Source organism: Lepus europaeus, chromosome 7, assembly GCF_033115175.1.
Source record: "Lepus europaeus isolate LE1 chromosome 7, mLepTim1.pri, whole genome shotgun sequence".
NCBI classification, from domain to species: Eukaryota; Metazoa; Chordata; class Mammalia; order Lagomorpha; family Leporidae; genus Lepus; species Lepus europaeus.
Window position 1 is genome coordinate 56,206,309 of NC_084833.1, and position 217,762 is coordinate 56,424,070.

Sequence of the window (217,762 nt, forward strand, 5' to 3'; positions counted from 1 at the left end):
ATTTAAATGTTTAATGATAGTGATATTTAAATAGTTAAAAGTGTTACATATACTTTTTAAAAACTTTTTATATTGTTGTGAATAGAATCATTTTCTCAATTTTATATTCAGATTATTGTACTGCATACCAATAAAGACTTTTGCTTATGGGCATATCATATGACCTTGCAGAATTAATTTACTAGTTCTAGTAGTTTTTTATAGATTCTTTTGGATATTCTACACATAGGAGTGGGTTTTCTATGAATAAGGCCATTTTCCTTTCCAATGAAGATTTCTTTTTTCTCGTTTAATTTCATTGGCTAGAACTTCCAGTACAATGTTGAAGTGGCAAGGAAGAACAACCTTGTCTTTTTTTTTTTTTAACAGGCAGAGTGGACAGTGAGAGAGAGAGACAGAGAGAAAGGTCTTCCTTTTCCATTGGTTCACCCTCCATATGGCCACCGCAGCCGGCGCGCTGAAGCTGGCGCACCATGCGCTGATCCAAAGCCAGGAGCCAGGTGCTTCTCCTTGTCTCCCATGTGGGTGCAGGGCCCAAGAACTTGGGCCATCCTCCACTGCACTCCTGGGCCACAGCAGAGAGCTGGACTGGAAGAGGGGCAACTGAGACAGAATCCGGCACCCTGACCAGGACTGCAACCCGGTGTGCCAGCGCCACAGGCGGAGGTTTAGCCTATTGAGCCGCAGCACCGGCCAACAACCTTGTCTTAATCGTAAATTTAGAGGGAAAGCATTCAGCTTTTTGCCATAAAGTATGAGGTTAGGGTTGTTTTTTTTTTTTTTTTTTTTGACAGAGTTATAGACAGTGAGAGAGAGAGATAGAGAAAGGTCTTCCTTCCGTTGGTTCACCCCCCAAATGGCCACTATGGCTGGCACTGCGCCGATCTGAAGCCTGGAGCCAGGTGCCTCCTCCTGGTCTTCTGTGCGGGTGCAGGGGCCCAAGGTCCTGGGCCATCCTCCACTGCCCTCCTGGGCCACAGCAGAGAGCTGGACTGGAAGAGGAGCAACTGGAACTAGAACCCGGAACCCATATGTTATGCCAGCACCACAGGTGAAGGATTAACCAAGTGAGCCACGGCCCTGGCCCCAGATGTTAGGTTTTTTGTAGATGCTCTGTATTAGGTTGAAGAAGTTTACTTCTAATCCTAGTTTGTTAAAAGATTTTATTATGAATCATTGTTGGATTTTGTCACATGCTATTTGTCCATCTATTGATATGATCATGTGTTTTATCTTTTATTCTATTAATATATTACATAAATTGATTTTTAAATGTTAAATTTTTGAATTTTGAGCCAGTCTTTCATTCCTGGGATAAATCCCACAACATGGTTATATAATCATTTTTATATGTAGCTAGATTTGACATATATATTTAGTTTTCTATGTACTTGAGAGGCAGGCAGAGAGAGGGAAATTTTCCACTGGTTCATTCCCCTAATGCCCATGATGGCCAAGGCCAGGCTAGGGCTGAAACCAGGAGCAAGGATCATAATCTGGATTTTCCAGGCGAATGACAGGAACCAGTTACTTAAACCATTACCACCAAGGTCTGCATTGGTGAGAAGCTGGAATCAAGAACTAGAGTCAAGAACTGAACCCAGGCACTCTGATATAGAACACAGGCATTTTTTTTTTTGAAAATTTATGTATTTATTTACTTAAAAGGCAGAGTGACAGAGAGGAGAGATGGCTACAACTGCCTGGTCTGGGCCAGGCCAAAGCCAGAAGCCAGGAATTCCATCCTGACCTCCTACAATAAATGTCAGGGACTCAAGTACTTGGAATATCTTCCACTGTCTTTCAAGGTGTATTAGCATAAACAGGATTGGAAGTGGAGTAGCCAGGACTCAATCTGGTACTCAGGATGTTACCATCCCAAGTGGTAGCTTAACCCTCTGCCAAAATTTAGGGTCCATAACACAGGCATCTTAACTACTAGGCTAAATGCTTGCTATGGTTTGTTAACATTTTATTGAGGATTTTTGGTGTATATTGAGGAATATGGATTTCTAGTTTCATGGTCTTTGCCTATTTTGCTGTCAGGATGATATTGGCCTCCTAGAATGATTTAGGAAATATTCTGTTTTCTGGAAGAGTTTGTGTAACATTGTTATTGTTATTAAATGTCTGAAGTCATCTGAGCCTGGGCTATTCTTTATGTGAATATTTTAAATTCTGAAGTCCTCTTTACATGTTTGAGGTCTAAACATATTTTCTATTCCTTCTTGACTCACTTTTAATACTTTGGGTCTAAGAACTTGCCATTTCATTTAAGTTGTCTAATTTGTTGACAACTTTTGTTTGGTCACCATGTTTTTGTATCCTTTTCATTACTTTAAGGTCTGGTTGTGATAATCCTAGTATTTCTTTTTGTATTTGTCAGTGTAATTAAAGTTTTATCAATCTTTGAAATCTTTTAAAAGAACCAACTTTTGGTTTAATGGATTTTTGTCTATTTCTCTACCTTTAATTTTGTTGATTTCCACCTAAGGATCATATCCCCTTCCTCTTGTTTGCTTTTCTTTTTTCTAGTTTCTTTCTTTTTTTTTTTAATATTTATTTTATTTATTTGAAAGGCAGAGTTACAGAGAGAGGTAGAGCCAGAGAGAGAAAGACAGGTTTTCCATCTGCTAGTTCACTCCCCAGATAACTGCAACAGCCAGAGCTGAGCTGATCCAAAGCCAGGAGCCAGCAGCTTCTTCTGGGTCTTCCACATGGGTGCAGGGGCCCAAGGACTTGGATCATCTTTCACTGCTGCTTTTCTAGGTGATTAGCAGGGAGCTGGATCAGAAGTGGAGCAGCTGGGACTCGAACCAGTGCCCATAAAGGGATGCTGGTGCTGCAGGCCATCGCTTTAATCCACTGCACCACAGTGCTGGCCCCTTGTGATAGATTTTTCCCACCTATAGCCTAATGTAAGTGTTCTGAGCATGTTTAAAGTAGGCAAGGCTCAGTATGATGTTCTGTAGTATATTAACTCATTTTCCATTGCTGTAACAAAATAATGGAGACTGAGTAATCTGTAAAGAACAGAGGTTAATTAGCTCATAGTTCTGGAAGTCCATGAGCATGGTACCACCTCCTGCTAGGCTCTGGTGAGAGCCTCATTGCAGATGGCATCACAGTGGCAGGAAAGCATGTGAAAGAAATCACATGGCAGGACAGGAAGCCAGACATATTCAGGGATTGGTTTTTTTCTTTTCTTTTTTAAGATTTTATTTATTTATTTGAGAGGTAGAGTTACAGACAGTGAGAGGGAGAGACAGAGAGAAAGGTATTCCAACTGTTGGTTCACTCCCCAAATGGCCGCAACAGCCGTAGCTGCACTGATCTGAAGCCAGGAGTCAGGTTCCTCTTCCTGGTCTCCCACGCAGGTGCAGGGGCCCCAAGACCCGGGTCATCTTCTACTGCTTTCCCAGACCATAGCAGAGAGCTGGATTGGAAGAGGGGCAGCTGGGACTAGAACCAGTGTCAACATGGGATGCCGGTGCCGCAGGCAGAGGATTAACCTACCTACGGCACCACGGTGCCAGCCCCGCCTTTTTCTTTTAAAACAACTTGCCCTCTGAGAACCAATGAACTCTGCAGGACCAGTAGAGTCCTTTTCAAAGGTGATACCTCTCATGACCTAATTCCTTTCCACTAGACCTAACTTTCTGAAAGTTACACCACCTTTTACTACAGCCACATTAGGGAAAAATAAAACCCAAGCCTCCAACATATGAAGCCCTTGGAGACAAACCATATCCAAACCCTAGCAGACTGGCTAGGTGTATTAAGCACATTTTCAGCTTCTGATGTTTTCAATTTATAATGGATTTATTTAGACATAGCCTCATTGTAGATTGAGGCACATCTGGTATACTCCCCTCTCATAGCTATTTGAGTTACTCTGACACAGTTTGATGTTTTTGTTCTCATTCAGTTTAAAACATATTCAAATTTCCTTTGTGATTTATTCTGTGACCCATTGGCTATTTAGATTGTGTTGTTAAATTTATACATACTTGTGGGCTCCCCAAATTTTCTGTGGTGATTTCTAATTTAATTCAATTCTGTTGTGAGTGGTGAACATACTTTGTATGATTTCAGTTCTTTTAAATCAATGAGGTTTGTTTTATAGCCTATTTTGGAGATGTACTATATTAGAAAAAATGTTTATTGTGCTCGTGTTGGGTGCGCCTAAAAGAGGTCATTGTGATCTTATAGAGGTCAAGTTGGGTCACAGTGTTGTTCAAGCCTTTTCTACATTTGTTTATTTTCTGTTTGCTCTATCAGTTATTGAGCGTGAGGTATTGAAGTCAACTACTATTTCTGAATTGTCTATTTCTTGCTTCAATTCTGTTGTTTTGTGTATTTTGAGGCTCTATTGTTATGGTCATACACACATACAATTTCTGTATCTTTCAGGTTAACGACCTTTTTATCATAATGATATGTCCAACCTTGTCTCTAGTGATGTATCTTGTCTTCAAGTCTATTTTGTTTGATATTATTATAGTCACTCCAGCAATTTGTTTAGGTTTTTTTTTTTGGTAAGAGGGAGAGGCTTAAAACAAAAATAATAAATGTATTTTACAGTTCTGGAGGTCAGATGTCAGAGATGGATTTCACTGGGCCAAAGTCAAAGTGTTTGTAGGTTGTGTTTTTTACTCCAGCAGTCTTATGATTGGAATTTTTTTTAATTTTTTAAAATTTTTTTGACAGGCAGAGTGGATAGTGAGAGAGAGAGACAAAGAGAAAGGTCTTCCTTTGCCGTTGGTTCACCCTCCAATGGCTGCTGCGGCCGGCGCATCATGCTGATCCGAAGCCAGGAGCTTCTCTTGGTCTCCCATGCGGGTGCAGGGCCCAAGGACTTGGGCCATCCTCCACTGCCTTCCCGGGCCATAGCAGAGAGCTGGCCTGGAAGAGGGGCAACCGGGATAGAATCTGGCGCCCCAACCGGCACTAGAACCCGGTGTGCCGGCGCCGCAAGGCGGACGGTTAGCCTGTTAAGCCACGGCACTGGCCATGATTGGAATTTACATAGTATATCTCTAACCTTTTATTTTGAATATATTTATATCTTTTACCCTCAGTTGTGTTTCCATTAACATACAGGTGGATCTTGTTCCTAATCCAGTCTGAAAGTCTCTGTCTGTGGAATGGAGTGTTGAAAAGATCAAAATTAACATGTAACATAATTACTGATATTTTGGATTTACATTTGCCCTTTGTTTATTTCTGATACACCTTGACATCTTTCTTTTGTGTTAAATAAATGAACATTTTCTTTCTTCTTTTTATTTATTTATTTATTTTTGACAGGCAGAGTGAGAGAGAGAGACAGAGAGAAAGGTCTTCCTTTTTCCGTTGGTTCACCCACCAACGGCCGCTCTGGCGGCGCGCTGCGGCCAGCGCACCATGCTGACCTGAAGCCAGGAGCCAGGTGCTTCTCCTGGTCTCCCATGCGGATGCAGGGCCCAAGCACTTGGGCCATCCTCCACTGCCTTCCCGGGCCACAGCAGAGAGCTGGACTAGAAGAGGAGCAACCAGGACAGAGTCCGGCGCCCCAAGTGGGACTAGAACCCAGGGTGCTGGCGCCGCAGGCGGAGGATTAACCTAGTGAGCCACGGCGCTGGCCAATAAATGAACATTTTCTAGTTTATATCTTAATTATACTGTTGATTTTTTTATTTGTGTTTTTTGAGATTAGTGGTTGCCATAGAGATTATAACATGTATCTTAATTTATTACAGTCTACTTTGGATTGATACAAACATACAAACACAGAATATAACTCCATATCGTCCCTCTGCCTTGTACTATTAAATTTATGTATCTAATACCTAACAATATGGCATTATAATTATTGCTATATTCACACCGATGGCTTTTAAAGAATAGAAAAAGTGAGGAAAATATTTATAGGATCTTTTATATTAACCCACATATTTACTATTTGTAATGTAGTACCTTTTTCCTATGGAATTTAGTTACTATCTGAAATCACTTTCTATCAACTGAACCAGCTTCCTTTAATATTTTTTTAAGGTAGCCCTGCTAACAAGTTCTTTGTTTTTGTTTTTTGGGAATATATTTATTTGACTTTCATATTTAAATGATATTTTTGCTTTATAGAATTTTTGGCCAGCAAATTTTTCTTTTTTTCAAAGATTTATTTATTTACTTGAAAGGCAGAATGAGAAGGAGAAACAGAAAGAGAGCAAGATAACTTCCAGCTGCTGAAAAAAGATATCTTTGGCTGGCACCGCAGCTCAATAGGCTAATCCTCCGCCCGCGGCGCTGGCACACCGGGTTCTAGTCCCGGTCGGGGCACCGGATTCTGTCCCAGTTGCCCCTCTTCCAGGCCAGCTCTCTGCTGTGGCCCAGGAGTGCAGTGGAGGATGGCCCAAGTGCTTGGGCCCTGCACCCGCATGGGAGACCAGGAGAAGCACTTGGCTCCTGGCTTCGGATCAGCGTGGTACCCCGGCTGCAGCGGCCATTGGAGGGTGAACCAATGGCAAAGGAAGACCTTTCTCTCTGTCTCTCTGTCTCTCACTGTCCACTCTGCCTGTCAAAAAATAAAAAAATAAAATAAAATAAGAAAGATATCTTCACTACCACCCCATCCCCTCAAATAGCAATAGCCAGGGCTGGTCTAGGACAAAGCCAGGAGCCCAGAATTCCATCTGGATCTACCACATGGGGTCTCAGGTGTCCAAGTACTCAGGCCATCATCCACTGCTTTCCTAGACACTTTAGCAGGGAACCAGATTGGAAGCAGAGCAGCAAAGACTCCAACTGGCGCTCCAAGACTGGCTTGCTGGTGTGGCAGGCAGCAGCTTAACCTGCTGTGCCACATGCTGGCAGATTTTTTTCTTTCAGTACTTTGAGTATTATATCCCTGTTTTCTAGTCTCCATTGTTTCTAATGAAAAGTTATTTGTTAATGTGATTGTAGTTTCTTTGCAAATGATGATCCATTTTTCTCTGTTGCTTAAAAGATTGTCTGTGTTTGGCTTTCAACAGTCTCACTATGGAATGTCTGCATGTGGATCTCTTTGTGCTTACTGTGTTTGGAGTTCATTGAGCCTCTTAGATGTGTAATTTTTTCACTCAACTTTGGAAAGTTTTCAGACATTTTTTTCCTTCAAACTTTTTTCTGCCTCTTCTCTTTCTAGGACTGCTCTGAAACATATGTTAGTATGCTTGATTGCATCCCACATGTCTCTGAGATTTGTTCATTTTTCTTCATTAGTTCCCTTTTTCTTTTCTTCAAGTTGGATATATCTTTCGATCTATACTCTAGTTTATTGATTCTTTTTCTGCAATTTCAAATCTGCTGTTGCACTCCCATAGTGATTTTTTTTTCACCTCAGTAGTTGTATTTTTCAACTCTGGAATTCCTATTTGTTTTATTTTACGATGTCTACCTTTTTATTGATAGTCTGTATTGTCATACTTTAATTTTTTAAACTTGATTTTCTTTGTTCTCTGAACTACCTTGAATTCTTTTTCTGCTAAGTTTCACATTTCTGCTCCCTCAGAGTTAGTTTCTATTAACTGCATCCTTTTCTACATATAAACTCTACTTTCCTATTTATATATAAGTCTGATAACTTTTTTACTGAAAACTGAACATTTTAGATCAGGGGCCAACAAAGTTTTTTTACAAAGATTTATTAGCCGGTGCCATGGCTCAATAGGCTAATCCTCCGCCTAGTGGCGCCAGCACACCGGGTTCTAGTCCCGGTTGGGGCGCCGGATTCTGTCCCGGTTGCCCCTCTTCCAGTCCAGCTCTCTGCTATGGCCCAGGAGTGCAGTGGAGGATGGCCCAAGTCCCTGGGCCCTGCACCCACATGGGAGACCAGGAGAAGTACCTGGCTCTTAGCTTTGGATCAGCGCAGTACACCAGCCGCAGCGCGCCAGCTGTGGTGGCTATTGGAGGGTGAACCAACGGCAAAAGGAAGACCTTTCTCTCTGTCCACTCTGCCTGTCAAAAAAAAAAAAAAAAAAAGATTTATTTATGGGGCTGGCGCTGTGGCGCAGCAGGTTAATGCCCTGGCCTGAAGCGCCAGCATCTCATATGGGTGCCGGGTCTAGTCCCGACTGCTCCATTTCCTATCCAGCACTCTGCTATGGCCTGGGAAAGCAGTAGAAGATGGCCCAAGTCCTTGGGTCCTTGCACCCACATGGGAGACCAGGAAGAAGCTCCTGGCTCCTGGCTTCAGATTGGCACAGCACTGGCCGTTGTGGCCAATTAGGGAGTGAACCATCGGATGGAAGAGCTCTCTCTCTCTCTCTGCTTCTCCTCTCTCTGTGTAAATAAATCTTCTTTTAAAGAGATTTATTTATTTATTTGAAAGGTAAAGTGACATAAAGAGAGAAAAAAGGGAGAAGGTAGGGAGGTTGGGTGAGAGAGAGATTTTCTATCTGTTGGTTCACTCCCCAAATGTGCACAACAGCCAGAACTGGGCTAGGCCAAGGCCAAAAGCCCAGAACTCCATCCTAGTCTCCCACATATGTGGAGGGGCCCATATACTTAGGCCATCATGCACTGCCTTCCCAGGTACATTAGTAGAAAACTAGATTGGAAGCAAAGTAGCTGGGATTTTAACAAGCATTCTGATGTGGGATGTGGCATCCCAAATGGTAGTTTAACCTGCTATGCTACAAAACCCAATCCTCCAGCAGATTTTTTTGCCTATAGCAGACCAGATAGTAAGTGTTTTAAGCTTTGTAAGCAATGTGGTCTCTATTGCAACTGCTTTAACTCTGTTCTGTAATGTAAAAGTAGCCATAGGCAATATATAAATGAATGAGCAAAGATCTTTTCCCATAAAACTTTATTTTAAAAATAGGCAGTGATCTATAATTAAGTCAAAGGCTATATTTTGCTTATCTCTGTTTCAGGTAATATTTTATAGCAACTTTGGATTTCGATCTCTACCACTCTGAGGTGTTTGTTGCCACTCCTGTTGTTTGTTGGGGCTGTACTTTGAATGTGGTTTTCCTCCTAAATACTTGCAGGAATTTAAATCCCAAAGTCATAAGCCAATGGCACTAAGAAGGTGGAAATTGAATCTAATTACAGAGTTTAGGAGATGAGATCTCACGGGAGGTCCTTACGTCAGTGTACCCTTGGAAGGAAGTTCCCCTGGAATGCCCAGCCTCTCTCTCTGCATCATCACGCACCATGTGATCCTTCTGCTGCATGTGTTCTACCATCCAGTGCCCTCACAGAGGCCAGCCTAATGGAGCCACCTGATCCTGAGCTTCAACCTCTGAAATTATGGGCTAAAAACACCTTTTTTCTTTGTGAGATTACTTGCCTCAGGTATTTCACTGCAGTAATGAAAAACTGACTAATGTACTTGGTTTATTTGTTTAGTGACTTGCCTGAACTAATTCTGTAGAGTCTGTCTCCTCTGTAGTATATGCCTCAGTTTAATTTTTTTTTAAGATTTATTTTATGTATTTGAAAGAGTTACAGAGAGAGGTAGAAACAGAGGAAGAGGTCTGCCATCCACTGGTTCACTCCCCAGATGGCTGCAATGGCCAGAGCTGTGCCGATCCGAAGCCAGGAGCCAGGAGCTTCTTCCTGGTCTCCTGTGTGGGTGCAGGGGCCCAAGGACTTGGGCCATCTTCTACTGCTTTCCCAGGCCACAGAAGAGAGCTGGATCGGAAGAGGAGCAGCCAGGACTAGAACCGGTGCCCATATGGGATGTTGGTGCTTCAGGCTAGGGCTTTAACCCGTTACGCCGCAGCACTGGCCCCTAATTTTTTCCTTTTAATTCTTTTTTTTTTTTTAATTTTTTTTTTTTTTAATTTTTGACAGGCAGAGTGGACAGTGAGAGAGAGACAGAGAGAAAGGTCTTCCTTTTTGCCGTTGGTTCACCCTCCAGTGGCCACCGCGGTAGCGCGCTGCGGCTGGCGCAACGCGCTGATCCGAAGCCAGGAGCCAGGTGCTTCTCCTGGTCTCCCATGGGGTGCAGGGCCCAAGGACTTGGGCCATCCTCCACTGCACTCCCTGGCCACAGCAGAGAGCTGTCCTGGAAGAGGGGCAACTGGGACAGGATCGGTGCCCCGACCGGGACTAGAACCCAGTGTGCCGGCGCCGCAAGGCAGATGATTAGCCTAGTGAGCCGCGGCGCCGGCCTCCTTTTAATTCTTATTTTTATATTTTAAGCCTGGTTTCCCAGGGGTTGTCTCTTGGTTAGCATAGTTTAGCCATCAACCAATGGTTGGGAAGAGATAGTACTTAAAAAAAGAGATAATACTTAAAAGCCTAGTAAGGCTTCTACTCTTTGCCGAGTGATCTTTGTTGTGGTTTGTAGAACACATTTAAAGTTCAGTCGAGTCTGCCTCCACTTTTATTTACTGTATATGCAAGTCTTCATGTTCAGCCAGTGACATCTGTGGCCCACTCTGGTGTCTCCTGCGCATGTGCATAACCTTGCCTATGTGCATAGTCTTCCAGACCACCAAGGATGTAACATCCACTGTGGCAGTCCCATTCCTTAGACCTCCCTGTTAAATTTCTGGCCAGCCTGTTTTATGTCCTAACCAGACTGCAGTGTCAAGCAGCTGTGACGCTGAGTTTCTCTGTTTATTTACCAGCAAGATCGCTTGTTTTTGACAATGTCCTAGGCACCAAATCACATCATCTCCCACTGGTTTTAGGGCTGCTCATTTACATAGCTTGCTGTGTCCTAGTAGAACTACCTACCATGTGGGAGCTGGGGGTAGGGGTTGGGAACAACCTCAAATGCCATATTTTTACTTTGCTTCCAAGGTTCAGTAGTATTTTTTAAATATTTATTTATTTATTTTGAAAGATAGAAGACAGAGAGAGAGGGAGACTCTGAGCAAGGGAAAGATTGTCCATTCATTAGTTCTCTCTCCAGATTCTGCAAAACTGGGCCTAGGCTAGGCTAAAGCTGGAACTGGGCCCATCAGCAAGAAGCTGGACTAGAAGTATTGAGTAGCTGAGACTGGGACCAGCACTCCAATACAGAATGCAGGTCTCCCAAGCAGTGGCTTAACTCTCTCTGCCGTAACACCCACCTTGTACTATTTTTCTTTTTAATACTTTTCAGTTTGTTTTGTGGCTCTGGTTAGTTTCTCACATCTTGAAATGGTTGTTTTGACAGTTTTGTACAGTTTTATTGGGGCTGTCAGATGATTTGCCAATCTCCTTACTCTGCAATTGTGGAAATGTCCCTTATGTACAGTTTTAATGTCCTAGAAATGATAATATGGGTTGGCATTGTGGTGCTATGGGCTAAGCTGCTGCCTGTGATTCTGGCATCCCGTACTGGAGTGCTGGTTTGAGTTCCAGTTGCTCAGCTCCCTACTAATATGCCTGGGAAGACAGTGGAAGATGGCCCAAATGCTTGGGTCCCTGCCAGCCACATGGGAAGCTAGGATGTAATTCTTGGCTTCTGGCTTTGGCCTGACCCTTCCCTGGCTATTGTGGCTATTTGGAGAGTGAACCAGCTGATGGAAGATCTCTCTTTATCTCTCTCATGCTTTGCCTTTCACACACATAAATAAATATACAAATAAACCTTTAAATGTCAATATTTCCCAACAGATCCTGTATTTTACAAAGTTAATGTATTGATCCTCCCATTCTCTTCATATTTTAAATTCCCCAACATTTTTATTTTAACATAACTTTTGACTCACTTAAGGTTTATTTTTTTGGCTAAAAGTGATAAGTTTCAGTCAGTGTATTTATGTTCAGTGGTCATTCATTAAGCCTCTGCTTTGTGTTGATATTGGAATGTATTTCTTTCTTTTTTTTTTTGACAGGCAGAGTGGATAGTGAGAGAGAGAGACAGGGAGAAAGGTCTTCCTTTTGCTGTTGGTTCACCCTCCAATGGCCGCCACGGCTGGCGCGCTGCAGCTGGCGCACCACGCTGATCCGGCAGGAGCCAGGTGCTTCTCCTGGTCTCCCATGGGGTGCAGGGCCCAAACACTTGGGCCATCCTCCACTGCACTCCTGGGCCACAGCAGAGAGCTGGCCTGGAAGAGGGGCAACCGGAACAGAATCCAGCGCCCAGACCGGGACTAGAACCTGGTGTGCCGGTGCCACTGGTGGAGGATTAGCCTATTGAGCCACGGCGCCAGCCTATTTCTTTTCTTTTTTTTTTTTTTAGTTTATTATTTGAAAGGCAGAGTTATAAAGAAAGAAGGAGAGACACATACACAAAGATCTTCTATCTACTGGTTCACTCCCCAAATGGCTGCAATGGGGGCTAAGCCACATCAAAACCAGGAACCTGGAAATCTGTCTAAGTCTCCCATGTGGGTAGCAGGTGCCCAAGCACTTGGGCCATCTTCCACTGCTTTCCCAGGTGCATTAGCAGGGTGCTGGATCAGAAGTGGATCGGCCAGGACTAGAACCTGTGCCCTTTTGGGATGCCACTGTCCTGAAGGTGGCAGCTTAACCTGTTGTGTCACAATGCTAGCCCTTTGTTCTACTCCAGGAAGATCTAACAGGTAGAATGGGAAGTCAGATCTCTAGGTAAGATTAGTTTTATTCAAGTTCTGGGAAAACTTGTATCTTCTAGTCCATACTAAATTTACTTAGTTATAATTATAGGTGTTCCCCATTTTAGACATGTATGTGTAGGGTGATTATATTATTTAGAATATACTGTTTACGTTCAAGTATCTGCATCATTCAGTGTGTGACTCTATTTTTCAGTCACATACCACATTTTCCTCATGTTTTATTGCAGTAAAATACACATAAAATATGCAGTCCTAACCATTTATAAGTGTGCACTTCAGTGGTATTCAATGTGTTCATAATGTGCAACCATCACTGCCATCCAAATAATTTTCATCTTGTAAAAACTCTATATATCTTTTAAGCAAGAACTCTCATTCTTTCCAACCCCCAGCCCCTGGCAACAACTATTTTACCTTCCGTTTCTATGATGTTGACTACCCTAGGAACTCATATAAGTGAAATAATATAAAATTTGTCCTTTTGTGACTGTCTTATTTCACTGAGCAGGTCTTAAAGTTTCATTTGTAGCATACTGAAGAATGTCTTTCTTCAAAAATTTTTAAAATTTACTTATTTGAAGGGCAGAAAAATAGACAGACAGAAAGAGATATCCCATCTGCTAGTTCCCTCTCTAGAGGCCTCCAACACCTGGGGCCTGGCCAGGCCAAAGCCAGAACCAAATTCCTGATCCAATTTCCTTCTTCTTCTTCTTCTTCTTCTTTTTTTTTTTTTTTTTTTTTTTTTTTTGACAGGCAGAGTTAGGCAGTGAGAGAGAGACAGAGAGAAAGGTCTTCCTTTTCCCTTGGTTCACCCCCCAAGTGGCCACTACGGCCAGCACACAGCACCAATCTGAAGCCAGGAGCCAGGTGCTTCCTCCTGGTCTCCCATGCGGGTGCAGGGACCCAAGCACTTGGGCCATCCTCCACTGCCTTCCTCGGCCACAGCAGAGAGCTGGCCTGGAAGAGGAGCAACCGGGACAGAATCCGGCACTCCAACTGGGACTAGAACCCGGAGTGCCGGCACCGCAGGTGGAGGATTAGCCTAGTAAGCTACGGCACCTGCTCAATTCCTTCTTTTTTAAGGCTTGGTTATAGCTACACTACATTTTACTTATCCATTTATAAGTCAGTGGACATCTGGTTTATCTACATTTTAGCTGTTGTGAATAATGTTGCTATGAATATGGGTGTATACCTATCTATTTGAGTCTTTTCAATTATTTTGGGTATATACTCAGAATTGCTGGACCATATGGTAATTCTATTTTTAACTTTTCTGTTTTCCACAGTGGCTATAACACTTTACTTTCCCACAAAGAATATACAAGGGTTCCAGTTTTACTACATTGTCGCCAACACTTGTTACTTTCTGCTTTCTTAAAAAAATATTTAATAGCAGCCATCCTGATAGATGTGAAATATACTAGAAAATGTTTTAGACTAGTTGATTCTACACCTAGTTCTCTAACTTAATCTTTGACTACAATCAAATCATTTAACTTGTATAAGCATTAATCCTAGTGCTAATAAAATGAGATGTTAGAAAAAATTAGGATAATAGGTATAAAATATTTTTAAAAATTCATGATTGTATGGAGGCTGGCATTGATGGAGGGGTGAAGTGAGGTTGTCATCCATGTTGGAGCACCTATTCAAGTTCCATCTGCTTTGCTTCTGATCTGGCTTCAGATGCCTGGGAGTCAGCAGATGGTGGCTCAAGCACTTGGGTTCCTGCCACCCACATGGGAGACCTTGATGGAGTTCCTGGCTCCTGGTTGCAGCCTGGCCCAGCCCTGGCTGCTGTGGCCATTTGGTGAATGAACCAGTAGATGCAAGAGCTCTCTCTATTTCTCTCTCTTTCCTTTTTTCTCTGTAGCTCTGCCTTTCAGATACATACATAAATAAATATTTTAAAAATTCATTATTATGTAAGTACGAGAAAGTATTGTCCTTCTATAATGGTAAAGTATTAAGAGCTGCTGCTGAATGAACATTTTCAAAGCATAAAGCTTCACCAAAATGATGAAAATTAATGGAGTGATACAACTTAATATACCACATTAAATTTCAACTATCATGTATTGAACTTCTTGATCCATGCCTATTGAGCAGTGAGGTTCATGTGTGTTAGAAGTGAAGAATAGGGGCCGGCGCTGTGGCGCAGTGGGTTAACGCCCTGGCCTGAAGCGCCAGCATCCGTATGGGTGCCGGTCCTAGTCCCGGCTGCTCCACTTCCCATCCAGCTCTCTGCTATGGCCTGGGAAAGCAGTAGAAGACAGCCAAAGTCCTTGGGCCCCTGCACCCACGTGGGAGACCTGGAAGAGGCTCCTGGCTCCTGGCTTCAGATCAGCACAGCTCCGGCTGTTGCGGCCAAATTGGGGAGATGGAAGATCTCTCTCTCTCTCTCTCTGCCTCTCCTCTCTGTGTAACTCTGACTTTCAAATAAAATAAAATAAAGTTTTAAGAAAAAAAAAGTGAAGAACAGACCATTTGCCATAGATCCTACAGGTACCTTACCATTTAAAAATTGCCAATGCCCTTTTCTGCTTATTGTGTTTATGATGCTAAACTCAGTACATTTATTTTAGAAGAAGCCAAAAAGAATGTTTTTCCAAGAAAAGATGATAGTCTGTTTATCTAGGTCCTCTAAAGGCATTTCCTGCCAGGCAGTTGACATGTAGCCTTGGCCCAGTTTCAGGAAACTATTTGCTTCTGTTTACCCTTTCCAGTTACAGCATCTCCTAGGAATTGAGAAGAGGGATCTCCTTTAACTTTCTTAAACTTTAGAAGCATACTTTATGTAAGACTTTGGGCTTGCTCTTTATACCAGGGCAGTGAAAATGCTCGTGTCTTTCAATTGAAAGGAAAATGCATCTGTTTTAGTAATTTGCTAGTAGAAAAGTCAGTGCCTTGAAGTGAGTTAACCCAGTAAAATGTGCTCATTCCTTTCCCAAAAGATTGTTCAGATAAGACTCCCAGAAAACTCAATGCAATTTTATATGAGTGTATAAAACTGTTGATTATGGAACAGCTGTCTATGTTTCCCAAATCCTTCTTCACCCTGAGAAAGAACCTCCTGATGAGTTTCTTCAGAAGAGTATGTTCTACTTAATTCATTTGCAATGTTTTTATTTTTATAGAACATTTTAGAAATAGTTTGTGAAGTGGCATAGATACTGCATTTGAATAATAACTTACTCAAAAAATGTTATTCCTTTTATGGAGCCCACTTCTATTGCTTTTTTAAAAAAATATTTATCTATTTATTTTGAAAGAGTTACACACAGAGAGAGGGAGAGGGAGGGAGGGAGGGAGTGAGAGAGAGAGAGAGATCTTCTATCCACTAGTTCACTCCCCAAAGCTGCGCAGATCTGAAGCCAGGAGCCAGGAGCTTCTTCTGGGCCTCCCAAATGGATGCAGGGGCCCAAGGACTTGGGCTATCTTCTACTGCTTTCCCAGGCCATAGCAGAGAGCTGGATGGGAAGTGGAGCAGGTGGGACTTGAACCAGCGCCCATATGGTGGTGGCCTTACCTGCTACACCACAGCACCAGCCCTGCTTCTATTGCTTTTAAAATATTCACTATACAGTTATGAGTACAGCATATATAATAACTATTATAATGCATGTTGTTTTGATTAAGTTTAACTATATTTTTGAAAGAACATGGTGGGAAACATTTTAATTTAAAGATGGGAAACTTGAGATACAGAATGATAATAACATGATGCATATACCAGAGTTAGCTGTGAGTAAATCTATATCCTGTCTGCATTGAATTGTCAAATAAACTAATTATTTAATTCCTTTGTCCTTCCAGTATGAACTAAAAAATATTCCATAATTCTTGCCCATACTAGAACTATAAGTAGCAGAAGGTGGGGAAGCAGGTCCGGCATCTGAGATGGGACTGAAATAAATGACATGGAACAAGTAGCAAGATAATAAATTTAGTTTGCAGTCAGGCCTACTGGAGTCAGGTAAGTGTTTCAGATCAGGAGCATATCCATGACTCAACATCAGAACAAGGCTATCCATCAGAGCCAAATGACCTCTGAATGGCAAGGATCAGAGCAAGCAACAGGACTGAGACAAAGTCGGGAATGTTGTCACAAGTATCAGTGAGTTGGCGCTCAGTAACAAATGGCAGATGGTGAGCAATGAGCAAATGTCCAGGATTTGAAGTCAAATTTAAGTTCTGCCTTTCGAATCTGGCCCTTGAGGCTCTGGACATCAGACTCTTCTCACTTCTCACCTCTCTCTCCTATCTTCATAAGGTTTCAGACTTAGTTGAAAGACATGATCCTGACTTGCACTTCTTATTCTGAAAGCTTATATGCTCATATGAACAGCTCCCTACTTTAAGGGAATCAGAAGTCAACATAGTTTGCTGAGTGAAGTCTAAAGAGTTCAGTTTCAGATGCTAGGTTGCAAGGGCAAAACCTTCAGCAAACCTAGAATCATGCCTGGTATGACACACAGAGAGGTTCACCTTGGTCTTGTGAATTGGTGACTTTGGTCCGTTCTTTGACTTATCTCTATCTTGAAACCATGTTAATTCTCAGATTGTGTGGCCCTGCAACCATCTGATCTTTGAGTGACTACCTTAACCCAAACTTGTGAATCTATCCTACCTTAATTTTTGGACTTCCAGCTATATGTTCTAGAGAAAATAAAGAATAGAAAACCCAGAGAGTCAGGATGAAACAGGCAGATTGAGATAATTCTTTCTGTTGATCAGTAAACCAGTATTGGTATCCTCATAGAGACTGAGCTCATCCGTATCTTCACCAGATTGCCTGTCGGGGAGAAAGTCCTTAGGAAATGATGGTTCAGTATTGAATGAATGAGAATATGAATGATAAAAGAAACGAATGGGAGAAATGAGGGAGCAAATCCTGGCATAGGCACAAAGCCTGAATGTAGCTCTCAGATGTAAGATAGAACTGTGTGGAGATACAGGAATATCCTGGAAGTTAATTAAGGTACAAGAAAGACTCGTGGCCCACGTCAGAATGCCTGGGTTTGATACTTGGCTCTGACTCCTTACTCCAGCTTCTTACTAATGTAGACCCTTGGAAGTAGCAATGATGATACAAACAACTGAGTTCCTGCCACCCACATGGGTGACCTGGATTGAGTTCCCAGCCCTGGCTCAGCCCAACCTTCACTGTTGCTGACATTTAGAGAGTGAACCAGCAGATGGGATTCCTATTCCTCTCCCCTCTCTTCCTCTCCATCTTCCATCTCCCCCTCTCCCTTTCTCCCTCTCCCTTTTCCCTCGTCCCTCTCTACTCTTCCCCTCTCCCTCTCCCTCTCAAATTAAAAAATAGCTTAAATAAGATGCAAAGAATTTATTGACCCGACCGAGGCTATAGAGCCGTTCAGGACAGCACTAAAATAAACTGGGTATCTTCATTCCTAAATTTATGCTGTGCACACTAGATGAATGGTTTTTAAAGATTCAAAACAATGCCTAAGTCAGCCAAAAAGTATTTTTATATAAAGTTTGAGTAGGTGAAATTTTGAAGGTGATGGAATCTAATTGATAACTTCCTTACTCCTTAACCTGCAGATAATCTCCCTTTGGAAAGTACTCATTATAAGAGTGATTAGGCAGAGGAAAAAAAAAAAAAACCAGTGAAGAAAATGTGGTATAAAATTGTGTTCTTTGTTCAGCAAGTTAAAACAAGCTGGTCTGTAAGCAATTATTATCTTCATCAAAATTCCTAGCTCTAATGTTTTGGCTTCATTGGCTCAGCACGTATGCCTTCTCAAACAATTGGATGGATTTAAAACACTTAGAGATGTTTGTTGCTTATATCTTAACATAGCATCAGTTCAACAGGAAAAAGGAAAAAAAAAATGTAAGATTTGGCATTGGGGCTTAGTTTGGGAAAGAAAATCAAACCCAAACTAAAGTAAACAAAAAGCCCACAACAGCACCTAATCCCTGCATAGGAATGAACATTCTTTATTTAACCTTACTAATGCCCTTAGTAGCAGTGTTCTAGTTAAGGTTCAGGAGAGTCCCTCATTTCCTTACTCTTTAATCATGTAACATTTCTGGAAAAAATTATCAGAAGGTTGGCATGCTTGTGGGTTACTGATGACTAACATTTTTACATGGGTGATACATTCTAACAAGATCTCTTTTAGCTTTTCTTGTTTTACCAGTGTACTTCAGACAGTTTGTGGGAAAATAGAATTGAAAGATAAGTGTATTTTGGTACAAGAATTTTTTAAATCCATTTTTTATAATATGTTTTTTTTCATAATATTTTTGAAGATCCCTAGGTTATCCCAGACAACAAAATATATTGTGTAATCTTTTTTTCCCCATTTGATTTGAAGAAGAGAGAGAGAGAGAGCGAGCGAAAGTAAGTTCCTTCCTGCTAGTTCACATACTAGTTGCCTCCTATGGCCAGGGCTGGGTCTTGGACCAAACCAGCAGCTGAGTTGACAATCCAGGCCTCCCATGAGGGTGGCAGGAACCCAACTGCTTGAGCCATCACTGCTGCCTCCCAGGATCTACATTAGCAGGAATTTGGAGTCCAGAGCTGGAGCCAGGAATTGATGTACCCTGATGTGGCATGTAGTCATCTTAACCACTAAGTAGATGATTTAAAATGGAATTGGAGTCCTGGCTATTCTGCTTCCAGTCCAGTTTCCTTCTGATGTGCCTGGGAAGGCAGCAGAAGATGATCCAAGTTCTTGGGTCCTGCCACTTATGTGGGAACCCAAGTTAGAGTTCCTTGTTCCTGTTGGTGCCATTTGGGGAGTGAGCCAGCAGATAGGAAATCTCTCTCTCTCTCTCTCTCTGTCTCCCACACACACACACACACACACACACACACACATTCTCTCTCTCTTTTTCTCTCAGTGTGTGTATATTGCTCTGTCAAATAAAATAATAAATCTTTAAAAAATAAAGTTGAATTAGTTTTTCAAATTCTGAATTTACATATATTTAAGTGACTATGAAGAATGTATCTTTGGATAAGGTTAGGAAAGTTTGATTAAGAAATAAACTTTTAGGCCAGCGCCACGGCTCACTAGGCTAATCCTCCGCCTTGCGGCACCGGCACACCGGGTTCTAGTCCCGGTGGGGGCACCGATCCTGTCCCGGTTGCCCCTCTTCCAGGCCAGCTCTCTGCTGTGGCCAGGGAGTGCAGTAGAGGATGGCCCAAGTGCTTGGGCCCTGCACCCCATGGGAGACCAGGAGAAGCACCTGGCTCCTGGCTTCGGATCAGCGCGGTGCGCCGGCCACAGCGCGCCAGCCGCGGCGGCCATTGGAGGGTGAACCAACGGCAAAAGGAAGACCTTTCTCTCTGTCTCTCTCTCACTGTCCACTCTGCCTGTCAAAAATAAATAAATAAATAAACTTTTACACCTGGCTCCTGGCTTCAGATCAGCACGGTGAGCCATCACAGCGCACTGGCCACAGCGGCCATTGAGGGGTGAACCAACAGAAAAAGGAAGACCTTTCTCTCTGTCTCTCTCTCTCACTGTCCACTCTGCCGTAAAAAAAAAAAAAAGAAAGAAAGAAAGAAAGAAAGAGAAAGAAGCTTTTAGCGGCAAGCCTTTTGCACAGAGGTTAAAATGCACTTAGGATGCCTGCATCGCATATTGGACTACCTAGATTCAAATCCTACCTTTGCTTCCAATCCAACTTCCTGTTAATGTGCATCTTGGGAGGCATCAAGTGATGGCTGAAGTACTTGGGTCCTTGCCATATACATGCAAGATTCAGATTGAATTCTAGCCTCCTGGCTTCAGCCTGGCTCAACCCTGGCTATTAAGGCTATCTATCTGGGGAGTAAATCAGCAGATGAGAGATTTCTGTCTGTCTGTCTGGCTCTGTTTCTCTGCCTTCAAATCAATACAATTAATAAATAAGGGGTCAGTGTTGTGGCTTAGCAGGTTAAGCTCTCGCTTGCAATGCCAGCATCCCATATGGATGCTGATTTATGTCCTGGCTGCTCCACTTCCAAACTGGATCCTTGCTAACATACTTGGGAAAGCAGCAAATGACGGCCTCCGTACTTGTGCCCCTACCATCCATGTAGGAGACCTGGATGGAGTAATAGGCTCCTGGCTTCAGCCTGGCACAGCCTCAGCTGTTGTGGCCATTTGGGAAGTGAACCAGTGAATGGAAGATTTCTCTCTGTTTTCCCCTTTCTCTCTGTAATGCTGTCTTTTAAAAAAAATAAATATATCTTAAAAGGTAATAAGTAAGGACCAGCTAGAGTCTCAGGTGCTCCACTTCCAGTCCAGCTCTCTGCTAATGCATCTGGGAAAGCAGCAGAAGATAGCCCAAGCCTTTGGGCCCCTGCATCTACGTGGGAGACCCAGAAGTTCCTGGCTGCTGGCTTCAGTGAGGCCCAGCCCTGGCAGTTGCCGTTATTTGGAGAGTAAGCCAGCGCATGCAAGATTTCTCTCTGTGTCTCTCCCTCCTCCTTTCTGTAATTCTGCCTTTAAAATAAATAAAAGAAGTCTTCAAAAATTAATAAGTAGGCCGGTGCCACGGCTCAATAGGCTAATCCTCCTCCTGCGGCGCCGGCACACTGGGTTCTAGTTGCAGTCGGGGCGCCGGATTCTGTCCCAGTTGCCCCTCTTCCAGTCCAGCTCTCTGCTGTGGCCCGGGAGTGCAGTGAAGGATGGCCCAAATGCTTGGGCCCTGCACCCCATGGGAGACCAGGATAAGCACCTGGCTCCTGCCTTAGGATCAGCGTGGTGCGCCAGCCACAGTGGGCTGGCGGCAGCGGCCATTGGAGGGTGAACCAACAGCAAAAGGAAGACCTTTCTCCCTGTCTCTCTCTCTCACTGTCCATTCTGCCTGTCAAAAAAAATTAATAAGTAAAATTTTTTTAATTATCTGTTTTAAAAAATATTTTTTATTTATTTGAAAGGCAGAGTTACAGATAGAGGAGGAGAGAGGGACAGAGAGAGAGAGAGAGCAAAAGAGAGAGAGAGAATTTTTCATCCACTGGTTCACTACCCAAATGACTTCAATGGCTGAGGCTGGGCCAGGCCAAAGTCAGGAGCCAGGAACTTCTTCAGGGTGTCTCACAAGGGTGTAAGGGCCCAAGCACTTGGACCATCTTCCCCTGGTTTCCCAGGCTCATTAGCAGAGAGCTGGGCTGGAAGCAGAACAGCCAGGTCTCAAATTGGCACCCATATGGGTTGCAGGTGTTGAAGGTGGAAGCTTAACCTGCCATACCACCATTCTGGCAGGTTAAAAGATAAAATTATCTTTTAAGATTATGAATAACAATAGGTGTGTTTTGAAACTTTGGTAATTTTTTAATGGATTAGGTTTCTGGTTACATTCTATGTTTAATGGTTATATTGTCAAATGTTTGTAATGTATGTTCATTTGAAATCACTGCAATTCAACAGCTGTTTATTGAATAACAGCTGTCTGCTAGATGTTGAAGATGGAGCTCGTACTGATAGATGAATAGCTCATAACTTCAAGAGGTTCACAGTCTAGCCGAGTAAACAGATTGGTTCATGGTGAACAACATCTGTGAACAAGTGTTACGGGCTATGAACTCTGCTGTGGAGTAGGAAGAAGTCAGAGAAGGTTCTGCTGAAGAGGTAACATTTGAGTTGAGCCTGTCGAAGGTGTTAATTTTAGTGATATTTTCCGGGAATGAAAAAATTGTTAATGAGATTGGAACGTGGAATGTCTGAAGTTAGTAATGAGCTATAAAGTTTGAAGAATCTTTGGGATATCCAGGAACAAATATGTACCAGGCAGTTGGAAGATCATGTGTGGAAGTTAGAGAAGTTGAAGCTAAATATAATAATTTGATAATATTAGAATACTTAGTCAAAGCTTTATAAGATGACTAGGGAGAGGCCATAAGTTGAAAATATCCGAGAAGGAAATCTTCCACTTAAATGTGCATGCAGAAGAGGACGTAGTAATAAAAGGGTCTGGAAAAGAGTGCTGACAAAGATAGGAGGAGTTGATGGTGGTATCAGGAGCATAGAGAAGGTCAGGGAAGAAGCTCAAGAACAAGAGAAACCCAAAAGAGCATTTGAAAAGTAAAAATGTAATAGCTGATACAAAAAAAAAATTGATAGAAGAATTGGAAGGAAAAGTGTACAAAATTTTCTGTAAAATATAGCAACAACAAGAAGAAACAAATGAGGTGGACAATTAGGGGATCAATCAATGAAGTGAAACATGATAGCAGTTCTGGAATGTGAAGTTAAGGAAAATGAAATCATCAAAGAAATAATACAGGAATATGTATTGGAAATAAAAGACATGAGCCTCCAGATTAAAAGGAGCCTACCAAATGCTTTTGAACTGTATTTGTAAAACACCCACCCAAGGCACTTCACTATGAAATTTCAGAGACAGCCTACAAGCTTCCAAAGATAAGATAATAAGTATATTCCCTAGGTGAAATCTTAGATTAGTATTATGGGTATATGACCAGTGGAGCAATATTTCAGTGATTCTTTACCCAGCTAAACTACCAATCAAGTGAAAGAATATTTTAAATCCTTTTCATCCTTGTAGAACATCAGAAATTTCCCTCTATGCACCCTTTCTTAGAAGACCACAGGAGGAGGTGCTTACACAAATGGCAGGGCAGAATAAGAAAGAGGAAACTGGAGATCCAGTAAGGTAGAGGTTATTCTTCCAATGAAGAGGCATGCTTCTGAGATAGGAGGTGAATGGTGCAGAGATGCATTTTGACCTAGTAGTTGAAAGTTGAGAGAATTTACACCTCTGTTTTCTCAGTGGTGAATGCAGGGCTGCTTACTATAGTTAGAAGCTTTGAGAATAGACAGACTTGGGGAACAAGAAAAGGATCTCATAACTTGGAATAAAACTACTGGACAGTTTGGTATTGGGAGGTTTATAATGAAGCCAGTTGGTTCCTTTGTACCTTGCAGTAGGGTTTTGGAAACAATGAAGGAAGCTTTTTCCATCAGTCACTTCAGTGCTGTTTGTGAGATCACTTTCTCTTGAGATGTTCTGAAGATATAAGTCTATAACACAAACAGAATTATTGTATGCAAAGGATTTATTTCTTCACAGTACTGGAATCTGTATGCCAGAAATCTGAGGTGCTTAGCAATTACATGCTTGTATATGAAGTCATATTTGGTGTTAACCCTTCAAAGCCCTTCTCCTTTTCCCTAGATTCAAGTGATAGCTTCCAATGCATCTGTAACCTAGGCTTTTTGAGCCCTTTAATGTCTTGGCTCTTCAAGTCTTGATAAGTTGAAATTTGACTCATGAATATCTAGGAGGAAGAAGCTAGGGCAGAATGAAATGCCAATTATCCTAAAAGAAAAGGAAAGAGGAAATTAGATGTAAACACTTGGCTTTCCAGTAGACAAGTTGGCTCTGTCCTCTATCTCTGGCATGTCAGCCATGTTTCCCAGCCTAACAGAAATGCCAAGATAGGCTACCATTTAGCAATAGTATAGATGATACAAACTGCCACCCCATGTTATGGCTGTTTAAGTTTTCAAAGTCATAACTATAGCTATATAAATGACAATGTTAGTACCCTTTTGTAGCTTATATTTCAACAGAAACTCCCTAAGCATTTATCATTCCACTGAAGGGAGAATGTTTGAATCCACTAAGCATGTGAATTTGGTTACCTCTGAACTCAGCTTGTCCTTTCAGTTACTTGTGCATAAGCCCCACCTCTCGAGCTGCTGACTCAGGATATCTGAAGATATCCTGGCCCAGAGCATTGCATCTTGAAGAATTCCTTGGGTAACTTTTTTCCCCAGAGGGTATTTTCTTCTTTATAGAATGTGTAATATGTAAGAATTGGAAGATGACTACCATTCTCCATGGGGGATTTTTATGTACACCAAAGGTTGAAGTCACCTTGTTTTCAATTTACTATGTATGTTGTATCCAGAGTTATTGTACTCAAATGTATATCGTGTCACTCCTTTCAAAAATGTTATCTCTGCACCTCCTTCAGAGTACAATTCGAATTCCTTAATATGGCATTTATGGCCTTCCTAGACCTGAATCTGTGTCTGTCAGGGAAAACTGAGCGTGTGCTGCAATAACAACCTCTAAAATTTCAGTGGCTTGAGTCAATGAGAGTATAATTCTTTCTCAAACAACACATCCAGCATGGATCAATAGGAAAGCCTTAGTATATTTACGGACCTGCTCTGCTCTAATGTCACATGTGCTTTGGATTCATGTGTCAGAGCAGAGAGGCATCGATCTCTCTCACCTGTTCGTAAGTGCTCGGTCCTGGAAATGATATGTGTCACTCCTGCTTACAGTCTGTTGTAAAACAGGGCAGAAGAGTCACACGGCCCTGCCTAACTGGAGGATTACTGGAATATATAAACTTCTGTGGACTGGGAAGGATGTCAGTGAGCTCCAGCAGTGTCTACCACAGACTATAATCTACCTTTTAGTTTTTATTTTATTTTTAAAATTTATTTATTTGAAAGAGTTACAGAAAGAGAGGGAGAGAGGGAGAGATCTTCCATCCACTGGATCCCTCCCCAGATGGCTGCAACAGCTAGGAGCTTCAGCCAGGTCTTCCACGTGGGTGGTAGGGGCCCAAGCACTTGGACCACCTTCCATGGCTTTTCCCAGGTCATTAGCAGGGAGCTGAATCCAAAGTGGAGCAACTGGTGGCACCCATATGGGATGCTGGTGTCGCAGGCAGTGGTTTTACCCACTATGCCACAATGGCAGCTCCTATCTTTTTTTTTTGTTGTTGTTGTTAATTGAGGTCGAATCCACAAAACATAAAAATTAACCTTTTATAGTATACCATTCAGTGGCATTAATTACATTCACAATATTGTGCAGCCATCAGTTTCAAAACAATTTCATCTTCCTCAAAGGAGGTCCTATAATCATTAATCTGTTACTTCCCATTTCTCTCTCCCTGCAGCACCTGACAATCACTTACCTGATTTCTGTCTATGTATTTACCTATTCCGCATAGTTTATATAAGTAGAACCATATAGTATGTGGCTTTTATGTTTTGTTTCTTTTACTTAGAATGGTTTCAAGGTTCATCCACATTGTTACAGTACATTATTCCTTGTATAGCTTAATAATACTCTCTTTTATGGATATACCACATTTTATTTGTCCATTCATCCACTGATGGACACTTAGGTTATTTCTACCTTTTGGCTATTGTATATAATGTTGTTAGAATGCTTAGGTACAAGTATTTGTTTAAACACCTGTTTTCAGTTCTTCTGAATTTATACTTAGGAGTGGAATTTCTGGGTAGTTTGATAATTCTGTTAATTTTTTCTTTAAAAGAAAACTATTTATTTATTTATTTTAAAAGCAGAGTTACAGAGAGGAGAGAGAGAGAGAGAGACAGACAGACAGACAAATCTTTCATCCTCTGCTTCCATCCCCCAATGGCTGCAATGGCCAGGGCTGTGCCAGGCCAAAGCTGGGAGCTTCATCTGAGTATCTCATGTGGGCCATGTTTCTTGGCCATCTACTTGGGCTATCTTCCACTGCTTTCCCAGGCCATAAGCAGGAAGCTGGACTCAAAGTGGAACAGCTATGACTCAAACCAGTATACATATGGGGTGCCAATGCCACCCAATCCACTGTTCTCAATGCCGGCCCTACTCTACCTTTTAATGTGTTACTTTAGTCAGTGGTTGGGAGACCTTTTTATGCCATTTAGATATTGATAATGTTATTCAAGGTCCATCCAAAATTAACAACTTAAAAACAGCCTACTGTAGATGTATTGAATTATGAATCCCTCTTGCAGTTGCCTTCGCAGGGCTAGACCGAATGATTTCACAGCCTTCTATGGCCCATGGACTAGACGTTCTCCACCCCTACTAGTCAAATGTGGGCTGGTCACTGTTCTTGGAGCTAGTTTCTCACTTTCACAGCCTAGGCAATTCTTCTGGTTTTGAACTATCTGCCTTTCTTTTCTGTTACTGAAATAAAAATTCTATCACTTATGGTTCAGTTTCAACCCTCTTTCCTTCAATTCTAGTAAAAAATCCCCACTACTTCTGCAAATTCCTATATTTCCTCCTCTTTATCTCTTTTATGCTATTTATTTTAGTCTAACAATATGGTTGTTTATATATGTCTTCCTCATTAGATTTTAAATTTTCTTATAGAATTTATTTCTCTTTTATTATCCATGGCATTGAAAACAAATTTTTTGTGGGTTTGTTTAGAGTTGTTTAATAAATGCTTATTGAATAAGTAAACAAGTGAGTGACTAGCTATAGGTATAATAATCAGTTCTTGGGCTATGTGTTTTGAAGTCTTTTAATTTTTGATCAGTAATAGGGAGAGTGGAAAGAAGATACTATATTCTATGGCCGGCGCTGCAGCTCACTTGGCTAATCCTCCGCCTACGGCGCCAGCACCCTGGGTTCTAGTCCCCATCGGGGCACCGGATTCTGTCCCGGTTGCTCCTCTTCCAGTCCAGCTCTCTGCTGTGGCCCAGGAGTGCAGTGGAGGATGGTCCAAGTGCTTGGGCCCTGCACCCACATGGGAGACCAGTAGAAGCACCTGGCTCCTGGCGTCGGATCGGCGCAGCTTGCCAGCCGCAACACACCAGTCATAGTGGCCATTGGAGGGTGAACCAATGGAAAAAGGAAGACCTTTCTCTCTGTCTCTCTCTCTCTCACTGTCTAACTCTGCCTGTCAAAAAAAAAAAAGTTACTATATTCTCAAAATTCTGATTTCAGGGATGCTTGTTTGGCAAAATTCAATGAAGCCAGTGATAGTGTTAATAATAATCATTTTTTTATCTGAAGACATTTGATTCAACCAGGAACTGATATCATTGGTACAAAAATTGATAACTAGTGTTTCAAATCAGTACCATTTCAAAGTTATTTCTCTCAATAAGAATTCGTCATCAAGCTCCTGTATGAAGAAGAAAGGTTATCCAGCAGAATAGATGAGTGAGGAGATGGTCCAGGTTCTGACCCTGTCATTGTCTCCTGCCCATCTAAAAGGTACCTGGCATCTCAATGCACTTGTCCCAGCTTCAGCCTGCCTTGCATTATCAATCAAGCTGCCCTAATACTTTGTTTAAATTAATGATAACAATAGCCTGGTATTTAGAATTAACCCCCAAATAATATTAGAACAAAACCAAATACATGATCCTATGTCTTACTGAAACTTTTTGTAAACTGATTATAGAAAGCAAACTTTAATTTCATGTGTTATATCTCTTGTGCACTTTGGAAAAGGGAAGTGAATTGCAGTGAATGATATCCAAACAAGGAAATTTTCTATAATAAAAAAGAAACAAATAAGTTCAGTTATCCCTTAAATTGGGGTAGGGAATCTTGTTTCCGCAAAGGCCATTTGGATATTTCTAACATCATTTGTAGGCTATACAAAATTGTCAACTAAAAGTTAGCCTTCTATCGATTTAATGAATTTTGAGTCCTACCTGCAGTTGCCTTGGTAGGGTCAGCCCAAATGGTTTTGTGGGTCTTACACAGGCTGTGGGCTGGATGTTCCCCACTTCTGCCTTAAATATTTTTACAAACTAATGGTTTACTTTTTAATATTTTTCTTAAGAAGCAGGGTGGAGGGGTGTTCAGGATGAGGAGGTGGTTTGGGACAGACCAACAGAGCCATCATCCACTGGCTCCCTTCCCAAATGCCAGCAATGACTAGAACTGGTCTTGACCAAAGGTGGCAGCCAAGAACTCAATCCATGGCTCCCATGGTAGTGATAAAATACAATTGCCTGAGCTATGCCACTGCCTTCCAGAGTCTGCATTAGCAGGAAACTGGAATTCGGAGTTGGAGCTGGGAATTGAACTCATTTAATTCAATATAGGATGCAGAGCGTCTTAGCCAGCCTCTTAGGCAGTTAGCCAAATGTCTGCCCCATAACTTATCTTTAATTTTATATTAAAATCTGAATAATAACAATTAATATTTTGATAACTACTGAAATCCAAAAGAGATTTAGTAGCTTAATGTATATTAAGATTAATGTATATCTTTTTTTTTTTTTAATTTTTGACAGGCAGAGTGGACAGTGAGAGAGAGAGACAGAGAGAAAGGTCTTCCTTTTGCCGTTGGTTCACCCTCCAATGGCCGCTGCGGTAGGCGCGCTGCGGCCGGCGCACCACGCTGATCCGAAGCCAGGAGCCAGGTGCTTCTCCTGGTCTCCCATGGGGTGCAGGGCTGAAGCACTTGGGCCATCCTCCACTGCACTCCCGGGCCACAGCAGAGAGCTGGCCTGGAAGAGGGGCAACCGGGACAGGATCGGTGCCCCGACCGGGACTAGAACCCGGTGTGCCGGCGCCGCAAGGCGGAGGATTAGCCTAGTGAGCCGCGGCGCCGGCCAATGTATATCTTAAAGTATATGGTTCTTCTGTTAAGATCTTTAATAATATTCCTATAGCTTATGTTAATTGTATTAATGCTAATATCAGTACTGTTAGTTTTTTCCCTTCAGGTATGTGCACATACATATAAAATCTTTCCTTTATCCCAACAGAAATATTCAGGTTGTGAGAGAAAAATGTCTGCTGTCTTTTTATATATACATATGACAGAAATTTCCTACAGATTTTCATTGTCGGTCTACAAAGTAACAGAAAGAACCATTCGTTGGAGGGATTGTTAGAGACAGAAATAAAAATCAGGAAGTTATTTGCAAACAGATGTGATGTTTTATAACCACATCTGTGTGTTAACCCACACTGCTTGCTGAAGCTCTTTTGTGTCTGGAATTGTACATGGTGATACAAATAAGCAAACTGCAGTTTGCAATTCTGCTAATTTTACCAATGGACTGGGGCAGAGTGTTAGCCATTAGCCTTGCTTTAGAATGAGATTCTTAACTTTTTAAAAAGCATGACCCTCTTTAAGACTCTTTTATTTTATTTTTTAAAAAAGATTTATTTAGGCTGGCGCCGTGGCTCAATAGGCTAATCCTCCGCCTGCAGCACCGGCACCCCAGGTTCTAGTCCCGGTCAGGGCACCGGATTCTGTCTCGGTTGCTCCTCTTCCAGTCCAACTCTCTGCTGTGGCCCAGGAAGGCAGTGGAGGATGGCCCAAGTGCTTGGGCCCTGCACCCACGTGGGAGACCAGGATAAGCACCTGGCTCCTGGCTTCGGATCAGCGCGGTGCGCCGGCCGCAGCGCAGCAGCCACAGCAGCCACAGCAGCCATTGGGGGTGGGTAAACCAACGGAAAAGGAAAACCTTTCTCTCTGTCTCTCTCTCTCTCACTGTCTAACTCTGCCTGTAAAAAAAATAAATAATTAAAAAAGGGATTTATTTATTTATTTGAAAGGCAAAGTTACAGAGAAGCAGAGACAGAGAGAGAAAGTGGTCTTCTGACCGCTGGTTCACTTCCCAGATTGCTGCAATGGCTGGAGCTGTGCCGATTCGAAGCCAGAAGCCCCCTGCTCGTGTGTGCAGGTGCTCAAGGACTTAGGCCATCTTCTACTGCTTCCCATAGCAGAGAGCTGGATCAGAAGTGGAGCAGCCAGGACTCAAACCAGTGTCCATATGAGATTCCGGTGCCACAGGCAGAGGCTTAGCTTACTACACCACAGCACCAGTCCCGGAGACTCTTAAAAGCTATGGATCTCTCCTCCCCCAAAGGTAGTCTACACACCTCATTAATGTTCCATTCCCATTGAACATCTTTGGAAGAATAGATAAAAAACTGCAGTGTTGTGGTGTAGCGGGTTAAGTTGCTACCTGAAATGCTGGCACCTCATATGGTGCTTGTTCAAGTCTGGCTGCTCCACTTCCCATCCAATTTTCTGCTAATGTGCCTGGGAAAAGCAGTGGAAAATGGCCCAAATGTTTGGGCCCCTGCCATCCACATGAGAGACCCAGAAGAAGCTCATGGCTTATGCCTGGCCCAGCCTGGCTATTGCAGCCACCTGGGGAATGAACCAGTGGATGGAAGATTTTCTCTCTGTCTCTCTGCCTCCTCCCCACCCCTCCCTCTACTCTCTGTGTAACTCTGAGTTTAAAAAAATAAATAAATATTTTTTAAAAAGAAAGAAAATAAACTGCAGGGGCCAGCGCTGTGGCATAGCGGGTAAAGCTGCCACCTACAGTACTGGCATCCCATATGGATGCTGGTTCAAGTCCTGGCTGCTCTACTTCCGATCCAGCTCTCTGTTATGGCCTGGGAAAGCAGTAGAAGTTGGCCCAAGTCTTTGGGCCCCTGCAACCATGTGGGAGACCCAGAAGAATCTCCTGGCTCCTGGCTTTGGATTGGCATAGTTGCAGCCTATTGGAGAGTGAACCAGAGAATGGAAGACCTCTCTCTCTCTTTCTCTGCCTCTCCTTCTCTCTGTGTAACTTTGACTTTCAAATAAATAAATCTTTAAAAAAAAAAAAAAAAGCAACAATGATTGCTTAAAAGAAGGGAACTGGAGAACAAGAGTGAGAGGAAAGACTAATTTTCCCGGGGCCGGTGCTGTGGCGCAGTGGATTAACGCCCTGGCCTGAAGTGGCGACATCCAATATGGGCGCTGGTTTGAGTCCCGGCTGCTCCTCTTCTGATCCAGCTCTCTGCTATGGCCTGGGAAAGCAGTGGAAGATGGCCCAAGTCCTTGGGCCCCTATATCCCCATGGGAGACCCAGAAGGATCTCCTGGCTCCTGGCTTCGGATTGGTGCAGCTCCGGTTTCTCTCATGAGGTACAGGGGCCCAAGCACTTGGATTATCTTTTACTGCCTTCACAGGCCATAAGCAGAAAGCTGGATCAGAAGAGGAGCATCTAGGACATGAACCTGCACCTATATGAAATGCAGGCGCCCCAGGTGGAGGACTAGCCTACTGTGCCACAGCCCAGGCCAGAATAATAGTTTTTTTAAAATTCTCAGTTGAATTTTTTTCTCTTAAGAAGTAGATTGTAAAAGGTAGTTGTATCCTAGTAAGTTACTTATTGTGAGAAAACTGCATTATATTTCAATTCATATAATATGTTGCTTGATTCCTTTTGGGACACCTATGTGATTATGTAGTGATGGTTGGGGCTTTCCTCTAAGAGAAAATTGCCCTATATAGAACTGACAAAGTAAAGTTCTTGGAATTAATTTAGTCCAGTATTTTTTGATATGGGAGATTCTCATTCAATAGGTCTGTCACTGGAGCCCAAGAATCTGTCTACTAAAACTTCTTAGAAGATTCTGAAGGGCTGTCATCTTTAGGAAACAATGACCTGTATGTCATGGGATTCAAACTTTTATCTTAGTTGCATCTGTGTGACTGTGAAGGCCTTATTTGCTTTTCAATTGACTTGGAAAAGAAAATACACAAGCCAAAGGGATGATAAGGCCATCCTTTGTGCTTCTGATGATATTTCTGAGGTACACTGGGTTCTGGATGTTAGGTACCCAAATTAGCCTGAAGCCATAAAGCCTACAGGTGTCTTAAAGCCCACGAAATATGGAGTGCTATAGAAGTGATATTTGATTCAAATCCAGGGAGAATGGAAAGCTGGATGGGATAAAACGGTACTTGTTGAGACTGCAAACTAGTGATTTTTTTGTTAACATTTTGTTTATTTATTTGAAAAGCAGACTGACAAAGAGAAAGAGAAAACTTCTATCCACTGGTTCACTTCCCAAATGCCCAAAGCAGTTGAGACTGGGCCAGGAAGAAGCCAGAAGCCAGAAATCTCATCTAGCTCTCTGACATGCGTGGCAGGAACTCAAGTACTTGGGCCATTACCTCTTGCCTCCCAGGAGCATTAGCAGGAAACTGAATCAGAAGCAGACTCAATTCCAGGCACTTTGATATGGAGTACAGATGTCCCAAGCAGCAGCTTAACCTTCTGTGTTATAATACCTGCCCCTGGACTAGTGATTAATAATAATTTTTTTAATTTTCAAAATTTATTTCTATTTACTTGGAAAGAAAAAGAGAGAATAGCAAAGGAGAGGAGAGGATAGGGGAGGAAAGGAGAGGAGAGGGGAGGAGAGGAGAGGAGAGGGGAGGGGAGGGGAGGGGAGGAGAGGAGCAGAGCTACTACCTGCTACTTCTTGTGTATGCATTATTAGTTGGAAGCTGGAATTAGGAGCAGAGCCAGGTCTTAAACTCAAGCACTCTGATAAAGGATACAAGCATCCCTGGTGGCATCTCAGTTTAGGCTTTGCCAAATATTCTCTTCCTCCCAAAACATACTACTATTATTTTTTTTTTAAAGAATAGTATTTGTGGAAAAGTATGGCCTAGAAAAGGTCATCCAGGCCAATGATCTTCCCAGTTGCTTTCCTTAGTGGAATTGGTTGTTTGGATCACGAGGCATAAATAAGCCCCCACTGCCTCTTTAGTGACTACATACGGTTTTACAGGCAGAATGCCTAAGCAAATGTAATCGTTTCATGGCTACTACTAGATCTGCAAACTTGAAAGTCTCCTAGAAAATCTTAATCCCTCTGTCCCTCAAAGAAAAACACATAACATGCCAAAGCAAAATCCATGAACCAGAAAACCCAAACAATTCACCATGTTTAAGTGCAGGATTTAAAATAGCAAAAGGAAATAAAACCCATTTCTGTGATGTTGAGTTCCATTTTGGTATATAACAGAATAGTTGAATTGAAAGTCCCTCACAGTTAAAATGTTAAACAGACCCTTAGCTATAAGATATGTTGCCAGGCAGCTGTATGGAATATAACCATGAATTCAGGGTGTATTGTACTTCTCCACACAAAGCTACTACTTGTAAAGATTAGGAAACTTTCATTAGACTGACAGAAGACAGTACAGAGGAAATGGCTTGGGGGTGGAGGAGACGTAGGAGAGAGGATGAAAGGAACAGTATTCATGCTATCCAAATTAGAGTCAGGATGTTTATGCTCAAGTCTTGTCTTGGCTCTGTGTTGAAAGTACTGGATAACGGGGACATGGGAAAGTGAATCTCTGGTCCTTAATTTTAGGCACTGAATATACCACATTCTTCCTACCAGTGTTTTGTATTCTCAGCAGGCTTCATGTATTTCCCTCTCTAGCTCTAGCTCTAGCTCTATCCCTATCTATATCCATATCTATATCTGTATCTACATATACATCTATATATAGATATATCTATAGATATAAATCTATATCTATATCTAGACATAGATATAGATATAAAGACCAAAGCTGGGAGCCGGCGCTGTGGTGCAGCAGGTTAAAGCATATCTTGCAGTGCCAGCATCTCATATGGGCACCGGTTTGAGTCCCAGCTGCTCCTCTTCTGATCCAGCTCTCTGCTGTGACCTGGGAAAGCAGTGGAAGGTGGCTCAACTCCTTGGGCCCCTGCATCTGTGTGGGAGACCTGGAAAATCTTCTGGCTCCTGGATTTAGATCAGTTCAGCTCTGGCCATTGCGGTCATTTGAGGAGTGAACCAGCGGAATGGAAGACCTATCTCTCTCTCTCTCTCTCTCTCTCTCTCTCTGTCTCTGTCTCTACTTCTCTCTGTAACTCTGTCTCTCAAATAAATATTTAAAAAAAAAAAAAAAAAAGAAGACTGGGGCCGGCGCTGTGGCACAGAGGGTTAAAGCCCTGGCCTGAAGCTCAGGCATCCCATATGGGCGCCAGTTTGAATCCCAGCTGCTCCTCTTCCAATGCAGCTCTCTGCTATGGCCTGGGAAAGCAGTAGAAGATGGCCCAAGTCCTTGGGCCCCCGCACCCATGTGGGAGACCCGGAGGAGGCTCCCAGCTCCTGGCTTTGGATCAGCACAGCTCTGGCCATTGCGGCTGTCTGGGGAGTGAACCAGCAGATGGAAGACCTCTCTCTGTATCTACCTCTCTATGTAATTCTGACTTTCAAATAAATAAAACCTTTTTTTTTTTTTTAAAAAGACCAAAGCTGGCTAATTATGTTTTCCTCTTTCTTGTTGCTTGTATCTTCCCTATATATAACTATTATTTCATTCTATTGTTTACAAGTCACATGCCTCTATGAGAGTGTTTTTATTTATCTTTCATTTATAGACAACAGGCATTTATGGTGCACCTACTTCATGCTGGGGACTGTACCAGTCACTTAGCATGTAATCATTAGCAAGGCAGACCTGGTTCCTCTCCTCAAAGAGTTTACCATTTCCCTTAGCATCTTATACATAGCTTTGTTTGCCAAATAACATGAACATTAGATTAATGCAAATTAATAAATTAGCACCATTTTATTTTTTTAAAAGATTTATTTATTATTTGCAAGTTAGAGTTATACAGAGAGAGGAGAGGCAGAGAGAAAGAGGTTTTTGATCCTCTGGTTCACTCCCCAATTGGCTGCAACATCCGGAGCTGTGCCAATCCGAAGTCAGGAACCAGGAACTTCCTCCCGGTCTCCCACATGGGTGCAGGAGTCCAAGAGCTTGGGCCATCTTCTACTGCTTTCCCAGGCCATAGCAGAGAGCTGGATCAGAAGTGGAGCAGCCAGCCCATATGGGATGCCAGCACTGCAGGCAGCAGCTTAACCTGCTATGCCACAGCGCCGACCCCTAGCACCATTTTAAATATCATTAGGTGCAGGTATTGGGTGTAGCAGGTAAGATGATGCTTGGGACCTGCACATGCCATATCAGAGAACCTGGGATTGAGTCCTGGTTTGAGGCCGGGCCCTGCTCATGATTCCAGTTTCCTACTAATGTGCACCTTGGCATACAGCAGAGTGATGACTCAAGTGCTTGGGTTCTGCCACCCATGTGAGAGACCCAGATCATATTCTGGGCTCCTGGCTTCGGCCTGGGCTAGCCCTGACTGTTGTAGGCATTTGGGGAGTACATCCCTGGATGGATGATCTCTGCTTTCAAATAAATAAAAATAAATTTAAAATAAATAGAAATTTAAAAGGTAGTATCAAAAACATTTCAGATGTCAGTGCCACTAATAGTATTTGGTCAGTATTAACATCTACTAATATATAACTGGAGGTTAGACTTGACGATATTTAGAAAACTTAAGGAATGTTAATTTTTTTGGAGAGAGCAGATCTAATGAAGGTTTTTCTTAGGAATTAGAAAGTTCCATTCATAATTTACAATGGAATCAACAAAAAGTTTTTGTATATGATTACTACCCTCTTCCATTGCTTCAGCACACATCAGAAGCAGCAAGCGGAGCTGCCAGAGGTGAAAATGATTACTGTCCTGGGTCTGAATAGAGGAAAATCTTGATGCCTTTTTTGGCGTGGTTTTCTTTACAGATGTCGCTCACCAGAAAGGCAGGACTTTAACAGAAGTCCTAATAACTTTGGAAGTGGGAAACTTAAGAATTTCCTTAGAGAGTTGTGGGAGCTGCAGGTAGAATTTGCCTGGAATACTGTTAAAGCATATGGCTTGCTTTCACATGCATGAAGTCTCTGAAGAGTCGGTGTTGGGGACAGAACTACTGTATTATGAGAGTGGAGATAGGAAGGGTCTAAGTCCATCAGATCATGGCTCAGTTTTCATGCAGGGCTCAAGTACCTGCGTGAACTAGAGTAGCAGCTCACTGCTGCATTGAGTTGGAGTCAAACTTGTCCCGATGTGCTTAGTGTTCCAGTGTGCCTCAACTGCAGCTGAAATGTTGGGTTTTCCTAATGGAGAACACATTCAGCTCATTAGAAATTGACTTATTTTTCACACACAGACAGCTGTCCAACTGCATATCGAGGCCTTCTGTTAGAAAGGCCCAGCACATCATGTGGCATCAGAAGCAGGGAGACCAAGTCAACACTAGTCATTCATTTCTCATATCTTTTTTTTGGCAAAGGTACAGTGGACTTTATCAGTTTGGTTGTTGCTACTATTTGAGTTTGATCATGAACAAATTAAATGGTTTCCAGGATGAATCTTAAACTCATTATTTTTGATGCATGTTCTGCAGCTGAGTAAATAACTTCTTTAGGATATGTGACAATCGAATTGGCTTGGGTTTTTGAAACAGGCCTTGGCTTTAGAGCCTGCTTACGTTCATTCATATGAATTCGTCCCTTTGAAATGTATCTAATCAATGTAAAATTGTAAATTTGAAATTATAAACTTCAAAAGTCAATTTCCATGACTGCCTTGACTGATTGAGGCATTTCAGTATCAAAGTCTATTTATAATGATTTATGGGAGGAGACTCTGGGTTACATGGCTTCCTAGAATCCCACCAAGTATATATGGGGTTTGGATTGTAAGCGATTTACATTATTCTTTTCCAAATGTGAATTGACATCCTGGGCTAGCAGTTTCCTTCAGAATTCCACCAATAAATCATAGAATCTCACAGCCAGTATTCCATTGCTTTATTATTAAATGACACCCTTTTCTAGCTTTTGGTTTTGCAAGCTAGTGGAATATTGCAAACAAATTCTCAGACTGCTCATGGGACTTTCGGTTCCGACCAGGTGCCTTGGAACCCTAGCGCTTTCTGAGTTGGGCCGCATTACCAAATGTAGCGTCTTCTAATGTCCTTGGGGTTATGCAGGGCTCCCCCAGGCCAAGAGCCAGGAGAACCCGGAGAGCGGCTGCTCCTCGGTTTGTTTGAAGGCGGGCGGGCTGCCCCGGCGGCTTTTCCCAGACTCTCCCAGCTCCGGCTTTTCATGCATACCAGCAGAGCCGCTTTTTTCCTCCGTGATTGAAACCATCTGGACTGCAAGGGGGTCACGTGTGTATGAGAAAATGACATAAACTTTCAGGCCCCCTTGTGCTTCGCTCCAGACCCAGACAGTTCTTGGTCGGACGGTGCCGAGGTGAGGGCCGACCAGTGCGCGGGCCAACTACCCATCCTCGCCTCCCCCGCCCTCGTGCCTTCTTCCCGGTCCACCCCCTCCCGCGCGCTCCCGGGCGGCTTCCTAGCTCCCCCGGCGCCTCCGTGCTCTCTCTCCGCCGGGCTCCAGCAGCCCACCCTCCGTCCTGGGTGGAGGCACACATCCTCCACGCCCCCCTCCTGCTCCCTCCCTGCAGCCCGGCCGCAGCCCCGGGGCGCGGATGCCTGCCCGCCCGCCCTCTCTGCGGGAACGGCTCCTCCTCCGGGCTGTGCAGCGCCCCGTGGGCTCCTGTCTGTGGGAGCGCCCCGCCAGGCTGGGGTGCGCATAGGTGAGTGCCCCCCGCCCCCCCGTATTCGGGAGGTCGGCTGCTTGCCCTGGGGTCCTCGCTCGCGCAGAGGCTCCACCGCGCCCTGCCCCGCCCCTGCACTCCTAGCCCTTTTCCCGCTATTCCGACTCCATGCCCCAGACGGAGTTCCTGCTCTGTGAGTATCTGCGTGGGGGCTGCCGAGGGCACAGAACAGCCAGCGGCTGGCAGCTCCTTCGGGCGGGCCGGGACTGTCCTCCCGGGCGATCGGCCGGCGTGTGCTTTCCGGCCCGGCGGGGGCCGCGCGGTGGGGGGTGGGGAACCGCGAGGCCAGGGTCTGGGGCAGGGACTAACTGCACAGAGCGAAGCCCAGAGCGGTCCTGTGCGGCCTGGGGTGGGCGCAGCGAGCTGCTGTGCCTCCTGGACGCCCCCCGGGCTGCTGTGCCGCGGCCGCCGAGCTCACACCTGGAGCTGGAGGAGCTTGTGTGCACGCTCCAGAAGCGGGAGCACATACGCACGCAGGGCACTCAAACAAAGGAAAATTAGCTTTGACTCTTGTCACTTCAACAAGTCAAACTGTGGATGGTTACCTTTCATCTCCTTCCCTTCCTTGCTTTGATGTGCGCTAAGTATTAAAGGTATTGTTTAAAAAGTGACCGCCTGAAGGACCGCAAGTTGGCCGGTGTTTATGCCACCTTGTCCAAGAATTTATAACCGAGTCGATTTCAAGGGACCGAACATTTTCAGATGTTACTAGAGAGGGATTATTGCATTTTCCTGGGACCTTTGTAGGAACATAGTTTATAAATTGAGTGTAAATAAACAATTTTTTCTGCTAAGAGAGAGGATTTGCCTTAATTCTACCCTGGTCCAATCCTTGGTTTTATCCCGGTGCAGGTGTTCTGCTGTTTGGACAGCAAGGTTTTGGGGCTGGTGGAGGGACCCTTATCCCATGGCCAAGATGGTTTTGAGCCACCCCTGCCAGTATGCACACAGTTCAGCTGGCTGGGGCAGCTTAGAGCCTCAAAGTTAAAACCCTAGTGACTACATTGCTGCTTTGTTTGGTTTCCTGAAAGTAATATTTTTCAGGAGGTGAATCCCTTCCTTGATTTTTTTTTTTCTAATGAATGAGGAATAGTTTAGATTCTGGAAAGCTAATCAAAGATAGAGACTGCACTGCTCAGAGTTTGCCTTCAGTGGTAAATTCTGGGCAGACTAAGATTTCACGAAGAGGCTGCTGAATGCCTGGAAAGCAGGCACCCTGGATTCTGCAGGCCTGGCAGAGAGCTCCTAGCTGACTCATAGATTCAATGTTACTTTTTGTATACCTGGTAAATTATACCTTTTTAAAAAAAATACATAAGATTTATTTTATTTATTTGAAAAGCAGTTACAGAGATAGGCAGAGACAGAGACAGAAGTTTTCCATCTGCTGGTTCACTCCCCAGATGGCTGCAACAACCAGGGCTGGGCCAGGCTGAAGCCAGGAGCCAGGAGCTTCATCTGGGTTTCCCACATGAGTGCAGGGGCCATCCTCTGCTGCCTTCTCAGGCGCGTCAGCAGGGAGCTGGATCAGATGTGGAGCAGCTAGGACTCGAACTGGCACTCATGGGATGCCGGTGCCACAGGCCGGAGCTTTAACCCTCTGCACCACAGTGGTGGCCCCAAATTATACCTTTGAAAAAACTCTCCAAGGTATGAGAAAGAGGTGTGTTAAAGGGTATATGGAAAGTGTTACTATTACCCAGTTAGACTGGAAAGGTGCCATTTTTGGTAGACAACTCCAAGGCAACTTTTTATCTTCAAAGTGTTTTTTTGGGGGGCTGGCGCTGTGGCTTGGCGGGTAAAGCCACTGCCTACAGTGCTGGCATCCCATATGGGTGCCAGTTCGAGTCCTGGCTGCTCCACTTCCCAACCAACTCTCTGCTATGGTCTGAGAAAGCAGTGGAAGATGGCTCAAGTCCTTGAGCCCCTGCACCCATGTGGGAGATCTGGAAGAAGCTCCTGGTTCCTGACTTCAGATAGTCACAGCTCTGGCTGTTTCGGCCAATTGGGGAGTGAACCAGTGGATGGAAGACTTTCTCTCTTTCTCTTTCTCTCTCTGCCTCTCCTTCTCTCTCTGTGTAACTCTGACTTAAAAATAAATAAATCTTTTTTTTTAAAAAAGTGCTTTTTTCTTTTATTGGCTACCTAAATTGTGATTGACTTGATAACTAGTAGTACCCTTGCTCTTGAGCATGTGGACTCATTGGGAAAAGAGGAATGACACATAAAGAATAATTTCATATGCATTGACTTAGAATGTGAGATTTACGGAAGCTCAAGAAGAAGATGATTACAAGGCAGAGTGGCTTCACACAGAGGGGCTTCAGTTGAGTTGTGAAGCAAAGGTGTTTCTGAAACTGGTGGAGAGTTGCTGGGGAGATTGTTTATCTATTTAGTTTTAAAGAATTATTTGAAAGACAGAGTTACAGAGAGAAAGAGAGAAATTCCATCCACTGGTTTACCACCCAAAAGACTGTAATGTCTGTGGCTGGGCCAGGCTGAAGTCAGGAGCCAGGAACTCCATCTGGATGTCCCATGTAGCTGCAGGGGCCCAAGTAACTTGAGCCATCCTCTGATGCTTTCCCAGGCACGTTAGCAGCGAGCTGGATTGGAAGTGGAGCAGCTGGGACTTGAGCCAGCTCTCATATGGGATGCCAACATTGCAGGGAATGGCTTAACCTGCTACACCACAACGCAGTGCCTGGGAGAGTTTTCAAGAGAACAGATGGTAGACCATTTGAACAAGAATGAGGAGAAGAGTGATCTGTACTGGGCATCTGCTGTGTGCCACGAACCACTCTCCCTCTGTCACCCAGTGTTCTGGTGTTGGCAAGTAGGCATTGTTTTAAAGGCAGGTGAGTAACTTGCTCCACACGACACAAGCAGTGAGTGGCAGAGCTAGAATTCCCACGCGGGGTTATCTGACTAGGAACTGTGGCTCTGGCAGCTGGCTTCCCTGTGCAGGGAGAACAGTGGGAGGTCTCACTGAAGCAGACTCTGGTCAGCTTCCATTCTGGCTCAAGGGCTGTATCGTTATCCTGTACATGCTGTTTAACTTTTAAAGGTGTTTGAGAAAAGGTGTAAGGGGCAAAGCCGTGTTTTTAGACGTTTAACATGACATCTGTGTTCAGGAATGTGACGTGCTCATTACAAGCCATGTGCGAGTTGTACTTAATTAGTAGGTTAAAAAAGTGAATGTGGCTGGAATATCTGGGTGCTTCAGTTCCTGCCTCATTTACTGTACCCTGGCAGTAAGTGGCCTGGCTCCCCGCGCAAGAACTCGTTGCACTGACCACAGGGATGTGGGGATTAGAAAAGAGCTGAATCTTCCCAGACAAACATTGAAATGGAATGTGTGTGTGGAACAACAGCGTGCTGGCTTGTCCTTTTTGCTCCCCACATGTTTCACAATGCTTCGGTGAAAGGTTGTTTTCTTTAATGACTACCCTGAGAAGGTAGACCAGTGTTGTAATTTGTTTAAGAGCCCTTCCTTGTCCTAAATGTTTTACTTGAGGTAGCCCTTTTCCTCTCTCATTCTCTTCTTTCTTAAAAATGCTAAATTTTAGAACCTGGTGCTGGTAAGGTAAAGCTGTGTTTACCATTCTTAATAATGAGAGCTAATTAGGTAAAAGGTGCATTTACTTTACTTTTTGTTTTAAGATAGCATTTGGAAGCCTTTGGAAGAATTTCTGAGAATTTAGAAGGGGTATGAAAGCCAGGGTTGAGAGATGTGCAGACCTTTTCCTAACCTTCCACATTTCTCACTAGTTAATTGTATTCTTCATGTATACAGACAGGGAGCTTCCAGGATTCCTGAATACTCCAATTTACAGGCAGGCGCTTTGATTCTCTGCAGAAAATGGGCTCAGAAAGGGCAGCAGTGGGTGGAGACATTTGACCAAAATTGTCTGCCATTCTGAATACAATATGGATTTCTTGCTGATCCTTTCTTGAAACCTCTGGGCCTCTTCCTTTGAACTTAGCAGTGCCCTGAAGACTTAGTTCTTCGGCTAAGGAAATAGCAGGTGGCAGGAGGTTACCCAAAAAAGGGAGCTGACAGGCAGAACAGTGAAATTGTTAGAGAAATTTTATTTTAATTAATGTCAGGGGCAAGATTTGTTTGCTTGTTTGTGTAAAATAAAAAATGTAAACTCAACTGTAATCTCGGTTCACCATACCCACTTAGCTTGCCCTGTGGAATGGGGCTGGGATATGTGAGCACCTCTAAATGTGTCAGGACACAGCTCAGTTTGGGTTTTGGGTCTTTGAGAAATGTGACTTCTCTTAGTGTATGGGAGTAGACTTAGTGTACAAGTAAAAGACTCCAGCTTTGCAATTTATTCAGAAGTTTCTGGAATTTGACGTTTGAGGGATGTCTTAATTTTTATAGTTCTTTTAGGCCAGGGTGATTCCTTGGGACTGGATGTTGGAGGCGCTGTCCTCATTTGCCTCTTTGTTCCTTCTCCCATTTTGTGTCTGGTGTCACCTGGAACCCACTTTGTTCTTCAGTGGCCTGGAGCTCTGAGTTGGCAAGGAAGACCATCCAGGACTTTCTACAGAGAACCACAAACCTCCTTACTGGTCATTTGGTGTCTTTTGTGTGGGTTCTTGTAATAAGGCTTTTAGACTTGGTTTTGAGAGCTGGGGATCTGCAAAAGAAGCCTTGGCAGTGCCATTATTTCAATGTCAAAAATGGGGGGATGGTGCTATGCCTTACTATGTAAAGCTGCCCCTTGCAGCACCTGCATTCCATATGGGCACTGGTTCATGTCCTGGCTGCTCCACTGCTATCCAGCTCCCTTTTAATGGCCTGGGAAAAGCAGTGAAGATGGCCCAAGTGCTTGGGCCCCTGCTATCCACATGGGAGACCTCCAAGGAACTCCTGGCTCCTTGCTTTGCTTGGCCCAGCCCCACTGTTGTGGCCATCTGGGGCAAATGGGAAGATCTGTGGCATCTTCCAGCAAATGGAAGATCCCTGTGTGTCTCCCTCTCTCTCTGTAACTCAGATTATTGAATAAATCAATAAATCTTTTTTTAAAATGTCAAAAATGCTTGGTTGCATTTTTGATGCATTTCTTACATTGTTATTCATGTTTTTATATTTGGCAAACATTTGTGGTTTTTATAATTTATTGAAACACTGATTTAGATCTTTCTAAGATAGCTAAAAGCTTAGAAAAATAGGACTGGAATAGCCTTCTGATAGGCAGATGTAATCTCCTAGTATCTGGAACTTTGATTATTTTAACCTACTCCACCTCCAAATATCCATAAATCTTTCTCAAGAGATTTGATGCCACTTATGATATTTTACAACCTCCCTAGGCAGCACTTCCTAAAGTCTCCAGATTGATGATCACAGGTTATCTCCTTGTGGTTACCTAATTTCTTTCCATGTTTCTTACTTTTACTGTTTGCTAACTTTCTTTGATGTTCCCAGAGGAACAGATTGTCTTTCCTGGACCTCAATGGCAGCTACCAATGTATAGATTTTCCCGTCTGTACCCATCCTTCCCTTCTGCTGGCTAAACAAGCTGAGCTTTCTCTGTTATTCTTTATGAGTTTTGCTTTTTTTTTTTTTTTGACAGGCAGAGTGGATAGTGAGAGGGGCAGAGAGAAAGGTCTTCCTTTTTGCCATTGGTTCACCCTCCAATGGCTGCTGCGGCCGGCGCACCGCGCTGATCTGAAGCCAGGAGCCAGGTGCTTCTCCTGGTCTCCCATGCGGGTGCAGGGCCCAAGGACTTGGGCCATCCTCCACTGCACTCCCGGGCCATAGCAGAGAGCTGGCCTGGAAGAGGGGCAACCGGGCTAGAATCCGGCGCCCCAACTGGGATTAGAACCCGGTGTGCTGGCGCCGCAAGGCGAAGGATTAGCCTGTTAAGCCACGGCGCCGGCCTGAGTCTTGCTTTTTAAATGTACGATTATACTTGTTGCTTTGTGTTTTGTTTCGTGCAGGAAGTCGGTATCAGATATGTTGGCAGTTAGAGCTTTTAGAATGGAAGGAGCCTTTTGAAATGTTGTGCATTTTTCAAATCAGCATAAGTGATTGTGGAACATATGTGAACTCTGGAGATGACCTATTAAAAATTATCATCAAAAGAATTTTTCCCAAGTTCTTTAAAAGCTTAAAAGAAATCCAGCCTTTGTAAGATTGCACTAAAAGTAACAGACCAGCCCAATTAAGGCCTTCCTAGAAGAGTGGGACTCATTTGTTTAAACAGGAATTTAGGATCCCCAAGCAAATATGATAGAAATAATCTGCTTAACTCTTTACTAGAAGCATAAGAAACAAACCTTATGGGCTTCTTGTGATAAAGGACCATAGTGATTAGAAAATGCTAGAGATAGACCGGCGCCGCGGCTCACTAGGCTAATCCTCCGCCTTGCGGCACCGGCACACCGGGTTCTAGTCCCGGTCGGGGCACCGATCCTGTCCCGGTTGCCCCTCTTCCAGGCCAGCTCTCTGCTGTTGCCAGGGAAGGCAGTGGAGGATGGCCCAAGTGTTTGGGCCCTGCACCCCATGGGAGACCAGGATAAGCACCTGGCTCCTGCCATCGGATCAGCGCGGTGCGCCGGCCGCGGTGCGCTGGCCGCAGTGCGCCGGCTGCAGCGCGCCTACCGCGGCGGCCATTGGAGGGTGAACCAACGGCAAAGGAAGACCTTTCTCTCTGTCTCTCTCTCACTGTCCACTCTGCCTGTCAAAAAAAAAAAAAAAATGCTAGAGATACATCCCTGTTTGCTAGTGTTCTGGAATTATTTTGAATGGGCAAGGGTCAATTTTGGTGGCTTTTTGTCTGTGATATGAGGTTGGAGTCTTGGATATTAGTTTAGCTAAGGACAAGCTTGAATCCCCGCTCCCCTTCCCTTCTTTCCAATCCTCCTTTTGTGGAAGGTTAAATGATAGAGTGGAAATTGCCTCTAATCAGGGAGTCAGCCTGCGACGTTTGTAAGGCTCTGGTCCCTGGGGAAGCACTCTTCTATTACTGTCATTCAGACACTTCCTTTCTGGATCTGACCTTTACTGCATATCTGCTGTGGAAGAAGCACTGGGCTAGCACTTCTAAGCATCTGTTTATTCTCTTATATTATCTCTCAGGTTTAATATTAGGGATTTAATGAATTACGAAGCAGATGAGGTTAAGAAATTAGATTAGAAGCTGGACATTTGGTGGAGTCGTTAAGATGCCATCTGGGATGGCCACATCCCATATCCAGGTACCTGGGTTCGAGTCCCGTACTTCTGGGTCCAGCTCCCTGCTAGTGTGCACTCTAGGAGGCAGCTGCCACTCACTGGGGAGGCCTGAGTTCAGTCACTGTCTCTTGGCTTTAGCCTGGCTTCACCCTGGATGTTGTGGGCATTTGGAGAGTGAGCCAATAGATGGAAGATCACTTGCTCTTGCCCTCACTCTCTCAAATAAATGACAATAAATAAATAATAAAAAAGAAATTAGATGGGAAATTATACTTCCTGATTCAAATACTTTTGTTGGGAAGTGGCTGTTTATATGTTGGTCTGGCCTCTTGATGCTGAGATGACCCCTGATAAAGCAGCACAACATGTAGGGATCTAGTTCTTAGTGAGGAGGGCCTACTTAGTTACTTTTCCTGTTAGAATGTTAGTTATGTGTGCTATTGCTGGGAACTCCCGTTAGCATCTTCCCCTTTGTTAAAAAGTGTCACTCAAGGCTAGTATGAGGACTGCCTGAGAAGCTCTTTCTGAAAGGCAGGGGTGGATTCCAAGTGTTTAGTCCCAAAAAGCTTCTATACGCTGGGGCCAAGTCCACGGGGAATGGAAGCTCTCTCAAAAAGTGTGTAGTTACTTAGGAGGCAAATCCAAGCTTTTTGCTTCTTAGTGAGCACTTGAATCTGAGCACAGAGATCTAGAGGTGGAGAAGAGCCAAATGGCAATTCAATATTTGGGATTAAAGTTACCATGGAAAAATGGGACTTAAGGTCAAAGTTTTCACTTGGAACACTGATATCCAATTAATCAGAAATACCAGTTGAGAGGGTTCTGTTCTGCTATTTTTTTGCTCATATCTGTGTTTTGGCAGGTCACTGCCTTGACTTAGAGCAGTGTTTGGGACCACAGTGTTTGTACAGAGAGTGCGATGTGAGCCATGGGAGATGGACAGAGGTCACTTTATCTTGTTTCAGATGGACCCTTTGAAAAGTACCATAAGTGCTCAGTGATCAGAATTAGGTATAACTTTACTGAAGGGTATTAGTAAAATAACATGTAGCAACCTTTATCTTTTTCAGTTTTAGATTTGCACTAGTAAGCCAATTTGGGAGCGAGTGTCCTGTGCCCAGCTGTGTCCACATTCAGTTCGCCTACATAGTTCCCACATGTCTGGCGCTTTTGTTGGTTTCTGGAGGACCAGGGGTAGATTTCAGGATATGAGGCTTAGACGGGGTTGAAGCCACATCAAGAGCTGGTGCTGGTGGGTCAGCAATATTTTCTGTTGCTTATCACCAAGCCTGGGGGTGTGGGAGGGTGGGTGGTTGGGTGGGACAGGGAAGAAAAACCAAAGGGTCAGATAGTTTTGTTGAGATTGAGTAAAGAAGTAAAAAAGAGGCTGGCGCCACAGCTCACTTGGCTAATTCTCCGCCTGCGGCGCCGGCACCCTGGGTTCTAGTCCCAGATGGGGCGCCGGATTCTGTCCCGGTTGCTCCTCTTCCAGTCCAGCTCTCTGCTGTGGCCCAGGAAGGCAGTGCAGGATGGCCCAAGTGCTTGGGCCCTGCACCCGCGTGGGAGACCAGGAGGTAGCACCTGGCTCCTGGCTTTGGATTGGCGCAGTGCGCCGGCCCTAACAGCCATTTGGGGGGTAAACCAACGGAAAAGGAAGACCTTTCTCTCTCTCTCTCTCACTGTCTAACTCTGCTTGTCAAAAAAAACCCAAAAGAAGTAAAAAAGAAATCTTTAACTTTTTTTTTTATTATTTTTGAGAGGCAGAGAGAGCGGGAGCACATGCAGGAGTGAGCTAGCTTTCATCCAATGATTCACTCTAAGAATGCTCAGAACCACACCAGAGCCAGGAGCCTGGAATGCAATCCAGGTCTCCCAGAAGAGTGGCAGGGACCTAATTTCTTGAGCTATCACTGCTGCCTCAGAGGGTGTGCCTTGGCAGGAGGCTGGAATCAAGGGCTGGAGCCTGAATATTGAACCCAGGCACTCTGATGTGGGATCTAGGCATCTTAACTACTGTCTTAACTACTAGGATAAATACTCACTCTGAAAACGTTAGAAATCCCACCTGCCCCTCACCCCCAATTCGGCCCTTTGTTTTGTTGGTCATTTTCAGCATTTCAAGTCATTCTATAAACACTCACAGTGAGCCGCTAAAGGTGCTGTGACTCCCTTCTGTCCTCCCTCCTCCCTCCTGGGGGTGGAGGAAGAGAGAGAGAGAGAGAGAGATCTATCTGCTGCTTCACTCCTTAGCTGAAGCTAGGGGCCAGGAACTCCATCTGGGTCTCCCATGTGGGTGCAGGGACCCAGGCACTTGAGCCATCTTCCACTGCTTTCCCTGCATTAGCATGGAGCTGCTTCAGGAGTGGAGCAATGGGAATTTGAACCAGTGTTCATGTGGGATGCCGGCATCGAAGGTGGAGGCTTCACCTGGCTATGCCACAGTGCTGACCTCTGGGTTATGCCCATATTATTTCCCTCTTTTCCTTCTAAGTTTTGATGCTGATTTTTTTGGGTAATATTTTTTACTTTAGTGTTTAGTTTCTTTTAGAACCCTGGGGACTGAATTGGGAGGCAAATATAACGCTACCTAATATGGGAGGTGTTTATCCCTATACAAATCACCAGGAAAGAAGAGACAGAGGCTTCTACATACAGCATGAAGTGGGAAAGTGGCATGGCACATGGTGTGACTGCTTTCACCAGTGTGACCATCTCTGCTGAAATGGGTCTGAAGGTTGAATGTAACTTATGATTCATGTCATTCAATTTTTAAATTTATTTATATGAAAGATAGAGTTAGAGGGAGAGGGAGGGAGGGAGGGAGGGAGATCTTCCATCTGCTGATTCACTCCCCACATTGCTGTAATAGCAGGGGCTGGGCCAGGCTGAAGTTGGAGCTGGAATCCATCCAGGTCTCCCATGTGGGTGACAGGGACCCAAGTATTTGAGCCATCTTCTGCTGCTTTCCCAGGTGCATTAGCAGGGAGCTGGATTGGAAGTGAAGCAGCTAGGACTCGAACTGGCGCTCATATGGGATGCACGCATCACAGGAGTCACCTTAATCTGCTGCTGCACAACACATCATTTCTTGAGGACAGCGTCTCTTGAGGAGGAAGATTATTGTTATTTCTATAAAAGAAAGTGTAGTGCTTTACATTGATTTATGTGGCAGGTGCATGACATAACCCACAAATAAGTATTTGCAAGCAGCCTGAGTATGTGTCTAGTTTACTGTTGCACATACTAGTGGATTTACAAGTATAAGAAAAAAAGAACCTGAACTTAGAAATAGACTTGTCAACAAGAACTATATGAAATATTAAGTTACCAAGCTCTAAATTGTGAATTTCACACAGGGACATTTGGGACCCCAGACAAGGCTTAGGACAGGCAGGCTTCCTGCAAACCTTAGGCCAAATGGAGGACTTTGCCACTCGGTCTTCAGCCCCATTCTCTTCTCTGGCTGCACTTTTCTTGGGTAATCTCATGGCCCTAAAGTATTGTATTCATTGGGGTGTTTACTCTGTGCCAGATTCTCTTCTAAGAGTTCTTACAGACACTAATTTAATCTTCCAGACAAACCTACAATTTAGGTACTATTTTTTTTTGACAGGCAGAGTTAGTGAGAGAGAGAGAGAGAGACAGAGAGACAGGTCTTCCTTTCCATTGGTTCACCCCCCAAATGGCCGCTATGGTCAGTGCGCTACGGCTGGCACTGGCCAGGAGCCAGGTGCTTCCTCCTGGTCTCCCATGTGAGTATAGGGCCCAAGCACTTGGGCCATCCTGCACTGCCTTCCTGGGCCAGAGCAGAGAGCTGGACTGGAAGGGGAGCAACTGAGACAGAATCCGGCACCCCCACCGGGACTGGAATCCGGAGTGCCAGCGCCGCAGGTGGAGGATTAGCCTAGTGAGCCGAGGCTTTGGCCACAATTTAGGTACTATTATTATCCTCACTTAATAGTGTAGAAACTGAGGCACAGAGAGGTGAACTTTGTTGACATTCCCCCAGCTTGTGAGCCAGAGATCCAGGATGTGAACCTAGGCAGTCAGACAGTGTGTGCCAAGCTCTGGCTCTGTATAGCCTTTGAACTGGCACTGGCTCCTCCACTCCTGTTTCTTTACAATCTCTTTTGCACATAGCAGCAAGAATATTATTTAACCTTCACAGAATCCAATTATACTTAGAAATAGAATCCACATTTCCTACCAAATTCTTATGTGAGTTACCCCCGAGCTCTGCACCTGTTCTTCACCTTCCTCCCACCTCTTCTTTTTTTTTTTAAGATTTATTTATTTATTTGAAAGTCAGAGTTACACAGAGAGAGGCAGAGAGAGAGAGAGAGATCTTCCATCCACTGGTTCACTCCCCAATTGCGCCCATCAGAAGCCAGGAACTAGGAGCTTCTTGCTGCTCTCCCACGTGGGTGCAGGGGCCCAAGGACTTGCGCTACCTTCTGCTTTCCCAGGCCATAGCAAAGAGCTGGATTGGAAGTGGAGCAGCCAGGTCTCCAGCCGGCGCCCATATGGGATGCTGGTGCTTCAGGCCAGGGCGTTAACCTGCTGAGCCACAGCGCTGGCCCCTCTCCCACCTCTTCTATCTCTTCAGCTTTGCCCTGCATCTGTGATGCTTTTCTTGAATATTGCTAGTTTGAACCCTCAGTTCATTTTCATGTGGACTCAGATGCATCATTTCATAGAATATTCCTGGAACATTCCATGTAAAATTGCTTTGAGTCACTCTTTAATCCCTGCTTTGTTTTTCTTCCTAAAGTTATATTACATATTTGTGCTTTTCCTATCTGCTTTCTCAAATAAACTTTATGAGGTTAGGTACTAGGTCCCTTTGTTCACTGGTGACTGGTGTCTTTACTTTTTAGAACAGTTTTCTTTAACTGTATATTAAATAAATGAATAAATGGTATTTATTTTTTATCATTTGATGTTTAACAAGACTTCACTTGGATAAAAGTAGGGGGAGAGTTAAGGGTATACAGGTGGTAATAGGTCTGGCTCTTTATTGGCTCTATGTTTATTGCCAAGGCTTTGCCAAAATAGCCAAGAAAATGCTTGGAAAATCTTGGCTGAGTGATAGCACTGTGTGATTTGTTCTGGATTCTAGACGTAGTTCTGAGTGGAGAGGGTAGTATGGGCTGGCATGCTCTCAGAAATTCCTGCAGGACCTGCAGGTATGGATGATGAGATTGGATCTGGTTGAATATGTAGGAATCGCAGGATCAGAGAGAAGGAGGCACAACAGCTAGGGCTGGGCCGGGCCAAAGTCAGGAGCCAGGAACTCCACCTGGGTCAACCGTGAGTGTGGCAGGGACTCTGCTGCCTTCACAGGCACATTAACAGGAAGCTGGAACTGAAGTGGATTAGCCTGACCTGACCTGACCTGGTACTCTGATATGGGATGTGGGTGTGCCAGGTAGCAGGGATACTCACTGCCTCACTACACAATACCTGCTCCATGGAATATTATTTTATTTATTTATTTTTAAAAATATTTATTTATTTGAAATGCAGAGTACCAGAGAGAGGGTGAGAGAGAGATCTTCTACCCATTGGTTCACTCACCAAATGGCTGCAGTAGCTGTGGCTGGGCCAGGTTGAAGCCAAGAGCCCAGAACTTCATCTAGTTCTCCCATGTGAGTGGCAGGGACCCAAATACTTGGACCATTCTCCACTGCCTTCCCAAGCGCATTAGCATGGAGCTGGATCAGAAGCAGAGCAGCTCCAATAAGTGATGCCAGAGTCAGGAGTGGTGGCTTAACCCGCTACACAACGCCAGCCCCAGGATAATATTTTAAAGCTCGAAGGGCTGCTAAGATGACTAAGTTTGAACATTCTGTTTGCGAATGAGGAAGCTGAGTTCATGGAGGCTAAGTACTTGTCCAGAGGCACACAACCAGTTAATGTCGGAGCCACACCTGGAATCCAGGTTTTTTTTTACTCCTTTCTTATTTATTTATTTATTTGACAGGCTTAGACAGAGAGAGAAAGAGAGAAAGGTCTTCCTTTTCCTTTGTTTTATTCCCCAAGTCACTGCTTAGGCCGGCGTACTGTGGCCGGCGCGCTGCACCAATCCAAAGCCAGGAGCCAGGAGCCAGGCGCGTCCTCCTGGTCTCCCAAGTGGGTGCAGGGCCCAAGGACCTGGGCCATCCTCCACTGCCTTCCCAGGCCACAGCAGAGAGCTGGACTGGAAGAGGAGCAACCGGGACAGAATCCGGCGCCCCAACCGGGACTAGAACCTAGGGTGCTGGCGCCGCAGGCGGAGGATTAGCCAAGTGAGCGTGTCTGGGGAGTCAGACATCTGGTGACCCTAGTGTGCTGACATTTTAGGACACAGCAGACCAGTAAAGGGAGACTTGCCCTAGGGGCGCCCAAATGCTTAGGACAGATGGGTTGTGCAAAGGCCTAGGCCCGTTCATGTGGTCCATGTAGGTTTTCAACCAGAGCTGATGAGAACAAATCAACACAGCCTTTGCTAGGCCAGTGGATTGGCACAGGGTATGAGACTTTAAAAGTTTTTTCCATCCTCGTGAATATTTTTCCATCTCTAAGGAAGAACTTTGAAAGTCAGCATGAAAGTGAGAACACAGACCATTAGATAATATCTCACACTGGATCTGAAAGTTTGGGTGGTAGAAAAAACCCTGGAGCATTCAACATTTAACAGATATGCATTGAGTAGTACCTACTAAGCATCAGATATGTCATCAAATGTTATTAACAGAATATTCACATTGGTACTTTGCATTAAGCTCTTTTAGGCTTTGATCCACAAACCCTCAGTTGGTTCAGAGTGTTCACTCACAATTGCATTCACTTGTTGAGTGTTTACTGTGTAACAGGCAGTCCACTGGGTGTTGAGGCCATTTTGCAAATGAATAAGAATAGGTGAGGGCTGTGGACTGGCTTTGAGCTGGTAGATGTGGCAGCATTCCAGTTTGCTGGGATTCCTGGCCAAGAGGAGAGTGTAGTTGGCAGTCATATCCGCCCCCCTTCCCTTTTCTGACTGCAGTGAGCCCTCATTTCTACTCTTCATCTCTAAGTGAAAGAGAAATGACAATTAGCTGCTTTGCATTAAGTTTAGGAAGCTCCATAGGGCAGTACTTCCTTAAAAGTTAGCAACCTTTCCCAGAGAATCTCTGCTGCTTGTGTAATCCCTAGAGGAGAACCTTTACCCTGTGATCTTTCCCCCTCCCTATGACAGTTGCTTTTGCCTTGATTATTTTTCAGGCCCTTCTTCACTTCTACCAGCTTCATTGGCTCCGTTTGAAGGTGCTGGCAGGTGTATGGTGTCTCCTTTTCTTAGAATGAGTGATACAAATAGAGGCAATCATGCTAAAATTTTCCATCATTTGGAAGGTCAACTGCACAGAACAAAAGAGAGAAAAGAAGGTGAATACAGAGGAAGGTTTTTTTTTTTTTTTTTTTTTTTTTTGACAGGCAGAGTGGACAGTGAGAGAGAGACAGAGAGAAAGGTCTTCCTTTGCTGTTGGTTCACCCTCCAATGGCCGCCGCGGTAGGCGAGCTGCAGCCGGCGCACCGCGCTGATCCGATGGCAGGAGCCAGGTGCTTCTCCTGGTCTCCCATGGGGTGCAGGGCCCAAGCACTTGGGCCATCCTCCACTGCCTTCCCTGGCAACAGCAGAGAGCTGGCCTGGAAGAGGGGCAACCGGGACAGGATCGGTGCCCCAACCGGGACTAGAACCCGGTGTGCCAGCGCCGCAAGGCGGAGGATTAGCCTAGTGAGCCGCGGCGCCGGCCGAGGAAGGTGTTTTTATTGAGCCTTTGGATTAGCAACTGGAGAGAGATTGTTACCCTTTCAGTGCTTGGCATCTGGAACCAGCTCCTACACTGTCTGAGGTTTGCTGTTGCTTTCTTTCTTTTTAAAAAATTTTTTTTTTTTTATTTGAGAGACAGAGTCAGGGTTGGAGGGGGAGTGACGTGAGAAAGAGATTTTCCATCCGATGGTTCTCTGCCCCAAATGGCTGCAGCAACTGGAGCTGGGTCAGGCCAAAGCCAGGAACCAGCAGCTTCTTCTGGATTTCCCACATGGGTGCAGAGGCCCAAGCACTTGGGTCATCTTCAGCTGCTTTCCTATGTGTACTAGCAGGGAGCTGGATTGAAAGTGAAGCAGCTGGGACTTGAACCAGCGCCCATTTTGGATGCTGGTGCTGCAGGCCGTGGCTTTAATCCCCTCAACCACAGTGCTGGCCTCTGCTGTTGCTTTCTTTGTCTATGACCTCCTTTTATTGAAAACTACAAAATGGAAAAATTATCTTTAACTTTAAATTGGTTATTCTAAAAATATAATGTGTGCATTTGTAGTACATTCTAAAAAAATTAAAAACTCTACTTTCCCAACATCCAGATTACTGTTGTTAATATCTTAGTGTGTTCCTGTCTAGGTCTTTCTCTAGGCATGCACATGTACACACTTGTATTCTTTCTCTACCAAAGTAAGATCCTACTATACATATTGTTTTTCATTCTATCTTATCTTTCAGTTCTCTTCTCTCTTCAAATTCAGAATTTTTTAAAAAAATTAATTAATTAGGAGAGGCCAGCATTGTAGGGTAGCAAGTTAAGCCAAGCCATCTCCTGTGGTGCTAGTATCCCACATGGGAAATGGTTCCAGACCCTGCTGCTCCATTTCAGATCCAGCTTCCTCTTTTTTTTTTTTTTCCAATAATTATTATTTTATTTATTTGAAAGACAGAGTTACAGAGAGAGGTAGAGCCAGGGAGAGAGAGAGGATTTCCATTCCACTGCTGCACTCCCAAAATGACTGCAAGGGCCAGAGCTGAGCTGATCCAAAGCCAGGAGCCAGGAGCTTCTTCCAGTCTCCCACGTGGATGCAGGGGCCCAAGGACTTGGGCCATCTTCCACTGCTTTCCCAGGTCATAGCAGAGCCAGTTCCCTTTTAATATACCTCTTAATACATCCCCTCTTAATTTGGAATCAAGTTTTTAAAAAAATATTTTTTTGGCTGGTGCTGCGGCTTACTAGGCTAATCCTCTGCCTGCGGTGCCGGCACCGTGGGTTCTAGTCCCGGTTGGGGCGCCAGATTCTGTCCTGGTTGCTGCTCTTCCAGTCCAGCTCTCTGCTGTAGCCTGGGAGTGCAGTGGAGGATGGCCCAAGTGCTTGGGCCCTGCGCCCACATGGGAGACCAGGAGGAAGCACCTGGCTTCGGATCGGCGCAGTGTGCCGGCCGTAGCAGCCATTTGGGGGGTGAGCCAATGGAAGGAAGACCTTTCTCTCTGTCTCTCTCTCTCTCTCTCTCTCTTACTGTCTAATTCTGCCTTTCAAAAAATTATTTTTATTTTTTTACAGAGAGGCTGAGGGGGAGAGAGAGAGAGAGAATCTCCCATCTGCTAGTTCACTCCCCAGATGGCCACAACGGCCAGAGCTGCAGTGATCCAAAGCCAGGAGTCAGGAGCCTCCCCCGGGTCTCCCACATGGGTGCAGGGGCCCAAGGACTTGGGCCATCTTCTACTGCTTTCCCAGGCCATAGCAGAGAGCTGGATTGGAAGTGGAACAGCTGGGACTCGAATTGGCGCCCATATGGGATGCTGGCACCACAGGCAGCAGCTTTACCTGCTATACCACAGTGCTAGCCCCTGGGGTCAGGTTTTAATGTATGGGTTTTTGAGGGACACAGTCATTAAAGCCCTAACACCCCTAGATCTCCAAATGTCCTTATCATTTTTTCCATATTGACATCAAACTTAGAATCAAGTATTATATTTCTTTTAATCTAACCCAGTCATTTTTGAATGATGCTCTCTTGTTAAAGACTTATCCTCAGTTGCTCCTCTCATTAAACGCTGACTCGATGGCCAGTACCGTGCTCAGAGCTTTATAGATGTCATCTAATTTAACCCTTTCTTTTTTTCAATTTTTTTTTTTTTTATTTTTTGACAGGCAGAGTGGACAGTGAGAGAGAGAGACAGAGAGAAAGGTCTTCCTTTTGCCGTTGGTTCACCCTCCAATGGCCGCCGCGGCTGGCGCACCGCGCTGATCCGAAGCCAGGAGCCAGGTGCTTCTCCTGGTCTCCCATGGGGTGCAGGGCCCAAGCACTTGGGCCATCCTCCACTGCACTCCCTGGCCAAAGCAGAGAGCTGGCCTGGAAGAGGGGCAACCGGGACAGGATCGGTGCCCCGACCGGGACTAGAGTCTGGTGTGCTGGCGCCGCAAGGCGGAGGATTAGCCTAGTGAGCCACGGTGCCAGCCTCTAATTTAACCCTTTCAACAACACCATAAAATAGGTGTTATTCCTGATTTTTGTATAATCTCTTCCTGTGAGATCTTGACTGTCTCTGGCCTCAGCTGTTTCCTTTGTGTCCAAGATATATCACCTGTATCTCAATGGTCACCTTTAAGAGTGTGGACTCTTGAGCCAGATGGTCTGGGTTCAGATCCTTTTACCATTAGTTATTATATGTGATCCTGGGCAAATTCTTTAATCCCCCTGCCTCAGTTTCCTGTCTGTAAAATGAGGTGATAATAGTACCTACCTCATAAGGTTCTCTTGAGGTTAAATGAATTAAAGCATGAAAGATGCTTACAGGGCCTTTGCTGGGACGTAGCGGGTGAAGCTGCTGCTTGCAGTGCCGGCATCCCATGTGAGCATAGGTTCGAATCCTGGCTGCTCCGCTTCTGATTCAGCTCTGCTGTGGCCTGAGAAGGCAATGGAAGATGGCTCAAGTCCTTGGGCCCCTACACCTGCATGGGAGACCCGAGGAAGACTCCTGGCTCCTGGCTTTGGATCGGTGCAGCTCCAGCCATTGTGGCCATCTGGAGAGTGAACCAGCAGATGAATGACCTCTCTGCCTCTGCCTCTCTGTAACTCTGCCTTTCCAAATAGATAAATAAATTTTTTTTTTAAAAAGATGCTTACAAAGTGACTTGGCATACAGCTACTGTATATAATTATTGGCATTTGATAGCTGGATGATCCACAGGCATATCACACTCTCCATATCCAACACTTACCTCGGTAAAGTTGCTCTCCTCCTTTATCCGCTGGCTCTTTTTTTTTTTTTTTTTTTTTTTTGACATGCAGAATTAGAGAGAGACAGAGAGAAAGGTCTTCCTTTTCCGTTGGTTTACCCCCCAAATGGCTGCTACGGCCGTTGTGCTGCGGCCATCTGAAGCTGGGAGCCAGGTGCTTCCTCCTGGTCTCCCATGCGGGTGCAGGGCCCAAGCACTTGGGCCATCCTCCACTGCACTCCCAGGCCATAGCAGAGAGCTGGACTGGAAGAGGAGCAACCGGGACAGAATCTGGTGCCCCAACCGGGACCAGAACCCGGGGTGCCGGTGCTGCAGGCGGAGGATTAGCCAAGTGAGCCTTGGCGCCGGCCTATCTCCTGGCTCTTTTAACAATGCAGCATAGTCTCTGATTTGTCCTCTATCAGCAACCACACTCATAATCTTGTTGGTGCCACTTTCCAAATGGTCATGATCTAGATTCTTCCTTAATGTCTTGCTGCCTCCACCTTGGTTAGAGCCTGGGCCATCTTTTGTTGGAATGCATCTTTAATGTTTCAGAATGGCTGCCTCTGCGTGTTCATCAGTCAGTCATCCAGGCTGCTCCTAGAGTGAACTTTCTAAAATACCATTTATTGATGGCACTTTGGTAGAAGCTCTGTCTGTGCATATTGCTTAATTGATTTCACTATTGGTATACATCCATGTAACTGTTGTGGAACTAAATACCGAGTTGGCTTGCCTGATTGCAACAAGCCAATCACTGACAACAGGGTGGTGGAAGAAAGTAACTGCTTATTGCAAGCTTCAGAGGAAAGAGTTGGGCAGCTGTTGCTGAATTCCCAAGGCTCTTGTGGGGTTAAGGGTAAAGGTTCCTATAGATTGAAATGGGGATTGAGCAATGCATGTTCATCTTGTTTGTGTGCAAGTCTCTGGTTGGTCTTGCACTGTTCGTGCCCTCCTTTGGTAAAATATTGTGTTCTGGAAATTTTGATGTGGCATGGCAGGCTTCAGTCCATCAGATGATTGTTATGTCTTGCTCAGGGCCTTGGGTTCCTGGAAAATCCTGTAAGTCAAGACCGAATATAGAGATGTCATCTATAGTGGAGGTCAGTGACGATGAATCTTGCGATAAAGGCCACTGTGGGGCGGCTGTAGCACTCCCTCAATTTGGTGAGCTAATTTTAGTAAAAGCAGGACAAGCAAACTTTAAGCTAAGGAAGGGAGGCTGAGAGACTGTGAGAGATTAGGACCTGACATTGCCCTAGCCTTTGTATCAAAGGCATGGTGGACGGGCTCAGTTTCCTAACTACCACTCAGAGGAAAATACAAAACATTTCCAGGTTCCCAGGGGAAGCCTTACGCCTCTTTCTAGATAATATCCACATTCCTACCCCTAAAGGCTCCGCGGTTACCATTTATTTTGCCTTCTGTTGATGTTTGTGTAAATGAGTTGTAAAAACTCCGATGCTTCTTTGACAAGGTAATTCCATCCTTTGACATGACATTCACGTGTCTTTGTCACCTGGCTTTTACTTCAGGTCCTCTGCACATAGCGTGCCCTTCCTGCTAGCACAACAACAGGCTCCTTCTCTCTCTCTCTTTCTCACTCTCTCTCTCTCTCTTTTTTCACTTGATATTCCCTGGCCCTCCTGACTTTATCCAGGTAGAATGAAGCCCTTCTTTGAACTCTTCAGGCATGACTGTTACAGGTAGTTGCTCATTTACACATCTTTGTCTTCTGTGCCTTGTTTTCATGGGCCTTAGTTGAATGTTACACAAGGATTCATATTCTTTGCAGAAAATTTAGAAAATAAAGACAAAACCAAAACTACCCACAATCCCATTGTACAGAGATAATCCTTGTTTACATATATGACAAAATATATACCAATATTTTAAAACAAATAATAAGTGTACATTTGCAAAATGTTAAATATTTATCTACTTTAATCATCTGTTATTTAGTTCTGGTTTGGTTGGGTTGTTTAGTTTCACCCTAATTACTTAAACTGTTATAGAAACATGGTGACATACATCCTTATGCCTATATTTTAGTGCAGTTCCTTGATTGTATTTTGGGATATACTACCAGAAGTAAAATGGAGAGATGAAAGGCATGAATACTTTTAAGGATTCCTGATGCACTTCATCAAATTGCCCCCCCCAGAAAATCTTATAGCTTTCTGTGTATTCTTCCACTAGGGTCAGTGAGAATGCCTGTTTTCAGCCATATTTGTTAAACTGAAAAAGAATGAAAATAATATTTGCAAATCTGATGAGATAAAAATAGCATTGCATTGCTGCTTTAATATGCATTTCTTTTGCTACTGAGGTTGAATGTTTTCATGATTTTTAAATGGCCATTTAATTTTCACCATATTTCTTTTGTGATTTATATTTTCATGTATTTATTTTAATTTTTAATTGCCAAAATTCTATGTATTTATAATTTATAATATGAGGTTTTGATACATGTAAACACTATGGAATGCCTAAGCCAAGCTAATTTCCATAGGTATTACCTCACGCACTTAGTAGGATGTTTTTGTCATGAGAACACTTAAAATCTACTCTTTTAGCAATTTCGAGGTATACAGTATATTGTTATTAACTATAGTCATCATGATGTATAGATCCTGATCTTATTCTTCCTAACTGAAACCTTGTACCCTTGGCCAATATCTCTGCAATCTCCCCACTATAAGTGAAATCATGCAGTTTTTATCTTTCCGTGACTGACTTATTTAACTTAATGTAATATCTTTCAGGTTCATCTATGTTATAGGAAATAACAGGATTTCCTTCTTTTTAAAGAAAATATTTATTTGAAAGGCAGTGTTGGAGAGGGAGAAGGAAAGGGAGGGAGGAGGAGTTGGATAAGGGAGGGAAGGAGGAGGAGGTGGGGAGAGAGAAAGAGAGAGATCTTCAAGCTGCTGGTCTACTCTGAATATGTCCACAATAGCCAGAGCTGAACTTGGCTGAAGCCAGGATCTCAAAACTTCATATGGCTCTCTCACATGGGTGACAGGGACCCAACTACTTGGACCATCAGCCACCACCTCCCCAGGAGCATTGGCAGGAAGCTGGATCAAAAGTGAAGTAGCCGGTACTTAGAACTGGTGCTCTGATATGGGATGTGGTTGTCCCAAGTGTCAGCTTTACCCACTGTGCCACCATGCCCACCCCAGAGTTCCTTCTTTTTTAAAGATCGTGTAATATTGAATTGTGTGTATTTCATATTTTCTTTATGGATTCATTCATTGTTGGACACTTAGTTTGATTGCATGTTCTTGGCTCTTGTGAATAAGACCGCAGTGAATGTGAACATACAGATAGCTCCTCAAGATGTTGATTCCACATCCTTCAGATGTATGCCCAGTAGTAAGATTGCTAGCTCAGATGGTAGGTCTATTTTTAATTTTTTTGAGAAACCTCCATACTATTTTCCATAATGGCTGTGCTAATTTACATTCCCACTGACTGTATACAAGAGTTCTCTTTTCTCTACATCCTCACCAACATCTGTTATCTTTTGTCATTTTCATGGGTGTGAGGTGATGTCTCATTATGGTTTTGATTTGTTTTTCCCTGATGATTAGTGATGTTGAACATTTTTTCCTATACTTGTTGGTTCTTTCAATGTTATCATTTTTTTAAATAAACTTATCTCTTAATTCCATTTTTCCACAAAGTTTATTTTTAAAGATTTATTTACTTATTTGAAAGTCAGAGTTACACAGAGAGAGAAAGGGAGGCAGAGAGAGAGAGGTCTTCCATCCACTGGTTCACTCCCCAACTGGCTGCAATAGCCGGAGCTGCGCCTGATCCAAAGCCAGGAGCTAGGAGCTTCTTCTGGATCTCCCACATGGGTGCAGGGGCCCAAGGACTTGGGCCATCCTCTGCTGCTTTCCCAGGCCACATCAAAGATCTGGATCGGAAATGGAGCATCTGATACTCAAACTGGCACCCATATGGGATGCTGGCACTGCAGGCAGTGGGTTTACTCACTACGCCAGCCTCCACAAAGTTTTTTTAAAATGTTTATTTTATTTATTTGAAAGGTAGAGTTACAGACAGAAATAGAGAGAGAGGTCATCCATCCACTGGTTCACTCTCCAAATAGCCACAATGGCCAGGCTGAAGCCAGAAGCCAGGAGCCTCATTTGGTTCTCCCACATAGGTGCAGGGGTATAAGCACCCAGCCATCTTCCACTGCTTTCCCAGGCACATTAGAAGGGAGCTGGATCAGAAGCAGAGCAGCCAGGATTCGAGCCCATATGGGATGCTGGTACTACAGATGGTGGCTTAACCCGCTTCACCCCAATGCCAGCATTTTAAGAAATATATAGATATTTTAAAATAGATATTTTAAGAAATATCTATTCAAGGGGCCGGCACCATGGTGCAGTAGGTTAATCCTCCACCTTTGGTGCCAGCATCCCATATGAGCGCTGATTCTAGTCCCGGCTGCTCCTCTTCTGATCCAGCTCTCTGCTATGGCCTGGGAAGGCAGTGCAAGATGGTCCAAGTCCTTGGGTCCCTGCACCACATGTTAATATCGCTGTATACTGACTTGCTGAAGGTGACCCAGTTCATCAGCAGCAAAGTTAGGTTTCAGGTTCAGGTAGTCAAGTCTCAGAACCCCATGTCCTTAACTACTCTGCTAATTTAATTTTTTCCAAAGAGTTGTCTGAATATCCTTTGTTACAGAATTCGTTTTTTCACTCCTGTTTGAAGGTGCCAATTTTAATTAGATGCTAAAAACATGAGGGTCTTCAAAAAGTTCATGGAGATGTGTTTTATGAAGAGACTTGCATGATTCTATTTTTTTTTTGCATTGAATTAAAATTAACTGTTTAATACCATTTTTCCATAAGCTTTCTGAAGTTCCTTGTGTGTGTGTGTACATGTGTGAGTGTGCATGTGTATGTGTGTGTGTGTGTGTTCTACACCCACATTTAGGTGTGTTTGTAGACTTTTGTCCCATTGAGCTCGCTTTGTGTTTGTCGTGGTGCTGATGTCGCAGTTTTAATCTGAGTAGGTTAGAGACCATATTCTCTGTGCTCCTGTATCCCCAGTACCTAGCAGCACTGCAGGTACTTGGTGAACATTTGCAGAATGACATAACTGTTGGAGTTCCAAAGGAGAGAATTCAAAAGGTCTGCAACTTGGACAGAAAAAACATTAACATCATCATTTTCATTGATCCCGACTGAAATTTAGGATTTCTCTCAATATTGAATGTGGTCAATAAAGCTCAGTAGTAGTAGCCAAAGCTCTATGACCGTTGCCCATAGAAATCATGAATATTTCCCTGATGAACCCTGGTTAGGAACTTGAGTTTTACTCTATCTCTTTCATGGGTCATTTTATCTTTGTGTCAAATACTAGGCAGTGCCTGGTACTTAGTAGATGCCTAATAAATGTTAATTTTTTTGAGATGTTGCCTTTCTTATTTCTTTGAAGATTAAAAAAAATTATTTGAGAGACAAATAGAGAGGCTCATCCACTGATTCATTCCCCAAATGCCCATCATAGCTAAGCAGAACCAGGCTGAGGCTGGGAGCTGAGAACTCAGTACAGGTCACCCATGGGTGACAGAAATCCAACTACTTGAGCCATCACGTGCTGCCTCCCAGGGTCTACATAAGCAGGAAGCTGGAATCAGGAGGAGCCTGAGTTGGGTATCAAACCTAGGTTCTCTGATTGGGACATAAGTGTCAGAACTGGCATCTTAATTGCTAGGCTAAATGCCTGCTGCAATATTAATTTTTTTAAAGATTTACTTTTTATTTATTTGAAAGGCAAAGTTATAGAGAGAGGAAGAGAGACAGAGGGAGGGAGAGATCTTCCATCTGCTAGTTCTCTCTCCAAATGGCCTCAACGGCTGGGGCTGGGCCTGGGCCTGGGCTATCCGAAGCTAGGAGTGTGGAGCTTCTTTTCCACATCTCCCATGCGAGTACAGGAGCCCAAGCATTTGGGCCATCCTCCACTGCTTTCCCAGGCACATTAGCAGGGAGCTGGATCTGAAGTGGAGCAACCCGATCTTGAACCAACGCCCATATGGGATGCCAGCATTGCAGGTAGAGGCTTAACCTGCTATGCCACAATGCCAGCCCCCCAGTGTATTAATTTTTATTTAAGATTTTATTTATTTTTTATTTGAGAGGTAGAGTTACAGAAAGTGATAGGGAAAAACAGAGAGAAAGGTCTTCCTCTGTTGGTTCACTCCCCAAATGGTTGCAACAGCTGGAGCTGCACCAGTTCGAAGCTGGGAGCCAGGAGCTTCTTCTGGGTCTCCCACATGGGTGCAGAGGCCCAAGGACTTGGGCCATCCTCTACTAGGCTTTCCTAAGCCATAGCAGAGAGCTGGATTGGAAGTGGAGCAGCCAGGTCTCGAACCAGTGCCCATATAGGATACTGGCGCTTCAGGCCAGGGCGTTAACCCACTGCACCACAGCGCCAGCCCCCTCAACTACTATTACTTTTTAAATTTAATAGTTTGTCTTCTTAATGAGAAATGTTGATGTTGGTTATTTGGTGTTAAACATTGAAGTCTCATTTGGAGTTACTCACTCAGCCATGTTTTGGAGAGTGGTATGTGATGAGCAGATTTCATAAGATCAAAACACTGAGAGGGGCTTGCATTTGGCGCCATGAGTAAGTCACTGCTCGTGATGCCCACATCCCATATTGGAGTGCCTGGGTTCTCTGTTCCCAACTCTGTTTCTGATTCTAGCTTCCTGCTAATGCAATGACTCAAGTACTTGGGTCCCTGCCACTTACCCATGTGGGAGACCCGTACTGAGTTCTGGGCTCCTGGATAGGCCTTACCCAACTTGGGCTTGTTGTAAGCGTTTGGGGAGTGAACCAGTGCCTAGGAGATCTCTCCCTGTGTCTGTCTCTGTTTCTCTGCCTTTTAAATAAATGAAAATAAATAAAATGAAACTCTTAAGACATTTCTTTTTTTGTTGAATTTAATTTGGTTTATTCACTCAACCTTTTTAAACAATTTCTTTTTAAAAATGTATGTAGGGGCCGGTGCTGTGGCTCACTTGGCTAATTCTCCACCTGCGGCACCAGCACCCCGGGTTCTAGTCCTGGTTGGAGCGCCGGATACTAGTCCTGGTTGCTGCTCTTCCGGTCTAGCTCTCTGCTATGGCCCGGGAGTGCAGTGGAGGATGGCCCAAGTGCTTGAGTCCCTGCACCTGCATGGGAGACTAGGAGGAAGCACCTGGCTCCTGGCTTCGGATCGGTGCAGTGCCGGCCGTGGCGGCCATTAGGGGAGTGAACCAACGGAAGGAAGACCTTTCTCTCTGTCTCTCTCTCACTGTCTATAACTCTCTCTCTGTCTCTCTGTCTCTCTCACTGTCTAACTCTGCCTGTCAAAAAAAAAAAATGTATGTAGGGGCCAGTGCTGTGACAAAGTGGGTAAAGCTACTGCCTGTGGTGCCAGCATCCCACATGGGTACTGGTTCAAGTCCTGGCTGCTCCACTTCCCATCCAGCTCTCTGCTATGGCCTGGGAAAGCACTAGAAGATGGCCCAAGTTCTTGGGCCCCTGCACCTGCGTGGGAGACCTGGAGGAAGTTCCTAGCTCCTGACTCCTGGCTTTGGATTGGTGCAGCTCCAGCCATTGCAGCCATCTGGGGAGTGAATTAGCAGATCAAGCAACCCTCCCTCACGCCCCGTCTCTGCCTCTCTGTAATAACTCTGCCTTTCAAAAAAATAAATAAATATTTAAAAATATATTTAATTGGTATATAGTAATTGTACATATTTATAGGATATGAGACATTTCCGTTTGCTCAAGGAGTCTTCCTACTTTGTTAAATAATTTGAGATAATACATCTCTGAGAGCTTTATGTGCATATCTGGGCCTTAATTATATGCTCTGCAAAATTGGAAACAATTCAAATTTGGGTCTTCTCTGCATTCAGGATTCTTTCTTTTTCTTATCTTTAAAAAATGTGAGAATGCCATAGTGGTAGGTCCTTGATTGTTGATTTTGTTTGGGATTCTGTAAGTCTTTTGTGTCCAGACCAAACCCTTCTATCATTTCTACAAAGTTAGCTTCTATTAAACTTTTAATTATAGATTTGAGGCCATTTGTTCAAAGACTTACATTATTTGCAGGGTGGTTCTCTGAGCTGCATTCCTTCTCATGGCTGTCATCTTGTGCATTCTTTGAATCTGTTTCTTTCATTAAAAGAAGTATACATACACACACACACATTTTTTTTTTTTTTTGAGAGAGAGATTCACTTCCCAAATGCCCGCTTTTACTGGAGCAGAGCTGGGGCCAAAGCTGGGAGCTGGGAACTCAGTCTGTCTCTCATATGGGTTTCAGAAATCCGATTACTTGAGCCATTGCCACTGCTTTCCAGTTTCTGTTAGAGGAATTGAATCCATATACTCCAGTATGGGATGCAGTCATCTTTACTTGTGTCTTAACCACTAAGCCAGATGCCTACTCCTATTTCTGTATTTTGTTATCTTTTTCTGGTTGGCTTTTTCTGTAGCATTCCTTCTATTTTTCTTGCTTTCAGTCTAATCACTGACTTAGTTTGGACCTAATGTTTCTGCTATTTCTTTGGCAACTTGTCCTTGCAGAGTCATTCACTAGGGCAGTCTGTTTTACCTGCTTGAGAATCTGTGATGGCAGCCATTCTATAAGTGTGGTAACAGGTGTTTATTGCTAACTTACTCTGAGGAAGACATTCCATTACAGGGACTTGCTTTGTTACTCTTCTCTGCCATTAGCTTCTTTTCTTTGGTGGCTTCTACCTCTTGAGTGTTTATTCATTCTTCTGAGTTAATAGTTGACTCTATTTTCATTGTTTATACCAAATGTACTGTGATTTGTTAGAAGTTCTTTTTTAATATATTGAGATCCCATTTCAGGCTCACTATACATGGTTGAGAAATTGAGACATTATTAATTTTGTGATAGTTTAATTAATGATCAATTGATTCTAAATCCTTCCAAAGTTATTTGGGAAATAACTTTGTATAAGGGAAATGAAATCCCAAATTCCCATTTCATTCTTGTTAAGACCAGCTTGTAGCAAGAGTCCTCCCAAGAGGGCTCTGAGAGTGGCTTGTTCCTGAGAGGTGCACATTTGGGCATGTCCACAGAGAACTGGCTGATAGCCTATAGATGGAGCAGCACTTGAGGGAGTGTTTAGCAAATATGAAGTCATAAGCTAGAAGCTATGAAAGACCCAAGAAGAGTTCAAATGTGTACAGTGAACCTTTAATTAGAAGAGGCAGATCTTTGGGAGAAGCAGCAGGAGATAGTATATCCATTGGAATTGTAAGCAAGTAGGTATCCTGAATGGAAAATGCACTGAGCACCAACTTTGTCGGGTAGGAAGACTTCTGAGTCTCAGATGTTGTCCTTGGAGAGGCATAAACCATCTACAGTAAAGAGCAAAAGATTAATACCAAAATATGAATGGATTCAGGAGGCAGATTAGAGGAACCCCTGGGTATGCAGGTGATATAGACAGAGAACGACTAAGGTTTTAAGGGCATAGGAACAGACAATGAGCAGAAGGATTTGGGGAGTCTTTTTGGAATACATAGGGCATAATCCTGGCCCTTGGTGATGACTGTGAACCTTCTCAAGACCAGTGGGTCCTTCATTCTGGGTGCTGCATTGGTACTGATTACACTGCCATCCAGTTGCCTTCTTCCAAGGGTAGGGCCCTGGTCTCTGGAGCCAGCAACCTTAGCAACTTTTTGAGTCATGAATGCCTGCATACTTTCTTCAGCCTGCCTCTTTGGTTCTCCATGTTACCTTAGCAACCTTCATCCCTACCTTTTCCAGACCTAGGTTTCCAGGTTGTAATTCCTTAAATATTCATCGCAAATCTCAGCAATATCCTTTCAGCTTATCATCCGTATCCTCTGGCACTTCCCTGACTGTGGTGCTGTAGAGGTCATGGGCTCCAGAACTGCAGTCTGGAACCTTCCCAGGAGTGAAGAATGATGTATGGGGGACTGTGTTGGAAGGCGTAGTAGGAGCTAGGAATATCGGTGAGGGTCCTGATTCTGGAGGAACTTGATTCAGTCTTCAACTGGAATTATAGATTTTTGGTTTTGGTTGCTCCATAATCTGTTTAACCAAACCTTTGTTAAAGTACATTTATGTTGTTTTCAGTATTTTCCTGTTAAAATGTAATGGTAGGGGCTGGTGTTGTGGTACAGCAGGTTAAACTGCTGCCTGGTGCCCATATTGGATGCCAGCACTGCAGCTGGCAGCTTAACCTGCTACACCAAAATTATGGCCTTGATGCAGAAATTTTTGAGTGACAGGTGTTGGTATAATAGTTAAGATGCCACTTGAGATACCTGCTTTCCTTATCAGTGAGCTATGGTTTGAGTCCTCACTCTGCTTCTGACTTGCTGCTAATGCATACCCTGTGAGATAGCAGTTGATGGCTATATTATCTGGGTCCATGCGACACACATGGGAGCCATGGAGTAAGTTCCAGGGTCCTAGCTTTGGCCAGTCCCAGCTGTTTTGGGCATTGAGGGAATGAAGTAGGTGAAAGAGCGCTTTGTTTCTCTACCTTTCAATTAATAATAATAATAAAATATTTCAATTATTTTTTTAAAGATTTATTTTATTTATTTGGAAGACAGAGTTACAGAGAGAGGTTGAGACAGAGAGAGAGGTTTTCCTTTTGCTGGTTCACTCCCCAGATGACCACAATGGCCAGAGCTGAGCTGATCAGAAGCCAGGAGCCAGATGCTTTTTCCAGGTCTCCCACATGGGTGCAGGGGCCCAAGGACTTGGGCCATATTCCATTACTTTCCCAGGCCATAGCAGAGAGCTGGATTTGAAGAGAAGCAGCCAGGACTAGAACCAGCACCCATACAGGATGCTGGCACTGCAGGTGGCGGCTTTACCTGCTATGCCACAGTGCCAGCCCAAGATATAAATTCTTTGAATTTTTTAAAAATGTATGCGTAGTTTTCCATAATACTTTTTTTTTTTTTTGACAGGCAGAGTTAGACAGTGAGAGAGAGAGAGAGAGACAGAGAGAAAGGTCTTCCTTTCTCCGTTGGTTCACCCCCCAAGTGGCCGCTATGGCTGGCGCATTGCAGCTGGCACACTGCGCCGATCCAAAGCCAGGAGCCAGGTGCTTCCTCCTGGTCTCCCATGCGGGTGCAGGGCCCAAGCACTGAGCCATCCACCACTGCCTTCCCGGGCCACAGAAGAGATCTGGACTGGAAGAGGAGCAACCGGGACAGAACCAGAGCCCCAACCAGGACTAGAACCCAGGATGCTGGCGCCGCAGGCGGAGGATTAGCCTAGTGAGCCGCGGTGCCGGCCCCATAATACTTTCAATGAACTTTTTGCAGACTCCTTATATATTATGTGTATATCTGAGTATGTGTGGGTATTTGGTGTAAAAAATGTATTGCAGAGAAATATCATAGATTGATCAAAGATTTTTTTAATTTAAAAAGCAGAGATGCAGAAAGAAAAAAACAGAGAGAGCTCCCATCTACTGGTTCACTCCTCAAATGCATGCAGCAGCCAGGATTGGGCTGTGCTGAAATCAGGAGCCCAGAATTCAGTCTGGGGCTTCCAAGTACTTGACCTATCACCTGCGGACCTCCAAGGAAGTACATTAACAGGAAGCTGGAATCGGGAGGGGAGCCAGGATTGAACCCAGGCACTCTGATATGTGATGCAGGCAGCCCAAGTGGTATCTTAGTTGCTGTGCAAAGTGCCAGCTCTGTGAGAGACCCGCTGCAATATCTGTGTAGAGCAGACTGAACAAACTCCAAAAGGAAACCATCAAAAGGTTGATTGGATACCACAGTGAAACACGAGGTGGTAGAATGAGCAGTTTTTCCACAGTTTAATATTTTCCGGGATGACACTGAAAACCTTGCCCTTAGAGAACCCTGAGCCACCTAATAATTCATTCTTGCAGGCTCTGGAGAGGGAGAAATGGTCGATTTGTACCATTAAATACATGCCCTGGACTCTCCTAATAGAGCCTGGGAAGCAGTTGAGGGCATACTGGGAATGTGACCAGCGCAGTAAGGTAAGGAATGCCACCCGGCTTTGATTTCCAGTGGGGAAGGCTGCATTTAGTATCGTTCTTTCCAGCTCTGTTTTTGTAAAAGTGTCTGCGAAGCAAAACTTTCTGGGGGCCATAGGAGAGAATGCTGTCATGGAAGTACCTACCATGTGCATTCACAACTGATACTTTACTTGTATAAATGTCACAAATTGTCTCAGAGAGCAGGAAATCACGACTCAGAGAGATCAAGGAACTTCCCAAGATGGGGAATTTGAAATGTGTTTGATTCCAGAGCCCCTTCCAAGGCCTCTGTGATGCCTCCTTGGGCTGAAATCATGGAAAATGAGGGATATTCTGGATTGAATTAGGGAACTCTTGGTATCCAGCAAACTGTTCTGAGGAACTCAGAGTACCCTCTATCTGGAGGCAATTGGGGAGAGGAATGAAGCCGGCTTAGAAGGGAGGGATGAGTGGGTGGAGATACCCAGCATTCCCGACTATCTCTGTTTCCTGGAGAAGGGTTTTTGTGCCATGGCATTTAGCCCATGGTGCTGATTTGTAAGAAGTGGGCCCTGAACACATCTGCCACTGGTTATCCCAGTGACCAAAAATGAAAGAAGTGTGGCACACTGTAGGGATATGGGATTTCATAAAACACAGATTTTGGGGGCCGATGTTGCGGCACAGTGGATTAAGCTGCTGTCTGTGACCTGGCTTCTCATAGGGGCATGGGTTTGAGTCCTGGCCACTCTACTTCCAATCCAGCTCCCTGCTAATGTGCCTGGGAAGGCCGTGGAAAATGGTGTCCTGCCACCCTTATGGGAGACCAGGATTAAGTTCTAGGCTCCTGGCTTTGGCCTGGCCCACTCCTGTCTGTTGTGGCCATTTGGGGAGTGAACCAGTAGATGGAAGATCACTCTCTTTTTCTCTGTCTCTCTCCCTCTCTCTGTCACTCTATCTTTCAGGTAAACAAGTAAATAAATCTTTAAAAAGGAAAATGACATTTGTAAACCGAGATAATAAATAGAAAGAAAGTGATAATAGGACAACTAACAGAGGACCTTAAACTCATCCATTACAAAACTGGATGGGATTTAAACTATTTTTACTTAAGAAAAAATGCATTTCCTGATAGGTTTGTCCACTTGGGAATTTTTATTTAGTAGTGCATCATCAGGCAAAGTTTGACTACCCAGCCTTCCATACCTTATTTATCTGCTTTTATCACAGTTTCTTTCATGAGCCCATTTTGACAGGTACGTTGATGAAAACCATATTAACAATCGTGGAATTTCACACAACGTTGAATATTCAAGAAAATGGTGAGAAGGGGAGTAAGAACAGCTCTTAGACTTCCAGTTCTGTGGCTAGGCCAGGAAGAAAGCAGAAGGAGCAGCCGTGTTGTCTGACTGGTACAGGCTTCAGGAAGGGCCTGCAAGACCTGTTTACATCTGCGTCATATGTGGGGCGGGGGCAGGTGCTGCCCAGGACCCCGACTGCCCAAAATGGAACAAGTAGGAATTCATTTAAGAGGGTTACTGTGGATGGTAAAAACATTTCTCATGCCTGGACCAGTGTTTAGGAGGGACGGCTCTTGTAAAGGAATTATCCTGTATGGTTCTCCAAGATAATCCGAAGGAGAAGGCAGAGACAAAAGCCCATTGTTTTCTCCTGGCAGCTGTTTATTGCATTGGTGCTGAGGAGGGTTTGGGGAGCCTGCAGGATTCTGGCCTAGGTGCTCACATGGAGGGCTTGTCCTGCTGCTCTGCCTGCTGATTTTCTTCTGCACCTTTTTTTTTTTTTTTAGTGGGGATTTGCCATAAACTGCAAAATCATAACTTCCCCAGTCACTTGGGCTCAGTGCCCTGGGAGTTTTGGTGAATGCTTGGTGACAGAAAAAGAGCTGAAAAGCACCTTGGGGACTTCCCAGCTCCCCTGGCCTACCTGTTTGTCCAAGGGAACTCATACCTTCCCGGTTTCCAGGCCCTGTGCTGGGGGAAGTGTGCATTTTGGCCTTTCTGGAGAAGGGCACATTAGCTTCCTTGGCCTGTTTACATTTGTTTGGTCCTTTCTGCCCTTGATTGCAAATGAGACCTTGGGTGGGGGATTTCCCTGCTTCCATGGAGATCACTTCTTCCTTTTGTCTGCTTTCTCAATTTTTCCAGCTGGGGAAGAGAGCTGTCTTTATATATATATAAATATATATATACATATATGCTTTTCTTGACTTAACTCCTTGTTTTCATACACTTTGGCCAGTGATTGAATCAATTCACAACAAGGAAGCAATTCCTCTCTCTCCTGAATCTCCTTTTGCTGGGTTCTGTGAATATTGGGCCTTTTCTCATTTGCCTCTCTCTACCGTAGTTGTCCTTAAGAAAAGGAAGTCTTCTGAGCCCAGAGTCTGGAGCGCTCACTGAAGTGTGCATGTGAGGGTTCTAGGGTTTTGAAGGATGTGACTGGGCTCCTTAGGTACAATGCAAACTCCTGAGGTCAAGAGCTCCTGATTCTTTCCTTCCCTTTCGTATGGATGCCATGTGAGAGGAGTTGTGGACCCTGTGGGGAGGGTGGCCCAGTCACCACCTGTGGCTTAATTTGCCATGGGTGTCGTCTGCCTCACCTTTGCCGCCAACAGCAGCCTGCCCACCTAGGGCATGGACACAGCCAGCCCCCTCCAAGACCAGCTTCCTTATGTGCTGCCTAAGTCAGTGACTCACAGGAGTGAGGGGAAACCCTTTGATCCTAGAGCCACTGGTACAAGGCTGCCTCATACCTCTTTCTTCTTTGGTAGAAGCCTGTTTGTCTTGGTCCCTTTGAACATATCTGATAACACAGCCTCAGACACAATGAGGGAACCCTATCTGCCCTTTGAAGCCTTTCCTTTAAGCTCAAATGAATTTTACTTGGTGAAAATAGCTTTTCCAGTCTCTTCACAGTATGTATCCCTTTGGAGAGTTTCTCTCTGGGACACTTTAGGTTAAAGACTTCTTTTGTTTTCTCTTTCTCAGACCAAGGGACCTACCTCTGTATGGTAACTTCTTCAGTTCCCCAAGCCTTCCTCCAGCTGATGGATGTTGGTGCTTTTTCTCCTTTTGGAAGAGTTTCCCTGCAGTTCCACTGATGATGCTCCTCGGTGATGGTGCTGTGCCTGCTCTAGGCCTCTGTCTCCTTGGTTTCCTAGGCTCCCATTTCATACTCATAGGTTCCTGGTGACTTTATTATCAGGACACAGTTTTCTTTCAGATTCTATTTGGCCAGAATAGCATTCATTTCTTTTTCTCTCTCCTTTCCTTTGCTTTTTTTTTAAGATTTATTTGAAAGGCAGAGAGAGAGAGATAGAGAGATGAAGAGAGAGAGAGAAAGGTCTTCCATCTGTTGGCTCACTCCCCAGATGGCCTTAATGGCCGGAGCTACGCTGATCCGAAGCCAGAAGCTAGGAGTGTCTTTCAGATCTCCCATGCGCATGCAGAGCCCCAAGGACTTGAGCCATCTTCTACTGCTTTCCCAGGCCACAGCAGACAGCTGGATCGGAAGTGGAGCAGCCGGGATTTGAACTGGCGCCCATATGGGATGCCGGCATTGCAGGCAGCAGCTTTATCCACTCTGCCATGGCACCGATCCCTCCTTTCCTTTTCTTTGCTGAAAGTTAACCTTTGGTCTTTTTGGGCTTTATTTCTAAGTCAGGTTTAAGTTCAGACCATGGTGGTAAGAGTAGGCGTGGCTTCCTACATCATGTTTCTTCTAAATGTGCTTGTTGTCTTAGGCCTGGGAATGATTGTTGCTTCTCTGTTGCCCTGAAATTTTAGTTTTATGTCCTTTCTGTCATTTTTTCCCCTTGGTTCGTACTTTTTCTGCTCTCTTTAAGAGTTCATTTTCTACCCCAAGGTCATGAAGATAGTCTCCTTTTAAGTTTTCTTGTAAACCCTTTCCCTCTTCGATGACATTCAGAGTCACATTTAGATCTTAAATCCTATTTTAAAATCTCAACCATCTTTTAAAAACTCTTAATTGCTTTGCCCCAGCTTGACCTCAGTTTAAGGTCACATTTTTCCTTTTTTGTCACCCATCTGCTGGCCTTTGCAGTGGTCTTCTCTCCCATTTCCTTGTGTGCTGTGCCTACCTCACTCCCACAGTCTTCCCCTGTGGCGTAGGTCACAGAGGAAATATTTAGTTAGTCCCTGCCAAACATTCTGGCTGTGTTGTTTTGCTTAAAAAGACATGCAGATAAACTGTTTTGATTCCTGGTCTTGGTGCTCCAGGGCAGATGTTTCTCCTATAACGGAGGTATTGTGGTCAATTGAAAAGAGTGCAGGACTAGAGTTCGGAGAATTGGATTCTGATCCCTGCTGTGCTATTCGTTTGTGGTATCATCTTGCGCAAGGAACATTTCTATGTCTCAATTTCCTTTTGTTAAAAGGGACCTTATTTTATGATAAAGGGAACAGGACTCTATGGGTGTGTGATGGAAACTGAAAAAGTAAGCCTGATGGATCAAAGAGAGAATAGAAAGGCAGGAGTCCGAGAACCATCATCCTTATTGGAACTGCAAGGGCACTCAAATGAACCGAATGCAGAGAAAACCAACATATGTGGTCACTGTGAAACAATACAACGTGGTGAAATGATGGAAATTCTCTGACAAGGGTCACTTCAGCAGATGAATGCCTTGCCTGGACCTGGGCTTGCTGTGAGTCTACACCTGTTCGCTGTCACCTTGGGATGTGGGAGACTTGGCCTTTTGTGAGTGAGTTCAGTTCCAGAATTCTTCCTCCCACCTTCCTCCACCTTCATAAACCCAGGAATATTTGAAACTCAGCCCAGATCTTCACCTGGCTTTGATTTCCTTGTCATGTGGAGCTTTGTCCTTGGAAATTGTAGCTTCCAGAAACCTTAAATGTTTGCTGATGTGTGCAGCCTCCACATTTGCTGTTCATTCCTTCTGTGCATGGCTGAGTTCCAATTCTTGTGCCCCAAAGATGGTGTGATTTGGTTCTTGCAAGGAAGGGGTGAGTATTTGGGGTATCCCTTCAGTAAGGGCTAGGAAATAAAAGTAGACAAAGAATCGAAGGATGCCCCCTTGGTGTTTCTGAAGGGCAGGTCTTTGGAAAAGAAGCAAACCTGGTTTAACATCTACTCCTGCAAACCACAGCCTTCCTCCCTGCTCAGAAAGGCAGAACTACATTTCTTCTTTATACCTCTCCCCTCTATAATGACTCTGGGATCTGATCAGATCTTGCTTCCTTTATACTTTTTTTCTTTCCAGTTAAAGATTTACATTGGTTTCCTCCAGGGCAGAATGAACTTGGGTGAAGACACTCTCCAAAGTCGTTTTCTACCCTGTGGTCTTCTGTAAGGCACAATTAATTTGTAGAAACTTTCCTAAAATGGGTGCATGGAGACACTTGTCTCTGCAGGGGGAGTGATGAGGACTTGCGTCCACTGTTGCTGTGCCCAGTCCTGGGAGGCTCACAGGCTGTTGAAACTTGGTAGAAAAAGTCATGGAACTGGGTAGACTAGCTCTGGGGAGAAGGGCTACATCATTGGCTCTGTAGACTTGTATGTAGGCCTTTTCTGCTGTTCTGCAGTCCTTGATTTATCTCTAAGTCCCTGTGACATTCACCACATGCTCAGCTCATGGTTTTGTTTTGTTTTGTTTTGTTTTGTTTTGTTTTTGACAGCTAGAGTTACAGACAGTGAGAGAGAGAGACAGAGAGAAAGGTCTTCCTTCTGTTGGTTCACTTCCCCCAAATGGCCGCTGCAGCCAGCGCTGCACCGATCCGAAGCCAGGAGCCAGGTGTTTCTTCCTGGTCTCTCATGCAGGTGCAGGGCCCAAGCACTTGGGCCATCCTCTACTGCCCTCCCAGGCCACAGCAGAGAGCTGGACTGGAAGAGGAGCAACCGGGATTAGAACCCGGTGCCCATATGGGATGCCGGTGTCGCAGGCAGAGGATTAACCAAGTGAGCCACGGCGCCGGCCAGCTCATGTTATTTTGTATTCCCACAAGCCCTGATTCTATTCTGAACCCACATCACCAATGAGGGTGCTTTCTATTTCACTGGGGCTCTTAGAGGTAGGTGATGTAGAACTCTGGAATAATTGCTTTTCTCTTTTCTTTTCTTTATAAAAATATTTATTTATTTATTTGAAAGGCAGAGTTAAAGAGAGGCAGAAAGAGAGAAAGTCTACCATCTGCTGGTTCACTCCCCAAATGGCCGCAATGGCTGGAGTTGGGCTGATCTGAAGCCAGGAGCCAGGAGCTTCCTCTGAGTCTCCCACATGGGTGCAGGGACCCAAGGACCTGGGCCATCTTCTACCACTTTCCGAGGCCATAGCAGAGAGCTGGATGGGAAGTGGAGCAGCCAAGACACAAACTGTCGCCCACATGGGGTGCCGGCACTGCAGGCGGCAGCTTTACCCACTACACCACAGTGCCGGCCCCAATAGTTGCTTTCTGTAGCTGGATCAGCACTCTGTCCAGCCAGCTCCAAGAACACAGACAGTGAGCATTTCCTGTAAGCTCTGTGGGTGTGTTCATCTAGTTGAAATAATGGTCTGATTTGGGGCTTGATAAGAGTTGTGAGAAACGGAATTGTCCTTTCAGATGATTCAGTTGGTAACTGTCACAGAATGCCCAAATGTGTCTTCCCTGCCAGTCCTGTTTACTCATGAGCCTGTTCTGGCTTCTGCATCCCTTACCAATCATGGGTAATTCAGGTTTCCTTCAGGAACTCACGTCCTCTTCAGCCTTCTTCTTTCACTGCCTTCTCTCCCTCCTTTGTGCTCCATTACCTCATGGAACACCTTCCTGGTCCCCTTTCCCCTTGGATTATGGGGTAAAAGCTCACCCACATTGTAGCCAATAAGCCTGACACCAAGAGTACTTCCAAGAAGAAGGTCAGACATTTGGGGTTGGAATGAGACGGTGTTAGTACCAGCAGTCTTGCCTTTGTCCTTGAGAATACCTTTGAAAACCCATAAAAATGTCCATCACTTAATTATCCAGTTCTTCCGGGACCACAACCCGAGATATGTAAAGATTATTTAATTTGGTTCCTTTTCTGCTTGATTGTATTGCTAATTTTCCAGAGATATTATTTTATATCTTATCATATATATAAATGGTATTTTTGCCACATTGTTCATTAATGAACTTATCTGAGCTTTCAGCCACCATGTCTAATATTGGGTTTTCTGGAAAAAAAAAATATCTTCAACTTACAGAAGTGACTGATAAAGGAGTGTTGGGTGAAGTCAGTCTGTTTACGCTGTGCCCCTGCTATGATGCTACTGTGCAAGGAGCTGACGCCATTCCTGACCCATGGGGAGGAAGAAAAGGGCTCCCAAGGGAAACCCGGTCAGCAAAGCGTGGTCCTTCCTCCCATGCCTGTCTCCAAGCTGGGCTTGCTGGAGTGTGCCATGGCTGCTTTGCCTGAGTTCTTTCTTTTATTTTCACTGTGTGTCATTTCAGGAAATATTTTAGCTTAAAGCCTGACAGAGTTCCCTCACTTTGAAAATCATGCTCTAATTATGGCAGGATCACATTCTTTAAACATGCTGTTTAGTGGAGTTAATGGAATTATTCCCCCATCCCAACCCCCTGCCATTTTTGTCTAGGAAAGAATTCATTCTAGGAAAGAATTCATGCTGTATTATGTCTTAAATGGAAGCTTCTAGTTTGAAGCTGTGTACGTTTCCTGTAGGATACATACACTGCTAATTTATGCCAACTGAAGATGTCTCAGTGCTCTGTGTGTAAACTACAGCATCTCATGGTGGAGCGAACACTTCAGGAAAATAGAATGGCTCATTTCGAATAAAATTACAAAGTGAACTAGGTTCCGGGTGACTGAAAATTTTTAGTTCGGGTGGGAAAGTTCTTCCAGATGTTCTTACCTGGGAGTCAGTGGGTGTCATGTTGTCCCAGAGAAGTACAACGGTGGTGGATTTTTTGCCTCCTTCTTTCTGTGTTGCCCAAGGATGCTCTTCTTGTTTTCATCTTTGGTCTTGTCCTTTGAAGAAAGCAGCGTGCATTTTGATCTAGTTTTGGGAGTAAAATCTGTGGTCACAGGGCGGGATGAAACCAGTAGTTCCTCTAAGTAGGAAGTCGTTCACCTTTGCTTCACTGGCACCAGGCCGTAAGGAACTGAAGTAAACCAGCTGCAGACCCTTGTTGTGCAATTTTGAGGTGAGGATGGGTGAAATCCCAGGGGCTAGAGACAGACATGTGGCTACCAGAGAGATGACATCAGCTAGTTTACTGGTGCCGTGGAGGCAGGGGAGATTCCAGGTGCGTAGCCTTCTTCCTGAGTGTGGGGGTGTCCAAAGCCACCCCCCAATGCTTCCAGCAGCCAAGGCCTTTCCCAAGGCAACTCTGTTGCCTTCTGCTGTCTCCACAGGGACCTGGACTTGGAAGGAGTCTTGCATCCTTGGCTGTGGGAGCAAAGTTGTGAGGGATGAACAGACATGTGTGTCTATGTGTGTCAGTATGTATTTTGTGTTAATGCTAATGTCTGATTAGGGTTTGCAAATTGGGGATTGGATATGAGGTGAGAGGGAATGTGCTGTATGGGTTTTATGGCATCTGTATAGGATTTTCACTTTCCTTGGAAAGGAAAGCAATTTTTGTTTTAAGTCACTTTTTAAAAAAGATTTACTTATTTACTTGAAACTCAGAGTTATTAAGAGAGAGAAGGAGAGGGAGAGGGAGAGGGAGAGGGAGAGGGAGAGAGAGAGAGAGAGAGAGGTCTTCTATCTGCTGGTTCACTCCCCAGATGGCCGGAACGGCTGGAGCTGTGCCAATCCGAAGACAGGAGCCAGGAGCTTCCTCCAGGTCTCCCATGTGAGTGCAGGGGCCCAAGGACTTGGGCCATCTTATACTGCTCTCCCAAGCCATAGCAGAGAGCTGGATGGGAAGTGGAGCACCTGGGACTCAAACCAGCCCCCATATGGGATGTTGGCACTGCAGGTAGCAGCTTTATGTGCTACGCCACCACGCCGGCCCCTTAAATAATTTTTTAACCAAAATTATTTTATTTCCTTTTGATGCCCTTGTGTGGATACTTAGTATGCAACAGGATAACATTTCTGATAACGTCCTTTCTATGTTCTGCTCCTACCCCATGCTTATCTTAGAACAGCCTCACAAGGCCATAATTTGGGTGAGAAATTGGAGAAAACACTTCTGTGGGGAAGATCACCTCTTTCCTCAGCCTTACCTGATGCAGGCTTCTGGGAACAGGGGTGGGGCTTCCTGGGACACTTACAGCTAACAGTAGGGCTGGAAAAAGCTTCATGGCCTGAGCGGCATGATGGAGAGTAGTTGAGAGTCGTTGGAGCCAACAAAACCCTGCTTACTGGCCTGGTTTTCCAGTGCTATGTTGGGTTTCCCCACTGGTTTCCATCCTTTTCTCAAAAAGTGTTAGAAAATTAAGCCTGCTGCATGTGGAGCAGCTGATGCCAGCGCGTATGCTAAGGGAATCTAGTATCCCATCCCTAGGCCACTTGGCTTCTCCGAGACCCTTGCCCACGTTCAGGAGTAGCCACTGCTTGCGCGAAGCCGTCTAGGGCCAGCTCAGGCTTGCTCTTCCTGGGTGTCATCCCACTCACTGTCATCTTTTTCTTTTCCTTTGGGCTTTCAGGTATGAAGACCCTCACAGTCCCTGAGTTGCCAAAGCGCTTGTTCTGAGAACCCCGTGCATCCTCTCCAGGCCCAGGAAGCTGTGGGTAAGCCCTTGGTTTCCTTCTCAGCTGGGAGTTCTGGGAAGCTGTCTGCATTCCTTTCTGCCCAACTCTGCCTCCAGGGCTGTGTGGGGTGCGGTTGCTTCATGCCTCTCTGATGTGGAATGCTAAAGCAGGACCACTGAGGCTGGCCACTAAAGGAACCCGGGGTGGGGGGGAGTGTTTGAAAGTGACATTGCCTTTGCTTGCAGTCCTGGAATAAGGAGCTGGCTACCTTCTCATGGGGTGTAGAGTGGTACTGATTCTTTAAAAAAACACTGTTTCTTACTTGCTTCCCTGTCTCCTTGCCACACTAGAAGGGAGGTGGTAAGGAGAAAGACCTGCTGCTCAGTTTTTTGAGGTCTTTCTTTGCCACTGGCAATAGGGGCAGCAGATGCCTTTTGTGAGGAAGGAGTTTAGAGGCAGGTGCAAGAATGTGTCTCCTGGTTTTTGTAATAGCGGGTGTAACCACATTCTGGCTACATGGACACTCTGAATAGTTTGTGGAGGCATCCTCTATCACTTGAAGGCGAGTGCCATCTTTACCTGGCTTAACATTTTTCAGAAGTCTGCAGCATCAGCTCCTATAAAGTAGGAAGGGCCCAAGAGAGCATTATAAAGCATGAACATGTTGGGCAGCAGATGACTCAGAGAGGGAGGCTCCTTGTCCAAGGGTGTGTGTGTGTGTGTGTGTGCGTGCGTGTTTGTGTGGCTGGAAGTGGAGAATGGGGGTAAACCGTTCTAATGAACAGGAATGAAAGAGAGGCTGGCCTGAGAGAGTGAGAAGGCTGGGGATTTTTGTAAAGATGTGTTCCAAAGTGGCTAGAGGCCAGAAGTAGTGGGGTGATGGGTTTGGGCATGCTTGGTTGTGCTTGTATTGCTGAGTACTTTGGTTATGATGGCCAGGAATGCCGCCTTCTGGGAATAGGGCTTGTTCCCCAACAGCTCTCGTCACCCTACACCTAAAGTACACCCACACGAGTCTTGTCTGTTAGGGAGTCCTGGCTTAGTGTTCTGGGGCAGAGGCACTGGATCTGAAAGTGGGATAGGCAGCCGGAGTCCTCGCCTCCCAGTTTGTTTTCTTCCTCAAGAATGCAAAGTTTCTTTGCAGTGGTCAGTCCTTGCCGGCTTAGTCTGTGGAGGTGTGTGTGCCATGGCAGGGCACAAAGCCCTTCCCTGGTGCCCTGCCTCTTAGGGACTTGAGAGCAGATTGGGTTTAATTTGAAGCAGACCTCCTGAGATGTCTGTTGGAAGATTACTGCTGGTCTTGGCACTTACCGCTGTCTCTCTCTCTCCCCTTTATCTTCCCATCCCTGTCTGGCATTGTGAGCAGCAGCAGCTATCACAGAGGCTGATCAGGACATTAAGAGTGGAGCTATATATAGCTGTCGGCACACTGCACTGGTGTACCCAGAGCACATCATTATCCCTAGAGCAGAGGTTGATTTGAGTCTGTGATGAGGGGGTCTTTTTACCCACGCAGAGAGGGATAGCAGGGCCTGGGAAGGCATTGATTCCATCTCCCAGGGCTGGAGAGGGAACCAAGATTTTGCTTTCCAGCCACCAGTCTATAGGCACTGGCTAAGTTTTTCAGCTTAGCAAACATTGTGGTGCAAATATTGCATAAAGTTTGTTTTATGATGTGAGGGAATTTATGATCAATTGGGAGAGACAATATTTATTAAACAATTAGAGAATATAAAAGATCTTCACAATATTGGTTACCAACCACAAACATATTTATAGTTCAGAAACAAACAAAAAAAATGTGTCTTAAAACCATAGGGAACTTTGTTGGAAGAGGCAGGATTTTTCTTGGTCTTTCAAAATTGGGTCATTTTTTTAAGCGAAAGAGAGGTAGGTGGAGCATGTTTTAAATGTGGAGGACAGCAAGTACGTGGACTATGGCACCCCAGGTCCCAGTGATGATCTGCCTTGGAGCAGCAGGTCTGGCAGAGCAGAGTGAAAAAATCTGAGCTCTGGAAGTTCTGCCTTGGTGCATGGGAGATGGGATATGAGGCAGTGAAAGTGAAATTTTGTGGAAATCCACTATATAGAAAAAAAATAGGATAGTTTTGGAGAAGATAAAGACTGATAAGGGCTGGGAGATTGCCAGCAGAAATACAGAAGAAGGGATGAATCCTAGTGAATATTTCAGAGTAGGCAGCACCTAAATGTATGGGATATTAAGGATGAAGTTAAGACAAAAGACAGAGCATGTCAAAATTTCTGACCTGTGAGAGTTGACTAGTATAGGTTATGTTTGTGAAGTACTTTGTGCTTTCTCGTAAGTATCTCAGACTTGTGTGAACTCTTAGAGCTCATCTAGTCTGGCTTCATTTTTACAGATGAGGAGATTGGAGCCAGGAAAGGGCGAGGTACTGTTCACATCTCATGCACTGTTTTGTGGTAGAAAGCGAACTCCAGTCTGGGCTTCTCTCTTGTAGGGCAATTTAAAGACAAAACTAACACAGAGGAGAGAGGTTAGGGTTAGAGAAAAGTCTAGACAGTTGGGTAACATTGGGTGATAACCAGTCTAAGCAAGACAAAACCTGTTCAGAAGTCTTCAGAGCATATCAGTGATTCTGCTACTGAGAACTGTTTTTTAGAATCACTAGACAAGGGTTTATGTATGTTGGGTCCTTATAGAACTGAGATTCTTAAGTGTATGTAAAAATGATGTGTATGAAAAGTATTGAATTGGGCTTCCTGATAGACTGTGGCTGGTTTCCAGAATGGTGCTTTGCTAAGTGAATTTCAAGAGTGATTTGTACTCAGTTTTCACCTTATTGCTGACCACCAGACCTGACTGCTGAAAAAGAGGACTCAGCTTTGCTTCAGTAGGCTCAGGCCAGCGATCATTAGTGGCCAAGGATGTCATATTTGCAGCTGTGGCTCAATTCATGTTATCTACGTCCTCATAAAACACAAGCTTCTATGTGGATTACCTTCCCTTCCCCTCGGTCTCTCTCCTTCCTTCTTTCTTTCATTTTTCTCCTTCACTATTTTTCTTGTCTCATTTCCTATCTTCATTCTCTGTTTCCTCCACTCTTGTCTGCCTTGTCTAAATGGCTTTCTGTATTGGAGCAACTTGGTTAACTCAGATGTGACCACAACAACATACCTTGGAATATTCTGTTTTGCTTGTGTTCCCTTATGTGACTGCATTCAGTGATCCAAGCCAGGACTTGGAATTATTCTGGAATCTTCCTCAACCATCCTCCAAGTTCTCGTGATCTTCCACCTTGTTTCCATTCTCACTGCCCCACAATGCAGGAGAGGGACCAGAAAGGAATGATGGTTGAAGACAGAAAAAGACAGAGAAGCAGGTCCCCTTCACTGTTTTCAAAAGCCTTCTGAGGAGTGTTCCCCTTGAAAGAGCTACGCTTGCATTCCATGTTCTGACCCTCAGCTTCCCCACAGATTCAGCTGCACTAGGCCCTAAAGACAAGCCAGAGAACTGCTGCATCCTGGGACAAGGGAAGTCTTTGCTTTTGCCTAGGGGCTGGGCTCTTGTATATGATTCTCCTGTGCAGCCATAACCACTGAGTTGTGTTGTTGAAGGTGAGCAGCTCTGTGGCCAGGCACTTCTGGGAGAGAAAGCAGGAGACACAAGGCTGAAGTGGGGGTCTGTGTACTTTTTCTAGGCTCACCAGCCCTTCATTTGCTTTCCATCTGACAGCAGCTCTCTTCTTTTTTTTTTTTAAGATTTATTTTATTTATTTGAAAGACAGAGTTACAGAGAGATGTAGAGACAGAGAGAAGTCTTCCATCCACTGCTTCACTCCCCACATGGCCGCAATGGCCGGAGCTGCACTGATCCGAAGCCAGGCGCCAGGAGCTTCTTCCAGGTCTCTCACACAGGTGCAGGGGCCCAAGGACTTGGGCCATCTTCTACTGCTTTCTCAGGCCATAGCAGAGAGCTGGATTGGAAGAAGAGTAACCAGTACTAGAACCGGCACCCATATGGGATGCTGGCGCTTCAGGCCAGGGCGTTAACCCACTGCACCACAGCACTGGCCCCAGCAGCTCTCTTCCTTGATTCTCAAGGTGGAAAATTTGATAATGTCCTTAGTTTAATCCAACTGGTCTTGTTCTTGATATGTATCCCAACTTCCACATCCCCTGTTTGGGACCATTCTCACATTTTCCTCTTTGTTTCACATACCATTGCTGTAGGCCACCCCAAGTTCCCCTTCCTCACCCCAAGACTGTTGTAATAGGGATTTAAGGAGGGAATGGACTACATGGAGCATGGAGAAAGGACATTTGTGAGTGGCCCAATTGTGCTTACCTGGAAGTTCTGTCCCATTCTCTCCTGCCCAGCCCCTCAGAACAGCAGGTGAAATTAGTGGTAGTTGAGTGGTCTCTCTTCTAAGCCATCCTTGATAAAACAGAAGTCCATGGCTCTGTTCAGTCACATTTGTTAAACAACAGCAACACAGAAACCCTTCAGACCTCTAAATCCCGTCCACCTTTGCCTCAGGCCACTCTGGCAGCTCTCTCTGAGTCTCTGACCCTCTGTGATGTGCTGGTGGCTGTGCTTCTGCTGTGTTTGGAGAAGTTCTGGGTCTGACAGGAACCATGATTTAATTCACATAGTGGTAGGCTGGTGACTCTAGGAAGCACAGAGAGCCAAGCCCTGCCTGGCTGAATGTTCTCCGAGTAGGCTTCCCCTCCTCAGCTTCTGTGGCCTTTTCCTTGAAAGCGGCAGTGATGCCTTAGTGATGGCAGATCTTATCTGTCTTGATGATTTTTGGCTACAGTTTTTCATCACCTTCAAGACTGCAAAATGGTTGACTTTCTTTGTCTGCTTGGATTTGAAGCAAACTGGCGTCTCCCAGTTATGGCCTCTGGAGTCCACAGCCTGTGAGAGGGAAGTCTTCTGCTGGCATTTGCTGCGTGGGGACAGCGGTCCTTGACCCCTTGTTCTTTTCCCTCTGCTCTCCTCCTGGTTGTTAGCAGCCTAAGCCAACCAGTTACGTGGTGCATAGGCAGTCATGATGCCCCAGGTTAGGGCGCCCCAGACACAGAGGGAATAAAGGGTGTTCTGGTACTCAAGTCTGTTCCTTGAAATCCCAGGGAGGGACACTCAGGAATTCCCCCGCATTGCTATTCTCTGACTTGCCATCAAGTGACCAAATGAGGTCTGTGTCCTACTCTGCTCCAGACTGAAGGACCTTCTGTGCTTCAGGTTTTTAAATTGCTGCTGCCTCTCCCCTCTCCCTCCATAATTCCTTTCCCGATTTCACCCATCTTTCCTTCCTTGTATCACAGGGATCCATTCTTCTGTTGTGTAGGCTCCTCTATGTTGCTCCTTAAGTGAATGAACAATTTATAAGCACCTCTTTTTACACAAGAGGCAAACTGGCTCTGTTCTGCTGAGAGAAAATATATGCACTGAATATATGTTGTAAAGAAAAGAGCTAACTGTTATCTAGATTCTAACATCCAGTTTCCTAACCTTGGAGAAAAAGAGAGTGGTTAAAAAGTGGCATCTTCTATAGGATACTGCAGTTTGTTTACATGACACTTATCTGGACACAAGGGCCACTGTCCATGTTCCTGGGATAAGTACTGGATCTTGAGAGGCCATTGCTCTTCTCTCTTCCTAATTCTTGGGAGGAGTGCTGTAGTTTGCAATATGGGAACTACGCTGGTATATCTGTATCCCAGTAATGTCTGAAGAAGCTGAAGCGTTGCATTCCTACCATCTAATGTTTCAGTCACCACGTTCAAACCCGAGTCTTGGCTCACAAATAGCTATCAGATGCCAGCTTAGTATAGAAAGTTAAAGATCCACAAGAATTCACTCAGATAGTTAAAAATATCACTGTGTGATTCTAATCATTGTGACCCAGGGTTTGGGGAGATGCAAGAATTGTTTGGATTCCTGAGCTGCTCCATGTCCTTGCCAGAGCTCAGAAGGTCAGAGCCCCAGTTGGAAGGTTTTGATGTGAGTATTGAGAGGGACAAAGGGCAGAATAGGCAGGGCTCAGCTGTCTTTTTTCTTTCTGTGAGCATTCTTCATCTCACCTAGTTTCCTCAGAGATGACTCCATGGGGATGAAAGTGGTAAGTTTTCTGCCTTCCTGTTCTGCAGGAGGACTTAACAGCTTCATTAGCACAGACATGCTGCAAAAACAGTTTAAGGGCTCCACAGATTTGATTTCAGTTTTTTTTTATGTATACTTGCCTGAAATGTCATTCAAAACTCCATTTACCCCTGTGAGTATAGTGTGCATCTCCTAGAAACGCCTTTGTTCTAACCAGAATGGAACCAAGTAGGACATGGACCTCATTTGATCTGAGCTCTGTATTTTATTTCATCAGCTAAACTCAAATTCATGGGCTCATTAGGTGACTAGTGTCGAACCTTCCTGCAAGTCTCTTTCATTTATACCATCTTCATCTATACCATCTATGTAATTTTACATTTAAGTTGAAGAAAAAATTGTAAGAAAACAGGGATTTATCACTGGAATACAAGGATGGTTCAACAGCTGAATAAGAAATGACATGAGAAGTACCCAAACTTCTAGAAATTTCAGGGCAACTCTTCCTGCTTGATATCTATCTATTTGCTAACACTGTTTGGACCTACCTGTCCTGAGTTACCAGTCCATCCAGATGCCTGTGAATATCTTGTTTCATCATAAGATTAAGAGATATTTTTCTGAAGTCTAGATCCAGTATGTTGGTGACATTCTTTCTACTTGTCTATGTGTGTACATATATGTGAGTGTTTGTAGGATATATAATATATATCATACACAAATATGTATCATGTAAATATGGATGCATATTACTGTTATTTTTAAAAATTTACTTGAGAGGTAGACATACACCCATATATTCAGTGAGAGAAAATTTCCACCCATCCACTGTATCATTCCCCAAGTGCCTGCAACAGTCCCCAAACTGGGGCCGAAGCTGGGAGCCAATAATTAAATCCAGGTTTTCCACATGAATGGCAGGTACCTTGCTGGTTCACTCACTAAATATCCCTAAATACCAGCAATGGCTGGGGCTGGACCAGGCTGAATCCAGAGCCGGGAACTCAATCCAGGTCTCCCATTTGGCAAGCAGAAACTCAATCATTTGAGTCATTGCCACTGTCTCCCAGGGTTTGGATTAGCAGGAAGCTAGAGTCAGGAGCTAGAGCTGGGTACCTAACCCATGTCCTTCATTATGGGACATAGTCTTCTTAAGCTGTGTCTTTCCCTCCACTTTGTACCCTACCTCCCTCATCCTTAAACTTCAGTCATGACAGGCAGAGATCTTGGTTGAACTCTGAATTCTAAGCCATGTCAGCCTTAAAAACCCACCCTGGAATGGTAAAATGGTGCTTTCAGTGGGAATCTGGGATGTTGCTTCCTTGATTCAGTGTTTCCTGGCCTCAAGCCTGTGTTCATGTGGCTCACTATTAAAATACTCAGACTTAATAAGGGACAGTGATCAAGAAACATGTGGATTTGAGAGATCTTAAGAAGTTAGCTCATATGTGAACATTGTGGCAGCTCATCCAGCAGAATGAATTTAGCCACTGAGTACCATGTGCCCTGAGTAGCTGAACCTTGAGCTTCATTTGGCAGACTAAAAGAGAGGGCTCAGCCCATCGTGAAGGTGTCTAGGACTGAGGGATAAGATAATTGTAGGCAGAATTACACATATGTCTACTTCAGAGCCTTAGGGTCAGAGGTGTGGGTAGGGTGTGGGGAATGTATGTAGGGGGTGTGTGGAAGAGGGAGCCAGGGGAAATTAGGTCAAGAGTAGGCACCTGGGCTCATTTCTTATCATAAAACTTCAGGACTTGAGCAGAGAATGGGTATTTCTCTCTTTTCCTTGAAGGTTGTTTAAGCAAAGTATGTGGAGCAGTAGCCAGCGTGCTGGAGGTCCTGCCAGACTTGGCTCCCAGGAAGAGGAGGGCTGGGATTGCCAAGTGGAGGGACGCCTTTGTTGTGTTGATTCAGAGGCTCTAGTAGAGCCCATGTAGAGATTGTAGGTTTGCAGTAGACAGATTACCTTTAACAGAACTGAGCTGCTGTTGCCAATCCTTCTGCTTTGTAAAGGCAGCTTTGTCGGACAGAAAGCTGGGATGAGTCCCCCACAGAGCCTCAGTTCTATTCCAGGCACTTTGCAGACCATTTTCCTAAATTTTCCTGTCCTGTATTTTGTATCTTTCTTTTTCTCTCCAGCCTTTCTCTCCAGGCAGGAAGCCTGAACCACCATCTTTTCCTCTAGGAGAGGCTCTGTTTTGTTGTGTTGGTCTTCTGTCTGATCCAGGTAGATGATTCCAAAGCCCCAGGCCAGGAGCTGTGCTGAAGAGGTTGGGTACAGGAGACTTGTAGACTTTGTAGTCCCTCTAAGTGAGAAGTCCTGCTGCTTACACTTCAGAAAGCTGTGTGACTACCGTGGAAAATGCTATAGAACATTCAAAGTAGGAGGACTCTTGAGGACTATCTAGTCCAGCTCTCATTATGTGGAGAAAAAAGCAGAGACCGTAAGGCAGACAAGGATTGGTCAGGCTCTTTCCACCCAGAAAGCTGGAGAGCAAGACTGAGCTCCAGTCTGTTGACTTTCTACTCCCAGGCCTTTTAATTTTTCACTTCTTAACACATTGCCACTCAGAGGCAGGAAAGAAAAATTGTGAAGTCTTAAGGGGTTCTTATATCAATAACTAGAGCCTAATGTAGGAGAAATGATGGGCTACATCAGATTACTTGGACAGAATGGTTGTCTTCAGTGGAGATGCGGCAAGACCCGGACTCATGGGCATTGGGATCTAGTTTCCTCAGGTACATCTGAAGTTAGACCACATCTCTTAGGCATTCTAGGATCCAGCCAGCAATATGTGTATTACAGTATTGCTGTTCCCTTTTTTAAAAAAGATTTATTTATTATGTATGTAGTTGGAAGTCACAATTACAGAGAGAGGGGCCAGTGCTGTGGTGTAGTAGGTTAAAGCCAAGACACTGTGGCCAAAAAAAATGACCTAAATGAAAGATCTCTGTGAGTGACATCCAGCGGAAAGAATGGGCCATCAAAGAGGGAGGTACCTTTCTCTGAAGGGAAGAGAGAGCTTCCACTTTGATTAAGGTCAGAGTTTGTAGGCCGGCGCTATGGCTTAATAGGCTAATCCTCCGCCTTGCGGCACCGGCACACCGGGTTCTAGTCCCGGTTGGGGCGCCGGATTCTATCCTGGTTGCCCCTCTTCCAGGCCAGCTCTCTGCTATGGCCCGGGAAGGCAGTGGAGGATGGCCCAAGTGCTTGGGCCCTGCACCCTAGGGGAGACCAGGAGAAGCACCTGGCTCCTGGCTTAGGATCAGCGCATTGCGCCGGCAGCAGCCATTGGAGGGTGAATCAACTGTAAAGAAAGACCTTTCTCTCTGTCTCTCTCTCTCTCTCACTACCCACTCTGCCTGTTAAAAAAAAAAAAAAAAAAAGGTCGGAGGCTTCCATAGCCTTGGCAGCTCATGACAAGAGCCTCAGGTGATTACTGACATCATAAATAAGAGTGTCAATTGTTAAATTAACAACAGGAGTCACTGTGCATTTACTCCCCATGTAGGATCTCTGTCCTTAATGTGTTGTACTATGTGAATTAACAGTAAAACTAGTACTAAAACAGTACTTTATACTTTGTGTATCTGTGTGGGTGCAAACTGTTGAAATCTTTACTTATTATATTCTAAGTTGATCTTCTGTATATAAAGATAATTGAAAATGAATCTTGATGAAGAATGGGATGGGAGAGGGAGTGGGAGATGGGATGGTTGCAGGTGGGAGGGAGGTTATGGGGGGAAAAGCCACTATAATCCAAAAGTTGTACTTTGGAAATTTATATTTATTAAATAAAAGTAAAAAAAAAGCCCCAGCCTGCATCGCCAGCAACTCATATGGGTGCTGGTTCAAGTCCCGGCTTGCTCCACTTTTGATCCAGCACTCTGCTCTGGCCTGGGAAAGCAGTAGAAGATGGCCCAAGTCCTTGGGTCCCTGCACCCACGTGGGAGACCCGGAGGAAGCTCCTGGCTCCTGGCTTTGGATCAGCTTATCTCTGGCCGTTGCAGTCATTTGGGGAGTGAACCAGCAGATGAAAGACCTCTCTCTCTCTCTCTCTCTCTCTCTCTCTCTGGCTCTACCTCTCTATGTAACTCTGTCTTTCAAATAAAAATAAATCTCTAAAAAAAAAAATTGCAGAGAGAGGGAGCTCTCTCTCTTCCATCCACTGGTTCACTCCCCAGAAGGTTGCAATAGCCAGTGCTGGGGCAGGCTGGAGCCAGGAGCTTCATCTGGATCTCCCATGTGGATAGCAGGGGCCCAAGGACTTAGGCCATCTTCTGCTGCTTTTCCCAGACCATTAGCAGGGAGCTAAATCCGAAGTGGAACAGCTGGAACACGAACTATCACCTGTATGGAAAGCTTGCATTGCAAGTGGTGATATACCACAACTACAGCCTCAATCTTACTGTTCTTGAATTCCTTTGATTTCAAAGTAAGGAATTACTTTTGTTTTATTTAGATTTATTTATGTATTTGAAAGGCAGAGTTAGAGAGAGAGAGAGAGAGATATTTCATCCATTAATTTACCCCCAGTAAAGCTCCAATGGCCAGGGCTGGCCAGACTGAAGCCAGGAGCTTCATTCAGGTCTCCCATGTGGGTGCAGGAGCCCAAGTACTTGGGCAGTATTCTGTTGCTTTCCCAAGCACATTAGCAGGGAGCTGGATCAGAACTGGAGTAGCTGGAACTCATCTGGCGCCCATATGGGATGCCAGCATCTCAGGAGACTGCTTAATCTACTATGCCACAATGCCAACCCCAGGATTGACTTTTTTGGGAAAAAAAAAGAGATTTATTTATTTATTTGAAAGGTAGAGTGACAGAGAAAGGGAAAAAGAGAGAGAGAGAAAGAGAGAGAAGGAGAAGAGGGGGGCAGAGAGATCTTCCATCTAGTGGCTCATTCTCCAAATGGCTGCAACAATCAGGTCTGGGCCAGGCTGAAACCAGGAGCCAAGAACTCCATTCTGGTCTTTTATGTGGGTGACAGGGGCCGACGCACTTGAGCGATCATCTGCTGCCTTCCCAGGCACATTAGCAAGGAGCTAAATTGGAAGTGAGGCAGCTAGGACTTGAACCAGCATACCTGTATGGAGTGACTTTAAAAGACTTATTTCATTCTCATGTTTTTGGGTTCAGAACTTTAAATGACTTTAAACAAACAAACAAAAAGATCTATAAACCTCTCTAGTGGCCTAATCTAGAATCCAATTACTATATATGTATTTTTTCTTGGTGCATTGTGTGTCCATCCCCTCAAATTCCCTTGCCTTTTGCAGAGAACATCTTTCTGCTTGTTTATTTGGAGAATCTTTTCAGTGATTCATTTGTCCAAAACACATTAATTGCCCAAGTGGAATGAAACACTAAGGTAGATACGCCTTGAGGGGCTCAGGTGTATGGCGGAGACAGGTGTGCAAGTAACCAGTGCTAGAGAAATAAGCACCATAATAAAGCCATCTTTAATTCTAGAGGACTTGCAGAAGATGCAGATTCTACCAGGAGATTAAGAAGTATTTCACAGAGGGGTGATAAGTGAGTTGGGCCTTAAAGGCAGTGATAATTGGTGGAAGAAGGAAAGGCATTGAGGTAAAGGTAACAGCATGAGCAGTGGAGGCAGACAGAGGAATGCGGGTGGTTTTCAAAGCCCCAGGTCTTGTGCTAATGCTCCTCTCTTGAGGTGGTGGTAGCAGGGGGCCTATGGACAGGAGATGAAGCCAGGAGGATTGCAGATTTGAGAGGTTATGTACGGGGAGTTGCTGTTGCTCTTATTTAGGCCTTCACTATTTCCAGTTTTTAAAGATAGTAATAAAACTCTTTTTCCCTCAAACATTTTATACCCATTTATAAATGAGAACAGCATTTTTTTTTCCATCAAAAATGTATTTTTTGCAAGCATAGTGACCTACACAGTTGCAGTTGTGATGTGAGAAAGCATTTTTGTCCTGAATGGAGCTGACCTGGGAGAACCCTGTCATTGTGGGAGCCGGGCCATTCCTGCCGTCCATTTGGTTTGGCAGTGAATGACCCAGTGGTGGTGGAAGGCCCATGCGTGGGTACGCTGGTAACAGCAGAGGCCGTAAAACCCTGGAGTGCATCCCCAGGAGAGTGACCTTACGAGGAAAGTTCTGGGAAACAAACCACAGGGAGACTTTACAGGAATTTTTGGTTGAGCCCACAGGCAAGGCACATGAGGAAAAGAGATGTAATTATAGCTTGTAAGTCTATGAACAGATACAATGAGTGGCATGAAATAGTTGTTGTACGTTTCTTCTTCCTGTAGCACAGGAAGAATTGGGTTTTTATGCATTCATTCAGTGGATATTTATTGAGTGCCTGCCATGAGCTGGGCCATATACCAAGTGCAGGGAAGATGGTAGTTAGCACAGTGGTCACGGTTCATGCGTCTAAGGAACTCATGGGGAAGACTGACATTAAGGAAATAATTGTACCAAGGCTTAGTTACAAGTCATATTGAGTGCTACAAGGGCAAGGGCAGGCAGCCCCCTTCAGACTGGAGGATCGTGGAGCTTGAATAAAGTTAAGGCAAACTGAGTAAGGGTTACCCAGGCAGAGGCTGTGGGGTCAGGGAATGTCTCAGAGTAAGGGAAACAGCCTGGGGAGAAAGCTGGCACTTTGGGGGAAGTACAAAAGGTTGTGTGCGTCCAGCACACAGCCAGGGAAGGGCAGGGAGTGTGTCCAGAGGAGGCAGGAGAAGAAACAGACTTGGCCGCGTAGGTCCTGGTAAGGAGTTAGATTTCATCCTAAGTGCAGTAGGAAGCCTTTGCAGCGTGTTAAGCAGGAAATGACATGATCCCATGTAAAAAGGGATAGCTCTCTGGAGAGTGAATTTGTGAGGGTGTGATATTGTGAAATGTATATTTGGTCTTTGTCCCTGTTCCCTGACATAAAACTCTTAAAATCTCTGGAATCCTGGAATATCCAGACATGATGAGTGTCTTTTTGTATGCTGTTGAGTTGTCTGATGGCTGGGGGCTCCTGCACAACCTCAGGAAGGGGGCTGATTACCAAGGGAACTGACTATTTGATTAGGGGATGGGATTTTTTTTTTTTTTTTTTTTTTTTTGGTCCAATCCCTTTTCCTCTAAGGAGGGAAGAAGGCTTGCAGTTAAGTTGATCACCAATGAATAGATGTAATCAATCCTGCCTGTATAACTAGACTTCCATGAACTCCTCCAAAAGAATGGATAGCCAAGGGAGGTTCTAGGAGAGTAGCATGTAGGAGGCAGCAGGGAAGCTCGGTGCCCCTCCCCCAAATCTTGACTTATCCTTCTCTTCATCTGGTGCCTATCTGTATCCTTTGTAATATCCTTTATAGTAAGCCAGTAAACATAAGTTAGTGTTTCTCTAACAAGCTAATCTAACTCAAGGAGGGGAACCCTGACTTAGAGCCAGTTAGTCAGAAGCACAAGTGAAACAACCTGGGGCTTGTGACCAGCTTCTAAAGTAGTGGGCAGGGGGTCTCGGGGACAGAGGCCTTCACCTGCGAGTTGTGACACTATCTCCAGGTGGTGTCAGAACTGAGTTGAATTACAGGACCCCCAGCATGTGACTGCTTTGTGGTGGGGAACACTCTGTCCCCACACACATTTGGTATTGGAATTCTTCTGTGTTGGCTGTCCTGTATCTTCATAGGGGCAAAAGTGGAAGCTGGGACAATTAAGATTTTGCATTAATTACAGTCAAAATGGGTAGCAATGGTGGTGGAGAGAAATGGATAGAGAAAAGATGTATTTTGGAAGCATAATTGTTTGTAGTTGGCACATGGATTGGATGTGGGAAGAAAGAGATAAGAGATCTGAGGTTGTCTCCCAAGTTTCTGGCACAAGTATGCATGTGGGGCAGATGGTAGTAAAAGGTTTTAGGCTGTCCACTCCTTGTCATCTTTCAGGAAAGGTCAAGGAGGATTGCTCTGGATCCAGCCCTGAAGATGCAGCAGTGGGATTCGGCTGTTCTCTGGCTCTGTCCAGTTCAAGGAGCTCATATGCCAAAGCATCACTCGAGAAGGGATAACTTCTCCCATTAATGGCCCCTTTCCTTGTCCCTTTCTGCAGAGTGACAAGGCCCTGTGGAACCTTTCTAACTCCAGCCGGCCACTAGGGGGAGCGTGGCCTGCATTCTGGGTCTGGTTTTTAAAGTTTGGATTACTTTAGTGACTGCCTTTGTTTCAGCTTTAGGACTCAGCCCTGACGCCTGGCCCCTCAAGCTGCTTAAAACCGTGCCTGACATATGTTGGGTGCTCAGTAAATGTTAGTTGCTGTTACTGTTATGCAGTGAATATTGTGTGATCATAGAAATGGGTGGGATTAGCTCTTTCTCAGTATGGAGACTGGGCGAGTGGAATGTGCATTTTGCAGATCCGGAGAAAAGCAGAGGGAGCCAGTGGGAAGAGAGAGAAGTTTGGGGATTTCATGATGGCACACATGCCTTTCCATCTCGTTTTCCTTTGTCGACTTGAGGCAGTAGGGTCTGCAAGGGACTCCTGAGCTAGGACTTGGGTGAGGCTGGGTGTTTACAATGGGTGAGGGGATACACCCCCTCTGAAACTCTGATCACCTCACTGAAGCGATAGTTCTCACCCTTAGAGTCTGTGCCATGCTGCCATTTCCTGTTGGATTTTGAAATGCTTCTCCTACCTTAGCTTCCGGTGTGTATTTATGTTTTAAATCAATCAAAATCTTGTTTTGAGTATTTTGCAATATACTGCAGTTTAATAAGGAGAAACACTCAAAAATTCTGCAAGGGATTGTTGCACTAAAGATGCCACCAGGGCTTCTTCTAGCACTGCTTTTGGGAGCAGCATTGGAAAATGTCCTCTTGAACCACTGAGCTTTTTGTTTGCTTTTGATGGGGGGAAGCTGCAGAGACAAGTGAAGTTCATGTCTCAGTGCCTGCCTGGACTTAAGTAGAATGCTTTCATGAACATCATGTCTTACTGTGCTCATCTCTGCCCTGTCAGTTGAGAGGTTCCACAGGTGGAAACTTGGGAGTCCGGTGACTGGCCTGGTGCCGGGTAGCAGTAGGGCTCTGCTGGGGTCTTCTGACCGCTTTGGCTCCTACTGCGCTTGTAACCACTCTGCTTACTGTATGCCAGAGTTGAAAATCTTGGCTACAGTTTCTAGATGTGTCACTTCCTGGTTCTGTGACCTGGGGCAAGTTATTTTACCTTTGTTTCAGATTTTTAAAGATTTATTTATTTATTTGAAAGGCAGCGTTACAGAGAACAGGGAAGAGACAGACAGATCTTCCATCTGCTAGTTTACTCCCCAAATGGCTGTAACGGCTGGAATTGGACCAGGCCTAAGCCAGGAGCCAAGAGCTTCAACCGGCTCTCCAATGTGGGTGCAGGGGCCCAAGCACTTCGGTCATCTTCTGCTGCTTTCCCAGGTAAATTAGCAGGGAGCTGGATTGGAAGTGGAGCAGCCTGGGCTTGAGCTGACGCCCTTAAGGGATGCCCCCACCACAGGCAAATGGCTTTTACCTGCTGTGCCACATTGCCTGTTTCTGTTTTAGATCCTTTTTTTTTTTTTAAAGTCTGTTACAATTAGTATAATGCCAGTCTTAACTTTTAAGCCTGTCATGTTGAACAAATGAACCAAGATTTGCAAGAGACTTTTGGAAAAGTGTAAGGGCATATATAGCTATAGGGTAGGGCCTTTCCCCTCCAATCTGTGTGTCAGAATGCTCCCCCATCGCACAGATGCTATAATATTATTAATAGCCTAAAGAGTCTAAGAGGGTGACAGGCATATCTCACCAATCTCTGCACCTGTTCCTGGGAGCCTAGTGTTAGGCCTTTCTGGTGACAGGTTATCAGAAAAAGTGGCTAGCTTTTGAGCTCAGATGGCAGCATATTTCAGTGGAAAGTCCCTGGACTAGGGGGTGCTTGCCTGGTCTCTACCCTTAGTTCTTTGCCCAACTAGCTGTGTAACTGTGGGTGAAACATCTCATGTCTCTGAGCGTCAGATTTTCCGACTATAAAATGGTCATAAAAATATTGGTCCAGTGTATTTCAAAAAGTTATGAGAATCAAATAAAATAATACATGTAAAAGAATGTTACAAAGCAGGAATAAATGTGTGTGTATGTGTGTTTTGGGGGGTACTAAACAGAGCCCTTCCCCCCCCCCCCCCCCCCTTTCAGACAGTAAGTAGCCTGTGATCACAGCTCACATAAAGCCTGGCCTTTGGCAGAGAGGCAAGCCTCCACATCATGTTTGTCGCTAGAGCCATGACTCTGGACTTGCCCAGGACTCTTACTGGGCCTGACCTAGTGTCTTTCCTCTCCATTGCAGGAAGATGAGAGACTGCTTAGGCGCCAGGACTAGTACCATGTGCCCCGGTACTGGTTAAAGCAATCAGCACAACCTGGACAGACAAGGTAAGCCGAGAGGCCAGTCCAGGCGAGCTCTGGGGATGTGAGTGCACTTCCGCCCGACTGCCTCTGGGAAAATCCCAATGCACAAACAAGTCAAGGCGGTGCATCAGGGTCCCTCCTCCCCAAGGGCTGGCTTTCCCCCCCAAAGCGCTCCAGCTAGCTCCCGCCCCCCAGTCGGATTCTTCCAAGTTATAAAAAAAAAAAAGAGAGAGAGAGAGAGAGACACTGGAGGGTAGGAAGGCAAGTCCATTCACTGTCTTCTCCCCTCTCCCCTCTGAGCTGTTGGAGCAAGTTCCCAGGAGCAGCCCAGAGCCCCCGTGTGACTGGAAGGGAGGTAGGAGGAGCGGAATGCGTGCAAAACCGAGCTGATCAAAAGCCAGTGCTGTTCCATGGAGGCCTCCTAGCAGTGAGAGACAGAGACAGAGGGAGGAGAGGAAGGGAGAGACAGGGAGGGGGAGGGGCGGGGGAGGGGACGGCGGGCGAGCGCCTAGAATGTGCGCGCGCTTGCTGGCGCTAGAGAGCCGGAGCGTGCGCGCCGAGGGGACAGGGTCTCCATGACAACTGGCCGGGCCGGCCAGCCGCGCTCTGCTCACTTGGCTGGAAGGAGCGCCACGAAAGGTCAGAGGAAGGAGCTGTGGGAAGCTCGCAGCAGGTATCGGAGCTTCTGCCAGTGGATTTGGGGGCCCCGGGCTCCCTCCGCGACTGAGGTGTGAGCCAGACTCTGCCGAGAATGGAGTGGGCAGGAAAGCACCGGGACTTTCAGGTAAGGGCGGCCCGGGGGCTGGAGTGTTCCCCTCCTCTCCTGGCCCTCGTCTCCGGCTGTTTTCTGGGAGGCAGGCGAGCGTCTGCTCTGCGCTCCGGGTTGGGGGCTCAGGAATGATGTCATGCTCAACAGTTGGCTTCTATTAGCTTAAGGAGGAGGGAAGCAGCCAGTTTTCTTGACTTTGCAAATCAAGCAGATCTCCCTGTTGCTGGCTCTAAGGTGTTTCGACTTCACTTGGAAAAACCTCGTTTTACTTTTGTTTAGTACAAAGGCACAGCATAGTTGTACAGGCAAAGTCTCTGCGGTAGGAAAGAGCGAGTTACCAACACTACACGGAAACTCCACTGTCTGTTGAGCCGCTTGGTTCCTCCTAGCGAACACTGTGTGCTTTGTCACTTAGTGCTGCTCTGACATGTAATAATAATAATAATAATAATAATAATAACAACAACAACAACAGGGAAGCTCGGTGAGGAGCCTGTGGTGAGGCGCAAGGCCCTCGGGAGTAGTCACTGGGACGGAGGGACTGTCACAGGGGTTTCTGAGGTAGGGGCTCCCAGCTTGGTAAGAAGCCCGCTGGCCTCCCTCATTCATAAGGTCGGGCCCAGGCCTCCTGGGGTGGGGGAGGGGCTCCTTTGGAGTAGGGGTGCCTGCAAAGAGGTGTCTCCGGATGTCACCGGTGAGCGCTCGGTGGCAGCTCCTCAGAGCAGGGGAACTTGAGGCACCACGGTTGTGCCGCGTGGATTTCTTCAATCCTGTTAATGTTTTAACCTGACTTCAGGGCGCAGGCTCTCTGTGCTGTTCACGCCTCTGCTTGGTAAAATTTGTTCTGAGCTAGAGGAGTGGTGTGTGGTGAGCTCAGTGTGGCCTCGGAAAGGAGACCTTCCCAGAAAGGCAATTTTGTAGGTGATGGGCGGGGTAGGGTGAGGAGGTGGAATGCTGGGGAGACCTGTTGTCAGATGTGCCTCCCACTTCAGCCATGTTGTAGCGTAAATTTGCTCTTGGGCCTGAGGGAACTTTGTGGATGCCTTTGGTTTCTCCTTGGGATGAGGGAACAGCTGCTGTCCTGCCTCTTTGGTTTTCCTTCCTGAACTTTCTGAACAGAATGTCTTTTGTGTTCAGGCAGACAATGAGGGGCCTTCTGATTAATTTCGGGTCAGCTTGCCAATGCAAGCTTCAGGCCATGTCCCCAGTTCTGACTCCCTGAATGTGTATGTTTGCAGCAGTGTTGTGGCTTGAGGGTCCCCAGGGCTGGAAGTCAGTTGCTGTGGACCCAGCTGGATCACTTCTGAAGTCATTCCTCCTTTTACTGCTCTGTGGGGTCCTCTGCTTGGTTGAAACCCAGCCCTGTTAGTTGGTATTAAAGGTGGGGGGTGCGAGGAGGAGGTCCCTCTCATCCAGTGGGCCCTGCTGTAGGCTGTATAAGTCTAGAATCTCACGCGGTCTGGGGTTGAATCGCCTCCTGTTTTATCTTCTCAGTTTGAAGAGGACTAGCAGAAAGTTTCAGGGTACCAGTGCTTTGTCTTTTTATGGTGCAAAAAGAAGAATAGATTTTGGGGTTAAAAGACTTTGAGTCCGTGGCCAGGTTCTACTACTTGCCAGTGAGGTGGCTATGGGCAAGTCCCTTAACTAATGCGAGCTTCACATTATTATTATTTTTAATGTATTTATTTGCAAGGCAGAATTGCAGAGAGAGAGAGAGAGAGAGAGAGAGAGAGAGAGAGAGAATGAATCTTCCATCTGCTGATTGACTCCCCAAATGGCTGCAATGGCCAGGGCTCGGCTAGACTGAAGCCAGGAGCTTCTTCCTGGTCTCCAACGTAGGTGCAGGAGCCCAAGCATTTGGGTCATCTTCCACTGTCTTCCCAGGTGCATTAGCAGGGAGCTGGATCGGAAGTGGAACAGGCAGGACTCAAACCAGCATCCATATGGGATGCTTCTGTCGCAGGTGGCAGCTTTACTTGTTGTGCCACAAATCGACCCCAAGCTTCATGTTATTAAGCTTTGAGATGGAGATGATATAACTGCTTCACAGGACTATTGGGAGAAGCAAATGAGATCATTTCCATCAGTGTTCAGAACAAGTCAAGTCTTAGATGACATAAGATGTTATAGAGCTTGCTGGGTGACCTGACTTTCTCCTGGAAAGTCATTTTATCTCTAATCCCCCGCCACACACACTTTCTTTTTTTCTGAATTTCTAAGTAAAAATGAGAAAAACCTTAAGAGACTCATTCAAGATGGTTAAGGGAACAAATTGTGCATACTTGGGGTTGGGAAGTTTAATATGAGTGGGTTTTTTTTAGATGTTTATTTATTTATTTGAAAGGCAGATTTACAGAGAGACAGAGGCAGAGAGAGAAAGGTCTTCCATCTGCTGGTTCACTACCTAGATGGCCGAAACAGCTGGAGCTGCACCAGTCTGAAGCCAGGAACCGCGAGGTTCTTCCTGGTCTCCCACGTGGGTGCCGGGGCCCAAATATTTGGGCCATCTTCTGCTTTCCTAGGCTGTAGCAGAGAGCCGGATTGGAAGTGGAGCAGCCGGGACTTGAACCGGCGCCCACATGGAATGCTGGCACTGCAGGCAGCAGCTTTTCCTGCTACGCCACATCGCGGCCCCTGTGAGTGATGTTTACTGTGGACTCTGAGCCTCGTGAATGGATCCTTCAGAGATGATGCTTTCCTTGGGTCCTTGTCTCCTCGTTTTGGTGTAGAGGAGAGGGATTCCAAGGGAGCCTTTGCTGGTCCTACAGCGACCTGCAGTTATGGTGTCACAGATTAAAGTAGCTGGGAGAGAAGCTGCTGGGTGCCAGGCCTGCTTCCCTGGTCCTGCTAGGTTCTACTGGGGAAACTTTGGCACGACAAGGGGCCCTTTCTCCTGGGGCCTGGGTCTGAAAGGCAGGGTTCTAACCAGTAGCAAGTGTTTTTCTCCGAAAGACTCCTTAGGGGATAGGCAGCTCTCTCTCTGCGGAACGTGTAAAACTACAACTTACAGGGAAACAAAAAAGAAAGAAACAAGGAAGTGGGAATTCCAAGGGCAGATACTTGATATGTTGTGGGACTGTGCCAAGGAATGGAATAGCAGGGAGGAGAGACTCCAGGCAAGGGCGTCCCGGATCTGCCCTCGGCAGATCTGTAGGGCGTGTGGCATAAACCCCTCCCCCAGCCTCACCCTTCACTGTGGCACAGGGGAAAACCTGCCCTCGTAGTGTCTGGGAAAAGCCCCTAGCAGCATCAGAATAGGCAGATTTTTTTTTTTTTTAAACAACAGAGCTCCTTCCAGGTGAGTCACATCACAACAGCCTCTGAGGCCTGCAGGAGAAGTTGTCCGCAGCTTAGATTGCACTGCAGCTGTTCCCCACTCCCCAGAAGTGTAGCTTTAGCTTCCCAGAGCTGAGTCACAAATTGGATCCCTCTGTGTCCCTTAAGGATTAAAAGTAACATTCTTGTCCTCACTCCCTCTCTCTCCCCCTGCTTCTTCTCTCCTTCCTGCACACTCTCCCCATGGGCTCCCTCTCTAAAATCAGAATAATCAGTCACCCAAGAAGTTGAAACTTGGAAATACCTCAGAGAACAGGCCAAGGGCACCCTGGTCTCTGCTGGCTGGGCTCCTGTCCCTGGAGTAAAGGGCCAGGTGTAGTTTTAGGGGGGTCACTCCAGACTCCGAGTGTCATGGCCAGATGCTGACCTGGAGCTGAGAGAAGCTGTCCCCCCACTCTCTACCTCATCTGGTTGTGAGCACTACTTTGGGGAGGTTCCTGAGGGAGGGAGAAGGGTCTGCGGCCCTGTGTGTGGGGGGGGTGAGACTGAAGAGTGGCTCTTCCTGTTGCTTCTCTGAGCTGTTAGCTGTCATTGCCCTGACGACTGCTGATCTCCAGTGTCCGGCCCAAGAGCATTTCCTGAGGGGGCTGAGCTGGAGGAGGCCAGGCAGCAGCCCCTCAGAGGCCTGGCTTAGCCTCCCTTGGGAGGCGGGTGCCTGAGGCAGGCTGGGGAGAGGAAAAGGGGCAATCTGCTAGCAGATAATCGAGGTTTTTGAGTTAGAGGAACCATGGAGAGTGGAGAAGGGGCCAGGAGGGCATGAGAGAGAGAGAGAGACAGAGAGAGACAGAGACACCATCTGGCACTGCCTGCTGAGTTCTCTTTAAAACCTGTGGGACAATGTCCTGAGTGTGTGCCGCCTTCTCCGGGCAGGGAGGGAGACTGTGTCTCTGTGCTCAAGGGCAGGCTGTCAGAAGGTGTGTGGGACTGTGTCTCTGTGCTCAAGGGCAGGCTGTCAGAAGGTGGGTGGGGGACGCTGGGTGCATTTGTACACACTGTACACATTATTACACTGATAGAAAAACCCTGGGGTCTCTAGTTCTAGATGGGGCCCTAAAACCTCCTGTGGATCTGTGTGTGTGTGTGTGTATTAGGGGAGAGGAGGGTGTTAGATGAGTCTAGACTACCTTGCTGAATAATTTGTCCAAAGATCCCTTTTCTTGCTTTTTTTTAGCTACGATATAATGAATATACTGTCACTAGGGGACTGTTGAAGCTTTCACAATACTGTTCTCATCTAAAAACTGCCTAATGATTAGATTTCACTGTCCCTGTGAGAGAGTGAATTATGTGCAGTTACAGTGTAAGGCCCTCTCAGCCAAAGCAGACCTGTTCCTGAGAGTTTGTTATGAAACCACCCGGTGTCTCAAAAATCCAGAGTCGTCTTCTGGGTGACTGGTTGTTGCTTACAGGGTTTATGTGTGAAGCAGCCTTTTTTGATCAGCAGACTGCTTGATCCTGGTAAGAGAGAGAGATACTGAGGGAGACAAGATCTGGGGCAGGAGGAAGACTGCTAGAAGGAGACAAGACTGAGGCCCTGAGCACCGGGACTGGGGAGAAGGTGGTGCTCAGGGGAAGCAGGTGGTGGTAGATGAAGGGACTCACTTAGGAGCCCTTCACTGTGTGGCAGAAGGCTGGTTTGCCTCCAGGGCACCCAAAGCATCAAGGACCTATTGTGCTGGTCCTAAAAAACACTGGGGGTGTGGGAGTGGGGTGGGGCTGGCATTGGAGTTGACCCCCCCCCACACACATACCACCCTGTTCATTTACTTTTGGGCTTAGAAGCACCTCTGATCCAAATGTATGTTCTGTTGGTCTGTTCACCCATTTAGTCAATGAATACAGAGGGGTTGGGCCAAGAGTTAGGGAGGATCCAAAAAAATATAAAGAATGGGACTTACTCCCAAATCTGATGTATTGGATGTTGTATTGCAGTTATGGTAGGTTGGTGACCACCTCATGCTCTTAGTCTCTGACTGGGAGTACTGTTTGATGGAGGAGAGCCAACTCAAGGACTGGAAATATGAGAGGATAAAGATTCTAGGCCTGTGTTGGGTGTGTTAAGGGTAGGGGGGGATAGGAAAAGGGAAATGGGAAAATTGGAACAAAAGCACTATAAAGTTAGCTGGTTTTCAGAATTCTTTAGCTTTGTTCAAGGAACCAGGTTTTGATTCTTGGCACTCAGGGTGGTTGATGGAATTCTTTTTTTTTTTTTTTTTTTGACAGGCAGAGTGGATAGAGAGAGAGAGAGACAGAGAGAAAGGTCTTCCTTTTTGCCGCTGGTTCACCCTCCAATGGCCGCTGCGGCCGGCACATTGTGCTGATCTGAAGCCAGGAGCCAGGTGCTTCTCCTGGTCTCCCATGCAGGTGCAGGGCCCAAGGACTTGGGCCATCCTCCACTGCCTTCCCAGGCCATAGCAGAGAGCTGGCGTGGAAGAGGGGCAACTGGAACAGAATCCGGCACCCCAAGCTGGACTAGACCAGGTGTGCCGGCGCCGCAAGGCGGAAGATTAGCCTGTTAAGCCATGGCGCTGGCCTGGTTGATGGAATTCTAACACCTAAGTTTTATGGATTTTTTTTTTTAAGGATTTATTTATTTACTTAAGAGGCAGAGTTACAGACAGAGAGAGGGAGAGGCAGAGAAATCTTCCATCCATTGGTTCACTCCCCAAATGGCTACAACCATTGGAGTTGGGCCGATCCAAAGCCAGGGACCAGGAGCTTCTTCTGGTCTCCCACGTGGGTGCAGGGGTCCAAACACTTAGGTCACCTTCTGCTGCTTTCCCAGGCCATCAGCAGGGAGCTGGATCGGTAGTGGAGCAGCTGGGACTCGAACTTGCTCCCATATGGAATGCCAGTGCCGCAGGTGAATGCCTGACCTACTACGCCACAGCGCCGGCCCCTGGATTGTTTTTTAAAATGAACTAGCTTGTAGTGTGTTTGTTCAACTGTCAGTGGCTATGAGGAGTACCTTATATTGCAGAGCGACGATGAAGAGTTGGAGCTCAGAGATCTTATAGCCTAGGTTTGTGATAGGGGACGATTATTTAATCTCTCTGTGCTTTAGTTTTCTCTCAGGATATAATACAAGTAGTACTTAGCTTGTTAGAGTTGTAGTATTAAATGAAATATAGTCCATGTAACTGACCCAGTGCCTAGCACATAGTAAATGCTCAGTGCTTTCTGTTGTCATATCAACTTGTAGAGAAGAGGCCTGGTTTCTAAGGTTGGGATCACTACACTAGTAACAAACTAAGTTATTTTTTTAAAGCTTTATTTATTTATTTGAAAGACAGTTACAAAGAGAGAGAGGAAGAGACAGGGAGGGAGAGACAAATGGCCACAATGGCCAGAGTTAGGCCAATCTGGAGCCAGGAGCCAGGAGCTTCTTCCAAGTCTCTTCCTCTGTTTTCCCAGACGCATTAGCAGGGAGCTGTATCGGAAGTGGCTGGATCAGAAGTGGAGCAGCAGGGACTTGAACTAGCACCCACATGGGATGCCTGCACTGCCGGCAGCGGTTTTACCTGCTGTGCCACAGCGCCTGGCTCTCAAATTCTTCTTTTATTAGTAGCTTATACTTTGTATTTTGTCCATCTTTCTCAGATCTCCTTCTCAACTCAGCTTCACAGGTTCAGCTTTCCTCTCCTGTAGGATGCTTACCCTCCACAGGCAGGGGAGACCCTTCCAGAACTGCTTCTTGCCTGCTGTTTTCCTCATGGCCAGCCCAAGTAGGGCCCCTGAGGTCCTCCTTAACCACGCAAGGGCCGAGCACCTCTCTCTGGTCTGGACAGAGGCTTTGCCGCCTCCCCTCCCTCGCAAGTCCATTTCCATGACTATTATCCATATATCCTTCAAGGCTCAGGCTAGAGCCCAGGCTTTGCAGCCAGCTTCAGGGTGCCTTGTCTGGCTCTTCCTCTTACTGTATAGGTGGATCTCTGGATCTTCCTCATCTGTTAAATGGGTGTGATAACAGTACCTATCTCAGAGAGTTGTTGTAAGAGTTAAATGGATCTAATTATATAAAGTACTCAGCTTAGTTTTAGGCACAGATGTGCTGTCAGAAGGTGTTAGCTGGCCAGCGCCATGGCTCACTAGGCTAATCCTCTGCCTGCGGCGCCAGCACCCTGGGTTCTAGTCCCGGTTGGGGTGCTGGATTCTGTGCCAGTTGCTCCTCTTCCAGTCCAGCTCTCTGCTGTGGCCCGGGAAGGCAGAGGAGGATGGCCCAAGTGCTTGGGCCCTGCACCCGCATGGGAGACCGGGAGGAAGCACCTGGCTCCTGGCTTCGGTGCGCCGGCCGTAGCGGCCATTTGGGGGGTGAACCAATGGCAAAAGGAAGACCTTTCTGTCTCCCTCTCTGTCTAACTCTGCCTGTCCAAAAAAAAAAAAAAAAAAGGTGTTAGCTGTGCTGTGTTAAGGATCTCTCTCCTGAACCCAGCAGTGGAATGCCCAGGCCAGCTAGTCAGTCAGCAGATCTGAATTTTTATTCTGGCTCTGTCTCTCACTTACTGGGTGACCTTGGGAAGGTAATTTGGCTACTCTAGGCTTTAGTTTCCTTATCTAGAAAGTAGAAGGTATGGATTGAATATTGTCATTGACTTGACTTTTCAGCTGCTTATCTTGACTTTCCAACCAGCCTCCTTGAAGTTTGGAAATTAAGTGCAATATCATATGCTTCTTATTTCCTAAACGACCAATGTGTGTAATTTGTACTTAAAAGTAGTTGGTAATTTTTTGTAAACTCTACCAGTTGGATTCTAGAAAGCATTTCAACTTGGTTCATAGGACTTAGAGATTGGTTATAACTGCAAGGAGGTCCCAGCCCTTAGTAAGCCAAAAAGTCTACCAGATCAGTAAGGTAGAAGGTGAATTTCACTTGACGTGTGTGGAAAAACTTTGGCTAACAGATGGTTGGGGTACTTATTATTTGTCTCAGAGACTTAGAACAGCTCTATGAACAAATATTGCCATCTCTGCTTCCTTCTCTCTGGGGAAGATGGCAGTGTTTTCACTTTATTTTAAAAATTTCTTATTTGAGAGGGAGGGAGCAAGGGAGAAAGGGAGGGAGGGAGTGGGGATTAGAGAGGGAGAGAATCTTCTACCTGCTGGTTTGCTCCCCAGATGCCTGTAATGCCCAGTGCTGCACTGAAGTCAGGAGCCAGAAACTCAGTCCAGATCTTCCATGTGGGTGGCAGGGACCCAAATACTTGAACCATGTCCTGCTGCCTCCCAGGATGTGCGTTAGCAGGAGTGAGCTGGGACTTGAGCCCTGGCACTCTGATATGGGACACAGATGTCTTTTTTTTAATGATTTTTTAATTTATTTGAAAGTCAGTTAACACAGAGAGAGAAGGAGAGAGAGGACTTCCATCTGCTGATTCACACACCACACACACACCCCCCCCCCCCAATTGGCTGTAACAGCCAGAGCTGCACGGATCCAAAGCCAGGAGCTAGGAGCCTCCTCTGGGTCTCCCACATGGACGCAGTGGCCCAAGGACTTGGGTCATTCTCTACGGCTTTCCCAGGCCATAGCAGAGAGCTGGATCGGAAGTGGAGCTGCCAGGTCTTGAACGGGCACCCCTATGGGATGCCAGTACTGCAGGCAGTGGCTTTACCTGCCGCACCATAGCAATGCAGATGTCTTAACTGGCATCTAACCTCTAGGCCAAATGCCTACCTCAGCAGAATTTTCTGAGTGTCTCTCCTTTAGAATTTAGAGTGAGGCAGTTGGGGCCCAGAAACACATCTGTTTGTCAGGGCAAGAGCCATCCAACAAGAGAATAATGTTTAGAACCTGGGCTCCTGGGGCCGGGCACTGTGGTGTAGCGGGTGAAGACGCTGCCTGCAATACTGGCATCCCATATGGGTGCTGGTTCAAGTTACAGCTGCTCCACTTCCAATCCAGTTCTCTGCTATGGCCTAGGAAAGCAGTAGAAGATAGCTCAAGTCCTTAAGCCCCTGAACCGTTGTGGGAGACCTGGAGGAAGCTTCTGGCTCCTGGCTTCCGATTGGCACAGCTCTGGCCATTGCAGCCATTTGGGGAGTGAACCAGTGGATGGAAGACCTCTCTTGCACTCTCTACCTCTGCCTCTTTGTAACTCTGCCTTTCAAATAAATAAATCTTTAAAAGAAAGAACCTGGGCTCTGGAATGAGACTGTTTAGGTTCAAATTCTGCTTCAACCACTTGTTCTATGACCTTGGACATGTTACTGAGCTTGTCTCACTTCCTCTTCTGTAAAATTGAGGCATTTGTAATGAAGCACAAATGAAAGGTGTTTAGAATAGTGCTCTCTACCTTGTTGCTGAATAAAATGTTAGCAATTAGTTGTATTTATGATTCCCTCGTAAACCAAGCAGTATCTGTTTCTTGTAGCTAGTCTGATGGGTTTGTTTTGCTGAGAAACGTGAAGCAGTGTCTCCTTTCTGTACATCTTGGGTAGCATCAGCAGAGCAGGAATAAGTGTCCCTGATCGTAGATCAGAGCTTTTGTGCCTTGCTTTTGTAAAGAAATAGATAACTGGAGGGGGAATCTGGTCTAACCAAAGGAATATCTAGGCTGAAAGGCCACTGTCTGTCTGATAAACAGTGAATGACCCTGAGGTAGAACCCAGTGTAAAAAGAGCAGGCTGAGAAGTGGAGGATTGATGAGAGGCTGGCGGAGAGTGGAAGCTCAGAGACAGAAAGAGGTAGGTGTTGAAGAGTGGCAAACGTCTCTGGGCACGCGGTTGAGGCGAAGACAGCAAGCTGCTCATCAGAACAACTTGCTAGCACTTTGTCTTGCCAAGGAGACATATGGATCCCAGCCCCAGGTCGGCCTTTCCTCCCAGGGGAGTGGTGGGTCAGGTTGAGGAGGTTCTAATCTGTGTCTAAAGAGAACGAGAGTTCCTTATCTCCAAATGTAATTATAAGGAAGTTTCTTTTTTCAACTTCAAGAAACAGGAGCCTTGGCTGCCAAATTGAGCGGTGTGTTTTAAGTCCCTCAAATCTCCTTTGAGTGCTACCAAAGCTCTCAGCTTTGTTGTTATCTCTTGTTGAAATGTAGTCTGGAAAGGTCAGACCAACAGTGCCAATTTATGGGCTTGCTGAACCCAGGCAGGCCTACGGTAGGATGGGGAGTTCTAGGATCAGGTGCTTCACAAATTTTCTCTTTGATTGAGACTTTTTATAGTTTAAGGTTCTTTTTCTGTTAATAGACCACTCTGTGCAGGTTAGTATCAGACATTTTGTTTCTTCTGCAGTGTTACTTCTTCCTGTAGGATTGAGATTCTACAGTAACTCCCTGTATAATCAGGAGAAGCTTCCTAAAACTGTACCCCATCTTTTTTGTTGGAGGTAAGATTTCCTTAGCACAAAATTAGGCCAGCATCTTCCTCCTATGTAATTTGCTAGCAATTTGTGCCCTACCTTGTGTTCTGATGGAGTAAAGATAGTTAAGACATGATGTGTGGAAACCACTGGTGGAATTTTGTATTTATTTTCAAAGACTGGAGGACAAGAAGATCAGATGTGGTGTATATACTTTGTCATTTGGCAAAAAGGAATATCAATAAGGAAAGGAAATTCAAGAACCTGAGTGACCTTGCAAACTATAAAGAAGTAGGGTACATGAATGTGATAGGAAAACACCTAGGACTGCTGAGATGAACTTAGTAATGGCAGTGACCTTGGTTGGCAGTCTGACTTAACTGACTCAGCGGCTCTGTTCAGAGAACGTCTAGAGAAGACTGAAGTTCCCTCTTGTCTTTGCCTTCCTTTAACCTCCTGATTCCTCACTGCTTAGAGTTTCAAACACAAATGGAATGGGCAGCACCATCCTCACTGGTGCTCCGAGTTGCGCTACCGCTCATCCGCTCATCCGTGCTGGGGGAGCCAGCTGTGAGGATAATGGAGGTAAGAGGGACTGGGGGTTTTGTTAACTCTGAGTAAGTGCCCAAGGGAAGTAGCAGCAATCAAGTTAAAAAGAAAACAACTGGAAATTTGAATTTTATTTGAATCTCATAAATGGAGATAGAAAAAAGTACATATTTTTCATTTCAGAAACCCAGGTGGGTTTCAAAAGCAGTGCTATACAGACTTCCTCTCACCTAGAAAACACCCAAAGTCACGTGTCTGCCTGGCTTTGCTGGGAGGCTGTTGAAAGCAAAGCAGAGAACCATGGGGGCTGCAGTGTCTGTGATGGCTTCCTGGGGCCCTGCTTGCAGTTAATGTTTCATTGGTGAGGGAGTTGGGATGACTCTTCACTCTTTGTTGGTGTCCCCCAAGAGTTCTTCCTCACCCTTTCCTGTTTAATTTGTAATCTTTCCCTGGAATCTCATCTTCTATTGTCACCAGTTAGCTGGAGAAGGAAGGGGGGGGGGGGTTGTCTTTTTGTTTCAGAAACTGTTCGGAAACTGTTCAGATTTATTTACTTGTTCTGTAAATATTTATTGAGCATTCATTCTGTTTCCAGCTGCTGTTCTGTATCCTAGGGATGTAGAAATAACCAAGGCAGCATTAACCAAGATAACCAAGATGGAGTTGATAGTGAGAAAGCAGGATAGTAAACAAGTAAACATATCGATAAATGGCTTAAAGTTAGTGTTAGGAGCTATGAAGGAAATAATGGTGATGTGAAAAAGAGAGTAACTGGGGCTAAGGAACTAGAGGAGGCCTGTATGAGAGCGTGCCGTTTAAGCTCTGAGTACAATAAGGCAGGAATGTGCAGATTTGGGGAGAAGAACATTCCTAGGAAAGGGAACAGCAGAGGCAAAGCCCTGAGGTGGAAAAAGCTTGAAGTCACTGTGGGAAGAAGACTATGGGAAGAAGAAAATATAGAGGTAGAAGGTGTTGGTAGAGGCTGCTTAAGCTAGAGCCCTTAAGCCGTTTTCAGGGGTTTGGTGAATGGACATTAGAGGTACAAAGGCTGTGCTCAAACTGAGATAAGGAAATTTGAGAGTAATGGCCAGCTAAGAGGACTTGAATGTGCTTGTCTGAGAAGAAACAAGAAAACAGAGTATGGGGGGAGGGTGGGCATTTAGCTTAGTGGTTAAGTCTTACAACACCCACATTCTACACTGGAGTACTTGGTTTGATAGCCAGCTCCAGCTCCTCACTCCAGCTTTGTGCTGATGCAGACCCTGGGAGGCAGCAGTAATGGCTGCCATGACTGGATTCTTGCAACCCATGGCCAACACCTGGATTGAGTTCCTGGCCTAGCCCCAACTGCTGCACGCATCTGGGGAGTGAAGCAGTTGATGGGAGCTAACGGTTTCTCTCTTTGCCTGTCAAATAAATGTTTTAAAAAATAAAAAATAAAGAACATGGGAAAACAGAAATAGATCTGGAGTAGGAATTGGCATGTGACTACTCAGCTAAATAAACTTGAGAGAATAAATCCTGCATAATTCCTGGGCTCAAGCCATAGTTTTCGGGTTTATGGTATATCATTAGTAGAGTGTTAATTATATATTAGGCATATTATATCATTTTAGTAAATCTTTGCAATAATCTATGAGTAAATTAAAAAAAAAATTTATGGGGCTGGTGCTGTGTCATAGTAGGCTAAATCTCCACCCACAGTGCTAGCATCCCATATGGGCACCAGTTCTAGTCTTGGCTGCTCCACTTCTGATCCAACTCTCTGCTATGGCTTGGGAAAGCAGTAGAAGAAGGCCCCTGCACCCATGTGGAAGACCCGGAAGTACCTCCTGGCTCCTGGCTTTGGATCGGCACAACTCTGGCCATTGTGGCTATTTGGGGAGTGAACCAGCAGATGAAAGACTTCCCCCCCCCTCTCTCTGCCTCTGTAACTCTGCCTTTCCAATAAATAAATCAATAAATAAATCTTTAAAAAATTAATTTATTGGAAAGGCAGAGAGACAGACTGACCAACATCTCCCACCTGCTGGTTCAACTCCAAAAATGCCCACAAAAGCCAGGAACTGGGCCAGGTGAAGCCAGGAGCCAGGAACTCAATATGGGTCTCCAGTGTAGGTGGCAGGAACCCAAGTACTCAATCTTTCATCTGCTGCCTCCCAGTATGCACGCTGGAAGCAGAGCTGGGACTCAAACCCAGGCATTCCAGTATGGGATGCAGGCATCTCAAGCAGTGTCCTTAACTGGCAAATGCCTGTCCTTACAAGTGAATTTTTAAAAAACATTTACTTATTTATTTGAAAGGCAGAATGACAGAGGAAGGAAGGGAGGGAAGGAAGAAGGAGGGGGGGGGAGGAGAGAGAGAGATCGATCTTCCGTCTGCTGTTTGGCTCTCCAAATGGCCACAGCATCCAGGTCTGGGCCATGGCCAGGCCAGAGCCAGGAACTCCATCTTGGTCTTCATGTCGGTGGCAGGCACTCAAGCACTTGAGCCCTCAACTGCTGTTTCCCGGGGACATTACCAGGGAGCTGGATTGGAAGCTGAGTGGCCTGCACTCAAAGCAGCCTTCCCCAGCCTTCCGATGTGGAATGCGTGTGTCCCAAGGGGAGGTTTATTAACCTGTGCTTCATCTGCCCATGAGTGAATTTTTTGACGTACAGATATCTACAGGAACTCGGAGTAGCTAACTTGCTTAAAGCAGAAATCTGAGTCTGTATGATTCCAAAGCACCCCCACCGTGACTGATAAACCAGACACAACTCCTAAACATTTCCTGAGATTCCTTCTTCGAATTGTTATATTATTTACTGTCATGTCTTCCTTTCTATGCCTAGAAGTTAGAATAGATTTTTTGTTATTTGACAGGTAGAGTTATAGACAGTGAGAGAGAGAGAGAGAGAGACAGGTCTTCCTTCCGTTGGTTCACTCCCCTAATGGCTGCTATGGCTAGCGCTGCACCGATTCCGAAGCCAGGAGCCGGGTGTTTCCTCCCGGTCTCCCATGCGGGTGCAGGGAGCTAAGCACTTGGACCATCCTCCACTGCCCTCCAAGCCACAGCAGAGAGCTGGACTGGAAGAGGAGCAACCAGGACTAGAACCCGGTGCCCATTTGGGATGCCGGTGCTGCAGGCAGAGGATTAGCCAAGTGAGCCACTGCGCCGGCCTAGACTAGATTTTTAAATGTAGAGTTGAATGAATTGCTTTCAGTTTTCTCTGAAAGGAGTAACTGGTACTGAGAGTGTTAATCCTTATCAAAAATTGGGGAAGGAGAGAGTATGGAAAGACTTGTAAACAGGTAACCTGAATTACCTGTTAACGGGCAACGTAACTGCTCTGCTAATTGCCTGCCCCAAACTAGCATTTTTAAATAAACCCTGACTTCCTAGTTTATAGATCTCATCTAGGAGCTCTAAGTTTGTTGGAAATTTTTGAGAAAAATTTATCAAGCCACAACTTTGATTTCTGGGAAATTGAACATTGATTAGTTTCTATTGGTAGATCTTTGTTTTTCTAAAGGGTTGGGTCCTTTTTGGACTATATAAATCAAGGCCCAAGATTCTGTAATGAAAATGTGTAGGACGTTTATAAACTCTCATCCACGGGGTTCGTGAGATCGGTGTTGGGCCTGGTCAGCCTGCTTAGATGGAATAGTTGGTGAAGGACAGAGCAGGGTGAGGCTGAATTTCAGATTGAGTGTAGATTCCCTACACACAGAGGAATGTCTTTTGTGAGTAACTGGATTTGGCTTTCCTGTTTCCCCATCCCTGTCTGTTTCAGTAACTATTTTGAGTCTGTAGAAATAGATACATTGTTAGGAAAGAGTTCTTTAGAGGTTGTTTTTCAGATTTTATTTAGCTTTGACTCATTGAGCAAAATATTAAATGGCCGCATACCACCGGCAGGGGACACACACATGAGTTATGGGATGAGGCTGAAAAGATTGGCTACACTCAGGTCTTGAAGGGCTGGAATTGTGTGGCAGTTAGGGAATTGGTGTTCTTCGGAGAGCAGGAAAGGAACATGATTGATTGGGGCCAGTGCTGTGGCATAATGGGTAAAGCCAATGTCTTCAACACTGGCATCCCATATGGGCACCGGTTTGAGTCCCGGCTGCTCCACTTCCGATCCAGCTCCCTGTTAATGTACCTGGGAAAGCAGTAGAGGATGGCCCAAGTGCTTGAGCCCCTGCACCCATGTGGGAGACCCGGAAGAAACTCCTGGCTCCTGGCTTCGGCCTGGCCCAACCCCGGCCGTTTCGGCCATTTAGGGAGTGAATCAGCTGGTGGAAGACTTCTCTATCGCTTCCTTTTTCTGTGTAACTTTGATTCTCATATATAAATAAATCTTTCAAATAAATTTTAAAAATAATCCTATGAAACCGTATGGAAGATAGAACTGGAGTAAGGAGGACTCTTAGCCTTATTATCTTACTTGTACTCCTGGGGATGATATTCCTGTCCTTGCCAATACATTGAGAGTGGAGATTAAGGAGTGTCTGGGGGAAGTGGGGGTGGGCGTGTCTGAACTCCAGGTTGCAAAGCACTCTGGAGCCTTAGAGCAGTGGTTTTCAGACTTGGACGTGCACCAGACTCACCTGGAGAGCTTGTTTCCAATTCAGCAGGTCTCAAGTAGGGCCTGAGAATCTGCATTTTAATGTTTTGAAAGTGCTGCTGCCGGTGGTGGTGGTTGAGAACTGCACGTGGAGAACCAGTGCTTTAGGAAGCTTGGCAGCTGAGATGCCAGCAAGAGTGTGTGCAAGGGCCAGATGTTAACTGGCTTGCTTTTTTTTTCCTAACCTGGAATCTCATGTCTCCAGGTGTATGTTTCATATATTCTTGGGGGCTTGCCTCTTGACCTCAAGGAAGCCTGGTAAAGGTGTGCCCTCCCTCTCGCTGACTTCCCAAGACATCCTAATCAGTTCCCAGTGAGATTTCCAGGCCTGGGCTTCTCTCTAAGCAGCGGTTGGTCTGATTTTTGGAAATAGCCTGGGCCCCTGATTCAATTAGCATAGGGACATTTATTCCAGGAAAAGCTCCCCTCCAGCTTTCTGCACAGCCTCCTGGTTGGCAGGACTGTTAGAGGGACTGTGAGCAGGCTCACATTGAATTGATCTGTTGATTTGCCAAGTTTACACAGGACATGCCGGGGAGATTATCTCTGCAGCCCAGGAGTTGAATTTCAAGGGCAAAGTCCACAGTTGGCAGCTGAAAGGCTGAGAACACCTGGAAGTGAGGATTTCGTTTGACTTTCACTAAATGCAGGCCTCAGGGCCTCTTCCCACAAGGGTCGGGTTTTCTGCTTGTTGCAGCTCAGGCAGGTGACCTTGGGGTGTTTCTCCCTGAGAGGCGTGGCTCCAAGCACTGCCCCTTACTGCTCATTTCAGTGCCTGTGTCTTCAGGTGAGACACAGTTGGTAAATATGAGCTGCCCTCTCTTTTTGTTATTCTCATTTCTTGAATCCTTTTCTGGGCTTGCTTCTTCCTTTGCAGGGAGGACCTTCATTGCCTCTTGCTGATCTGGGATTCCCAGGTTTTCCCCCAAGGCCTACCTTTTCTTGAGCTTCCCTCCTTAGTTCTGCATAACTGTAGAATTGTTTCTGTGTGGGAAGGGATATTAAAGGTAACGTGAACCAGTGCCGCTCAACCTCAACTTTGTAAGACACTCTGGGATAATAGGAGTTGCTCCTGACAACCCTCGCTGTCCCCAGGGTCAGAGTTCTACACAGCTGTAGCCCATTCTTGCCACATGGCTAGGAACTCACCTCCACTCCCAGGTATTTAGGAGTTCACAGGCGACAAAAGTGAGCACCCAAGGCAGCAGAGCTAGGCTTGGGACTCAAGTCTCTTCACTTTTGCTGCTTTAGAGCCTTGCTGTGCACATAACACAAGAACTGTAAGGTGTTTCCAATTAACAGGCATGCTTGAAACTGCCCCGGGCTAAGTTTTTTTCTTTTCCTTTATTTTTTAATAACAAAAGCAACACATGTGTCCCAAAACCTTTTACAAAATTGAGAATATATGTGAGCATCATCTACAAACCCATACCCCAGAGATACAATTATTTTTAACAATTGGGCAACAATGAATCTTTTTAAATGACATGTTTATACCTTTATTTTAACTTCTAAAAATTATTTTACCAAAAAAATACTCTAATTTAAAAAATATCAGTGAAGAGAATGTAGAGAAGTTAGAATTTATACACTGCCAGAGGGAATGTAAGTGTGATGAGAAACAATTTTGGTTGTTCCTCAAAAGCCAAAATTTGTCATATGACCCAGAAATTCCACTCCTAGATATATCCCCAAAAGAATTGAAAGCAAGGACTAGGACTCATGCTTGTATGCCAGTATTTGTTACAGCTTCGCTCACCATAGCCAACAGATGGAAACAACTCAAGTGTTCACCAACAAATGGATATACAAGACCATCTCTGCATGCAGGGAACATCATCTTGCCATAAAATGGGGAGAAATACTGATGCGTGCTGCAACACGGATGAATCTTGAAAACATTGTGTTAACCGAAATAAGCCATATACAAAAGCCCTAATATCTCATGCTTCTGCTTATATAAAATAGCTAGGAAAGGCTAATTTATAGAGATAAAGAGTAGATTAGAGGTTACCAGGAGCTTGGGGAGAGGGGAAAAAGGGGAACTATTGCATAATAGTTATCAGAGTTTCTCTATGGGGTAAGGACAAGGTTTTGGAAATCCTGGTGATAGTTGCACAACATTATGAAAGTGATTAATGTTTTTGACTCATGCACTTGAAAATGATTAAAATATTAAATCTTATATATTTTTACCTTAATAAAAAATAAAAATGATTATATGCCACTGAAAATGCTCTCATTTACAATTACCTAAGGTTTTCCCCCATGTCCATACATTACTTTTAACAGTATCATGTGTTTCTGCAGATGAATGTATTGTAATTTTTTTTAACCAGTCCCGCTACTGATGGACATTTGGGTTGCTTCCAGTTTTTCTAGTATAAATAGTGCTGCAATAAACAGCAATATAAAGCTGTCTTTGCCCATGTGTTCTACTACTTGTATTTCTATGGACAAAATTCCTGGAAGGGTATATTTGCTGATCAAAGGGTGTGCTCATTTAAAAGCTTAATAAATATTGCCAAACTGCTTTCTAAAGAAGTTGCATCAACTTAGCTGCCATCAGTGGTATAGAAGGTGCCTATTTGCACCACACCCTTGCCAACATGGATGCTATAAATCTTTTTAATGTTTGCCAGTCTGATAGGTGAAGATGGTTTCTTATTGTTATTTAGGATTTTTGTAATTATAAATGAAACTGTACATCTTTTTATGTTTATTGGTAGTTTTTATTCTGTGACTTTTCTGCTGCAGTATGTTGTTCATTTTCTGTTTGGTCATTATTTTTTTCTGGAGGATTTGTGAGAGCTTTTACATGCACATTACTTTACGACTCACTGCCATATGTGTTGCTGATATTTTTCCTCCTGGTTTAAAATTTTTTTGACTTGTTTATGTTAGCTATTTGCCTTTCACATGTTTAAGATTTTTATGTAGGCAACCGTATGCTATTTTCCTTCATGGCATTTTTTTCCCCTTTTCATGGCTTTTGAGTTGAGTTTTGTGTCATACTGTGAAAAATTCTCTTCACTCACCAGGATTATACAAAATATTAATTCATGATTTCTTCTAGTGTTTTTATGGTTCTAATTTTACATTTAAGCTACAATTAATTTTTGTATGGAGTAAAGTTAAGTATTAAATTTTATTGATTAAAAATCCCTAAAATAAGTTTTTTTTACTACTAAATTTATTCTCTATGTAGAATTTGTAGTTTTTTTTATTTCAGTGTTTTTAGGGAGTTGAGGCTGCATACATTTGAATTCTTGTAATATTTCATATTTAGAATGTACCATAACCATTTAAAACATTAGAAAAGAACATTTCTGATTCAATTGGCAAAAAAAAAAATTAGTAAGAAAATCACATCCAAATCTGTTTTTCATTTTCTGTTTCCTTATATGTGATACATCCTTTTCTTGATGTTTGAGGATTGTTCTTCAGTGTCCTCTGAGTAACTTTGTAGCAAATCCCGTATACAGTCATATGAGCAGTTAGATGCAAATCCTGTGACACAGAAGCCTCTTCTTAGTTATGCCTGGTTTGTGGAAAGCAGGGCAGAGGAGCAATTTTGTGTTAAAGATGCCGAGGTTGTACCCAGGAGGCCAGGGGGCCAGGCGGAAGGACAGGTAAGGCCCAGGAAGGATGTGACTTTGGGAGGGAAGCAGCAAGTGGGGAAATAATGGCTGCTTAGAATAAGGAAGATCTTTGAAGTGAGGAAAAGAAGAGGAATTCTGTTTATTGCAGATCCACTTATATCCCAGACACTGGGCTAGTTAGGTCCCACCTAACTGTGTTTTAAAAGGCAGCTTTTAGTGTTAGGTCAACCTAGGGTTGCTGTTACTAAGGGTCATGAACCCAGAAAAGAAAGCCTCATTCAAGGGCCAGAGTGGAAGTGAAATCCTGGAACTGGAAGGTTGGGGTTTGGGAAACTGGGAGCAGGATTGAGCCAGAGCTTAGACAGAAGTGGTAATGGAAATAGGCTAAGTAAGGAAGCAGAAGAGGAACTAGATCATCAAGCATCCATTCACTGATGGATGCAGACAAATATTCCATACCATAAGGAACTTTCTAGTTTCAGATCCTGGATAAGACATAAAAGACCAGTCACTACACTGCAGTGTGATTTGTAGGAGGAGCACTGGGAGGAAAGGAGTCCTTCAGGCACTGGTGAGAGGAAAATGAGGAAGACAAGCGCAGGGTTTCACAGAAAAAATGGTACTGGTACAGTTAGAAGGGTGCATAGTTAATTTTTAAGTGGACGGGCAGGGAGGGGCATGCCAGCTGGAAAGATCATTAGCGCACAAGAGGGCAGAGTGATGCAGTTAAGTGCAGAGCACCCAAGGAACTCCCCATTAGTCATGTGTGCTGTCCTTAGCAGTGCGAAGTGAGCAGTGTGGAACTGAGGCTGTACAAGGAAACAGGCTATTAATCCAATGAAATCCAATGCCTCTAGAGGAAGAGTGGGGGAATGTCTGGCCCAAAGGGCCATATAAGGCCTTCAGAATCATTTGGTCTGGGCCTGCCAAAGCCGCTGCAGGTGGGACTTGAAATTCAATACACCTGGGGCGGGCATTGTGCATAGTAGCAGGCTTTGCCTGCTATGCTGGCATCCCATAGGGCGCTGGTTTGAGTCCTGGCTGCTCCACTTTTGATCCAGCTCCCTGTTAATGTTCCCGTAAAAGCAGTAGAGGATGACCCAAGTGCTTGGGCCCCTGCACCCATGTGGGAGACCCAGAAGCTCCTGGTTTCAGTCTGGCCCAGCCTTAGCTGTTGCAGCCATTTCTGGTGCAAACCAGCACATGGAAGATCTCTCTCGCTCGCTCGCTCGCTCGCTCTGTGTAGCTCTGCATTTCAAATAAACAAATAGATTTTTAAAAAAGATTCAATACATCTACTGTGGGCTAATTTTTAAGTTGAAAATTTTGTATTGACTGTGAATTGTTATAAGTATCCAAATGGCTCCTGGCAAGAGAAAAAGCTCCCTGTAGCTTGCCCTAAAGAGACTGGCAGAGGTTGCATGGTCTTTGTCTATCCTAGCCCTAGTCTTGAAAGTCGCATTCTCACCAGGGCCACATTATGTTCCTTGAGGTGGTCACAAGGCTCCTTGGGTTCAAGTTTGCAGACTAGTTTTGAAATCATGGCAGCCATACAAAGAAACTTAACTTTAAGCTTTAAGGCAGTTTTTCCCAGACTTAATTTATTGCTTACCATTTTCACAATATTACCAGTGTCTCTCATTTTTTTTTTAACTACAATCTCTTAATAATACCCAAACTTTTTTTAAAATTTATTTGAAAAGCAGAGTTACGAAGAGAGAGGGGGAGACACACACACACACACGCACACACGAGATCTTCTATCTCTGCTGGTTCATTCCCCAAATGTCTGCAATGGCTAGAGGTGGACCGATCCAAAGCCTGGAGCCTGGAATTTCTTCTGGGTCTCCCATGTGGGTGCAGGGGCCCAAACACTTGAGCCATCTTCTGCTGCTTTCCCAGGCACATTAGTAGGGAGCCATATCAGAAGAGGAGCAGCCGGGTCATAAACCGGCACCCATACAGGATGCTAGCATCACAGGCAGCAGCTTTACCTGCTATACCACAGTGCCAAACTACGCCTCTGCCCAAACTATTATTAACGTTTCAGTTACCTCATTGTCAACCTTACATTCATTTTATTTTATTTTATTTTTAAGATTCATTTATTTATTTGAAAGGCAGAATTAACAAGAGACAGAGGCAGAGAGAGGGAGGTCTTCCATCCACTGGTTCACTTCCCAGATGGCTGCAATGACCGGAGCTGTGCCAGTCTGAAGCCAGAAGCCAGGACTTTCTTCAGGGTCTCCCACATGGGTACAGGGGTACAGGGGCCTAAGGACTTGAGCCATCTTCTACTGCTTTCCCAGGCCATAGCAGGGAGCTGGATCGGAAGTGGAGCAGCCAGGACTCAAACCAGTGCCCACTTGTGATGCCGGCACTGCAGGCAGTGGCTTTACTCACTAAGCCACAGCGCCGGCTCCTTAAATTCATTTTAAAAGGAGATATTATTTCATTTTCTCAGAGTATTACTTGCTATACACAGAAGGTAACTTTTAAAATAAATACAATGAAAACAAAAAATAATGTTTTAAAATTGTACCCAGTTGCTGCTGGCTGTGTAATGTTTTCTTGTTAAGAGATTTTCAGGTGCTCAACAGATAAAGACTGTAGCAAGTGGAGACTTGCTCCTTAGCCTAACGAGGTTTGAGAGCGGAAAATGAGTGGCTTACCTGGTTGTGATTTCCTGCCATTTGACGCTATGCAGGAATCCTGTGTCGTGTCCTGTGTCGGGTGCTGTGCAGTTTCCTTACCACATTTTGAGAAGCAACAATACCGTAGCCAAAAGATTTGGAGCCCTGGGTGATAAGGTTACATTTTGGAAAGATGCAATGCAAAGTGTAGAATGTAGATTTGGAGGAATTTAATCTGGAGCAAGGAGATTGTTTATAGATTATTGTAGAAAATCAAGCAATTGATTATAAAGTCTGAGGTGAAGAGTGGCAGTGACTCTTAGACTTCAGGGGGCCAGGATTTCTAGGACTTGGTGATCTGCAGGCCTGGAGTGAAGAGGAGAATGAGAAGCCTGGGATGATTTGTAGAAACTTGGGCGACCTCGTGGAAGAAGTGGAGGGAGAGGTGTTTCGTTAGGATTGCAGGGAGAAATTATGAGTTTGGTTTGAGACATTCCTTTTTGTCTCTTTAATATGAATCTGCTTTTCACTTTTGGGTTTGTCTGATTGTTTTTTGGGGGGTATTGCTCAGATTGTTCCTCTCCTGTATTTTCTATGAACTTGGTTATACTTAGGTTATTCTTTCTTTGAGGAAGGAAACCCTTTATAAATGATGCAGCAGATTAGAGGTATATAATCTCCAATTGTGCCACTATTATTAAAGCTAAATTTGGTTACTGGCTGAAGTAGGGCCAGCCAGATTTCTTCACTGTAAAATTACAGTTTTGTGTTGTAACTAGCAAGTAATCTGTGGGTGACCCCTGGCACTATTCCCCATTAATCTTTCACTTAAGTGGTTTTATTTTTTGAACTTTTGTAGGGAGCATAGAAGATAAGTAACCTACCTATATCCTACCCATCATTAGGCTTAAACTTTTATCAACATTGGACTAGCTTGTTTTATTTCTATCCTTATCCACTCTTCCACCTCTTCCGCTTGGGTTTTAAAAGCAAATTCCAGATTCCATAGCGCTTCACAGAGAAATACTTCATATCTCTAAAAGACCTTTTCAACATGTTCTAGACATACTGGTTTCTGATCAGCAATGTTTAATTGAGGTGACAAAGGGGTGGAGAGTGCCAGTGGTTGAACTGGTCTAGAGTTAGGGCTTTTTAGGTAGGTACAGTGGCAGGAGAAAGGGGCTGTGGGTTTGAGTGTGATGACTCGTGGACCACACGAATGCACGGAAAGGAAAGGCCAGGAGATAGCTGATGTAGACTGGGAGAGGGGAAGGGAACAGAGAGCAGGCCAAGTCCAAGAGCAGCTGCTGGGTGGTAGAAAGGCCAAGAGATAGGCAGTAAGGGAAATTGAGATCAGGTGTTGGAATTTTAGAGGACAGGATTTTGCGACATGTTCTTGGGTGATGACAAGGTCCAGGGTTTATCAACAGTTGTGGTGACAGAAGTGTAAGTCAAGGAGTCAGTTGTGAGCTCAGGGTTTTGAATGGATCCGTCCACAGAGGTGTTGAAGTTGCCAGGGGGAAGAAAGCCTTCAGGGAGAGCCTGGGTGAGTATTAGGGCAGCAGATGGTTCTGGGTCAGGGAAGAGTTTGAAAGTGTATGTGGAGTAGCTGCTTTACAGTAGAGCTGGGGCACTGTGCAGTAGGCTGGAAGCTGGTGGGAAAAGGTGAGTTGAGAACAGAAAGCGTCGCTTTACACGCCTTTCGAGCTTGCCGTACCCTGTGACATTGCTGTCCAGTGGTTGGAATTGGGGATAATAATGGGCAGGGGCTTAATACTGAAAAAGAATTGTGATGTGTGGGCAGGGGTGGAAGCAGGAGGTCCTCTAGAGGAGACATGCTTGTTCACTTAAGAAGTGCCAGCGTGCGGCCCGGCCAGTGCTGTGGCACAGTAGGTTAATCCTCCATCTGCAGTGCCGACATCCCATATGAACACCAGTTCTAGTCTCAGCTGCTCCTCTTCAGATCCAGCTCTCTGCTATGGCCTGGGAAAGCAGTAGAAGATAGCCTAAGTGCTTGGGTCCCTGTACCCACATGGGAGACCTGGAGGAAGCTTCTGGTTCCTGGCTTTGGATAGGTGCAGTTTCAGCTGTTGTAGCCATTTGGGGAGTGAACCAGCAGATGGAAGACCTTTCTCTCTGATTCTAACCCTCAGATAAATAATAATAATAATAATAATAATAATAATAATAAAAAGAAGTGAATTGAGGGGCCGGCTCTGTGGCGAGTAGGCTAAGTCTCTGCCTGGTAGCACCCATATGAGCACTGGTTTGAGTCCCAGCTGCTGCTTTTTTTTTTTCTTTTTTTTTTTTTTGACAGGCAAAGTGGACAGTGAGAGAGAGAGAGGGACAGGGAGAAAGGTCTTCCTTTGCCGTTGGTTCACCCAACAATGGCCGCCGCGGCCAGCATACTGAGGCCGGCGCACCGTGCTGATCCGAAGGCAGGAGCCAGGTGCTTCTCCTGGTCTCCCATGCGGGTGCATGGCCCAAGCACTTGGGCCATCCTCCACTGCACTCCCGGGCCATAGCAGAGAGAGGGCCTGGAAGAGGGGCAACCGGGACAGAATCCGGCGCCCCAACCGGGACTAGAACCGCAAGGCGGAGGATTAGCCTGTTGAGCCACGGCGCCGACTTGCTTCTCTTCTGATCCAGCTCCCTGCTGATGGCCTGGGAAAGCAGTACAAAGTGGCCCAAGTCCTTGGGCCCTATACCCCCATGGGAGACCTGGAAGAAGCTCTGGCTTCAGATTGGCCCAGCTCTGGCTGTTGTGGCCATTTTAGGTAGTGAACCAGCGGATGGAAGACCTCTCTCTCTGTCTCTCCCTCTCTGTCTGGAACTCTGCTTCTCAAGTAAATAAGTCTTTTTTTTTTTTAAACTGAGTTGAGAGAAAAGAGAACTAAATAGTAGCTTCTCTTCAATTCTAGAGTAAACAAGAGTTGAGCCCAGGAGTAGCTAGAAGTGGAACAATTTCTCATTATCTTGCCAAACACCTATGTTTATGGTAGTGGCTGACACATGTACCTACATGGTTTTGTTTTAACGTTGAGAGAAAAGTTTTTCTGTTAAGCTGTGTTTGGAGCTATTTGCTGACTACAGGTGTCTGTGAGTGTGTTCGTGTGTACGAAGCACACATGTCTGCTCTGCCTTCTGCATCTTTTCTTGGAAGATAATGAGTACCACTTTATATATATGAGACTTTTACACATACAGTATTTCTTTGGGTTTACATTCTGTCATTTATTTGTTTATTGGACTGGTTCAGAAGCCGGGAGCTGGGAATTCATTCCAGGTTTACATGTGGGTGGTAGGAACCCAGTTTCCTGAGACCATCACTGCTGCCTCCCAGGGTCTGCATTGGTGGGAGGCTGGAGTAGGGAATGGAACCCAGGTGCTTAGGTGTGGGACACAGGCGTCTCAGCACCACGCTAGATGCCTGCTCCCTGATTCTGTCTTTGCAGAAGGGGAATTGAAGTGACCAGCTTACAGAGCACATAATAAAAATGATACCCCACAGTACTTCCACAGTGGAAGGAAGGAGGATTTTGAAATCAAACCAGGTTTGAATTTTGGCTGCTCTTTTTATCAGCTGTATGGCTTTGGGCTTGTTTTTCTTATTTGGTAATATTAACCTCATAGGTTTGTTATGGAGTATTAAATGAATTGATATAATTAACACATGGGAACGGTGCTTGGCACACAGAGGATTACTGGAAAAAGGAAGCTTTAATCATGTTAATAACATAGATTATTAGCACCAAAGAAAAGAAGAACATGCAATTGTCTAATCTTGTTCATTAATGTGTCATTCATGACAATGAATGGTCTTTGACCCTGCCTCTGAGTTCTGTGGTGGCCTACATACCACTTCTCAAGGCAGACAGATTTTTTTTTTTCTTTTTAAGTTTTGTATTTTTCTAAAATTTATGTGGATATGTAAGGTGATGTTCATTGGTGTACTAGTAATTATTTTTTAAACCAAGATATATTCAATTATTTTCTTTTTCTTAATGCAACTGCAACCAGTTTCCTTACAGTTTTCTTTTTTTAAAATTATTATTATTATTTTTTTTTGACAGGCAGAGTGGACAGTGAGAGAGAGAGACAGAAAGGTCTTCCTTTTGCCGTTGGTTCACCCACCAATGGCTGCTGCGGCAGGCGAGCTGCGGCTAGCGCACCGTGCTGATCAGGAGCCAGGTGCTTCTCCTGGTCTCCCATGCGGATGCAGGGCCCAAGCACTTGGGCCATCCTCCACTGCCTTCCTGCTTCACAGCAGAGAGCTGGACTGGAAGAGGGGCAACCAGGACAGAATCCGGTGCCCCGACTGGGACTAGAACCCAGGGTGCCGGCGCCACAGGCGGAGGATTAGCCTATTGAGCTGCGGCACCGGCCTAAATTATTTTTAATATTATTTATTTGAGAGGTAGAGTTACAGACAGAGAGAGGGAGAGACAGATAGAGAGGTCTTCCATCTGCTGGCTAACTCCCCAAATGGCCACAATGGCCGGAGCTGAGCCAATCGGAAGCCAGCAGCTGGGAGCTTCTTTGGGGTCTCCCATGCAGGTGCAGGGGCCCAAGCACTTGGGCCATCTTCCACTGCTTTCCCAGGCCATAAGTAGAAAACTGGATTGGAAGAACAGCTAGGACATGAACCCATGCCCGTATGGGATGCCAGCGCCGCAGGCAGAGACTTAGCCCACTGCTTTACAGTGCCGGCCCTCCTTACCGTTTTCACAATAAATGCTTTGCAATCTTAGTTTCTTATAGCTCTCTTATAAAGAATATTACTAAAATATAAACATATTACCTGAAATTCTTACTCTGTGTAAACCTCTCTGAAAGAATCTCATCTAATGATGTCTCTGTAGCTTTCTGGTGATCTAACTAGTAGAAAAATGAAGCATATCCCCAGCGGCAGGTATAGATGTAGATAGAGATACAGATAGAGACATAGATCTCACACCTTTGGTTTTTGAAAAGAATTTCTTCTTTCAGTTGGGATTTTGTAAGAGTTGGACGAAGCCCTGAGTTTTGTACTCTGTGTGTTTCCAGCCGAAGACTGATCCATAGACATTGGAAAACTGATGAAAGGGTTGGCTTCTGCTCTGGTTTGAGTATGTCCCCCAGTGTTCATGTTTGGAAGCTCAGTCCCCATGTAATGGTGAAAGATAGGGCCTTTAAGAGGTGACTAGGTCACAAAAGTTCTGCCTTTGTGGATTGAGACCATTGTCATGGAGATTAGTCATCACTGAAGGGGGTTCCTTGGCAGGGGAGTGGGTTCCTGGTCAAAAGGTGAGTTCAGTCCCGCTTTCGCTTTCCTACTCCCTCTCTAGTAGTTTTTTTTTTTTTTTTTTTTTTTTGCCCTCTGTCATTCCATGGGATAACATTGTAGGAAGACTGTCAGCAGAGATGACTCCTCAATTTCAGACTTCCCAGTCTCTAGAATTGTAAGATAAATCTTTGTTTTTTTATAAGTTACCTCATCTGTGGTATTCTGTTATAGCAACCAAAAATGAACTTAGTCACCCTCCACTAGCAAGTTAGAGCTATGTAACTTGTACTGTTGCTTGTATTAAAACCTCATTTTGGGGAGGGGGGCGCGGCTGATGTTGTGTTGCAGCAGGTTAAAGCCCTGGCCTGCAGCGCTGGCATCCTGTATGGGTGCTGGTTTGAGTCCTGGCTGCTCCACTTCTGATCCAGCTCCCTGCTGATGTGCCTGGGAAAACAGCAGAGGATAGCCCAAGTCCTTGAACCCCTGCACCCATATGGGAGACCTGGAAGAAGCTCCTGGCTCCTGGCTTCTGATTGGCCCAGCCTCAGCCATTGCAGCCATTTGGGGAGTGAACCAACTCATTTAACAAAACAAAACAGAACAAAAACACCTCTTTGTGGGGCCAGTGCTGTGGCATAGTAGACTAAGCCTCTGCCTGCCCTGCCAGCATCCCATATGGGTAGTGGTTCATGTCCCAGCTGCTCTTCTTCTCATCCAGCTCTCTCCTTTGGCCTGGGAAAGCAGTGGAAGATGGCCCAAGTGCTTGGGACCCTGCACCCATGTGGGAGACCCAGGAGAAGCTCCTGGCTCCTGGCTTATGATCAGTCCAGTTTCGGCCATTTCTCCTTGCTTTTGTTAACACTTGGATGAACCACATTTCTCAGTATTTTCCAGTCTGATGAGTATAAAATAACCTCATTGCTTTAATTTTTGTTTTCCTGATTCACCAAAGAGGTTGAGTATTGTTTCATTTTCTGTGAATTATCATTCACATACTTTACCTATTTTTCAGTTGATTTTAGGAGTTCTTATATGTCCTGGTTTTTAATCATTTGTCAGTTATGTGGATTGTGATTATTTTCTTCCTGTTTGTGGCTTGTCTTTTGGTATCATTGAAGCATGTATTTCAGATATTTTGATATAAGAGGATTTTTTAAAAAGTTTGTGAGCTCTCACTGTCCACTCTGCCTGTCAAAAAAAAAGAAAAAAAGTTTTTGAGCAAATGGAATTAAAGATAAGTTCATTTTGGTGCAAAATGTTTTGTTTATTTTTCTAAGATTTATTTTATTTGTTTGAAAATCAGAGTTACAGTGAGAGGTAGAGATTGAGAGAAGAGAGAGAGAAAGAGAGAGAAAGAGATATCTTCCATCCACCTGTTCACTTCCCAGATGTGTGCAATGGCCAGGGCAGAGCCAGGCCGAAGCCAGGAGCCAGGAGCTTCTTCCAGGTCTCCCACATGGGTGGCAGGGGCCCTAGCAATTGAGCCATTTTCTGCTGTTTTTATCAGGCCATTAGCAGGAAGCTAGATTGAAAGTGGAGCAGTTGGGGCATGAATTGGCACCCATATGGGATGCTAGAGTCACAGGTGGTGGCTTTCCCTGCTGCACCCAGCACTAACCCGAGCACAAAATATTTAAAAGCCCATACATTTTTTTTTGTCTGTCTTTTTTTATATATATATATGAGATTTTATTTATTATTTGAAAGGTAGAGTTACAATGAGAGAGAGAGAGAGAAAAAAAGGTCTTCCATCCTCTCGTTCACTCTACAGATGGCTGCCATGGCCAGAGCTGGGCCGATCTGAAGCCAGGAGCCAGGAGCTTCTTCCAGGTCTCCCATGCGGATGCAGGGGCCCAAACGCTTGGGCCATCCTCTGCTGCTTTCCAGGCCATAGCAGAGAGCTGGATCTGAAGAGGAGCAGCCGGGACTAGAACCGGTGCCCGTATGGGATGTTGGTGCCGCAGGTTGGAGAATTAACTTGCTTTACCACAGCACTAGCCCCTCCATTTTTTTGCATAATGCATATTTTCCATGAATTTTTTTGAAGCCCCTGTGTGTGTGTGTGTGTGTGCGCGTGCGCCCTGTCCTCAGTTGTCCTCTGGAGAAGTTGTTCTCCTGTATAGCGTCCAACAGGCACATGAGAGTGCCCCTTAACCACAGTTTGCCTGACTGCAGAATGGTTCTTTATGGCCTTGTCCAGTACGATAGATGAAAAAGTGGAATCGCCTTTGTTTTATAATTTTTCCTTGAGCATTCTTACCTCTTTACTGCAGCTGAATGTCGACTTTTCTCATTTCTCTCTTTTTTAAGTTAAATATTTGTTTTATTTATTTGAAAGGCAGAATTACAGACAGAGAGAGGGAGAGACAGAGAGAAAGGTCTTCCATCTGCTGGTTCACTCCCCAAATGGCTGCAACAGCCAGGGCTGGGCCAGACTGGAGCCAGGAGCTTCTAAAGGTCTCACACGTGGGTACAGGGGCCAGGCACTTGGGCCATCTTCTGCTGCTTTCCTAGGTGCATTAGCAGGGAGCTGGATTGGAAGCGGAGCAGCCGAGACTCGAACTGGTGCCCACCTGGGATGCCACTATGCCACATTGCCAGCCCCTTCTCACCTGTCATGTGACCCTCTCAAATGAAGCCATTTCACCTCTACCCTCTCTACTCCTTGAAGTTGCTTCTGAGCCCTGCCTGACAACCTTTCCCGCTAGAAGTCAGAGCCTTCTTTCACTTACTGCCTCTTCTCATCCTTGCCTCTTGACTGCGCATTCGTTGCTTAACCCTTCTTCACATGACTGCTCCCTGGCATACATTGGACTTAGGGGTTCGTATTGAGAATCCTTCAGTGATCCATCCAGCCTCACAGTCCTACAGTCTTTTCAACTCTAAGGATTTCATCTTCTTTCCTTCTATGTTCCCTGTAGAGTGGCCATACTTTTGGCCTCATCACATGGAATAGTTCTTTCAGGATCCTAAACTCTGAAATTCCCTTTCCTCCTGTGCCTCTGGTCTGTTTGCACTCCCAGCAGCTGGCTCTCCAGCCTTTCCCTGCCTGCACTGCCTTAGCTGCCCTGAGGACTGCCCTCTTACTCTTCTGTTTAGCCTGGACCTCATAGATAAGAATTCCCATCATATGCTTGTTGGTTACGTCAGTTTCTTCCCCTCTCTTATCATTCCTATAATCTGCAAACCTGGTGGGACTGATAATCAGATTTTTCTGCTGTAGCCTCTGGACTTCTGAGTACTTCATCTTTCTGAAGCATAGTCCTGGTCCATCATTCCTTTCTCAGAAAAATTCTGTGGTTTCCTGGAGAACAGATAAGGTCCTTATTTTGGTTCATAAAGGCCTGTAAGATCTGACATTTCTCTGTCTTTCCAACTCTTCTCTCTGGTGTACTTTCACAAATTAAACATCTTGCTGGTCTTCATATGCCTTCTGCTTTTCTGCTCCTAAGATTTTGCTCACAGTGGCCAGCATTGTGGCTTAGCGAATAAAGCCACCGCCTGTGACGCTGGCATCCCATATGGGTGCCAGATCGAGTCCTGGCTGCTCTACTTTTTTTTTTTCTTAAAGATTTACTTATTTATTTGAAAGGCAGAGTTTATATATATATATATATATATATAGAGAGAGAGAGAGAGAGAGAGAGAGACAGACAGACAGAGAGAGAGGCAGAGAGAGAGAGGCAGAGGCACAGAGAGAGAGAGAGAGAATGAGAGAAAGGGAAAGAAGTCTTCCATCTGTTGGTTCACTCCCCAAATGGCTACAATGGCCATAGCTGGTCTGATCAGGAGCCAGGAACTGCTTCTGGGTTTCACACGTGGGTGCAGGGGCCCAAGCAATTGGGCTGTCTTCTTACTGCTTTCCTAAGCCATAGCAGAGAGCTGGATTGGAAGTGGAGCAGCCAGTCCCCTGCTCCACTTTAAGTCCACCTCCCAGTAATGGCCTAGGAAAGCAGTGGAGCATGGCCCAAGTCCTTGGGCCCCTGCATCCATGTGGAAGACCGGAAAGAAGTTCCTGGTTACACTTTTTGTCTGTCTTACTGGACGAGGTCCTAAAAAGTCCGTTCTAGTCAGACAAGGTGTGGCCATTTGGGGAATGAACCAGTGGATAGATCTCTCTTTCTTTGTCTCTCCCTCTCTGTGTTACTGCCTTTCAAATAAATAAAAATAAATCTTTTTTTTTTTTTTTTAAAAAAAAGGGTTTGCTCATATAGTTCCATCTACTCAAGAATGCCCCTTTATTCTTTGTCATTTGGTCTTCCAGGCCCAGTACAGGGTCCACGCTGTCTCTGAGGCCTTCCTGATCTTGTAGTTGGAAATAACCCCTGTCTACCTAAATCTACAACATTTCATTTCTAATGGCATCTCTGTAATGGCACTTAAAATAGTCTTCCTACTCTCTTTTAGATTTATGTGTTTGTTGTATTCACCTTACTGGAGTGTCCGTTTCATGGGGGTGGACCTGTGTCTGGTGCATTTCAGTGTGCTGGCCAGCACTGGACACATTGGCTTATGCAGGGTTGGTGTTTGGTATATATTAGTTGAATACACATGTGATTGCATGAATAGAAGGAAGAAAGATGGTTGCACTGCTTACCAGGAACTATACTTGAAATTTCATACTGTCCTTTATCTTGTTCTAGTGAGTAAAGAATCAGACTCATAGGGGTTGGTGCTGTGGCATAGTGCGCCTATGGTGATGCATTTCATATGGGTGCTGGTTCGATTCCTGGCTGCTCTGCTTCTTGTTCTTGTTCTCTTTCTTTCTTTCTTTCTTTCTTTCTTTCTTTCTTTTTTTTTTTTTTTTTAAGATTTATGTATTTATTTGAAAGCCAGAATTACAGAGAGGCAGAGGCAGAGAAAGAGAGGTGTTCCATCTGCTGGTTCACTCCCCAAATGGCCACAATGGCCAGAGCCGGGCTGATCAGGAGCCAGGAGCCAGGAGCCAGGAGCCAGGAGCTTCTTCTGGGTCTGCCATGAGGGTTCAGGGGCCCATGTACTTGGGCCATCTTCTGCTGCTTTCCCAGGCCATAGCAGAGAGCTGGATTGAAAATGGAGCAGCAGGGACTTGAACCGGTACCCATATGGGATTCTTGCATTGCAGGTGGCGGCTTTAACCTTTAGGTCACATCACCTGCCCTGATCTGCTTCTGATGCAGCATCCTGCTAATGGTCCTGGAAAAGCAGTGGAGCATAGCCCAAGTGCTTGGGCTCCTGTACCCACAGTGGAGACCTGGAGGAGGTTCCTGGCCCTGGCTTCGGTCTGGCCCAACTCTGGCTGTTAGGGCCATTTAGGGAGTAAACCAGCAGATGGGAAGATGGGAGTTCGTTCTCTCTCTCTCTCTCTCTCTCCCTCTCTATCTAACTCTGCCTTTCAAATAAAATAAATACATTTTAAACAACAACAAAAAAAGAATCAGACTCATAGCTTGACCAGGGCCAGCAGAATAGTAGTACAAGCTCGTGACCCACACTGAACCTGGGGTGGCCTGAAGCTTGTCTTACCCTGGTAGCAGGAGCCTTGGGTACTAAGCACTCCCTCGGGATGTGTTTGGATATAGAGTTAGGCTGGCTGCGTTCTGTGCCCCATGGGGAGAACATTTCAAAGTGATACAGAGGAAGGAAACACAGCCTGTTCTGTACAGAACTAGGCACACTGGGGCTGGAGAGCGTGGTGCCCCTGGTGAGAGTTTTATTTTCATCATGTCAGGCCAGTTTCTTTCCTCCTTAGCCTCAGTTGGATTTGGGAAAAACACTATACAGGCCTGACATTTGCTGTTCTCCATGCCTCTGGACCTTGAGTCATCGCTCAGCTCTTCATTTCAGGTGGCTTTCTGTCCAGCTGCTGTTTGTCCTTGAAGGCCAGGCTCACATTTCCTCTCCCCCAGAGACCCTCCCTGAGCTGCTGCAGTCCCTCCACCCCCACCCATCATCCTTTAGGGTCCTTGTAGTCTGTGTCCTTCTCTTGGCTCCTTTCATTTCCCACTGTTACTCTGTGAGCTCCTGGAGTACAAGAATCGCTTCTCAGGATTTTTTCTCTCTCTCTGCTGAAAACGAAGTGGTGATCAGTGATTTCTGCTGATTTTATTGAGGAGCCTGATACTGGAACTTGGAAGATTGTCAGCAGAAAAACTGAAGATGGGAAAGGGTGTGAGAGTAAAGTTAGCCTGCACTAGTTCTCCAGGGCCTGGGTCTCGGGAGGCAATGCCTGTTTGTTTTTATTATAATCTCCTAGTGTCTAAAGGAGGTCCTGAATTCTGACTTCTGAAGCTCTGCCCTCTAACAGTGATCAGTATCTAGGCTGGTAGAGTGAGCTGTTCAGAGTGTGGCCTCCAGAGAAGACGCCGGAGGCACATGGCTGGGCCCCCATGCAGCAGTAACTGACATGGGGGTGAGCTGACACCGTGTCCCCGAGCCCCTAGACCAGGGGAGCTGTAGGCACGTGAGTTAGGTTGGAGCTAGAAGGATGTTTTACCAGGCTCTTTCCTGAGCTGGAAGCAGGGCAGGGAGCAGCAAGCCAGTTGGCAGACTTGTCTTCTCTGCCTTCAAGTACGTTGTTCCTGTTGCTAACAACAGACATGGGGAGTGTAAATAAAACACAGACACATAGACACACATGTGGAGACTGAAAATTTGAGTTGTCAGGAGCAGGCAGAGGGGCTGAAGTGGATGAAGACTGAAAATGTGTAGCTGATAGAGTACCAAAAGTGTAATGTATAGGACTGAAATTGACATTTTGAGATTTGACTGTTGGGTACAGCCCTTGTCTCTACTGTTGAGCAACAGTGTTTTCTTCTTACTTTTTGTTGAACTCTTAGTGCAGGGTTAATCTTATGAGTATAAAGTAAACTGAAAGTAGATCACTAAAAATTGAGACAGGGACTAAGGGAGGAAGGAAGAGAAAGGGTAGGAGCATGGGCGGGAGGGAGGGAAGTGTATATGAAATACATGAAACTTGTCAACTTTAAAAAAACAAAATGTGTAGCTGAGTCTCTGAAGAGACTTAGTGTGCCCCGGGTGCTCTCTCCATTCTTGGTGGTGGGCAGCTGTGTGAGAGGACCCCGCAAAGGGAGATGATTGGGTCTGGATGCCACAGATTTCAAAGACAAGTTGCTTGTTCGGTGAGACAGATCTCTGTTCTGGCAGGCACTCCTCCGAGCCTGGGGCTGGTGACGGGAGGGGCTGGAGGCAGCTTCTTTCCTTCTGCCTTGCCCTTCCTTTCGCGCTTTACTCACTGAGCCTGGTTAACGCGCATGTGTGGTAGCCATTGATCAGCAGCAGCTGTGGCGTTTCTGGGCTGACCTATAAAAGCCACCTATATCTGCCTGCTTAAACATGTGACTGTTTTGGGTGAGCTCAGCTTCTCTAGAGAGAGTGGTCTTAGTAGCAAGAGGCTGACCAGTTAGTGCTACAGAAAGTTTAGAATAAAGCTCAAGGTTCAGATAGATGGCGATGAGGGTGACTGTGAGTCTGCATTGCTGGAGTGGGTTAGATGTTCTCCCTTCCTTCATTCCAGGGTCACACAGGGATCTAAAATGACACCTGCAGAGTCGCTTCCAATTTTGTGGGGGGAGAAAAGTAACTGTATAAGAGCTTCAGCGCACTCCACAACAGGTGTGACTTTGAGCTCTTGGTTCACAGATTATCTGGCCTTTGGGATGATTATCCAAGGATGTGGGTGTTTGAAGCAGATCTTGCCTGGGCTCTCCTTGCTGTCTCACTGCTTTCTTGGACCATGTGTGACACGCCTAAGGAATGTCCCATGTATCAGTAACAAGTCAAGATCAGTTTCAATCTTTCAGAAGCAGTGAGACTCCAGTCCTGTCTGAGGGGTGAGATGTGAGCATATGTGGATCTTTATCCCCTAGGCATTGATGTAGCAGTGTTTGTCTCCCCTGGGCGTGAAAAAGGAATTAGGAATGTCCCCTGGGCTAGGCTTTCAAATCTGCCTTCAAGTCTCATTTTTATCTGGCAGCCTTCTTGGTTAAAGTAGGTGGTGAGGGTATGACACACTGAGAGCTTATAGCAGCTGCTTTGCTCCGGGGCTTAGGGCTGCATGGAAGGCATGCATTCCATGGCATTTGTTACTACAGGAATTAAATGACCAAGGTACACGTGAATGGGTCACCTATTTTTATAATTTAGAAGGTATGCAAGATTATCCTATAATGATAGCAGTCTGACTCATATTCTTATAAGCTTTCTTGACTAGGACAGAGAAGGGTGGAGTTTGTCTGAAGATTTTCACATTGCCCTGGAGAGCCTAACAAAGTTGCCTCCCATGACCTCCATCATCTCTGCAGTCAATGTGGCACAAAGGCTAGGAACCCCTGAGGAGAACATTTGTCATTCTTTCTGTTCTCTGGCTTAGGGCAGGGGTAAGAGGCCATGTGCCTGGTCCTCAGGCACAGATAGTTGATTAGTGCTCTTATGGAATGGAATTGGACCAGGCCTAACTCTAAAGCTGTAACAACTCCAAAGCAGGACATGTGCAAGGTCAAAATAAACGATGGTCTTGTAATGGAGTAGATTCTAAACCACCAGGTTCAGGTGGCTTCTTGGAAAGGCTGAAGAAGAGACAAGAAAACCCTATCGAGCTGGATCTCGTGTCTTGCCCTCCACCTGAGCCTCGACAAGCTTCCTGGCAAGCTGCATGATTCAGGTGAGCAGGGAGTCTATGTTGAAGCCTCTCTCACCAGTCAGGAGCATGTAGAACCGTGTTGTGTTTTCTTTACTGTGTTCTCAGTGACTGACCTCATACGTAGCACAGAGCAGATGCTTGGTCATTGTTTGTGGCTCAAGTGGTTTCCCAGGCTGAGCTTAAGGGGGACTTTGGACAAATCCAAAGAGGATTTGGCCAAGTGTAGAGAGCACACTAGGCTGTCAATGGTTGGAGCACAAGAATATAGAGCAAAAATGGATATGTTTGGAGCAGGGCTGTTCTGCCTGGAGAGAGGGTGGGATGCAGGGGGTGGTGGTTGAGGAGGGAAGGAAGAGGAAAGTGAGGTTGGTTGGAACTGGAGGACTGTGGGTCTGGTATAATTGGACATTGAGGAGCTTAGAAGAATGACATGGGTGTCTCTCTTTTTTTTTTTTTTTTTTTTTTTTTTTTTTGACAGGCAGAGTGGATAGTGAGAGAGAGAGAGACAGAGAGAAAGGTCTTCCTTTTTGCCGTTGGTTCACCCTCCAATGGCTGCTGCGGCCGGCGCATTGCGCTGATCCGAAGCTTGGAGCCAGGTGCTTCTCCTGGTCTCCCATGCGGGTGCAGGGCCCAAGGACTTGGGCCATCCTCCACTGCCTTTCCGGGCTATAGCAGAAAGCTGGCCTGGAAGAGGGGCAACCGGGATAGAATCCGGTGCCCCAAGCGGGACTAGAACCCGGTGTGCCGGCGCCGCAAGGCGGAGGATTAGCCTGTTGAGCCACGGCGCCGGCCTTGACATGGGTGTCTTGATTGTACAAGGTGCTTCACCTGTCGTTTTGGAAGTAGGGGGATGAAGGAGAACTAGCAATAGAGTAGTAATAGACGTTAATTTAGTGTCTCCTAGGGACTGGCACTCAGTAAAGTGCCGTGTGTATAACAAGAGGCCACTGCAGTAAACGATATGAGGTGACAGCTAGAGAAAAGCTGCAAAGAAGACGGCACAGTTAGCATCTTCATACTTGGCTATATTTGGTTTTTACTTGGTTAAATAAGAAATGGCTCCAAGGACATCTTCTTCCTGGGCTCTGCTTCCTTAAACTTGTCCTTGAAGCCTCTGGGGCTGTTATCTGGCTGCACTGGGGCTGCTGAGCTTTTGCATACTCCCTGCCAGGAACTAATGGCCTTGGGTGTGTCCCCAATCCAGCCATCTGGAAGGTCAGAGAAATCAGCCACTAGAATGTGCCCATCAGTGCTGTGAGGGGTTACAACCTGTCAGTGCAGTCTCAAGCCTGGGAACTGCTTCTTTCACAGGGCTTTTCAAAGTTGGAACAGGCCGACTGTCGTAGCACTGACTGCTCCCTTATTTGGACACTAAATTTCTAGGGTGAGATTGGACTTCTCTTTTGTTAGGGGCAAGTTTTGAAAGTATCTGCCATCCTTGCAAGTGGTTTCTAAGGAGATAGCCTGACATCAGAATCTTACCACTTAGAAGGATGGGGTTCCTCAAATGTCCACTTACCTCTGTGTCTCTAGGGGAGAAGTGGATGACACCATCACAGAGCCGAGAGACAGGGCAGCTCAGGCTTAAGAGTCTACCGCGAGGATCGGAGACAACTACATGCCCAGCCTTGTGATTTACCTCTTGGCCTTGGGGAGCTTGCTGTGCCCATGGACTTGGTGGATTTGCCATTTATCAACCGAGCTAAAGCTTTTACCAGTTGGCACTTGCTGCAGGGCAGCCTTCAGCCCCTTGGTGATTACTGTGTTTTGACTTTTTAATTTTATTTCATTTGAAAAGTGAGAAGATGCTGTGGGAGGGATGGCTTTAGGCCGGAGGGCAGTGGCAAGAGAGAGTCCCAATCCCCTGCTCACAGCATCTAGGGGTTGGCCAGGCCCTTCTGGCTCCCAGGGAACTGGAAGCTAGAACCAGGAGTTGAGCTGGGACTCAAACCCAGGTACTCCAGTATGGGATGCAGGCATCCCAAGTGGCTTCTTAACCACTGTGCCAAAAGCCCACTGTGATTACTGTGCTTGGGCTCGAAGTATCACGCTGTATTCAGAAGAGACTGTAAATCATAAAGACAGGTAGGGCTGAGGAATGGAGATGGGACCTTCAGCTGCACTTGTCAAGGACCCGAAACTGAGCGGTTCCTCCTTTCCAGAGAGAAGACACTTTCAGCAGTGCTGAGTCCTTTCCATGCAATGCAGTATCTTAATCTACACAGCAATACGTCGTGGTTGGAACTGTTGCCTCCATTTTGCAGATGAGAAAACGGAAATTTAGAAAGATTAGGTAATTCATCCAAAGCTCTGCAGCCTAGTAGGGGGAGATTTTCATTCCCAAGGACCACTGTTTTCTGATTAGTCATGTTAGAAGAAACCACAACAAGCCTTTTTTTAAAGAGTAATTTTAGATTTACATAAAAGTTGCAAGAGTAGTAAAGAGAGTTCTTGTAGAGTGTAGAACATGCAAGCCATTAAGTGTTTTTCTTTTCTAGTACTTTTTGTGAGAATTCATTGGAGGGTAGGGAATAGATTTGGAGTGAAGACATTTTTTCCAAAGTTTCCAATTTGTTGATTTTTCAGTGAGGATTTTTGAGAGCCCGTCAGAGGATATTGTTTCGTCCCCATTTCCACTGTCTCAGCTCTGCTTGTATTGGGCTAAGCCTGGCTTTGCTATCTGGTTTCACAGTCAAGAAGCATACTTTCTGACTCAGCAGAGTCAGGTGGTGACTGAGTTTCAGAGAATTGGGAAAGGCAGGTAGCTGCGGGGAGGATCTTTAGCAGCCTGGCCTCTGGACACTGTTCTGGCAGGGCTGTGACAGGAGAGTGTTAATATTTTCAGCTGATGTTGGATGGCTGGGAGCCAGAGCCCTCTCAAGGGACAGAGGGAGCATTTAAGCTGTGAGGCTGTTGACTTAGATGCTCTCTTGGGTCTATCCTTGTATGGTGCCAGAGTAGTTAGTGATGGTCCCTGCTGTGGGCCCAGGCTGCAGTCTGCAGGCAGGCAGGCTGGCTGTGGGCAGGATGATATCTGTGGGCAGCTGGTGCACTTTCCTTTGGGTCCCAAGGCACATTCTCCATTTAAGGAAAAGGGGTCTGCAATCTTCTTGGCTCTGGGTGTGAATGGGCTGGCCTGAAGTTTGCTTATGGCCTTTGCTGGATGTGCTTTTTCAATGAGATCATTCCAGAATTACATTCCTATGAAATTGTATTTCACTCAAGATGTGGAACTGGATTTGTGTAAAAGCATTGGCACTAAAACTCAGGGCTCAGAATAAGACTGAAAGGAGAACAGAGATAATCTTTAGAAGGAGGGGGAAGACAGAAGGAGTGAAAACAGTTGTTAAAGGATTTTGCATTTAAAGTTGGTATATTGTAAGCATACCTGGAGACTCAGGATTACTATTCAGCCCACTAAAGGCACCCTTCATGTTTGTTGTCCCAGCTGCCTGCCCCCCTCAGGAGTGTGGGCTCAAAGGAGCAAATATAGGGAAATGTCCTTGAATCTAAGGTTGATGGGAAGTACAGGAAACCCAGGTGTCTCCTTGTCATGGTGTTCAAGTCCCATCCTTGTCTTTCTAGCCTCATTTTGTCCAGCCTTCCACATTTGATGCATCTCTCTCTTTCTCTCACTCTTTCTCTGTCACACACACACACACTCACTGTACTGCTACTCCTATGATCTGTTTATACATGGAAACCAAATGTGTAGTGTTTGCCTCCTATAATGGCAATTCTGCAGCTCTCTGGACATTAATTAGGTATCCTACAATTTAATCCAGTCTTGTCTTGACACTAGCTGCTCAGAGTTAGGACAAAACCCATAGTTTTGTCTGGTGCTGCAGCTCACTTGGCTAATCCTCCGCCTGCGGCGCCGGCACCCCGGGTTCTAGTCCCAGTTGGGGCGCCAGATTCTGTCCCGGTTGTTCCTCTTCCAGCCCAGCTCTCTGCTGTGGCCTGAGAGTGCAGTGGAGGATGGCCCAAGTGCTTGGGCCCTGCACCCGCATGGGAGACCAGGAAGGAGCACCTGGCTCCTGGCTTCGGATCGGCGCAGCATGCCGGCCTCAGCGCGCCAGCCATCTGTCCATAGCAGGCCATTTGGGGGGTGAACCGACGGAAAGGGAGACCTTTCTCTCTGTCTCTCTCTCTCACTGTCTAACTCTGCCTGTCAAAACAAAACAAAACAAAACAAAACAAAGCATAGTTTTAAGGGCTTAGTCTCACAAGACTGACCCCACTTCAGACCCTGATCTCAAGTCCGGCCACTCATATTTCTGACTATGAAATTGGGAGAGGGTTCCTGCAACTCACTCCTTGAATTTGGTTAATTTGCTAAAACAGCTCACAGAATGCTATTACTAGTTTGTTATCATTTTTAATTTTTTTAATGTTTTATCTGAGAGAGAGCACTGACACCTGCTAATTCATTACCCTAGTGCTCACAACAGCGAGGGCTGGGTAGGGAATGCAATCCAGGTTTCCCATGGGGCGGCAGGAACCCAATTATTTGAGCCATCATTGCTACTTCCCAGCTGGAGTCCACAGTCACTGGGAATCCAAGCTAGGCACTCCAGTGCCCATACCCAACCATTCTGTTATTAAGGATACAACTCAGGAACAGCTAAATGGAAGAGATGCATTAGGCATGGTGTGGGGGCAGGGTGTGTAGCTTCCATGCCCTGTGTGGACGTGATACCTTCCCAGGTCCTTGATGTGTTCACCAACCCGGAAGCTGTCCAAACTCTGAAGTTGAGGAGTTTTTGTGGGGATTTCATTTTGTAAGCATGATTGCTTGAACTACTGCTCATTGTGATTACCTCAGTCTGCATCCTCTTTCTGCACCCCAGAGGTCAAGGGTTGAGGCCGCAGGTTCCATGTCATCATCATACTTTGGTCTTCCTGGCACCCAGCCCGGTCTGTAACCCACTCCATAGGGGTCCACCAGGAGTTAACTTATTAGCACAATCTCAGGTGTGGTTGACAGGGACTCTTTATGAATAACAGAACAGGCTTTTCTCTTCAGTCACTCAGGAAATTCCATGGGGTTTTTTTTTTTTTAGCTCTATGCTGGGATCCAGGAAGAAGACCAAATATTTATTTCTTACCACATCACAATAATACACACACAGAGAGAGCTCCTGCATGCTGGCGATGTGAGGTCATATTCTGTATGATGTCTTGTATTGCTGTGTATACCCTGTCACTTGAGTGTTCCTCTTTCCTCTTGTCTCCTGAGGGCACTCCAGTCACTTCAGAAATATTGCAGGGGCCAGCATCATGGTGTAGCAGGTAAAGCCGCTCCCTGCAATGCTGGCATCCCAGATGGGTGCTTGTTAGAGTACCATCTGCTCCACTTTCAATCCAGCTCCCTGCCAAGTGCCTGGGAAAACAGCAGAATATGGCCTAAGACGTTGGGTGCCTTCACCCATGGGGGAGACCCAGATGAAGCTTCTGGCTCCTGGCTTTGACCTGATCCAGCACCAGCCGTTGTGGCCATTTGGAGAATGAAAGAGAATATGGAAGATTTTCTCTCTCTCCCTCTCTCCCTCTCTCCCTTCCTCTCCCTCTTTTTCCCCCTCTCTCTATCCCTTTCTCTCCCTTTCTCCCTCTCTCTTTTCACGCCCTCCTCTCCCTCTCTTTCTTCCTCTCCCTCCATGCTTTTCAAATAAATAAAATAAATCTTACAAACTCATTGCAGCATTGCTTTCTCTGAAATATTTTGTGCTGCCATCAGTTATTTTCTGGTTCTTTTGTGCTGTCACTGCCGCTTGTGTTATCCTGTTGTTCCTGCACTTCTCAATGGGCATTTTTAGAGGACAAGGAATATTTCCCCCAATTGCTAGTACAGGACTTGGTGAAGAGTGGATGCTAATGAAATTTTTGAAGGAAATGATTTGGATATAACAGAGTCAAGTACTACAGGCAGGACAAGCCACATCATGATGGCTAACATAGCGTGACATTAGAAGTCTGAGGACTAGCACTGACTTGCTGAAAAGGTGGAGTGGGTGTGGGTGTGGGTGTGGGTGTGTTTCCCTGTGTACACAAGTGCAGAGAAGTTTCTGGAGTAGCAAGATTTGAGAGTCTAGTGAGTGCTTGGTTCCATGGACAAATTACAGGGATTGGGTTTGGACTCACTCGAGGTTAGATGATGCTACTTCCTGAGAAGTGTTTGTAGAGCTGCAACAGAATGGAAAGAAAAGAACTCTAGATTGGGAATTGAGGATTCTGGGAAGTAATGGTGATGATAGTCTTTTTTTTTTTTTTTTTTTAAGGCTTATTTTACTTATTTGAAAGGCAGAGTTACAGAGAAGGAAAAGGAGAGAGAGAGAGAGAGATCTTCCACCCACTGGTTCACTCCCCAGATGGCCGCAATGGCTGGGGCTGGGCTAGGCTGAAGCTAGGAACCAGGAGCTTCTACCCGATCTCTCACCCAGGTGCAGGGGCCCAAGCACTTGGACCATTTTCTGCTGCTTTCCCATGCTCATTAGCAGGGAGCTGGCTTGGAAATGAAGCACCCAGGACTCGAACCAACACCCATATGGGATGCCGGCACTGCGGATGATAGCTTAACCCACTATGCCACAGCATAGTGCCACAGAAGTGGCCCCAATAAATCTTTTTTAAAAAGTAATGATAAGAACAGCATAACCCGTACTCTGAACCAGATAGCATTATGGGCGCTTCACATGTATTAACTGATTTATCCTTACATTAACTATAGCTGTTGTTAATTGTTGACATTTGAAGAAGCTGAGATGACACAGCTATCAAACAGTTCTAGATCTGGTTCTGCACTTACTAATTATGAAATAGAGAAAATACCTATTGCATCCTGGGCTTATTGGTGGGCTCAGATGAGATGACATGTGGAAGTGTGTTTAGAAGGCATAAAACACTGTAAAGAACTTTGGAACCAGCACAGGGGAAGAAGGGAAACTTGCAAAATGGTTGTAGTTTAGAAACTGGGCTCACACTTAATGTGTAAGTTGCTGAGCATGGGCCACAGTTGTATTTCACAGCCATGCTCATTGACTAGTGTCAGTATCTTTGAGTATATTAGAATCAGGATTTGCACTGCCATTTGAAAATCAAGAAACTGATTTTTATTGGAGCCAAATGTGCATGTGAATTGTCAAATTGTCAGTGGAGCAAATCTTTTAGTAAACCAGTCCTCCTTTCCTTCCCAGCTAGGGAAGCAGCCGGCAAGCAGCATGATGAGCAAATATTTGCGTGGGGGAGGATTCTGTTGGGCCCTTGGGCACAGTGAGCCCATGTAACAGCTGACTGCAGGATTGTCTTGGTAATGGAGACTGTGTGCTGCAAAGTAACCCGGTGCTGGCACTAAGCACACAAATGTGCCAGCACTTGAGTTTCAAGGAGTGAAGCTGTGGTCAATCAGGCACAGTGGATATGGAAGCATGAAGTAGACTGAAGGGACAGTGTCTCTGTGAGCAGTGCAGAAGGGGCAGTGCTGTCTTCTGCTGAGGCACAGCTACTGCTAGCAGTGTTCCCTGGACCTTCTCAGAGCCAAGGAGCTCCCTCCATGAGGTCTGAGCTCATAATGCCTCCAGGCCTGAGAGCTGCTTGGATTGTCCGTGATGCCTATGTGAATAATTATAGATCACTGAACAGAACCACTAGTCAGCTACATCCCTCAAAAATGCATAATTGTAGGCTACAAATATGAAAATATACAAAGGCTTAGCTGCGTGTCATACAACATTACAAGAGGCAGTGGCATGAGTCAGCTGTGACGTGGGTGGCTTTTCGTGTGATGGGAGCTGCTTGGTGAGCTTGCTGGCTAGCCCAGAAGAGGGGAGAAGCACATTCCCCAGGAGTGTGTGGGAAATACAGATTGGGACCACAGCCTGCTGCTGCACCTGCGGTTGCACAGCTGAGTGAGTCTGGCTATCGGAAGGTAGATTTGCCTCCTCTTTGGGGGTTTTCTCCAGAACCAGTTTACAAACCACATTAGCAGAGATCACATTTGTGTTGGCATTTCTAAGTCTAGTATTTTTTAATTTAACTGTTTAAATATTCCTGAGGGCCTGTGACATGTAGTAGCTGATAAATGGCTGATACTCAAGTTTGAAACCGTGCTTAGGGACTCTGGGCAGCAGGGGGCCTCATGGCTGGGAAGCCTCTCTTACTGCCCAGCCTTGCCATCCCTGTTGAGCTCTGTAAACCTCTACTCACCATGGCCTGTGCGCTTACAGGGAAGGCAAAGTGGATTCTGATTCCGATTCCTTTTTATATTTATTCAGTTAGTTTTTTATAGGGAGACAGAGAAACAAACAGAGGTTTCTTTTTGGTTGTTTTACTCCTCAGATACCTGAATTGGAGCTGGACCAAGCTGAAGAACTCAGGAGTGAGAGCTCAACTGGGTCTTCCATGAGGGTGACAGAGACCCAATTACTTGAACTGTCTACCTGCTGCTTCCCAGGGTGTGCACTAACAGGAAGCAGGAATTGGGAGCCGAGGGGGAACTTAAACCCAGGAACTCCCATATGAGATGTGGGTGTCACAAGTGGCGTATTAACTGCTAGGCCAAACTCCCACACCAGGACCAGGATTTTTAAAATGTTTCTATGAAGAAGTTTCTGGAAGTTGTGTATTCCCTAAATGTGCATGTGAATTTTCTATGGAGATGCTTGGGGTTTATGAGTTACTTAAAGGACTCTGTGATCTCGAAGTGAATAACCACTGCCATACTGTAAAATGTGGGGATTTGGGACATTCTTCATATGCATCCCCTTTGATATTAAGGTTCTGCAGTATACTAACTGTGAAGTAAGAAGGTATTCTCTAGTTTATACTTTTCTGGGGTGAGGGGGTGAGGTCATACCACATTGAATGAGTTAGCAGCCACGAAGGATGGAGATTTGGGGGCAGGTGTTATAGCATAGTGTGGTAATCTGCCACTTGGGATACCACATCCCATATTGGAGTGCCTGGGTTCTGGTCCCAGCTCTGCTTCCCATCCAGCTTCCTGCTAATGCGCACCCTGGCAAGCAGCAGGTAATGACTCAAGTTCTTGGATCCCTGCTGTGCAGTTGGGAGATGTGGATGGAGTTCCTGTCTTTGACCTGGCTTAGCCCTGGCTGTTGCAGGCATTTGGGAAGTAAACCAGCAGATGGAAGATGCCTGTCTGTCTGTCCTTCCACCTGCCCAATTCAAATAAGCAAAGTAAATACATTTAAAAAAGGAAGTTTGGGCCAGTGCCGTGGCTCAGTAGGCTAATCCTCCGCCTTGCGGCGCCGGCACACCGGGTTCTAGTCTCGGTCGGGGCACCGATCCTGTCCCGGTTGCCCCTCTTCCAGGCCAGCTCTCTGCTGTGGCCAGGGAGTGCAGTGGAGGATGGCCCAAGTTCTTGGGTCCTGCACCCCATCGGAGACCAGGAGAAGCACCTGGCTCCTGCCATCGGAACAGCGCGGTGCGCCGGCCGCAGCGCGCTACCGCGGCAGCCATTGGAGGGTGAACCAACGGCAAAAGGAAGACCTTTCTCTCTGTCTCCCTCTACTGTCCACTCTGCCTGTCAAAAATTTAAAAAAAAAAAAAAAAAAAAGTTTATAGAATTTCCTTGAGAAAATCCAGATAATGTTCCAAAGGCTCTGAGGGTACCGTCCAAACAGGGATTTCAGAACTGTTCCAGAACTTATTAAAATAAAGGTGCAGGCCTCTAAGGACTACTTTGAAGATGGTGACCTCTGGTATATCTGTTGAGTAATCTGTTTCATTACTTACAGTTATGCTCTCATGCCCTCAGCAGTGGGAGCCAGGCCTGGAGCCCTAGCACGTCCTGAGAACAGGAGGGTTTTAGAGTTACTTCTTTAAAAATAGCTCCGTAGTCATTAGGTTGTCAATCACAGGGTCTTTAGCAGAGCAGTTGCCTGAGTCTGAGGGGGAAGTTTGGGGTCCCTGGAGAGAAGTGAGAGTATCTGAAACACTGTTGTTACCCAAGTGGACCAGATGTATTTCTTGCCAGGTTGAGGAGCCCAGGTTTGTCTGGTAGTGGGGTCAGGGGCCTTGACAGACCCCAGCCTGTTGGCCATGGCCTCGTCTGCCAGTGCTGCCCCAGCCCACTTCCATGAGGAAGCCATAGCTACGTAGAAATCTCTAGGCTTGTGGATGGTATTGTGGTGGGATGGAGGGTTTATCTGTGGCCTATGGGGTCCTTTCCCCTCTGAGTTTTAAATTTTTTAGTCAACCCTAAGAATTAAGGACTCTCAGTATTGGAGAGGATCTTAGGTGGCCCTTCCAGAGGGAGGGGAGGGAATGGGAGGGCAGGAGACTAACTTTTGCTTTTTTACTGTTGTATTCCCAGTGTGTGACTGCGTGAGTGGCATGTGGTAGGGGACCAAAAAATGCTGGTGGGATGAATGAGCATCCACAGATACCAGCACTTTCTGCAGACCAATGTCATTCATTACTTTGTTCATTTCCTTGACACATATTAATAAACTCCTACCATGTGCCAGTTACTCTTAAGTTCTGTGATACCACAATGAGCAAGACAATCCACATCCTCAAGCACTTACTCTGTAATTGAGAAATAAGAAGTTAAAATGAATGTATGGTCTCTGATTGGGATTTAAGAATAGAAAGTTCTTCCTCATTTGGGCCTCTCGGGGTCTTCTCTTTAGGGAACCCTAGAAAGCACAACTAAACCCCTCTTTCACCTGAGAGTGCTTCAGAGTTGTTAGGGCAGTTATCACCCTGCCCCTTCCCAATCCTAGCCTCTCTTCTCCAGGGTAAACAGTTTCAGTTCCTTTTGTCCTCTCCCCCGGTCTGTGTCTAAGTGCCTGCTCCATCCTGGTCACCCTACCTAGGTGCAGTCCGCACTAATGGGGCCGTCCCTCTGTGGGTATGGAGTCCAAAGCACAGCACAGCTCCCCAAAGTGCATTTCCAGGGAGCCTTCCTGCCTGGAGCCTCTGTTATCACTCTGCCTTTCTCTGCTCTGCCTGGGGCCCAGGCAATAGATGTAAGAGAAGGCTCCGGGCATGGCTGGACTGAGAGCGTCTTCATAAGCGGCCAGTGCTGAAATTGAAAACTCTTGTCACCCTCTGTGCTCCACCCTACACACTTGGTGCAGAGGCATCTGTACATGATGCCTATGCCTTGCTGCCTTTCCTTTTCTGAGTTATAGCCCTTCCACACCAGGGAAAAGCAAGCTGTACGCATGCTATTCTTGTCCTTTGTCATATTTTCCACTCCATCCCCTCACCTAAACTAACAAAAGTTGAGTCCTGTGACATCACAAAAGTAGGCTATTGTATCAACAGTTGTGATGTCACCCATAGAGGATTATGACTCAAGGAAGAATAGAAGGAGGGAGTGTAGCTGGCAGGAAACCACCTGGGAACAAAGAAGTCATTTTCATGGAAATCTTCACCCTAGAAGCCTGAGTTAGCCTTTCAGTGCTGGAGCTATCCTGGAAGCCCCTCTTCTTAGCTTCCTCTTTCTAGGATTAATGTTTGGTTTGTTGACATTTCCTGAGTCTGAGCCTGTGTGGAAGACCCCTGCTGGTGGACTGGCTTCTGGACAGGCTTTGGGGTTTATTCAGGCGGTCCCTGCTTCAAAGGGAAGGAGTTCAGAGGGAAGCCTGGGAGGAGGACTGATGGAGATGTGCATGGCCCCTGGGCCTAGAGGAAGCTGGTGTGCAGCTACTTCTCTGGCAGAGGAGCTGTTCTGCCAGCTGCTCCCTGAAGCCCTGGGCGTACCCCCACGGACAGGGGCAGAGCCGGGAAGTCCTTCGCTTCTTGACATAGACTAAAAATGTCTGTTCCAGAGGCTTCCCACACTGTTTCAGACGATGGGCCCTAGTGTTTCCATAATTTGTTTTCCAGTGCCCAGAGGCCCAAAGAAATGACCAAGTTTCACTCTATTAAGTAGTTAGTCTTAAACAATTTAGGGGGTATTTATACCCTGTCCTAACAACTGAGTAGTCATCTGAAAAAATTCTACCAGCAAATTGAATAGAAAAAATTTTTTTTTCATTCTTGAATTTAGCCACAGTTACTAATGGGCAGTGTACATGTGTCAGACTTTGGAATCAGAATGGGTACTGCCATCTCATTTGCTGTTCCACATTGCTTTTCACATGGTACTTGCATCTTATCACAGCGAGTGCTGAAAATCCAGATTCACAAAGAAATGACATCATCGAAAAGAATGTAGTGCACTGTAATGTTGAGGGCGAACTCGTGGTCTGTCTGACAAATGTGGAGTGTGGCTGTTTCCCTCAGCATTTTTAATTATCTTGCAGCACCCCTGTGAGTTTATCAGGATGCTCCCGGGCAACACAGCATGCACTTGGAGAGCTACAGATCTTTGCTCGCCAAGTAGGACTTGCTATTTGAAGGAGGAATAAGAGGCAAATTCTGTCCCCCTCACGACCCTTAAAGGATGGACAGACTGCCCTCATCTGCATTCTCACCTCCAGCACTACTGCTCTGTTGGGGGGAAAGCTTGTCTCTGAGTAGGATCTGTGTTAGTGAGCTCCTCCCATCCACCGTTGGGGGACAATGATGATGCATATCTCTTAATTTTGTGTTGATTCACGAAATTGTACCTGAACTACATGGCTTAAAGTAAAGTGGGATTTTAACACCAAGAACTTGGGGGCCTGGCGTTGGACCTTTCCAAACTCTTTTCCGTTAGCTGGGCTACAGGAGACCAAGCTCTGCCATCTCTGATAGATTCTAGTGCCAGCCTGACCTTGGGATCTGCCACTTACTATGAAATTCTGGGCAAATTACATAGTCTCTCTTTGCCTCAGTTTCTTCATTAAAAAGAACGAGAGCTCTCTCATGGTTGTAACAAAGATGAAATGAGATTAAATGCGTAGAACCAGCAGAGCATGACCACATAGGTGCACTTTGTTTTACTGCTTTCCAAAATCTAGGAACAAAAGGCTTTGCTCCAAACCCTTTTATTGTTTTAAACAAATTTAGCATCTTTAAAACACTTTTTAAATTTACTTATGTAATTTACCATTTGAAAGGCAGAAAGACAGAGACAGGCAGAGATCTTCCATCTGCTGGTTCACTTTCCAAATGCCTGCAACAGCTGGGGCTGGGTCAGGCTGAAGCCAGGAGCCAGAACTCCATCCACATTTCACATTTGGATGGCAGGGATCCAAGTACTTGAGCCATCACCTGCTGCCCCCCAGGTGCATTAGCAGGAAAATGGAGTCAGAAGCAGAATCAGGACTTGAAACCAGACTCGGATATGTAACAGCGGGTAGTCCCAAGCACTGCTTTAACTGTTACACCAAACATCCACTTGGTAACTTCTTGATAACCTTGGTCTGTGGATCTCATGTTCCCAGTTCTGTTGAACTCTGCCTTCTGTGTGCTGTTTTAAACTGTTTTATTGAAGTTTGTCTTACAACCAATAAAGTATATGAGGGGTCTTCAAAAACCACACGGAAAATGTGTACTATGAAAAAACTATGCATGGATTTCAAAAGTTTTTCACTAAAGTAAACTTTTCTTTTAATTCCATTTTCCATGAATTTTTAAAAAAGATTTATTTGTTTATTTGAAAGAATTACACACAGAGAGAGGAGAGGCAGAGAGAGAGGTCTTCCATCCGATGGTTCACTCCCCAATTGGCTGCAATGGCTGGAGCTGCGCCGATATGAAGCCAGGAGCCAGGAGCTTCTTCCAGGGGCCCCAAGGACTTGGGCCATCTTCTACTGCTATCCCAGGCCACAGCAGAGAGATGGATCGGAACAGGAGCAGTCGGGACTAGAACTGGTGCCCGTATGGGATCCGGCGCTTCAGGCCAGGGCATTAACCTGCTGTACCACAGTGCCGGCCCCTCCATGAATTTTTGAAGTACCCTTGTGTATGTATTCAGCTCAACAAATTTTTACAACTGAACCCTTGTAATCAACACCCAGATTAAGAAAGAGAATATTGCTAGTACCTCAGAATCTCCCTCCTGTCTCCTTGTGGAATATCACCCCCTTCGTGGGTGGCCACTATTCTGACTTCTGATAACATAAATTTTTTGTCTATGTTTCTTTTTTCTATGAATGGGATCATATGTTTGTGTTTGGTGTCTGGTTCTTTTATTCAATATGATATTTGAGGTTTATTCATGTTATATATAGCTGCAGATTGTTCATTCTCATCGCTATATAGTATTCTACTATGTAAATACACCATAAAATTTACTCTACAATCTTCTGATGATGGACATTTGGGTAGTATTCAGTTTATATCACTTGTGGGTAGTGCTGTTATAAACATTCTCATACTTGCCTTTTGGTACACATGTGTGTGCATTTCTGATGGGTAGACAACTAGGACAGAAACTGCTGGGTCACAGGTATGCATGTATTTAAGCTTCAGTGTATTGTGCTTAATATTCTTCCAAAGGGGTAGTATTAATTTACACCTCCACTGCCAATGTGTGAGAGTTCCAATTGCTTCATATCCTTAGTACCACTAGGTATATTCTTTTTCATTTTCTCTGTTCCACTAGATATGTTAATGGTTTTATGTTGTGGTTATAATTTTCATTTCCATGATGACTAATGAAATTGGATATCCTTTCTGATATGTTTTGCCATTTGAATATTGTCTCTGGGTAAGTGTCTATGCTAGTCTTTTGCCATTTTTCTTTCTTTAAGATTTATTTTTATTTATTTATTTTTTAAGATGTATTTATTTAGTTGAAAGGCAGAGTTACAGAGTTACTTCCATCTGCTGGTTCACTCCCCAAATGGCTAGGGCTAGGTCAAGCCAAAGCCAGGAGTCAGGAACCTCCTCCGGGTCTCCCACATGAGTGCAGGGGCCCAGGGACTTGGGCCATCTTCCACTGCTTTCCCAGCTGGATTAGCAGGGAGCTGGATTAGAAGTGGAACAGCCAGGACTCGAACTTGCACTCATGTAGGATGCCAGCAGTGCAGATGGCTGTTTACCACACTGCACCATAGCACTGGCCCTGCTACTTTTCTTTTGAGTTGTCCTCATACTGATTTGTTCTTCATATATCCTGGATAGATCTACTGAGAATATCTTCTCCCACTCTGAAGGGTTCCTTTTCACTCTCTAAATGACTTTTTTAATCATAGTGTTCTTATTGAATGAAGTCTAATTTACCAGTGTTTTTACAAATCACTGGGCAGAGTGGATGCCATCTTACCCGCAGAGCTGAGAGGCCAAGTGTTTTTTATTATGGTTATTATGTTTTATGTTATGCTTAAGAAATCTCTGAAGGGCAAGCATTTGGCATAGTGGTTATAATGCCATTGGGATGCCTGCATCTCACATCAGAGCTCCTGGCTTCAAGTACTATCTCCACTCCCCATTCCAGCTTGCTGATAATGCGCACCCTGGAAGGCAGCAGTGAGACTCAAGTAGTTGAGTCCCTGACACACATATGGGAGACACTGATTGAATTCCTGGCTTCAGCCTGGCGCAGCTCTGGCTGTGTGGGCATTTGGGAAGTGAACAAGTGGGTGGAAGATTCTTCTTTCACTCTCTCTGTCTCTCTGCCTTTCAAATAAAAAGAAAGAGAGAGAGGGAGAGAGGGAAGGAAGAGGGAGGGAGGGCGAGAGGGTAGAAATAAGACTTGCGCAGCCTTGATATTTCCTAGACCTTCTCTGAGAAGGTACAGGTTGTGGGAGGTATGTTTTTCTAGGACAGAGGAAGCATCTTGCCATCAGTCAGATTATCTGAGTTCAACTGGACCAGAAGAAGTATAGGAAGGGTGAGAATGAGGTCGGGATTCAGGGTCACTAAAGGCTTAGGAAAGAAGTTGACATCTGAACTGTATATTTAAGAAAGACTGGGCTGGGGCCAATGCTGTGGTGCAGTGGGTTAAGCCACTGCTTGTGATGTTATCATCTTGTAACAGAGTGCACTTCAAGTCATAGCTGCTTTGCTTCTGATCCAGCTTCCTGCTAATACATCCTCAAAGGCAGCAGATGATAGCCCAAGTACTTGGGCACCTGCGTTCATGTCAGAGACTCAGATGAAGTTCCTGGCTCCTGGCTTTGGCCTGGGCCAGCCCTGGCTGTTGCAGCCATTTGAGGAGTGAACCAGTCTATGGAAGATCTCTATGTCTCTTCCTCTCTCTTTCTTTGTCACTCTCCCTTTTAAATACATAAATAAACCTTAAAAGAGAGTGAGAAAGCGGGCCAGAGGACATTGAAGATACAAGGAATCTTGGGAGTCATGAACATTCCTGGCATGTGCAGGAAATGACAACTGTTACAGCCTGACATGCCCAGTTAGAGGGAAGGCACTTCTGGGAGATGGGATTGTGGCCTTGAATCACCATCATAATTATGGGACCCATTGTCTTGCCAGAGTGAAAGAGATCAGTGGTTATCCCTGGAAGCAGAGTTCTTTGTGGGACAAGCTTCCGTTCTGCTTGCTTTTTCCAAGTGGTGACAAGTCACTGGGCAGTGTGGGCTCCATCCTACCTGAAGAGCCGAGAGGCCGACTTGACAGACTGGCATGACAGCCGAGTCTAGGTTTTCTAGACCATCTTGAAAGTAATCGGATTTCTTTTGGCCTGGAATTGCCTAACAAACCCTCAAAACAAAGGCCCAGTTCAGGCCTTCAGGAAGTGTTTAAACCTAGCTTAAAACCTCTCCAGAATTGTGTGGAGAAGGACCATCTGGCAGGACAGAGATTGAAAAATGATGGGGGTTGAAAATCCAAACTTCAAGGGCTTTCTTTGCGGGGGAGAGGGGAGGAGGGGTTGGAAAGAGGGTGTGGGGGCCGGCGCCATGGTTCAATTGGCTAATCCTCTGCCTGCGGTGCCGGCACACCGGGTTCTAGTCCCGGTCGGGGCGTCAGATTCGGTCCCGGTCGCTCCTCTTCCAGGCCAGCTCTCTATGTGGCCCAGGAGTGCAGTGGAGGATGGCCCAAGTCCTTGGGCCCTGTACCCACATGGGAGACCAGGAGAAGCACCTGGCTCCTGCGCGGTGCACCGGCCGCAGTGGCCATTGTTGGGTGAACCAACGGCAAAGGAAGACCTTTCTCCCTGTCTCTCTCTCTCTCTCTCACTGTCCACTCTGCCTGTCAAAAAAAATAAAAAATAAAAAATAAAGGGGATGTGGGAGTGAAAAGTAAGAGATGGAAAGGGTTTTTTCATTTTTTTTCCTGATTATTATTCAGCAACAAACCCTTTTTCCCAGTGACTGGTTGAAGTAGATTTAAGTCTTGTGGGGACCTGTAAAAACACCTGGCAATCCTGGCCTCCACTTGACCATGCGTATGATTCCTTCAGCATTTACGCTTGAAGAGCTCCCTGGGCATATACACACATGACCTTGGGCTGGAGTGGAGGTGAGCCAAGGTACACAATATGAAGAAGTAGTGAAGGAGAAAGAAAAGAGGTCTGGAACTTGGGAGGGAGTGGGGTAAACTTGGGAAAATCCTTCCAAGTGCCTTTTCTACACCAGCCTGTGTACCCACTGTTTCTCCCTGCCTTTAGAACCCGTTATTTTTAAACATGGAAGCGCCAAAGTCAAAGTTGTGGGCCGCAAGTGGGATGTGAATCGGGAAAGCAAGAGAGCAAAAGACTGATGAGGGAGGAGAAAGCTAGCGTGTGTGACACTACAGCAAGCCTTCCAGGAGTAGCCTTCCTCATGGGTGTGTTGGATGAAAACCTGTTTCTGCATCAGAGGCCTGGAAGACACTGGGGACCTCTGTGAGAAGCCAAATTTGGCAGAGTGGTAGAGGAAAAGGCCTGCCACTGGCGATTTGAGAGGTGGCAGCGACAGCCGGAAAACTCTTGCACGCATTGTATGGCAGCCATGACTTTGGAAGATTTGCAACTTAAGGATGTGGCAGTGCCAAAATTTCTGGGGCACTTTGTCATCCTTGCTTTTAGCTCCTGGTCCCTCTTTTGTCGTCAGTTGTTATCCAGCCTTTCTTTGAGGGCCTTTTATGTACAGAACTCTGCTAAGTACCGAGAGTTATCTAAAAAACAAACAAAACAGAACTAGCATTGCTCTGCAGTACCCTCAGTCACGTGGGTTCTGAGGGGTCAGGATGCCAGGAGACGAGTGGGTGGCTGCGTTTCCTAGGAGTGTCAGGAGTGCAGAGAAGCTGTGTCTGTGAGCTGCTGCAGCCAGGCCCAGAGCTCTTGGTCCGTGCAGAGCTGTGAAAGCTCAGCAAAGCCCTTCCCACCTTCGCTCAGTCCAGGGGCAGCTGCAGGAGAGAAGAGAATTCCACACTTTTACACTTGATCTTAGCCAAAACGCCAAGAAGCGATTATTCCACACTTTTGAAAACTCTGGTTCAGGTATTTAAGAACACATTCTAATGATGGCCCTCCCTGGGACTTGGGATGGCTCTAGGTTTTGTGTGGGGTGGTGGGGGGAGGCGGAGGTGTGTTTCTTCTAGGGAGAGGATTCAGGAGGTGAAAGGGCCACTGCTATTTCTGAAACTCTTAGTCTCCGTGTTCTTTTGTAAATTTTTTTTTTTCAAATGTCTTTTTATTTGTTTGAAAGGCAGAGAGACAGAGACAGATCTTCAATCTACTGGTTCACTCACCAAATGCCTACAACAGCTGGAGCTGGATTAAGTCAGAGCTGGGAGTTGGACACTCAGTCCAGGTCTCTCGTGGGTGGCAGGCATCCAAGTACCAAGTACTTAAACCGTTACCTGGGCCTCCCAGGATGCACACGAGCAGGAAGATAGGATTGGAAGCTGAGCCAGGACTCAAGCCCAGGCACTCAGATGTAGGATACTGGTGTCCCAGACAGTGTCTTAACAGCTGTACTGGTTGTTTACCCCCTCCCTGTGGATGAGGGAAGTTGCAAGGAGAGGTTGGTATGGAGGAAGAGGGTCTGAGAGATGTTTGCTCAGCAGGATGAACAGGCAGATGACCCCCAGGGCAGTCAGACTACAACTCTATGCCGTGCTGTAGCTGTGCTGTAACTGTACCGCTTGCAGGCCCCTGCCTGTAAGCATGTTCTCAGCCCACCCAGAGCTCAGTTCCCTTTGCCATCTTTTCTGTCCCTTTGGGCTGCTTCTTTCTCCCTCTGTAAATATTTATTTATTTTAAAGGGAGAGTTACAAAGAGAGAGAGAGAGAGAGAGACAGACAGACAGAGCTAATGAGATCTTCCATCTGATGGTTCACTCCCCAAATGGCCACAACAGCCAGAGGTGTGTCAGGCTGAAGTCAGGAGCCTGGAGCTCCATCCAGGTCTCCCTCAGGAGTGGCAGGTGCCCAAACACTTGGGCCATCTTTTGTTGCTTTCCCAGGTGCATTAGCAAGGAGCTGGACAGGAAATGGAGCCACAACAGCCAGGGCTGAGCCAGGCCAAAGTCAGGAACCTAGAACTCTATCCAGGTCTCCTGTCAGTGGCAGGGGTCCAGGCACTTGGGCCACCTTCTCCTACTTTCCCAGATGTGCTATCAGGGTGATGGATCAGAAGTGGAACATCTGGGACTCAAACCTGTGCTCCTACGGGATGCTGGTGTTACAGGTGGCAGTTTAACTCTCTGCGCCACAATTCCAGCCCCTGTTTTGTTTTTACTGCAAGATAGAGGCTGGGCACCCCTCCAAAGGAAATGCCTTCAGAGACTGACCTCTGACTGGTCTCTTTCTGGACCTTTGGGATAGTGTCTGTGGACCAGGTGATGGGATTGGACTGCGGGGAGAAGGAGCACTCAGGATGCTGGGGAGAGCAGCAGCAGGGAGCCTTGCCGAGGGCCTTTTTGCTGTGGCAGTGAGGGGAGTAGATGGGAGTTTCAAGCAGCCAAGAGGCTGTATACCCTGTTCTTCTCTTCCTCGTGCTGCTTGGGCCCAGTCATCCTAACCCTGCCTGCCAGGCCGTGTCAGGGAGCTGCGTGCCTGCCCACTGACTGGGAAGTCGGGGCCCAGCTGAATGAAGCTGGCTGGGTGGAGGCACAGGGGCTCACTTCTTCCAGATGGGCCACTTGTCCTCAACTCCTGCCAGGGGTTGCTAGAAAGGCAGATGGTGATGGCAGATTTCTAATTCTTCAAGAGAAGCCAGAATCTGAATTTTTATTTGTATTCACCTGATTTCTTAAATGTTTGACAATGAATCTAAATTACTTCAGTGTAAAGGGAAGGCCAAGTAAAGGTATTATGGAGCACACATTTAGGACTTACAGTACAAATTCTTTCCCCCAGGAGTTTAGAAGTACCCTGAGCACACCTGAAGTCTGAGGAATCTGTTGAGATGAGACCTGGATGGTACTTTTATTGGGTCCACTGATGTACCCGTTTCTCCATTGTTGAGGGCCAGTGGTTCTGTGTGGGGCAGAAGACATTAAGGGGTGGGGGGAAGAGGGGACAAGGCCAGGTGTCCATCTTTAATTTGCTTGCCATTAGGCAAACTCTAGGGAAGATGGACTGTGGTGACCTCTTATCCTTTTCTAAATCCTTAGGAAACATGCCACAGGATACAAGCCTTTGTACTTAAAGGATGTATAAGATTAGTGTAAAGTGTTTCCCAAAATGCAGATTCCCATTCAGGAGCTAGAGGTGAGGCCTGAGACTCTGCATTTTTAATAACCACACCCTCTCTCCCCCCAGTCACTTTCAGGAAAGTAAGTGGACAGCAGAGTTAAAGCTGGGTCCACATTCTTCCTCTGCTCCTTTATCAAATTAATGATCCTGGACCAGACATTTAATTTGTCAGAATTTCCTAAGCTGAAAGAATGGGTCTGTACTCATGCTGTCACTGCCTCATCAAATGGTGAGACCCGAATTAGAAGACAACTGGGGGAGTGCAGGGTCCTGCTCAGAGCAGGGGCTCAAATCCCTGCCTTGCTGCTTCCCAGCTTTGTGGCCTGGGGAAAGCTTGTTAGCCACTCTGTATCTTGGTTACCTCTGTAGCTTTAGAGTTGGTAGTCGTACCTACTTGACAGTATTGTTAGAAGGGCTGAAAGATTGAATACATGTGTAAAATGCTATTATAACAACCATATGAAGAATGTAGCTGCACATCTCAGGTCCTCTTACTGCAGGTAACAAACAGCTTAAGGCTTGATTCAGATGTCACCTCTTCAGGTGACCATCCTGGAGTCCACTTATACTTGATTTTTCTCTCTTCCAAGGTAGGAGCTGCGTCTTTGCATTTCTGTATCCTGGCACCTTATACAATGCCTGGCATAAATAGGTTGAATGGCAGTGCCAGGGAGTCTGAACAATTAGACTTAGAAATGGAGAAGTTGTCATCCAAATAACCAGCAAAACATAATCTGGAAGAGAAACCGGCAATGAGGCTCCTATGTGCCGCCTAGGGCAGTCATGGGAGGTAGACCATGTGTTAGTGGGTGTTGAGGACACTCAGCTTTTGTTCCCACTGTACCTCCAGTACCTGGGATGTGTTCTCTTCATAGAAAAGTTCTAAAGGTACTTTACTATGTTCTTTTCTCTGGGTTGCAGCTCTTCAGATAATTGCCTGTAATTTGTCAGAGCCGGGGTTTTGAGAAACTTGTGACATTGCCATTGATGGGCCTGGAAACTAGAGAGCATCTCTCTCCTTGCAGCCTACCTCACTGAGGTACCAGGCTGAAAGCATAGAGGAGAGTCTGGGGCTGCCTTCAAGGGACTGAGCAGGAATAGCACCCAGGGACCCCGCATCCCTAGGGTGCTCATGCCCACACTGCAGGTGTAAAGGCGTGGCCTGCCCTTCCATTCCTCAAGCTCCCATACTACTCTGTAACCCTGGGCCATCTGCAGCAGTTGGTGGGGGTGGTAAGTTACATCTCTCTTCTCAAGTGCTGGGCCCTTCCAAGGTTCTCAGCAGCGCCTGCTCAGGATGCCTGAATTGTTAGGTCATTTCTGAGAGTGACATCCGCACTTGTGTAGAAATGTGACTAAGGGCCCTGCTCTGGACCCCTTTTTTTTCTGTTTGTTTATTATTTTGTTGTTGTCTGCTCCTCTCTGGATTACATTTTAGAATTTTTCTTCCTAGGACCCACACTGTGGCATAGTTGGCTAAGCCTCCGCCTGCGGGGCCAGAATCCCATATGGGCGCCAGGTCGAGTCCTGGCTGCTCCTCTTCCAATCCAGCTCTCTGTTATGGCCTGGGAAGGCGGTAGAAGATGGCCCAAGTGCTTGGGCCCCTGCATGCATGTGGGAGACCCAAAAGAAGCTTCTGGCTCCTAGCTTCTGATCGGCCCAGCTCCAGCCATTGTGGCCATCTGGGGAGTGAACCAGTGGAGGGAAGACACCCCCCCACCCCGTGTCTCTGTAACTCAGCCTCTGAAATAACTGAATAAATAAATAAATCTTTAAATTAAAGCAAAAAAATTTTTCTTCCAGGCGCAAATGTCAGAATCAGCTACATTTTTTGTTCTTACCAAGTTGGCTCTGTGTTCTCCTATGTAACTACAGAAGAGCATTTCAGAGCAGTGGGTCCACCCTCCTAAGAGCGGAAATTCAGGACAGAAGTTGTGTTTCATCCTGTTCTTTAGTATATTTCAGTGTCTGGTCTATCCTCAACTCCTCTGCTGTTTCCCTGAGGGCCTGCTCTGGACTTGGTAGAGCATCAGGTATTGTCTTTATGGTTCTTGTGACCATGGCTACCAAGCGCAGCTGAAAACTTACGTGTAGCAAGTTAATTCCTTGTAGCACTATGCCCCTAAAGACCCATAGGGCCAATGTAAGGAAGCTTCCAGAAGCTGCCAACTCTCTCCCTCTTTCTGTTGCAGATGCAGTCATACACCAAGCACTTTTCTGGGCACTGGGCTGGTGGAGTAGGGAATATCTCACCAGAGCTTCTCCTCCTTCCCCTGACCTGACTTCCTTCCTTCGTCCCCTCCCCTCCCTCATCATTACCACTAACATGCTATGTACTTGAATTTATAAATATTTTCCCCTAATGAGTAGGGAAGACTTTTCTCCATTTTATGAAGGATGACAGTGAGGACTAGAATTGGTTTCCTTTTTTCCAGAAGCACCTGCAGTTTCTGTCTTTGTTAAGATTTATTTATTTATTTGAAATTTGAGAGGCAGAGTTACAGACAGCTAGAGGGAAAGACAGAGAAATCTTCCATCTGCTGGTTCATTCCCCCAAATGGCCACAATGACCCGAGCTGGGCTGACTTGAAACTAGGAGTTGGGAGCTTCTTCTGGGTCTCTCACGTGGATGCAGGGGCCCAACCACTTGTGCCATTCTCCACTGCTTTCCCAGCCCATGTGCAGAGAGCTGGATTGGAAGAGGAGCAGCCAGGACTCAAACTGGCACCCATATAGGATGCTCGTGCAGTAGGCAGAGGCCTAACCCACTGCACCACAGTGCCAGCCCCGCACCTGCAGTTTTTACCTTGGAGGGATGCTCCATGGTTGTCACCTCTATGCCAGCAGGCTGCTGCTTCTTAATGGCAGTTCCACCTACTGCCTCAATCACCAAAACCTCAAACCTGAGAGCATCCATGAAGTTACAGAAACTAGAGACTGCATTTAGTGTTGAAATTAGGAAAGGTCTGTAAATTATTCCAAGATCTGTAAATATATATCAAGAGCTAGAGTTTGACTTAGTGCTATCGTTGATTTCAATCACTGAAGATTATTAGTGTCCGTAAAAGTATGCTTAACTTTCACATCCAGATACTCTTCATTTTGGTTAGCGTGACAGTGGCGAACTCCTGTTCATGAACTGCCAGCTTCCATGACGGTAGTGTCAGCCCGCACATCAGTTGTTTTGTCTCACACCCACTCTCCATGGCTCTTAATAAGTTTCTCTTAGCCCTTAAGGTTAAACACCTGTATTGAGATAATAAGTCATGTATCATAAAATTCTCTCATATAATTCTGTGGTTTTTAGTATTCACAGAGTTGTACAACCATTACCACTATCGAGTCCAGAACATTTTTGTCGTCCCTCCCCCGCAACAAAAGTCCTCATATTCATATCACTCTTGTCCCAGTCTGCCACCCTCAGTCCAGCCTGGGGTAAACACTAATTTGCTTCCTGTCTCTGAAGATTTATTTGCCTATCCTGGACATTTTATAAGCATGGGATGAAAGTTTATCTGCGCTGAACAATGTGTCAGTCCTTCTTTCCTTTTTATGGCTGAATAATACTCCAGTATTGGATACACGCCACATTTTGTCTATATGTTCCTGTCAGTTAATGGACATGTGGGTTTCTGCTGTTACAAATAATGCTGTTAGAAATATTTGTGTACAGTGTTGGAGTGGACAGTAATGCTGTTAGAAATATTTGTGTACAGTGTTGGAGTGGACAATAATGCTGTTAGAAATATTTGTGTACAGTGTTGGAGTGGACATGCATATTTCTCTTGAATATGTATCTAGGAGTGGGTCTTACTGGTTCTTGTGGTAATTTTGAACATAATGCCTTGAGAAATTGCCAAATGTTTTTTTAAAATTCTATCTGTTGTTTTTCTCTCTCTTTATTACAGCTTTCCTAGTAGATGTGAAGTAATATCTTGCTGTGGTTTTGATTTTGTATTTCCCCAAATGATTAATGATGTTGAGCATTGTTTCATGTGCTTTTTGGCCAATATTTTTCTCATTTCAAAGAATTTTATTTATTATTTAAAATTTATAATAGAATGTTTGCTAATTCAATGGAGGAGGAATATATTTTAACATGTTGTTTTATATATATATATGTATACCTATGTCCTTTTAAATATGACATATGCTACTATTAGAATTGTTTTGTTTTGTAGTTATACTTTCTAATATGTAATTTGTGTTACATAGATTAATACTACTTAAATTCCAAAATATTCAATTTAAAATGATTAATATAGTAATTATATAAGCATATGTATGTAAGCTCAAATTTGTCCTAATGATAAATAGAGCACTAATTTATTTAGAGCATATCAACATAAGAGACCTCCATAAAATACACAAAGTGTAAATAAATGTTTATGTGTCTGGGAAACAAAGGCAAGGTCTGCCTTAACTCTGGCATGTGAAGACTGTTATTTGTTCCTTATAACTGATGGATAACTTTGAAATAAAATTGGAAGAACAGGCAGAGGCTGGCACCACGGCTCACTAGGCTAATCCTCTGCCTATGGCGTCGGCACCCTGGATTCTAGTCCCGGTCGGAGCACCGGATTCTGTCCCAGTTGCTCCTCTTCCAGTACAGCTCTCTGCTGTGGCCTGGGAGTGCAGTGGAGGATGGCCCAAGTCCTTGGGCCTGCACTCGCATGGGAGACCAGGAGGAAGCACCTGGCTCCTGGCTTCGGATCAGCGTGGTACGCCAGCCTCAGCGGCCATTGGGGAGTGAACCAACGGAAAAGGAAAACCTTTCTTTCTCTGTCTCTCTCTCTCACTGTCTAACTCTGCCTGTCAAAAACAAAAACAAAACAAAACAAAACAAAACAGGCAGAGACACCATGGGAAAAAGAACTTCCATATATGAACTGTAATTATGGTTCTTATTAATTTACTTATTTTTTCACAAAACTTACTGATTTGTTGTCAAAAATATTATAATATATGACTAATTCAAACCTCTTTAGAAATATTTTAATTGCCTTTCTGATAACTTTACAGGAAAAATTATTTCACTTATGAAAATCTTTGAGACATATGAGGCCTTTCATTTCTGTTTGGCATAATTATTGACCCAGCACTCAGGTCCTGACTCAGTTAGGTTGTATTTATAGAAACTCTAAACTGCGTTGCTACTTCTTACCATTATTTTGAGTGTAGGAACAAAATAATGGTATTGGAAAAATTGGATCTGGCAAATATTACTGAACATACAGATATATACTCTTTGAAGATGAGAAAACTTCCAAAAGTATTGCAAAATTTCATCATGTTCCATAATTTTCACATATTTGTACAACGGTATTTCATTTATCATTTTACATGTACAATAGATTAAATATTGTAAGCCCTGTTCTCATTTAGGCTCACAGTGTAACATGAACAATGGCAAGAACAGATTGTATGAAACAGATGCATTAATTACATGTACATGTTTAAAGAACTATGAATCTGGAAAAGATTTTTAAACATCACCCAATTGACCTACTTATATTTATCAAGTCTGTTCAGAAGAATGACTCCCCTGTTTTTAAGGATTTATCTTTCACCTTCAGTGCAGTGCTTGCCACACTACAATGTGCTTCTGATTCATTCTGATTTTTCTGTAAAAGATTTCTCAAAGTGATCTTTCTCATTTTATTTCTACCACACTCATCGTCTTGTCATTCTTGTCATTTGTATCGCTTTTGTCAAACTTAAGGTCACTTCCACACTTGTATTAGAGAGGACAGAGAATCAGAAACAATATGGAATACATACACATCGTATAGGCCAGTTTTTATTTTTGGAAAATATCTGTTTAAATTTTTTGTCTCCTTTTTAATTGAGTTTTTATTATTGAATTGTAAGAAGTTTTTATATATTCCATACAAGTTCCTTTGCAAATGCATGATTTGCAAATAACTTTTCCCAATCTTTTCACTTTCCTGAAGGTATTACTTATAGAACAAAAGATTCTTCATTTTGCTATAATGCAATTTATGTCTTTTTTCTTTTGTTGCTTATGCTTTTGGTGTCATGTCTAAGAAGGCACTGCCTAACCACAAAGATTTACTTTTATGTTTAAACTTGATTTTGTCATTTTAGCTGTAACATTTAGGACTACAATCCATTTTTACTTAATGTTTTTTTTTTTGTTTTTTTTTTTGACAGGCAGAGTGGACAGTGAGAGAGAGAGAGAGAGAGACAGAGAGAAAGGTCTTCCTTTGCCGTTGGTTCACCCTCTAATGGCTGCCGCGGTAGTGCGCTGCGGCCGGCGCACCGCGCTGTTCCGATGGCAGGAGCCAGGTGCTTATCCTGGTCTCCCATGTGGGTGCAGGGCCCAAGCACTTGGGCCATCCTCCACTGCACTCCCTGGCCACAGCAGAGAGCTGGCCTGGAAGAGGGGCAACCGGGACAGGATCGGTGCCCCGACCGGGACTAGAACCCGGTGTGCCGGCGCCGCAAGGCGGAGGATTAGCCTGTTGAGCCAAGGCGCCGGCCTTTACTTAATGTTTTGATATGTGATATGAAGTTAAAAGTCTTACTTTGTTCTTTTGTATGTGGGTATCTAGTTTTCCAAGCATCATTTTTTTCCCTCAGAAAGCTTTTATTTAAGGAATACAAACTTAATCCATTTCATAATTACAACTTTAGGAACATGGTGATTCTTCTTACCACTGTACTTGCCCTCCCACCCCTCTTCCTCCTCCCTCTCCTAGTTCCACTCTTTTTTTTTTTTTTACTAAGATCTATTTTCAATTAACTTTATTTACATATGACTAACACTGTTAAGTAAAGAGTGCAGCAAATAGTATGAAAAAAATTTTTCCTCAAAATTCAGCACAAAGGGCTATTCAAAGTCATTGCTTCTCAAAGTGTCAATTTCACTTCTGCAGATTGCCTTTTAGGTGCTCTATTAGTTATCACAGGTCAGGGAGAACATATGGTATTTGTCCCTTTGGGACTGGCTTATTTCACTAAGAATGATATTTTCCAATTTCATTCATTTTGTTGCAAATGACCAGATTTCTTTCTTTCTTTTTCTTTCTTTTTTTTTTTTTAACCACCTGGCATCATTTACTGAAGGACTTCTTTCCCCACAGAGTTGTCATGGCATCCTTTTTGAGAATCAATTGATCACAGTTCTAAGGGTATATTTCAGGATTCTTGATTCTATTCCATCATTTCTCTTCTTATGTCTGTACAGTACTCCTTTGATTACTATAGCTGGGTATATGTTTTGAAATTAGGAAATCAGTTCCTCTAACATTATTAAAAAATATTTTTGAGTGCTGTGGATCCTTTGCATTTCTGTAAAATGGTAAGATCAGCTTGTCACTTTTTGCAAAGAAGCCAGGTGGGATTTTGATGGGATCAACTTGGACTATATTGCCATCTTAACAATTTAAAATTTTTTGATCCATTACCATGGTATATCTTCCTCTCCCCACCCCTTTTTTTGTCTTTAATTTCTTTCAACAATGTTTTATAGTTTACAGTTTACAAATCTTATACTTTTGTTAAGCTTGTTTTAAGGGTTTTATTTTTTTTGCTGCTATTATTACTGGAATTATTTTTTTAATTGTGTCCATATTGCTCTATGCTGGTGTATAGAAATAAAATTGACTTGTTAATATTGATTTTTATATTCTGCAATCTTGAACAGACTAGTTTCATTGCTTTATGTGGAATCCTTAAGATTCAGTATGTATAAAATCTTGCCACCTGCAAATAGAGGTAATTTTAATTTCCCCTTATATCTTCTTAAAATGAAGAACAGACTTTTATTTTTAAAATATTTATTTATTTGAAAGTCAGAATGAGAGTAAGAGATCTTCCATCTACTGGTTCACTCCTCAAATGCCCACAACAACTGGGGCTGGAGCAGGCGAAAACCAGGAGAAGAAACTCCAGCTGGGTCTCCCGTGTGGGTAACAAGGACCTAGAACCTTGGGCTCTCATCTACTGCCTCTAGGTACGTTAGCAGGAAGCTGGATTGGAAATACAGGGCAGCCAGGACTTGAACCAGGCATTATAATATGGGTGCCCCAAGTGGTAGCTCAACCCACTGCACCACAACACCTTCTTGTATGTCTTGTTTTTCAATCCACATGTACTATTTAAGTTGGAACTTTTTCTTCCTTTCATTCTTTGGCATATTGTGTTCCCTCATGGATGATATCAGAAGAAATATGCTTGGCTTACTGCTTCCAGTGTCTACTCACAATGGTCTTTCCTGAAGATCCTGTTTTAAATAAAACACCTGCTGGTTCACTCCCTAAATGCCTAGAACACCCCGGGGCTGGACCAGGTTAAAGTAAGGAGCTGAGAACTTAATTTTGGTCTCCTATGGGTGGCAGCGTCTCAAGGACTTGAACCATCATCACTTGCTGCCTCCCAGGGTACATATCAGCAAGAAGCTAGAATTGGAAGAGGAGCATTCTAATGGGTTAATTTTTTTTTTTCAAAGGAAGTCAGTGTCAAGTTTCATCTAGAAAAATATTGAGTAAATAGTAGGTCAGGAAGTATGCAAATATGGCAACAATCTTAAAGGCTGTTTGGAATGATAGATGTTTAGGAAGCTCTGACTTAAGAAATGAGGAGGGGTGGGATGATGGAATATTTATCATTTTCGATGAAGTGAGAAGTTACCTGTTAGCCTCCCTACTGCAGGCCAGGGGTCTGTTAAGGCTGTTAACCTGTGACACATGGAATTAAACATATGTGGGAAAGTGGTTTCTACCACTTTCCACAGAAACCCTCTTGGCAGTTTTGGAGGTCAACTGAAAGATGTTTGAGGTTCTTCTGGCTGCCCATGGACACTTGGCTGACAGGCTGTATCTTCTTTGCAGGGCTCTGGGTTTGCAGAGAGCCGAAATGACCATGACTGCCAACAAGAATTCCAGCATCACCCATGGAGCCGGGAGCACTAAGGCCCCTCGGGGGACTCTGAGCAGGTAGGTAGGAAAGCACTGCCGGGGGATGACATCGGGGGACAGCCAGATGGCTTCAGTCCTGCCAAAATGTAAATAATTATCATTGTGACTGGACAATCTTCAGGTGGCTGGTCCAAGTCCGGCTGATGCTTGACCATTAAGCAAAAGTCTATGCTCTTTTCTAGTTCTAGAAGTCTCTGCAGGTGTTGCATACAGAAACTCTAAAATAAGCTCTGCTTTGTTCTGTTGTAGGTTTCTAGCATTTTAGGAATGGGGCTACCAAAAAACAAGTGATATTCTTCATAACCTTCTTCTAGGGTGGGAAAGTTCCAGGGCCTGAGTTAGTTAGGCTGCAGTCGTTAGAGGTTGACCACACCAGGGAAGCGTGAGTAGGCATTTATACAATTAGTACATATTCCAGGCAGAATTCTATGCACTATAAAAATTTAAGATGAGTTGCAAGGAAAGCAACTTGGGGATTTTTAGCCTGTGTAACCTATAATCTAGTTTTCTGGTTTTGTTTTCTTTTTTAAAATGGCAACTGCGGGGACCGGCGCCGCGGCTCAATAGGATAATCCTCCGCCTGCGGCGCCGGCACACCGGGTTCTAGTCCCGGTCAGGGCACCGGATTCTGTCCTGGTTGCTCCTCTTCTAGTCCAGCTCTCTGCTGTGGCCCAGGAGGGCCGTGGAGGATGGCCCAGGTGCTTGGGCCCTGCACCCGCATGGGAGACCAGGAGAAACACCTGGCTCCTGGCTTCAGATCAGCGCAGCGCACCAGTCACAGCAGCCACTGGGGGGTGAACCAATGGCAAAGGAAGACCTTTCTCTCTGTCTCTCTCACTGTCCACTCTGCCTGTCCAAAAAAAAAAAAAAGTCCATTACTTGGCTTAGAAATTACAATTAAAGTGGAACTGCAGTACAACTGAAAAAATATGGATTTTGGGATCAAAGAATTGGATTCATATCCAAGCTTTATATACCAGCTACTGGGATTTCAGAATGTTTTCCTGTGCCCCCTAAAATCTTGGTTACCTCCTCTATAAAATAATGATAGCAATGTGGTACTTATCTCAGAGTCATTGGTGAGGGTTAAATGGTTTAGGTCAGTGTTTAGCATAGTGGCTCGTATAAAGTTACTCAATAAGTTTCTGCTCCTTCACTGTAATAAAGGCCTGCAGAACTGGCAAATCGATGTAGGTGTACAGTGCTCTCACCAGAGCTTCTCAGGTTTTGGCCAAGGCTTGATGCTGATATCCTAGAAGAACTTCCAGGCTCTTTAATAGAGCCATGTAGCTTTCGTAGTCCCTTCTGCTGTTTCTCAGGTTGACAAATTTGGCTTTGGAGCCTGTAGAAACTAGGATGGGCCTCTCTGAGAAGGTACTCAGCTTTGGTGGGATAGGGCTAGTTCCTTCCTAGATGTCTGGGTTGTGCAGTTGCGAGGCTGAGCCCAGTGGGGTGTGGCACATTCAGGTCTGGCCGGAGGTGATGGTAGGTAGTTGGTTCACTCAGAGCTAGAGTCCAGATATGGTTGATAAAATAGGGCACAAGATGTAGCCGCTGGGGAATTCTTGGCATGAATGAGGCAGGGAGTTCTCACGCAGGGCTTGGTCCCAGTAGTAACAATCTGGACAGTCTGTGAGAAGCAGGCAGGGGTTGGTGGGTGGACTCTTACCAGTGACTTGTTAAGTACATAAGGACTTAGCCAGACAAGCTGAATGCTCACCCGCTAGCAGCAAGACCAGTAAGAAAACCCCCTGCCTCTGTACCCCCTCTGATCTATACTGGGTTCGTGCATACCTGCTTTCCTGACCTGGCTGAGGCTAGGATCTGCAAGGACCAGCAACGTCTTAGCTAAAACAAGTGGAGAAACTGAATTCTTCCAGAGCATTTTGGTGTCCCCGGCGGAAATGGGCCTGCATGTCAGTCTTGGTCTCTCATTGCCTGCTTGTGAGAACCATCTTGCTGAGCCCTCACCTGCCTGGTGCTATGTCTTACCCCTCAATCTTGCCGTGATTGAGTTAGCAGCCAGAGTCTTAGAATTAAGGTTCCCATTGCTTGCTGTTCAGGTTTTTTTTTTTTTTCTTTTTAAGATTTGATTGATTTTTTGAGAGGTAGAGTTATAGACAGTGAGAGCTAGAGACAGAGAGAAAGGTCTTCCTTCCGTTGGTTCACTCCCCAAATGGCCACAACGGCCGGAGCTGCGCCGATCCGAAGCCAGGAGCCAGGTGCTTTTTCTGGGTCTCCCACATGGGTGCAGGGGCCCAAGCACTTGGGCCGTCTTCTACTGCTTTCCCAGGCCATAGCAGAGAGCTTCATCGGAAATGGAGCAGCCAGGACTAGAACCGGCGCTACAGGCAGAGGATTAACCCACTGTGCCATGACGCCAGCCCTGCTGTTGCTTTTAGCATCAGATTCATGTAGGGGTAAAATAAACATATGTGATTTTATAGTTTTATCATTTATTTCAGACAAATTGTACCTTTAGAACATGAGTTGGAGACCACCATACCCAGAAGCCCTCAATTCCTTTATTCATTTAGTTCTTCCAGCTTGCACCATGCAGTGGGAAGTGGGAATGAGTGTGGGAGGTGCTGTGTGTGCATCAAGTGTCAAACCAGAAGCAAGACTGTGGACAGGTGCCCCAGATTCTGTTTGGAATACATGCCTACATGTTTCTAAATGTTTTCAGGAGTTGCTATTCCTTTTGCTTCCCAGCATGCTGCCACCATGCCACCCTGGATGGTGCTTGTGAATATCTGAGCCTCAGATGTGCCGAAAAAAAGTGCTTGCAAGCTTCCACTTCTAAGCCTTCACTTGCTTCCTGCTACATTACTGTTTCTCTCTCTCTCCCCCCCTCCCTCTCTTCCTGGGAACCTGGCCTTTGGCATAGAATCATAGGCCTCTGTGGCTAGCTACACCCTTCTCTCAGAGGCTACCCCTTCGAGGTAGGTGTTATTTAGACATTATAATCTGGTGGTTTCTCTGGTGGCCTTTACCCTCAAACCACATCCGGATGCGTAAGACTTCATCTGGTGCTACCACCAAGCCAGTCTGGGTTACAGGTCCTGGATTCCAGTCCCTGGGTTTTCACAGATATTTTGGTAATTTATTCCCTTCCATTTCCTTTTCACTCCAGCCTCCATTTGGCAGGACCATGTGGGAGGAGGAAATCTAAACCTTTTTGTTGGACTGCCTAAGTTCTTTGCTGTGCCTTGGTCTCCTAGAGCACGTTTCTCTTTTTTGGTGAGGGGGAATGGGTGTGTGACCTCATACTTACCTTACTCCCACAGGCTATCCCACTCCAGCTCACAAGATTTGGCTGTATCCAATTCTGGGGTTGGAGAGTTGGGTTCTCAAAGCACCTTTGCATTCCAGAGTCCAGGTTTTACTGTATTGGTGTTGATTAGCTGGGGGTGGAACCGGAGGCAGCTGGGTGACTTGCAAACAAGGAAGCGTTAGTTTGGAGCTAATTCAGCTGCTTCAGTGGGGTGAGCTCTGCCACTTGTTGCTCTCAGGAGGTTTCACTTGGGCATTCAGACCTAGCAGGCAGCAGGGGCTCTTCTCAGAAGACTTGCTACGTTTGCTGATTTCTTCCTCAACTTCCTCGCTGTGAAACTACGACCAGAGTCTCTGCAGCTTGAACATACAGGCTGTTGGTCTTGGTTTTGGGAATCTTGCTTCTAGCTGTAGGTGTGGAAAACCTGGGTAAGAATGCAGGCTTCTGGTTGATTTCTTTCTGTGTTCCTGAAGCCTAGAACAATGTTTGGCACATGGAAAGACGTTAACTAAGGGTCAGTGTTGTGATGCAGTGGGTAGGCTGCTGCTTGCAATGCCAGTGTCCCATATAAAACCACTTCCGATCCAGCTCCCTGCTAATGCACCTGGGAAAGCAGTGGATGCTGTCCGAAGTAGTTGGGCCCCTGCCACCCATGGGGGAGACCCAGATGGAGTTCCAAGCTCCTGACTTTGGCCTGGCCCAGCCCCAGCCTTGTGGTCATTTGGGGAGTGAGCCAGCAGATGGAAGATCTCTTTCCATATCCCCATCTCTGTCACTCTGCCATTCAAATAAATAAATAAATCTTAAAAAAAAAAAAAAAAATACAAGACCAGAGCCAGATCATGAAAAGTCTTGCAAACCAGGTGAAGAAGTTTGGTGGCCACTTAACCCACAGCACCACAATGCTGGCCCCTGGTCTTTTCCTTCTACTTTTATCTTTCTGTGGTTTCTTAATATAGACCTCACTTTTTTGCTAGTCTGGATGCAAATATTACTTGTCTCTCAGTGCTTTTCTTGACCACCCAGCTAAGAAGGCTTCCCCTCCCCCATTGCATTCACTCTTGGAACCCTTGGTTTGGAGCCACCAAATGATGTTTGTCGTATAGTACCTCATGGGGAGGATATCTATGTGTTGCAGGTCTTTGGAGGTACAGCCCCTACTTTGGAATGTTTAAGATGGGAGGGATCTTGATGTTTGTCTGGCTCAGCTACTTAATGCTACATATGAGAGTACTAAAGATCACACAGCTAATTGCCACCAGAGCCATCATTTCAACTCACATGTGAAGATCTCCATGGAAAGGAGGCCTCAATTTGTGATATGATGATATTTGGAGATGTCTTGAGATTCCACTGCCGAAGTGGGTACAGATTTGGACCCTGAGTCTTAGATTTCAGGAAAAGGGTAAGAGCTGGCAGAGAAGAAGAATCTTGTAAGTAAGAGGTAGTGTCAGCCTGACCTGGCAGGCCACCCCTTGGTAGGACCTGCATTCCCTGTTACCTGAAATCTCCCTAGAATCCAGCCATGATGCTATCAAAGCTGCTCTGATTATTTACTACTTTGTAACAAATGGCCCCAAACTTGAGTGACTTAAAATGATGACAGTCATTTATTTTGCTCACAAATTGTGCTTTGGGTAGACCTCAGCAGGCAAGCTTGTCTCCATTTCTCGTAGTGCCAGTTAGGGTTGCTTGAAAGTTGGGAGTGACTCAGTGGCTTAGAGAGTGGAGTCATCCAAAGGTTTCCATATCTTAAGTTGATAGTGGTGGTCAGCTGGGAGCCTATCTGGGGAGCACCGACATATGGCCTTATGTTTTCACGGGATGCTTACTCTTGGAACCTCGGAGAGAATGAGGCAAAAAAGGACCTGGCATTTTAATGACCCAGCCTCAGAAGTCACATAGTGTCTTCTGTTTCCTATTCTGTATTGATTAAGGCCTTAACAAAAAGGTTCCTGAGTTCCAGGGAAGAGAAATTAATGATGGGAAGAATGTCAACATCTCATTGTAAGAAGGATATGTGGGGGGCCAGTGCTGTGGTTAAGCCTCCGCCTGCAGCACCGGAATCCATATGGGTACCAGTTTGAGTCCTGGCTGTTCCTCTTCTGATCCAGCTCTCTGCTATAGCCTGAGAAAGCAGTAGAAGATGGCCCAAGTCCTTGGGCCCCAGAACCCACGTAGGAGACTTGGAGGAAGCTCCTGGCTCCTGGCTTTTGATCTGCTCAGCTCCGGCCATCCATTATAGCCACTTGGGGAGTGAACCAATGAATGGAAGACCTTTATCTCTGTCTCTCCCTTTCTTTGTAAGTCTACTTCTCAATGAAATAAAACAAAATCTTAAAAAAAAAAAAAAAAGAGGAGGAGGATATGTGGGGTGGGATATGTTGTGGTAGCCATTTTGGAAAATGCAGTCTGCCCCTGTCTCTAATCACAGCAATTCACATCTCTCTCAGATGCAAAATACATGAATCTCTTCTCTAGGATCCCAGCAACAGAGGCTTGAAGTCTAAGCTTGTTAGCAAACTCCAGTCCAGGAGACTGCCATTGAGGCACAGCCAGTTAAGCCTCCTCTTGTGATGCTAGCTTCCCATATCAGAATGCTGGTTCAAGTCCCACCTACTCCACTTCCACTCCAGCTTCTGGGTAATGTGCCTGGAAAGGCAAGGGAAGATGGTCCAAATCTTGGGCCACTGCCATCCATGTGGGAGATCAGGATGGAGTTCCTGGCTCCTGGCTTTGGCCTGGACCAGCCCTGGCCATTACAGACACTTGGGAAGTGATTCACTGGATAGATTTAATCTGTCTGCTCTCCCTGGGATATGTAGATGCTTCTTTTCAAAACAGGGAAAGCAAGAGACACCAAGAAGTTACTGCTCCATTTTAATCCTTACATTCAGTGGGGTACATGTTGCTAATTAAGTCTTGGTTCTGGCCGGCACCGTGGCTTAACAGGCTAATCCTCCACCTTGCGGTGCCGGCACACCGGGTTCTAGTCCCGGTTGGGGCGCCAGATTCTATCCTGGTTGCCCCTCTCTCAGGCTAGCTCTCTGCTATGGCCCGGGAAGGCAGTGGAGAATGGCCCAAGTGCTTGGGCCCTGCACCCGCATGGGAGACCAGGAGAAGCACCTGGCTCCTGGCTTCGGATCAGCGTGATGCGCCGGCCGCAGCGGCCATTGGAGGCTAAACCAGTGGCAAAAAGGAAGACCTTTCTCTCTGTCTCTCTCTCTCACTATCCACTCTGCCTGTCAAAAAAAAAAAAAAAAAAAAAAAGTCTTGGTTCTGTTTCCTGGGAGTCTTTTACCCAATTCTAGCCCTGCTGTCTGAGTCTTTGGTTCTGCTCTCTGAGTCATCCTGCCTTTTACATGGAAAGTGGCTCTTTTTGTAGGTGAGTAGTTTTTCCATTGCCTCACACCTATTATATGCCAAGGGTCCAGAACCCTCCCCTTATTTTGTACTGTCTCTGTTCTTTTTACACTAGCTGATAGACTTCCTTTAGAAACTGAATTTCTTATGAATTAATTTACAGTTGATTATAATGGACAAAGGCACACATGCAGCTCACTCCAAAATAAGTTGTTCTGTGCTTTGGGTTTCTCGTGAGATTGTTCTAGGTTGGACAACAGTTCTTAAGATTCTTAGAAGCCTTACTGTCTTCAATTAGGGTCTGATCTTAGGTACTTAGAAGGTCTTTGTGTGTCTGTAGAGTTCTATGAAGTAATGCTTTAAATCATTGTTTTTTTTTTTTTTTTAAGATTTATTTATTTGAAAGACAGAGTTAAAGAGAGAGTAGAGACAGAGAGAGAGGTCTTCCATCTGCTGGTTCACCACAGTGCTGACCCCAATTTGAGAATTTTTATGCTCTAGAGAGACTGAGAATGAATAACAATATTTTTTTCTGACTCAAAAAGCCCTTTCTTATTTATGTGTCCTTTAAATTTTGCTTGGAAACAGAAGTTTCTTTTTTTTAAAAAAAATATTTATTTATTTATTCAAAAGTCAGAGTTACACAGAGGGAAAAGGAGATGCAGAGAGAGAGAGAGAGGTATTCCACTGCTGGTTCACTCCCCAGTTGGCTACAACAGCCGGAGCTATACTGACCTGAAGCCAGGAGCCAGGAGCTTCTTCCAGGTCTCCTACGTGGGTGCAGGTGCCCAAGGACTTGGTCCATCTTCTACTGCTTTCTCAGGCCATAGCAGAGAGCTGGATCAGAAATGGAACAGGCCGGCACCGCGGCTCAATAGGCTAATCCTCCGCCTGTGGCGCCGGCACACCGGGTTCTAGTCCTGGTCGGGGCGCCAGATTCTGTCCCAGTTGCCCTTCTTCCAGGCCAGCTCTCTGTTGTGGCCTGGAATGTGGTGGAGGGTGGCCCAGGTGCTTGGGCCCTGCACCCCATGGGAGACCAGGATAGGCACCTGGCTCCTGCCTTTGGATCAGCGCGGTGGCCATTGGAGGATGAACCAACGGCAAGGGAGGACCTTTCTCTTTGTCTCTCTCTCTCACTGTCCATTCTGCCTGTCAAAAAAAAAAAAAAAAAGAGGAGCAGCCAGGACTCGAACCGGCACCCATATGGGATGCTTGGGATGCTGGCACTGCAGGCGGCAGCTTTACCAGCTAAGCCGCAGCACAGTTTCTTTTTAGCTCATCGCTTTTCTCTGTTTTCTGTGGGCAGCTAGAACTCAGAAGCCCTTTGCTTGACAATCTCCTCAGCTAGTTCATCAAATCTATTAGCTAAAATATTTTCTATTTTCCATGTTACACAAGTGACAGAATCACCAAACATTTCCACACTCCAAGGATTATCTTCCTTCCTCCAGCCTCTAATAACGTTTTCCTTACTTCCCTTTAAACCTCTTCTGATAGTGCACAAATCAGTGGTTTAGCATTTTGTTTCAGCAGCACCCCACTTACAGGTACCAACATTTGTTCCAATTATTATCAAATAATAACCCCCTCCCCAAATGTAATTGTGTGAAATAACCATTTTATTCCACTCCCAGACACTATAGGAACAGCGCATTGCAGGAATGGCCTGTCCCTAATCACAACATCTGGGGCCTGGGCTGAAAAGACCTTAAGGCATAGGGTGACTCAGTGAATAATGGCTGGTATCACCTGGAGGTGATACCAGTTCACACGTGTGAGGGTTGATGCTGGCAGTTGCTGGGGCCTCAGCTGGGATACCCCCATATTACCCTCTCTGCATGGTCTGGGACTTGCTTGGTCACAGCATGGGAGACAGGAATCAGAAACTGCTCATTTTCTCAACACCTGGACCTGACAGGTGGCACAGCATCATTTTTTAAAAAAACAACCTTTATGTATTTATTTGTTTATTTGAAAGGCAGGGTGACAAATCTTCCATCTGCTGGAATCCCTAATGCCCTAGTCCTATAGAAACATGGTCCCCAAATTCTTTGATAAATTTCCCTGTCAAAATGACATCCTCTCTTAAAACTGTGATTAGTTAAGCAACAGAGTAGAAATGGGATGGGTATTATGGTGCAGCAAATTAAGCCAACACTTGGGACGCCCACATCCTACATGTGCGTGCCTGATTCAAGTCCTGGCTACTTCACTTCCAGTCCAGCTTCCTACTAATGTGCAGCCCAGGAGGCAGCAGATGATGGCTCAAGTAGTTGGGTCCCTGCCACTCATGTGGGAGGCCTGGATTGAGTTCTGGACTCCTGGTTGGTTTTAGCCTGACCCAGCCATGGCTGTTGTGGGCATTTGAGGAGTGAACCAGCAGATGGGAAAATCTCTGTATGTCTCTGGTATCTTTGCCCCTCTCTCTCCTCTGCCCTTCAAGTAAAATGAAAATAAATAAGACAATAAAAATAAAAGTAAATCAGCTGTGAGGCAGACAAGTGTGAATTTGATACTTTTTTTTTTTTAAGATTTATTTATTTATTTGAAAGGTAGGGGGGCCGGCACCGTGGCATAGCAGGTAAAGCCGCCACCCGCAGTGCCGGCATCCCATAAGGAGATGGTTCGTGTCCCAGCTGCTCTACTTCCAATCCAGCTCTCTGCTGTGGCCTGGGAAAGCAGTAGAAGATGGCCCAAGTCTTTGGGTCCCTGCATCCATGTGGGAGACCTGGAGGAATCTCCTGGCTCCTGGCTTTGGATTGGCTCAGCTCCAGCCGTTGCGGCCAATTGGGAAGTGGACCAGCAGATGGAAGACCTCTCTCTGCCTCTCCTTCTCTCTCTGACTTTCAAGTAAATAAATAAATCTTAAAAAAAAAAAAAGAAAGAAAGAAAAAGAAGAAAGGTAGAGATAACAGAGAGGCAGAGGCAGAGAGAGAAAAATCTTCCATCCTCTGGTTCACTCCCCAAATGGCTACCACAGCCAGAGCTGCACTGATCTGAAACCAGGAGCCTGGAGCATCTTCTGGGCCCAAGCACTTGGACAACCTTCCCTGCTTTCCCAGGCCATAGAAAAGAGCTGGATGGGAAGTGGATCCGGGACTCAAACAGGCACCCATATGGGATGCTGGCACTGCAGGCAGCGGCTTTACCCACTACGCCACAGTGCCGGCCCCTTTGATACGTTCTTAAATGTGCTTTCTGGTGAAGATAACTCGACTTATGCTCCTACTCTAGCTACCTTTCCACGTACTCTGACAAGCTGCCACTGACCTGTAGAGTCTGTAGATGGTAGCCTACATGTAGCCCCATTTTGGGGGTTGAGCCTGCCATGAATCCTGTTGGGGGCCTCTAGCCATATGAGATGAGTTGGCCTTACAACAAGAAGTCCAAGCTGTGAGAGCTACGCTGACAGGCTTTTTATTGGGACTGTTCTGGAGTGGGAGGTCAGCAGGAGTTACTGCCTGAGACTTTGCTTTGGGCTAGGGAACAAACTCCTGGACTTGCTGACTAGCACTTGGGCAGCCCTCATCCTTTTTCTCCTCTGTGCTCAGTGTGGCCTTGGGATTGCACAGCAAGGATGTCATCACTAGAGGTGGGGCAGTCCCTGAGTTGAGGGGAGGATGCTGTTGCCCACTGAGCCAACAGGGTCCACCTGAGTCGAGAAGCCTGAGCATGGTGGATGACCAGCTGTGAGACAGTGTCATTAGAAGCAGGCTAGATATCTGCTTGATAGGGATGGAAGCATATCGCAGTCTGGGCTCTGTAGGACCTTTACCTGCAGACACCGTTTTCATGGCACACACTGCAAAACCTGGTGCCAGCTTCCTGAACTCCTACAACTTTCCCGCAGCAGGATCCAACTGGGTCCGTTCCTGATACTAACACTTGTAGTAAGTCCCTGTGACCGGAAAAAAAACAAGCAACTCTAGCATGCTGAGTTCAGTTCATCAAGGGCTAAGGAAAACATCCCCTGGTGCACTTGACAATATTTAGGACATCCCTTAGCACAAATACTAGCACCTGAGAGGGGCCTGTGGTACTAACTAAAGGATTGGATCATTCATTTGAAATAGTACCAGAGAGGACATGCTGCCCTTTAACTCTGTGTGCGTGTGCACGTACGCACATGCACACACACATTGCTTTGTTTACATTAGTCTCGTTCCATACCTTTACTTCATACCTTTACTTTACTTCATGCCCTTGTCATCTACCTGTCTGTGTCTTTGCTGCTCTGCATGTGTTTATGGACTGCTTTCTTTTAGAATTCCTTTGCATTTCCCCCATCTCTTTATATCTGCTTATCTTTTTCTCTCTTGCTGTGAAACTGTTGTTTTTGGCAAGGCATATGCTATGGCCTTGGCATCCATGCCTGTGCTAAGCAGCAGAACAGGCTGTCTATGGACAGGGCCTGGCACACTAAGTGCCCAGTTCCATCGCTTCTGACCCTTTTAGATAAGCATTGAGTCCCCGCCTCCCTTGCTCCTGCATTTGTGTCCTCTGTGTCTGGCCTTGACAACTTTGCCTTTCTAATGGATCATTCCAGTCATCACTCAAGCATGCTGTAATATGTCCCAGCTCAAAGTAACAAGCAAAATGCTTCCATCACCCCACATTCCCCACAAACTACTACGCCATTTCCTTATTCCCTTTTTTAGGAAGACCCTGAGAAAGTTGTGTGAACTGTCTCCACTTCCTGTGCCCCCATCTTCCCGAATTCTTCCCAGCACAGCTTTTCTTCCTCTCCAGCAGACCTCTCTGCAAACCCTGTGGTCACTTCTCAGTCTTTGTCTTACTAACTTGTTGGCAGAAATGATTCATTTGGTCTCTCTGTACTTCTTGAAGGTCTCAGAACATCACTGTCATCACCCTTTTTTCCTCACTAAATGCTCTTTTTTTTAAAAAAAAAAAAAGATATTTACTTATTTGAAAGACAAACATACAGAGAGAAAGGCAGAGAGAGAGAGGAGAGAGAGAGAGAGAGAGATCTTTATCTGCTAGTTCACTCTCTAAATGGCCGCAACAGCCGGAGATGGGCCAGGCCGCCATGTGGGTGCAGGGCCCCAAGCATTTTGGCCATGTTTTGTTGCTTTCTCAGGCGCATTAGCAGGGAACTGGATTGGAAGTGGAGCAGCCGGGTCTTGAATCCGTGCCCATATGGGATGCCAGTGCTACAGATGGAGGCTTGACCTTCTACACCAGTCCCACTAAATACTCTTGTCATTCAACCTCTTTTGCTAGTTCTTCCTTCTTGTCTTGCCCTCCAAACACTGGAATGGGCCACAACTCAACACTTCACACTCTAGATTATCTCATCTAGTAACATAATTATAAATAATATTTATATGCTACTACTTGAAGTTAACCTGAGCTCCATCTTCTAGGTGTTCAGGCCAAAGATCTTTATATCATTATTGATCTCTCTTTTTTTCTCAAACCACCTCATCCAGTCCATCAGCAAATCCTATTGGTCAGGTCCTAAAAATAGATTTGTCTCTACTGCTGCCATTCTAATCTGAGTCTTTGTAATCTCTTTGTCTTGGATTGCTGCCCAGGTCTATCTATGACCCATGGCATCCTGCAGGATGTGGCCTCGGTTGCCTCTGTGGCCACACTGGTCTCCTTGCTGTCCCTGGAACACAGTGTATGCAGTTGTCTTGATCCTTCGCCCTGCTGCACCTGTGGCCTGGAATGTTCTTCCCTTGGATAAACACATTGATCACTTCTTTCAGCCTGTTTCTGCCTGTTCCCTGGCAGAGGGGCCGTCTCTGGTCTCCCTGTATAAAAGAGCACCTTATCCCCATTGTTACTCTCTTATCCCTTTGTCCTTCTTCATTCTTTATTGGCCTCATAACCATCTCACAGAGTTGGTTTGTTGATTGTCTGCCCACCATAAAGCAATAATGTGTTTCACCACCAGAATGCAACCTACGTAGAACGAGACTTTGTCTGTTTTTAGTCTGTGCTGATCCTTTTTGTATAAGATACTGCCTGGAGTATACTTGGTACTCAGTATATATCAGCTGAGTGAATGAAGAACCAAGGTGTGTCTCAAGTCTGTGTGGCTGACACACTGTGGTCTGACTGACAGGTGGCTTCCTCTGCACAGGTTCAGAGAAGGCTGGTGAGGAGCTGTCCTGGGAACCCTGAATAAGTGAAACTGGAAACTGTCAGTGGCAGGATGGGAGACCAGACCCAAAGGCAGCTTCCTGAGACCTCCTGGATCCAGGCCCTGCTGTTCTCTCTGTTCTCTTGGCCATGGGTTCTTCCTGTCCATTGTAAGGGGTAGAGAGGTATAATCTTTTTTTTTTTTTTTTTTTTTTTTTGACAGGCAGAGTGGACAGTGAGAGAGAGAGACAGAGAGAAAGGTCTTCCTTTTGCCATTGGTTTACCCTCCAATGGCCGCTGCGGTTGGCGCGCTGCGGCCAGCACACTGCGCTGATCCGAAGCCAGGAGCCAGGGGCTTCTCCTGGTCTCCCATGGGGTGCAGGACCCAAGGAGACTTGGGCCATCCTCCACTGCACTCCCTTGCCACAGCAGAGAGCTGGCCTGGGAGAGGGGCAACCGGGACAGAATCCGGTGCCGGGACTAGAACCCGGTGTGCCGGTGCCGCAAGGCAGAGGATTAGCCTAGTGAGCCGCGGCGCCGGCCTAGAGGTATAATCTTACCTTTCACTCCCAATCTCAGTTTGAGGAACTAGGATAGAGTAAAACCAAAGCCTGAGTGCTTTCTTTCTGTGCCAGCAGACACACTGCCTGCTGTGTAAATTCATTGTCACAAAGGACCAAGCATCATGACACCTGGCCCCTGCTGTGTCCCTCCTTGGGCCTTAATGCTTTCCAGGTGACACATTCTCCTGAGCCTTCCTTAACCTGGGAGAAGCGACTGGTGGAGGCTAATTCTTGGTATTGCAGAGGGCCTTTCCAAGGGAATGCTCCCATATCAGTGTCAGCCTATGGTAGTAAGATCGAGTCCAGACATCATGAAAGCTGGTATTTGAGGTAGTAGAATAGAGAGGCATGGGAGGACAAGGCCCAGGGCACACTATGGACAAGAACATGGCATACTACATGCCCAGTTCCATTGCTCCTAACCCTTTTAGATAAGCTTTGAGTCCCCAGGTTCCACACTGGATGGGGCAGATCAGTTGTACACAAGCCTCACCTTTCTCACTGGCACCATTTTACTATTTTAGTATAGCAGACCACCCTAAATGTTAATGACTTAAAACAATTCATTATTTCTTACATTTCTGTGGGTTTGCTGGCCAGTTCTTTGACGTGTTTCTCCTGCACCTATATATGTATCTGGGTCCAAGATGGCCTTACATGTCAGGCAGTTGGTGGCAGGCTATTACTAAGGTGCCTCAATTAGGCTCCATTCTCTCAAAGACTAGACTGATTCCTTATGTGACAGTCTTATGGTGACATTCCAAGTACAGGAAAGGAAAAAACTCCCTCACCTCCCAAGGTCTCTTGTTTAGAAAGGACTTCCATCCGTTGGTTCACCCCTCAAATGGCCGCAATGGCCAGAGCTGTGCTGTTCCGAAGCCAGTAGCCAGGTGCTTCTTCCCAGTCTCCCATGTGGGTGCAGGGACCCAAGGATTCGGGCCATCTTCTACTGCTTTCCCAGGCCACAGCAGAGAGCTGGACTGGAAGAGGAGCAGCCGGGACTAGAACCGGTGCCCATATGGGATGCTGGCGCCACAGGCGGAAAATTAGCCTGCTGCGCCACGGTGCTGGCCCCAAGAATTTTTTGTTTCTTAAAACATGTGGAAGTCCAATGGACCAGAGGTCCTCAACCATGTTTCCTTTCCATCCATGGGAGCCATGTCCCATACTCACAGAAGTAATAGTGGTTTCCTAGGCCAGTGAGTTCTCACCTTATCTCCTGTTGGGGAATCATATCTGTAGGGAAGCACATATCAGATTATCTGGAGAGTGAGGCATGTGTGGTTCAAAAAGGCTTCCCAGGAGGACCTTAGTCTCCTAAGGTGCCTGCCTGTCATTTCCCACTAGAATATAAGCTTCGTGAGGATATGAATTTTTGTCTGTTCGGTTTATTTTCTGTATCCAGCACCCAGAACAGGGCCCTAGCACCTCACAGACACTCACAACCTTTATTAAACATGTCTTCTCTCTCTTCCAGTTGAGAATATCTGAAGTAGAGTCCCTTGTGTAGCTCCGGCACTCATTTGCTTAGGGAGCAGGACTGGTAACCGTTTGCATCTATGGTTCTGTAAAGGAAATGAGAGACCTAAGGCCTGTGTCAATCAGGGCCTCACCAGGCTTGAGCCTGGCGCATTGCCCTGCCTCTGCCTCCCCTAGGGAGAGCTCTCTTCACACCTCCACACTGAGTGGAGTCCCTCTGGCCATTGGCTTGGCTGGGCACTGCATTTCTCTCATCGGTGCCCGTGTTCACGTGGGATGGCTCTTGTTTGACTTGCCCTTTTAAAAACAACTTAAGCATGTTGAGGTTTCCTGTTGATCAGGGGCAGCCAGAGGCTATGACCCAACAGGGAATTGTCAGCCAATCCCTGACTCACTCGAACTCGAGTTTTCTGTGTGTGTGAGCAAGCAGTGACAGCAGCCTGGCTCAGGGGCAGCTGGCTGCTGTCCTGTGAACGGCATGGCACTCTGGAGCCTGGGAGGCTGGACAGCCTGGTGTTGAGGGCCATGTCATTAGGGTCAGGTAGGCCTTTGCAGCTTGCAGTTCGGCAAAACCTTGCTGTCTTCCAACTAAAACTGTTTGGAAAGAACTGTGAGAGCTGACCGTGGTCACCCCCAGTAGACAACTAGGAGAGTACGCTGAGGAGGAAGCATGCTTGGGATTTTCACCAGTAAGCTCACCTGTACCTTTTCCTTTCTTTTTTTTTGTTTATCATTTACTGAGAACCTCCCCGATACTGTGTAAGAAATAACGGTCTAGGGGCTGGTGCTGTGGTGTAGCAGATAGAGCTGCCACCTGCAGTGCTGGCATCCCATATGAGTGTTAGTTCCAGTCCTGGCTGCTCCACTTCCAATCTCTCTGCTGTGGCCTGGGAAAGCAGTAGAAGATGGCCCAAGTCCTTGGGCCCCTGCACCCACGTCAGAGACCGGAAGAAGCTCTTGGCTCTTGGCTTAGAAATCGACCCATCTCTGGCCACTGCAGCTATTTGGGAAGTGAACTGGCAGAAGACTTCTCTCTCTCTCTTTGCCTTTGCCTCTCTGTAACTCTCTGCCTTTCAAAGAAATAAATCTTTTTTGTTTTTTAAATAATGGTCTAGCAGAGAAGACCATGAAGTCCCCTGACACAAATGCTGTGTTCTAGGCAAAAGTGAGCCAGCACTGTGGGGGTTCCCACTGGGCTATGTCTGGGGGCCCTGTGTGGTTCACAAAGATGACAAAGGCTACCACTTGCTCCTCAGAGACATAACATGGTGTAGTTATGTGAACCCTGTCCTGCCTTCACCACTTACCAACCAAGTGACCTTGGATGAGGTATTTAATGTTTCTATGCATTAGTGCTTTCCACCTGTAAGATGAAGATAATGGGGATGGGGGGGCAGTATTGTGGTGCAGCAGGTTAAGCTTCTGCCTATGTCACTTGCATCCCATGGTTCAAATCCCGGCTGCTCCACTTCCAGTCCAGCTCCCTGTCAGTGTGCTTGGAGAAGCAGTGGAAGATGGCCCATGAACTTGGACCTCTGCCACCCACATGGGAGACACCAGTAGAGGTTTAGGCTCCTGATTTCAGCCTGACCCATCTCTGCTGTTGTGACCATTTGGGGTGTGAACCAGCAGTTGGAAGATAAATTCCTTCTCTCTCTCTCCCCCTCTCTTACTCTCTCTCTCTCTCTTAGTCACTCTTTCAAATAAGTCTTTTTAAAAAATGAAGATAATAATACACAATGATAACCTCATAGAATTTTTGTGGGTATTAAATGGGTAAATATATGTAAAAATGTTTACTTTGAGCTGCTCCTGGAAGGTAGTGCAATCTGTATATAGATTTGGGCCTTGGAAATGTCTGATGCCTGCTAGACATGATGCCACTGCGAGAGGGTGCAGCCGCCATTGGCCTCCTTGTGGAGAGAGTGTCGAAAGCACTCTTGATAGCACGTGGCCAGTGCTGTCAGCTTGGTCACTCAGCCACAGCAGGAATATTTACACCACGGAAACTGGTGAGCACGGCCAGTCTGCACTTTCCCCAGAGAGCTGGTTGTCAGGTGTGGGCTCTCGGATGCTCCTGCTGTTCCAGAGCGGGCGTCTGTAGCAGACATCACTGAGGCCTGTGTAGGGCTCCGTCCAGGAGGCCTGCTCGGTGTGGCCTGCTGTGGTTCAGGAGCTTGTGCGGTCCTTGAGCGAGCACTGCTTGAACAGAGAACCTTTTAGCTTGAGAGTCCTTCTGAGAATAAAACATGATGCCTCTGGTTGTTGGGCCACTCACTGCCATTTGCCTCTTTTGTTTTGTTTTGTTTGTCCCTAGGTCTCAGTCAGTCTCTCCACCTCCAGTTCTCTCCCCACCGCGGAGTCCCATCTACCCCCTCAGCGATAGTGAAACCTCAGCCTGCAGGTACCCCAGCCACGTCAGCTCCAGGGTACTCATCAAGGACTGGCACCCCCGCGATCCTTCACCCCAAAATCCTCAGGATCCCTCCCCAGACACGTCACCACCCAGCTATCCCCTCAAGGCCACCAGCTTCGGTTACTTGGACAGAAGCCCTTCAGTGTGCAAGAAAGAAGACCAAAAGGGGAGTGTGCAAGGCGCAGCCAAGGATGTAGAGGGAGTAGCTGCTTGCCTCCCCCTTGCCCAGAGCACTCCATTCCTAGGGCCTGGCCCACGGAGCGTCTTGCTGACCCGCACTGGCCCCCGTGCCCACAACCTGGGCATCCGGGAGAAGATATCAGCATGGGAAGGTCGCCGCGAGGCCTCACCCAGGATGAGCATGTGTGGGGAGAAGCGGGAGGGCTCTGGCGGCGAGTGGGCGGTCAGTGAGGGCTGCCCCAGCGTGGTGCCGTCCCCCTGCAGCTCAGAGAAGACTTTTGACTTCAAGGGCCTCCGGAGGATGAGCAGGACCTTCTCCGAGTGCTCCTACCCTGAGACCGAGGAGGAGGGAGAGGCCCTCCCTGTCCGGGACTCTTCCTACCGGCTGGAGAAGCGGCCAGGCCGGAGCGAGCCCAGTGCCTTCCTCAGGGGGCATGGCAGCAGGAAAGAGAGCTCAGCAGTGCTGAGCCAGATCCAGAAAATTGAGCAGGCTCTGAAGGAGCAGCCGGGCCGGGGACTCCCCCAGCTGCCCAGCAGCTGCTACAGTGTAGACCGAGGGAAAAGGAAGACTGGAACCTTGGGCGCCCTGGGAGAGCATACAGGGAGCGGGAGTGGGAGCACCGGCAGCCGGGCAGTAGGAGTGGCAGGAGCTGGGGGGGAGGCAGGCCCACCCCTAGAAAGGGAAGGCAGTGGTTCCGCCAAGCCAGGGACCCCTGGAAATAGCCCTAGCTCCCAGCTGCTGCCGCCATCGAAGAGCTCCCCTGATCCCGCTGTGAACCCTGTCCCCAAACCCAAGCGCACCTTTGAATATGAGGCTGACAAGAACCCCAAGAGTAAGCCAAGCAATGGTCTACCTCCTTCGCCCACACCTGCTGCTCCACCCCCTTTGCCCTCCACCCCAGCCCCGCCAGTCACCCGGAGACCTAAGAAGGACATGCGCGGTCACCGCAAGTCCCAGAGCAGGTAACACATGCCCCTCCTGTGCCTCAGAGCTGGGCACGGTGGCTTTCCTTTCAGTGGAGGATGCAAAAGAAATCCATCGTATGGGTCACAGTCAGCGGTGCTTTATAAGCTCTGAGGCACTCAACACCTGTTAGGTGGTAGTTGTGGTGGTGAAAATGAGACGATTTGGCTGCTCACACAGGAAAGCTGAATGTGAGCTGGGTGAAAGCTCTTCTTCCCAGGGCCACGTCCGGAAGATAGGGTCTGAGTGTGTCTTTGGAGTGGAGCCCGGATTGTGCCCCCAGCCCCGTCAGCTTCCTTGGTCCTCCATGGGAGGGTCAGAGCCCCCTTGCTTTTAGGTAAACACTCCCTTGCAGTCTCTTGGGAGCTTAGCCTCACTACTGGCTGAGGCACCAGCACTAGAAAATTATTTCTCCAAGCAATGCATCATCTGAATACTACATTTAACATGGTAGTGTTGGCAGATTTAATAGGAGTTCCTCTTTCCTGAGGGCTTCCTGGCTATACAGGGACCATGGCCTGTATTGAGGGGATCATTGGATCCTGAAAAAGGAGACTAAAAGAACAATTCACTCGCTTCTTGGTCATCTCCAAGAATGACTTATTCCAAGCGTCCCACTGGTTTCCTAATCAGCCTTGTGTTTCCAACCCTGGACTCCCAGGGCCTTCTTCCCAGAGTGACGTGGGTGCTGGAGCTGGTAGACTTGGGGATGGCTGACAGGCTGGGAGCCAGCCTCTGTAGAAGACCTGTCTTCATACCACCTGCCTTTCTTGTCTAACCCAAAGTCAGATGGGCCTTTAGGTTTGCTTCATTTCTGGGTGTTCTGCAGTTTGTTTTCATATTCCAGGTTTCATATGGCATAGTCCAACTTATAGATAAACTTTTCTGCCATGTGCAGAAAGGAAGAAGTCCTGAAGGTTCAAGCCTCTGGGCCAGAAGAGCCCTTAACTAAGGAGTAATCAGTGCTTTGACGCTGACCCCCACCCCAAATGCTCACTGGCCCTTTAATACTTTAATACAGCCTTTCAAGAGTGTTTGCTTTGTCCTTTGCTCATGTATTTCTATAAACACCATCCAGAGCCTGCAGTGCACCAAGCCTTGTGCTGGCCGGGAGGACATAGGCAAGTAAGACGTGGTTCTTCCTTTGAAGGACTTCATGGTCTGATGCACAGATAATCACAGATACTGTGATACATGCCATGACCGTGTCCATGCAGGAGGCCACAGAGACCCAGAGGAGAGGCTCCAGATCAGATGTGAGAGGGAGGGTGTGGCTTTATATTTAATATCCTTTTTCACTTTAAAAAAAAATGCAAGCTAAATATGTCTTTTGGTATTCAACTAAAGAAAAAGAAATCTGTTTAAAAAATCTGGAGGAGAAACTGTCTGTATTAATCTTGATGAAAGACAGCAGATCAGTCCTCAGTGTGATACCTTCCTGGGAGATGGCCAAGGATAATTTGGCTGACTGTTATTTGTGTCTTTTTGCTGATGTGAGAACTACCTGCATGAGATGCTGACTCCACTGTATATGCCAATGAAAACTTGGTCTCACACCAGCGGTAGACTGTGGGCCAACATTTCAGAACTATTGGATATTTAACTACTTCTGACAATTCTGGGCTAAAGGCACGTATTGGGGAATCATCAAGGAATACGTAGTAGATGACCCATGGATATTTGGCCCCTAAAAAGTACAGAGCAAGACAAAAAAAAAAAAAAAAAAAAAAAAAAGTCCTAAAGACAGAACTCTTGAGAGCCTGGGACTTAAAGGGCAAGTGGAAAAGAAGAATATCTCATAAGGGTCTGAAAATTCACTTCCAGAGAGACAGCTGCAAAATGGAGGTGAGGGCGGGGAGAGCTCGGCGTGTGGAGAACACGAAGTGTCCGGACACTTCTGGTCCTTGACTTGCGCCCCAGGACCCTCAGGAGCTGTTGAGTACACAGAAAAGGAAGGACTGACGGAGGAGGTGTCAGCGGGTAAAGGGAGGGATCAGTCAGTGCTCTTCCTCCTCTCCTCCCGAGGTGCCTACTGGGACTGCCTTGGAGAGGGTGAGGAGTTGCCAATGAGGGCAGTATCTTTTCATGAGTAGGCAGTGCTGTGGTCCTGAACTTCTGGAGTACCAGAAGAGGTGATTGGGGGAGTGATAAGGAGCAGGCCCCTAGCTGAAGCAAAGCAGGGCCCTAGAATTGGCTTCTGGCTGCAGATTTACCCGCAGTCCCCCTCAGAAGTGGTCTGTTCTGTTTTGAGGACTCTGCCCCGCCTGTTTCAACAAACCACTCATAAAAGATCAAGCCCTGGAGTTGTAGCCTGGGGCGTCCCACCTGTCATTTAAATCTCCTCATCTGAAAAATGGCACAATACCTGGTAGCACCATTGTGAAGATGAATGAGATAATGCCTGGGAAGGTACATTCCACACAGCCTCTGACCTGCTTTCCTGGGGTTACTAGGGATAAGGTCCATCACAGGCCCCTGGGCGTGGGCCTTTGAGACCATCGCTTTCTTTGGGTGTTAAGTTCGGATCCACCCTGATGCCTTTCTCAGTGGCCTGGTTTGTGAGGAGGGCCTCTGAGCTTGACTGTTGCCATGGTCATCCCCAGCAGGGCTGCAGGGATCTGGCTCAGCGGGAATGACTCTTGCTCTTGTTATCCACAGAAAATCCTTTGAGTTTGAGGATGCATCCAGTCTCCAGTCCCTGTACCCCTCTTCTCCCACTGAGAATGGTACTGAGAGCCAACCCAAGTTTGGATCCAAAAGCACTTTAGAAGAAAATGCCTATGAAGACATTGTGGGTAAGCAGTGGCAGAGGTCCTGGGGGCAGCAGAACAGGTACACGGGGAGACAACACCCCCCAGTTTCGCCTGATTCCCTGTGGGCAGACGTGGTCCCAGCTTTGGGAGCTCCTTCTGGAAATGGGCATATGAGGAGGCCCCTCAGCAAAGAGCAGGCAGCGAGTGACTACAGTCTGGCCCTTGAATGAGCTGGGCTCCGAAGGGGAGCACATGAAGGGGGAGACTGTAACCTTCCTTTTCTTATTGGAGGCAGGCAGTCCAAAAGGCGCACTCTTCCTTAACTGTGTGTCCTTTGCAAAGCACCTCCCTGGTGCCAGGGCTCTCTGGGGACACTAATGCTAGCAGCAATAATAGTAACACTTCATAAGGTTGCCAGGGTTAAGTAAGGGAAGAGTAAGGAGCTGGCAGGTCCCATGTCTGGCGAGGGCCTGCTTCCTAGTTCAAAGGAAGCCATGAGGTGGAAAGGGCAAAGGAGTTCTCTGGGGTCGCATTTTTAGAGCTTTGTGAGGCTCTGCCTGCCCGACTTAATTACTTCCCAGAAACCCCACCTATAGATACAGATACCTAACTGGCGTTAGGTCTCAACATGTGAATTCTGGAAGGACATTCCGTCCAAAGCGCATGTTGACAAGTATCATTGTCCCCACTTCACAGATGCTGACAGAGGACAACACCCGTGGGTCACAGACATAGGCTTTATAGCAGTACACCAGGCAGCGTGAGCTTCGTGGACACATGGGTTCCCCTTGCTCACAAGTCTCACTGGGTGGTGTGGCAGAGGCCGAGGAGAGGCTGTGCACACTGTGGCCATGTCCCAGCTGAGGAGCCGTGCCTGCCCAACCTTTGCCCTCAAAGGAGATAGCATCTTTATCGTTCTGGCCAGGAAGCCAGTTCTGCCTGTCTTCCAAGGCTTCTCACTCCAGAAACAACCCTGAGAATACAGTTTGGAGCAGTCCATTCTTCTGACTGAAGTGCAAGACCCCATGGACAGCTGTCATTCAACAAGTAGAGGGACATGCTGTTAGCAAACTTGAGTTTGAGGGTCTTAGCTTGGTTATTTTGTCTTTAAAAAAATTATTGCGGCGCCGGCACACCGGGTTCTAGTCCCGGTCGGGGCACCGATCCTCTCCCGGTTGCCCCTCTTCCAGGCCAGCTCTCTGCTGTGGCCAGGGAGTGCAGTGGAGGATGGCCCAAGTGTTTGGGCTCTGCACCCCATGGGAGACCAGGAGAAGCACCTGGCTCCTGCCATCGGAACAGCGCGGTGCGCCGGCCGCAGCGCGCTACCGCGGCGGCCATTAGAGGGTGAACCAACGGCAAAGGAAGACCTTTCTCTCTGTCTCTCTCTCTCTCACTGTCCACTCTGCCTGTCAAAAAAATAAAAAAAATAAAAATAAAAAAATAAAAATAAAAAATTATTAGTGCCTACAGCACCGGCATCTTGTATGGGTGCTGGTTTGAGACCCTGCTGCTTCCACTTCTGGTCCAGCTCCCTGTTAATGCACCTGGGAAAGCGGCGAAGAATAGCCCCAGTGCTTGGGCTCCTGTACTCATGTGCAGGTCTGGGAGACCCAGATGAAGCTCCTGGCTTCTGCTTGACCCAGCCCTGGCTGTTGTAGCCATTTTGGGAGAGATCTAGTAGTTGGAAGATCTCTCTCCTACCCTCTCTGCCTCTCTCTTTCTAACTCTGCCTTTCAAATAAGTTAATAAATCTTTTCTAAAAATTCTTAATAGTTTATTAGAGAGACAGAGTGAAAGATTTTCCACGTGCTGATTCACTCCCCAAATGTCTGCAATAGCCTGGGTGGGGGTGGGGGGATTGGTGGCTGGGCCAGGCTGAAGCTGGGAGCTGGCACATGTTGGTGGCAGGAACCCAGCTGTGCCGTCACCACTGCCTCGCAGGGTTTACCTTAACAGGAAGCTGGAATCAGGAGCCAGATCTGGGGATCGAATTTAGATACTCTGGTGTGGATCGTGGGTGTTCTAACTGGCATCTTAACTGCTGGGCCGGATGGCAGCCCTGGCATTCCTCATAGTTCTGCCCTCATCCTCTTCAGTGGGGGTTTCAGTTCTGCTCAAATAGTTATTTGTCTCAGTGAAGAGGAGAGAAGCAGAGTGTTTGCCTATTGGCTTGCTCCGTGTCTGTCTTAGGCCCTGAAGCTAGAGGACATGGTCTTAGCACGTTAGAGAGAGAAGCAGCCTCAGTAGAGAGAATGCTGCAGATTGTCACAAGAATGGGATCCTATGAAGAGAGGACCGTTTGGTCCCTCATTGGCTGTGAGCCTTCCTTCCCTGGTTTTCTCCTCACAGCTGCTGGGCCAGCCTTCTGGGGAGACAGCAGCCATGCTGAGGCCCACACGGAGGGAGAGCCTGCTCTCCCGGGAATGGAGGGTGTGCAGCTGTGCATCACCCGTCAGAGCAGGCAGCTGTGGGTGTGAGAGGCCTAAGACAGCAAAAGAGTCTGGGGTGGAGCCTTTCCTTTTACCACTGGGAAAAGACAGCTTTGTATCACAGGTCTCCCAGAGCTGAGGTCAAGAGCTGTGTGCATCAGAGCCAAAGATTGAGAAGCGAGGGAGCGGTTAAGGAAGATGCCCCAACTGCAGCTTTACCCCATGAAGCCCTTACCCCTAGCTCTAGCTCACCCATCCGAGAAGCATCCAAGCTGCCCGTGTTTCTTGCCGCCTCATGCATTGTCCCAAAGTGGAAGGAAGTCTTCTCCAGTGAATGAAGAAGCAGTTCTGCTGCTCCATCCTCCCTGCCCTCTCCCATTGTGAGATACATTCCAGTTTTCTCTGGTTTGGTAGGAATTGTGATGTGGTGTGGCTGCCCAGGGCTCTTGGGAGCAACTAGCGTGGCTGCTACAGTGGCCAGAGAGGGCTGCTTCTGCTGTTCCCCCATTAGTCCAGGCCCTGCATGCTGTGGTCCTCACTGGGCCTGGGCCCCTTTCTCTAGCAGAGCCTGGGCAGCCCTGAGCCACTGCTCAGGGGTTTCAGGTGAGGGTGTGTTCTTGCATCAGCTGAACTGAAGTAGAGAAAAAGACTCTTGAGCTGCTTCTCCTAGCCTGGAGTTGACCATCTGTTTCCTGCTGTTTGGGTCGGTGTCTAGGGAGGGATGTTGGAGGCAGTGTCCTCGGCAACAGAGCTGTTCCCTGGGCCTGTTTCGGTCAGATTAGAAGGGGAAGAGCAGGCAGATGTGGCTGGGCCTGTGTTCCTTCACTCCTCAGAGAGGACTTTCTTCCGCTTCGGCTGTTGCCCGAGGAGGCGAGGAAACACAGGCGGGACTCGGATGCTTCTGAAGTGGATGAGCTAGGGCTGTAGGGGGGTGCAGCTGGAGTTGGGGCATCTTCCTTCAGTGTTCTTGTTTCTGGATGCCTGGGACGTTGCGCAGAGAAGCGAGGTGGGGAGGGTGTTGGAGGGAGGCAGGAGGTGACCCAGGCCCCTGTCTGGGAGAGTACTTTGGCTGTTTGAGCCTTGGAGGTAGGCTTTGAGAATCTAAAGTAAGGACAGTGCCCTGGGGTTTTCCTTCCTTCTTTGGACCCCCAACAGCATTTTGAATCTCTTAAGAGCTGACCAGGGAGGCTTGAGGGAAACACAAGGGAGAAGATTCACTCTAGTAGGTTCCAGTCAATTTACATCTTTATCCTTCCCCTGGAGACAGGCCCCAGAATGTGGAGTCTCTCCCCTGGCCCCAGAGGCTTCAGGTGTTCTCTGCTTGATGGGCTCCAAAGGACCAGTGGCCCTGACTTCCGCGGAGCGCTTCCTGTCCCTGCCCGGCCTGCACTCTGTGAGATGAAGTGGCTAGATTGCCCAGCCCTGAGCTGCTTCACTTCCACAGGGACAAACAGAGCTTTGCTGGGGCAAGCGACAGTGAGCCAAGGGGGAGGCAGAGAGCGCCCAGGCTGGGTCTCCGCCCTGACCACCAGCTGATCGGCCTGCCATTCCTTGGCTCTTGGAGGCTGAGGGCCGGTGGGTGCTGAGGCTAACACGTCATCCATGTCAGCAGTGGATTTGGGGAGTTTGCTGGCCCCCTGCCCACACTAGACATGGTGCCTGGGGTGCTGGGCATGGGGGATCCTTCCAAACAGACTGAGATTTATCCTGCTAATTTGCAATAGGAGGGGTTCGAAAGAAAGCTGCTGTCTTGCTGCTTCCTGGGGCTGTTAATTCTCGCGTGTCTAATTTGACATCTGCCCTTGAAGATGTGGCTATCCTGCTAAGCCTTAGACTTGCATTCTGAGCCTGACACTTAAAAATGTGCAGCATTTTTAGGGAGTTATGTGGAGTGGCCTCGGCGCCTGACCAAGGAGCCTGAGCTACATTCCTGCAGAGATTCCCACTCCCATCAGCTAGCTCGGGCTGACGGAGAGTTTCCAGGAACTTTCGTGGGATGCAAACCGGGGACCGGGCCAGTGTACTGCAAAGCCTGTCAAGCTTCCACTCTCTGCTTTCTTCTCTCCCTCACCCCCAGGCTGGGAAACAGTCAGGCACAGAGGGTATCTACCAGGATGGAGGTTGCCGCAGGAAACCAAGCTGCTAAGAGGTGCCGCCCAGGGAAGGGGGCCGGGGCTGTTGGGAAATGGGGTCAAGGCTTGGAGGGTGGGTGACAGCTGGCCCAGGAGAGTTGGGCCCTGAGCCTGGCTCATTCTCCGCTGTGTGAGGGGGGAGGAAAAACTGAGAACCAGGACAGCAAGCAGCTGATTGGAACTAGAGTCCCAGGGAGGGAAGCTGCAGACCCTAGGCCCTAGCCACGGGTGTGGCCCAGGAAGCTGGGACTCCTTTGGAGAAATTATCAGTTTCTCTCTCTCTCTCTCTCTCTCTCTCTCTCTCTCTCTCTCTCTCTCTCTCCTTCCCTAACTGGTTCTTCCAGTTGTGGGGTAGGGATGGGGGGGTGGTGGTGAGAGGGTGTTGCTGTGTGGTTACCAGGAGTGATGGGGAGGAGTGGGGGCAGGGCCCAGTGGGAGGATCCCAGGCTGTTTGGGCCCTGGCAGGCCTCACAGAAGAGTGCAGAGCTGACATTCTTGGTGATGCCCTTGCCCCTTATCTCATCAGCAAAGCTGGGAAAGGTTGAGACCTCTGGCTTCCCCTGCTGGGCTGGGTGAGATGGCCAGGCCTCCTGGGAAGAGGCTGTGGGACAGACTATTCTGAGGAAGCTGTGTGGTCAGGAATTCAGGTGAAAGTCTTGCAGTCTGCCAGGCTTCCTGTCTCCCCTCCGTGCCCCTGCTAACCTGTCACTGGCTTCTCCACTTGGCTGCAGCATGTTCAGCCTCCTTGGAGCTCTGTTCCCCAGTAGGCGATTCCGAGTCCTGTCGCCAGCTTTCCTGCTCTCCCCACTCTGAGCCATTGCTTTGGTGTTCATTTCCTCCAGCAGGTTTTATTTAGTGGCTCTAGGACTCAGAATCTGCTTGGCTTCTACACATCCTCACCCCATGGGCACCCTGACTGCCTGGAGAGGTATCTGATAGACAGCTCCGTAGGGTGGTCAGGAATGGCCTCGGAAGCTGGGGCGGGGGGGTAGGTGGAATAGGTCTGTGAGGATCCAGGCTGGGGCTGACGCCAGCATCAGTTCCTGTAGGAGTGATTAATGGCTTGGTTACATCAGAGAGGTGTTAAATGTTGCTGGAGAAAGAAGAGGCTGGCATTAGGTCTGAATAGGAGGAGCTGGCACTTGAGACCCTCCTGAAATCGGGTTCCTCGAGGGAGGCAAGACTGGCCTTGGGAACATGGTGTTTCCAGCTGTTTTGTTCCCGGGTGGTCACTGATAGACAGCAAACTGGACATTTCTGTCTTCTCTGGGCCTCAGTGTCCTGCATCTTTTTCCTGGAGCTGTAGATTTTGTATCAGTATTTAAAAATTCTGATTCTGGGGCCGGTGCTGTGGCCTGAAGTGCCGACATCCCATATGGGCGCCAGTTCAAGACCCGGCTGCTCCTCTTCCAATCCAGCTCTCTGCTATGGCCTGGGAAAGCAGTAGAGGATGGCCCAAGTCCTTGGGCCCCTGCACCCGCACAGGAGACCAGGAAGAAGCTCCTGACTCCTGGCTTCGGATTGGCGCAGCTCCAGCTATTGCGGTCATTTGGGGAGTGAACCAATGGATGGAAGACCTTTCTCTCTCTCTCTCTGCCTCTCCTCTCTGACTTTCAAATAAATAAGTAAATCTTTAAAAAAAACTCTGATTCTGGGGAATGAAGGAATGAGCAAGAAGAAGGGACAGAGAAAAGGGTAGAAGAACAAAGGGTTAGCCTTGGGACTCATGTCAGAGTGCTCAGAGCTGTTAGGAAGTTTGGAAATATCTATCGAAAGCAGTGGTTGCTAGTAGGAGCCAATGCCTGCCTGCCTGCCTGCCTGCCTGCCTGCCTTTTTCCTTCCTTATGTCCTTTCTGCCTCCTTCCTGTCCTTGGATCTGTCCCGAAGGGGGCATTTGTCAGTGTCTGCATACATGTGTGGTTGTTACAGCTGAGGAAATGCTAATGTCAGCTAGCATGTTGGGTGGGCAAGACAGTCCACCACAGCAAGCATTATCTGAGCCCAAATGTCCAAAGTTTGGAGAAACCCTGATCTAGAGGGATTGAGACTGGTCTTCCTGCGGGGTTGTGGAACGATGACAAGGACTCTGGCTGGTTTTGCAGCCCAAGGCCGTTCAGATTTGATGCACTTAGAATAAATGTTCTCCCTTCTGCGAGCTGAATGCTGCGGTTCTAGTCCTGCTTTCCAGGATCGAGAAGTCAGTCACAGCCTTCTCCTGTTCTTAATCCCCCTCTCCACCTCACCCCTGCAGGATGTGTGTTGGCGAGGAACCAAGAAGGAGGGAATCCATCAGTTCCTCCCTGAGTGCCCCGCAGTGGGGTGGGCCGGAGAAAACCTGCAGGGGGGTGCCAGGTTTCATCCTTGGCTTCTTAAGGCAGGGCCTGCAATGCAGACCAGTCATTTTAATAGCATGACTGTTACAGGAAGGTCTGCTGCATTGCTGGGGACTCTGCTTGGTGTTGGGAATCACTTAATCCAGCCCCAAATCCTTTCCCAACCCAACTTTGACTCATACGTTTACAGAGATCTGTATTGCCCCCACTGCAGTCTATCTAGCTGGGACTGACCCCTCCCTCTGTGAAGGCATTTCCTAAGTTCATTGTGGTTTTCTATGGCAGTAGTAAGATGCCGTAATTTGGGGGAACCTCATCTTAGGAAATTGAGGAATCTGGAAGCATACAGGGATTAGCTTTTCTTCAGCACCCTATCTAGGAAAGCTGACACTCTGAGCAGCCTTGTTTATTCTCTAGCCCTACAGCTTGCTATTCTGCCTGCTCCCTGAGGAGTGGGATCTAAACTCCCCTGGGTTGCAGGGCACAGCCAGGTCTCTGTAGGCTGCTGTGGGGCTCAGTGATCACGCACACCTGAGTTCTGCCGCTGAAGGGAGAGAGGCTACCTGCATGCCTCTCTCACCAGCTTTGCTCACCTCAGCAGAGCCTCATTCTGTCACTGGTACCCAGGTCCCAAGTCCAGAACAGCGATGCTGGAACTGGGGGAAGGATTTGGAAAAACAAGGGCGAGGGAAGCAGAGGGCTCTGTTCACTCAGGGTCCCCAGTGGGCCTCGTTGCCACCTTGGTTCTGCTGCCAGGACTGATCCAGGACTGGACTGGCTCATGGTTGACTGTGTTTTAGAGATGTCTGGGTATATGGTGGAGGGGAAAGGGCAGGAGGGTATAGCCTGTGGGAGGGATGTCCCTCAAAATCTGCTCTGTAAGGGCAAGCATGGTGTTGTGGACGTTTCTGAGGTTTTCTGGTGGTGCCAATACAGTGCCCACTGGCAGGAATTTTAGCAGAGCAGGAACTCTCCCCACCCCCGCTCCTTGGCCCAGACTCCTTCCAAGCCTTTCACACCTCCGTGTGTCACAGCAGGAGAGTTTATTCTAAAAGGGGAGTTGGGATGGTTCTCTTTTTGCTGAGTACAGCCGCAGCTGAAATAGACTGACACTGTAGCCAGATTGATTAAATAAGTAGTTACTGAGCACAAGCTACTTGCTAAGCACTGTTCTGGTTCCGGGGTTGCCCCAATGAACAAGGACAAAAATCTCTGTCCTAAAGGACATATTGAACAGTGACACAGGTGACAGGGAGGCCTAGTCAAGCCCTGTTCCCTAGAGGTCTTTGAATTCCTGCTTGCCTACCTTCAGAAGTGGGACCCCACTGAGAGCCCACAGAGAGCTGGAAGAGGGCCAGCCGTGTGACCTCTGAACACCGTTCCTACCTTGAGCTCCCTGTCTCTGGGGCGTCACAGCAGAGGGACTGGAGCCAAGTAAAGGCTTTGGGGGTCGGCTTTGTCCTCCCGCTGGGCACAGGCAGGGGTGGCTGAGCCAGTCTTGTGCAATCCCTGAATTTATAAAGCAGAGGCCAGACAAGGCTGAGCTGAGCTGAGCTCAACTGGAGGTGGGGGCGCTCAGCTCCTGGACTTGGAGCCAGGAGTCGTTTGTAGCCTTCCCACTGCAGACGGGCAGCTGCATGACTCATGAGCTGCAGGGGCCAGGCAGAAGCCATTCTCTTTGGTTCAGAAGAATTCTGCTTGTTTATTTGTGTGCGGGTGTGTGTGTGTGTGCACGCGTGCTCTTGTGTTTCCTTCTTCCTTTCTCCCCCTTCTCTAACTCTTCCTCCTCTGCAGGAGATCTGCCCAAGGAGAATCCGTATGAGGATGTGGACTTAAAGAGCCGAAGAGCCCGAAAATCCCAGCAGCTGTCTGAGAACTCGCTGGACTCTTTGCACAGGATGTGGAGTCCTCAGGACAGGAAGTACAATCCACCCACACAGGTAATGCAGTCCTGACGTGGGCCGCTTGGGTCCACACGAGGGCCTTGTCGGGGCCCGTGTGCTCAGATGTAGGCCCAGCTTTCACCCTGGCTTTCTCCCTCACCAGTGCTTGGCAGAGGAGGCCACCTCAGGAAAGAGCTGTGGACTCAGGGACATCTGCCATGTGGACAGTCGAGACGTGCTCTTAGGGGCATCCTGTTCCATCTGCTTGTGCTCCTACCTGAGCTCTGAGCTGTACAGCTAGGCCAGGAGCCCCTGTACCTCCTGTCTCATTACTGCTTCTCCCCCTCTGTGAGCAGCAGGAAGACAGGGCTCTGGTTGGGATTCTGCAACTTAGAAATTATCTCAGTGTCAGCAGTTGGCGGTTGGCTGTAGGCCCAAGCCAGATTTGGAGAACCAAACAGGTGCCTACAACACCTGGAGCCACTGTTGTGTGAAGGCGTCTGAATATGTGGGATATGGACTGAGCCAGGCAGAACAAAAGGAAATGTCAAAGAAGGCTTGGGGATTTCAGTTCATTCTGGTTTTGTCCAGTGTGACAGGAGGCAGAAGGAAGTAATTCTAATTTTCCATGTGGATGAGGGCCCTGGATAGTTTATTACAATGGTCAGAATATATGAAAATTATTTCTGATGCCTTTGGAATACTGTGATGGCTTTTATAAAAGATTTACCCTTTGTTAGAATTGAAACAGGCAGGGTCTTCCTCTCTTGGACAACCCCCCTCCTGACTCTGCAGCAGGAGGTTTCTGACTTCAACAAATCTTGATTTGCTCATACAAAAAATTTTTAAAAATGAAAGACTTTAAACAGGCTTTCCTTGAATGTGTATCCACCAGACTGAGGGGTGGAAAGAGGATATTGGGGGCTGGGAAGGAAGCAGGATTTGCTGCCGAGTGAGGTGAGGCAGTTGCAGATCCAGGCAGTGTGTGGGCATCTGCAGGAATTGCCTTCCTGCCCAGCAGTGAGCGGGACCCGCCACAAGTAGAGTCAAGGGTGACAGAAAATGGTTGAGGGCTGGGGCTGGGGACAGCCCAGGACCTCATGGTCAGGGGGCCAGTTGAGTATGAGGCCTGCCCTGCCCAGTATCTGCCTTGCCAAGAGCCCAGAGTCCTTGTGCTCTCCCTGGAAGAAGTGAGTCAGGCCAGGCTGCCTGGATCACCCAGACAAGCAGGCTGGTAGGTGAGTGATGGCCTCTGATAGCCAAAATCTTTTAGGACTAGTTCCACTGTCCGGGCTCGGGAATCCTTGTCTCAGAGTTGAGGAGGAGCCCTCAGAATTCCCGCTCGCCTTTGGTTTCCACTCAGGTGAGAGGCACAGGTTCTGAGCCTCTGCTGTCTCTCTTTCTGGCATATGTAGCTTCTTTTGGAGAAGGTAGCTAATCTAGCCCTGATTAACAGCTCAGGTCTTAAAAGAGGAAACCGTGGTCAATGGGGATCCAGGACAGGATGTGAGGGTGCCAGGGATTGCCAGCCCATGGTTTCTGTGTCCGAGTCCCAGCCGAGGGTTCTGGTGAAGGTATCCATGGCTAGCTCCTCTGTCGCATCCTCTTTCCCATGCCAGCTCTCCCTGAAACCCAGCAGCCAGTCCCTACGCAGTGGGAACTGGTCGGAAAGGAAGAGCCACCGGCTGCCACGATTACCCAAGAGACACAGCCATGACGACATGCTGCTGCTGGCTCAGCTGAGCCTGCCGTCTTCACCCTCCAGCTTCAATGAGGACAGCCTGAGCACCACCAGCGAGCTACTGTCCAGCCGCCGCGCCCGCCGCATTCCCAAGGTAGCCTCCTAGAGGGAGCCCACAGGGACTGGGCAGGTGGGCAGGCAGCCAGCCAGCTTGCTCTTCCGGCCCCTTCCTTCCGTCCCCCGCTAATCTGTGCTGCTTCCTCAATTCCTTTTGAGTGAAGTCGAGGTCCATGCACTGGCCTCTTTTTAGTCTGGTTAATTCCCTTTTCTTACCAATAAAGATGCATCAACTCACTGTTGGTACTCAGACGTTAGAGGAAGGAGGAAAGACTGGCTGAGACTCCTTGTTAGCATGTGCAGTGTATAAATGTTGGAGTCTTTGTGCACACACAAACATTTCCAGGCTTTCAGGGAGCTAGGACTCAGCCATGGTCTTCCTTTCTGTGACTCCTAGAATCGAAGAGTTTTCAGCAATGATTTGCACACATGGGCAGCCAGGTCCAAACCCCCAGCCCAAAGCAGCAGGATTTCGCCAAGTGGTATTTATAGCCTGCAAACAATGCTTGGGTATATTGGGAATTTAGCTTCTTCCTGTCAGGGCCCCAGGTTATGGGCCAGAGGGGAAAGGCTACAATCCTTGTTCCTGTTATTGCATCTGAGAAGCTCTTTGTCTCAGTTGGTTCAATGACTCCTGAGTCCCAGGAGCTCCCATCCTGTCTAGTTTGATCACAGTTCCTTCCTCTGGGGAGCTAAGTTTAGTGTCCTTGTCTTGGGGCAGGAGACAACTCCTAGGGGACCAGGCAGATGAAGGGCTACCAGGCATGGCAGACAGCTCAGTAGGAGGACCAGTGTTAGGCCCATTGGAGTGGGATGCAGAAAACTGGCACCAGTAAGTGAGGGAAAGGATGGGCAAATCTACCTAGCTGGAGCAGCCGGTGTCAGGGTTTCCTTACCTTCCCTACTTTTCTCACACAGCTTGTTCAGAGAATTAACTCCATCTACAGTGCCAAGAGGGGAAAGAAGAGGTTAAAAAAGCTCTCTATGTCCAGCATTGAGACAGCGTCACTGAGAGGTAGGCCTTAATGCCTGACCTGGTTCCGGTGTCTAGGGCCCTGGAGGGGGTGTGGCATGCACCAGCCTCAGTCTCTGTTTCCGTGAGCCAGACCTAGGGTCCTTCTGCCATCCAGGAGGGTGGAGCCATTCCAGAAAATAGCCACACAGGAGGGAGGGCAAGAAGGGGAAGAAAGCTCTGGGATGAGTTCCTTCGGGCGTTAGGCAATGGGGCCTCGGGTAGGGAGGTGGGTTTGGAACTCTGCTTCTGGCGAAAGGAGAGGCCAGGCTTACTGAGCACAGTGGCCTATTTCCCATTTCATATGTTGGCCTCCAAGAGGCAAGGCTCTTGTGTTCCAGGCCTGTAGGCCCCCCTGCTGGCTTAGCTCCCCACCAAATCAGGCCTGGATAAGGGTTTCTATATAGAGTAGCACCCACAGGCTGAGCTCTGAGGGACCCTGGCCCCAGCTCACTCAGCCCCTGCCCACAGATGCCTGAGTGTGGGCCCGTGGCAGCCCAGGCTGGGTACAGATCCATCCCTTTGAGAAGAGTTGGGAGGGACACAGAGGACGCAGGCTGTGGGCAGTGGCTCATCTGTGTGCACTCCTGCTGTTGCTTTTCCAGATGAGAATAGCGAGAGCGAGAGCGACTCTGACGACAGGTTCAAAGGTGAGGCCTGGCTCCCCAAGACCATGCAACCCCTTCCCAGCTTTGGCTGCAGGGAGTCAGCCTGCCCTTCCGCTGTGTGTGCAGTTCCAGTGTGGAACAGCAACAGGCAAGGTACCAGGCCTACAGAACAGAGAGCTAGCTGTAGGGAAGTCCATTCTTACAGATGTGTGAGCTCAGCCCTACAAAGTTAACCTCACCTGTCTCCCTTTGCCAAAGTGAAGGCAAGTGACCCTGGGAATTGGGTGCTCAGCTTGCTTGGTCAGTGTAAACCTAGAGGGTCAGAGATGGGCTCAGATTAAAATCACCCATTCTGTAGACTGAGGAAACTGGTCCTGTGGAGGCCCTGAGGCCACCTGTCACCCAACCCTATAGAAGAGATGGTCCCCTCCCTGGAAAGGTTCTGCAACCTTCACGTTCCGTGGGCTCTGGGCATGTGTCTGCCAGGAAGCCCTGTCTGGACCATTCTGGATGATTCATGTGGGAGCTTGCTCCCTCCTCTACTGGTCCCTAGGCAAGTGGGCAAGTGGTCTTTGAACTGGGGGGCAGAGGGGAAGGGCCCAAGGTCAGGGACTCTGATAGGAGCCTTTGAATGAAGCTTTCACAGGTGTTCATATTATCTGGCTCTATTGGCACTGGGATAGGGTAGGTACCAATGACTCATCCCTGGGCTTTCCTGCCCTGGGCAGTCCTTGTGGCCCTGGCTCAACCCTCAGCAGCTCCAGAGGGCCAGGCTATTGGCGTCTTGGTTAAGGACCTAGCTGGGGAACGGGGTCACATGAGGTTCACATGCTTAGAGGTGATCCACAGAGAGAAGGCCATGGGTCAGGGTAGAGGGGGCTCATGTGAGTCCTGAGAGGGGCCAGCCTGCTTGTCCCCTGATGTATGACCTGCCCCCAGCCCACACGCAGCGCCTGGTCCACATCCAGTCGATGCTGAAACGCGCGCCCAGCTATCGGACCCTGGAGCTGGAACTGCTTGAGTGGCAGGAACGGGAGCTCTTTGAGTACTTTGTGGTGGTGTCCCTCAGGAAGAAGCCATCGCGAAACACCTACCTCCCGGAGGTCTCCTACCAGTTTCCCAAGGTGAGACCACCTCTCCCCACCCCACCCTCCCTCCTCTGCCAGGCCCCTCTGTCCCAGCTGCTCACCCACCTCCCATAGCCCTGAGCCTGCCTCCTCCCAGCGGAAGGGCAAATGGAATGGTAGGTGTGGGCCGGTGCTCTTTCCGAGGAGAAGGGCTTGAAAGCACCTGTCAGTGTGCTTCCCATAAAATCCAGGTTGTTTCCAAGGACTGTAGGGTCCAGGGATGGGCCCCAGCTACTTCTCCCATCTTCACCACTTTATTGAGATGGAAATCACATACTCTACAGTTTGCCCACTTAAAGTTTAAAATTCAGTGGTTTGTAGTATATTGGCACTGTAATCAATTTCACATTTTTATCATCCCTAAAATAAACCCAGTACCCGTGAGTAGTCACTCACCCTTTCTCCTACCTACCTTATCTTTCTTTCTTTCTATTTTTATAAGGATTTATTTTATTTTTTGAAAGGCAGAGTTACAGAGGGAGAGACAGACAAAGAGGTCTTCCACCTGCTGGTTCACTCCCCCAATGGCTGCAGTGGCCGGTACTGGGCCAGGCTGAAGCCAGGAGCCAGGAGCTTCTTCCGGGTCTCCCACGTGGGTGCAGGGGCCCAAGTACTTGGGCCATCTTCCACTGCTTTCCCAGGTGCATTAACAAGGAGCTGGATGGGAAGTAGAACAGCCGGGACTTGAACTGGAGACCATAAAGGATGCAGGCATTACAAGCAACAGCTTAACCCTCTACTCCACAATGCCAGCCACAATCCTCCTGTGTTCATCACCAGCCAGCCTGGCCTTTCTCTCTCTCTCTCTCTCTCTCTCTCTCTCTCTCTCTCTCTCTCTGCCATTACCTCTGCCTGCAGTGTTCTTTCTCGAGCTCTTCATTGGGCTGCTGGCTCTTCCTTATTTACATTCTCTGCTCAAGCAGTGCCTGTCCAGGGATGTCTTTCCTAATGCCTGAACATAGCCCCTGTCCTGCCCAGTCCTCTCTGTCACATCAGCTGTTCATTTCCGTTGTGGCCCCTGTGAAATGCTGTTGCCGTTTTCCCCGTCTCCTGACCAGAAGGAGCAGGGTCTGGGACCTTGTCTGCTTTGTTTGCTGCTGATCCCTGCAGCACACAGTCCAGTGTCAGATGCCGTATCTGAGTGCTCAGTAGGCACTCACTGAATGAATGAGTGATGACTCCACCCACACTCAGACCTATGTGAGAAGCAGGAGTGGGAAGGGTGGCTGAGAAGCATGCCTGTTGGCAGGATGTATCTAGGGTTCCTGGGAGGAGACTGTACCTTTGCCCTAGGTTTCAGGTGATCTTTTGGTTGCCTCTACCCACGTTCCTCTTCTCTGCAGCTGGACCGACCCACCAAGCAGATGCGGGAGGCAGAGGAAAGGCTCAAAGCCATTCCCCAGTTTTGCTTCCCAGATGCCAAGGATTGGCTGCCTGTGTCCGAGTACAGCAGGTAAGATCTGGCCTGGCCTGGCTGGATGGAGGAAAGGGGCTTAGCCTTCAGACCTCCACAGTGGTGGGCAACTGAGCGGGGCCTACCCAAGTCCCAGCCCACTCTCCTACAGCAACCTGGTCTTCATCCAACCCCTGAGGTTACAGTTGCTATTCTTGGGACTGCTTCCTGGGTCCTCTGAGACCTCCCTGATTCCAGGCCTCTCCCTGTTCCAGTGAGACCTTTTCTTTCGTGCTAACCGGAGAAGACGGCAGCAGACGCTTTGGCTACTGCAGGCGCTTACTGGTGAGCGGTCCCATTGGGTCCCCGGGGCTAGACCAGGGTGTGTGTGTGTGTGTGTGTGTGTGCTCACGCATGTGCACACCCTTCTGCAATGTCAACTTTTGTGAAATCCCGTGTTCTGCTCCCTGAGGCCATCCAGTGACCCTTCAGGTTGGCCCCCAGGATCCAAGAGTATTTCCAGTAAGAGGAAGGAGTGGATCAACTTCTACTGGGTTATCCTATCTTTTTAACCTTTCTATACTTTTTCTTTTCATTCATCTTCTTTGGGATCATGGGCTCTGGCTGCAGGGTCCTACCACCCCAGCAGTATGTATTTATGCATCAGATTGGCAGCTGACCTTCCTCACCTCCATAGCTGGCCAGCCTGATCTGAGGAGGAGACCTGTCCTGGTCTCACAAGGTTGGAGGCTGAGCAGGGACAGACGAGTACCTTCTTGGGGATTCTGGGAGAGACACCTTGAACTTAAGGGAAAGGGATTCAGTTTTGAATATAAAGCTATTTTGTGAGGAGAGAGTCCTTCTTCATCTCGCTTCCCTAGAAAATAGATGGAGGTCGAGTCCCAGAGCTGGGGGAGGGTGCAGCCCTGTTGCACTCTCCCCTGGAGGGCCCTGGCTGGTTGATGGTGTTTTAGGGCTTCCAGGTCCTAATGCAAGAAGACCTCTCCAGACACCAGACTAGGGGTAGATAAGGAGAATCCTAAAAGAAGGATTCTGCGTCACAGATTCATTCATTCAGGAACACAGCTCCTGCTGAGGGTCAGGCCCCACACTGAAGGCACGTTAGGATGAGTTCACCACAGATCCCACCATTAAGGACGTGGAGGAGGTTGGACTTTGAACAGAGAAGGGAAGGGTTGAGAGTAAACTTCTGTAAAAGGCCTATCATGTTTCAAGCAAGGTGCTCAAGTGCGTCTTTCCTTTATTTCTCACAGTAGCCCAAAGGGTTTTATTTTCCCCAATCTATGAATCAGGGAATTGAGACTCAGAGGTTCAGTGACTTGCCCAAGGTCACACAACCAGTGAGGGACAGAGTCAGCACTGACTTCAAGTCCTTTATTACCAATAGCACAAACGCTGGTCTGAGGAGAAAGGAATATAGAATGCCCAGTCCATGCAGCCAAGGGAATGTGGAGCAGTCCCAGATGCCAGATGGGGAGCAGAGCAGAGGCCAGCCCGCGTCGGGTCCCCTGGGCCTGCAGAGGAGCGCGTTCCCAATGCTGCCTTCCTTGAGCAGCGATGGAGAGGAGCTGCTCCTTTGCAGTGGGCCTGCTGCCCCCAGGGAGGAGCGTGTTTGTCCTGGCGCTGTCAGAGAAGGCCTGGGCTGGGTCCCTGCCAAGGGGGCTGGCACTAGCTCGGCATTCCTGCAGATTGGACACAATGATTCTAACCCAAATCCCACATACTTGATTTAATCACTTGGGCTTTAGGAGAGGCGGGGGAGAGGGAAAGAGAGAGAAGTGCGTTTCAGGCCTAATATGGACAAAAACAGATTTCTGCCTTCTCTTTAGATTCGTGACGTGTGGCCAGCAGGTTTGGAGACTGAAATAGCCCCATCTGCATTTGCTTAGCAGCCTGCATGAGGGGCCAGCACCTGCTGCTCTGCTCTCTCCCCACTCAGCCTTGCTGGGCCTCTAGGCGCCCTCCTGCCCCCGCCCCAGCCCCTTTGTGGAGAGAGTACTCCAGTGGATTCACCCAGCCTGCACTGGAGGTCTCCAGGCCTCGGCAGCCCGCTGTTGACAACACCTTCTCCAGTTGCCCACCTTTTCCATCCTTTTTTCCCACTGTTCTTCTGTACTCCGTAGCATCCCTCTGTCCTGTGTTTTTGTGTCCCTTTCCCTTCCTTCCTATCAGAGAGCAGCCTGCTTGGAGGCCAGACTGTAAAAGCAGAGGCCAAAACAGACTCCTGCCTCCATGACCATGGCTTCCAGATCCATGACCTCAGACAACAGCTTGGAATTTTTTTTTTTTTTTTTTTTTTTTTTTTGACAGGCAGAGTGGACAGTGAGAGAGAGAGACAGAAAGGTCTTCCTTTGCCGTTGGTTCACCCTCCAATGACCGCCGTGGCCAGCGTGTTGCGGCCGGCACACCGCGCTGATCCGAAGGCAGGAGCCAGGTGCTTCTCCTGGTCTCCCATGGGGTGCAGGGCCCAAGCACTTGGGCCATCCTCCACTGCACTCCCAGGCCACAGCAGAGAGCTGGCCTGGAAGAGGGGCAACCGGGACAGAATCGGTGCCCTGACCGGGACTAGAACCCGGTGTGCCGGTGCTGCAAGGCGGAGGATTAGCCTATTGAGCCGTGGTGCCGGCCCAGCTTGGAATTTTTTAAACTCAGTTGCCTCATCTGTAAGATGGGGATAATAATGTCTATCGTTCGGTTTTTTGTTTGGCTTTTTGTTTTTGTAAATTACCAAACCCAGGACTCAGATGTAGTAAACTTGTGAATAGTAATTCTGTCCCCTTGTCTGTTTTCAGTTTGCCCTCTTAGGCTGGGGTTGGATCAGAGAAGGGGAAAAAAAAGCAACTGAGAAAGGGGATATTTTAGACTCTTCCCCTGTGGAGGGCACAAGACCGCACAACTTGGTCCGAAGAATGTACACAAATCCTCATCACGGTCACTCTGCTGAGGTCCTAGCCTTAGGGATCCAAATCCGTGACTCGCCCTGTAGCTTCTGTCAGACTGCTGCTTCTTTTACCAGCCCTCTCCTGGGAGGACAGGGAAGCCAGTGGGGGGAGCTTTGCAGGGGCCTGGACAACTGGGCTGGAGACCCACTGGAGGTCGAAGCCTGCGCCTTTCCTTTGGGGCCCTGATTGAGTTTAGAAGAGGCTTGGAGCCTTCCTCCACTAGCAGAGTAGTCCTTAGTCCTCAGTTCCCAAGGAAAAGGAGCCAGATATGGTAATCATGCCTTCTCCGTGTCTGTCTCTCTCTCCCGCCCATCCCGGCCCAGCCAAGTGGGAAAGGGCCTCGGTTGCCAGAGGTGTACTGTGTCATCAGCCGCCTTGGCTGCTTCGGCTTGTTTTCCAAGGTAAGAGGCTCTGGCCTGCTTCCCTCCCCCACCACCCCATCAGCTGACAGCTCCCGCAGGAGTCTGCAGGCAGCTTAGATGAGAAAACCACCTGTGTGTGAGAGCGAGCAGAAAGAGAATGCAAGAGCAAGTACAAGTGAGCTCTGTTTCCCTCCGTGTTCCCAAGCCTGGCTCCCTACCTGGCTGGCTGGCTGGCATTTCCCCAGCTCCTGTGTTGGCAGTGTCTGCTCATGTCACGGCCCACTCTGGCCATGGGCAAAGCCAGGGTCCTTGGGGAAGCCAGGTGTGCCCTGGGGAGCTCTCAGATGATATTTCCTGTGCTTGACTGCTCTGCCTTTGGAGACTGAAGCCAGGCCAGCTGGGGAGCAAAGCAGTCACGGGGTGCTGCTCAGGTGTGAAGATCCTGGCCAGCCAGTCCTCTCATCTCCCAGCCTCTGGCCCAGCCTCACCAGACGCTAGGCTGCCCTCTCTTCTCCCAAGAGGTGAGGAGAGGCAGCGCCCTGACGCCCTTCCTTCTTTGGCTGCTGCCGGTGGGCACAGGTGCTGGATGAGGTGGAGCGCCGGCGTGGGATCTCCGCTGCCTTGGTCTATCCCTTCATGAGAAGTCTCATGGAGTCGCCCTTCCCAGCTCCAGGCAAGACCATCAAAGTGAAGACATTCCTGCCAGGGGCTGGCAATGAGGTAGGGATTTCTGCTGCCTCTTCTCTCGGGCGCCTGCTGAGGGTCCAGTTGCAGGGAGGTGCAGAGTGCAGCCCCCTCCTCGCCCACATGTCCGCACACCTGGTCAACAGGGACTGGAAATGTTGCCAGCTCTTCCTTCTCTAAGGGGCTTTCCTGATTGGACTAAACCACATTCCACCTGCTTTCCTTTTGTTGACTCAAATCTCTCTGAATAGGTGCTCCTCTCACAACCAGGGGTGGTGTCAGACCTTGGGGCAGAGTCATAAAGCTAAAGAGGGACCAGCTCTGTTCTTGTGGGGTTTGGAGCAACGGTGGGGAGCCTTTATTTTGCCAAGGGCCACGTGGATATTTATAACTTCATCTGTGGGCCATACAACATTATCAACTTAAAAATGAGCCTGCTGTAGATAAATTGAATTTCAAGTCCTACCTGCAGTTGCCTTGGCAGGGCCAGACCAAATGGTTTCATGGGCCTTACACGGCCCTCAGGCCAGACGCTCCCCACTCCTGGTCTAGAGGGGCACACTAACGTTAAATACTTCTCTCTCTGAATAAGGGCAATTCCTGAATGTGTTAAGAGTGAAGTAAAGGAACAGGACCACCCCCATCCCAAGAGTATGTGCTGAGAGACCTGCTTTAGACTAGACGGTCAGGGAAGACCTCTGAGAAAGTGACAGGGAATGTCCAAGGAGGAGGCGTTTTACCAGTTGAAGTGGTGGAAGGAGGCTGAGAGAGTGTGGAGAGAAGATGGTTCCCAGTGGAGGGAGCAGCGAATGCGAAGGCAAAAGCTGGAAGGGTGTGTGTGCTGGTCAAGGGACTGAGAAGAGGCCAAGACGCGGAAGGACATGGAGCAGGGTGGGGAGGCAGGCAAGGCCCGAGGCACCGTGTTCCTGCTGGGCCAAATTAAGGATTTTGGATTTTTTCATAACAGCGTTACAATAAGATCTGATACATGTTTTTAAAAGCTGGCTCTGGCTGCTTCATAGAAAATGGCTTGGAATAAGAACAGGGAGACTGGCTAAGACACTGCTGCCGTAGCACAGGCAAGAGATGACAGTAGCTTGGACGAAGGCATAGCAGAAGGGAAAAAGAAGTAGATGGAATGAAGATGTATTTTAGAGCTAGGAGTGACAGAACTTTGTGTTTGATTGGAGGTAGGGAATAACTGTAGCCACGGTTTTAAGGCTGACTCCCAGTTTGCTGGCTTGAGCCGCAGGATAATGATGAAGCCATCTCCTGAGGTGGGAGCCCCGGAAGCAGGAGCAGGTGAGGAGGAGGAAGCTCCTTCAGCCTTATACATGTTAAGTTTGAGACATCCCTGAGACACCTAAGAGGAGGTATTTAGTAGACACAAGTGTAGGTAGGGAAAGGAAGGGAGCCCTCTGTCCCGAGGAACCCCACAAGCAGAGGCGCTGCAGTGGAGGACGTAGCAGCCGCCTCGGGGGCCCATGCTCAGAAGCCAGGGAAAGCAGGTGCCTCAAGAAGGAGTGGTCAGGCTGAGGCACTGCCGGCTGCCTTGACAGGGGAGGTGGGGCCTTCGTGGGGTGAGTTGAGATGTGAAGGCAGGTGAGAAGGGGAAACAGCCCTGGTCGCAGTCTTTCAGGTCCCTTGGCTGTGAACAGAAACAGGGAGGGGGCCGTGAGGTGAAGGAAACATGGAGCCAGGGAAAGTTTGCTAAAGATGGCTACTGGACATGGCCCCAGAGGAAGAGCTTAAGGTGAAGGAGAGGGAGGGGCAGTCAACTGCCACTGAGAAAACACAGGGTGGGCTCCACAGAGGAACTGACTCTCGTTGGGAGAGAAGGAAAGGGTGGTGGCCATCATCTGATGGCTTTGGTTGTCTCTCTCTTTTTTTTTTTTTTTAAATTATTTGGCAGGTAGAGTTATAGACAGCGAGAGAGACAGAGAGAAAGGTCTTCCTTCTGTTGATTCACTCCTCAAATGGCTGCTACGGCCGGTGCTGCGCCTATCTGAAGCCAGGAGCCAGGTGCTTCTTCCTGGTCTCCCATGTGGGTGTAGGGGTCCAAGCACTTGGGCCATTCTCCACTGCCCTCCCAGGCCACAGCAGAGAGCTGGACTGGAAGAGGAGCAACCGGGACCAGAACCCAGCGCCCATGTGGGATGCTGGTGCCGTAGATGGAGGATTAACCAAGTGAGCCACGGTGCCAGCCCCGCTTTGGTTGTCTCAAGAGAGAAAAACAAATTTAGTCTTTGAGAGTAATAGGCAGGAGTTAGATTCTCAGAGAAGTGAGGCAGAAATAAATCAGTTGTTGCAAAGAGTGGGAGAGGAGCTGCCCAGAGAAGTGTACTGGGCTTGCTGGGCAGTGGCAGACCCACTTGGGCCTTTCTCAGTAACTCTTTTCGCCATCCTCACGTGGTATAGAGGTGGACAGCTGCCCCTGTCCTGGGAGTCCCTCGGGATCTGGCCCCGGCCGCCTCACCAGCCTCATTTCTCATCACTCGGGCACTCCCCGAGCCTCATTTCCCTTTGCTCAGAAGGCACTGCCCTCTCTTCTCTTTGGGGAATCAAGTCAGGCATCTTGTGCCCCGGGATGCTTGCCCAAGCCCGCGTGTTGGCCGCCCTTCCTAAATGCCTCCCAGCCCTTGTGCAGGTCTCTACTACACCCTTCCTCTGGCCTGTCCTCCTCAGGGCTGGACAGTTCCGGCTCCTTGAGCCCACTGGGCTGTGATCTTGAGGGCACGGGTAAATGAGAAGACGCCCAGGGCCTGCAAGCAGCCTGTGTGAACTCTAACCCCGGGCAGCTGGACCCGAGGGGTAGTGGCAGTGTGTGGCTGGGTGCTGCAGAGCAGAGCTTGTTGGGCTGCCAGCAGGCTCTTAGGAGGAAGGGTCAGGAAGCTTCCCGTGACCTCTGCGGTGGGGATAGGGCCCAGAGAGGATGCAGAAGCCTTGATGTGATAGTGCTGTGGCATTCCATCAGCCCATGTCCACCTCACTGGGGGTGTGCCCAGCATCGTGGTAGTTGCTCAGTCTCCCAGGTATTCTCTGTCCTGCAGGAGAGGCAGTTCGGGAAGAGCCATGCAGTATTTTGGGCCCATTGTGCCGCTTCTCTGGAGCCTAGAGGGATCAATAGTGAGCTGGGAGTTAGAATTTCTTCACTTACACCCCAAGGGAAAATGAGATGCTGTGGGGCCAAAGCATCTGATGTGATGGGGCTGTGAGAGAGTTCTTGTTTCTCAGCCCAGTTCTCAGATGCTGAGGAGCTGGAAGGGGGCTAAGCAGGTCTCAGTGACAGCTGCCTGGACACAGCCTGAGTGCCTGCAGCTCCTCCTCTCACCGCTGGGATTGGTTGCTATTCTCGCACCCCCATGACTGCGCCCAGAGAAGTGGCTGTTGGTGCTATAGCATTGACCTTGGGAGCAGCCTTTGGAGGGAAGAGAGCTAGGCCTGGCCCTGATAAAGACAGTCCTGCTTCCTGGCAAGAGTAAGGAATGGCCAGCCCTTTCCTTGTGTTTTCTTTGTCCCTGGTACAGGACTTAGGGTGATGGAGATAAGGGCCAGGATGGGAGGATAAACATAACTTCTGGAAGGAAGCTCTTTGCTAGCAGGAAAGGGAGGGGACATGGCAACAAGGATGAGCGGTGCTCCCCATCCAGAGATGGCTGGGAATACAGTTCTGGGATGCAGAGATGTTGCTCTTCCTGTGGCCTGGAGAGCAGTGGCAGCTGTGGGGTCTGGTCAGCTTGGGGAGATAGACAGGAGGGTGAGGAGGGCCTTGCAGATGAGGCTGTGTGGCTCCCTCCTCCTCCTTATCTGCATGAACGGTGGGCTCTCCTCCCCTTCCTGAGATCTGATGGACGGCCCCTTAGCTGCTTCTTCCGGGAGCCTCCCCACTGTCACAGGTAGCCCGCTTACCCCCCAAACTGGTGTTTAATGGGTGTGGGGCAGAGCTGCGGTCTGAGAAGCAGAGCCTTGCTCCTGTTGCACAGTGGGGCAGAACAGGGACCCTCGGCCAGGGGCTGGGAAGGGAAAGCAGCCTCTGGATGCTTTGTGCAGGGCCCCACTTTGCCTGTGGCTCTCCTGCAGGTGTTAGAGCTGCGGCGGCCCATGGACTCCCGGCTGGAGCATGTGGACTTTGAGTGCCTTTTTACCTGCCTCAGCGTGCGCCAGCTCATCCGAATCTTTGCCTCGCTGCTGCTGGAGCGACGGGTCATTTTTGTGGCAGATAAGCTCAGGTAGGGCCCAGCAGGGCAAGGGAGAAGAGGGGGAAGACACACCCATGGATTAATTCAACAGTGGTTACGCGCCCTGCTGTGTGCCACATACCTTGGTATTAGTGTGTGGAATATGCTTCTGCGTGTGTGTGTGTGTTTGTGTGTGTGTGTTTGTGTGAAAAGATAAAGACCAGAGGGAGAGGGAAAGGTTGGCACACTGGGGCAGAGGGCATGGCTGAGGGCGCAGGGCCTGACACTGTACAAGATGGCAGGATTGAGAACCCAGTGGAAGACTTGGCCTGAAGGGAGAAGGATGCTTCTTCCTTTGCAGTAGCCAAAAGTGTGCAGGTGTGGGTGTCTCGCTATGGAAAAAGATAAGAAATTGAGCTTCCTGGCTGCTGGCTGTGCTTCCTCTGGAGGGGAAGGCTAGGCCGTCTTGGTGGTCTGTAGAGTTTGGGAAGAGAGACAAAGTCGAGGATGAGTTCCTCTGAGAAGCGCTGACCCATCCAGCGAGGGACCAGTTCAGGTGTGGCCGGGAGAAGGCAGCTGATGGGAATGAGCCGGGGCCCTCAGGGAGGGGTGAAGAAGGATGAGGAGGGGGTGTTGAGGGTGCAGCTGCAGGAAGCTTGGCCAGCAAGCTGGGAAAACAATGTCGGGACTGGAGGTGCCAGAGCGGTTGGGGAGCTGGTTTAGGAGGGATAAGAAAAGAGCTAGGCAGACAACAAACGCTCGTCTGAATGTCTACATTTATGGTTTCAGAAGTGGAGGTGCTGAGGAGGCTGGTAATGGCCGTGAGGTGCCTGGCAGAAATGATGGAAGAAGTTGGAGCTATTCTTGGCAGTCGAGAACTCAAAAAACAATGGGGGGGGGGGGGGGCTGTGTGAGGAGTGGGACAGGCAAGGAGAGACGGGCTCTTGATGACACGTCTCTCTTTGTCCAAGAATCCATCCCAAGCAGCGGGTTCTCTAACTTGGTGGAATTAATTCAGTCATTTAGACAGGAGTTAAGCTCCCTGCTACATGCCATGCTGTGTCAGCTGCAGAGAAGAGGGCACTAGAGGAAAAGTCCTCTTCCTAGTTCATCCTGCGGTCATTTTTTAATCCCCTGGTATATTTCCTTCTTTATGTATGGGGGTGGGGACAAGGCGTGAACCCCTGTTTGCTCGAATGGGGCACTGGGGCAGAAGCCCAGGGCTACCCTCAGCCTGGGGGAAGGAGGAAGGAAATAACACCAGAGCTTCTGGCTTTTCCAGAGAGGCCAAGGTTCAGGAATGAAGCTGCCCCTCACTTGTTCCCATCACAGCCTCAGTGCCTCTGAGTCCCATGGTTCTAGATGTTTCCTTGAGTCCCTAGTGAAAGGACCCAGCAGCTGGCACTACTGGGCTGTGGCGTCCCCCGTGGGCCCTGCCTGCTGCCTCTGCCAGCCACGTTAATGGTCAGCCAGTAAAGCCCCTAACAGAGCTTGCACCACAGGTTTATTTTCCAGCGGGGTCCCACCCGGCCCGCTCCCAGCTCAGCCTTTTCTTTGCCACCCCCCCACCCCGCCCCATCCCCAACTCAGCTCCGGTGGGGCTGTGAATACAGCCATTGTTGCCTGTGGTTGCAGCTGCCTCTGAGCGCATTCCAGACCATTCTGGGAGGAAAATAGCCCAGGCTGCTGTTCTTGGCCTGCTCAGCATTCGAGTTCTGCCAGGCTTGGCTCTTAAAAAAGCTCTGCTTCCTACCTGGGGTCTGCCCGAGACCCAAGAGGGGTGGGCCAGGGTGGGTCCAGCCAGCCTGGGTTCTGTGGCTTGTGTCTGAGGTTCTCCACAAGCCCTTTGTCCCTCTCTCCTTGTTCGGATGTGTGTGGTTGTGGTGGAGGTGAGGGACTAGTCCCCCTACTCATTTGCTCCAGGAGTTGTCCCAAGCTTGTGTCTCCCTAGTCTCGGACCCGTGGCAGGGATTGTGGAGAGTAGTGTGTCCCCACTCAGAGAGCCCTTCCCAGGGTCTTGCTCAGACCACTGTCCTAGGAGTGTGGGGAGCTGCTGTCCCCTGGGAAGGGGCCATCCGGGCCAGGGCACCTGTGTCTCTTGTCCAGGCCCAGCACTATTTCAGGTGTCTGTGAGGTGGCAGGACAGCCAGGTGAGGCACTGGCTGACAAGAACTTGGGAACACTCCGGAAGTCCCTTAAGAAAAGAAGGTTTCTTCTGCCATGGAAGGGACCCGTGTTCTCACACACGAGAATCCCCTGCTGGAGCTGTGCAGGCAGCACCCAGGGCTTTCATGGTTGATGGTGGGGCCCACACATACGGTAGGAAAGGCAGGCCGGAAAAGGAGCTGGGCTCTGTGCCTCTGTGCCCTCAGCTGTATTATGGGCCCTAAGAGAGGGCTGGACTCTGCCCCTGACTTGAGGGGCCAGGGCAGGCACATCTCCTGCATTCCTTGGCACCACGCGAGCCCTCAGCACACAGGGGGCACACGCCCACTTCTGTCCATCCTGGCTGGCACTATAGGGGTTGTTCTCCCTGTGTCCCCTTGGTCCTTCAGCTCAGCAGCCAGACCAAAAGACCGGTGACCCCCTCTAGACCTGCAGCTACTTTGGAGCCTGAGAGAGCAGATAGGCTGGGCTTCTCAGCCAGACAAGGAGGGTATTGGCCGCCTCACCTTCTGATCTCTCTGCACTCCCTCCTCACTCAGCACTATTTTCAGTTAGGAGACAAATGAGTGGAAAGTGAGAGGACAGAACAGAAGTAACCCTGGGCCAGGAGACAGCCAGACTGGTGTGTTCCAGCTCTGGCACTTACGAGCCAGCTAGCCCTGGGTATCGCTGACCCCAGCTGTGAAATGTGAAGTTGGCAATGACCTCTGTGGATTTGGAATCAACTCCTGCCCATTTCACCCTCTGTGCTCCCTGAGCTGGTCCTCCCACCCCACGGCCTCTGTGCATCCCGGCTGCCCTTGGGGATATGCGAATGAGTCCCTTGTGTGCTCTGGTGTTGTGGCATGCCTTCATGTTTGTAAGTTGAGTTCCCAAACAGGGTAGTGAGAGTGTCCTTGAGGCCTTGAGCACTGGGCACCTGGGGGCTTCACCATTCCACAGGGTCTGACCTGGACCCCTTGAGCCCCATTGGTATTTTTGTTGCACTGGAGGGTTTAGCATCCAAGGATGTCCTTAGCCCCCAGCAAGCTGTGACCACTCTTCCCCGGAGGTGCTGGGCCTGGGTTCAGGTGCTGTGTCTCTCTCTGTCCACCAGTACCCTGTCCAGCTGTTCCCATGCCGTGGTGGCCTTGCTCTACCCCTTCTCCTGGCAGCACACCTTCATTCCTGTTCTCCCGGCCTCCATGATTGACATTGTGTGCTGTCCCACCCCCTTTCTGGTCGGCCTGCTCTCCAGCTCCCTGCCCAAACTGAAGGAGCTACCTGTGGAGGAGGTGGGCCGCCTGGGACCCAGCTGGGGGTGGGGGTGGAGAGGGGAGGAAGGGTGGCAGAGAAATCCTGGGAGGGAAGGGCAGTGGGGGAAGGCAGAGAGGCTGCTGGGATGTATTTGTGGCCTCTGGGCTGCTCTCCCTGGGAGGTCTTTCTTGCTAACCTGGGAGGTTAATCTTGCTGTCTGGCCCTGGGGACCTGGGAGGTGCGGAGGCCTGGGAGGGGACACTGCAGGACTCATATCCTAAATCTCACTGCTAATGACTCCTTTTCTCAGGCACTGATGGTGAATCTGGGATCAGACCGATTCATCCGACAGGTGAGTGGCACACCTGCCCTAGGGTGGGTGCTCAGGAGACCCAGGTGCTCTACACCATCTTCACACTCTGGGTTCCGTACTCACAGAATCCACAGGGCCTGAGGACCCTTCACTTCAACAGGATCCGCCCTTCTGGTTGGCATTGTCAGCCTCTGGCGTTGTCAGCTTCTGGGAGGCAGTGTGGGAATGCAAGAACCTGGCCTGGCAGTCCAGACTTGACCTCTGGCCCCCGCCACCTTTGAGCCATGTGGTCTTGGACAGGTCTCTGAATTTCTCTGAACCAGGGCTCTCCTCTCTAAAGCAGTGATGCTGATAACATGTGCGTGAAACGTGGAACATGGCTGGGGGATGATGACATAAACAACTGCCTGGCAGTGACTGTTGTCAACCACCAAAGCTTCGGTCAGTCATGGAAATCCTCCTGGCTCTCTGCAGAGGAGCACAGCCCAGTGCCAGGCCTCTGGGAGTGGACTCTGGGTACACACCACTGACACAGCTAAGGACCGTGGGGTGCAAGGTGCTGAGTTGAAGGGCAGCCTGACCTCGTCCCCAAGACACAGGCCAGGCCACAGCCTCTGGGGAGCTGGCAGTGCAGGCACTGGGGAGACTCCATGAGGGTGTTGGAATAAGAACCCCTGGCTGGCCCTGGCCACCTGTGCCTCAGTTTTCTCATCTTAAAATGAAGTTGATAATAGTATCAGGGCTATTAGGAGAATGAAATGAGATTATGTATTTAAGCGCTTCCAAAAGGACTTAGCAGCTAGCAAATGCTCATCCATGTCCACTGTGGTTATCATCATTTCTCCTGCAGATGGATGATGAGGACACGTTGTTACCTAGGAAGTTACAGGCGGCTCTGGAGCAGGCTCTAGAGAGGAAGAACGAACTAATCTCCCAGGACTCGGACAGCGACTCTGACGATGGTGAGGGAGGCGTGCCTGGCTGGAGTCGGCTCTGGGCCCAGACAGCTTCTGCTCTCAGTCTGGCCTTGTTTCTGCGCACCAGACCCTCTCTAGCTGCCGAGGGCCCAGGTTTGGGAACTCACTCTAGTACTCCTACCCCAGCTTTGGGAAGGAAGAGCCAAAAGGTGGCATCCACTACGACCCTTCTTGCTAACTGATCTTCCCTCTCAGGCCATTGGGAGATGGAGAGCACCTCCTTTTCCTGGGAGGCCAGGTCCATCACTTTGGGTGAGGGATGTGGGGACAGTAGGGCCCTGATCTCAGATTTCTGTTTCATTCACCTGGCAGGGATTTGCCAGCTTCTGTGTTCAGAGTTTGCGAGCCCCGGGAGCTCTTGGGCTTGTTCCACGCCCATGAGCACGAGAGTCAGAGTTTCAAGAACAGATGAGCGGTGCCGACAGGAAGTTTTCTTGGGAAGAGGGAGGCTATGCTGCCAGGGACTGGGGACGCCTTGCAAACCCTTGACCTGAACCTCAGAGATTCTCTTTTCCTTCTCAGAATGTAATACCCTCAATGGGCTGGTGTCGGAGGTGTTCATCCGGTTCTTCGTGGAGACCGTCGGGCACTACTCCCTCTTTCTGACGCAGAGTGAGAAGGGGGAGCGGGCCTTTCAGCGCGAGGCCTTCCGCAAGTCTGTGGCCTCCAAGAGCATCCGGCGTTTTCTTGAGGTTTTTATGGAGTCGCAGATGTTTGCTGGCTTCATCCAAGACAGGGAGCTGAGGAAGTGCCGTGCAAAGGGTAAGGCCAGGGGGCTCAGGTGGGGAGCTTCAGGCCTTCTCCACTTTTTTTGCCACCCACAGGCCTGATTAAGTGGGCTCTATGATGGAAGCTGCAGGGTATCATGGAGGACCAGGCCTCTTTTTTTTTTTTTTTTTTTAAGATTTATTTATTCATTTGAAAGAGTTACACACAAACAGAAGGAGAGGCAGAGAGAGAGAGAGGTCTTCCATCCGCTGGTTCACTCTCCAGTTGGCCACAATGGCCAGACCTGTGTCGATCTGAAGCTAGGAGCATCTTTCAGGTCTCCCACGCAGGTGCAGGGCCATTTTCTACTGCTTTTCCAGGCCACAGCAGAGAGCTGGATCAGAAGTGGAGCAGCTGGGACTTGAACCAGCGCCCATATAGGATGCCGGCACTGCAGGCGGCGGCTTTACCTGCTACGCCACAGTGCTGGCCCCGGCTAGGCCTCTTAACACCCCTTTTCTTCTCATAGAAACTTCCAAGGGAGTGTCTTTCTTCTTCTATTCCAATAAATGCTCTCGCAAAGCAGGGCACAGGCTGGTGCCATGTGCCCAAGAACGGGAGTCATTGGCTGCCTATCCCCTCCTCAGATGCCCTTCTTAGTCAAAGGACCAGACTGAGCAATTTCAGGTTGTTCTGAGAACCTAGGGGTTGTGCAGTCCCTCGGAGAGGATTGAGCAAGCTCTCCTAAGTTGGTGGCCATCCCCATTCAAGGCAGATGATTACATTATCGTGCTATTTCATCAGCTTCACTCTAGTTTTTCCATTTCATCAAGATCTGTCTAACCCCAGGGCTATCTCTCCTGTCCACTGATACTATCCATTTGGGTAACAGATCTTTTTGGAACAACATAAAGCACCCTAGGGACAGGCATTTGGCATAGTGGTTAAGAGGCTGCTTGCAATGCCTACATCCCATATTGGAGTGCCTGGGTTTGCATCCTGGCTCCACTTCTAATTGCAACTTCCTGCTCATGCACATCCTACAAGGCAGCCAGTGATGGCTCAGGTGTTGAGTCCCTGCCGCCAATGTGGGAGAGCTGGATTGAGTTCCTCGTTTCTGCCTTTGGCTTTTATGGACATTTGGGGAATGCACCAGTGTGTGGGAGATCTGTCTGTCTCTCTCTCTTTCTCCCTGTCTCTTTCCCTTTGAAGTAAAATGTTTTCGTCTGGTTTTTTTTTTTTTTTTTTTTAAAGTGGTCTAAAGAAGCCAGAAGTGTGTAGTCAGGGCAGCTCTGAGATGAGTGGCATCATCACTTGAAGGTGGCTCAGGACTGTCACTGGGAGGCAGGGCATTGGCGGTCTTCCTGCTGTTCAGCGCGAACACTTGTGAGATGTCACCAGCGACAGTTCTGATGCATCAGCATGAATGCTAATACAACGTTCTAACACAGTAAAATCCCAGATGCTTGATTTTTCCTCTTTTAGCATCTGTGCCCCATGGTCCTGGTCAGAGGCCTCCCCTTCCCTCCCTCCAGTGACTGTCCTCTGACCTGCTCGTCTTCTCCTCTTTCCCAGGCCTCTTTGAGCAGCGAGTGGAGCAGTATTTGGAGGAACTCCCAGACACTGAGCAGAGTGGGATGAATAAGTTTCTCCGAGGTTTGGGTGAGTAGCCATGTTACGGATGAGATGGATGGCCAGCAACAGGGGAGAAGCTAGAGGATCTATGTCCCAGAATCCCCCAAGTCAGCACCAGCAGGTATTTATAAAGGGGCTGTAAAGAGAATAGGAGATCCCTTGGTGAAGACAGTGTTCCAAGCCAATGCTCCAGTGGCATTTAGCACGATATTTACCAAATTGCAGAACAAAGAGGAACTACAGATTCTCACATAGCTCAGCTCTTTGTGGGTGCATTCCTTCCTAAGGGAATGTGAGGGCTGTTGGGGCCCTAAGCTTTCCACCAGACTATAAGGGGTCCACAAAAGTAGCAGCGCCAGAGCAGCGCCCTTCCTGCAAAGCCCCACGCCCTTCAAGGAGCTCAGCCAGCTAGATCACTGGATCATAGCATGCCTCAGTTTGAAATGAAATTAAGGCCAAAGAGGTTAGGTGGCTTGCTCAGGGCCACACAGTGATTAACTTAGCACCCTGATTGGAGTGCTTTCACTCCCCTGGATCAGATCTGCCACAGCTGTAATCCAGTCTTTCTAGTCCTTAGGCTTCTATCGAGAGGGTTAGGGTTGCAGGAAGGACCCGAAGGGGAGGTTGGAAGAGATGACATTTGAAGCATTCTCACTTCTGCCCTCTGGCCCACAGGCAACAAAATGAAGTTCCTCCACAAGAAGAATTAAACTCCTGTCCCGGTAGCAGAGTCCAGTGCCTTGCAGAACCTGCAGCCTGAGGAGAGGGCCCAGCCCAGGACCCTTGGGGCTGCTTGTGGCTACTCTGTCCCCACAGACCCCATCCTTCAAGCCAGCCCACCTCTGCCTCCACGATATCCCAGGATACTGTTTGTAAATAATCTGCTGTAAGCTTTCTTAACTGTTTTGTAACAAGCAAAAAGAATCTGGTAAATATTTGTTTATTCCCAAGGGGCCGGTGCTTTCCTGCCCTGCCTGAGCATGGATGAAGTGTCACTGGGTGCTGGTGACTGGCCAATTATGTGCAGCTGACTGTCTCGGCCAAACCACTGATCTTTCCTGGAGGCTTTGGCCTGCCTGCCCGTGGCCCCCGCTGCCAGTCTCGGGTCCTGGAGAGCAGGCGCTGTCTTGTGATGCACAGGAAGACAATTTTTTTTTTAGTCTTTAGATTTTCTATTTTTCCCCTAGGAGCCCCCCTCTCCTAACCCTCAGTTTTGAAAGGCAGAAGCCAGTCAGTCTCCATTTGCAGCATAGTGCCGAGGCTCTTGGGCCCTTCTGTTCCTCCACCCTCTGAGATGGTCAGTGAGTCATGGGAAGCCCACCCTCCAGCTCTGCCAGTGCTCTCTGGGCCCAGCTCTGGGTCAGTGGTGGCCATGATGCGGTACAGGGCATCCCTCCTTCCCACCTTCTACGGGTGTTCTCAATAAACAGTGTACAGTTGTTTGGGCCCAGAGTCCCACATGTCCTTTGGCCTCATTTTCTAGAGTTCTCTCTCCAGGGAATGGGCTGAGAAAGACCAATCAGGGATGAAGCCCCATCGTGCAGGGAACTGAGTACTTGATTAAGGGGGTTTGCTTCCATATGGGTCACTGATCTCCCCTGAACCGAGTTCTCTGGACTGATCTGTATGACTGGTATTCACTGTCCTAGTTCAGCTCCCTCTCCAGCAGCCAGCTGTTGAGACTCTAACATATTTCTACTGATGGGAAAAAATGTTCTTTTCCCTCTAACTCCTCCATCATTAGGTGAATCTGAACATTTTCCTACCCCGTCTGGAGCCTTTAAGACATCGTTGGGTATCCTGACTTTGGTGTAGTGAAGTCCAGCTATTGCCAACCCCAGGACTTGGTCAGAGCCCTCACCCCACTGCCTGTGACTCTTTGATGTCACTCTATGGGTAGCATTTTTCATTGGCACTCTAGGTTTGCATACAGAAAGTTCTTCCACATTTCATGTAAGAAAGCAGCAGGGTGGAGAATAATGGTTGTAAGGTCTTTGGTAGAACAGAGACCTTGAAAAAACTGCCAAAGGTAAGGCATTAAGCTGGGACTCTCTTCACTGACAGTGGGTCAGGTAAGATTTCAACTGTGGAGTCATGTTTGCCTATCCTTCCACCCTAGCCCGTTTAAACAGCAGATAATTTCATCCTGAATTTACTTCTTTTCCCCATCCGCACTGAAGCCAGTGCCATCCTCAAACTCCCTGATAAAGCAGTCTGGCTTCTGGGAAGACGAAGTCATCTCTGAAAAAGCCTCCTGCGCTTTGGGTATAGGAGGGCAGGGACTTTGAGGCCATATGAATGTGGGTTTGTTTGTTTTTTATTTATTTGAAAGGCAGAGTGTCAGAGTTAGAGAGACGTCTTCCATCCGCTGGTTCACTTCCCAAACAGCCACAGTGGCCGGAGCTGGGCCAATCTGAAGCCAGAACCCTGGAGCTTATTCTGGGTCTCCCACATGTGCGCAGGGGCCCAAGGACTTAGGCCATCCTCTGCTGCTTTCTCAGGCCATAGCAGAGAGCTGGATTGGAAGTGGAGCAGCCGGGACTTGAACCCACGTCCAAATGGAATGCTGGCAGTGTACGCGCCGGCCCCTGAATGTGGCTTTTTAGTTGGGGTAGAGAGAGAAGACAGATTGTAACCAGAAAATTCAGAATTTAGTGTAGTTATATCCAGAATTCATACCTGTTTACTCATCCTTGGGCTTCATGATAAGTTCTAAAAGTAGGCTTTAAAAAATAAAATTTGTGGCCGGCGCCGTGGCTTAACAGGCTAATCCTCCGCCTTGCGGCGCTGGCACACTGGGTTCTAGTCCCGGTTGGGGCGCCGGATTCTGTCCCGGTTGCCCCTCTTCCAGGCCAGCTCTCTGCTGTGGCCCAGGAAGGCAGTGGAGGATGGCCCAAGTCCTTGGGCCCTGCACCCGCATGGGAGACCAGGAGAAGCACCTGGCTCCTGGCTTCGGATCAGCGAGATGCGCCAGCCGCAGCGGCCATTGGAGGGTGAACCAACGGCAAAAAGGAAGACCTTTCTCTCTATCTCTCTCTCACTATCCACTCTGCCTGTCCAAAAAAAAAAAAAATTGTTTGAAAGCCAGTGTGAGAGACACATACAGAGAGAGAGAGAGACGGTCCATCTGCTAGTTCACTCATTAAATGGCTTCAAAGCCAGGTCTGGACCAGGCCAAAGTCAGGAGCCCAGAACTCCAGCCAGGTCTCCCACATGGCTGGAAGGGACTGAAGCACTTGGGCCATCTTCTGCTGCCTTCCCAGGCACATTAGAAGGAAGCTGGAACAGAAGTAGAGCAGCCAGGAATTAAGGTGGCATAATCCACTGTGCAATGCCTGTCCCTAAAGTGGACTAAATAATGAACAGTTCCTAAAAGGTGCTTTCACTCTCTCTCCCCATGTGCCCCTCACCTTTTAATGTGGCTCAAAAAAACTGACACACTGCCAGATCACAGGGTATACAGGTGTAAATTCCTCTTTTGCTAAATTTTGAAACCTTTCTCTTTAAAATATGAGGGTGCTTAAAAAGTGGAATTAAAATAATTCGTTTTGGCACAAAAGATTGTTTAAGTCCATGCCTAATCATCTTTTATGAGGACCCTGTGCTACTACTATTCAGAATTGGCAAGTTTCTGATAAGCTTTTTTTTTTTTTTTGACAGGCAGAGTGGATAGTGAGAGAGAGATAGAGAGAAAGGTCTTCCTTTTTGCCGTTGGTTCACCCTCCAATGGCCGCTGCGGCTGGCGCATCTCGCTGATCCGAAGCCAGGAGCGAGGTGCTTCTCCTGGTCTCCCATGCGGGTGCAGGGCCCAAGGACCTGGGCCATCCTCCACTGCCTTCCCGGGATAGAATCCGGTGCCCCAAGCGGGACTAGAACCTGGTGTGCCGGCGCCGCAAGGCGGAGGACCAGCCCATTGAGCCACGGCGCCGGCCAACAAGTTTCTGATAAGCTTTAAAAACTTTTTGGTCCATTTATATTGCTTTTTTTTCTTTTCTTTTCTTTTTTTTTTTTTGACAGGCAGAGTGGACAGTGAGAAACAGAGAGAAAGGTCTTCCTTTGCCGTTGGTTCACCCTCCAATGGCCACCGCGATCAGCGCGCTGCGGCTGGCGCACCGTGCTGATCCGAAGCCAGGAGCCAGGTGCTTCTCCTGGTCTCCCATGGGGTACAGGGCCCAAGGACTTTGGGCCATCCTCCACTGCTTCCCGGGCCATAGCAGAGAGCTGGCCTGGAGGAGGGGCAACTGGGACAGAATCGGTGCCCCGACGAGGACTAGAACCCGGTGTGCCGGCACTGCAAGGCGGAGGATTAGCCTAGTGAGCCGCGGCGCCCGCCTATATTGCCTTTTAATATGATGAATATAAATTTGGTTAAACAAGAAACTCAAACTACGCCAAAACATATTTCATCTCCGTCAGCTCCCAAAGCTAAGAGGAAATCCCATTTGTCTCAGGTCCTCCCAGAACACTTTATGCCTGTACAGGCGTTTTCTTTTTCGCCTAAGGTGCCCTGGCACATAATTGACACCTTCTTTTTAAAGATTTTGAGAGGCAGAGAGAGAGAGGCCTTCCATCCGATGGTTCACTCCCCAGATGGCCTCAATGGCCGGAGCTGAGTCCATCCGAAGCCAGGAGCCAGGAGCTTCTTCTGGGTCTCCCACGTGGGTGCAGGGGCCCAAATAGTTCGCCATCTTCCACTGCTTTCCCAGGCCACAACCCAGAGCTGGACCCGAAGAGGAACAGCCGGAACACGAACCGGTGCCCATACGGGATTCTGGCGCGGCAGGCGGAGACTTAGCCCACTACGCCACACCTCCGGCCCCCAAAATTGACACTCTTACCACGCCACCCGCACCCAAGCCCACCTTGAAGCGGTTTGAAGTGCACTGTCACTCAAACCGCCCGCTCTGTCTGGGACAGCCAGCCCCGCCCTCTTCCGCGAGGCCAGCCCCGCCCACTCCCCCGGAAGTGGCCAAGTGGGAGGCAGGCGACGGCGCAGGTCGTGCTTCCGGCCGGGGAGGAGGTCAAAATGCCCCGGAACCAGAGCCGCACACTCCGGAAGTGGTTCCCACGGGCCGAGGCGGGGCAATACCCGCGGCCGGGTGGCTCTGGTTCCTGTACTGCTGAAGTGTCCTGGCGCAGACCAGTGAAGAGTCCTAGACGTCTGCGGCCCCAGCAGCCTCCTGCTGTAACGGAAGCAGACGGGGCATCCGCAAGCGGACGCTTTCCACGCGTTTCCGTCCCAGGAGGCGGCTGCTCTGACATCCACTTAAACGTGACCTAGCCAAGGAGAGGTTCGCGAATTATGCGGCCGACATTTCCCGTAAACCGAGTTGTTTGTGCCCTCAAATCTGGAGAAAAAAACTTTCTCAAGACTATTGAGCGCTTTCATCCCTAGCTACTAGCAGTGGCAAGGACTGGGATGGGGTTGGGGGCGGCGCAAAGCCCGGAGCTGGAATCCGAACGAGTTGGGCCATCACCGCTGCCTCTCAGGCTTGCACTAGCAGAAAGCTGTAGAGTGTGGAGACCAGGCTAAACGCCAGCCACTGAGATACAAAGCGCGCACGCTAGGCTAGAAGGTACATAGTTTGTAATTAAAACAATTAGGCGTCGGGGCAGACGTTGTGGCCCAGCAGGTAAAGCCCTGGCCTGACACCTGCATCCCATATGGACGCGTTAATGTGTCTGTGCAAGTGGAAGATGGCCCAAGTCCCTGGGCCCCACGTGGGAGATGTCCCTGGCTCCTGGCTTCAGCGTGGTCTACCCCAGATAGTTGTGGCCATTTGGGGAGTGAACCGGCCAGTGGAACGTTAGTCTGTCCTCTGTAACTAGGTCTACCCACCCAGCACACTAAGCTGTAGCAGGTGAGGAACCTGTACTTGTGGGGCACTGAATTGAAGGTCCTAACGCTTAGCTTGCAGGACTTCATCAACCCTATGCATGCCACAGGGCAGGCTAGTGTCATGAAGATATTAGTGAATGTGGTTCATAGAGGTTACTATTTTCAAAGCAGTGTTACCTTCCAGTAAATGGACACACAGAATCAGTGTTAAAATACAAGTGGCATTCTAGGTCTGTTACACACTTAGGGTTCCTAGTGAGGAACCAGAGGAGCAAAACTGAGCATTAGCGTGAAGATGCTGATGCTCTTCCCAGTTAAGGGGACAGGATGACCTTTGAAGGTGATTTTTCTGCCAGGGTCCATCTACACCCTCCACACAGGATCCAGCATATCCCACTCCATGTCCTATTTACAGCTCTGCTCCTAAGGGAAACCTACCAGCAATGAATTCCTGGTGAATTTGTTATCCAGCGAGATCTGCAATCACCTGTACCAAAGCTTCACTCTTCATGTCTAACCATGGGACCAACTGCAGTCCAATCCACCCAGCCACTGAGCTCCGTCCACTATGCCTTCTGAACCCTTCCCTTTTCCATGCTCAAATCTTATTTTCTAGGTCTCCTAACTAGCCTCCCACTGAGCTTTTTCTGACAGAAGTTCCTATTTACCTCATCCTTGCAAATCCATTCCCCACAACCCATCTTATGTTCATTCTGCTTGGACTCATTAAGATCACATGAAGTTACTGGCTTCTCACACCGTTGAAGTTTTTTTAAAAAACAAACAAAAAAGATTATTTGAAAGGCAG

The 217,762-nt window shown here is 47.0% G+C and overlaps 1 protein-coding gene across 11 annotated transcripts; it reads left to right on the plus strand.

Annotated features, from left to right (window-relative positions):
• The first annotated feature begins 37,452 nt into the window (after window positions 1–37,452).
• DENND2B (DENN domain containing 2B) lies at window positions 37,453–212,631 on the plus strand. Of its 11 annotated transcripts, XM_062196541.1 has the most exons (22): window positions 37,453–37,533; window positions 77,433–77,517; window positions 93,884–93,969; window positions 159,992–160,096; window positions 177,183–178,424; window positions 181,084–181,220; window positions 189,867–190,012; window positions 191,575–191,790; window positions 192,672–192,768; window positions 193,371–193,415; window positions 194,313–194,497; window positions 195,844–195,953; window positions 196,169–196,238; window positions 199,180–199,257; window positions 199,798–199,938; window positions 203,983–204,131; window positions 207,343–207,520; window positions 207,793–207,834; window positions 208,646–208,757; window positions 209,295–209,534; window positions 211,056–211,142; window positions 211,791–212,623. In XM_062196541.1, the coding sequence occupies exons 4-22, from the start codon at window positions 160,017–160,019 to the stop codon at window positions 211,823–211,825; spliced, it is 3,390 nt and encodes a 1,129-aa protein (XP_062052525.1). In that variant the 5' UTR covers window positions 37,453–37,533; window positions 77,433–77,517; window positions 93,884–93,969; window positions 159,992–160,016; the 3' UTR covers window positions 211,826–212,623. The 11 variants fall into 11 exon arrangements, with proteins under 11 accessions (XP_062052525.1, XP_062052527.1, XP_062052524.1 ...); XM_062196543.1 differs by lacking the exon at window positions 93,884–93,969; XM_062196540.1 differs by lacking the exons at window positions 37,453–37,533; window positions 77,433–77,517; window positions 93,884–93,969 and adding an exon at window positions 94,507–94,729 and having other exon boundaries at window positions 211,791–212,622.
• The last annotated feature ends 5,131 nt before the right edge of the window (window positions 212,632–217,762 follow it).

Coding starts and splice junctions, on each gene's coding strand:
- DENND2B (XM_062196539.1), top strand. CDS start 123,959: ATGGGATGTTGGTGCCGCAG. Junction 207,835..208,645: donor CAGACCGATTCATCCGACAG/GTGAGTGGCACA, acceptor TTTCTCCTGCAG/ATGGATGATGAGGACACGTT. Junction 211,143..211,790: donor TAAGTTTCTCCGAGGTTTGG/GTGAGTAGCCAT, acceptor TCTGGCCCACAG/GCAACAAAATGAAGTTCCTC.